We start from the raw sequence: 288,358 nt of genomic DNA on the forward strand, positions 1-288,358 counted from the left end.
GGTCCTCACTCTGCAGGTTGCTATTCCAGGCTCCCAATCTCTAATATTTCCAGTTGCTTCCTTTTGTTCCTCCAGACTGCAAGAGGAAGGCTGCTACCTCCTCCAGTAATTATATCTGGGTTACCTAAGGGCTCCCTTTGCTTTTTCAGACCTTTAAACAATTCCCTGCATTAAATTCTCTCTGCTGAAAGAGCAACTGGTGGATGTTTGCTTTTCTGAGTGAACCCTGATACCAACCGTGTCTATCTTTCTGTGACATTTGTAGTATTAGTGGGGTTAGCCATGTTAGTGATAGTAACACTCCATACTACTGCTTTCAAATTCCAGAATGTGGGTATTATGCGGTCCAAAAGCTTACCCAGGAAGCATATAAACTGCTTTCTTTCTCTGGCTGTGGGTCCATCGAACACTTGAATTAGAATCACCTGGGCTGCTTGTTAAAAATACACATCCCTGAGCCCCACCTCCAGATAAACTTGCATTTTAGACAAACTTTTCAGGGTGAGTATGATAATTAATTTTATGTGTCAGCTTGGCAAGGTTATAGTGGTCAGTTGTATGGTCAACTGAAATGTTGGATGTGAAGGTGTTTTTAAGATGTGATTCACATTCAAATCAATAGACTTTGAGTAAAGGAGATAACCCTCCATAATGCGGATGGATCTCATCCAATAAGTTGAAGGTCATAAGGACAAAGACTGAGGTTTCTGAAAGAGAGAGAATTTGGCCTCATGACTGCAACAGAGAAACCCTGCCTGAGTTCCCAATCTGCTGACCTGCTCTGTGGGTATAACTCTTACTTGAATTTCCTGTCGTCTGGGTTTGCCATATGGTTTCTGGACTTGCAAGCCACCATAACCATGCCAGCCAACTCCTTTAAATAAGTAGCTCTCTCTCCCCACCCCCTCTCTCTGTATGTATACCTACATATGGGCTTCCCAGGTGGTGCTAGTGGTAAAGAACCTGCTGCAGTGCAGGTAGATGCTGGAGACAAGGGTTTGATCCCAGAGTTGGGAAGATTTCCTGGAGGAGGGCATGGCAACCCAGTTCTTGCCTGGAGAATCCCATGGACAGAGGAGCCTGGCGGGCTACAGTCCATGGGATCAAAAAGAGTCGGATACAACTGAAGTGGCTTCTCTCTCTCTCATACACATACACGCACACGCGTGCGTGCATACACACACACATATTTAATCGGTTCTATTTTTTTGGAGAACCCTGAGGTGGGCTTAGGAATCTTCATTTTGACCAGCACTCCAGGTGATTATATGATTATGAGGGGCTGGGCTCTGCAGCTTTCTCGTGAGAGTTTGAGAGAGCACTGTAGAAATGGAAACTGAGTACTTTGTGACCATTATTTTATTTGTGCATTCATTTAATGACTATTTATCTTGGATGTACCATGGGCCTAGGAAACATTCTAGTATGCACTGGGCATATTGTAGTGTATCAGACAAATCTCAGCAGCTGTCCAGGATGCTAAGGACCCTTAAGGTGGGTCTTCATGGGCAATTAAATAAAAAAGGGTTATATACGTTTTAAAGGTCTATATCTATCCTCTCCCCACTTTACACTCAGATTTTGACTTGAACCATAATAAATATGCTTTATGGTGAATTCATGACTTAAGAATATATTTTTTAACCTTAGAGTTAGGTTTTTTGGCATTTTCTTTTATTTTTGTAAAAAAGTATTTTAAATTCAAGAAGTAGTTACTATGTGCCAGACATTATAGTAAATATTGGGTTGATCAAAAACTCGGTTGGAATTTTTCCATGCAATATAATGGGAAACCTGAACAAACTTTTGGCCAAGCCTATACTTTCCCCTTCAGGGGTTCCCAGTTTAAGTAGGAAAAGACTGATACTAAACTAGCCATTAAAATACAGCAGAAGTGTTGTCAAGGCAGGTATGCAGTATCTTGGGAGGACAAGAAGGGCTCCATCCCAGAGCTGGCTGTTGGAGGTCACCTCTTCTCTATCTAATGGGTGTGACCTAAGTAAGTCAAGACTTCCTTTAACTGATAGAGTTCTGTTTTGTGTAAGAATTGCAGACTCAGTCAGCACCATAGGTTCTGAACTTAGTTTCTATTGGGTTCTGTTTCTTTGGTGCCAGATGTGTGGTTGGGGGCTGTGTGTGTGTGGAGAGGAGGAAGAGGTATTGAAAATGAAGTTGCTTGAAGAAGATAATGCTGAGTCTTGATCTCACATTTTTTTGATCTTCCATTATTTCCTGGTTTCTTTTGGCTCTTTCTTTGCAATACTCTAGACATTTGGGAATGTATTTTAATCACTGTATGAAATAAAATTAAGGTAATAATGATTCTTATTGATAAAAAGGCTTTTTTCTTTCAATTATATATATATATTTTTTCCAAAGGTCAATAATGACTTTGATGAGTAATTCTGGTAAAAGCGTTTCTGCACAGATATGCAGGTATAAAAACAGATATAAAAAGTAAACAAAAAGATTCCTTCTCTCCTTAAGGACATCTTAGAACATCCATGACTAAATTTAACTTGATATATATTTCAGAGCTTAAAACTCAAGAGACTGTAACAACTTTCTGCACAGTTTAACTTGAGGTACATGCACTTATGATTCTAACACTGGAAATACTTTCTTGACATTTGATTTGGTACTCTTATTGGTAAGCTTTGCCTTTTAAAAGTTTTATTAGGAGAAAGTACAAGAAAAAATTATCTATCCAGATTGCCCATCACTCTCTGAACATTATCTAGGAATAATACGATCTTAAAATAGCTCAATTTTGAAAATCACTGACAAAAATGCTGGAGTGTTATTTTGGGGATCTCTTTTTGAAGAAGAAGTGAGTATAAAAAAGTAGTTTTGTTCTGACACTGGTAAGAGAACGTGCATTTGTACTGTTCACAGATTCATTGCACAAGAGTTGTTTGGTTAAAAAGAGAACACTGATAGAAGCTGAGAGGCCGACTCTAGGAGGCGCACTCATTCCAGGGTACTTAGTTAATCCCGCCTGGGTTTTACCAGCACATCTTTGAGGAGAGGTGCACATCCTACTCTCTCAAATGTTTAATAATGATCTGTTTCTTTACACATAAAAAATACGCTTACCTCCTTGACAGCTCCAGTCTTAACTGGAAAGAAAAGGTTATTATGAGAACCCAATTCCTAACTACATTTTATCAACACAAATAGCTCTCAGTGTTTCTTAAGAGGAGGGTTATTGGCACTGAGTGTAAGATAATTTTGAACTGTGGGGGACCATTCCAGACACTTAGCATTCCTGGCCCACTCACTAAAACAGCTCACCATGGATTTGAAGAAATCAGCTTATCTTTCCAGAGTAGTATTTAAATACAAGGTTTTTTTTTTTTTTAAAGTGTTTCTCTTCAGTCATTGTTACTGAAGGTAATGCAGCAGTTGCTTTCTGTGGAAGTCACGAAGTTAACAGGTATTAATCTTGGATCATCTAACTCAGTGGTTCTCATCAAGGGGCAGTCCATGGCAGTCCAAGGGCCAGACATTCATCCAGTTGGATGGGTATGCTTTGTCACAGTGACCTTGAAAACTTGCAATGTTATATTTGGCAAATGTTAAGCTCCAAGTTTCTCATAAGGAACAGATTTTCCAAGAGATCCCAAAGGATTATGCTGCATATTTCACGTGCAGATAAGGAAGAGCTGGAGTAGATTAGTATCTAAGGAATACATGCATCCTGAAATATAGATTCATCCACATATTCAAACAGTTTTAAGTTACTCCATCCAATTTCAAAATATGCTTTTGAAGATAATTTTTGAAATTACACGGTCAACATTCAAATTAATTAAGGTGAAAGGAAAGATGATGTTTGATTTATTCACCAATGCAAACGAGAATTTATGCCTCATAGGTCTTTTATGCCACAGTGTTTGAGTTACTTACGTTTTATGAAGATGATGCCATTTTATATCCAAAGTTTTGATCCTTAAATCATTTTATTTTACTAAAGAAAGAATCCCAAGTCTTTATTCTTTTGTATTCTTTAACTCTATTGAAGTTGTATAAATATGCAGAGATACAATGTGCATATAAAGATTACATGCACTCACACACACACACATAGGAATCACATATCATAAATGAACAGCTTAATGAATTTTCACTAGGCGAGCTCATCTGTGTAGCCAGCACCTGGAGACATAGAATTTTTACCAATATTACCTTAGAAGGCCCTTCACACCTCTTTCAAGTCATACCCCTCCCCCAAGTGTAAGCCCTATTTTTGTACTTTGTATACATAGAATCATATGTTGTGCTGTGTTTTGCTTATATGTTATTTAATTACTTTGATTTGGATGTATACGTTGACTCGTGTTGACCGACATTTGAAGAAAATAACATGGAAGCCTTTTAAAACATTGCAAAGCATGTTTTTTGAGAAGCATCTAGTAAACACATGCTAATCTCTGTTTCTCAAAAGCTCTGAATTCTTTTTGGGCTTTTCTTTAAACTCTAGTGGGTCATAGCCAGTAAGAGCTGAGAGGTATGAGAAATAGGATATATATAAAATGTCCATTCATAAGTTTTATATTGCTTACATGTAAAAATGATAATATTTTGGATACATTAGGTTAAATAAAATAATATTAAAATAGCTGTATCTCTGTCTTTTTAAAAGGTGGACTATGAGACGTGTGTTGTATTTCTGTGGGTAGCACTGATGTGAAGTGTTAGCCCGGTGGGCTGCGCAGTAAAGGTTCTGGGTAACATCCTCTTGATGACGTAGTAAGACGTTTCCGTTTTCTCAGCAGAATCTCTGAGATGAAAGGCCAGTGTGTCTATAGTTCCTAGATTTGGGGGAGATGTAGACTTGCTTACCTTACTCTACTTCTGCCTAGTCTTCTGAACAAAGTCGCTTCATAAATGCATCAGTTTAATCAGCAATTTCTGCATTTTTATCTTGCCTCACGTCTGAGTTCAAATCGCTCCACTCACTGGAAAGGCCTCCCTTCTCCTCTTGGAACAATGCGGTCACACCTGTCTCTCACCTTGTCTTTGCCCTCACATTTGCGAGTTTGGTGCATGTCAGTATTCGGTTTACATTGTACGTGTCAAGCCGGGATAGTGGCTGAGGGCCTCCGTCACCTGGCGGGAGCTGTGTGACTCATAATGTACCTGAAGCATAGTACTGACTTTTCTGTTTCCTATATGCTAATAGAGGCTTCAGGGGATGCAGTGGCCTCAAAGTATGTGCCAGGAAGCACACACCCTGTCATAGAGTTGGGGGTGTGGCGAAGTGCTCACTGGTGATTATTGATAATCTATATAATAAAAGACACTTTAATCATCTCCCTAATCAAATTAGGTGAAATAGAGAGCTGATGCTCTGTTTTAGAATCGATGAGCATGTTAGCTTAGTAATTGGCAAGAGCCATCTTGTAGTTTACAGGCAAGTGTCAATTTGTCGTTGACAAGCCCTGAGACCAAAGGGCTTCATAATGGATGTGGTGACTGAGCTGGGTCTTGGAGAAGGACGAGATTTAGAAAACGGGTATGGAGGTTGGCATTTCAGGCAGGCCTGGGAGGGGCTGGTGTGGGCAGTGGCAGGGTCTAGACTGTACTCAGGTCAGAAGTGTAGGGTCCAGGACCTCTGTGATCCCAGGCCTGCCCTTCTGGATGCTCTTTCTTTTCTGTTTCCCTCTTGACAATACAAGAAATGGGATTTGGGGAAAATGCTCTCCTTGGGGCTAAAGAGCTTTCTTAAGCGTTGTCCTGTGCAAGGAAGGATGATTTTAGCCTCAAACATTCAAAGGCCTTTTCCTTGGTGCTTCTTTGGTAATGCAGATATCTTAAACACTGCATAAACTTCTATTTACTTCTAGTCAGTTCTGCGAGCCAGTAGCCATGCCTACGTTCTTTGTGAGGCACAGTTTTCAAATGTACTTGATGGCTTTGCTTCTCATTTGTATCTCACCTCTTTCAGCCTTAGGGGGCACCTCCAGGCCAACTGGGAAACAGACGGAAGGTCATGTCCTTAATGAACTGAACTTTACCCTGAGTTTGTTTCTTTTCTTTCTTTTTCTACTGGAAGATTTTAAAAAGTTCCACAAGAAAAGGGAACCCTCTTACACTGTTGGTGGGAATGGAAATTGATACAGCCACTATGGAGAACAGGATGGAGATTTCTTAAAAAACTAGGAATAAAGCCACAATATGACCCAGGAAACCCAGTTTAGGCATATACCCTGAAAAGGCCATAATTGAAAGAGCGACATGTATCCTAATGTTTATTGCAGCACTATTTATAATAGCCAGGACAGGGAAGCAACCTAGATGTCCATCAACAGATGGATGGATGGAGTCATGGTATGTATATACAATGGAATCTACTCAACCATAAAAAGGAATGAAATTGAGTCAGTCATAGTGAAGTGGATAAACCTACAGTTTTTCATACAGAGTGAAGTAAATCAGAAAGAGAAAAACAAGCATTGTAATGTTAACACATATGTATGGAATCTCCAAAAATGGTACTGATGAACCTATTTGCAGGGCAAGAATAGAGACAGATAGTTAGCAGGAAGCTGCTGGATAACACGGAGCTCAGCTTGGTGCTATGTGCTGGTCTAGAAGGTTAGGATGGGGGAATGGGTGGGAGGGAGGCTCAAGAGGGAGGGAGGTAATATATATATAAGCAACCTAGCACACACACACACACACACACACATATGTAAAGAACATGCCTGTCAATGTGGGAGACATCAGACTAGGACTCGATCCCTGGGTGGGAAAGATTCCCTGGAGGAGGGCATGGCAACCCAGTTCAGTATTCTTGTCTGGAGAATCCTCATGGACAGAGGAGCCTGGCAGGCTACAGTCTGTTGGGTTGCAGAGAGTCAGACATGACTGAGGTGACTTAGCATGCAGGCATGCTTGCACACTCACACACACACACACACACATGCATGTATGTATATATAAACTGATTCACACTGGTGTACAGCAGAAACTATCACAACAATTATACTGCAGTTAAGAAAAAAATAAAGCACCACACCCTTAGGTTGATCTTTGTTCTGTATTACTTAGGGTCCTTATTCCTCAAAAGCCTTCTCCATCTCTTTAAGATCCGGCATCAGGCAAACTGTAGGTCTTCCCAACTTTGTAACACTGCCTGAATTTCTGGAGTATCTATTTGTAAACTAGGCCATCTCTTTATTTTTAGTTCCTTGCCAAACAGTTTATAACAGCCAACAGGCATTACTAAGGTTCTGTTTCCCAGCCCTTCCCTTAGAGCTCCAAGTTCATTAGGTACGTGGGGTCTATGTCCCAGGTCACTGCAAGCTGCAGTTAACCAAATATAATAAGCGTCACCAGCTTTTCAGCCTCTCTAACAGTCTTCTCAGTGCCTGCTCCCTGACCATCAGTGTCGCATATTTGTTTATCTGTTTTAAGCACCAGTGCCCCATCTTGTATCAATCTATGTGTTTAGTCAGGAGAGACGAAATCGTGATTTATTTACAAACCTCAGTGGCTTAACACACTGAATCCTGGCAGGTCGCTCTCCAGAAGAGCTGTTGCCACCGAGGGTTCGTAAAAGGCTGCTTTGTTTGTCCTCAGATTCTCTGCAGTCCCCTGTTGTGCAGCTTTCAAATGTTGTCAGTCTAATGAGCGTGAAGTGAATGCTCTTGGCTGTTTTAATTTGCATCTCCCTAATGGCTGAGTTTGCACGTGTCTTTAAAAGCCTGTAGTTTGTTGTCTTTCTTCTTATAGAAATTGTTTATTTGTAGCCTTTTCCATTTTTTCCTATTTGTGTTCTTCCTTGGTTTGTTACTGTTTGTTTTTAGGGGTCTCCAGTATATTCAAGAGGGGCCTGGTGGGCTACAGTTCATGGGGTTGCAAAGAGTCTGATATGACTTAGCAACTAAGCAATGACAACAGCAACAACAACAACGGTGTATTCTAACTATTAGCTCCTAATTGGTTTTAGACGCACATTTTCCCTCTAATTCATCATCTGTTAACTTTATCAAAGGTATACTTTAAAATTTTTGATATAAGCAGATTGTTAATATTACTACTATTATTACTGCTTTGGTTTGTGCTTTAGTATTTTCTTTAATACTTCTTCCTCACTTATAGCTTACAAAGATATTTTAGTTTTTCTTCTATCAAGTTTCTGGAACTTTCCTTTAGGTCTTTGTCCATCTTGAGGATATCTTTGTTGTAATATTGATAGGAACTTAATTTTATTTTAATCTACAAGGTGAACCAGTTTTGTCAAAAGCAAGGGCTCATCTTACACATGTTTATGTATATACTTTCCATGATTATGAAAAGGATATCCTTTTCATAATTATCCTTCATAATTATGGATCATTGAATTAAAAAATATTATTCTCACAATTTGCTGTCTCAGTTGACATTTTATGGGCATTATTTACCTAAAATTTCCCACTCTAAGGCGGGTTGACCCCAAGAAAGTAGTTCAGTTCAGTTCAGTCAGTCGCTTAGTCGTGTCCGACTCTTTGTGACCCCATGAATCGCAGCACACCAGGCCTCCCTGTCTATCACCATCTCCCGGAGTTCACTCAGACTCACGTCCATCGAGTCAGTGATGCCATCCAGCCATCTCATCCTCGGTCGTCCCCTTCTCCTCCTGCCCCCAATCCCTCCCAGCATCAGAGTCTTTTCCAATGAGTCAACTCTTCGCATGAGGTGGCCAAAGGACTGGAGTTTCAGCTTTAGCATCATTCCTTCCAAAGAAATCCCAGGGCTGATCTCCTTCAGAATGGACTGGTTGGATCTCCTTGCAGTCTAAGGGACTCTCAAGAGTCTTCTCCAACACCACAGTTCAAAAGCATCAATTCTTTGGTGCTCAGCCTTCTTCACAGTCCAACTCTCACATCCGTACATGACTACAGGGAAAACCATAGCCTTGACTAGACGGACCTTAGTTGGCAAAGTAATGTCTCTGCTTTTGAATATACTATCTAGGTTGGTCATAACTTTTCTTCCAAGGAGTAAGCGTCTTTTAATTTCATGGCTGCAGTCACCATCTGCAGTGATTCTGGAGCCCCCCAAAATAAAGTCTGACACTGTTTCTACTGTTTCCCCATCTATTTCCCATGAAGTGATGGGACTGGATGCCATGGTCTTCGTTTTCTGAATGTTGAGCTTTAAGCCAACTTTTTCACTCTCCTCTTTCTCTTTCATCAAGAGGCTTTTTAGCTCCTCTTCACTTTCTGCCATTAGGGTGGTATCATCTGCATATCTGAGGTTATTGATATTTCTCCTGGCAATCTTCTCCAAAGATGGAGAAGCTCTATACAGTCAACAAAAACAAGGCCAGGAGCTGACTGTGGCTCAGATCATGAACTCCTTATTGCCAAATTCAGACTCAAATTGAAGAAAGTAGGGAAAACCACTAGACCATTCAGGTATGACCTAAATCAAGTCCCTTATGATTATACAGTGGAAGTGAGAAATAGATTTAAGGGCCTAGATCTGATAGATAGAGTGCCTGGTGAACTATGGAATGAGGTTCATGACATTGTATAGGAGACAGGGATCAAGACCATCCCCATGGAAAAGAAATGCAAAAAAGCAAAATGGCTGTCTGGGGAGGCCTTACAAATAGCTGTGAAAAGGAGAGAGGCAAAAAGCAAAGGAGAAAAGGAAAGATATAAGCATCTGAATGCAGAGTTCCAAAGAATAGCAAGAAGAGAGAAGAAAGCCTTCTTCAGCGATCAATGCAAAGAAATAGAGGAAAACAACAGAATGGGAAAGACTAGAGATCTCTTCAAGAAAATTAGAGATACCAAGGGAACATTTCATGCAAAGATGGGCTCGATAAAGGACAGAAATGGTATGGACCTAACAGAAGCAGAAGATATTAAGAAGAGGTGGCAAGAATACACGGAAGAACTGTACAAAAAAGATCTTCACGACCCAGATAATCATGATGATATGATCACTCATCTAGAGCCAGACATCCTGGAATGTGAAGTCAAGTGGGCCATCACTACAAACAAAGCTAGTGGAGGTGATGGAATTCCAGTTGAGCTGTTTCAAAACCTGAAAGATGATGCTGTGAAAGTGCTGCACTCAATATGCCAGCAAATTTGGACAACTCAGCAGTGGCCACACGACTGGAAAAGGTCAGTTTTCATTCCAATCCCAAAGAAACGCAATGCCAAAGAATGCTCAGACTACCACACAATTGCACTCATCGCACACGCTAGTAAAGTAATGCTCAAAATTCTCCAAGCCAGGCTTCAGCAATACGTGAACCATGAACTTCCAGATGTTCAAGCTGGTTGTAGAAAAGGCAGAGGAACCAGAGATCAAATTGCCAGCATCCACTGGATCATGGAAAAAGCAAGAGAGTTCCAGAAAAACATCGATTTCTGCTTTATTGACTATGCCAAAGCCTTTGAGTGTGTGGATCACAATAAACTGGAAAATTTTGAAAGAGATGGGAATTCCAGACCACCTGACCTGCCTCTTGAGAAATCTGTATGCAGGTCAGGAAGCAACAGTTAGAACTGGACATGGAACAACAGACTGGTTCCAAATAGGAAAGGGAGTACGTCAAGGCTGTATATTGTCACCCTGCTTATGTAACTTATATGCAGAATACATCATGAGAAATGCTGGACTGGAAGAAACACAAGAAAGTAGAGTGCCTTCAAAATTGACGTGATGGCCTTGATGACTGAAGTTTAACTTTTCAAGCTTTAGAGCTTAAATGGAAGGGTTCGTTTCCTGTTAAAATGTACCTGCACCTGTGGGAGAAGAAAGATGTTGAGAGGAGTTGAGGAGTGCAAAAATGTTGGAATATGGCCATCTTTGATGTCAGCATCCATTAAGCCTTATCAGTTCGAATGGTGGACTGGCAAAAATCCCAATATTTTGACTTTTATTAAATACTTGAATCCACATACAGGAATGCACATATCTTCTCTCATGTATCTGTAATCAACTGTCAGTTAAGTTCCCACATTTCTAATCGTTCCAACTCCACTCAAACCCTTCCAGCCTCACCCCTGACTGATGGCAGATGACTTTACCTGCTATTTCACTGAAGATGCCGAGGTCATCCGACAGGATGCCCCCCGGTGCACATCCTTCTGTTATACTGGAGATGCAAGTGCCCTTCCTTCTTTATAAGGCTTAACCTCCAACCTATGTGTGGCTCTCACCTCGCTTTCCTTTTTATGATTTTTCTGGGTCAGTAATCCTCTCCTTTGTGTGTCCCTTTTGTTTCCCTCTGAATGTATTCACATGACCCCTAAAGTGAGCAAACTGTACTCTGAAACCACTTCCCTGGGTGGTGGCTAACAGAACTGGCTGTCTTACCATTTACTGTAGCCTCTGCCTGAGGTCCTCACTGTTCTGTAGAGTTTGGGAGACTGAAAGCTACATTTGTCTGAATATCTTGAAGCCAGGTTTTTTTTGGATGTAATTTAGGTCCAGTCAATTAGAGGTGCTTGCATGAGATTTGGAAAATGAAAATAAAATGAAACATGAGGAGAGACTCACATTTTTGTTTCTTTCCCGGGAAGGCACAGTCCCAGAGGTGTTTGCTTCTGTGGCAGCTGGCGCAGAGGCCCGCATGTCTTGCCTGCAGCCTTCTGGCTGTGGAAGGGTGAGGACAGGAGGCCCGTTTTGCTGGAGCGCACTGCGGCGGACGTGGCACGCTCCTGCTCCCTGCTGCTGCAGCAGTGGCTTTCGCTTTCATCTGGGGCTTCCTGGCTATGCTGCATCTTGGTCACGGCAGGCGCAGCAGCTTCCTTAGTGGCCAGGTTTTGGGTCATGGCTTTGGGAGCCATTTCTGGAAACGTAGACTTGAATCTGTCCTTTGGGACTTCCCATTTTCCTGGCAAATCATTTCATAGCTTATCATAAAAATGCTGGCATCCCCCGAGTGGGCATGGTTGCAGCACTATAGCTCCCCTCCTGGGGGCCCTGTGAGGACCATGCAAAGGGAGGGCCTCCTAAAGGACTGACCCCTGACTGCTGGTCGAGATTGCACATCTGACCTGGAAGAAGAGATGTCCTGACTCATAGGCCTAACAGCTCAGCTATCCTAGATTCTCAAGCATTTGAAAGGAGCATGATGGGTTGATGATAAGGAAATCTGTGGAAGTGGTGGGTGACTAGACCTTTCCAAGCAGGCAGAGCGTACGTGCATCTGTGTCCCGCTTGAATGTTTACCAGAGAGCTGCCTTGGTAAGGATGAGCTAAATAATCAGGTGGGTGAGGTGACTGGTTCTGTAGAATCCAGCCCATTTCTTTCCCCAGGGACCTCTGTCCTTGGTCAGTGAGCCCATGGATAAGGCGGCTGAAGCACCAGGGCTGGAGGTTACGCTTGGTCTTAGCAAGTGGATCCAATGCAACAAAGGGATGGGGCCAGAGCACAGCTGATTCCCCAGCCTGCCAGGAGCAAAGACCAACACCCGGCCTTGAATGTGGCATCCCCCCCACCCCCGCCTGGGCTCACCAGCACTGTGGGCAGACTGATTACACCAGGCCACTTCTGTTAGAGAAGGGGCAGCATTTGTTCTTATGAAAGTATGCACTTACTCTAGGATACAAATTTGCCTTTCCTGCTTTTGCCAAAATCATGATCTCTGAACTTTAAGCAGACCTTATTCATCGTCACAGCTGCCCGCACAGCATGACTTCTGACCAAATCACTCATCTGATGGCAGTGAAGCCTGGGAATAGGGTCCCTCATACAGATTACTGGTCTTCTCAACATCCTCAACACTTCGAAGCAGCTGGCCTTTTGAAGATCCAGTTATGGTGCCAGTTGGGTGGAAACATCTTGCATGGTCTAGGGAATGTCCTCAAAGTGATGCATATGCTCTGATTCAGCAACTAATAGATGGTGTGTTCTCTTCCATAAACAGGACCAGGAAATCAAGGAGAAGAAATGGGAGGGGCTCCTTTCACTATTATTCCTGAAAGTTTGCTGGCAAAATTTTTGCTTCCCGTCTCTGTGACTTTGGGTTCTATTAATGCAAGAAAACTCAGTTCCCAAAGGAAGAAGGTTTCCACTGGGGGCTGCAGTAAAGGTTCTATTAAACTGGCAGATGCACTTGCCACCTTGTTGCTGGGGCTTCTCATGCCAGTGAATCAGTTAAGCACTACTGTAAGGATTACTGTACTGAGTGGGGCAGGGGATTGGTACTGATTGCTGAGGGTTGCTACTAAACAATGGGGGCAAGGAAGACATCTGGAATTCAGATGATCCCCTGGGGGAGCCTCCTTGTACTCTCATATTCTACGATAAAAGCCAGTGGACAAGAGGACAACTCAGTTCAGACAAAATAGGCCAGACCCTGTAGGAACGAAGTGTTAGGTCACCTCACCAGGCAAAGAACTAGGACAGATAAGGGGCCTGCTCAGGGCAAAGGGAATGTGGGAGGGGTGATAGAAGAAGTTATAAATATCAGCTAAGACCACAAGATTAGTTCAGTAACAAGGCTTATGAGTATTTTTCCTTATTTTGCTGCATATAAATTTATGTATCAACATATATATGTATAGAAATTCTTTGCCCCCTTCCAAGTTCCTGCTGTGTAACCTTATATCTCAGTAAAGTAATAGGACATCAAAGGGGAAGTGTGACTTAGCTATAAGTATGAGTGTCATCAAAAGATGGACAAAAGGGCTTTGTGTCTTTTGGGGAGAGAGGGTTAGTATTTAACATTGGACAAGGGCGGCATAATGTTAGGTGTTAGGTAGAGGCATGCTTTTGAAATTATTTGTATTTGCAAGTTGTGTGCATGCATGCTTAGTTGCTTAGTCGTGTCCAATTCTTTGTGACCCTATGAACTGTAGCCCTCCAGGCTCCTCTGTTCTTCGGATTTTTCAGGGCAGAATTACTGGAGTGGGTTGTCATTTCCTCCTCCAGGGGATCTTCCCAACCCAGGGGTCAAACCACTGTCTCCTGCATTGTCAGGCAGATTCTTTTGCTGCTGAGCCACCTTGGAAGCCATATGCAAGTTAGGGATAGTTAAACATGTTGTGGGCAAGGGGAAGACTGTGCTGGCTTTGTCCTGCATCAAAATGTCCTGTGTCCACATCTGAGATGCAGAGTCACTTTGGTCTGTTCTCAACTGCAGGTTGTAATACCAATGGTCATACCAATTTACTAATTTTCCCAGAATTCATTTCCTCTGTGATTTGGTGTTAGGATGAGGCTACAGTTGACCATAGAAGAAATATGCATGAGATTTGGAAGGCAAACGTGAAGCACTGTGAGATCGGTGCGGATGCAAGCGGTACCTGCTGCTCCCACGCAGAGAGGCTGATCTCTGGCTCACCTTGGACCCACATTCCCCCAGCTCCAATCAGGTCCTCCTTCAGTCTCTGGGACTGCAGGTCAGGTGTTTGCACAGCTTCATGGTGAAGGGCACCAGCTCTTTCTTTAAAACAGCAATGTTACAGAGGTTGGAGTTGGTGAGAGACAAGTCCATATTCCAGTTTGTCTTTGCCACTACACCACAGCCAGTCAATCCTAAAGGAAATCAACCCTGAATACTCTTTGGAAGGACTGATGCTGAGGCTTCAATACTTTGGCCACTTGATGTGAAGAGTCGACTCGTTGGAAAAGACCCTGATGCTGGAAAGATTGAAGGCAGGAGTAGAAAGAGATGACATGGTTGGATGTCATCACTGATTCACTGGAGATGAGATGGTTGGATGGCAACACTGATTCAATAGACATGAGATTGAGCAAGCTCCAGGAGGTGGTAACTGACGTGGAATCCTGGCATGTTGCAGTCCATGGGGTTGCAAACAGTCTGAATATGACTGAGCGACTGAAAGGCAACAACATCAGCCATCTTTTCTTTGCCTGCTGGTCTTCAGACCTGTGGCAGCTTTGGGCCTGCTCCAGGTATACAGAAGCAGTAGCCTCTCAATGGATCTTTTATGACTTCCACAATGGTGCAAAGTCTATTCCTTACATTCCTATCCCTTTCTCCATATCACTCCTAGTGGTCTTGCTTCTCTGTTAAACCATGATTAATACAAACAGATTCTATCTTTCATCAAACCAAACCCTGACCAATAAAAATTGCATGATACTGGTTCATCTTTCTACTCATTTAACAGACAGATGTTAAGTGGATTAATTCACTTAAGAGTTTATTCTGTGCTTTGTCTTTATAACCAAAACTTGTTTCCTAATCCCTTGTCGTGAATTCATATCTACTGCATCCAACCAGGGTTTGTCAGACCTTGTATGAATGCAGGAACAGATGAGGTTGGTCCCTGCCCTCAGGAGCTTGTGGAAAAAAACCCAGACATATAAGTTGTAAATCTGATTTTTATTGCCACAGCTCCACTAAACTGCTCTTAAAAGTCATTGAAGATTGACAGCCGAAGACCCTTAATTGCCAATGCATGGCTTGCTTATCCACATCCCACTTTTCTTCAGAAGAAATGGGCATCAGGCACTGCTAATGGTTCCCTAGAAACAGGTCTATAGGAGTAGGACTCTTGTTAGCCTTGTTTTGTGCCATGTCTGCAACACACAGAATACTGTCTGGCATGAGGAGGTTATTGATAAATCAGTTCAGTTCAGTTCAGTTCAGTCGCTCAGTCATGTCCGACTCTTTGCGACCCCATGAACTGCAGCACGCCGGGCCTCCCTGTTCATCACCATCTCCCGGAGTTCACTCAAACTCACGTCAATCGAGTCCGTGATGCCTTCCAGCCATCTCATCCTCGGTCATCCCCTTCTCTTCCTGCTCCCAATCCCTCCCAGCATCAGAGTCTTTTCCAATGAGTCAACTCTTCGCATGAGGTGGCCAAAGTACTGGAGCCTCAGCTTCAGCATCATTCCTTCCAAAGAAATCCCAGGGCTGATCTCCTTCAGAATGGACTGGTTGGAACTCCTTGCAGTCTAAGGGACTCTCAAGAGTCTTCTCCAACACCACAGTTCAAACGCGTCAATTCTTTGGTGCTCAGCCTTCTTCACAGTCCAACTCTCACATCCATACATGACCACGGGAAAAACCATAGCCTTGACTAGACGGACCTTAGTCGGCAAAGTAATGTCTCTGCTTTTGAATATGCTATCTAGGTTAGTCATAACTTTTCTTCCAAGGAGTAAGCATCTTTTAATTTCATGGCTGCAGTCACCATCTGCATTTTGGAGCCCCCCAAAAATAAAGTCTGACACCGTTTCCACTGTTTCCCCGTCTATTTCCCATGAAGTGATGGGACCAGATGCCATGGTCTTCGTTTTCTGAATGTTGAGCTTTAGGCCAACTTTTTTGCTCTCCTCTTTCACTTTCATCAAGAGGCTTTTTAGCTCCTCTTCACTTTCTGCCATAAGGGTGGTATCATCTGCATATCTGAGGTTATTGATATTTCTCCCGGCAATCTTGATTCCAGCTTGTGTTTCTTCCAGTCTAGCGTTTTTCATGATGTACTCTGCATAGAAGTTAAATAAGCAGGGTGACAATATACAGCCTTGACGTACTCCTTTTCCTATTTGGAAAAGTCTGTTCCATGTCCAGTTCTAACTGTTGCTTCCTGACCTGCATACAGATTTCTCAAGAGGCAGGTCAGGTGGTCTGGAATTCCCATCTCTTTCAGAATTTTCCACAGTTTATTGTGATCCACACAGTCAAGGCCTTGGCATAGTCAATAAAGCAGAAATCGATGTTTTTCTGGAACTCTCTTGCTTTTCCCATGATCCAGTGGATGCTGGCAATTTGATCTCTGGTTCCTCTGCCTTTTCTACAACCAGCTTGAACATCAGGGAGTTCTTGGTTCACGTATTGCTGAAGCCTGGCTTGGAGAATTTTGAGCATTACTTTACTAGCATGTGAGATGAGTGCAATTGTGCGGTAGTTTGAGCATTCTTTGGCATTGCGTTTCTTTGGGATTGGAATGAAAACTGACCTTTTCCAGTCGTGTGGCCACTGCTGAGTTGTCCAAATTTGCTGGCATATTGAGTGCAGCACTTTCACAGCATCATCTTTCAGGTTTTGAAACAGCTCAACTGGAATTCCATCACCTCCACTAGCTTTGTTTGTAGTGATGCTTTCTAAGGCCCACTTGACTTCACATTCCAAGATGTCTGGCTCTAGATGAGTGATCACATCATCGTGACTATCTGGGTCATGAAGATCTGTTTTGTACAGTTCTTCTGTGTATTCTTGCCACCTCTTCTTAATATCTTCTGCTTCTGTTAGGTCCATACCATTTCTGTCCTTTATCGAGCCCATCTTTGCATGTAATGTTCCCTTGATATCTGTAATTTTCTTGAAGAGATCTCTAGTCCTTCCCATTCTGTTGTTTTCCTCTATTTCTTTGCATTGATCGCTGAAGAAGGCTTTCTTATCTCTTCTGGCTATTCTTTGGAACTCTGCATTTAGATGCCTATATCTTTCCTTTTCTCCTTTGCCTTTTGCCTCTCTCCTTTTCACAGCTATTTGTAAGGCCTCCCCAGACAGCCATTTTGCTTTTTTGCATTTCTTTTCCATGGGGATGGTCTTGATCCCTGTCTCCTATACAATGTCACGAACCTCATTCCATAGTTTATCAAGCACTCTATCTATCAGATCTAGGCCCTTAAATCTATTTCTCACTTCCACTGTATAATCATAAGGGATTTGATTTAGGTCATACCTGAATGGTCTAGTGGTTTTCCCTACTTTCTTCAATTTAAGTCTGAATTTGGTAATACTTGTTGAGAAATGATTGAATATATTTGCTTCTTACAATCTGCCCTACCACCAGCTCCTGAAATGTTGTAGTCTCCTTGTCAGTCAGTTCAGTCACTCAGTCATATCTGCCTCTTTGCAACCCCAAGGACTGCAGCACTCCAGGCTTCCTTGTCCATCACCAACTCTCAGAGCTTGCTCAAACTCATGTACATCAAGTTGGTGATGCCATCCAACCATCTCATCCTCTGTCTGTTCCTTCTCCTGCCTTCAGTTGTTCCAAGCATCAGGGTCTTTTCTAGTGAGTCAGTTCTTTGCATCAGGTGGCCAAAGTACTGGAGTTTCAGCTTTAGCATGAGTCCTTCCAATGAATATACAGGACTGAGTTCCTTTAGGATAGACTGGTTGGCTCTCCTTACAGTCCAAGGGAATCTTAAGAGTCTTCTCCAACACCACTGTTCAAAAGCATCAATTCTCCAGTGCTCAGCTTTCTTTATAGTCCAACTCTCACATCCATACATGACTACTGGAAAAACCATAGCTTTGACTAGACGGACCTTTGTTGGCAAAGTAATGTCTCTGCTTTTTAATATATTGTCTAGGTTGATCATAGCTTTCCCTCCAAGTAGCAAGTGTCTTTTAATTTCATGGCTGCAGTCACCATCTGTAGTGATTTTGGAGCCCTCCGAAATAAAGTCTGTCACTGTTTCCATTGTTTCCCCATCTATTTGCCATGAAGTGGTGGGACCGGATGCCATGATCTTCGTTTTCTGAATGTTGAGCTTTAAGCCAACCTTTTCACTCTCCACTTTCACTTTCATCAAGAGGCTCTTTAGTTCTCCTTTGCTTTCTGCCTTAAGGATGATGTCATCTGCACATCTGAAGTTATTGATATTTCTCTTGGTAATCCTGATTCCAGCTTGTGCTTCATCCAGCCTGACATTTCGTATGATGTACACTGCATATAAGTTAAATAAGCAGGGTGACAATATACAGCCTTTCTCAATTCGGAACCAGTCTGTTGTTCCCTGTCCAGTTCTACCTGTTGCTTCCTGACCTGCATACAGATTTCTCAGGAAGCAGGTCAGGTGGTCTGGTATTCCCATCTCTTTCAGAATTTTCCACAGTTTGTTGTGATTCTCACAGTCAAAGGCTTTGGCACTGTTGAAGCCTGGCTTGGAGAATTTTGAGCATTACTTTCCTAGCATGTGAGATAAGTGCAACTGTGAGGTAGTTTGAACATACTTTGGCATTGCCTTTCTTTGGGATTGGAATGAAAAGTGACATTTTTCAGTCTTGTGGCCATTGCTGAGTTTTCCAAATGTGAAGTCAAGTGGGTCTTAGGAAACATCACTATGAATAAAGCTAGTGGAGTGATGGAATTTCAGTTGAGCTATTTCAGATCCTAAAAGAGGTCTCCTTGTATTTCTTACTAATTTCCCTACCTTTTTCACTGGTATCTTCTCTGTAAATATAGGCCTTTCTCCATATTCATTTCCTAGTTAATTCTTCTCTCTAGATTATATTTATTTATTAAATATTTAACAGGTACTTAATATACACTGAAAGTTATGCTAGTTACTTGTAATCCAACAACAGTGGACAAATCAAGTCTGCTTTTGCTCTGATTTCATCCAAAAAACTTCAAATGCCATCTCCATGAAGATGAATTCCAACATGTTGGCTGCTTGTTGGGCCTTTCTTAATGGACACCCTCAGCTCAAGTTCAGTATATGCCCAATAGAATTTGCCATCATTCACCAAAATATTCTTACTTATCAGTGAACCCAAATCTCACCTCTATACCTTGACACTGAGTTAAATTGCAGAGACAGAGCTTTGGGTGAAGTAGAAAAGAATAGCTTTATTGATTTGCCAGACAAAGAGTGCCACAGTGGGCTAATGCTCTCAAAGCTGTGTGTCCAGACCTGGAGTGTACAGTGAGGAGTTTTATAGTAATGATTCAAAGAGGAAGGTGAGATCAGTTTGTGGACTTCCTTCTGATTGGTTGATGATGAGGTAAGTGTGAGTCACATTATCAACCTTCTGGTTCCAACCCATCTGGAGTCTATGTGCTTGTGGGCAGCTTCATTCTCTCACCTGATGGGAATCTCGGTATCTACAAAACAGCTCAGAGGTATTGTTATGTGTACCCCTTGAGTGGGAGCCAGGGCCTGTCCCCAAGCTGCACTATTGATTCTTGACTGCTTCTTCTTTGTCTCTGCATCCTTCCCCTTCCCCTAATTAGCAACTGTTTGAACCTGCCTGTTGGAACTCAGGGAAAGGCATGGAGGCTGAATGAAGCCTACTTCCTGTAATCAAGAAATGGGGGACACAGAAAGGCTTTGTGCCCAGGAGCCCCACAGGATTCTGCTCAGTTTCATAGGCACTCTTTTATCTGGCCACCCTTTATCTTTCACAGCTTGCCGATCATTTGGTCATATTGCTTCTTTCTCATTTCTATCCCATTTACTGCTCCTGACCTAGTTTAGCCCTCATCAGCTCTCGCCCTCTGAGTACTGTCAGCCGTCCAATTCTGTTCCCTGGGAGGCCTCTTCATGCCCTCTTTCCCATCGTTGCAGGAGAATCTGTCTCAAAAGCATTCAGTGGCCCTGTATCTCTTGAGCACAGCACCTGAGGCTCTCCATCTTCTTTCCCAAAATCTCCCGATTGACGTTTATCCATAAATTTAACTGTTTACCACCCTTCCTGTACTTGTGGCCATTTCTTGGAACTTAGTGTGTTGAGGGCTGATGCTTCTTCCTCCATCTGGAATGTTCTTCATTACTTCTCCAATTGAAATCCTCTTCATCAGTCAAGTTTTGGCTAATCACCACCCAAGAAATGCCCAAATTAACCCAGTTAGGAATAAGTATTTTTGTCATTCTCTGCTGGCACTTTTTCTGTCTTGCACTATGATAATTCTTTCCTTGTTTACTACTCCTAGTAGACTGTCAGCTCCTTCAAATGCTTTATTTATTTTTAGGTCTCTGACAGCAGCATCTAATGCAGAAACATTAGAAACATTACTGATGACAGTAGGTGCTCTACAGATATTTATTTAAGCGTATTCAGAGGTGAGAAGCAAAGCACTTTCTCTGGGAAGAAAAAAGTATAAAGTAAGCTGAGAAGACATACCAGCAAGTGAGGCCAATCATGCTACCTAGAGACTGGAAGCGTCAGAGGCTAATTTGTATAAGGTTCAGTCGGGCAAGGTCAGGGGTGATGGGGAGTTTGTATGAGGAAGGGAATGGAGTTCAGCTACAGAAGGTTTGAAATACTTTTTGAGCCCAGAAGTTGTTCTCATATTGGAGCTCATGGAAACTATCACTTTTTGAGAGATTCTAGTCTTAACTAGTCCTAGCATCAGCCAGTTCAACATCTATCTTTATTTCTTCTTGATGCTAGAGGCTTTCAAGCGTCGATGAACAAGGTAGCTGACTTGAGAAGAGATGACATAAGTTGGAAGGACTTATTATTAATACTTGATGCCTAACTTTCCCTTTCTCTATAGACTTTCTCTCTGCATCTTCTCCATCAACAAAGGTGTGCAGCAGAGTGATTTGGTTATACAAATACATATATTCATTCTTTCCCAGGTTCTTTCCCCATATAGATTATTACAGAATATTGAGTAGAGTTCCTTGTGCTATATAGTAGGTCCTCTTTGGTTATCTATCTTATATATAATAGTTTCTGTGTGTTAATCCCAAGATCCTGATTTATCCCTTCCCCCACATTTCCTCTTTGGTAGTTACAAGTTTGCTTTAAAATCTGTGAATCTGTTCTGTTTTGTATATAAGTTCACTTACATCATTTAAAAACTTAGATTCCATGTATGAGTGATATCATGTATTTGTCTTTTACTGTATGACTTACTGAGTATGATCATCTCTAGGTCCACTCATGTTCTGCAAATGGCATTATTTCATTCTTTTTTATGGCCGAGTAATAGTCCATTGTATGTATGTACCACACCTTCTTCATCCATTGCTCCATCAGTGGATATTTAGGTTGCTTCCATGTCTTGGCTGTTGTAAATAGAGCTTCAGTGAACACTGGGGGACATGTGGCTTTCTGAATTATGTTTTTCTCCAGATATATGCCCAGGAGTGGGATTGCTGGATCATATGGTAGATCTATTTTTAGCTTGGTAGGGAACATCCATACTGTTCTCCATAGTGGTCATACCAATTTACGTTCCCACCAATAAAGTAGATGAGTCCCAGAAGTCAAGAATCTTAAGTGTTATTATCTTCTAAAGGTCATGCATTTAGCTGAATATAATCTCCTTTTCTGTCTGCGCACATACATGCATGCATACACACAGAAGACTTGAGCCGATGAGCATGGGTCTAAATCGTGTTGTGCAGCATCTGTGGGAAAGTACACTTGCCAAAGTGTTCATTCAGGACCCAGTGACTCAGTGAGGAGTGACCTTCCTGGGCCTGTATACATGTTCAGGCCTCTTTGATCTGGTGACTCTGTCATTCTGAAAAACTTAAGTTTTTTTCCAAAACAGAAGAAAAATGCAGTTTACTTTTTAGAGCAGAGATAGTGGTGAAGCAAGTTGTTTATGAGTTGTTGCAAAATGCCAGAAGGAACAGCAGCCCAGGAAGGACAGGGCGACTATGGGCAACCTGTTGACAACTTCTGAACAAATTGGAAAAGTGTGTTCCTGCGAGATTTGGGATTGACAAAGGGTAAAACCACATCCTTCACAGAAAATATTAAACTTGGGTATGGAAGAGATTTCATTTCCTCATCGAGTCATCAGGATTTCAGAGCTTGCAACCCAAATGATTGTGGTGAAATGTTTGGTGCTGGCAGACACATTATTTGTATTCCAGTCTGCTCATCATGGGGTGGGGGCTATAAACGGCGTTCTGTGGTCCTTTTTTTTTTTTTAAATAACAAATGATCTGAACAAAGTACCTGTAGCAGGACAGGTAATATGCCCCCACCACCATTTCAGAGATCTCTGCACTTGGTGATAAAGGTTTGGATATCCAGTAGGGATGGGGGCTTCTCAGGCTCAGTGGTAAAAATCTGCCTGCCAATTCAGGAGAGGTGGGTTCAATCCTTGGGTGGGGAAGATCCCCTGAAGTAGGAAATGGCAACACCCTCCAGTATTCTTGCCTGGGAAATCCCATGGACAGAGGCAATTGGCAGGGCTACAGTCCATGGTGTCACAAAGAACTGGACATGACTGAGCATTCACACATCCAGTTGGGATATTCCATTTTTCGTCCAGAGTCTGTGGTAGAATCTACTCGCGTTTTGTTTTGGGGTCTGCTGCACCTAGCTACTTGGATTTGAGGTCTGAGATCACACATACACACAACATGTGCTGAGATGCAGAGTCACTTTGATCTGGTCTCAACTGCAGGTTGTAATCTTCTGCAGCAGGACTCAGCCCTGAGTGAGATCTAGTCTGGTTCCCTGAAGCCTATATCCTTCCCTAGAGATGTTGGTAAGAACGTTTCATATATTTTCACCCATGATCTAGAATGATTATTCACTTGAATCATGTTTTGGGTCCCCATGCCGCTCTTGGTTAAGAATCTGCCTACCAACGCAGGAGACATGAGAACCAGGTTCAATCGTGGGTCGGGAAGATCCCCTGGAGGAGGAAATGGCAACCCACTCAGTATTCTTGCCTGGGAAATCCTATGGACAGAGGAGCCTGGTGGGCTACTGTCCATGGGGTCACAAAGCGTTGGACACGACTGAAGATAATTAGCACTCATACGTCTAGAAGAAACGGACTGTTCTTCAAAGATAACTAAGAAGAAAGAATTAACTCCTATTGATATGTTTGTCTATTTGACAACCTAAGGACTTTGATTCATGTTTCAGTGTTAACTCCACTCTGACAAACAGCCAATGGTCAATGTTATCTTCATTTCAGTGAGGAAACTCATGCTAAGAAACATAATTACCTTCCTCCATAGCCAGACCTGGCCCTTCAGCCTGTGGAAGGGTTGACCTATAGGTCTTATTTCTTTAATCATGAACTATGTATCCTCTCTGTCTCCTTCAGTCCATTCTCCACAAGCTGTGCTGTGCTTGGTCGCTCAGTCGTGTCCGACTCTCTGCTACCCCCTGGACTGTAGCCCGCCAGGCTCCTCTGTCCATGGGGTTTCCCAGGCAAGAATACTGGAGTGTGTGGCCTATACCATCTCCAGGGGAATTTCCTGACCCAGGAATCAAACAGAGGTTTCCTGCATTGCAGGTGGATTCCACACGCTTTAGCCAGGTTACAAACAGAAAACTCCCCCATCAAAACCTTGTGTTTTTTGGCACATCTGATTCTCACAGAGGGAAAATAGCTTTCCAAAAGCATCTCCAGGTCAAAATGAACTGCTAATTAGAACAAGAAAGTATTTCTATTTACTTTTTTAGGTGCCTGTAATGTCAAACTTGAGAATTTTATATAAAAGCTTTGAAAAGGAAAGAACCAGTATAATAAACATGCTAAACATTGGCTAGTAATGTCATCAATGAATCCGTCTGTTGAAAAGGAGAGTGAAGAAGGCACTGGGCTGATTGTGTGAGTCACTGAGCCATGGGAGAAAGAGAAGAGGGAAATAAGGTAAAAACTCATTTTTATGGGTTTTGTTTTCTTCCCCAGTCTTGGCAAAAGCCATGGTTAGCTATGCCCTGGGCCTGTCTTCAGTCGTAGGAAGAAGGTTTTTCAGGGATCACTTTCTGATTGTCAAGAGTGAACGTCTGTCCCTTGAGATGTCGTGTGAAATCAGGGGTCTCCTTTCTTCGGCTCTAGTCTCTCACATCTCCCTGCTCACTTGGGGCAACTTGTGGGCAACCTCTGTGTCCCAAGAGCTAACAGACTGCAGACTTCATACTTCTTCCTGGGGTTTGTGAACAACCAATTTGATTTCTAATTGGTAAGTGTCTTCACTCAGTTCATGAATAAAACCAGCTTTTCTTTCTTATTTTAAAGATATTTCATTCATTTTGATAACAGTAGAAAATTGTTTGCCATGTGGCACTGAATTTTCCTTTTCTAGGTCTTAGTTTCTCAACCGTAGAAGAAGGATTTCACTTTTATTTTCCTCCACCTTGCTAGAATACATGAATGTCCTTTTAGTATATTGCTAATCCAAACAAATGAGCGTATTTTCTCTTGTAAACAGGCGGGGTGATTCTGCTGCTTCTTTGTTCCAATCTCAAGCCCTGGGCTGTTGGTTTGGAGCTTACTTCTAACTCACTCGCTGTCTTTAAGCGAGTTTTAATAGGTATGTCTGTATGTATGAGTGTATATATTTTTCTTGTTACTCATCCCTTTATGAACAATACTTAATAGTTTCTAAGAAGTGTTGGAGGGAGTCTTGAGATGCTTCTAAAATTCTGCATGATTTTCAGACCAAAGGCAGTAAAGTTTGGTTATTTTTAGCAGCCTGCAAATCAGGACCATGCTCTTGATGGCAACTGCTTTTGGAGGGGGAGCAACAGAATGAGCTATTTCTCAGTGGTTTTACTTTTTTCCCTCCAGTTGAGAGCTTTAAGGGAGTGTTATGTTTGGTCCTTGAAGAATACAGTGTGAGCTCTCCCTGGTGACTGACAGGGCCCTAGCGAGCCTGGGGTGTGCTGCAGGTCTGCCGTCTGTCCGCACTGCCTTCCTCCTTCCCTACAGACGTTCCCAGTGGTTCCTGCTTTAGGGCCTGAGCTTTTCCTCTTGCTCTGGAGTGGAATGCTCTGTCCTCAGATTTCTGTGGCTGCCTCTTGCTTGTCATGTGAAGGAGGCAAATGACAAGATTTGCCTCTGCTTAGATGTCATCTCCTCAGAGACGGTTTCAGTGGCCACTGGTTTCAGCCCCTGCCCAGGCTTTGTCTGCCCGCATAAACTGATCTCACCCATTTACTTGATTGGCTGTTCATTGCTTGCCTCTCCCTGGTAGGATGTTATTTCCTTGAGAGCACAAAATTTATTTTGGTTACTACCGTATTCAACAAGCGTTTACTTAGGGACAGATGAGTGAATACTCTGTGCTGTTGCTGTCCAATTCAACTGTCTGCAAGGGAGAAAATGTTCCATAACTTGCACTATACAACATGGCAGCCGCAAATTCACATGTGCCTATTACCCACCTGAAATGTGGCTTCTGAGAAACTGAATTTTAAGTTTTGCTTAATTTTAATCTAAATTTTAACTCATCACATGTGGCTAGTGGTTACCATATTGGACAGTGCAGTTTTATTTCTTCTTTGGTACTTGAGTGATCAAATAAGTAGCAAGATGTCAATAGTGATGTTAATAGCAAGAGCACTAGCAATGTTTGGAGTGTTTTTCTTTATGATGTTTTCTCCTTTTAATCCTTTAATGGGATCAGTGGAGTAGAGTGACATCATGCAGCAAATCCGCACAAACCTGTATTTTGAAATTCAGTTTTTAGCATCCGTCAGTGGGAGCTGCAGAAAAGGTTCTATTAGCTGCCCTAAGTTGGACTGGCCTCTTTATTATGTATTTTCCTTCTGTTAATAACCTATTAGTAAGTTGTGTGGAGCTGTATATCTTACAGCTTCTTAAAAGATAGGATATCAAATGACTTTAAATTAAAAATGCCCCAATGCATGACTGAGATTAAAAAACTGCATCTTTTCAGAGAGAGACATTCACTGTTACATGGAACTCTTACTTCAAGGTGCAATTTATTCAGGGAAAGCAAGGAGAACCCACACCCCGTTTATAGTTAAGTCAGAACAAAGCTCTTTTGTAAGGAAATTGTTTATGTACTCTCAACACTTTCAAGGCATCATTTGGGGCATATTACCTCACAGGTGATTTACATTTTCTGTTTAGTATCACTTCTTTTCCTCAGTCTGTGAAAGGAGGTTGAACGGAGAATTTTTTCCAGGTTTGCAGCTTTCCACTGTTTAAGTCTGGAGAAATACTCCATGTATTTGGAAGTGTGCTGCTAGGGGAATAACAGTTTTAAGACTGCAGACTTGTCCATCGTTTATCATCATTATATGGTGTCTGTCAACAGAAAACCATTTCCCAGAATTCCGTAAGGAGTTGCTCCATATAGAAGCATGGAGTCTTGTGACAAGAAAAAGCATTGCAGTGAGAGTAATAGGAAAAGGGGTGGGGGATAAACAGAAGCTTTTAGAGCTAATTCATGGCTGGCGTCATCTCCATTAGCATTGGGACTGTTTGACGTTGAGTTCAGAGAACATGACCAGGGCTGGTTTCCATCTGTCATGGTGATTAATGGGAGTATTGTTAGGTAATAATAGTTTAATAACATAGCTGGAGCCAAAAAGACACACAAAATGTGTACATGCAATTCTAAAACCAAGAGAAACTGTGGATAAAACCACAAGAGCCAGCAAATTGAGGTCCTGGTCTCAGCTCTACCACTAAGCAAAGGGCAGCTGGGAGAAACTCTTCTCAAAGTTGCTGCTGCTGCTGCTAAGTCACTCCAGTCGTGTCTGACTCTGTGTGACCCCATAGACAGCAGCCCACCAGGCTCCCCCATCCCTGGGATTCTCCAGGCAAGAACACCAGAGTGGGTTGCCATTTCCTTGAGGAGGGTTAAAATAGTCTGCCATTGGGGTGAAGAGAGCAGCGTTAGTTCTGAGGAAGGAGATCAACTTGGTGAGTTTCATGTACCTGTATCTCAAGGACTAAAAATTTTGTTACAACATAATTCTTTTGATAAATAAGAGTTGGAATAACACAGCCAATGCATTAAAGAGGGAAAGAGACATTTACTTATGTTGATAGACTGGATTTGTCTCTTCCAAAAATTACCTAGATTATATGATATGATCCTATACCCAACTCAATGACTATCTACCATTGATATGAAACCTAAATAGTCAAAATTGTCTGAATCTGCAAGAAGGAAAATCTGGTTAACTTGTAACAACACATTTCAATGAAGTTGTCCTTTCTCTTCGATGGCAGCCAGAGACCCAACAAGAGCCCCATACACTCAGAGCCTAGACAAAAAGGGCTTTTACTCTAGACTGTTGCAACTTTTCAAGGTAGAAATCACTTTTCATACAGAAAATTGGCAACAAGAAACTATTTACATATTGGTTTTCCTTCCTGACAAGAAGAGAGACATCTGACCTAACGAGGTTCTGTCCAAGTTTTACTTAAAAACTTTCCGCCAAATGGATCTCGGCATGAATAGAAAAAGCTTTCACAAAGTACGAGTGGTCTTATGGGTGATGGGAGGACAGGAGCTGGCCACAAGCCCTTCTGGACAGTGACACACTTTGACCCTGTGGGTTATTGCTTAGTATTTAGTTCATCATGGTGTTAAGACAACTTGAACCCCATTGGGAGAGAGGCAGGCTAAGATGCTCTGAAGCGAACAAAAGATGCTTGAATGTAAGTAAAGGATTGCAATCCAGGAGAAGTAATGAGAGCTTTGGGAACCTATTTTTGTCCTCAGTGGTTTAGACTATATTTCTTTCCCACTTTCAAATGGATATCCTGCGACTCAAGGAACTAGAGCAAAGTTTATGTTCCAGGCTAGGTATAGGTTTATTACATGTTTGGAGAGATGGCTATTTGAGGATGGTAGAGGGATCATTTCTGCTGACCGAATCTGGGGATGGGTGATGCTGCGTGTCTGCTGTGAAGGCTTCTATTTAGGGCTGGTCTCAGCTGGACTGTGTCTACACTGCCTGGAGGGTGGGAGTTTGGTGGGAGTACTAGGTTTTGTGTTTGCATTTTCTTCTTCTGCACCTAACCAAGGGAAGGAGTTCTGATCGAAATACATCAAGGTCAAGGCTATGTCTTGGTCCACAGGACATGGCTGTGGAGATTTAGTGTAATTAGATGAGTTCAAGGTCTGGACTTGTGCAGTGGCTCATTTTGGACTTCCCCTTCCTGGGAAGCTTAGCGTGCCCTAGAGAGGCTTGAGGTGGGGAGTCAGACCAACCTAGGCCCAGTAGGGAAACTCTTGTTTTCCCTTTATTTCCCTTGGACATTTTCTTCAACTAAGCTTTGCTTGTCATCAGTGATAAGATGAAGAAAAGCCTTCAAATTGGGCTGGGGATCAGCTTGGACATGAACAGAAGAACTATCCTGGGGTATGGAGCAGAGGCCTCTGGCTAATGAATACCTTGACCTGGTCTTCCTCTCTGAACATGCGTTGCTCTCGGAAACAAGGAATGAGGTGGCTGGGTTGAAGGACCATGACTCCTCAGCCATCCCCCAATTTTAACTTAACAAGACATGATTTGTAGAGTAAACACGTCCAGTGTCTATTTCGAGGTTGCTCATATTGCACCAGCCAACTGCCTCGTATCCTTTACTCCAAGATGCAGGAACACAGATGGATCTGTCTGGGGTCCTAGACCCTAAACTGTGAGAGGCTAAGATGACATTCTTAGGGCAGTCAAGTCAGGAGGATGGGCACTTTCTCTCCCTCCTGTTAGCTCTCTTTTGTCAGATGATTAAGCCATCAATCGCCTCACACTGCCTGGAGTAGTGCAATGAAGGCTAGCCCGCGTCTCAGATGCTGTCTCACCTCCCGGTCCTCTCTGATCAAAGTGCACAGCCGCCCAGGGCTTTTCATTCCAAACTGACGGGGTCGGAGTGGGACACCTCCACCCCCCCTGCCCCCAATAATGTGCTGAGATAGCCACGTGGAGAACGGAGGCAATTCCAACAGAAGGTATGACCAAAGAGTCTTTTGCTTGAAATAACACACACTAGAGTGCTCACACACTCACCTCTCTAATAGTTTAGTTGAAAAAGTTAAGGTTTAGACTCCTTATTAATTAAGCAGTTGCAAAAGTTTCCTATCTGCTGTTAGTTGAGGGAAAGGCATTTTGGGAATGTGTGTGTGTTTTACTTAATATTGCTAGATAGCACTTTAATTCTTGACTTATTTTTGACCATACCATTCATGGAACTAGTATTATATATATATATATATATATATATATATATATATATTTTCTAATATATTTATTTCATTGTCATGTTTTTGTCCAAAGGCATGCTTTGGTATTTTCTTATTTTATATTGTTTGTTCATTTATTTTTGTTGAAGCATAGTATTATATGTTTCAGTTATACAACATAGTGATTCACAATTTTTAAAGGTTATGTTTCATTTATGATTTTTTATTAATTTATTTTTTAATGGGAGGAAAGTTACTCTAAAATGTTGGGATGGTTTCTGCCATACAACAATGCAAATCAGCCTAATATATCAGCTCCCTCTTGGGCCTCTCTCTCCGACCTCCACCCAGACTTAAAAGCTTTTGCACAGCAAAGGAAACAATAAGCAAGATTAAAAGATACCCCTCAGAATGGGAGAACATAATTGTTAGGCTTCATATTAAGTGTCTGTTCACTGGTGTTCATCCCCCCACTTCCTTGTGTCCCCGACACCTGTTCTCATTACTGTGGTCTTACATTCGGCTCTCAGAGAGCTGGTAGAGTGTGTGCTGAAGGACTCTGGGTCTGATCTCTGTACAGCCCTGTTCTCTGGCCAGAGTGTATGCCCTTTCTCCACCAGTGCTCACGAGGGAGTCCAGGAGAATGTGGCTGGCTCTACACAAATCCACGGCCGCTGTTGGAAATGACAATTTGAAGTGGGCTTCCTCCTTCTTACGATGGATCAGCAATAACGAAATCTGTTGTCAGGCTAAGGAAATAGCGTTTGCCAGCAGAAGTCATCTTGGCAGCCCCCAGTGTGAGTCCCATGCAGGGAGTCAGCAGGGGAAGCAGAGTGAGGTGGTGTCTCTTTGTTCCATTGCCTGATTCCCTGCAGACCCAATCTGATTTTTATCCTGGGCGCTGCACGGAGACAATGTTTCATGGCTAGTTTGCTGAGCTGATGATTTCCGAATCCCAGATACTCTTACAGAGGAATCTGCTAGCTAACCAGTGTAGCAGCACCAGAAAAAAGAGGTCCAGGTGGGACCTCTGTTTACAGTTACGATGTATTGTTTTACTTTCAGTTCAGTTCAGTTCAGTTGCTCAGTCCTGTCCAACTCTTTGCGACCCCATGAATCGCAGCACACCAGGCCTCCCTGTCCATCACCAGCTCCCGGAGTTTACTCAGACTCACATCCATCGAGTCGGCGATGCCATCCAGCCATCTCATCCTCTGTCGTCCCCTTCTCCTCCTGCCCCCAATCCCTCCCAGCATCAGAGTCTTTCCAGTGAGTCAACTCTTCGCATGAGGTGGCCAAAGGACTGGAGTTTCGGCTTTGCACAACTGCAATTTCTTGACTGAAGAAATTCTCTCTTATTTGTATGTGATGATGATTTGTATGTGATACCATGAAACTGAGTTTTCAGGTTTCCAGGGCTTTCTTTTTTTCTGGGCAGGAGTTTCCTTAAACTTTGCATCTAGGATTTTCTTCAGTGAGAAATTGGTAGAAGAGCCTGTCATGGGGGTGCGGTTTCTGGTACTCTACCATTAAAATCTTTCCCAGAGAGAGAAAAGTAACAAGCCCAAATTAGAGAATATGGTGCGGTATTTTTAAAGCTGGGAAAGTCTAGAGGTATGTGATTAGAAAAAACTTCCCCTCCTTTATATATATATATATATTGATTTTTTAGTTTTAGCCCAGCCACTATTAAATTTTCCTTAGGTCAAATTGCCCTCCCTTAAAGCAATTTTAACTGAAGCAGAGAACTGAGGTAACCATTTTGTCCTTAACAGAAACATTTTTTTTTGAGTCTTACAATTTTACCCTCCTATAACCCAGTGACTTCGTGTGCAGAATCCATGGAAATTAGTGTAAATACTTTGCTAAGAAGTTTTCAAACCCACTTTTGTTCATTTTTGTTGTTGATTATATACTCCAGTTGCTGTTATGCAAAACAGAGACACACCATAAAACATACAGTGTAGATAACCTGGCTGAGTGCACGTGCTTTTTAAAACTTTAATAAGCAGAGAGTTTTATGTTTTGTTTGTCTTTGCATTCTCTGTGGAAAAACCCCCAAACTTCAAACCTTGGCCTGGTCGCCATCGCCCTCAGTCAGATCTGCTGAGAATCTGGGCTGCACCTTTTTCACTGCTGAAGCTTTTTATAACCTGGCTAGGCATTAGGCAGCTTTTAAAATTGGCAGGTCTCTGGGTTCCATTAAGAACTCATTTAAATCGTTTCTCACTTGAGCCTGAATTTTAACTAAGCCCTGGTGGATTTCAATTAGGATTGTTACAAAATGAGATGAGGATGGAAATTAGATTAATGTGAAGAAACAATGGAAGAGATAGCATATCAGATAATTTACGACTCACATGTTAAGGTTTTATTGTGGTCATCAAATTGCTCCTAATATAGAAATGGATTGTTAACCTGATAAATTATGTCACAGATGATGAAATTAGCGCAGACTTTGGAAAACTCTAGTAACAATAAAAACACACATAGTTTTGTGGCTCTGAAACAAATTGCCTGCATGCCCTGAAGCCAGGTTTAGTTGAAATAACTAAGCTAATTAGATAAGAAATAATGAGTGAAAATAAATATAAAGATCTAGGTCAGGTGAAGAAAAGCCATACATAACAATTGGTATGTGATATTTGTATGAAATTCTTCTTTTAAGGTATGTGGGAAAGGAAATTGAAAATTAAATCTGGTGCTGCATACACCAAGGCCAAAGTTTGCAAAGTGTACAGTATTGTTTCCACAAAACATTCTCTTTCCTCAGTCGCCTCCCCTCACTCCCAAACACAAAGCCAGTGCTGTTCATCATCTTGGAGCAGGGCTCCTGTCAAAAGTAGGGCATTAACTAGATCCTGCTTGACGGCTGTTTCAGAAAAATAATGACTGATTATTAATGTATACGTTTCTAGTAGAACACTTACAGTTTAAAAGAAGACCATCATATAGGAAAGTTGCTTCTGGGGTTCTGTTCTATGAATTTGCCACATTCAGAGGTTTGTGTTGCCACTGCTACCATCAGGTCACAGAACAACTTCCTCACAGCCAAAACTCCCTGTGCTCCCCCTCTGGGGTCACATCCTTCCTGCATACAGCAGGAGATCTGTAAAGCTTTTGCTCAGAGAGTTGTGTGTCATGGGACCTGGCCCTAAGTCATTACTTGTGGATCAGTGGAGAAGTGTGTTCTCTCTTTTTCTTTCGTCTTGGCAGTTTGCTCATACGATCAGAGCCTCTTCCTGAGTGTGTTATACAGGTGACGAATGTCTCCGAAACTCAGTGGCCTTGGATTGAGTATGAGTATCTGACCCAAAGGTCAGGTGTGCCGAAATTTTGCTGGAATAGCACTTCAGATCTAGCCAGTTGGAGGTGGCAGTAGGGTATCTAGGGAGGAGCCTGAGATCTGGGATAGATGGGATTTCAACCCAGGGAACGAAGTGGGAAAAGGACACCCCAGGCTGAGGAAGTGTGTGAACAAAACGTGGAGGTGGAAAAGTTCAAGACACTGGGGAAAGCCACGGCCTTCCACAGGGCTGGTGTGGAAACTACAGTGGAGCCTGAGACCCACTGGGATTTTATTTTCTATTAAGTGATGGTGGGAGGACTCATTGACTCTCATTTCTGAGCTGGTGCACATCTGAAATGTGCTTCCAGAAGAATCGCTGTGCAGAACAAACCAGATTTCCGGGACAAGAATGGTTGGGACATCCAGAAAAGGACCCCGATGACACCACAGCTGCTCCTTCAGATGTTCTGTAGTGAGGAGGAGCCGGGTGCTGGTATCTATCGCAACAATATCACTTACACGTTGAACCTAATAAAAGTGATACAAATGGGCTTATTTACAAAACAGAAACACACTCTCATCTCGAAATCAGACTCATGGACACCAAAGGGGAAATACAGGGGGAAGTAATAAATTGGGAGATTGGGATTAACATAGTTTTGTATTCTAGTTTAGTTACAGATGAATAATTAGAAACCAGACCTAGATAGTTTAGAAAGCTAAAAAAAAAAAAAAAAAAGGAAAAGAAACTTTATCTAAAACTTGGTTTAAAATGCATTCAGTTTTAGGGCCAGGAAATTACAATGGTTTCTTCTAGTTTTAGATTCATGATATTATTTGAGTTTTTACTTAGATTAGAGAGAAAATAGATGTGATGGATGTTTTCTGTTATGACTAAGTAATGTGTTGCCCGAGGGGCTGGACAAGTGTAAAAGTAAAATTAAATTTCTAGTGATTGACTGTGACACTGTGGGATAGAAATGTTTTACAAGCTGACAGCCCCACAGCCAAGCACAGGAGGGCAGGGAAGATGCTAACACATGTGGTCTGATACCACAAACAACTATTCTCCTTTGGGACAAAGAAGACAGTTAACCGTTGTCCCACACAGGGAATTTAAGAAATCTGTGCAGCATGTATTTTTCTAATTCATCTGAGGACTACTTGGAAGAGAGGGGCTTTGTTTAGGAAAACACCCAGGCTTGGATGCTTAGGTCAGAGATACCATTGTTCCATGTGACCTTCTCAAAACTGTTTAATGAGACTACTTGAAATTCTCTTGATCCCAGACACACCCCTCACCCCTTAGCATGATTGAGCAGGCTTCTTTTCCCTTTCTGACCAAAGTGACTGTTTTGAGGGTCTCCTGATGGTTGTAGGGGAGCATTGTCAGTTTAGGTCTTCTTTGTATGAGTTGAGCCTTTTCCAGAATATTCTACAAATATGGGGCCGGGAGGAGAGCAGTGCTGTTTGCGGTTGGATTTCTCCACGTTCCCTGTACACGGAGAACATCACCACTCACTGAACACGTGCAGCCACTCAAATGCCATCACGTTTTCTGCTGGCATGTGTCCAGCAGGGCTGGCAAAAGTTGGGCACTCCCCAGAGGGCTGTGGGGGCGGGGCTAGGAAAGAGGCGTGTCTTACACAGAAGTAGCTATGGTCCCTGTGCAGTCACAGCTCTGCACACAGAGGACCTGGTAAAAGGCGGGTGTGCTTGAAACCTCGGAGAGAGGGCGATGCCTTGGAGAGTTGGGTGCTACTTGCCAGAGGCCACATCTGTGCCCCTCGTCTGCCATCACCCAGGCCAGCTCACTTCTTTCCAGGCTCTGAGCAAACGCTGGATTCCCGCTCTCATTCTATTCCAGCCTGGCTCTCCCGTTTCTACATCTATTTTCCCTCGTGTCTCCACAGCACTTGGAGCTGTCTCAGGGCCGTGTTCCTGACTCCTTTTCTGACAACCTCAGCTTTTTAAGGGCTTTGTACGGATGTTGCCTGTCTCGCTGTTCTTGAAGGTGCTGCTGCTGCTAAGTCGCTTCAGTCGTGTCCGACTCTGCGACCCCATAGTCGGCAGCCCACCAGGCTCCCCCGTCCCTGGGATTCTCCAGGCAAGAACACTGGAGTGGGTGGCCATTTCCTTCTCCAATGCATGAAAGTGAAAAGTGAAAATGAAGTCACTCAGTCGTGTCTGACCCTCAGCGACCCCATGGACTGCAGCCTTCCAGGCTCCTCCATCCATGGGATTTTCCAGGCAAGAGTACTGGAGTGGGGTGCCATTGCCCTCTCCGCTTGAAGGTGCTAAGAGGTTGGAAAATGAAAGGTTGGAGCTGGGTGAGGAGAGTCCAGGGTTCTGGGTGGAGGTGGGCTGCAGTATTAAACAGGACAGTCAGATGGGCCTCCTTGGGGCTAGTATTTGAGCACAGGTTGGAAGGGTGTGGGGAAAGAGCATATTAGCCAAGATGGCCTGTTCAGGCTCTCTCACCCCACATTTTGTAAATAATGACTATGTAACAGCTGAGATTTCTTTGTAGCACTGCGCCTGTGCCTTCATGAGGTTTATGTAACAGCTGAGATCACGTGTAGCACTGCGCATGTGTGTCAGGAGGTTTGCTTGGCCATAGACTGCTTTGTGTGGTAGGCCTGTATGACTCCACCTAAAAAGAGTGGTGAGATGACTGCTGCCCGTGGGTGTGTCTGGTGGGTCCCCCATGAGAGCAGAGAATGTGGCCTGTCTGTTGCTAAGGCTCCTGTGCCAGCCAGGAGAGAGGTTGGCTGGTGGGGGGCACCCGGGACCCCAGCAGGTGGGAGGCAGGGCCGCAGGGGCGCCTGGGCAGCTGCCCTTTCTTGACCCTGGTCCAGGCTGCGCTTGGGGCCCAGCTCGCCAAAGCCCTGGGTGCACTGTCCGTGGTTTTCTACCTTCTTTTCACATGCATGACATGAGGACAGGATCATTGCAGGTCTTTTAACTAAGTTTGTAAATCTAAAGGTATTTTTATCTTGTATATCTAGTTTAAGGGGCTACAAACATCACTTTAAAAATGTTGAAATGCTTTAAACACCCCCCTTTTTGGGAAAAGCAACCAAAAACCTCCTGCCTTTTGTCAGCTGGCTGAATTCTCCAGTGGTCCAGTGGTTGGGTCTCTGAGCTTTCACTGTGGAGGGTTCAGGTTCAATCCGTGGTCGGGGAATTAGGATCCCCTGAACAGCAGTGGGGCTTTTCTTTTTTATAAAGCTGATTTGTCCCCCTCCCCCAGCCCCTTACTTATTTGTCTCTCTGATGTCTGTCATTGGGTCTGGGTCTCTGGAGACCCTCCTGAGGTGGATGCTGGGCTGATGGCCTAGCTGCCTGTTAGTGGGTGTTTTGCCCATTTTTTGAATTTATTGTGATGAGTTTTGGCCACAACACATGGCTTGTGGGATTTTAGTTCCCCAAGCAAGGACTGAACCTGTGCAGCAGAAGCCCAGAGGCTTAACCTCTGGACTGCCAGAGAGACATCCACCCCTGCCCCCCGACTTTTTGGTGAAGAAACAGGAGCAGGATGGCACTGTTGCCTTTCGTCAGCTCCTGACAGCTTCCACGTTGTGCTTGCCTCTGGCCATGCAGACTTCTGAGCACCAGGACATTTAGGGAGGAAGAGACGACAGGAGCAAAGTACACTAACCGAGAGACCGTGGGTTCTGGCTGCTTCCGGCCGAAGCTGTGGGGCCATCGGGTGCGTCGTGAAGATGTTCTGAAGCGGGTGAGGACTGGGCGCCTTACCCTCAGCTCTCCTCCTGTCCAGCGGCCGTCTCGTCACAGCGACTGCTGCCAGGACCCAGTCTGTTGCCTAAAGTCAAAAGATGAGCACGCACATAACTGAGCAGCCCCAGAGAAGGAAGTTGGGTTCTCCTAATGTGGACTGTGCAAGCACACCACCCGGCCCCATGCATTTCCCAAGATTAAAAACATCTCCAGCCACAGAAAGAGATGTGGGATGGTGAACACAGACTGACTTTATTATGTGGGTTTTGAAATTAATCCAATTGTTTGGAGCAGAGGCACTGACGTTCTACCGATTAAAAGGGTGAATTAAATGTATTGATTCAATAAACATTTATTGACCATTCAGTAGATGCCAGGCACTGGGCCAGGTGCCAAAGACAGACAGAGTCCTGCAGCCTCAGAGCTTTCATGGCGCTTCTAGAGGAGATGATCAAGTGGAGGGAGAGCAATGAGGTTACATTTCTGTATTTCATAAATGTGCTGGGGAATGTACAGTTGTTTCTCACTGAAACACCAATTTTATTCATTTTATGTCTTGAGATGCTTCCGTATAGAAGAGACTCTCCACTCCGCCAGAAGTCCAGAGTGCTCATGCACTTACAAGTGTATTACACACACTGCAATACATTGTTACACTTTGAATCCTCCAAGAGAAACAGCTTTCAACATACTGAGATGTTTAGAGCTGGAGCAGTACTTACGAAAACTGCAGAAAGACACGTGCATTATCATATGTGGAGAAAGAAAAAAATTACATCTTCAGAGAGATGCCAGTTTGGTTGTATTCCTTCCCACAGGGTGAGGAACCTGAGGAACTAAAAGGATGTAGTCCAGAAGCTCACCTCTAGCCCACATCCTGAGTACCCAGCATCTCAGAATTCCCCAGCTCAGTGGCCCTGAACCACTGCCAGCACCAGCAAGGGCTTTTTCATTGAGAAAGGCGATGGGGCTGTCAGTGTGTGCTGGTGAATACACCAGTGCATATAAAAACCCCTCCACGTATGGGATGGCACTGGAGGAAGAGAAGGTGGCTGGACCCCTCAGATGTTAGATCTGAGCCTGCACATAGTATGGTGATTTTTTTCATTTGGTTGAAGAAAATGATAAGGCCAGATAATTTGTGTGCGTGTGCACAAATCCTTTGTATGTGCATACTTAATCCTGTCAACTTTTTCCATTACAATTAATACCTGAGGTTACCCTTTGCTAATTTGGAAGAGAGATACCTTTTGTTGAAGAAAAATTCTGTTTATTGATGTATCCTCTACAGTTAAAGAAGAGGAAAAATAAATCAGAGCATGAATTTTGTGTATTGTTGTATTCTTTGAAATAGTGGATTACGTCTTAATCCTACACACATTTGAAAATGAGGACTCCATCTGGAAAGCTAACCTTCCATGGAAATGTCTGGGTCACACATGTCCATCCAGTCCTTCGCCAAGTGCTTAATGGAGCATTCAGTTGCTTGTAAGATATGCTGGGGTCCCTTGGAGAGACCTAAAAGAGAGAGGGTATGCACGGCATTTCGGTCCAGCCTTGATCATTGAAGTCATTTGCTTTAAATAATTACAATTAGGCACTCTTCTCTTTCTTTTTTCTTTTCTACTTTTAATGCCATTTTAAGTTTAACATAATTGCGAGTATTTTGCTGTTTTGTAGTTTTCCTTTGGGTTTATTACTGTCATAAAAGTTAAAATTAGGCAAGAGTTGCAGAATCTTTAAATCAATAATCTAATGAATCTGTCCTCAGGTTGCTCTGGGGGAATATAGGAAATGCACTACAGTAAATCTTCTTCCCAAGTCTTATGCCGTCCTAATGTCACAGTGGATGGCAGTGTCTCTTGCTTTGGGACTGGCTACAGAATCATGAGCTGTCAGAACTGCTAGGGGTCTGAGGTGTCATGGCCTGGTTTCATGGGCGAGGCCTGAAAATTCAGAGAGCCAACCCTTGCCTGTGATCACAGAGCAAATACATGGCAGGATGGGACCCTGGACTCCATGATGTGCTTTACTTCTTCAGCTCACATGGCAACAATCAATGATCAGATGATTCAGAGAGAAAATCTCCCCTCAGCCCCGCCCCATCCTCAGAAACCCAAATAACAACTCAACAACAATACCTTACCCCAAACCTTAGGTGAGTGTATAATGAGCTGTTTTAAATAAATTAGGCGCTTCATTTAGGACTGATGTGGCTCTTGGCTCACTCTGCTGCTGGTAAGTTGCTTCAGTCGTGTCCGACGCTTAGGAACCCCATGGACTGCAGCCTACCAGGCTCCTCTGTCCACGGGATTCTCCAGGCAAGAGTACTGGAGTGGGGTGCCATTGCCTTCTCCGTGGCTCATTCTGGACTTCTGCAAATATGGTTAATCCTTGTTATTTGCAGTAATTATATCCTATACAGTCACTGTGAACGCTGGATTAATGAATAGCAAACCACTTTTGGTGGCACAATGGTAAAGAATCTGCCTGCCAATCAAAGATGCAGGTTTAATTCCTGGGTCAAAAAGGTCTCTTGGAGGAGGAAATGGCAACCTGCTTCAGTATTCTTGCCTGGAAAATTCAATGGAGAGAGGAGCCTGGTGGGCTACAGCCTGTGGGACCACAGAGAGTTGGACACGACTGAGTAACTGAGCATGCATAATCCTAGGGAAAATACAGGGTTGGCTTCCTGCAAGCCTCTGGTCACACTTTCATAAATCGGTCAATACATGACCTTGTTTGTGTGTGTTTCTATTTAAAGACAACTTATTTAATATATATTATTGATTCATTAACATTGGACTCATAGCCAACAGTACTATATAGCTCATGCCTGAATGAAGCTTATCTAACACCTATATTTTTTCCATAAGGCACATTATAGCCTTGTGTTTAGAACAGTAGACCACACTTCACCACTATGCTGGGACCATTTTTAAACAGCTAAATTAATAGCCAGAAGTGCAGAAGTGTAAAATATATGATACCAACTGCCTTGAAAAGGACACTCATTTATCGCATGAGACTAGAAACAAGAAAGGAGACTATCAGCTGTTCAACCTCAGTTGGCATTGTGTACGTCAGGGACTCGAGTTTTTGACACTCCACAAATGACCACAAAAATATTGTGAGTGTTGACTTTGAGGTTATGAATTTGAGTAAGTGAATTTGCAAATAAAGAATCTGGAGTGATGAGGATTGACTGTACACAAAAGCTTCATGTGTCACTACACACTATAATTCAGGTTTCACATGGAGCAGTTTCGACTCTACACTGGTGCGGTTACGATGGTGGCCATTACGAGGAGGCCTTTACGTTAGAAGCCTTCCTTTGAGCACACGTGCTTCCTAAGAGCCATGTTGCCGAAAAGCTCCTTAAGGCAGATCCAGGCTCCTGCCCTCCTAGCCACAGAGCTCAAGCCCCCTCAGGCATGTACCCTCCAATTAGGCTTCCTTCCTGTGGGTGAAGAGGGGTCTCCATGCACGCTTGCTCCAAAGAGGCTGCATCATATCTTTTTACCTTGGGCTCACTTAGAAGGAGCTTGGTGGGCTACAGTCCACGTGTCACAAAGAGTCGGACAGGACTGAGTGACTTCACTTTCACTTTGACTTAGAAGTACCCGCTATATCCATGGCTAACCACAGGCCTATAACTCCCAAATCTTTCTCTCCTGTAAGGTACTTCTTCTGAGCTCCAGATATGTCTCTCCAGTTTCCTCCTTAGCATATCTACTAGAATGATTTGCTGGCATGTCAGCAAGTCCAAAAGCGCTCTCACTGCCTTCTGCCCGAAAGCCAGTCCTTCTTTGTCTCTACTGGGTGCTCAGCTACGTGGGTCACTGTCCGCCTGGTCACCTAAGCTTGAAATCTGAGTGACCCTTAATTTCGTCTTCCCCTTTACTCCTCCCATCAGGTATCCAGTGGAGTCGCACAGAATCCACCTTTGTACTGTCTCTACCATCTGCCTGTGGCTCTCCAGTGGCATCGCCAGAGCTCTACCCAGTACTCGCTGGCGCTGGCTGCCAGTCCCGCATGCCTCCATCCACTGTCCACACCGTTCCTAGAGGCATCTCTGGAAAATGCAAATATGACTACATCACTCCCTTTGAATATTTCAGTATTTCCCTAATGACTGCTGGATACATATAACTTTAATCAGATCCTTTTATACTTGGACACCTGTTTCCTCCACTGTTTCATCTCCCATCACCCCTTTTATACCAATGTGATCTTGTGATATAATGAGAAATCTGTATTTTAGTCTTTGTTCCTGGTTCTGGAGGCAAGACCATCTCTTAACCTTGGAATTTCCTGAGTGAAAGGGAAAGTGATGGGGTGGGAGGAGTGTATTTTGTTTCCACAATAAACCCCTTTCAACCATACCTAGTTTATGCTAATTAGATGCCCCTTATTGTTGTTCAGTAGCTAAGTTGTGTCTCACTCTTTGCAACTTCGTGGATTGCAGCACGCCAGGCTTCCCTGTCTTTCATTATCTTTTGGAGTTTGCTCAGATTCATGTTCATTGAGTCGGTGATGCCATGTGTCTCATCCTCTGCTGCCTGCTTCTCCTTTTGCCTTCAATCTTTCCCAGCTTCAGAGTCTTTTCCAATGAGTCAGCTCCTCACATCAGGTAGCCAAAGTATTGGAGCTTCAGCATCAGTCCTTCCAGTGAATATTTAGTGTTGATTTCTTTTATTTATTTATTTTTTTTTTCTTATGACCCAGCAATCCCACTTCTGGGCATACACACCGAGGAAACCAGAATTGAAAGAGACACATGTACCCCAATGTTCATCGCAGCACTGTTTACAATAGCCAGGACATGGAAACAACCTAGATGTCCATCAGCAGATGAATGGATAAGAAAGCTGTGGTACATATACACAATGGAGTATTACTCAGCCGTTAAAAAGAATTCATTTGAATCAGTTCTGATGAGATGGGTGAAACTGGAGCCAATTATACAGAGTGAAGTAAGCCAGAAAGAAAAACACCAATACAGTATACTAACACATATATATGGAATTTAGGAAGATGGCAATGACGACCCTGTATGCAAGACAGGAAAAAAGACACAGATGTGTATACCAGACTTTTGGACTCAGAGGGAGAGGGAGAGGGTGGGATGATTTGGGAGAATGGGAATTCTAACATGTATACTGTCATGTAAGAATTGAATCGCCAGTCCATGTCTGACGTAGGGTGCAGCTTGCTTGGGGCTGGTGCATGGGGATGACCCAGAGAGATGTTGTGGGGAGGGAGGTGGGAGGGGGGTTCATGTTTGGGAACGCATGTAAGAATTAAAGATTTTAAAATTTAAAAAAAAATAAAAAATTAAAATTAAAAAAAAAAAAAAAAAGTGTTGATTTCTTTTAGAATTAGCTAGTTTAATCTCCTTGCTGTCCCAGAGACTCTTGAGCGACTTCTCCAGCACCACTGTTGGAAAGCATCAGTTCTTCAACACTCAGTATTCCTTATGGTCCAACTCTGGCATCCATTCATGACTACTGGAGAAAGCAGAGCTTTTACTATAGGGACTTTTGTTGGCAAAGTGATGATTCTGCTTTTTAAATGCTGTCTATATTTGTCACAGCTTTCCTTCCAAGGAGCAATTGTCTTTTTATTTCATGGCTGCAGTCACTGTCCGAAGTGATTTCAGAGCCCAGGAAAATAAAATCTGTCACTGCTTCCACCTCTTCCCCATCTATTTGTCATAAAATGATGAGACTGGGTGTCATAATCTTAATTTTTTTGAATGTTGAGTTTTAAGCCGGATTTTCCTCTCCTTTTTCACCTCCATCAAGAGGCTCTTTAGTTCCTCTTCATTTTTTGCTATTAGAGTGGTATCATCTGTATATCTGAGGTTGTCGAAATTTTTCCTGGCAATCTTGATCCCAGCTTGTGATTCATCCAGCCTGGCATTTCACATGATGTACTTTGCATGTAAGTTAAAATAACAGGGTGACAGTATACAGCCTTGTCATACTCCTTTCCTAATTTTGAACCAGCCAGTTGTTCCAACTCTTGCTTCTTGACCTACATACAGATTTCTTAGGAGTCTGGTAAGGTGGTCTGGTATTCCCATTTCTTTTAAGAATTTTCCAGTTTGTTGGGATCTACACAGTCAAAGGCTTTTGCATAGTCAATGAAGCAGAAGTAGAAGTAGATATTTTTCTGGAATTCCCTTGCTTTCTCTACTATCCAACGAATGGTGGCAAAAACTCAGTTCCTCTGCCTTTTCTAAAGCTAGTCTACATTTGGAAGTTCTCATCTCACATACTGTTGAAGTCTAGCTTGAAGGATTTGGAGCATAAACTTACTAGCATGTGAATTGAGCACAATTGTCTGGTAATTTGTACTTTCTTTGACATCACCTTTCTTAGACCTTTTTGAGTCCTGTGAGTTTTCCAAATTTGCTGACATATTGAGTATGGCAGTTTAATAATAGCATCATCCTTTAGGATTCTAAATAGCTCTGCTGGAATTCCATCACCTCCTTGTTTGTAGTAATGCTTCCCAAGGCCCACTTGACTTCAGACTCCAGGATGTCAGAATGACATAGGTGAGTGACCACACCATTGTGGTTATCTGGGTCATTAAGACTTTTTTTGTATAGTTCTTCTGTGTATTCTTGTCATCTCTTTTTAATCTCTTCTGCTTCTGTTAGATCCTCACCATTTCTGTCCTTTATTGTGCTCATCCTTGGATGAAATGTTCCCTTGATACCCCCAATTTTCTTGAAGAGATCTCTAGTCTTTCCTATTCTATTGTTTTCCTACACTTCTTTGCACTGTTCATTTAAGAAGGCCTTCTTATCTCTCCAAGACATTCTTCAGATCTCTTCAGTTGGATTCAATTCAGTTCAGTTCAGTTGCTCAGCTGTGTCTGGCTGTTTGCCACCCCATGGACTGCAGCACGCCAGGCCTCCCTGTCCATCACCAGCTCCGGGAGCTTGCTCAAACTCATGTCCATCGAGTCAGTGATGCCATCCAACCATCTCATTCTCTGTTGTCCCCTTCTCCTCCCACCTTCAGTCTTTCCCAGCATCAGGGTCTCTTCCAATGAGTCAGTTCTTCGCATCAGGTGGCCAAAGTATTGGAGTTTCAGCTTCAGCATCAGTCCTTCCAATGAATATACAGGACTGAGTTCCTTTAGGATAGACTGGTTGGCTCTCCTTACAGTCCAAGGGAATCTTAAGAGTCTTCTCCAACACCACAGTTCAAAAGCATCAATGCTTCGGTGCTCAGCTTTCTTTATAGTCCAACTCTCACATCCATACATGACTACTGGAAAAACAATAGCTTTGGCTAGACAGACCTTTGTTGACTAAGTAATGTCTCTGCTTTTTAATAGACTATTTAGTTTAGTCATAGCTTTTCTTCCAAGGGGCAAGTATCTTTTAATTTCATGGCTGCAGTCACCATCTACAGTGATTTTGGAGCCCCCCCCCCAAATAGTCTTTAACTGTTTCCATCGTTTCTGCATCTATTTGCCATGAAGTGATGGGACTGGATGCCATGATCTTTGTTTTCTAAATGTTGAGTTTTAAGCCAGCTTTTTCACTCTCCTGTTTCACTTTCATCAAAAGGCTCTTTAGCTTTTCTTTGCTTTCTGCCATAAGGGTGGTGTCATCTAAAATATAGTGTGTTACTGCATATATATGGAATCTAGAAAAATGGTATTGATGAATCTATTTGCAGAGAAAGAATGGACATGCAGATGTAGAGAATGGACTGGACTAGTGGGCACAGTGGGGGAAGGAAAGAATGGGAAGAATGGAGAAAATGGCATTAGCTTATGTACACTATTGTGTGTAAGATGGATAGCTGGTGAGAAGCTGCTGTGCAGCACAGGGAGCCCAGTCTGGTGCTCTGGGATGACCTAGAGGGATGGGACAGGAGGAGGGGAGGGAGGCTAGAAAGGGAAGGGATATATGTATAATTATGGCTGATTTGCGGGCTTCCCTGGTGGCTCAGAGGTTAAAGCGTCTGCCTGCAATGCGAGAGACCTGGGTTCAATCCCTGGGTCGGGAAGATCCCCTGGAGAAGGAAATGGCAACCCACTCCAGTATTCTTGCCTGGAGAATCCCAGGGGCGGAGGAGCCAGGTGGGCTACAGTCCACGAGGTCGCAAAGAGTCGGACACGACTGAGTGACTTCACGTTCACTTTCACTTTCATGGCTGATTTGCATTACTGTATGGCAGAAACCAATGCAAAGTTGTAAAAATTAAAAAACAAAAACAAGCAAAAAGAAGCCATTTGGGAAAACAGGTGTTCATTGAGAGAGAAGACAGGTTCATTCCTCAGATTATACTGGAAGCTGTACCCATTTGTGGTCAGAGCATGGAATACTTTTTGTAAATCCTTCAAACACTTTATTTTGCTCTTTTAATTCCAATTAGTACTTTGATTACTATAATCTTCCTTTAGTAAAGCCCATCAACTATTTTCTGTGTTTTATAGGAAACGCTGTAGTTCAGTCACCAAATCATTTCTGACTCTTTGTGACCCCATGGACTGCAGCATGCCAGGCTTCCCTGTCCTTCACTATCTTCTGGAATTTGTTCAGACTCATGTCTATTGAGCTGATGATGCCACCCAATCATCTCATCCTCTGTCATCCCTTTCTCCTCCTGCCCTCAGTCTTTCCCAGCATCAGGGTCTTTTCCAATGATTTGGCTCTTTGCATCAGGTGGCCAAAGTATTGGAGCTTCAGCTTCAGCATCAGTCCTTCCAGTGAATATTCAGGGTTGGTTTCCTTTAGGATTGACTGGTTTGATCTCCTTGCTGTCAGAGTAAATCAAAAGAGTCTTTTCCATCACCACAGTTTGAAAGCATCAGTTTTTCAGTGCTCACCCTTCTTTATGGTCCAGCTCTCACATCCATACATGACTACTGGAAAAACTGATATCCATAAAGAATAAAATAGTTCTTTTCAAGACTCTTGTTTCATTCTATACATTTAGTCAGTACCTGCCTTTCTAAAATTCTGTTTAATACAGAATGGTTCTCTTACCTTCAACTCCATGTCTTTTCCTATTTTAGGCAATATTTTTAAAAAAGCCTATAATCAATCATTTTGTGATTCCCTTAGTTCTATTTACTCAGCAAAATTTCATTGTGAAGTGAAATTAAGTAAAATTTAGAGGCACTGCCAAATTCTAAACCTACTGACCTGGCCAAATGGACTTATAAACCTAAATGACAAACTATAAATTATAGTTAAAATATATATTCATATATGTATAACTATTATAATATATAATTACTATATAATTAGTATATATTATTATATTAATTATGTATTATATAGAATATATTATGTTGTATATCGATTGTGTTAATCTATTATAATCTATTATGATTATAATTATTATTTATTATAATATAATATATATTATATATTATACTATAATAAATATATAATATATAATATTACATACAATGTACGTTATATATATTATATAATTATAATATACATTATATAATTATAATGCATTATAATATATAATTAAAAGTAAAAGTATAATATAAAATTATAATTATAAATTATAAATTATAACTATATAATTAAAATATATATTTATGATACAATTATATAATATATTACATATTATATATCATTGTATTCTATATATTATAGTATATGATTGTATTATATTATATAATTTATAGTAATATAATATATTATATATGATTAATAATATATAATATTATGTTAATAATGTATTATAATATATACTATAATAATGTATAGATATATTATATGTCTGGTAAGGAGGAAGTGAGACATATATGAAAATATAGCTAGCTAACACAACATGCTCAAACTACCACACAGTTGCACTCATCTCACACCTAGTAAAGTAATGCTCAAAATTCTCTAAGCCAGGCTTCAGCAATACGTGAACTGTGAACTTCCAGATGTTCAAGCTGGTTTTAGAAAAGGCAGAGGAACCAGAGATCAAATTGCTAACATCCGCTGGATCATGGAAAAAGCAAGAGAGTTCCAGAAAAACATCTATTTCTGCTTTATTGAATATGCCAAAGCCTTTGACTGTGTGGATCACAATAAACTGTGGAAAATTCTGAAAGAGATGGGAATCCAGACCACCTGACCTGCCTCTTGAGAAATCTGTATGCAGGCCAGGAAGCAACAGTTAGAACTGGACATGGAACAACAGACTGGTTCCAAATAGGAAAAAGAGTGCGTCAAGGCTGTATATTGTCACCCTGCTTGTTTAACTTATATGCAGAGTACATCATGAGAAACGCTGGGCTGGAGGAACACAAGCTGGAATCAAGATTGCCAGGAGAAATATCAATAACCTCAGATATGCAGATGACACCACCCTTATGGCAGAAAGTGAAGAAGAACTAAAGAGCCTCTTGATGAAAGTGAAAGAGGAGAGTGAAAAATTTGGCTTAAAGCTCAACATTCAGAAAACGAAGATCATGGCATCTGGTCCCATCACTTCATGGCAAATAGATGGGGAAACAGTGGAAACAGTGCCTGACTTTATTTTGGGGGGCTCCAAAATCACTACAGATGGTGACTGCAGCCATGAAATTAAAAGATGCTTACTCTTTGGAAGAAAAGTTATAACCAACCTAGATAGCATATTAAAAAGCAGAGACATTACTTTACCAACAAAGGTCCGTCTAGTCAAGGGTATGGTTTTTCCAGTGGTTGTGTATGGATGTGAGAGTAGGACTATAAAGAAAGCTGAGTGCCAAAGAATTGATGCGTTTGAACTGTGGTGTTGGAGAAGACTCTTGAGAGTCCCTTGGACTGCAAGAAGATCCAACCAGTCCATCCTAAAGGAGATCAGTCCTGGGTGTTCATTGGAGGGACTGATGTTGAAGCTGAAACTCCAATACTTTGGCCACCTGATGTGAAGACCTGACTCATTGGAAAAGACCCTGATGCTGGGAAAGATTGAGGGCAGGAGAAGGGGACAACAGAGGATGGGATGGTTGGATAGCATCACCGACTCAATGGACATGCATTTGGGTGGACTCTGGGAGTTGGTGATGGACAGGGAAGCCTGGCGTGCTGTGGTTCATGGAGTTGCAGAGTCAGACACGACTGAGCGACTGAACTGAACTGAACTGAGCACAGCATTTGATCAGGGCTGAATCAGTCTTGATCTGCTATCAGTTACATTGAAATGAGACAGTCTTAACTATGATTTTGGTTTTGAAATAACCAATTTGAAATAAATAGGACATTTTAGTAGAATTTCAAACTGTTAAAAAAACTTGGCTGAAACTTCTAGAAAGTTGGTTATATTCTTTTTCAAATGTTATTGTTAAAATTGCAGTACATTATACCTTGTTAGTGAATATCAGAAGAAAGTTTGAGCACAATAATAGCAAATCACTTTTTGGATTTAATTTCCTCATATTTGAAATGAGATGAGCATCTAGATGATTTACAAGGTTCCTTTCAATTATATGAGTTTAAGATGGAACTATACTTGAGAAAAGAAAGAAAACTAGGAGAATCTCCAAAGAAATAGAGGATTTAAAAGACCATTTGCTCCAAGCAGAAAAAATGAGAAACATTGAACTATGAGCAGATTAAAGGAATTAAAGATATAGATCATTGTTAACAAAATAAGCTACATAGGATTCTATGTGTGCCAATATTCCATCATATGAATTAAATATGACTAAAAGACAGGCTGGATTTTGTTGTCTCTATGGCCCCAAACACAAGGGATTGGAGAGTTCCATGGTTGCTGCCTTTTTAAGGCCAATCTTGATATTATAGTTAATTGCAGTGACAACATCCTTTGCTCAAATATACTGCAGTTCATAGAGACATAGCCTCTGTCAATCAATAAGTTTAAAATGTAATGCCAAGAGAGAAACATTATTTGCTAGGTCTTCAGGATAAATTACTGAAGTAATGGTGCTCCATTAAAGAGATAACAGTAGTTCAGTAATCCTGAAATAATGGAAGCAATGGCCCAAAGGGTTTTCTTCACACTCCCTCTCCCTAGCCTCATTAATCAGAAAAAGAGGAACCAAGCCCCAAACCTCGGTCTACGCTTTATATTAAGAGGAAGAATCCTAGTTTTTCCATCTCTAATTTCTATGATTGTGCAAATCTAAATTAAAAACACTGAGAACATTCAAAATGTTCATCATGTGTTTTTAAGCCACAATAACAGCTCAATATAGTACGTTATGTACAGAGGAATGAAAGTGAATAGCTTAACACCAGCTTTATGAAATTAACTGGCTCCAAATAGGGAACTGGCCACTAGGTCAGGTTTCAACTTTCTGTCTTAGGTATTGAGTCCTTTAAAAAAAGAAAACTTTTTTTTTTTTTTAAAGAGTCTAAAGAAACCAAGGATTCTGCAAGCATATGCAGATTTTACAAAGACAACCCATTCCATAGAACATGAAAATTTTACTTACATCTACTTAATGAAGTGTTTGTTGGAAACAATTTTATTTCTTTCTTAGTGTCCTGTTATGTCCAATCTATTCTCACACATCTCTTTCTCATTTTTTTTACTCTCTCTCTCTCCGTCTCTCTTTTTAGCAATAAACTATTTCCTGGTTTTACTGTCTGGACAAGTATTAACCCTGAATTTGATGTTACATTCAGAAATTCCAAAGTACCTATTTTTTAAGTGAGAAATATTCATTTTTAAAAATCACAAAATGTGATGATAGTGTCTTGAGATGTTTAAAAGCAGCAAACATCCAGAAATTCAATAGCTAAATGAATGGCGCTTCCATCAAAGTAGTTACCTTCAGAGACTAGGTATTTGGAATATGCTAGAAACAATTTTTGAACTTCTGTTTTGGAAAGTACTTCAGAACCAGTGAATGAGCGATTCCAAAAACTACTCTAATGATTATACAGTCTATCTTTTGTGCTAAAAGACATGCCACCTAGCTTGATCACCCACTTTGTTCGGCAGACTTGACTCCTTTATTAATTAGTGTTTGGGCAAGAAACGTATTATCAACTCCCATTGTGTGTGTGTGTGTGTGTGTGTGTGTGTGTGTGGTTGAGGAGTCTTTAATAAAGGGTCTGTTTACAAAATATGTGAGAAGGATAATGGGAAATCAACAAGGGATGGGAGAGCCCGTACACTCTCTGGAGCTGAGGACTTTGGAGGAGGAAGGCAACCACATCTCTGAGCTCGTTCTCTTCACCTTCCAATTTGCTAAAAATGTAATATGTTTTGACTGTGCTGTGCAGTATGTGGGATCTTAGTTCCCCAACCAAGAATTGAACCTTTGCCCCCTGCCCTGGAAGCTGAGAGTTTTGACCACTGGGAAGTCCCAGCCTTCCAGTTTCTGACAGTACTTCCCTTTGGCCAAATCTGAGAGAAAACTAGACAACCAGGGAGCCTTAATACAGCCCGTACAGCCCAGTCTTCCAGGACACAGGCTAAGTGGGGAGGTACAGAGAGTAGTTCTGGAGGGGCAAATGGAGATTACCCAACACAGTCAGTAATGGCTCTCATCTGTTGGTGTGTTAGTCGCTCAGTCGTGTCCAACTCTTTGCGACCCCATGAACTGTAGCCCTCCAGGCGCCTCTGTCCATGGAATTCTCCAGGCAAGAATACTGGAGTGGATTGCCATTCCCTTCTCCAGAGGATCTTCCCAGTCCAGGGATTGAACCCTGTCTCCTGCATCACATTTCAGCTACAAGTGCTGCCTCTCATCTGTTAACTGTGACCCAGATCACTCCACTGAGGAGAATGGGCGTAGCTCCCGAAGGCATTCTAAGAGTAGGGTTCCTTACTTAAAATAAGACTGTATACTCACTGGAATAAGTAAGCAGCTAACAGAAGAAATGACAATATTTTAGTTTATTTATTACAATTTAATCTTACTTCTTTATAGCCATGTTTGTCCTTTGGTAGGAACACCTTGAGTGGCTTTTGATACTTTCAATCTAATGCATTTTATAGTCCTTTAGGTAGACCGAGGCTATGGTATTTTCAGTAGTCATGTACAGATATGAGAGCTGAAGCATGAAGAAGGCAGAGCACCAAATAATTGATGCTTGGAGAAGACTCTTGAGAGTCCCTTGAACAGCAAGGAGATCAAACCAGTCAATCTTAAAGGAAATCAACCCTGAATATTCACTGGAAGGATTGATGCTGAAGCTGAAACTCCAGTACTTTGGAGTTCTTCACCTGATGTGAAGAACTGACTCATTGGGAAAGACCCTGATGCTGGGAAAGATTGAAGGCAGGAGGAGAAGAAGGTGGCAGAGGATGAGATGGTCAGATGATATCACTGATTCAATGGACAAGAATTTGTGCAAACTCTGAGAGATGGTGAGAAACACGGAAGCTTGGCGTGCTGCAGTCTGTGGGGTCGTGAAGAATTGGAAACAACTTGGCGACTGAACGGCAGGTAGACCAGATGTTCTGTTTGTTGAGACTTATAATTGAGGATGGAAAAATGTACAAAATGATACATTGAAAGTATACATAATCTTTTTTAAATGGAGTCATCTGTATTCATTGGCTATGTGCACAAGTGAAAAAGAGTCCTGAAAATCTGACTTGAATTTGGGAATAGGGGATAAAACCAGAAATTATATATATATCTATAATAAAAATCTGCCTGCTCTTGGCAGTTTTTACTTCATTGAACTGATTTCAATGCACTGACTGACTCGGTGATGTTTTGTTTTTTGCTAGAAATTAGGAATATGGGCAGTAATAAGAGTGCCAGGGACAAAAAAGACAAATTATACTGTGTGTACTTTGAAAAACATTGGGAGTGTTGGTCACCCAAGCCTTGACTTGCTGGATTTGGGTTTGGATTACCTAACTGGGCTGTTAATTCTCTGGTCTAATCAGGTCATCTTTCATCCAAAATAGAAAATGGAACATTTTTTTTCCTGTGAACATCATATCTATTTTTGATCCCAGTAATTCACAAGTTGTTATTCCTGGTCACCACTGATGATTGAATAACAGTGGCTCAAAAGTTTTGAATGAGATGCCAAGAGAAGATGTTTATTATCCTTTCTCTCAGGTGAGCTGGGTAAGAGTGAAATGTGTTCTCAAAACTGGTCTTTGACTCTAAGAAAACTCCAGGCCCAGATGGTTTCAGTGCTGAATTTTAGTACATATTTGAGAAAGAAAGACCAATCTTATACAAACTTTCTCAGAAAACAAAGGAGATGGGAATATATCCAAACTTGTTTTATGAGGCCAGCACGCCCCTGATGCTAAAACCTGTCAAAAATACTACAAAACAGGGAAGAAAATTGCAAACCAATGTTTCTCATGAATACAGGTACCAAATTCTTCATAAGACATCAGCATATTAAATCCAATAACATGTAAAAACATATTAGATAGTAACAAAGTAGGAGTTATCCCAGAAATACAAGTTTGCTTTAATTCTTGAGGGCCAATAATTCACCATTTTACCAAGTATAAAAAAGAAAAATTACTTAAATACATGCAAAATTTATCTTTTGCTTTTCTTCACATTCTTCTGAACTTATGTTCCTTTATTTTAAAAAAAAGGGACAGAAAATGAAGAGCAGCTCCATACTTTAGTTTAAAACTCTAAGATTATCTGCCTGAATAATTGACTTAATTCTTAAATAGCAGATAGGGTAAAATTGATAAAATCCTGATAACTCACATTTTAGAGGTAAAATGGACTTCAACTTAGATCAGAAATCAATGTCGCAGCTCCATGGAGCAACCTGCACAGTTGTGTTTTCCATTCTCAGCCTGTAGGAGGTGGCCTTTGTAGCATCCTTCTAAACCAAGATACTGGATTCTCAGGGGCTTTGGATGTAGCTGGTATCAACCTAAAAGGGACAGGAGAGGCATCCAAGCCAAGGGTGTATTTCAGTGGTAAGCAACTTTATCCATCCATCCATCCATGAGGACCTACTTCATGCAAGGCACAAAATCAATAAAAGTCACTACCCTCATGGAATATATATCTAGAGGAATTACATATAGTAATGAGATAAGCTTATAGTTCTCTTATGTATCAGAAACATAAGGACTAACTGTGGAGGTGATTCTTGGTCAGCTTCAGGACTGATGGCTTATGAGTGAGCCAAAACATAACTCCTACCCTTGCTCATTTCACTTCTAGCCAAAGACAATCTACTTCATCATTTTCTCCTTTCTGTACAGGGCTTTGCGTGTTTCAGGAGCTGGCCCTACCCTTCCTCTTGGCCTGTTTGATCACAAAGCAACTTTGATAGAACATCTGTTTCTCCATCATAGGGCAATTGATTCCAGATGGTAAAGTCTGATCATTTAAGAATGGTTGATGGAGATATTTTTGTGACTAGTTTTGATTTTTTTTTGTTTGTTTTCCACTGCCTTCTCAGAGTTTTAAGCAAAACTTTTAGGCCTACTTTTCCTTAAAACTTTACACAGTCAATAGATCTTATGATTAATCTCAGTGTCATGAAAGAACATGGGTTTTTTTAAAATTGGAAGATTATTGTTTTACAATGTTGCAGTGGACTCTGCTGAACAACACAAATCAGTCATAATTTTGTGTGTATATATATCCTCTTCCTCTTGAACCTCCCTCCCTCCTCAACCCCACCCCTCTAGCTCATCACAGAGCACCAGGCTGGGCTCCCTGTGTTACATGTAGCTTCCTGCTAATGGTCTATTAGCTCTATGCTCTATGTATGCCAATGCTGCTTTCTCAATTTGACCGACCCTTTCCTTCCCCGCAGTGTCCACTAGACCCTCCTCGATGTCTGCGTCTCTGTTTCTTTTCTGTAAATAGGTTCATCAGTACTATTTTCCTAGATTCCATATGTATGTGTTCATATATGATATTTGTTTTTCTCTAATTTACTTTACTCTGTATAACAGGCTCTAGGTTCATCCACTTCACTACAACTGACTCAAATTCAAGAACATGGGATTTCTTTGTTATTCTCTCAGAAAAGTTCAAAGAAAGATTTGAGGCCCTGTTAAGGTAGCATGACTATTAAAGCAAGAATCGTGCAAGAAATTAAGCTAAACTTCCTAGTAATTTCTGAGGGCATGCTATTAGTTTGGACCTCAGGGGTTGTGAATGATGTCACATGATGTATAGGATGTGATAAGTACATGACTTGCTGGAGTGGGTGCCCAGGGGAAATGTTTCTTCTGATTTCTCCTAAGGATAATGAAAAGTTTTTCTTCTTTTGTTCTAGTTGATAATTCCAGGGTTCTTCTGTAATTTCCTGAAGCTTTTTAAGGTCAAAATCTGAAGCACTGTCATTTCTAAGTTTTTTGAGTTTCAACTAAATATCTGTAGCGCTTGATGCCTACCTATTCCTGCATATACATTCATAATGTTTATTAGGCTTCATCTTATCTCAAGGTTTTTTACTGAATGGAAATTTGTCTTTATAACACAATACCGCTTTAGTTATTTAACCAGCTGCCATCTATCAACATTGCCTGCTATGCTGAATACTGACTTTATATTAATCACTCCCACCTAACATTCATTTTTGGATCATATTATGGATTAAAGTCACCTATGTATTCAAGAAAGTGATTAGATACATAGGGATGGAACATTTTGTTGGGTGGGTACTTTCTTAGGTTCAGTCAGTTCAGTTCAGTTGCTCAGTCGTGTCTGACTCTTTGCAACACCATGGACTGCAGTGTGAAAGGCCTCCCTGTCCATGACCAATTCCTGGAGCTTACTCAAACTCATGTCCATCGAGTCGGTGATGCCTTCCAACCATCTCATCTTCTGTCATCCCCCTTTCCTCTTGCCTTCAATCTTTCCCAGCATTAAGGTCTTTTCAAATGAATCAGTTCTTTGCATTGGGTGGCCAAAGTATTGGAGTTTCAGCTTCAGCATCAGTCCTTCCAGTGAATATTCAGGACTGATTTCCTTTAGGATGAACTGGTTGGATCTCCTTGATGTCCAAGGAACTCTCAAGAGTCTCCTCCAACACCACAGTTCAAAAGTAACAATTCTTTGGTGTTCAGCTTTCTTGTTAGTCCAACTCTCACATCCATACATGACTACTGAAAAAACCATAGCTTTGACTAGGTGGACCTTTGTTGGCAAAGTAATGTCTCTGCTTTTTAATATGCTGTCTAGGTTGGTCATTGCTTTTCTTCCAAGAAGAAAAGAAAAGAAGAAAAGAGAAAAGAAGAGAAGCAAAAGGCAAAGGAGAAGAGGAAAGATATAGCCATTTGAATGCAGAGTTCCAAAGAAGAGCAAGGAGAAATAAGAAAGCCTTTCTCAGTGATCAGTGCAAAGAAATAGAGGAAAACAATAGAATGGGAAATACTAGAGATCTCTTCAAGAAAATTAGAGATACCAAGGGAATATTTCATGCAAATATGGGTACAATAAAAGACAGAAATGGTATGGACCTAACAGAATCAGAAGATACTAAGAAGAGGTGGCAAGAATACACAGAGGAACTATACAAAAAAGTCTTCATGACCCAGATAACCATGATGGTGTGGTCACTTACCTAGAGCCAGACATCCTGGAGTGTGAAGTCAAATGGGCCTTAGAAAGCATCACTATGAACAAAGCTAGTGGAGATGATGGAATTCCAGCTGAGCTATTTCAGATCCTAAAAGATGATGCTGTGAAAGTGCTACACTCAATATGCCAGCAAATTTGGAAAACTCAGCAGTGGCCACAGGACTGGAAAAGGTCAGTTTTCATTCCAATCCCAAAGAAAGGCAATGCCAAAGAAGGCTCAAACTACCACACAATTGCACTCATCTCACACGCTAGCAAAGTAATGCTTAAAATTCTCCAAGCCAGGCTTCAGCAGTATGTGAACTGTGAACTTCTAGATGTTCAAGCTGGATTTAGAGAAGGCAGAGGAACCAGAGACCAAATTGCCAACATCTGTTGGGTCAGAGAAAAAGCAAGAGAGTTCCAGGAAAACATCTATTTTTGCTTTATTGGCTACAGCAAAGCCTTTGACTATTTGGATCTCAACAGACTGGAAAATTCTGAAAGAGATGGGAATACCAGACCACCTGACCTGCTTCCTGAGAAATCTGTATGCAGGTCAAGAAGCAACAGTTAGAACAACATAGAAACAACAGACTGGTTCAAAATTGAGAAAGGAGAACGTCAAGCCTGTATATTGTCACCCTGCTTATTTAACTTCTATGCAGAGTACATCATGAGAAACGCTGGGCTGGGGGAAGCACAAGCTGGAATCAAGATTGCCAGGAGAAATATCAATAACCTCAGATAGGCAGATGACACCACCCTTATGGCAGAAAGTAAAGAAGAACTAAAGAGCCTTTTGATGAAAGTGAAAGAGGAGAGTGAAAAAGTTGGCTTAAAGCTCAACATTCAGAAAACAATGATCATGGCATCTGGTCCCATCACTTCATGGCAAATAGATGGGGAAACAGTGGAAACAGTGTTAGACTTTATTTTGAGGGGCTCCAAAATCACTGCAGATAGTGACTAGAGGCATGAAATTAAAAGATGCTTGCTCCTTGGAAGAAAAGCTGTGACTCTCTTAGGTAGTCAATGCATTTTAATCCTCAGTTACATGTTTATGTCTCATCCATAAAATACGAAAATCAACTATCCTCTGATAATATTCAAGTTTTATTCTGAAAATACTTAATATAGTAGTCCCTTATGATTTTTCTGGAGGCCTGCTCTTCCCTGTATGTCTGCCTATCCAAACTGCAACTCACCCAGGTTTTAGTAACAGGCAGTATGATAAAATAACTGAGGGCTGAGGGAGTCCAAAATGGTTGTGCAAACTAATCAGCTCTGCCATGTATTTTTGGCTACTTATTATTAATTTATTGAAGTATAGTTGGTTTATAACATTATTTTCCGGTGTACAGCATAGTGATTCAATGTTTTTGTAGTTTAAATTCCATTAAAAGTTATTATAAGATAATAACTATTCTTCCCTGTGTTATATAATATATCCTTCTTGCTTATCTATTTTCTACACAGTAGTTTGTATCTTTTATTCCCATACCCCAAATTTGCCCCTCCCTTCTTTTCTGTCCCTTCTGTTAACCACTAGTTTGTTTTCTGTATCTGTGACTCTGTTCTGTTTTGCTATATGCCTTCATTTGTACTAATTTTTAGATTCCACATATAAGTGATTTCATACAATATTGGTATTTCTTTGGCTAATTTATTTCACTAAGAATGATATTCTCTAGGTCCATCTACATTTCTGCAAATAGGAGAATTTCTCTTTAATGGCTGAGTATTATTCTGTTGTACATATTTAGCACATCTTCTTTATCCATTTGTTTATAGATGGACACTTGAGTTGTATCCTGCTGCTGCTGTTTATCCACCAAGTCATGTCTGACTCTTTGCGACTCCACGGACCATAGCCTGCCAGGTTCCTCCATCTATGGGATTTTCCAGGCAAGAATACTGGAGTGGGCTGCCATTCTCTTCTTTAGGGGATCTTCCTGACCCAGGGATCAAAACTGTGTCTCCTTCTTGGCAGGTGGATTTTTTAACACTGAGCTACCTTAGAAGCCCTGGGTTGTGTCCATATCTTGGCTAATTGCAAATAGTGCTGCTATGAACTTTCATGTGCATCTATCTTCTCGAATTAGGTTTTCATTTTTTCTGGATATATATACAGAAGTGGAATTGCTGGGTTTGACTGTTCTTTAGATGGAAAATAGTTTGTGATTCACAGATGAACCAAGCCAAAGTGACACAAGATGATTGATTGAAAGCTGATAGGCAGATAAGCAACCAGCATTCACTGAGATTACCCTATCATTGAATCTTCCACCAACCTTTAGGAATGACACTCCTGGCTCTACTTAAGGGATTTCTTTCTACTTTGAAGATTACCAGAAACAAGGGAAAGAGAAGACCACTTGGTAATCATGATTTGAAAAAAACTTTATAGAATTTATCAGTTCTGGAAAAAATTACAACAAAGGAGTCATTTTACTAGAGAGGAAGAGCTGAGAATCAAAATTCTCCCCAAGGCCTCTTGTTTCACCTTTGGAAGAGGATTAAAGCTGGTACATGGCAAATAAAACTTCCAGTCTGAAGTCTGCCAAGAAGTCAAAGATTGGATTGTTTTTTTATTCTTGTCAGTGCAGTCTTTCTAGCTTGAGGAAAAAGATCACTGAACCATATGTGGTTCAACATAATTCCTGATGTCACTTGCATGAACTAACAGCATTTCCTGATGTGGATATTTCACTCTCTGAAAGCAAACTGTGCATTCGGGCCAGACAAGTGAGCGCTTCTCAAATAGTGCACTTTCCACAAAGCTGGACTCTGCCCCCTCCTCTCTCCTTTGACAGAACAATGCTCTCAATCTGGAGACAGTGGTGCTGCTTCTTTCCCTCTCCTCCTTTTGAATATTGTAAACATTTATTTCCAGCACTTTTCCAAATGGATTCATTCTTACTAATTATTGAGATGCAAGTTCTCTCCTTGTTTGGTTTGTTCCTCTTGTGATGGGTCATGGTGAGCTATTGGCTCATCTGCTGCAGAGCTTGCCTTGAGGGTGTCGTGTCCCCTGGGCTACTGTATCCCCATTGAGCCATTTGGGGTTGGTGTGAGTCAAGACCCTACGGATTTCAGTGTCTCAGACCACTGTCTAGGTTAATGTGTCACTCTTGGATCTCTGGGCCCTTGAGAGGAGAATTAAGACTCCACACTTCAGCATGGGCTAGGATGAAGGCTTCGACGGCTCACAAACATTCTTCTGTTGTCCATTGCTTCAGAAAGAAGGTACGATACTATTGTTTAAAGAAACTGTTCATTTATTTAAATTGGAGGGTCATTACAGCACTGTGATGGGTTTTGCCGTACATCAGCATGAATAGGCACGCGTGTGTTCTCTGCGTCACGCCCCGCTGCCTTCCTCCAAGTTGTCACACAGCACTCGCTTTGGGTGCCGTGTCATACACCAAACTCCCACTGGTCATCTATTCTACATATGGTAAAGAACATGCTTTAGTGCAATCTCTGTTAAATCACCCCACTCTCTCCCTTGTAGGAATCTTAACGTGAGCCCAGTCTAGTGGGCAGAGGCATTTTTTATTCCTTATCTTGCATATTGTTGGGGCAGCCCTTTATGTTCTCAGCTTTATTCAGAAGACCCAGTTCAATCCTCTCATTTTTCTTGGGCCTGAATTTTTATGTTTTGCCTCCCTGAGTATGTTAAACCCAGACTTGTTGTGTCCCTATCTGAGTCTTTCCATGTGTGGTTATTTGCTTTCAGCTCATCTTTCTGGTTTTGAGTTATCTTTTTTTTCAGGTATATAGATGTTTCTCTTTCCTGTTTTCACTCAGTTTTATTTTCTGTTGTTATGATTAGTATTTATTTTTATTAACATTTCTATTTGTTTGTGGTAGAATGGAGGTTTCCTTTGTGTCACCTCAGTATACCATATTCACTGGAACTTTCCCATGACTGAATGTGTAATATCTTTATTCTGTTTTAAATAGTCTAGTTGCCTGTTGATTTTCCTGAACCTATGTTATGCTAACCTCTCAATTATACTTACGAGATGACTGTATAAATACTGATAGAAAATATGTGTGCAATGTGCTGGCTCATTAAGAAATGACTTATTTAATCACTATTGTAATTAAACAGATATTAATTCAGAAACAATTTTAGCCTAAAAAAATGATGGGAAATGTATTTGAGCTCCAAATTTACAAGAAGGCTTTTGGAAAGTTTGAAATCACAGTTTGTAGAGTGCCTAAGGCTTTAAAGTTACATCTATTCTTTCGAGTAATGAAACTGGCAAATAATGTGTTTTAATGAGTCTTTTTTAAACTAGCAAAGTGAAGACAGGAGTTCTACTTGCTATGTATAAACCCCCTATAACCTGTTAACAGGTGTTCCAAGAATTTAAAAACACTACTGTTCTGCTCTCCTTTGAGACTTCTTACATGTCATACTGGTTCAAATCCAACCACAAGGGCAGGGTAGGAAATTGCACAATTAACTTGGTTCTTTTCTTCAATTGCTAAGTCAGGAAAGAAAGTATATTCCCATTTTGGATCTGGAAGCCAATGGCTTTGAAAATATTTTTTATTATTTAGTCCTTGTCCCTTTCTTCTTACATGGGTCTTGGGAGGAAGATTCTAGAATTTCTTATACATGACTCAGGTCGTCTCCTTAAATTTAGCTGTTTAAGGTTGTGCCCAGTGAAAAGCTTCTGTGGTGAATTTTCTAGAAATACAATGCTGACAGTTAAGGAGGATCAGAAAGCTGAAATTCTTTGGAGCAAATTATTCCATCACAGAACTGAAACCACATGCCTGTTTCAAGGATACTTGAAAAGATCGCATGGAACACATCACATTTTGAGTCATCTTGGGTTTAATGTCAGTGGGATAGAAAAGAAAGGCTAAAATAACTGTCTAAACCTGATTATGATTTTTAAAAAATTTTTATTTTATTTATTTATTTATTTTTAAAATTTTTATTTTTACTTTATTTTACTTTACCATACTGTATTGGTTTTGCCATACACTGACATGAATCCACCACGGGTGTACATGTGTTCCCAAACATGGACCCCCCTCCCACCTCCCTCCCCATAACATCTCTCTGGGTCATCCCCGTGCACCAGCCCCAAGCAGCCTGTATCATGCATCGGACATAGACTGGCAATTCATTTCTTACATGATAGTATACATGTTTCAATGCCATTCTCCTAAATCATCCCACCCTCTCCCTCTCCCTCTGAGTCCAAAAGTCTGCTCTACACATCTGTGTCTCTTTTGCTGTCTTGCATACAGGGTCGTCATTGCCATCTTTCTAAATTCCATATATATGTGTTAGTATACTGTATTGGTGTTTTTCTTTCTGGCTTACTTCACTCTATATAATCGGCTCCAGTTTCATCCATCTCATTAGAACTGATTCAAATGTATTCTTCTTAATGGCTGAGTAATACTCCATTGTGTATATGTACCATAGCTTTCTTATCCATTCATCTGCTGATGGACATCTAGGTTGATTCTTGACTTGTTAAGAAGTTTTCTTATGATGCAGGAAATGAGATTATCGTCTTTTCAGAGGGGTCAATATGGGGGCAAGGGTTAGAAGAGTGTGTGGCAATCAAAATAAAAATGAAACACACTCCCTCTTCTGTTCTAACACCTCATTAAAGTAAAAGTAAGTAAAGTGAAAGTAAAGTCGCTCAGTCATGTCCGACTCTTTGCGACTCCATGGACACCAGGCTCCTCCGTCCATGGGATTTTCTAGGCAAGGGTACTGGAGTGGGTTGCCTTTTCCTTCTCCAGGGAACCTCCCGACCCAGGGATCGAACCTAGGTCTCGCGCATTGTAGACAGACGCTTTACCGTCTGAGCCACCAGCGAAGTCTCATTAAAGGAAAACCCCAATCTAAATAATGAAAACCTAAGAGCTCTAAACAGATCTGAGTACAATGAAAGAGCCCAAAGAAATATGTAGTATTATATAAAATAATTATCAAGATTCTTTGAAAGCTGTGGGGCCTCTAGCCAGGTGAGGATAGGATGTGAAAAGTTAGAAAGAATAAGATTCTGTTGTAATCATAAGGCATTTCCCAAAACCTGTGGGAAAAAACTTTCAGGGCAGGATCTGTGAATTCACATAATAAGATATCTTTGCCAGTTTCAGTTCCTTTACTTTCAGGGCTCATCTGAACCTGCTGTACATTAAGACCTTATTTTAAAGCATATATGAAATCCTTAAAGAACCAGAAAAAAATATTTAATTTTTTTCTGATTCAGTATATATATATTTACTGAAATAAATATAAATATTTATTTGTGTATATATATATATTCAGTAAATATATATATTTACTTTGCTATACAGCTGAAACTAACACAACATTGTAAATCAACTATACTTCAAAAAAAATGATTAAAGTTTTCCACTATATATAAGATGATAATAAAGAATATAGCAGAAAAAGTAGCCATAAACCTCACCATGTTAGAGTTTCCAATGTTACCATTGTTAATAACAATTTAAAAAACTTGAATAAGATTCTGTGCTCTTTGGGGAAAAAACATATATGGAAATCTTTCTACAAGGAAATAAAAACTAAGTTTGGACAATGTCATGTGGTTAAGACCACAGTTTTCACCTTTTAAGCTTAGGAAGCATTTTCATTTTTAGCAGAGGTTTTTCTCCAATCAGCTGGTCTGTTTCCAAGGAGAAGAAATCTGAGTAATAAACTCTTTTACATGCACAAAATCATTTTATTGTAAAGAAAGATAATTACTGATGTTTTGGCCAAAATGATGACCATTATGGGTTTGTGTTTGGATATAGCTGTAGTCCAAGAAATTATAACAGTAGTAGCACAATCTGCCAAAACTGACCACCTTGAGAAGAAGTGGTTTGCGTAGTCTAGTTTTTCCGGTTTAGGAAGTTTCCTCTTTTCAGAGTCAGAATTTTCTATGCACCAACTATTATGGAAATTTGGATGATCAGGTATATATTCTTGTCTCTCTCTCCTTCAAAAATTCAGTTGATTACTAAACTCTTCTATATGTAACAACAACAGAAAAAACTAGAAATGCAGTTCCTTGGGGGAAATGGAAGGTTTCTGAAAAAAACTGAACTAAGTCTCTCTCATATCTTCTTTCCACAATTCCCCAGGCCAGAGGTTTGGGATTTCCCTTTAACTTGACTACATCCTCTTTTTTCCCATAGAGTAACAAACTCATAGCCTTGTCAAAATGGAAGAAAAGACATTCCCCGGTACTGTGATAGGAGGCACATACTCTATGACCCAAGACTTCCAGAGAGAGGTTTTAGTTGTTCTGTCTGAAGCAGAATATAATGCCTTTACAAAGTTTAGGCAAATCTGAATCTGAAACTATCGAAGTGGGACACACAGTTTCAAGAATTCTTTCCATTCTCAATATTTTTTTATTTGGTTTCTTGATTTAAAAAATAAAAAGTGTGTACTGTCAGCATGGGAAGAGGCTGTAGAGATAAGGTAACCAAGCTCCAAGAATTAACAATGAGAAATTGAGGTAAAGATAAATTGAGTCCAGAACCAAGAAGTCTAATGGCTTCTGTTACAAATTCTCCTAGTTTCTATATCTGATTAGTTTTTTGGATTTGTTTTGTTTTGTGTTTTCTTTGTGAATGAATCGGAAGAATTATTACTACAAAGCAGAAAGGGATTAAGTGTCAGTCATCCATAAGTTTTGTGAATTCCAATACCACACAGAGATCTAAGATCTTCATTTCAAAAACTGAAAGTGTAAAATGATTATCTACTTAATGACTACGGCTGTTCTTTGGAAAAAATTGTACACGTTTATTTCTTTAGCAACTACTCTATAGATAAAGTAGACTCCCTAAGATTCGTCTTTATAACCCTTGCCTCTTAACTCTTGTCCCACAGTTCAAATTCTGTGTGTAGAATTTGGGTTCTTTTGAATCCATCCATTGTTAAGGCAGGGTATTACAGGATGCTCGGGGCTGGTGTACTGGGATGACCCTGAGGGATGGGATGGGGAAGGGAGGTGGGAAGGGGGTTCAGGATGGGGAACACATGTACACCCATGGCTGATTCATGTCAATGTATGGGAAAACCAATACAATATTGTAAAGAAATTAGCCTCCAATTAAATAAATAAAAAAAGAAAAACAAACCAAAACTTAACAAAATGACTGGGTTTTGGTAAGAAATGGTCTGCATGAATCTCTTGATGGCGCTAAGAATGGGAAATTTTCCAGGACGTTTGCTTTGACTTGGTGACTAAACACAGACAGACTTTCTCCAATATGGGAAATATTGAGAAATTTGGATTTTCACAGTTTAGGAAAACCTCTTTGTTAAAAATGAAGAATTTTTTTTTTCGAAATACTCTGATGAAACAAGAATATCAAGTGATTATCTATGAGTTTGTTTTTATATTTTACTGGTTCATAGCCTGAAGCAAGTTTAGATGTCTGACACATTTTTGTTATGATTGGGGGGAATTAAAAAGGTCTTTGTGAATGATGTCATATTTGAGGCAAAGCTCTACAAATAGAGAGATTTCAGTGGTCTGTGTGTCTGCACGGGTCAGGGCAGAGTGGTTGAAATCCATGGGATGTGTTTGGAGATTGACAAGCAGTTTAAATTGCTTGGTGTCAGAAGAGCTGAGATGCATGTGCACAAAACCCAGGATGAAATCGAGAATATTGGATGGATTTTGAACAAGCAGGTGACATGGTCAGATCATGATCACACGAAGGATATTCTGGTAAAAGCACATAAGATGGAGCAAAATAGTGGGCCAAAGGGGCAGGAAAAGTTGAAAGGTGTCCTTATGGTGGACGCAAGAGTGGTTGAAGGGAATGAAAAAGAGAGCACACTGTTTGTAGAACATTGCAGAATTAGACTCAACTGCATGTGAGTTGATCATTTATTGACTGTGGGGGTCAATTAAATGAGGAGGAGGTGAAGAGGACACCAAGATTTTGAACCCGAGGGCACAGAGGGCATAGAGTTATTCAAGATACAGGAACATTAAAGGGAGAAGCTGATTTCAATGGAAAGATGATTTCTCTTTGAGCATGCTGAATTATTGATGCTTGAGGACGTCCAAGTGAAGTCATCTAGCAGCCAGTTGGAGCTGTGGGATTAGATATGGGGACAGTAGATGGGGTAGGGAGGCAGAAATGTGGTTGTCTTCCTCATACAGGAGTGATTGATATGGATACAGTGTGATAGTAAACTTTGGCTAGAAAAAAACGAGTGGATAGAAACTAAGAATGCTGCTAAACATCTTACTGTACACAGGGATAGCTTTCCCCCTTTTCACAGCATAACCCTTATCTGGCTTAAATGTCAATGTTTATGAGGTTGAGAAACTTGTGTTAATGCTTTCTTCTTCCTTAGTGATTCACCTGTCTGGATGATTTGTGATGCCTGGCTAGCCCTCATTTATACACCCTGACATGGTTAAGGCCCAGCACGTGCTAAGCTCATCTCCTCGGTGTGTGCCAAAGTATGACTTTATAGCTCAGAGAGGATCGTGCTAGGCCAGCACTCTGTCCCTGCCTGTGAGATCTGTTCTCTAGCAGTATGTTACAAACGTTGAAATTGTGCTTGGTGTGCAAACAGCAAAGACGGGACATAGACTTACTTAAGAAGCAAAATCAAATGGCTGAACTTTATCCCTTCTCTCACCCCCCATAAACTTACTAGAGTCAGCCTACACTATCACTAGCCTTTTAATCATTAAAAACAATTAAACAAGAATGAGCAGGAAACAGACCCCATTCTCCTTCCTGCCTTAAGCCTATAAAACTACAGTGCATTTGGGATCAAGTATTTTGCATTTTATGGCCACTTAAGTTTTCTGTAGAATAGAAACATCAAGCACCTTTATATAATTTAATGTTATGCATTGTCCATGTTTGGCTGATAATTGGAGTACATTTACCTTTCCCCACATATCTGAGTAGAGAAGGAACAGCTGTCCTTACCTCCTTGTATTCTGAAATGTTCTTTTGTAGTTATTGGTATCATCTTCATAGGTCTGCAAGCTGCTTGTTTCCATAGTAACTATGGGAAACTTCTCTAAAAGGTGACCTTTCTTTTCAGTAAATTAGAATTTCTTGCTTTTGTACTCTGTACTCTTCTTTTCTTTCTTTAAACAAAGTCCTTGGTTTGAGAATGAAAGTATCAGGTTGAGGGGTGGCACACATTAAATGAAATGTGTGTTTAACCTATGAGAAATATATATGGGCTTCCTTTGTATTATATAGTTCTCTAAGATTACTTTTGAATCTATGCAGTGTAATGAACTAAGTAGAACATCCAAGTGTTCAGCCCATTTGGAACAATGAACATTATTATGGTCAATGTTTTTGTACCTAAGCGTGTGTGTTCAGTCACTCAGTTGGGTCTGACTCTTTGTGGCCCCATGGACTGTAACCTTCCAGGCTCTTCTGCCCATGGATTTTTCCAGGCAAGAATACTGGAGTGGGGTGCCATTTCCTGCTTCAGAAGATCTTCCTGAACCAGGGATCAAAACTACATCCCTTGGGTCTCCTGCATTGTCAGGTGGATTCTTTACTGGTAGTGCCACCTGGGGAGCCGTATTATACCTAAGGTCCCTGGACAAATCCTATATTTTTACAGATGAGGAGGATAAGGCTTGTCTTATACAAAGTCTCCTTATATGAGGAAGGGAGCTTGACTTGCTTAGTCAAGAGCTTTTAACTCTTTAAAAGAGCAGGGATTTGAACTCATGCAACCTGGAAACACTCAAGGCTCTCAATCTCAGGCTGACATCTTGCTCTTGAAACACAGAGACAGACTTCAGTGGATGATTCACGACGGTCTGTTTCCTTGGTCCTAAGGTTTCCTCATTGTCCCACTAACTGGCAAACCCACTGTTATGTTTTGATTTCTTCTTTATATCTGTGTCTTCCAGTATTTGGTGTTGTTGATGTTATTGAGTACTCCTCCTTCATGAAACCTTCCTTCTGACTGTTACTGCCAATTCTTCCACATCTTTCTCCATCAGATTTTTCCTAACCAAAGTTCTGTTATCACACTACATCCATATTAACTACTCCTTGGTTCAGTGGTGAAGAATCTGCCTGCAACACAGGAGACTTGAGTCTGATTCCTGAGTTAGGAATCTGATTTCTGGAAAAGGGAATGGCAACCCACTGCAATATTCTGGCCTGGAGAATCCCATGGACAGAGGAGCCTGGCGGGCTACAGTCCATGGGGTCGAAAAGAGTTGGACATGACTGAGCAAAAAGCATTTTCACTTTCACTTTGTGAAAAAGAAAACCACATTTTTGCCTCCTTACCCCTCTCTACTGTCCCAATCTCTAATCCCACAGGTTCAACTGGCTGCTAGGTGACTTCACTTGGACGTCCTCAAGCATCACTAATTCAGCATGTTCAAAGAGAAATCATCTTTCCATTGAAACCACCTACGCCCTTTAACATTTTTGTATCTATGAGTAGCTGTGTCCTCCAAGTCACCAGGTTCAAAACTTTGGTGTTCTCTCCAACTTCTCATTTAATTGTCCCCCACAGTCAATAAATGATCAACTCACCCACAGTCGAATCAAGTCAAAATCTGCAATATTCTGGAGTCACTGTTCTGTCTTCCATTCCCTTCAACCACTTTTGTGTCCACCATGAGGACACCTTCCCATTCTTCCCGCCCCTTCAGCTCACTATTCCAGTCTGTTTTATGGGCTTTATTAGAATATCTTTCATTTGATCATGATCTGACCATGTCACCTGCTTGTTCAAAATCCGTCTGCATCCTTGATTTCATCTTGGGTTTTGTGCTGTGCATCTCAGCTCTTCTGACACCAAGCAAATTAAACTGCTTGTCAGTCTCCAAACATGTCCCTTGAATTTCAGCCCTTGTGTCTTGACTTGTGCAGACATACAGACTGTTGAAGTCTATTTGTTAAGCTCTGCCTCAAGTATAACATCATTCATAAAGACCTTGTTAATTTCCATCCCCACAAACTTTTGGTCCTTACAGTTTTCCCATCATCCTCATGCTATTTTGTGTCTGGGTTATACAACTTTTCCTGCTCTATGTGATTATAATTTTTGTTAATTTTTTCTTGGTCCTCCTTCCTGCCTCTTAGTTTGTGAACATTTTGTAGGCAGGGAGCATGTTTTACTCAGCTCAGTACCTTTAACTCTCCATCACTAGGACAGTGCATGAGACAGAGCAGGAACTCAGTAACTGTTGCTCAACCTGCCTCAGCAATGCCAATGGGAAACCTGCGTATGGAAAGGATGACTGTCTCTGATTTCCTGGTGCTTCTGTAGAGCCTCCTGCAATCCATCATTCCCCACTGGTACATCTCTGACATCTTGCCCATGTCACCATACCACAATTTCTTTTTTCTGCTTAGAAGCCAAGGAAATCCCTAGAGATATCTGTTGACATATTCCCGAGGCTTCATCTAGTAAAGATCGGTTTGGCTGGAAAGCAGACAATGCAGAAGTCCACTTGAGAAAAGCAGAACAAGAAACCTATAAAGTCCCTGCTGACGAGAGGTGCCCACTGCTGTGGGCTACTGAACTATGTACACATTCCCAAGATAGTACAAAGTTTTACAGCATTGTACTCTGCTTCCTCCCTTCACAGCTTTTCAGGTGACTCCTTTTAGTCTTTAACTCAAAAAATCATCTAACTTCAGTAAGACCAACAAGCCATTGATATCCTTTTAAAATAAGCTAGTTTTAGAGCAGTTTAAGTCCAGAGCAACATTAAGTGGATGATACACAAATTTTTTTTTTAAATGTACTTCCTGCCCCTATACATGCATAGCTTCCTCAATTATCAATATCCTCCAGCAGAGTGGTACATTTATTACAATGGATAAACTTACACATTACAATCATTATACAATTAGAATGCTGTAACATTCCATGGGTTTGGACAAATGTATAATGATATACATTCATCATTATAATATCATTTTATTGCCCTAAAATTCCTCTGTGCTCTGCCTATTCATCTCCTTGCCTTCAACCTCTGGCAACCGCTGATCTTTTTACTGTTTCCCTGTTTTTGCTTTTTCTACAATTTCATACAATTGGGATAAAAAAAGTAGGTTGCCTTTTCAGATTGGCTTCGTTCACTTAGTAATATGCACTTAAGTTTCCTCCATGTCATTTCATGGTTTGACAGCTTATTTTTAAATTTGTAGGATAATATTTCACAGCCTGGAAATAACGCAGTTTATGATTCTTTCTCCTACTGAAGGACGTCTTGGTTGCCTCCAAGACTTGGCAATTTCTAATAAATATACTATAAATATCCACATGTAGGTTTTTGAGTAGACATGTTGGTTTTTGGCTTCTTTGGGTAAATGCACAAGGAGTGCAAGTGCTGATTTGTATGGTAGGAAAATGTTCAGTTGTGTAAGAAACTTTCAAACTGTGTTCCACATTGGTTGTACCATTATACATTCCCATCAACAATGAATGAGAGTTCTGGTTGCTCCATATCCTTACCAGCATTTGATGTTATTTGTGCTCCATATCTTGGCCATTCTAATAGGTATATAGTGATATCTTAGTGTTGCTTTAATTTGTGTTTCATTGATGACATATGATATAGAGTATCTTTCCACATGTTTGATGTCTGCAGCTCTTCTTTTGTGAGATGTTTATTAAGATTTTGGCTCATTTAAAAAATACTTCTATTTGTTAATGTAGCACATTGACTGATTTCTGTATATAGAACTGTCCTTTCATCCCCAGGATAAACCCCACATGATCAGCATGGTTTGTGATCCTTTTAATGTATTGTTGAATTTGGTTTGCTGATATTTTGCTGAGGATTTCGCATCTATGCTCCATGAATTTTCTTTCTTCCTTTTTTTTTTTTTTTGGTATCTTTTTTCTGGTTTTGGTATCAGGATAATGCTGGCCTTGAAGAATGAGTTCAAAAATGTTTATTCCTCTTCAATATTTTGGAATAGCTAGAGAGGATAGGTGTTAACTCTTTTTGAAATGTTTGGGAGAATCAGCAATTATTCCTTCAAATAATTTTTCTGTCCCTTTATCTCTCTTATTATTTTTTCCCTATAATGCAAATGCTTGGTGTTGTCCCAGAGGTGTTTTAAACTATTCTCACTTTAAAAAATTCTTATTCAATTTTTCTGCTTAAACGGGTGATTTCCATGACTGTCTTCCATTTTGCTGATTTGTTACTCTGTAGCTGCTGTTTTTGTTATTTTGTATCACCTAATCTGGGCTTCTTAGGTGGTGCTAGTGGTAAAGAATCCACCTGCCAGTGCAGGAGACATAGAGATGCGCTGGTTGGGGAAGATCCTCTGGAGAAAGGCATGGCCACCCACTGCATTATTCTTGCCTGGAGTATCCCATGAGCAGAGGAGCCTGGTGGGCTACAGTCCACAGGGTCACAAAGAGCTGACACAACTGAGCACACAGCACACAGCACATCACCTAATCTACTGTTGATTCCTTCTAGTCTATTTTTAAGTTTAAATAATTGTATTTTCAGTGCTGCTTGATTCTTCCTTATAGTTTCTCTTTGTTGAAATTCTCACTATATTTATCCATTTTTCTCCCAAGTTTGGTAAGCATCTTTATGATCGTTATCTTGAACCCTTTATCAGCTCGATTACATGTGCCTGCTGCATCTAGTTTGCTTTTGGAGGTTTTGTTTTGTTTCTTTCTTTGGAACATATTACTCTGTCTCCTCATTTTGGATAATTCCCTGTGTTTCTTTCTATGTATTAGGTATGTAGGCCACATTTCCCAATCTTGGAGAAGTTACCTTATGTAAGAAATGTCCTGTGGGGCTGTGTAACATGCTTTCCCTGGCTACCAGAGCTATGCGCTCTAGATGTGCCCCTATGTGGATCGTGTGGGCTCTTCTGTTGTGTGTGTGAAGTCACTTCAGTCATGTCTGACTCTTTGGGGCCCCATAGACTGTATCCTGCCAGGCTCCTCTGTCCATGGGATTCTCCAGGCAAGAATACTGGAGAGGGTAGCTATTTCCTCCTCCAGGGGATCTTTCTGACCCAGGATCCAATCTGGGTTTCCTGCACTGGTGGGTGGAGCCAAGTCCTAAGGCTACTGCCGGCCTGCTGGTGGGAAGGGGCTGGGTCCTGGGGTGGTCTAGCTGGGGGACTCGAGGCTAGTGCCAGCCTGCTGGTGAGCTGGTAAGCTCTTGGCCTTAATAAGCTAGAAGGAAGACTCCAAAATGGCACCTGCCATCCCCAGTGTGCTTGTGGTAAATAAGTTCCCCCAAATGGTTTTCTCTAGCATCTGTGTTTCCAGGGAATATTCCAGTTGCTTTTTGCCTCTCTAGGAGATTCTCCAAGGTCAACAAGTGGTTCTGACCCGGGCTCGTTTTATTTATTTATTTGTCTTTTCATGTTTGATTTATTTCACTTAGCATAATGTTTTTAAGATTCATCCATGTTGTAGAAGTATTATAAGTTCATTCCTTTTATCAGTTCAGTTCAGTTCAGTTGCTCAGTCATGTCTGACTCTTTGCAACTCCATGGACTGCAGCACGCCAGGCCCCCCTGTCCATCACCAACTCCCAGAGCTTGCTCAAACTCATGTCCATTGAATCGGTGATGCCATCCAGGCATCTCATCCCCTGTCATCCCCTTCTCCTCCCACCTTCAATCTTTCCCAGTATCAGGGTCTTTTCCAGTGAGTAAGTTCTTCGTATCAGATGGCCAAAGTATTGGAGCTTCAGCTTCAGTATCAGTCCTTCCAATGAGTATTCAGGACTGATTTCCTTTAGGATGGATTGATTGGATCTCCTTTCAGTCCAAGGAACTCACAAGAGTTTTCTCCAACACCACAGCTCAAAAGCATCAATTCTTTGGTGCTCAACAATTTTTAAAAAAATTTTAATTTTTACTTTATTTTGCTTTACAGTATTGTATTGGTTTTACCATACATTGACATGAATCAGCCACGGGTGTACATGAGTTCCCAATCCTGAACCCCCCTCCCACCTCCCACCACATATTATCTCTCCGGATCATCCCTGTGCACCAGCCACAAGCATCCTGAATCCTTTATCGAACATAGACTGGCGATTCGTTTCTTACCTGATAGTATACATGTTTCAATGCCATTCTTCCAAATCATCCCACCCTCTCCCTCTCCCGCAGAGTCTAAAAGTCCGTTCTATACATCTGTGTCTCTTTTGCTGTCTCGCATAGAGGGTGATCATTACCGTCTTTCTAAATTCCATATATATGTGTTAGTATACTGTATTGGTGGTTTTCTTTCTGACTTACTTCACTCTGTATAATAGGCTCCAGTTTCATCCACTTCATTAGAACTGATTCAAATGTATTCTTTTTAATGGCTGAGTAATATTCCATTGTGTATATGTACCACAGCTTTCTTATCCATTCATCTGCTGATGGACATCTAGGTTGTTTCCATGTCTTGGCTATTATAAACAGTGCTGCGATGAACATTGGGGTACACGTGTCTCTTTCAATTCTGGTTTCCTCAGTGTGTATGCACAGCAGTGGGATTGCTGGGTCATAAGGCAGTTCTGTTTGCAATTTTTTAAGGAATCTCCACACTGTTCTCCATAGTGGCTGTACTAGTTTGCATTCCTAGCAACAGTGTAAGAGGGTTCCCTTTTCTCCACACCCTCTCCAGCATATATTGCTTGTAGACTTTTGGATCACTGCCATTCTGACTGGTGTGAAATGGTACCTCATTGTGGTTTTGATTTGCATTTCTCTGATAATGAGTGATGTTGAGCATCTTTTCATGTGTTTGTTAGCCATCTGTATGTCTTCTTTGGAGAAATGTCTATTTAGTTCTTTGGCCCATTTTTTGATTGGGTCATTTATTTTTCTGGACTTGAGCTGCATAAGTTGCTTGTATATTTTTGAGATTAGTTGTTTGTCAGTTGCTTAATTTGCTATTATTTTCTCCCATTCAGAAGGCTGTCTTTTCACCTTGCTTATATTTTCCTTTTTTGTGCAGAAGCTTTTAATTTTAATTAGATCCCATTTGTTTATTTTTGCTTTTATTTCCAGAATTCTGGGAGGTGAATCATAGAGGATCCTGCTGTGATTTATGTCGGAGAGTGTTTTGTCTAATTCTCCTCTAGGAGTTTTACAGTTTCTGGTCTTACCTTTAGATCTTTAATCCATTTTGAGTTTATTTTTGTGAATGGTGTTAGAAAGTGATCTAGTTTCATTCTTTTACAAGTGGTTGACCAGTTTTCCCAGCACCACTTGTTAAAGAGATTGTCTTTAATATATTATATATTCTTGCCTCCTTTGTCGAAGATAAAGTGTCCATAGGTGTGTGGATTTATCTCTGGGCTTTCTATTTTGTCCCGTTGATCTATATTTCTGTCTTTGTGCCAGTACCATACTGTCTTGATGACTGTAGCTTTGTAGTAGAGCCTGAAGTCAGGCAGGTTGATTCCTCCAGTTCCATTTTTCTTTCTCAAGATTGCTTTGGCTATTTGAGGTTTTTTGTATTTCCATAAATTGTGAAATTATTTATTCTAGCTCTGTGAAAAATACCTCTGTTAGCTTGATAGGGATTGCATTGAATCTATAGATTGCTTTGGGTAGTATACTCATTTTCACTATATTGATTCTTCCGATCCATGAACATGGTATATTTCTCCATCTATTAGTGTCCTCTTTGATTTCTTTCATCAGTGTTTTATAATTTTCTATATATAGGTCTTTAGTTTCTTTAGGTAGATATATTCCTAAGTACTTTATTCTATTTGTTGCAATGGTGAATGGAATTGTTTCCTTAATTTCTTTTTCTACTTTCTCATTATTAGTGTATAGGAATGCAAGGGATTTCTGTGTGTTGATTTTATATCCTGCAACATTACTATATTCATTGGTTAGCTCTAGTAATTTTCTGTGGAGTCTTTAGGGTTTTCTATGTAGAGGATCATGTCATCTGCAAACAGTGAGAGTTTTACTTCTTCTTTTCCAATTTGGATTCCTTTTATTTCTTTTTCTGCTCTGATTGCTGTGGCCCAAACTTCCAGAACTATGTTGAATAGTAGCGGTGAAAGTGGGCACCCTTGTCTTGTTCCTGACTTTAGGGGAAATGCTTTCAATTTTTCACCATTGAGGATAATGTTTGTTGTGGGTTTGTCATATATAGTTTTTATTATGTTGAGGTATTTTCCTTCTATTCCTGCTATCTGGAGAGTTTTTATCATAAATGGATGTTGAATTTTGTCAAAGGCCTTCTCTGCATCTATTGAGATCATATGGCTTTCAGTTTTCAATTTGTTAATGTGCTGAATTACATTGATTGATTTGCGGATATTGAAGAATCCTTGCATCCCTGGGATAAAGCCCACTTGGTCATGGTGTATGATCTTTTTAATGTGTTGTTGGAATCTGATTGCTAGAATTTTGTTAAGGATTTTTGCATCTATGTTCATCAGTGATATTGGCCTGTAGTTTTCTTTTCTTTGTGGCATCTTTGTCAGATTTTGGTATTAGGGTGATGGTGGCCTCATAGAATGAGTTTGGAAGTGTACCTTCCTCTGCAAATTTCTGGAAGAGTTTGAGTAGGATAGGTGGTAGCTCTTCTCGAAATTTTTTGGTAGAATTCAGCTGTGAAGCTGTCTGGACCTGGGCTTTTGTTTGCTGGAAGATTTCTGATTACAATTTCCATGCTTATGATGGGTCTATTAAGATTTTCTATTTCTTCCTGGTTCAGTTTTGGAAAGTTGTACTTTTCTAAGAATTTGTCCATTTCTTCCACGTTGTCCATTTTATTGGCATATAATTGTGGATAGTAGTCTCTTATGATCCTTTGTATTTCTGTGTTGTCTGTTGTGATCTCTCCATTTTCATTTCTAATTGTATTGATTTGATTTTTCTCCCTTTGTTTCTTGATGAGTCTGGCTAATGGTTTGTCAATTTTATTTATCCTTTCAAAGAGCCAGTTTTAGGCTTTGTTGATTTTTGCTATGGTCTCTTTTGTTTCTTTTGCATTCATTTCTCCCCTAATTTTTAAGATTTCTTTCCTTCTACTAACTCTGGGGTTCTCCATTTCTTCCTTTTATAGTTGCTTTAGGTGTAGTTAGGTTATTTATTTGACTTTCTCTTGTTTCTTGAGGTATGCCTGTATTGCTATGAACTTTCCTCTTAGCACTGCTTTTATAGTGTCCCACAGGTTTTGGGTTGTTGTGTTTTCATTTTCATTCATTTCTATGCATATTTTGATTTCTTTTTTGATTTCTGTGATTTGCTGGTTATTCAGCAGCATGTTATTCAGCCTCCATATGTTGGAATTTTTAATAGTTTTTCTCCTGTAATTGAGATCTAATCTTAATGTATTATGGTCAGAAAAGATGCTTGGAATGATTTCAGTTTTTTTTTTTTTAAATTTATCAAGGTTAGTTTATGGTCCAGGATGTGATCTATCCTGGAGAAGTTTCTTTGAGCACTTGAGAGAAAGGTGAAATTCATTGTTTTGGGGTGAAATGTCCTATAGATATCAATTAGGTCTAACTGGTCTATTATATCATTTAAAGTTTGTGTTTCTTTGTTAATTTTCTGTTTAGTTGATCTGTCCATAGATGTGAGTGGGGTATTAAAGTCTCCCACTATTATTGTGTTATTGTTAATTTCCCCTTTCATACTTGTTAGCATTTGTATTACATATTGCGGTGCTCCTATGTTGGGTGCATATATATTTATAATTGTTATATCTTCCTCTTGGATTGATCCTTTGATCATTATGTAGTGGCCTTCTTTGTCTCTTTTCAGAGCCTTTGTTTTAAAGTCTATTTTATCGGATATGAGCATTGCCACTCCTGCTTTCTTTTGGTCTCTATTTGCATGGAATATCTTTTTCCAGCCTTTCACTTTCAGTCTGTATGTGTCCCTTGTTTTGAGGTGGGTCTCTTGTAGGCAGCATATATCGGGGTCTTGTTTTTATATCCATTCAGCCAGTCTTTGTCTTTTGGTTGGGGCATTCAACCCATTTACGTTTAAGGTAATTATTGATAAGTATGATCCCATTGCCATTTACTTTATTGTTTTGGGTTCGGGTTTATATGCCCTTTTTGTGTTTCCTGTCTAGAGAATATCCTTTAGAATTTGTTGGAGAGCTGGTTTGGTGGTGCTGAATTCTCTCAGCTTTTGCTTGTCTGGAAAGCTTTTGATTTCTCCTTCATATTTGAATGAGATCCTTGCTGGGTACAGTAATCTGGGCTGTAGGTTATTGTCTTTCATCACTTTAAGTATGCCTTGCCATTCCCTCCTGCCTGAAGAGTTTCTATTGAAAGATCTGCAGTTATTCTTATGGGAATCCCCTTGTGTGTTATTTGTTGTTTTTCCCTTGCTGCTTTTAATATTTGTTCTTTGTGTTTGATCTTTGTTAATTTGATTAATATGTGTCTTGGGGTGTTTTGCCTTGGGTTTATCCTGTTTGGAACTCTCTGGGTTTCTTGGACTTGGGTGATTATTTCCTTCCCCATTTTGGGGAAGCTTTCAACTATTATCTCCTCAAGTATTTCCTCATGGTCTTTCTTTTTGTCTTCTTCTTCTGGGACTCCTATAATTTGAATGTTGGAGCGTTTCATATTGTCCCAGAGGTCTCTGAGATTGTCCTCATTTCTTTTAATTCGTTTTTCTTTTTTCTTCTCTGATTCATTTATTTCTTCCATTCTATCTTCTATTTCACTAATGCATCTTCTGCCTCTGATATTATACTATTTGTTGCCTCCAGAGTGTTTCTGATGTCATTTATTGCATTATTCATTATATATTGACTCTGTTTTATTTCTTCTAGGTCCTTGTTAAACCTTTCTTGCATCTTCTCAATCCTTGTCTCCAGGCTATTTATCTGTGATTCCATGTTGATTTCAAGATTTTAGATCATTTTCACGATCATTATTCGGAATTCTTTCTCAGGTAGATTCCCTATCTCTTCCTCTTTTGTTTGGTTTGGTGGGCTTTATCCTGTTCCTTTACCTACTGGGTATTCCTCTGTCTCTTCCTCTTGGTTATATTGCTGCGTTTGGGGTGGCCTTTCTGTATGCTGGTAATTTGTAGAGTTCTCTTTATTATGGAGTTTCCTCGCTGTGGGTAGGGTTGTATCTGTGGCTTGTCAAGGTTTCTTGGTTAGGGAAGCTTGTGTCGGAGTTCTGGTGGGTGGAGCTGGATTTTTTCTCTCTGGAGTGCAATGAAATGTTCAGTAATGAGTTATGAGATGTCTATGGTTTTGGAGTAACTTGAGCTGCCTGTATATTGAATCTCATGGGTGTGTTCCTGTGTTGCTGGAGAATTTGTGTAGTATGTTTTGCTCTGGAACTTGTTGGCCCTTGGGTGGTGCTTGGTTTCGGTGTAGGTATGGAGGCATTTGATGAGCTTCTATCAACTAATGTTCCCTGGAGTCAGGAGTTGTCTGATGTTCTCAGGATTTGGACTTAAGCCTCCTGCTTCTGGTTTTCAGTTTTATTTTTACAGTAGCCTCAGGACTTCTCCATCTATACAGCATTGATGATAAAACATCTAGGTTAGAGATGAAAAGTTTCTCCACATTGAGGGACACCCAGAGAGGTTCACTGAGTTACATGGAGAAGAGAAGAGGGAGGGGGTAGTTAGAGGTGACTGGAATGAGATGAGGTGCGATCAAAAGAGGAGAGAGCAAGCTAGGCAGTAATCACTTCCTTATGTGTGCTCCACAGTCTGGACCTCTCAGAGATGTTCATGGAGTTATACAGGGAAGAGGAGAGGGAGGAAGTAGACAGAGGTGGCCAGGAGGATAAAAGAGGGAAATGAAAAGGAGAGAGACAGATCCGGCCAGTAACCAGTTCCCTAAGTGTTCTCCATCATCTGGAACACACAGAGATTCACAGAGTTGGGTAGAGAAGAGAAGGGGGAGGGAGGAGACAGAAGCAACCTGGTGGAGAAAAAGGAGAGTCCAAAGGAGGAGAGAGTGGTCAAGCCAGTAATATCTCTCTCAGGTAAAATTGGGTACTGAAGATTGGGTTTTTAAATGTACAAAATTGACAACAAATAACAAAAAGCAAAGATTAAAAATCTAGAGTAGAGGTTGGATTTTCAAAAATACAATATTAAAGAAAAGAAGAAGAAAAAGAAGGGATAAAAAGTCCCAGGAATTATTAAGAAACAACAACAGCAACCACAAAAAAATACATATATGGTGTTTGCTTTAAAAATAGGGTTTTTTTTTTTTTGAAAAGTGACAGTAGGTTATTAAATTAAAATTAAAGGAGAAATAGAGGACTTAAAAATTTAAAAAAGTTAACAAAAAGGAGAAGAAAAAGGAAAGAAGAAAAAACAGTCAACAACATCAACAACAAAAAAAGAGAGAATGGTCGTAAAAATAGTAAAAATATTTCTGGGACTTTCTATGGTGGTGTGGGCAGTGTAGGGTCACTTCCAAGGCGGTTCCCTCTGTTTAGCTTCTTCTGTTTGCTGGTCTCTTCAGTGTCTGATTTCCACCCTGACACAAGGGGGGCAGTGGTGGACACATTTTTTTTTTTTTAAGGCTCACTTGTTCAGTCATGCTGTGGGTAGGGAGGGATGCTGCAAACAAATAACACTGGCATGTGCTCTCAGTGTCTCAGCCACCCTGGGCATGCCCCTGCTCGTGGTGCACACCACTGAGGCTCTATGTTGCTCCGCCAGGAACCTTCTGAGGCCGGCCCTAGGCTGCATGCACCTCTCCGGTCTAAGCCACTCAGGCTCGGCTCTCAGGTAGCCCTCAGAGACTCAGATTCAGTTGGGCCTGCGTTTTGTGCCCTTCCCAGGACCGAGTGGCTCAGGTGTTTGGCGAGCGCGGTCGCTGCGACTTATCGCCTTTCCCTGCTGCTCAATTTTCTGGGTGTACCGCTGGTGCCCCTTGGCAGGCAGACGGTGACTGTCCAGAACCCCAAGAAGTCTTAGCAAAGAAGCCTGCTTGCAGTTTGGTAGGTAAAGTCTCTCCGGGGCTGCGATTGCCCCCTTCCAGCACTTATGGCTCTGGTTGCCTGTCACTGGTGGGGGATGATCTGCAGCCGGCTATTTCTGTTCCGTCCTTTGTTCTGTGCGTGGTCCTGGCGGTGTCTTATGTTCGAGCCTTTCACGTGGTAGCTATCCCATAGTCTGGTATGCTAGCCCAAGTTAGTTCGCTCTGGTTACATTTGGGGCATTCCGGCCTGATTCTTAGAAAGCACTGCAGGCTGCGCCTCCCTGCCCAGCCCCCACTTGCTAGTGGCGGATGCAGGTGTCTGCGCTGCTTCTCTGCTGGGGGAGTTACCATTGGGCTCGTAATCTGTTGGTTTTAATTATTTATTTAGTTTTCTTCCCTGTTATGTTGCCCTCTGTGCTTCCAAGGCTCGCCACAGACTCGGCAGTGAGAGTGTTTCCTCGTGTTTGGAAACTTCTCTCTTTTTAAGACTCCCTTCCCGGGACAGGACTCCCTTCCTGGGATGGAGCTCCCTCCCTACCTCCTTTGTCTCTTTTTTCATCTTTTATATTTTTCCTACCTGTTTTTGAAGACAATGATCTGCTTTTCTGGGTGCCTGATGTCCTCTGCCAGCATTCAGAAGTTGTTTTATAGAATTTACTCAGCGTTGAAATATTCTTTTGATATATTTGTGGGGGAGAAAGTGGTCTCCCCGTCCTATTCCTCTGCCATCTTAGGACCACCCCCTGCCCCCCCCCGGGCTCGTTTTAAATCACTACTTTTGTGCTGGGACCTGAAGCCTGTGTAATTCCGCTCATGCTCTTTAAGAGTGGAGGCTGTGTTTCCTTCAGCCCTCTGGCTCTCCCGTACTCAAGCCCTGCTGGCCTTCAAAGCCAGACATTCTGGGGGCTCATCTTCCTGGTGCAGTACCTGCTGACCAGCGATCCCAATGTGAGGCTAACACCCCTTGCTACTTGGGGAGAGTCCCTGCAACTATGATCATCCTTCTATTTATGGGTCACCAACACAGGGCTATGTGTCTTGACTATACCGCACCTCCACCTCTCCTACCTGACTCACAGTATATCTCTAGTTATGGAAAATTTTTTCTACTAGTATTCATGTTGTTTTCAAAATCAGTTGCTATGTAGATACTTGTAATTCTGATGAGCCTGTGGGAAGAGGGGAGCTCAGGGTCTTCCCACTCTGCCATATTGGCCACACCTCTTCTTACTAACTTTTGAGTTGTTCAGGCAAGGGACTGAGCCAGCTGAGATCACTTCCCTTGTCTCCCTAGTAGATCTGTCAGGAAGATTAGATGCACATGGAAGGCTCTCCATCACTGCGTTATTCCTGGAGGAGCTGTTTGCTTTTTCTAAGTTGTCCAGTTTTAATAGTTCTTTGTATATTTTGGATAGCAATCCGTTACCACATGTGTTTTTGTAAATATTTTCTCTGAGTCTGTGGCTTGTATTCTCTTTTCATTCTCTTGACACTGCCTTTTGCAGAATAAATTTTTAATTGTAATGAAGTCCAGCTTAGCATTTTTTTCATGAATTTTATCTTTAGTATTGTTTTAAAAATTATATACATAGCCAAACCCATCTAAGTTTTTCTAGTAGGTTATCTTCTAGGAGTTTTTATAGTCCACTTTGAGTTAATTTTTTGTGAAGGGTGTAAGGCCTATGTCTAGATTCTCTGTCTCTTTTTTTGCATATCAGTGTTCAACTGTTTCAGCACCATTTGTTAAAAATGTTCTTTTGTCGGAGATCAGTTGCCTATATTTATAAGGGTCTGTTTCTTGGCTCTCTATTCTGTTCCGTTGACCTTTTTGTCTACACCATTGCCAGTACCCTACTGTCTTGATTAATAGTAAGCCCTGAAGTCTGGCAATATGACTCCTCCAACTTTGTTCTCCTTGGATATTGCATTCTGAATCGCTTGACCTTCCATGTAGACTTTAGAGTCAGCTTGTTGACATCACAAAATGACTTGATATTTTGACGGGAATTGCATTGTTGCTGCAGTTCAATTTGGGAAGAATTGACATCTTGATAATATGAATTTTCTTATCTACAAACATAGACTAACTCTATTGATTTCTTGATAATTTTGTTCATCAGAGGTTTGTAATTTTCCTCATATAAATTGTATACATATTTTGTTAGACTTATACCTAAGTATTTCATTTTGGGGGTGTTTATGTAAATGATATTGCATTTCAAATGTTAAATTCCACTTGTTTATTGCTGATACACTTTTGTCTATTAACTTTGTATCCAATATCTTGTTACAATTGCTTACTAGTTCCAGGAGTTTTTTGTTGATTTATTTTCAGATGCCTTACACAAGCCATGTTATTCCCAATTTGTACACAATTCATTTCCTTTTCTTGTCTTACTGAACCAGCTAGAACTTCCAAGTATGATATTGAAAAGGAGTGATGAGAAGGGGCATCCTTGCCTTGCACCTAATCTTGGTGAGAATGTTTTAAGTTTCTCATTCTTAGGCATGATGCTAGCTGTAGGTCTTTTTTAGAAAATCTATCAAGCTGAGGAAGTTTCCCTATATTCCTAGTTAATTGAGAGTTTTTATCATGATTAAGTGTTCAATTTTTGTCAGTTGCTCTTTATGCATCTATTGCTATAATCTTGTGATTTCTTTTCTTTTTAACCAATGGATACAATGGGTTATGCTCATTGATTTTTTGTAAAGCTTTATTGTGTTTTTTACAGTATTGTTTCTGTTTCATGTTTTGGCTTTTTGGCTGTGAGTCCTGTGGGATCTTAGCTCCCAATCAGGGATTGAGCCCATATACCCTGCCCTGGAAGGCATTCTCAACTACCAGACTACCAGGGAATCCCTGTGCTAATTAATTTATCCAGCCCTGCCCACCTTGGGTAAATCTCACTTGGTAATGGTGTATAATTATCTTTATACATTGTTGGATTTCTTGCTAATATTTTGTTAAAGATTTTTACTTCTATGTTCATGAGAGATATTGGTATTCATCACCTGATCTGTAGTTTTCTTGTAATGTTTTTTCTGTTTTGGGTAAATGGGTAATCCTAACTGTGTAATAAGTCAGAGTGTTCCCTCTGCTTCTATATTCTGAAAGAGATTGTAGAGAATTGGTATAATTTCTTCCTTTAAATGTTTTGTAGAATTCACCAGGGAACTCATCTGAACCCAGTGCTTTTATTTTGGAAGATTATTAATTACTCATTCACTTTCTTAGCAGACATAAGCCTATTCAGAGCATTTATTTCTTTGTGTATGAGTTTTGGTAAATGGTGTCTTTCAAGGAACTAGTCCATTTTATCTATGTTATCAAATTTGAGGGCATAGAGTTGCTCATACATTTATTCATTATTTTTTCAACATCCATAGGATCTGTAGTTATATCTTTTTATTTCTGTTATTAGTAATTTATGTCTTCTCTGTTTCTTAATTAGTCTGGCTTGTGCCTTACCAGTTGATCTTTTCAAAGAACTAAATTGATTTATTGATTTGACCTATTGATCTCCTATTTTCAATTTCATTGACTTCTGCTCTAATTCTTATTGTTTCTTTTATTTTGCTCACTTTGGATTTAATTTACTCTTCTTTTTCTATTTTCCTAAAGTGGATGATTTACCACGTCTGCCCTGGCTTCCTTTCTGTTATGGGTTTAATTGTGTCCTCCTAAAATTCATATGGTGAAATCCTTACCACAGTTTCTCAGGATGTGGCCTTAATTGGATCATTGCAGAGGTAATCCAATTAAAATGATGTCATTATTATGACCCCTAATTCAGCATGACAGATGTCCTTATAAAAAGCGACAGTCTGGGTATAGACACCCACAGTGGGAATGCTGCATAGACCTGAAGCTGGCCACCTACATGCCAAGGAGTGAGACCTGGGACAGATCCCTTCCTCACACCGGTGAGAAAGTCACCACGGTTTCAGACTGCTGGCCTCTGTGAAACACTGTATTTCTGTTGTTGAAGCCACCCAGTTTCTGGTATTTTGTTATGGGAGCTCCAAGAAACTAATATACCTTACTACCAGCAGAGATGCCACTGTCTGTCATCATTGTTACCCCACAAATCCCTTACCCTAGTATACCTTTGTCATAGTCATCTTGTTAGCACCTAACCCTAGCCCTAACCCTTTCCCTACCATCCTAGTTAAATCTAATAGTTGTTTAGTTGTTAAGTTGTGTCTGATTCTTCTGCACCCCCCATAGACTGTTGTCCACCTGGCTTCTCTGTTCATGGAATTTTCCAGGCAAGAATACTGGAGTGTGTTGCCATTTCCTTCTCCAGGGGATTTTCCCAACCCAGGGATCAAATCTGCATTGGCAGGCAGATTCCTTACCACTGAACCACCTGGGAAGTCAAAATCTAATTATTGGGTTGGCCAAAAAGTTTGTTTGGATTTTTTTTTTTTCATTTGGAAAGACCCAAGCAAACGTTTTGGCCAACCCCATATTTGTCTACTCCAGGCCTGATCGTATGGCAAAACACCATGGGAGCAAAACACCATGCCTGCTGGTCTCACTTGTAATCCAGGTTAGCTAACCCCAAGTGGACCCTTGGTGATGTCCAGCTTCCACACTACATCTCCCTGATGTCCACTGTCTCTTCCACCACCCTAAATGACCACTACAGACCTTGTGTTCTCTTTTCAACCTTCTACCTTCTCAACCTTGCTGCCTAGCTCACTGAGTAAATGAAAGCAGTTTGAAGACTTGCTGTGTGCTCACCACCACATGCACCCACTCAACTGTATATGTGTCAAGACACTCTGCTTTCTCTCTTGTTTATAGATGCATCATCCATGTCCTGTCTTCAGCCTGCTCTTCCCTTTACGCACCATATTCTACCCCTTCTTGCCTGTTTCAGAACATCGTTTCACTGATTATCCCTGGCGTCTTTCTCCTCAGCCTTATTATGGGCTGAGTTGTGTACTCCCTAAATTCACACGTGAAGTTCTAACCCCCAGCGCCTTGGAGTGTGACTGAAGATAAGATCACTAAAAAGGTAATTGAGTCAAAATGAGGTCATTATGTTATACCCTAATCCAGAGTGACTGGTGTCTTTTAAGAAGAAGAGATGAAGACACAGACACGCACAGAGGAAAGGCAACGTGATGATGCAAGGAGAAAGTGACTGCCTTCACACCGAGTAGGGATGCTTTCGAGGAGACCCGCACTGCCGACACTGCAGAACCCTGGCCTCCAGAGCTGTGAGGAAATGCATCTCTGCTGTTTGAGCCTCTCAGCCTGTGGTACTTTGTTATGGCAGCCCCAGAGAAAGAACACCTGCTTACAAGCATGCTGTAATCTCTCTCACCTTAAATAACCCAACCCTCTCTTCGTTCCTCATCTCCTTCCAGCTACTTCCCCAGTTTTTTGCAGAAAAGCTTGGAGCTTTCCATATTGGCTCTCCTCTCTTCTCCATTTCTTTTCTACTCCACTTTTCTCCAAGCACTGGAGTGTCCGAGGGCTTAGTCCTTGAACCTCTGTTCTTTTCTCTTCATACTTATTCCTTATGTGAATCAATAATGGTCTCATGACTCTTAAATACCATCCATAGTTATCAACAGCTCAGTTCATCTCTCCAAGTACGTCCAGAATCTGACTTCCACCACTCTGGTCCAGTCTTTCTTCTTCTGTCACCAGAATTATTGCAGCTGCTGCGTAACCTTCATGCTTCTGCTCTTGCCTATGCCGTGGCCTATCCCTTTCATTTTAACATCAATACAGCGAAAATGTTGATCCCTTAAAACTATGTGAACTCATATAACTACTTGCCTTAAGATTTCTCCAATGGCTTCTTATATTACTCAAAGTAAAACTCAGCCTTTTAGGCTCTAGAATCTTCTCCCTCAGTTCCTGAATCCATTACTTTCCTGAGCAAATCATTTTCCTTACTTCATCCTCACTCACTCAGCTCCAGCCATGCTATTTTCCTTGCAGCTTAAAGAGTCTGGGAACTCTCTTACCTTGGGTTCTTTGCACCTGCTAATCTCTCTGATCGGAATGCTCTTTCCATGAGAGATAGCCCTTATATTGCATTCACAATGGATCTAATCTGTTCCAACAGACTTGTAGACATGAAAATGCTTTGCAGATATGAACACATTTCATCCACATGTTTTTTTTTCAGATCCCTGCTCAATCTTCTCTTTGCCAGAAAGGTCCTTTTGGACTTCTTATACTATACAAAAAAGTAACCCCTACCAATCTGCCTCCTGTATCCTACTATTCTCTTTACTATACCTCTACCCTTAGCTTTATCACGATTAGTCATGAGATATATTTACTTGTTTTTTTATATGTTTTCTGTCATTGGAATATTTGTAAATGTTATGAGGCCAGGAATTTTATTAGTTTACTGCTTGTTGAGTCATTGACTGATTAACTGAATTTTATACTTGGTGCTACCTACAAATTAACCTGTAATCTACAACTAGGTCTCCTTGTTTTCTCCTGTGGCCCAACCATGCATGTGCCTGCCAGGCATGAAGAGGGGCTGGAAGGGGTTTGGAAAAACGTTTAAGCCCCTCCTCTCAAAGAACTTTTTATTAGGCTACTAGAAATGTTCTATAGTCAACACAACACAAAACACAACACAACACAGTGCTTGTGTTGGATGGAGTGAAGGATGGATCGCAGTGAGCTCACACAGTCAGGCATGACCTCTGTAAGGAAGAGAATTCTGGTTCTGGTCTTGAAGTATTTGGCAGAATCTCAGTGTGAGCAGTGACACAGAGGTGGGAAAAAGGCCAAGGTTTCAAGACCATATCTGTTTAAATGTTTGGGTGTAATCACATATATATTTAACTACTATTTGGTCCAGCCTGAAAGATAAAGAATACACGCATATACATATTTCCAAAATAACATACAAGTTTATTTCATGTTTTATAACTTTTAATAGCTAACAACAGATTAGCACCACCTTTTTGAAACAAATCACATCCGATTTTACTGAATTTGTTTCCTGAACTGTAAAATAGGCATAATAATGCCAACTTCATCAAGTTAGTACAACTTCTTGGGTTCAATTCTGGCTCTACTGCTTTCTAGCTATGTGACCTTGGATGAGAAGCTAAGTGTCTCTGTGCCTTGGTTTCCTCATATGTGAGATGCAGGGAATAATAATAGGTATCTCATAGAGCTGTTTTATGAAGTCAGTGAATAAATAGATATAAGGAGCTAGGTCAGAGGCTCTGTACAAAGTCAGGCTCTGTAAAAGCTGCCTATCACTATTACTGTTGTGTGAGGATGAATTATGATAGCACCTGTGAAAATAATTTGTCACATTGCACAAATGTAGGAGGAGCTTCAATTCTGTATGTGTGGATATATGCAATTTCGGTCCTTGACACAGTACTGAATAGTGGCTTCCCTGGTGGCTCAGATGGTAAAGAATCTGCCTGCAATGCAGGAGACCCTGGTTTGATCCTTGGGTTGACAAGATCCCCTGGAGAAGGGCATGGCAACCCACTCCAGTATGCTTACTTGGCGAATCCGAGGGGTTCTGGCAGGCTACAGTACATGGGATCCACAGAATCCAGGATAGTACAAGATAGCAGAGAAGGACACGCACTCATCTTCTCCTCAAGAACAACAAAATAGCAACTAGCTCTTGAACAGCCACCAAAAGAAGCATGTTGGAATCCACCAAAAATTCATACCCCACAACCAAGGATGAAGGAGAAGCTTCAACAAGACAGTAGGAGGGGGTGCAATCATTTAAAAATCAGATCCCATACCTGCCGGGTAGGCCCCCCACAAACTGGAGAACAATAACATCAAAGAAGTTCTTGTACTATTGTGAAGGTTCTAGGCCCCATATCAGATTTCCCGAAGTGGGTATTCAGCGAAGGGAATCCCCAGTGAGTCTGACTTTGAAGGACAATGGGATTTGATTACAGAACTTCCAGAGGACTGGGGTAAACAGAGACTCTTGGAGGGCACAAAAAATTCTTATGTGCAGCAGGACCCAGGGATGGATCAGTGACCCCACAAGATATTGACACAGATCTGCCTGTAAGTGTTTGAGGGTCTCCTGCAGAGGCATGAATGGGAAGGGGCTGCCCCAGGGACAGGGGAACTGGCAACAGCAGTCCTGGGAGATGTGTGCTGGCATAAGCCTTTTTTGAAGATCATCAGTAGCCCTTCCATAGAGCCTGTAGACTCTAGAACTGGGTCTCCTCAGGCCAAACAACTAACAGGGAAGGGGCACAGCCCCACCCATCAGCAGAAAATTGGATTAAAGATTTACTAAGCATGGCCTTGCCCACTAGAGAGAGACCTAGTTTTCCCCACAGCCAGTCTCACCCCATCAGGAAGCTTGCACAAGCTTTTTATCCTCATCCATCAGAGGGCAAACAGAAGAAGTGAGAGCTATAATTCCACAGTCTCCAGAACAGAAACCACAATTACAGAAAGCTAACCAAAATGATCTCATGGATCACAGTCTTGTGTAACTCAGTGAAGCTATGAGCCATGCCATGCAGGGCCACCAAGACAGAGGGGTCATGGTAGAGAGTTCTGACAAAACGTGGTCCACTGGAGAAGGGAATGGCAAACCACTCCAGTATTCTCCCCGTGAGAATCCCATGAACAGTATGACAAGGCAAAAAGATATGACACCAGAAGATGAGCTCCCCAGGTTGGAAGGTGTCCAATAGACTTCTGGGGAAGAGTGGAGAAATAGCTCCAGAAAGAGTGAAGAGGCTGGGCCAAAGCAGAAACAATGCTTAGCTGTGGATGTGTCTGCAGTGAAAGTAAAATCTGATACTGTAAAGGATGATATTGCATAAGAACCTGGAATGTCAGGTCCATGAATCAAGAAAAATTGGATGTTCAAGCAGGAGATGGCAAGAGTGAACACTGACATCTTAGAAATCAGTGAACTCAAATGGATGGGAATAGGCAAATTTAATTCAGATGACCAAAGAAGAGATGGAGTAGCCTTCATAGTCAACAAAAGAGTCCAAAATGCAGTACTTGGGCACAATCTCAAAAATGACAGAACGATCTCGGTTCATTTCCAAGCAAACCATTCAATATCACTGTAATCCAACTCTATGCCCCAACCACTAATGCCAACGCTGAAGTTGAGTGGTTCTATGAAGACCTACAAGACCTTCTAGAACTAACACCAAAAGTAAACAAACAAAAAGTCCTTTTCATCATAGGGGATTGGAATGCAAAAGTAGGGAATCAAGAGATCCCTGGAGTAACAGGTAAGTTTGGCCTTGGAGTACAAAATGAAGCAGGGTAAAGGCTATCAGAGTTTTGCCAAGAGAACACACTGATTAGAGCAGACACCCTCTTCCAACAACACAAAAGACGACTATACACATGGACATCACCAGGTGGTCAATACTGGAATCAGATTGATTATATTCTTGGCAGCCAAAGATGGAGAAGCTCTATAGAGTCAGCAAAAACAAGACTTGGAGCTGACTGTGGCTCTGATCATGAGCACCTTATTGCAAAATTCAGGCTTAAATTTAAGAAAGTAGGGAACATCAATAGACCATTCAGGTGGGACCTAAATCAAATCCGATATAATTATACACAGGTGTGATGAATAGGTTCAAGGGTTTTGATGTGGTAGACAGAGTGCCTGAAGAATTATGGACAGGGTTTCATGGCACTGTACAGGAAGTGGTTACCAAAACCATCCCCCCAAAAAAGAAATGCAAGAAAGCAAAATGCTTGTCTGAAAAAGCCTCACAAATAGCTAAGAAAAGAAAAAGGCAAAGAGAAAGGGAAAGATACACCCAACTGAGAGATAAGAAAGCCTTCTTAAGTGAACAATGCAAAGAAGTAGAGGAAAACAACAGAAAGGGAAAGACTAGAGACCTCTTAAAGAAAATTGGAAATACCAAGGGAATATTTCATGCAAAGATGAGCACAATAAAGACCTAACAGAAGCAGAAGATATTAAGAGGAGATGGCGAGAATACACAGAAGAACTATACAAAAAAGGTCCCACTGACCCAGATAACCATGATGGCATGGTCAACTTACCTAGAGCCAGACATCCTGGAGTGTGAAGTCAAGTGGGCCTTAGGAAACATTACTACAAACAAAGCTAGTGGAGGTGATGGAATTCCAACTGAGCTATTTCAAGTCCTGAAAGATGATGCTGTTAAAATGCTGCACCCAATATGCCAGTAAAGTTGGCAAACTCAGCAGTGGTCACAGGACTGGAAAAGGTCAGTTTTCATTTTCATCCCAAAGAAAGGCAATGCCAAAGAGTGTTCCGACTACTGTACAGTTGTGCCTGTTTTACATGCTAGCAAGATAAAGCTGAAAATCCTTTAAGCTAGACTTCAACAGTACAGGGCTTCCTGACAGTTCAGTTGGTAAAGAATCCACCTGCAATTCAGGAGACCCCGTTTTGATTCCTGGGTCAGAAAGATCTGCTGGAGAAGGGGTAGGCTACCCATTCCAGTATTCTTGGGTTTCCCTTGTGGCTCAGCTGATAAAGAATCTGCCTGCAATTCGGGAGACCTGGGCTTGATCCCTGGGTTGGGAAGATCCCTTGGAGAAGGGAAAGGTTACCCATTCCAGTATTCTGGCTAGAGAATTCCATGGACTTTATAGTCCATGGGGTTGCAAAGAGTCAGACGTGACTGAACGACTTCACTTTCACTTTCAACAGTACATGAACTGAGAACTTCCAGATGTATAATCTGGATTTAGAAAAGGCAGAGGAGCCAGAGATCAAATTGTCAACATCTGTTGGATCACAGAAAAAGCAAGGGAATTCAAAGAACATCTATTTCTGCTTCACTGATTATGCTAAATCCTTTGACTTCTGGATCACAACAAATGTGGAAAATTCTTAAAGACATGAGAATACCAAGCCACTTTACCTGTCTCCTGAGAAACCTGTATGCAGGTCAAGAAACAAGTTAAAACTGGACATGGAAGTACAGACTGGTTCAAAATTGGGAAAGGAGTATGTCAAGGCTGTGTACTGTCACTGTTTATTTAACTTATATGCAGACTGCGTCATGTTAATGCTGGGCTGGATGAAGCACAAGCTGGATCAAGATTTCCGGGAGAAATATCCACAGCCTCTGATATGGAGATGACACCACTCTAATGGCAGAAAGAGAAGAGGAACTAAAGAGCCTCTTGATGAGGGTGGAAGAGGGGAGTGAAAAAACTGGCTTAAAGCTCAACATTCAAAAACTGAGATCATGACCTCTGGTCCCATCATTTCATGGTAAATGGATGGGGAAAAAAGGGAAGCAGTGACAGATATCATTTTGTTGGGCTACAAAATCACTGTGGATGATGACTGCAGTCATGAAATTAAAAGATGCTGGCTCCTTGGAAGAAAAGCTATGACAAACTGAGACAATGTATTAAAAAGCAGAGACATCATTTTGCTGACCAAAGTCCATATAGTCAAAGCTATGGTTTTTCTCGGAGAAGGCAATGGCACCTCACTCCAGTACTCTTGCCTGGAAAATCCCATGGGCAGAGGAGCCTGGTAGGCTGTGGTCCATGGGGTCGCTAAGAGTCGGACACGACTGAGTGACTTCACTTTCACTTTTCACTTCCATGCATTGGAGAAGGAAATGGCAACCCACTCCAGTGCTCTTGCCTGGAAAATCCCAGGGATGGAGGAGCCTGGTGGGCTGCCGTCTATGGGGTCACACAGAGCTGGACACAACTGAAGTTACTTAGCAGTAGCAGTATGGTTTTTCTAGTAGTCATGTACAGACATGAGAATTGAGCCATAAAGAAGATAGAATGCCAAAGAATTGATGCTTTCAAGCTGTGGTGCTGGAGAAGACTCTTGAAAGTCCCTTGGACAGCAAGAAGATCAAACATGTCAATCCTAACAGAAATCAACCCTGAATATTCATTGCAATGATGCTGCAGCTGAAGCTCCAATACTTTGGCTACCTGATATGTGGAGCCGATTAGTTAGAAAAGACCCTGTTGCTGGGAAAGATAGAGGGCAAAGGAGAAGAGGGCAACAGAAGATAAGATGGTTTGATTGCATCACTAACTCAATGGACCTGAGTTTGAGCAAACTCTAGGAGATAGTGACGGCCACAGAAGCCTGGTGTGCTGCTGTTCTCGGGGTTGTAAAGAGTTGGACAAGACTTAGTGACTGAACAGCGATAGCAACAGTACTGAACAGTGTTAAATGGCTGAGCTCTCTAGCTTACATTGTTTAGAAACAAGTTTTTGATCTCCGTGCACCAACTTTGTGACCATTGGCTGATTACTCAACATTTCTGTTCCTAAATATCCTCACTCATTTTTAGAGAGAATAATAGTAACTCTTTAATATATAGTTTTGTGGCATAGATGCAATAATACAAACAAAGTGCTTTTTCAATTGAATTGCATAGTAAGCACTTAATGAATGTTAGCTCTTATTGTTAGCAAAGTGGATGGCGAGAGCCTGAATAATAAGTCACAGTCTTGGATTTAGCTCATTCTGCTTATAACATGCAAATGCTTAATACTAATCTGGACTTTTCCCACCCTGGCTAATCATTACTTCTCAAAAATGCTGACCAAATCTGAAAATAATCTTCAGATCTGTCATTAATTTAAGAAGTAAAGCTTTCCAGTGTGGCTAGCTTTCTCAAGCCACTCTCCCATTGAATCACATTCATTACTGTGGTGGGTATTCATTTTCCCTAAATTAATCTTTTAAGAGTGAGTAATGACCATAGAGTTGGAATATTTTTCTTCTCTGAGTGGGGGATGCAGTCTAGAAATTCAACATGGCCTGACCAGAATAGCAGAGATCTGTGGAACTGCTCGTGGGGTGTGATGAGGGTTGTCACCACTGTTTAAAGCGTTAGTTGTGTTACTTGATGTGACCTCCTGATGTGTCACTGATTTCACAGAATCTCCAAGTGCTTCACTGAAACTGATGATAAATTTTGGTTGCTAACTGGAGATTGGTCAGATATGCAGATGACACCACCCTTATAGCAGAAAGTGAAGAGGAGCTTAAAAAGCCTCATGAAGAGGAGAGCGAAAAAGTTGGCTTAAAGCTCAACATTCAGAAAATGAAGATCGTGGCATCTGGTCCCATCATTTCATGGGAAATAGATGGGGAAACAGTAGAAACAGTGTCAGACTTTATTTTTTTGGGCTCCAAAATCACTGCAGATGGTGACTGCAGCCATGAAATTAAAAGATGCTTACTCCTTGGAAGAAAAGTTATGACCAACCTAGATAGTATATTCAAAAGCAGAGACATTACTTTGCCGACTAAGGTCCGTCTAGTCAAGGCTATGGTTTTTCCCGTGGTCATGTATGGATGTGAGAGTTGGACTGTGAAGAAGGCTGAGTACTGAAGAATTGATGCTTTTGAACTGTGGTGTTGGAGAAGACTCTTGAGAGTCCCTTGGACTGCAAGGAGATCCAACCAGTCCATTCTAAAGGAGATCAGCCCTGGGATTTCTTTGGAGGGAATGATGCTAAAGCTGAAACTCCAGTACTTTGGCCACCTCATGCGAAGAGTTGACTCATTGGAAAAGACTCTGATGCTGGGAGGGATTGGGGGCAGCAGAAGGGGACAACAGAGGATGAGATGGCTGGATGGCATCACGGACTCGATGGACGTGAGTCTGAGTGAACTCCGGGAGATGGTGATGGACAGGGAGGCTTGGCGTGCTGCAATTCATGGGGTCGCAAAGAGTTGGACACGACTGAGCAACTGAACTGAACTGAACTGACTGAACTGTAATGCGTGTGTGTGTGTGTGTGCAACTGAGGACAAATTCACTCACTTCAAAAAAAGTAATTTACAGTTTCCAGCTTTATTTCTAGAACTGTGCATTAATATCTAATCTATTTTCCTTAGAGATGCTTCTCTAACAGATGTGCTTACTTTTATATGCAGGATATTTGACTGAAATAGTAATTTGTGTTTCATTTCTGTTACTATAATGTTTTTATTTTGTCCCCATAATGTAGCCAGGCGTTTTTGTTCTTTCGGTTTTCAGGGGTTTTGGGGTTACAGATAAAAAGGAGACGTCACCAGAGAACTGACTGTCTCATCTTTGGCTCCTGAAAGTCTGGCTCATTGAAAGGAATGATATTGGGTTTTCACTGATGGGCGAGTATTTGCAGATCACAGGGAGAAGAGAGAGAATAGGATTGGGCCGAGGGGGTCGGTGGTCGGGAGGCCAGTAAAGAGTCCAGGGTGTGCTCTGCAACCTTGAAAGCAGCGGTGAGACTCTCCGAGGACCAGCGCCCACTGAGAGGGCAGCTCTGCACTTCCTGGGATCCAGGAGGCATTGACTAGGAGAAAGGACAACGGGAATGGTGGCAGGGATTCCCTGGTGGCCCAGAGGTCAAGTTTCTGCCTGCCAGTGCAGGACGCACGGGTTTGACCCCTGATCTGGGAGGACTCCACAAGTCTCAGAGCAACGAAGCCCGTGTGCCACAGCTGCTGCAGCCTGCGTGCCCTGGAGGTGCGTGCTCGGCAGCCGGAGAAGCCGCCGCAGTGAGGAGCCCCGCTCGCCGCAACTAGGGCAGAGCCCGGGCAGCGACAAGGACCCCACACAGCCAAAAACAAATAAGCAAACTTATTGAAGAAAAGAATGATGGCAGTGCCGGAAGTGACACTTCACTCTCTTTTTCTGGAAGCGGGGGGACCCCACGTTGGCGCAGGACTCGGGAGGGATTCTCAATACAGACCAGTTTGCCATGAATTTCACTGAGTGAGCACTCACATCAGATTTAATGATTTAGAGAAAGAAATGAATCCAAGATTTCCTGTATCCAAGTGTTGTGAAAGGAAATCTGTACCGCCCACATTTATAAGCCTGTAAAAGACAGGTGCTGATGGTGGCTGTGACCCGGCACGTCCCAGGCTGCGTCATGGGTGGGTGTTCACTGTGGAGCCTGTCCTGGTACACAGAGAGCAAGGCGGTCCCCTCAGAGAACGTGGACCTAGTGCAGAATAAAGGCTCTCAAGTGACCTCAGGCCAGCTGAGCGTGTGCTCTGCGAGTTCTCTCTGCTAAAGAGAACCGGGAGATATGTGGAGCAAGAGGCATTGTTTAAAGTGACTGGCAGGCTAGGGCAGGGGTCCTTAGGTGGATCTTGAAGCATTTGCTTTAAGAAAGCTATTTCTCACTCCAAACTCAGGAAGCACCAGCCTACTTTTGTCTCTGTAGTTCACCAGACAAAGATGGAACTTGAGTAGAAAATGCAACATTCATTGGACAATACAGAATACCACTTAAAGGAAAAGAAATTAAGTGAAAGCAATGGTTCATACTCAACCATATGAGCATCCATTTAAACCACGAGTAAACTTTATCTAAAACCTTTACTTCCAGGGATCCTTGCTTTTTTGCAAAAAGAATCACAGACCGTTTTGGCGGTCTGGTGAAGCCTGTAGATTCTTTATCAAAATGATGTTTTAAAATGCTATATTTGGAATTGAGCCCAGTTCTATATTGAGATCTGGTTTCCCCTATTCCAGTAGTTCCTGAATAAAATCTGCTTTTACTGCTTTAAAAAAAAATATAAAAACACATATATTAAAACAGAATTAACAAAGTATTAAGAAAAGCAATACTAGGCTGCGTTAACATTTTTGCTTTTTAAGACATCAGATATTAACATGCAGCAATGGGTCTAACAATCACCATAATTTTGAAGTAGTGATGAGCAAAAGGTAAATTTTCAGGAATGAAAATAACTGAGCTTTTTTTTTTTTGATGACCAAGTCAAGGAACTCTACTAATAATGAAAGGAAATAATAAATTTTTATTAGAAATTAGTGAAAATAAGGATTAATTTTTCCCTTTCAAATTTACAGATCTCCCAAATTTTATCAGGTTAAGAAGCTTTTGGTAGCATTTTGATGGAAAAAGATAAATCCATTATGGGGTGTGTGTGTGTGTGTGTGTGTGTGTGTGTGTGTGTGTGTGTTGTATGGGAGATTTGATCCAGTGTAGACAAAGTTTAGGTTTTCTTCCATGGTTGGACTGTTTATTTGCCTCCTGTCATGAGCTGTTTTTTGGTATTCTTAGATTTTCTGCATTGTTTCCAAATAAAACTACAGGCTATGAATACTTTAGTGAGAAAAGATTCTGGAGACATGTTGTGTTGCAGAAAGAAGCTTCCTTGGTTTAGAGAAGCTTCAGGCTTTTTCCTGGAGCTACTGGATTTGGCATCAAGCTCAGCCACTCCGGAGTCAGAAGAAATGGAAGCAGTGATCCAGGACAAAAGTGAAAAGAAATTTTAAAAAGCCTCTGACTGGGAGAAGGGACAGGGGTCAAGGGTCAGGCTGCCAAAGAGAAAAGACCCAAGCCTTCTGATTTATTCACTTTTCGAAAGGGTTGGATCTCTTCTAAGGGGATGGCAGCTTCTCAGTCAGAGCAAGCAGCAGCATAGGCAAGCTAAAATATTGCTTTCATAATATTTGTTTCTCAAAAGGAGAATTAAATATCTCTTAAAGTTCTCTTTGAAGTTCCTCTGAGTAGTGGCCCTGCTTATTATTATGCATGAAGACCAAGCACCACAGACTTAGCTATTTTTCCATGATAGGAATAGAACTCCACTGGACATGCGGAACAGTATCACAGACTGTTGTCTAGGCTTTCCAGTCAGGCTCCCTCGGTGCAAGCACTCTGCTTAGATACTTGTGTGAAATGTGTTCTGTCTTCCACATCCACCAACCACTTACACAAAAACACATAAACATGGTTTTTTGTCTGGTGCGTGTTCGTTCTATTATTTCTATGACACTTGAAGGGCTTCACTGGTGGCTCAGACACTTAAGAATCTGCCTGCAATGCAGGAGACCCAGGTTTGATTCCTGAGTTGGGAAGATCCTCTGGAGTAGGAAATGGCAACCCACTCCAGTATTCTTCCGTGGAGAATCCCATGGACAGAGAAGCCTCGTGGGCTACAGTCCATGGGGTAGCAAAGAGTCAGGCACAATTGAGCAACTAACACTTTCATGACACTTGAATTTCATATTTTTAGGTTGGGGAAATATTTTTGGAAAAAGCAAATGTCAGATATTTTTAAATGATCAGTGCTGTTTTATAGCAAAGCATAAGTATGATTCCGAGGTGACCAATGTGGTATGATTCCAAGGTGGCCATTTTTAAACCATGAAATGACAATAAATGCAAGTAGGCGCAAACATGAAAATCCTACAGTGTGCAGCATTAGGGAAAACAAACTTTTAAATGTCTGAATAGTTCAAGTTGGTACCAAGAAATAAAGTAAAACGTTTATTTTAGCTTAGATTCTAAGTAACACCTCTGTTCCCAAATACTCTGGACAGTTCTCTAGTGAAACATTTAAATTATTGATTCCAAGCAGTCTGATTTCAAGCATAAACAACATCATTCGATGTATCCAATAAACTTGTGGCCTGAGGAACTTCCTTCCGACAAAGATCTTGGACGTGAGTATACAGGCCATGGGCACCTCATCTTAGGGACACTTAGCAGTGGGTCTTTGAGGGTCCTCTCCTGGAAAGATGTGTGATACCAAGTCTCAGGTCTACAATTCTCTCTTCTTCTCTAGAAAATTCCTTTCAGATGAAAGGTCATCTCTAAAATGTCTATTATGGACTGGTCACTCAGTACATTTTTATTTTGCTGAGAATAAATTGCTGGCCAGCAAAGCTAACTTCATTCACTTGATCTTCAAGTTCTGCATTCCAGATATTTTCCTTGTATTTTATGAAGTCTAGAAATTCCAGTTTTCTCCTACTAATTGGGATTGTGAAAAACAGAAGCCTCCTTCTTTAATTGACCTTTATTCCTTTTGAATATCTGGATATTTTATTTTTGAATGATTTCTTGCTGTAACCAGAGGATGAAATGCTTGAAAATGTCATTAATTTGGAGACAGTCTAGTGGGAATCTGAACTCAGATCATCAAGGTGGCTGCTTTTTTCCCATATGGAAAAGCAGAAATAAAGCTAGCTTGCATTTCCTTCCTAAGTAGACTCCAAACAACTTTGAATCAGGGTGTATAAATATCCTCACCTCAAACAGTTAGGGGTTAGATTTTGCTGGAAAATGAGATAATAGTAAACTAGAGCAAGAGTTTCCCTTTTTAAGCTTATTGTACAAAGTGCAACAGGAGGAAAAGAGAACTTTTTCATTGACAAAAAGGTGCCCACTCTTTATAACTTGTGAATAGCATTTTTCCAGACACACTCTCAACAATATTCATTCTTCTCGGTCAAAACAAGTAGAATTCTGAGGACTATTCACCTTACTTTGGGGACAGGAAAGCTGGGACTGAACTATGGAGGACAGAGGTGCTCAGTGGTGCTCAGTGGTGCTCAGAATGGGACACTGATTTCCCCATCCTGGGTTTGAAATCTTGCACAAGCCCCTTTCTATTTTGAAGTAAAAGGCTGACTCAAGAGTTAAAGATTGGGAGATATGAAGGTGTAGAAACAAAGAATAGCTCTTGGGCTGGGGAACTGGTAACAATTTAGACTATAAATCTGTGATGTAGCAGAATCACCAAACTCCCAGTTTCCTGAAAGATACAGATAAAGGCCCGACACAGGTTCCAAGTTGTTTTTATAGGAAGCAGACCCCCACCAGATGAAAACTGCTGAGGCCGAGAACATGACCCCAGACTAGTCAAAACCAGAAGGTTGATGGCTCTTGAAACTTATGTGGATGCCAACCAGTTCAAGAATTTTGCATGAGCTGATCACATGCCCTGTAGCACCCTCCCCAACAGTGACTTTAAAAACCCTTCCCTGAAAACCATCAAGGAATTTGGGTCTTTTTAGCATGAGCTTCCCATTCTGCTTGTTTGGCATCCTGCAGTAAATGCTGTGCTTTCTTTCACCACAACCTGGCTTTACTGTGTGTGGGCAAGCCAACCCAAGTTTGGATGGGTAACAGGCTCATACAGGGAGATGCTGCATGTCTGTTACACTGTAAGATGTCCTTTTACTTGATAAAAAAAGCAGAACGCAATCTTCTACAGTTGACGGGTCACGTGACCACTTCTGAGCAATGTGTGTACAGTCCTTTGCAATGAAAGTGAATTTTATTTTTTATTAAGTTACTTGGTGGTCTTGAAAAAAAACCACGTAATTCTGAGTGTGTGATGGTGGTTATTTCAGACAGTGAAGCACCAGGAATAAAAGACTAATTCTGCTGCAGGATGAAGCTGGTTGTGGTCCACTTAACTCGCATGTGCTGACACAGGCCGCTGGACCCAGACATGCCTCTGGGAGACTTCAGTGCTCTTCTCCTCATGTTAAATCATGCATCTCTCTCCTATTTATTGTGCATCACATTTTTCACTTTCTGATCCAAGTTACATTTTACTCAAGTTACATTTTAGGGGCCAGTGAAGTTGGATGGCCGCAGGCAGGGCTTCTTCAGCTTGTATATTATTGTCTTTAAAAACAAATAAGATTTTCTTACTATTATCACAAAAGTGGCATATAATTCTTGTGGAGGATTTTGGATATTCAGAGTTAACATTTAAAACATATATATATGTCTTTCTATTTTGCATTTTAAAATAAATTTGGACCATACTACGTATAATATTTTGGATACTTTTTCGTAGAACAAATTTTCATACTGTGAACATTTTCCCATTATCTTTCAATAGTCCTCTACAGAGTGATTTAAAAAAAAAATCATTGACTAAAATAGTGCATAGTATTTTATTGTCTGTCATCTCTACAGTTTAGACAATGCTCACTTTTCTAGCATTTATGTAGATTCTAATTTTCAGCTGTCATGAGCAGTGCTCCTATGAGTATATCTGTAGACAAATCTTTGAGAGCATCCATAGTGATTTTTTAGAATAAGTTCCTGGAAGTAAAAGTACTGGACCAGGGAAGGTGAACATGGTTAAGGCTTTTCATGTGTATCCTCAAATCGCCTTCTAGAGAAAATTGCACCCTGTTTCAGTCTACCAGCCACATGATGCTGGGTTTTCCTTTGTTTTAATCTCCACCTGGTTTACTTCTCCCTTTTGGCTTGATGCTTTTTCACAAAATTGCAAACTTAGCTTTCTGTTTTCCATGGTTTTCCTTGAATGCAGATATGTCCTCAGAATCCTTCTTAACACAGAGGTTTAGGCATAAAAAGCTAAATGGTTAGAATTATCCCACAAGAGGAAACCTACTTGCCATCACTGCTTTATGACTAAAATAAGACAGCAGATATTAATAGAGACCAATCAACCAATAATATCACATGTCACTCTCCACCATCTGCTACTGCTAAGTCACGTCAGTCGTGTCCGACTCTGTGCGACCCCATAGATGGCAGCCCACCAGGCTTACCCGTCCCTGGGATTCTCCAGGCAAGAACACCAGAGTGGGTTGACATTTCCCTCTCCAATGCATGAAAGTAAAAAGTGAAAGTGAAGTCGCTCAGTCGTGTCCGATTCCTAGCGACCCCATGGACTGCAGCCTACCAGGCTCCTCCGTCCATGGATTTTCCAGGCAAGAGTACTGGAGTGGGTTGCCATTGCCTTCTCTGCTCCACCATCTAGTCTTGGCCATACAAATGGTGGGACAGGACTTGAGCAGGAGGCCAGCATTAGTGGTTTTGTGTGCATACCAAGGGATCAGACCTGCTAATCAGGAGGAGGTCTTAGAGCACTGATTACGGTCTTCCTTTCAGATCCAAGGTTTGGCCACAGCATGAGGATCTGTGGGAGGTAGAAGAAAAACTAGACAGATTCTTCAAGGATTAGGTAGCCAAAGAGGGCTCAGTTAAGGAAGCCTCCCACTCTGTTAGCTAATAGAACACTTACCCAGTTCTAAGATGGTAGTGATTTTTAAAATCCAGGTTAAGCTGCTGTATCTCTTCCCATGTCTGAATTGCTGTTACAACTTGCCCAGAGGGATTATTTAGGAGCTGCTGGGTACCACTAACTGCTTGTGGTTGTGAGTGGTCAGCACTAGGCCAGCAGCAGAGGTTATCAATTCAGATGCAAGCCCTTGTTGGTGCCGTGTGAATGAGGATCTCCCGGTTGCGCCTGTCATCTCTCTTGGCTGCTGACCAGTCGCCTGGAGAACCAGAGCTTTTAACCTCTGCACCCGGCTCTCTGTGTCACTGCTGAGCCTGACCCTGCAGGACAGCTTCTCAGGCCAGGACTGCACACATGAAAGTGGGAAAGGGGTGGGGTTATGAGGGTCTGCTTGTGATTTAGAACAAAAGGAAACCACTTTGAAAATCAATTTTTAACTGCCTTAGCTCTTACTTTGTAAAGTATTTCTCAACAGAATTTTCTTTATTGTGACAGTGACATGTTTCTTCTGCCAGCATTAAAGAATCCTGTTAATTTTAGTGGTTTGCTTTATTTTTCTAAAACAACATTATGTGCACACAATAATTCAGGAAAAAAGCCAAACAGAACCTTGATGCTTTGGACTTTCTTCAGCTAGATTGCTGGCAGACTTCTAAAAGCCTTCTTTGTAACTGTAAAATGCGCCAGGAAGCACAGAATGTTTTCATTCCCAATTCAAATATTCTTCTTGAGAGAAAACATGGTTTCCCAGATAACCTCTTACCTCTACCTGCTCATTGACATTGACCCTCTGGCAAAAGTCTAGCCTCTGCTCAGGGTGGTTCCTCTGCCCGCTCTCCCCTGCCCCTGGTCTTTTTCTTCTCTTCTCCTTCCTCTTGTTCTCCTCCATCCCCGCCCTTGCTCCTCGGTTCTTGAAAGGTCTGCTGTTTTCATTGTGACATAACACGGCACGATAATATTACTGCTTAATCATTGAAAACAAGATATAGTTTGTGTTCTGTGTATGTGTACGTAGGTGTGTGTGTGTGTGTGTTTGTGCGGTGTGTGAGGTTTATATGTGTGTGTATGTATAAATGGGCTTCCCTGTGTAACATCATAGTCTCATAAGTGTGTTCCCTCCCTCACTTGCCCATTCATATGAACTGAAAAGTGAAATATGGGAAGAAGTGAATTTCATGTCCCCATAAGTGGGTCCATTACCTAAGACTGGAATCCTTCCTGTCTCTTCAGAATGAAGTCAGCCCGCTTTTAAGTGAATATTTTGATATAACATACACCTATTACCTCCCCTGGACTTTGTTGTTTTATAATTGAGAGATTGGACCTTTTACTACCTTCACCCATTTCATGCACCCGCCTGCCCACCACTTCCACACACCCACTTCTGACAAACAACAATCTGTTCTCTATATGTTTGAGTTCAGTTGTTTTTTTTTTTTTTTGGTCCAGATTCCGCTTGTAAGTAAGAGCATACAATAGTTGTATTTCTCTATGACTTATTTTGCTCAATACAATACCCTCAAGGTCCTTTCATGTTATCACAGGTGGCGGAATTTCCTTCTTTTGTATGGCTGAATAGTATTTCATTCTGTTAGATCCCACACTTTTTTTACCCATTCCTCTTTTGATGGGTACTGTTGATAACACATTTTTGTGCATTTCATCTTCACTCTGTTTTTGTCTTCTGTCTACACACACGCACACACACCCAACCAGCCAATTTCATAGCAGTAAATAGCATCCTTTCTTGTATGCATGAATTTAGGTCATTGTCATGCTTTGTCCTCTTACTTTGGTTCCCGTTCTTGATTCCGAATGCAAGTGTATGGGCATCTAGGGAGGGAGAGTAGGAGCCGTGACTGACAATGTCCATTTGCCCTATCTAGGATTTCTGTTCTTCTGATACCTAGTAAATGGGTTGGGCTTATTTGAATGAGGCCAATTATTAATGGAGTTGAAAGCAAGACAGGCTACCATGTTAATGTGGATGGGCATCATTTGCCTTGTGGTGTTAGTCTCATGAAAGCCAATATGTGTGCCAACTGTTGTCTTTTCTACTATGTGAGCAGGAAACAGAGAAATCTCCAAGGACATAAACTACAGTGAATTTTTATTAGTTAAGAAAAGGGTAGTTGGATATTGGTATTATTCAATTAAGTTGAGTTAAAGCTTTTATTTGTACTATCTGTGGAAGATTGTTGAACAAGAAACTAGTGTACACAAGATAAAACATCCGTTTTCTTTGAAACCATATTATAAGCATTCTTTTTTTTGACAATTGTTGGAACTACAACTTTTATATAATCATGATCTTACAAAAATCTTGAAGAAAAGTCGAATTTCTTTAAATGTATGAGTAATAACAATAGTAGGCCTTCCATCTATGTGCGATAGGGTTAACAAATGCTCATCTCAACATTCTTATTTGATTATCATAATAATCTAATATAGCATGGTAGAAGTTGTTATCTCCCTGTGTTAGTGAGGTTAATTAACGTTAGTTGCCATAGCAGGTAAACCCTGAAATCTCAGTGATTTAACCCAATGAAGATTTCTTTCTCACTCAGGAAAACTCTTATGGCAACTGGGTACCCCTCTTAATCCTGCAGCTGCTCCAAATAGGACATGAAGAACGTATGGCCTCTAGAGTTGCTTCTGCTGAGAAAGAGGGAGATGGAGGTGGTACACTGGCTTATACCTGTTTTGATCTAGAGTGACCCAAGTCTCAAGTTCTCATGTTTCATTGGCTTAGTCACTCGGCCCCAGTCTCACTACAGGGAGGTTGGGAAGGGTACCTCTACCTTCTGCCACACACATATCACAAATAAGGAAACTCTTAATAGTAAGTAATTTGCTTAAATTCACACAGATATTAAATGTAGAAGCTGCACCTTTACTCAGGTCATTTGACCCCAATTCCAATGAATTTATAAAATGGTATTCTCTACATAGATAGTTTAATTTTAAAAGATATTATCAGTCCTTAAGGCACTGAGACAGTTATATTTGTCCACATTTGGGGGGAAATATAAGGAAGGACCCTGGTTATTCCTGTTATAAATATTATATGGAATCCTTTTTAATGATGATATTAGTACATCGATCACTTTGCAGACTCATTACGTTTCCTTGATCCTCTACACACCCAGATCTCTGACGAGGCGGTGGTGGAGTGGAAAGACTACAGCTGTGGGGTCAGATAGATCTCCATTCCTATTCCTGTATCACCACTTATGAGCTGTGTAATATTTTGAGCAAGTTACTTAACTTCTACTACTTTCATTCTCTTCATCCATATGATAGAAATAATAACATCCATCATGTAAACTCCTTTTTGTTTTTGTTTTGAAATTAAGACAACATTCATGTAGACTTTTAAAAGTATTTAATATTTATTAACCACTTATATTAATTATTAATTAATTAATATTAATAATTATTAATTAATACATATTAATAATATTAAATGCCTGGAAATAGTAAATACTTAAATGTTATTTTCTTTTTGTATCCTTTAAAAATCAGCAAGTTCAAAAGTAAAATATCTTAGATTTAGAGGCTGAAATGCAAATAAACCTTAATGCAAAGAAATTTCAACAAATCTTTAAAAACGTATAAATACTTAAACAGTGGAAAAAACTGCCCAAGTCAGCAATAAAAAACAATGTGAAAAAATCCAGCGTTAGAGCCTCTGGTTGGATTTGAGAGGTTAGACTGCTGAAATGAGGGCTGATCTGTACTTCTTGAAGTTGATAAGTGTAGGGTTTGATGGCCCATCTGGTTCTGTTTGTCTCTCCAGGATCCCATGCTTTATTTCACACAGGAAGAAACAGTGAGATGATAAAATCTAATTGCAACAGCGATAAGCTGCTGTCAGTTGAACTAACCAGAGGACTTCCTGGGAAATGTTAGAGATGAGTTGGGGAAGGGTGGAAGTGGAACTTTGTGTGTGTTTGACTTGCAGGTCATAACCAGCTCTCCCCACGTCCCAAAGTCTTTATCACTCGAGGGCAAACAGCTCCTGGTTTTCTAGGACAATGAAAACAGTGCTAGATTTTAAGCATACTATGGCAGAATATCTTCATAGCCATATGGTGAATGTGTATTTGACTTTGAATCCCGTGGAGAGATACATACACTTTCAGATTTCCCTGATTTGAACAACTGTCAAGAGTCCAAGTCTTGAGAGTAATATACATCCTCACTGTAGAGGGTTTTAACTTCATCCTTTCCTTTTTGGAGGAGTGAGGTCACCTTGGTTAGTTTCGTTATACTGTGAACTGTGAAAACAGAACTGCATGGAAGTTGAAATTCAGCATCTCCCAGAACGACTCTTCATAGAGATCGCCGACAACAGATCTCAGATGCCCTGGGTGATTTGTTCTGGGGTCTTATAACACTTCTGATTGGAGGAGTCTGGGATGTAATAGTCAAAGGGGCTTTCTCAGTGAAGGGTGGTGTGGACTGGATATAAACTAGTGACTATAAAACCCAGAGCAGGAATAGTGCTAGAGACATAAATTGTTGCTTTCTGTTCTCAGAACTTCCTCTTACAGTTTTTAAAAACAATTTTTGAAGGTTCTGATTTTTGCCTAAGACTTACCCTGAGCATTCTGGATATATGGGAAAATAGTATTTTGTGAGCTGAGGTGAATTTGTTGTTGTTCCTTAATGTTTCCCTCTAAAATGTTGAGTGACGGTAACATTTCCTGTTTGTTTTTTAGTTGATTGAGCCCCAACTCTTTTGAGGCACTGTTTTAGGTTTTGGAGACACAGAGGTAAGAAAGACAGATGAGGGCTCTGCTCTCATGGAGCTCACATCAGGCCCTCAAACTAGACTGTGAGACCTGTGTCACGTGCAGCTTCCACTGGGTCCCTGGCCTCTCTTACGTCATGACCACTTCTACATGACTTATGATTTTTCCTACACTCATTCATTGTTGTTTTGATGTTTCCATTCATTTTACAGAAGGTCTAGAACTTACCCAGGACTCCTGAGCAAATACCTTCTATAGTCACTAAAGAAAGAGGTCACAGTAGCTTTCTCAAGGTTTCTGTGTTCCATGGAATACACTTTTTAATCAATCTGTGGTTCCAATTTAGGGATGTTAGAACCTGGAGGTGATGAAGGTTCACTAACAATAACAAAGTCCGAATTCATTGTTCTGCAGATCATGCTATTATGAGGAGTTTAAAAATTGGAAAATGGCTTTATGGAAAATAAAAATAACACAGAAATGGATACAGGTTATTGAAAATGACTTAACCAGAATATATTCATGTTATTAAACTTGGAGATGGGAACTTGAGAGACCTTCTGCCCTTCCAACATTCCAATGTCCTGCTTTTCCAACATGTTCCAAAGCACAATAAAGAGAAAAACCCCACTGGTTAAGAAAAATATTGCCTAGCTGTGCTGTAATTCAAAGCAGATTTCTAAATCTTCCTCCTGAAAATTTCTTGAGTCTCAGAACTAAAGGCAAAACCACAGGCTGTGAGCATGAATGATCCTGCCAGCACAAAGACTGGGAGTCCAGCACCTCTGAACAAATACTCTGTCAAGTCAAATACAACCAACTTGGAAATCAGACCAACTTCCTGAAGCTTCCCCCTCTCTTAGCCTGCCCATGAACTTGTGCCCATGTGTTCCATGAGCTTAAGAACTCTTTGCGGAGTAGATGTATAGACAGAAACTGTACAAAGTGGTTAAGCAGGTAGAATACAAGCTGACCTTCTTCCATCCTCCATACCCACTTAGATATTTATTTATTTGTTTTTCCACACCCACTTCTGCTTTTCTGATTTTGCTAAAGGCACGTTTCATTTTTGGGTCATGTGGCCAGGAGTCATCTATTGAATCCCCTCTTTCTTTGCTTCTAATATCCACTGATTTTTTTTATTCTGTTGCCAAAATAATCTTTTCTTCTGCTCTGTTTACTAACTTTATTTCTACTTCCTAAAGTCCTAATATTTCGGTCTACTGAGATTGATTTTGCCCAATGACCAATGATCTGCAAGTTGCTAAAACCCAAAGTCCTTGTTCAGTTTCATCCTTAGCCCTGCTTTCAGCCTGCTTCAATACTGCAACTGAGGGCACCCCCTCCCTTTGGAACACCCTCGCCCCTCAGCTGCTACATGCCACTATCTCCTGGCTCTTTCCCTTTGGCTGTGGGTCGTGGGTCAGTCTAGGTCTCCATTGCTGATTCTTCCAACTATTCCTGACCTCTAATGGGCCCCCTTCTTACAGTTTCCTGGTGACTTAATCCATTCTCAAGTAGATATTAGTTTATTATTAAGGTTATTCGCTTGATTGACTGAACTTTTTTTTTTTGAAGTATACTTGAGTTACAATGTTGTGTTAGTTTCAAGTATACAAGAAAGTGTTTCAGTTATACATACTGAATTATTCTTCATATTCTTTTGCACTATGGTTTGTTACAAGATATTGAGTATAGTTCCCTGTGCTATACAGTATGACCTTGCTTGTTTTATTTATAATAGTTTGTATCTGCTAATCCCAAACTCTTAATTTACCCCTCCCTTCCCCCTCCCCCTTTCTCTTGTTGTTGAAGTCTGAGAGTCTGTTTCTGTTTTATAAATAAGCTCATTTGCATAATGTTTTAGAGTCCACATATAAGTGATATCATAAAGTAATTGTCTTTATTTTTCTGACTTGTTTCATTTAGCGTAATAATCTCTAGGTCCATCCATTGATGGACCTCCTATATCCTATATCATCCAAATGACATGCTGCAAATGACATTAATCATCCTTTTTATGGTTGAGCAATGTTCCATTGTGTGTGTGTTTATATGTATGTATGTATGTATGTGTGTATATATACACACACACACACACACACACACACATATATACCACATTGTCCTTATCTATTCATCTGTTGATAGACATTGAGGTGGCTTCCATGTCTTGGCTACAGTAAATGAATATTGGGGTGCCTGCATATTTTCAAATTAGAGTTTTCTCCAGATATATGCTCAAGAGTGGAATTAAAAAAACTTATCAAAGTGGGTGTAGAGGGAACGTATTGCAACATATTAAAAGCTATTTATGACAAATTGACAGCTAACGTATTACTCAAAGGTGAAATGTTGAAAGCCTTCTTGCTAACATCTGGGACTGCCAGGGTCCAGCCCCGGTGGATCCAGCAGAATTCAAAAGGGAAACGGAATTGACGTCCTAGGAAAAAACTTATTTAATTACAGATATAAAGAGAGATTAGAAAAGAATGTGTAGTAGGAAAATTAGTGGAGAAAAAGAGGCTGAATGACTTGGTTTATGTGGGATACCAATAAAACTCCAAGCCAAGGAATTTGCATCATCTACGTTGGGCCACCAGCGCTCATTTGAATATTGGAGGGTGCCCCGCCTTGGGATCCCTCTCTCACAGATCTTAGAAGCCAGGGCAAGTAAGTAGACGTGGCGAGCACCCACGCTCCAAATGGGAATTCAGCCAGAAGGGGAAAGAAAGAATGACACGGGGGAATCAGTCTTTCCAGAAACTGATCGGATTTCTTTATTTTTCAGGTTTGCTTATATGCTTTTTGTTATACATAGGGATGAATACAGAGTCACGTGGGGGTCAGCACACCTGACCCTTGTCAAAATCAGGTGCTTCATATAAATGTATACAAAGGTCTTTTGGGTTTTACATCATCTTCTGGCCATGAGGCCTGCTGACATTTTATGGCCCTTTCTGATAATGGTCAATCAACAAGAAAACTTATTTTTTCCAGGGGTGATTTTCTCTTAAACCAGGCGCCACCCTCTGAAGGTACCAGATAAAGTTGCATTCCTATAGGGTGAGGGTGTAGTGGGTTACAAATAAGAAAGGATTTATTTAACCTAAGGTTAACATGATTAATCTTAAAGGTTAATACTTACATCTCCTATATGCTAGTTATATTCATTAGAAGGGCAGGGAATATGGAGATTTAGCAGCAAATATTGGCTCAACAAATGAAAAACCCTTCACCAATATAATTTCTAATCAACCCACTAATACTACTAATAATTTTGTAACTTCTCAAAAGAATCTGTATTTAGAAAGTTTAAAGCATCTCGTGTCTCTCACTGTTGGGAGGCTGTAAACAATCACATTTGGCCGGACGAACCTGCTCAGGCAGGCTAGAGAACCTTCAGAGGAGTTTGTAAGTTGAAACACTCTTATCACACCCAAGAATCTTTATTGACTGGAGCTGCAAGTTAACTCCTTCTCTGAGAGAGGTGATGATGGGGGAGAGCCCCCCATAAGGTCAGAGGTGTAGGTGAGAGCATAAAACAGTAAAGTAGGCACTCTGGTTTGGGGAGTAGATGCTTGGGAACAGGGAGTCTCCTGTGGCTCGATCCCGCCTTTGCATATGCTGAAGCCTCCTTCCTCATGACCTTTGCCATGGGCAGAGTTTCTCACGCTGGCTCCCAGCATGGGACAAGACAAGGATGCCCACTATCACCACTTCTACTCAATGTAGTATTGGAAAGCCTAGTCCTAGCAATCATACAAAAAATAAATAAATAAAAGAAATCCAAATTGGCAGGGAAGCAGTAAAACTTTCTATATGCAGATGATATGATACTATATATAGAAAAATCTAAAGACACCACACAAAAACTACTAGAACTAATAAATTCAGCAAAGTAGCAGCATAAAAGATAAACATACAGAAATCTGTGCATTACTTTTTTTTAATATAAATTTATGTATTTTAATTGGCGGCTAATTACTTTACAATATTGTATTGGTTTTGCCATACATCAACATGTATCTGCCACAAGTATACATGTGTTCCCCATCCTGAACACCCCTCCCTCTCCCTCCCCATACTATCCCTCTGGGTCGTCCCAGTGCACCAGCCCCAAGCATCCAGTATCATGCATTGAACCTGGGCTGGCGATTCATTTCATATATGATATTATACATGTTTCAATGCCATTCTCCAAAATCATCCCACCCTCACCCTCTCCCATAGAGTCCAAAAGACTTCTATACATCTGTGTCTCTTTTGCTGTCTCGCATACAGGGTTATCGTTACCATCTTTCTAAATTCCATATATATGCGTTAGTGGAAACAGTGTCAGACTTTATTTTTTTGGGCTCCAAAATCACCACAGATGGTGACTGCAGCCATGAAACTAAAAGATGCTTACTCCTTGGAAGAAAAGTTATGACCAACCTAGATAGCATATTCAAAAGCAGGGACATTACTTTGCCGACTAAGGTCCATCTAGTCAAGGCTATGGTTTTTCCTGTGGTCATGTATGGATGTGAGAGTTGGACTGTGAAGAAGGCTGAGCACCGAAGAATTGATGCTTTTGAACTGTGGTGTTGGAGAAGACTCTTGAGAGTCCCTTGGACTGCAAGGAGATCCAACCAGTCCATTCTGAAGGAGATCAGCCCTGGGATTTCTTTGGAGGGAATGATGCTGAAGCTGAAGCTCCAGTACTTTGGCCACCTCATGTGAAGAGTTGACTCATTGGAAAAGACTCTGATGCTGGGAGGGATTGGGGGCAGGAGGAGAAGGGGGCGACAGAGAATGAGATGGCTGGATGGCATCATTGACTCAATGGACATGAGTCTGAGTGAACTCTGGGAGATGGTGATGGACAGGGAGGCCTGGCATGCTGCGATTCCTGGGGTTGCAAAGAGTCGGACACGACTGAGCGACTGAACTGAACTGAACTGAACTGATAATGTATTGGTGTTTTTCTTTCTGGCTTACTTCACTCTGTATAATAGGCTCCAGTTTCATCCACCTCGTTAGAACTGATTCAAATGTATTCTTTTTAATGGCTGAGTAATACTCCATTGTGTATATGTACCATAGCTTTCTTATCCATTCATCTGCTGATGGACATCTAGGTTGCTTCCATGTCCTGGCTGTTATAAACAGTGCTGCGATGAACATTGGGGTACACGTGTCTCTTTCAATTCTGGTTTCCTTGGTGTGTATGCCCAGTGGTGGGATTGCAGGGTTGTATGGCAGTTCTATTTCCAGTTTTTTAAGGAATCTCCACACTGTTCTCTATAGTGGCTGTACTAGTTTGCATTCCCACCAACAGTATAAGAGGGTTCCCTTTTCTCCACACCCTCTCCAGCATTTATTGCTTGTAGACTTTTGGATAGCAGCCATTCTGACTGGCATGAAATGGTACCTCATTGTGGCTTTGATTTGCATTTCTCTGATAATGAGTTTTGTTGAGCATCTTTTCATGTGTTTGTTAGCCATCTGTATGTCTTCTTTGGAGAAATGTCTATATAGTTCTTTGGCCCATTTTTTTGATTGGGTCATTTATTTTTCTGGAATTGAGCTGTAGGAGTTGCTTGTATATTTTTGAGATTAGTTGTTTGTCAATTGCTTCGTTTGCTATTATTTTCTCCCATTCTGAAGGCTGTCTTTTCACCTTAATTAGGTCCCATTTGTTTATTTTTGCTCTTATTTCCAGTATTCTGTGAGGTGGGTTATAGAGGATCCTGCTGTGATGTATGTTGGAGAGTGTTTTGCCTATGTTCTCTTCTAGGAGTTCTTTATACTAAAAATGAAATAAAAAAGGAAAGCAAAAAAAAAAAAACTTTTAAAAAATTTCATCAAAAGGTTACTTAAAAATACACTTAACCAAGCAAGTGAAAGACTTATACAGAAAGCCCCATACATACGACCTTCATGTTGCAAACTTTTAAAAATGTGAACATGCGTTCACATATCCAACCACATAAGTTCGTTCATGTGTTTGGCATACATTGTTACCTGCCTGGATTCTCTATAAGTCCTTGTGCTGTTGTGTACTTTATTGTGTATAGAGCACAATAGTACAGTATCTTTATTTCAAGCCCAGGATGTCTAGAAGCAAATGTAAAAGCAGCAGTGATGTATTTGCTAACAAGTGCCAGGAAATGGAGTACCAGAGAAAGGACAAAGAGAGAAAAAAGGAAGAAGTAACTGAAGAACCAAAGAGGTTCACGATGTAGGAAACGGCAGGGAATTTTCTTTATTTGAGGAAGCACTTGTTAGATTTTGAGACATAGGACCCGAATGTAGAATGATACACAAATGTTGAAACAACTGTTCAGAATGCAATCCAGTGCGACCATCTCATCTGTGAAGAGGAAAAACAAGCTACTATCCAGACATTGTTGGGTCATTTTTTTCAAGAGATAGAATTGAATCCAGCCAAGAACCAGAACCTGTGCCATCAACATTAGGCATGCGTGAAATTGCAGCTTGCCGTCTGTCTCATGTTGTGGATGATTCTTCAGCTCTACCACCTTCCACCTCCTTTTTCTCCTCCAGTCAGTAACTCTTCTTGCTTGTTCATTCAGTGCTAGCCCTATATGCCAGCTGTTGTGATGTATGACTGTAATTTTCAAGGACATATATCGTATGACTAAAAATGTTTTATTTATTTTTTGTTTGTTTTCTGTGTATTATTGTGTGAAAAGTATTGTAAACCTATTGTACAGTACTATATAGCCAATTACAGTATTAGTTGGGTACCTAGGCTAACTTTGTTAGACCTACAAAAAATTGGACTTATGAACAAGTTGGACTTATGAACTTGCTCTCAGAATGGGATTCATTCATATGTAGGGGACCTGTTATATGCTGAGAACCATAAAACACTGATACAGGAAATTGAAGATGATTCAAAGAAATGGAATGATAGCTCATACTCTTGGACTGGAAAATTAATATAGTTAAAATGACCATACTACCCAAAGCAATCTAAAGACGTAGTGCAATCCTCATATAAAATTATCCATAACATTTTCCACAGAACTAGAACACATAATCCTAAAATTTATATCAAACCAGAATTGCCAAAGCAATCCTGAGGATAAAGAACAAAGCTAGAATCCTCCCAGGCTTTAGACAATGCTACAAAGTGACAGTAATCAAAACAGTGTGGTATTGGCCCAAAAATGGACATATGGATCAATGGAATAGAATAGAGATTGCAGATATAAACCCGCACAACTATGGTCAGTTAATCTTCAACAAAGGAGGCAAGAGTATACAATGGAGTGAAGATAGTCTCTTCTGCAAGTGGTGTTGGGAAAGCTGGACAGCTTCATTTAAATCAAAGTTAGAATGCACGCTCACACCATACACAAAAATAAACTTGGCCGATCATTTAAAAACACAGATATATGAAAAGTGAAAGTGACTGTTTACCTTCACTCGCACATGCTCAGTAGTTCCTCAGGCTCAATTACTTCAGATCATTTTTATTTGAACTCTTGGGTTATTCCTGATGGTCTAAAAAATATATTTATACCTCTATTAATTGATTTGTTAACTTTCAGTCAGTTCAGTTCAGTCGCTCAGTCATGTCCAACTCTTTGCAACCCTATGAATTGCAGCACGCCAGGCTCCCTGTCTGTCACCAATTCCCGGAGTTCACCCAAACTCATGTGCATCGAGTCAGTGATGCCATCTAGCCATCTCATTGTCTGTCGTCCTGTCTCCTCCTGCTCCCAACCCCTGCCAGCATCAGGGCCTTTTACAATGAGTCAACTCTTTGCATGAGGTGGCCAAAGTAGTGGAGTTTCAGCCTCAGCATCAGTCCTTCCAATGAACACCCAGGACTGGTCTCTTTAGAATGGACTGGTTGGATCTCCCTGCAGTCCAAGGGACTCTCAAGAGTCTTCTCCAACACCACAGTTCAAAAGCATCAATTCTTCGGTGCTCAGCCTTCTTCACAGTTCAACTCTCACATCCATACATAACCACTGGAAAAACCATAGCCTTGACTACATGGACCTTTGTTGGAAAAGTAATATCTCTGCTTTTTATATGCTATATAGGTTGGTCATAACTTTCCTTCCAAGGAGTACGTGTCTTTTAATTTCATGGCTGCAATCACCATCTGCAGTGATTTTGGAGCCCCCCAAAATAAAGTCTGACACTGTTTCCACTGTTTCCCTATCTATTTGCCATGAAGTGATGGGACCAGATGCCATGATCTTCGTTTTCTGAATGTTGAGCTTTAAGCCAACTTTTTCACTCTCCTCTTTCACTTTCATCAAGAGGCTTTTTAGTTCCTCTTCACTTTCTGCCATAAGGGTGGTGTCATCTGCATATCTGAGGTTATTCATATTTCTCTTTGAAATCTTGACTCCAGCTTGTGCTTCCTCCAGCCCAGCGTTTCTGATGATGTCCTCTGCATAAAAGTTAAATAAGCAGGGTGACAATATACAGCCTTGACGTACTCCTTTTCCTATTTGGAACCAGTCTGTTGTTCCATGTCGAGTTCTAACTGTTGCTTCCTGACCTGCATATAGGTTTCTCAAGAGGCAGGTCGGGTGGTCTGGTATTCCCATCTGTTTCAGAATTTTCCACAGTTTATTGTGATCCACACAGTCAAAGGCTTTGGCATAGTCAATAAAGCAGAAATCGATGTTTTTCTGGAACTCTCTTGCTTTTTCGATGATCCAGCGGATGTTGACTTCACATTCCAGGATGTCTGGCTCTAGGTGAGTGATCACACCATTGTGATTATCTGGGTCGTGAAGATCTTTTTTGTACAGTTCTTCTGTGTATTCTTGCCATCTCTTCTTAATATCTTCTGCTTCTGTTAGGTCCATACCATTTCTGTTCTTTATTGTGCTCATCTTTGCATGAAATGTTCCCTTGGTATCTCTAATTTTCTTGAAGAGATCTCTAGTCTTTCCCATTCTGTTGTTTTCCTCGATTTCTTTGCATCAATTGCTGAAGAAGGCTTTCTTATCTCTCCTTGCTATTCTTTGGAACTCTGCATTCAGATGCTTATATCTTTCCTTTTCTCCTTTGCTTTTCACTTCTCTTCTTTTCACGGCCATTTTGCTTTTTTGCATTTCTTTTCCATGGGGATGGTCTTGATCCCTGTCTCCTATACAATGTCACAAACCTCCGTCCATAGTTCATCAGGCACTCTATCTATCAGATCTAGGCCCTTAAATCTATTTCTCACTTCCACTGTATAATCATAAGGGATTTTATTTAGATCATACCTGAATGGTCTGGTGGTTTTCCCTACTTTCTTCAATTTAAGTCTAAATTTGGCAATAAGGAGTTCATGATCTGAGCCACAGTCAGCTCCTGATCTTGTTTTTGTTGACTGTGATCTGAGCCACAGTCAGCTCCTGGTCTTGTTTTTTTCATTGTATAGAGCTTCTCCATTTTTGGCTGCAAAGAATATAATCAATCTGATTTTGGTGTTGACCATCACTCACCTAGAGCCAGACATCCTGGAATGTGAAGTCAAGTGGGCCTTAGAAAGCATCACTGTGAACAAAGCTAGTGGAGGTGATGGAATTCCAGTTGAGCTTTTTCAAATCCTGAAAGATGATGCTGTGAAAGTGCTGCACTCAATATGCCAGCAAATTTGGACAACTCAGCAGTGGCCACAGGACTGGAAAAGGTCAGTTTTCATTCCAATCCCAAAGAAAGGCAATGCCAAAGAATGCTCAAACTACCACACAATTGTTAACTTTAGATGTGAAAGAGAAGTCGCTCAGTCGTGTCCAACTCTTTGCAACCCCATGGACTGTAGCCTACCAGGCTCCTCCCTCCATGGGATTCTCCAGGCAAGAGTGCTGGAGTAGATTGCCATTTCCTTCTCCAGGGGATCGTCCCAACCCAGGGATCGAACCCTGGTCTCCTGCATTCCAGGCAGACACTTTAACCTCTGAGCCACCAGGGGAGTCTTTAGATAGCACCTATTAATTCCTCACTATGGTAGCTTACTTACACTTTCCTCCAAACTTTTTGTTGTATTTTATCTGTCATTGTTCTACCGCTTATCTTTATAAAACAACTGCATCACCATAGATGTTACCACTGTAGATGGTAAGGCTTGCCTTCTTACTATGACAGACAGTAAGTGACCATGTGTATGCTTTCCCCCTCTATCCTTGCCCCACCCCCATCTGTTCCTCTGAGCTGGTCATTGCTTTCTTTTTTTTTCTTTTTTATAGAAGTATAGTTGCTTCACAGTGCTGTGTTGGTTTCTGCTGTAAAAAGAGTGAATCAGTTATATGATTACAATATCCCCTCTTCCTTAGATTTCCATTCCATTTAGAGGGCTTTTCTGTTGATTCAGTGGTAAAGAATCCACCCGCCAATGCAGTAGATGTGGGTTTGATCCCTAGGTCAGAAAGATCCCCTGGAGATGGAAATGGCAACCAGCTTCAGTATTTTTGCCTGGGAAATGCCACGGACAGAGGAGCCTGGAGGGCTACAGTCATGGGGTCACAAAAGAATCAGACACTACTTAGTGATAAAACAACAACCCCTTTAGAACACCACAGGGCATTGAGTAGAGTTTCCTGGGCTATAAATCAGTTCTTATTAGTTATCTATTTAATACATGGTATCAATAGTGTATGTATGTCAATCCCAATCTCTCAATCATCTCCTCTTCTGCCCTTGGTATTCATACGTTTGTTCTCTATATCTGTGTCTCTACTTCTGCTTTGCAAGTAAGTTCATCTACACCACTTTTCTAGATTCCATATATGTACATTAATATATGATACTTGTTTTTCTCTTTCTGACTTACTTTACTATGTATGACAGTCTCTAGCTTCACCCACATCTCTGAAAGTCACAATTTCGTTCCTTTTTGTGGCTGAGTAATATTCCATTGTATATATGTACCATTTATTCATTTTTCTGTTAATAGACATTTAGGTTGCTTCTACATCCTGGCTAGTGTAACTAGTGCTGCAGGGAACACTGGAGTGCATTTATCTTTTTGAATTATGGTTTTCTCTGGGTATATGCCCAAGAATTCAGTTGTTAGGTCATATTGTAGTTCTATTTTCAGTTTTTTAAGGAACTTCCATTCTGTTCTCCAAGTGGCTGTACCAATTTACATTCCCACCCACAATGTAGGAGGGTTCCTTTTTCTTCATATCCTCATATCCAGCATTTACTGTTTGTAGAATTTTTAATGATGGCCATTCTGACTGGTGTTAGGTGATATGTCATTGTAGTTTTGACTTGCATTTTTCTGATATTCAGTGATGTTGAGCATCTTTTCATGTACTTGTTGGCCATGTGTATGTCTTCTTTGGAGAAGTGTCTATTTAGGTCTTCTGTCCATTTTTGATTAGGTTGTTTGTTTTTTGGATACTGAGTTACATGAGCTGTTTGGAGAAAAATCCCTTGCCAGTTGGTTCATTTGCAAATATTTTCTCTCATTTTGAAAGTTTTCTTTTTGTCTCATTTATGGTTTTCTTTGTGGTGTAAAAGCTTTTATGTTTCACTAGATCCCATTTGCTTATTTTTGTTTACATTATCATAACTCTAGGAAGTGGGTCAAAAAAGATCTTTCTGTGATTAATGTCAGAGAGTGTTCTGCCTAATGTTTTCCTCTAAGAGTTTTATAGTGTCTGGCCTTACATTTAGCTCTTTAATCCATTTTGAGTTTATTTTTGTGCATGGTGTTAGGGAGTGTTCTGATTTCATTCTTTTACATATAGCTGTCCAGTTTTCCTTGCACCCCTTATTGAAGAGACTGTCTTTTCTCCATTGCATATTCTTGCCTCCTTTGTCATAGATTAGCTGACCATAGGTGCATGTGTTTATCTCTGGGCTTTCTACCCTATTCCATTGAGCTATATTTCTGTTTATGTGTCAGTACTATGCTGTCTTGCTTATTGTAGTTTTGTAGTATAGTCTGAAGCCAGGGAGCCTGATTCCTTCAGCTCCATTTTATTTCTCAATATTGCTTTGTGTTTTGGTTTCCATACACATTGTAAATTATTTTAACTCTGTGGAAAATGTCATTGGTAATTTAGTAAGGATTGCATTGAATCTGCAGATTTAGTCATTTTCACAATATTGATTCTTCCAAATTCAAGAACATGGGATGTCTCTCCATCAGTTTGTGTCATCTTTGATTTCTGTCATCAAAGAAATTTGGCTTCTTTTTCCCATTGGGACATGCAGACTTTTCACTGCAGTATTTATGCTTTCTCTGGTTGCAGTGCACAGGCTTAGTTATGCCACAGCATGTGGGATCTCAGTTCCCTGAACAGCAATTAAACCTATGTCCCCTGTGTTGAAAGGTGGACTCTTTACCGCTGGACCACCAAGGGAATATATTAGTGTCTTATGGTTTTCTGTGGATAAGGCAATGGCACCCACTCCAGTATTCTTGCCTGGAAAATCCCATGGATGGAGGAGCCTGGTGGGCTGCAGTCCATGGGGTAGCTAAGAGTCAGACACCACTTTCACTTTTCACTTTCATGCATTGGAGAAGGAAATGGTAACCCAGTATTCTTGCCTGGAGAATCCCAGGGACGGGGGAGCCTGGCAGGCTGCCGTCTATGGGGTTGCACAGAGTCGGACATGACTGAAGCGACTTAGCAGCATGGTTTTCTGAGGACAGGTATTTTGCCTTCTTAGGTAGGTATATTCCTAAGTATTTTATTCTTTTTTGTTGTGTTGATAAACAGGATTGTTTCCTTAATTTCTCTTTCTGATTTTTTTGTTGTTAGTTTATAGGAATGCGAGGGATTACTGTGTATTAATTTTGTAACCTGTACATTTACCTAATTCACTGATGGGCTCTAGTAGTTTTCTGGTAGTATCTTTAGGATTTTCTATGTAGAGTGTCAGGTCATCATGTATAGTGTCAAATCAAAAATGGGTCTTGAATTTTAGGGTTGTCATTAAAAATTACTGCAAAGGTGGATTAGAACACATCAAACAGTGACAGTTTTACTTCTTCTTTTCCAATTTGGGTTACTTTTATTTCTTTATTTTCTCTGCTTGTCATGGCTAGGATTTCTGAAACAGTGTTGAATTATAGTGGTGGGAGTGGATATCCTTGTCTTGTTCCTGATCTCAGAGGAAGTGCTTTCAGTTTCTACCACTGAGAATGATGTTTGCTGTGAATTTGTCATTTATCACCTTTGTTAATGCTGAGGTATGTTCCGTCTATGCCCGCTTTCTGGAGAGACTTTTTGAAAAAATCATAAATGGGTCTTGAATTTTAGGGTTGTCATTAAAAATTACCACAAAGGTGGATTGGAACACATCAAATTTATTCTTCCACAGTTCTGGAGGCCAGAAACGGAAAGTTGAGGTGTCAGCAGGGTCATGTGACCTCTGACCTCCCCAGGGAAGAATCCTCCTCTGTCTCTTCCTAGCTTCTGGAGGCTTCAGTAGTTCTCAGCATTCTTTGACTTGCAGATGCCGCATTCCAGCTTCTGCCTCTGTTGCCATGCGGCCTGTTCCCATGTATCTCTCTGTCTCCATGTATCTTCCCTTTTCTTATAAGGACAACAGTAGCCTTGGATTCAGGGACTACCCTACTCCAGTAGGACCTTATCTTAACTAATTATATCCGTGAAGACCCTGTTTCCAAATAAGTTTACATTCTGAGGTTCCAGGTGGGCATACATTTTTAAGGGACACTATTCAACCTAGTATAACCTTGAACTCCAATTTTGTCCCGCTAGCCTTGTGAGAGTTCTGAAAGTATGGCTCAAGTTCTCACTTTTTTAGCCATCACTTCAGAATGAGCAAGTGCCTTGAGGACTAATGTGGCACCAGACGTCTGCCTTATCTTCTGTGTTTCCTTTCTTAAGGTTTTTATTTTCTGTAGTAGTTTTAGTTATGTATTTTTGATAAGGGAAAGTTGATCTGATGCAGGTTTAGTTATGTATTTTTGATAAGGGAAAGTTGATCTGATACAGGTTTTGTTTATCACGGCCCAAAATGAATGTATGTTCTAATATTTTGATGTAAATATTTCCCCATCATTTCCATTGCTCTTTATGCCATTTAAAGCATTTGATTTGTTTGGTATTTTCCCACTTAGCTTGAAGAAATTTCTTGAGGATTCCTTGTAGTATGAGTTTTCTAGCAATAAATCTCTTAGTTTTTTCTTAAATTGAAAATATTATCATTTTAAAATTTGCTATTGAAGGATATTTTTGCTGGCTACAGAATTCTAGGTTGATTTTTTTTTTGTCATCACTTTAAAAATGTTATTTTACTCTCTTTTGACTTTCATAGTTTCTAATGAGAAGTCAGTCAACAATTGTTGTTCTCCTGTATGAAATATATCATTTTCTTTTTCTGCTTTCTAAATTTACTCATTATACTTGGCTTCTATTCTGACTCTGGCTCCTGACTTCTGAGTCTGACTCTGATGTTTGGCTATCCTTTTTGATGTTCAGGGAGTAAGCTGAATCTGTAAATTTATGTATTTCATCAAATTTGGAAAACGTTTGGTTATCACTTCTTGAAATAGTTCCTGCCTATTTTTTCTCTCTCCTTTTTCTGGGACTCTAATTACAATAGTATTCTACCACTTGACCTTCTATAACAGATCCCTGAGACTCTATTCCTTTTTCTTCATTTTTCCCCTACTTCTCTGTGTCTGAACTAGGTTAGAAATTCAAGAAATACTTGAGAAATGATTTTTATTGCAAATGGAAAATAGAATGTGCACCAGTGAAATGAGTGAGATATATATGTGTAGCAACAAGGAAAAAGATACATAGCCATATGTGGAGCAGGCAGGTCTTCCCAATGTACCTACTGAATGAATGTCCTGATTTCCCAGAGAGAATATTTATTGTAGTTGACAAAAACAAAAAAACATACAACTAATAGCATGTTAAACAGTTTTATAAAATATAGTATGTAAGCCATAGTTCAGTGTGTTCTGTGAGGGTGTAAATGAAGACTTTTTCCATCATCACAGAAATCAAGGGAAAAATTCTGATTTCCATCTTGTGGAGACACCTAGTGGTACAGCATCTGTTTGTGAATTCTTTCCACCCACCTCCCCTATCTATTTAAATTATGTACTTTTCCATGGGGGAAGATTTCAGACAGTACTATGTTTATTTGTTGAAAACTACAATGAGGAGTGAGAGAAGGGGAGAAATCTGGAGATAATGCATTTTTACAGAGCTCACAGAAAAAACCAAAGGGAAGTAAATTAGGAGGTTCTTGTCTTGCTACTCAGAACAGAAAGGTGAAAATGATTTTTGAAAGATGATAACATTTCAGATGAAATGAAATGAAAGATGATCAGTGGAAGTCAATGATTTTGTTATCTCAGGATTTTATATATATGTAATTGCATAATTAGAAAATATGCAATTGGCATTTTTCTATTTTATGTTTTTAAAGTAACCCTTATAGCTTTTCTGTTAAAATTTTTTTTAATAAGTCATGCTTTATTATCATGGCTCTGTTAATATGCATTTGGTTAAAGGAAGGAAATCAATGCTTTAAAATATTTGAAGGCAATGCTTGAATAACTGTAATAATATTAACATACATTTACCTACACAAGATTAGCAAGATACACTTGAATATAAAAGATTTATCTGAAGGGGAAAATGTTGTTAAAAATGTTTGAACCTTATTTGGGTAAAAATATTAATTTGTAATTTAGTAGAGTGGCTTGGTTATAGAATATAAACAAATTTATTTTCTACCTCCAATCCATTAATGCTCAATTTAAATTTAAGAATTTCAAGATAAACTAATCAGGAACAATTTTTCTCAAATCAAGCCAACCATCAAACTCGTTTGAAAAATACGGTTTTTTCTTTGTTTTGAGAATAATCATTGATCTTTTGTTGGTTGTTTTACTTGTGGGCAAAGGAAAGCATGTAAGAGGCAGGGAATCCCATAGAATAATGACATTTCATTGATGTTAAAACCTTCAAGTGGGGTCATAGAGCTCTTGAGATGGTGCTCAGCTATGAAGAGTGGCTCTGATTCCCCTTCCTTGGAGTACTGACTGCTGACGGGGAACGTGACCGGAAGTGGAGCCAACAGGAGAGGAATGGCGGTCATTTGAGATCTTACGGAGAGTATCTCTGACAAATTTAGCTCCTCCAGCTTCTTGTCATTGGCCTGAAATAGGGAGAAGTGTGGGGGTGGGCAGTACTAGGGCTGGGGATTTGATGTAGACACAGAGGATGAAGCTCTTGCTTCATGGTAGTTCTTGCTTCTTGATGGTTCTCGCCCAGTCCCCTGGGTGTGTTGCTAAAACTTCAGGGAAGGAAGGAAGTGTTCAGATGTCAAGTTCTCTTAGCGGTGTAAATCCTTGGCTGACTCTGGGGCTAGCAGCGCTCTTTTCTGTGTTCCAGGTCTCTTGCTTTTACTTTATCTGTTTCAACCTCCTTTTAACATTTCATTTCGTAACTCCCAGTCCTTAGGTCCTTTCTTTCTTGCTCAATCCCTGGAATTTCAGGAAAGAATTGAACATGATGAATTTACAGTTCTTGATTAGGGGGTAGATCTATTTTAAGACTTATCTCACTGTGGAATGAAAGTCCTTGTTTGTCAATCTGGGTAGAAGGAATTTGGGATGGGGAAGAAAGGCTCATTTCTTTAAAGGAAGGTTGACCTTAGACGAAGGATGTAGTCTAAAGAGTTTATGTGTGAGTTGTAAATCCCTAAAAAGAAATCTTCTTAGGTGCTGAAATTCCAGTTGAAGTGCTGGATGAGCTGAGTTGGTGATTAACTAGAATCTTCCTGTGCAGAACAGAAAACCTCAGCACAGTATTTCCTGATTACCAGTTTCTCTGGCACACTTTTCTAATACATTAGACACTTCTTGCTCAGAAGCCGTATCAACATTTTGCTTAGGAAATGCAATCTCTTAATGCTATTTCCAAGGAATGCTCTTTGATTGAGGCTGACTCACCATCCCCAAAAGTTCTAATTAGATAATGGGCTATCAATTCTAATTTGATCAGTCTTGGAAATGTTCTTTCAGGTCTGTGTACTAGTTCATTAGTCCTCCTCTAACTGTCTACTGGAATGGATATCTCAGTTTACTCTCAAATATGGACATTCATTCATTCATGCATGCATTCAGTATTTGTTGAGTGCTAACTTGTCACTGTGCTAAAGTCTGAAGGTCTTAAGATGAGTAAAACCCAAGAATTTCACATTGCTGATATTAGGTATCATCTAGACAAAAGCATTCCTGGAGAAGGGAATGGCAAACCAATTCTGTATTCTTGCCCTGAGAACCCCATGAACAGTATGAAAAGGCAAAATGATAGGATACTGAAAGAGGAACTCCCCAGGTCAGTAGGTGCCCAATATGCTACTGGAGATCAGTGGAGAAATAACTCCACAAAGAATGAAGGGATGGAGCCAAAGCAAAAACAATACCCTGCTGTGGATGTGACTGGTGATAGAAGCAAGGTCTGATGCTGTAAAGAGCAATATTGCATAGGAACCTAGAGCATCAGGTCCATGAATCAAGGCAAACTGGAAGTGGTCAAACAGGAGATGGCAAGAGTGAATGTTGACATTCTAGGAATCAGCGAACTAAAATGGACTGGAATGGGTGAATTTAACTCAGATGACCATTACATCTACTACTGCAGGCAGGAATCCCTCAGAAGAAATGGAGTAGCCATCATGGTCAACAAAAGAGTCCAAAATGCAGTACTTGGATGCGATCTCAAAAACGACAGAATGATCTCTGTTTGTTTCCAAGACAAACCATTCAATATCACAGTAATCCAAGTCTATGCCCCAACCAGTAATGCTGAAGAAGCTGATGTTGAATGGTTCTATGAAGACCTACAAGACCTTTTAGAACTAAGACCCAAAAAAGATGTCCTTTTCATTATAGGGGACTGGAATGCAAAAGTAGAAAGTCAAGAAACATCTGGAGTAACAGGCAAATTTGGCCTTGGAATACGGAATGAAGCAGGACAAAGACTAATAGTTTTGCCAAGAAAATGCACTGATCATAGCAAACACCCTTTTCCAACAGCACAAGACAAGACTCTACACATGGACTTCACCAGATGGTCAACACTGAAATCAGATTAATTATATTCTCTGCAGCCAAAGATGGAGAAGCTCTATAGAGTCAACAAAAACAAGACCAGGAGATGACTGTGGCTCAGATCATAGTCAACAAAAACAAGATCAGGAGCTGACTGTGGCTCAGATCATGAACTCCTTATTGCCAAATTTAGACTTAAATTGAAGAAAGTAGGGAAAACCACTAGACCATTCAGGTATGACCTAAATCAAGTCCCTTATGATTATACAGTGGAAGTGAGAAATAAATTTAAGGGACTAGATCTGATAGATAGAGTGCCTGATGAACTATGGACAGAGGTTCGTGACATTGTACAGGAGACAGGGATCAAGACCATCCCCATGGAAAAGAAATGCAAAAAAGCAAAATGGCTGTCTGGGGAGGCCTTACAAATAGCTGTGAAAAGAAGAGAGGTGAGAAGCAAAAGAGAAAAGGAAAGATATAAGCATCTGAATGCAAAGTTCTAAAGAATAGCAAGAAGAGATAAGAAAGCCTTCCTCAATGATCAGTGCAAAGAAATAGAGGAAAAGAACAGAATGGGAAAGACTAGAGATCACTTCAAGAAAATCAGAGATACCAAGGGAACATTTCATGCAAAGATGGGCTCGATAAAGGACAGAAATGGTATGGACCTAACAGAAGCAGAAGCTATTAAGAAGAAGTGGCAAGAATACACAGAAGAACTGTACAAAAAAGATCTTCAAGACCAAGATAATCACGATAGTGTGATCACTCACCTAGAGCCAGACATCTTGGAATGTGATTCAAGTGGGCCTTAGAAAGCATTACTATGAACAAAGCTAGTGGAGGTGATGGAATTCCAGTTGAGCTCTTTCAAATCCTGAAAGATGATGCTGTGAAAGTGCTGCACTCAATATGCCAGCAAATTTGGACAACTCAGCAGTGGCCACAGGACTGGAAAAGGTCAGTTTTCATTCCAATCCCAAAGAAAGGCAATGCCAAAGAATGCTCAAACTACCGCACAATTGCACTCATCTCACATGCTAGTAAAGTAATGCTCAAAATTCTCCAAGCCAGGCTTCAGCAATATGTGAACTGTGAACTTCCAGATGTTCAAGCTGGTTTTAGAAAAGGCAGAGGAACCAAAGATCAAATTGCCAACATCCACTGGATCATCCAAAAAGCAAGAGAGTTCCAGAATAACATCGATTTCTGCTTTATTGACTATGCCAAAGCCTTTGAGTGTGTGGATCACAATAAACTGGAAAATTCTGAAAGAGATGGGAATATCAGACCAGCTGACCTGCCTCTTGAGAAACCTATATGCAGGTCAGGAAGCAACAGTTAGAACTGGACATAGAACAACTGATTGGTTCCAAATAGGAAAAAGAGTACGTCAAGGCTGTATATTGTCACCCTGCTTGTTTAACTTCTATGCAGAGTACATCATGAGAAATGCTGGGCTGGAGGAAGCACAGCTGGAATCAAGATCGCTGGGAGAAATATAAATAACCTCAGATATGCAGATGACACCACCCTTAGGGCAGAAAGTGAAGAGGAACTAAAAATCCTCTTGATGAAAGTGAAAGAGGAGAGTGAAAAAGTTGGCTTAAACCTCAACATTCAGAAAACGAAGATCATGGCATCTGGTCCCATCACTTCATGGCAAATAGATGGGGAAACAGTGGAAAGAAACAGTGTCAGACTTTATTTTGGGGGGCTCCAAAATCACTGCAGATGGTGATTGCAGCCATGAAATTAAAAGATGCTTACTCCTTGGAAGAAAAGTTATGACCAACCTAGATAGCACATTGGAGAAGGAAATGGCAGCCCACTCCAGTGTTCTTGCCTGGAGAATCCCAGGGACTGGGAGCCTGGTGGGCTGCCGTCTATGGGGTCGCACAGAGTTGGAAACGACTGAAGCGACTTAGCAGCAGCAGCAGATAGCGTATTGAAAAGCAAAGACATTACTTTGCCAACAAAGGTCCCTCTAGTCAAGGTTATGGTTTTTCCACTTGTCATGTATGGATGTGAGAGTTGGACTGTGAAGAAAGCTGAGCACTGAAGAATTGATGCTTTTGAACTGTGGTGTTGGAGAAGACTCTTGAGAGTCCCTTGGACTGCAAGGAGATCCAACCAGTCCTTTCTGAAGGAGATCGGCCCTGGGATTTCTTTGGAAGGAATGATGCTAAAGCTGAAACTCCAGTACTTTGGCCACCTCATGCGAAGAGTTGACGCATTGGAAAAGACTCTGGTGCTGGGAGGGATTGGGGGCAGGAGAAGAAGAGGACAACAGAGGATGAGATGGCTGGATAGTATCACTGACTCAATGAACGTGAGTCTTGAGTGATCTCCGGGAATTGGTGATGGACAGGGAGGCCTGGCATGCTGCGATTCATGGGGTCACAAAGAGTCGGACACGACTGAGCGACTGAACTGAAGTGAACTGAACTGAGACAAAAGCAAAAAAATCATGATATAATACCCCATAATGCATGAAAAATGGCTTCCCTGCTCAAGAGAAGTAAGAAGCTAAGAATAACTCTGCATGCCAGTTTCATAAGACTCAGAGATTTTATAGCCGCCAAGCTCCATGGAGATTCTGTTATTGTTTAGTGCTTACCACTGTGTGTGTTACAGTTAACAAGGTCAGCCTTGCTGGGAAATAAACACTCAGCCCAGGTGATCTCAGGAGCCAAGGGAAAGTGTGTTTTCCCGCCTCTCCCCACTGACCTCACCCTTGCTTACTAATGGCTAGGATTCTGCTAACAGAAACTGAGATCATTACATGTTTAGGGATGTTTAAACATTCAACTCACTCCATTCTTTTTATATTTAAAAAGAATGTTAGTAATCAATAGGTTTCCCTTTTTGGAAAAGAGAGAAGAGATGGATTAGAGGGCACTGGTAATTTGAGTGAAGGGTTTCTACTTATAAAAGAAAAAAAAATTGATGCAGCCACAGTTTTATTCAAGAGCTATCAGTCTGTTAAGAAGAATTGAAGTAAAACTTAGTACAGCTAAATGCAGATTTTTACACACTTAAAATCCCCTGAGTATTTCATTAGTGTTGTGAGTTAATCTTTACACTGAACAGCAAGGGAAAGCTTCAGAGATTATAAACAACCTGCTTAACACATATACAGTTTTGTATATTGAAAATATGCATTTGCAGTGGAAGTTTTTATTGTGTTTTAATGCTCTTCTATATTACCTTTTTAGGAACAAGTGGAAGATAGTTTTATTTTCCCTCAGTGTTTGTGAAACACACGCTTTCTCCCTATAGCTCACCTATTTCCAAAACCTGTGTGCATTCTTTCACATGCATGCGCAACCCTCCCCCCTACACACACATAGAGTTAAAGCAAGAATTTAGGATTCCTGAACATCTTTCTTTAACCTGTTTTCTTTCGAAATACTGAAATGTATTACATGTCCTTTTTAATGAAAAGAAACACTCTAAAAGAGAGAATGTCTGTTGGAAATACAATCTAAATAGAAAACTTGTGCAGACATAAGAAGCAAGGGAGAAAATATAGGGACAGGAAGTATGGCAAGATGCATGATAGAAAGTGCATAGATGAAATCTTTTGGGAGCAAATAAATAAACCCCCGACTTTAATCTTTTATGAAGACTGACAAGCAGTGTTGATTTGCTCTAGGCATAATTAATCTTGTAATATATTCTCACTGAGTTTTCACATCTTCAAAGAAGAAAAAGGCCATATGCTCTCACCATCTTACTTTCTTTCAGGAACAGTAATTCTTACTTGGACTTTCCTGGTGCCTCAGACGGTAAAGCATCTGTCTACAGTGTGGGAGATCTGGGTTCAATCCCTGGGTTGGGAAGATCCCCTGGAGAAGGAAATGGCAATCCACTCCAGTACTATTGCCTGGAAAATGCCATGGACAGAGGAGCCTGGTAGGCTACAGTCCATGGGGTCGCAAAGGACTAAGAGCCACTTCTTATTTCTCTTTGACATGAATACCTAAAGGAAGCTTTGAGTTTTTAGCTGATGAAATGTAGTTTTCTAAGTAATCAATTTCAGCCAGTCCTTTTGGTAAGAGAACTTTGGTTTGGTATAGGGAAGAGAAAACCATTTTGTGGATAGGATTGTTTACCTAGCAAGGTAGCGGTTTTGTGAAGATCAATTTATTGAAAAATTATCAGGCATGGAAAGTGCAAGGTGAAGCGACGCTGTCTAGTCAGCTGTCACAGCTGCAGGGAAGGCTAGTACTGCACGCTCTCGCAAGCTGGGGGCTAGTGCCGTGCCTGGGTGTCTGAGTTCTGGCTGATGTAGCAAGATGTCATAGCCTGGGTGGCTTAAGCAATAGGCATTTGTTTCTCTCAGTTTTGAAGCTTGGAAGTCTGAGGTCAGGGTGCCAGCATGTTTGTGCCCTTTTCCTGGTTATGTTCTCACATGGCCTTCTCTCTCTCTCTCCCACTCTCTGGGTCTCTCTGAGTGTAAGGAGATCTCACGTCTCTTCCTCTTCTTCTAAGAGCAGAGATGCCATCATGATGGGCCCACCCTCATGGCCTCATCCTGTCTGACTCTTTGTGACCCCCTGGATGTAGCCCACCAGGCTCCTCTGTCCATGGACTTCTCCAGGCAGGAATACTGGAGTGGATTGCCATCCCCTTCTCCAGGGCATCTTCCCGACCCAGGGATCGAACCCTGGTCTCCTACATTGCAGGTGGATTCTTTACCATCTGAGCCACGGGGGAAGCCCCATCTAACCCTAACTACCTCCCAAAGCCTCACCTCCAAACACCACCACACTGGGGAGCAGTGCTTCAACATATGGCTTTCCTGGAGAGAGCCCATAGTAGTGAGTAGCCCATGGTGGTGAGTAGCCCATAGTAGTGAGTAGCCCATAGTAGTGAGTAGCCCATAGTAGTGAGTAGCCCATGGTGGTGAGTAGTCCATGGTGCTGAGTAGCCCATAGTAGTGAGTAGCCCATAGTAGTGAGTAGTCCATGGTGGTGAGTAAATTAGGCAACCACTGGTGTAGCGCAATTTCAGAAGGGCCACAAATTCTACCTGCTTCCTCAACAACAGAACCACTGCTTTTGACTGAGATACTGGCCCCAGAAAGCTTCTGCTGAAAAGCCTTCTCTACAAAGTTGAGGTAACAGTTTATCAGGTTAACCAGCTGTCACCTGCAAGAAAGTGAAGCTGCGAGGGAAGAAAGTACAGGACAGACTGGTTGTGAAGAAGTGAGGGAGGATGGAAAGTTCTCGACTGGGGTCACTGCAGGCAGGGACACAGTGGAAGGCCTGGTAGTCGAGGAACAGCGCCAGGCCCTGTGTCGCTGGTGGAGACCGGAAGGCGGAGGGGAGGGAAAGCCAGGGGCACGCCAGCGACACACACTGCCGGTGACGTGGTGTGGCTGCAGCTTCCCCTACGGCCTGACCTCAGCTCACTTATCTCCAAGCGAATCCGTTCTCCTCACAATCGCACCTTTGTTTCCTGCCCAGCACACAAACGTCACGACCCATGTCTGAGAATGTTGGGAATTTTATTAGGTCCATAAAGTTTTAGCTGTGGTCTAGTCCACCAAGGCCAAAACAAATAAATAGAGAGAGTGTAAGGGTAACAGTTTTTTTTTTTTTTTTTTAAACCTGGCTTAAAGAAAGAAAAACTACTGAAGCTCTAAAATAACTTTGTCACAGTGGCTTTAGAGGAAATTTTTTTCCTACCAACCAAGGATTCTGTAAAGCACAGGCTGCAGGGAAAATACAGCCAACAAATGCTTTGCAGATTTCTTTGAAAATATTTGGTTCTGTGGTGTTAGGTTAAGAGTCTAAAATGATTGACAACTGATTGGCCCCATGAGTGAAACTAATTGGGTGAAAAAAGCCAAATGTCTAGGCTTTTAAGAGTTGGGCTTTGTGGCAAATATTAATGATAGAATTAATTACTATTTATAATGGGAAAAACTTCCTAGTGATCTCTTCTCTTCTCTACTTTCCCCAGGTTCAAGATCTATGTCATTCAAATTCTCTAGCTAGTATCTTTGCTGTGTCATGAGAATAATATTTGTTATGATTACTGTTAGATATGATAATGTTTTGAGTTTCCTATGTATTAGGCACCGTTCTCAGAACTTGAAACGCATCAACGAATTTAATTCTCACCATATGAAGTAGCTAGTGGATACTGAACTACCTTCTAAAGACAAGAAAACTGAGACATAGATGGGAGGTAGTTTGTCTTAAATTGCGTACCTTGAAAGTTGAGAACACAGGAGGTATAAAGTATATACCTAGCTCTCAGCTCTCAAGGTCATGGAAAACTTACTGAATTCATAGCCACTCTCTTGCTCAGTGTGTCTTTCACCATCGTCATTTGCTGTCAAGAACATTGGGAGGTACAATAGTGTACTAAGGAAGCAATTAATTAATAGTGGAAAAACCATAATGTTGTATGGAAACATCAAGAGTCAGAACAACAGAATATAATGTTCACATTTGAAGTTCATATATATATACTACTGTATGACACTTTTGCAATATATGTGTGTTTGTAAGGGACACGTCAGCCTCATAAGAGTGCAGCTTTCTGGCCCTGGGGAGGGGGATGGGAGAGGTGCATCTGGTAGCAGGAATGGGGATCATTGTTGAATCTGAGTGATATGATATGACTGTTATTCTTTGTAGTTTTGTATTTATTACCTTCCTACAAATATGAATTTTAAATATTTATAGAAGACACTGATTCCTGAGCAGATGAGTTCTACATTTTAGCTGGGAGTCAGGACATGTAGATGAAGTGGAAGTTGCTCAGTGGTGTCTGACTCTTTGTGACCCCATGGACTATAGAGTCCATGGAATTCTCTGGGCCAGAATACCAGAGTGGGTGGCCTGTCCCTTCAGCAGATAAAGAGGAGACTAAAAAGATAAGGTGTATGTTTCCATGCTACCCTCCCAATTTGTCCCACCATCTCCTTCCTGTTCTCTGACAACCTAGAGGGGTGAGATGAGGTGGGAGATGGGAGGGAGGCTTAAGAGGGAGGAGATATATATATATACCTGTGACTGATTCGTGTTGATTTATGGCAGAAACTGGCACAATGTCTACAATAAGAAATTTTTAAAAAAAGGTGTAAATTAGGTATGTAAGACTGGTGGGGCTTCAGAGGAAAGTTTACTCAAGGTCAAGAGAATTAAGAAAAGCTTCATGGAGGAGGGGATAGGTAGGCTGGACCTTGAAGGGTTAGCCTAATAAGTGGAGGGAAGGGAATTCCAGGCAGGGAGCTGGGCAGAACCTGTGGCTGGGTAGACACCTAAGGGTTACATTTGTAGGACCACAGAAGGGAGAAATGAGGCCGTGTCAGCAAAACATGTGGTCTGATCTGGTGCATTAAAGAAACACTTATTTAAGGCAACACCATTCCACAAAAGAGGCATTCCTCAGCATTTATGTCTGTGACTATTTAGTTTTCATGATTCCAGTGGATAATCATTGAGAGTCATGTTGAATGACATTTCCTACCTTTACTGGGAATCTTGGAAGATCCATAGGAATTCAAGGAGTCATTTTCTTTATGAAGACAAACTCTCAGTTTAATTCACTGCAAAAAGGGCCACCAGATCTTTCTAGTCTATGTATTTTCTCCTCAGAGCTAGCCCAGAAGTGATATGAGAAAGAAAACTTAATGACCATTTATTTATATATTTCACTCATTCATTGAACTCCAAATACATGCTTTCAAAAACTGCCAGGGGAGTGAAGAATTACATCACACCTGGGCTTGTCTCAATGTTGGGGCAGAAGTCTGAGTCAGGAGAGAGTGGGAAAGAGGCTCAATTCTAGCTTTGCTGAGAGATCTCGGGAAATGGGAATTCCCAGTGGTTCCTTGGATTTTAGGTCAGGTTAGTTGCCTGTTCTCTCTGGGTTAACTGAGGAGTTCATTGGAACACGGACTAAAACATTCTCCTTGGCCTGTTCACATCATATGATTCCCTTGGGTACTTGCCAGAGCCCCAGAAGAAGTAGACTTGTTCATGGGAGTCTCCCAGGCGCCCTCGCTGGAGATGGAGGAAGCGGCATGGAGCCCAGCTCCTCCCCTCCTCCCCTGGCCCTGCAGCACGCACCCGAGGCTCCCCCTAGTCCCGCTGCTGTGTCCTCCCTGTCGGGGTGTTTTCTTTAAGGGTGAATGTGGAGATGATAGACCGTGAGATGAACGACTCCTTGGACCAGCACTGGGTGGTGTCTGTTCCACTGAGAGGAGGGGAAAATGGATCTAGGGTGGGTCTCAGGACCTCTCCCAGACACTGCACGGTGAGCGGGCAGCGGTGTCCCCAGAGTCACTGCCCCCCCCCCTCACCCCGTGCCTCTGTGGCAAACGCTCCTCTGATGCCCTCCACCCCATCCTGCTCCGTAGGGCTCCACTTTCCCTGTTTCTTTCCCCTCAAGGCTGTCACATCAGAAGTAGTGTCCCTTTTCTCTCTGATGGGTCGCAGTTGGGCACCCATGGCAACAGATTACTGTCTCAACTACCTTTGTTATTCAGAAGAGCAAACTGAACACTAATGAATGAAAACATTTTTTTTTTTTATGGTCAGTTCTCTCTGTGCATGTGTGTATATGTGCTAAGTCACTACATTTGACTCTTTGTGATCCCATGGACTGTAGCCCACCAGGCTCCTCTGTCCATAGGATTCTCCAGACAAGAATACTGGAGTGGGTTGGCATGCTCTCTTCCAGGGGCTCTTCCTCACCTGGGGACTGAACCTGCGTCTTTTACATCTCCTGCATTGTCAGGCAGGTTCTTTACTGCTAGCACCACCACCTGGGAAGCCCCCTTGTTGTCCATGGTGTTCCCCAATTGTGCACATATATTCTTTGTATTTTGTTGCTCAAGGAGATGTTTGTCTAGGTGCAAGCACTGCAGCAAAGGGGCCCAGGTCCCAGCCTGTCTCACCTCTTTCTTGCAGAGAGATCTTGGTGATGCCTCTCTCAGTCTATCAATGTGTGAGTACTAATACTATCCATCTCATGGGGCTGTTATGAGGATTAAGGGAGCTAAACTAAAGAGTCTTAGAAGAGTGTTTGCTGCTGTTACTATGTTGTGTGTTTGTGCGCCTGCTTTGATTCCAGGACGAGAACCTTGGAGAATGGGTTCTAGAATGTAATGAACTACAGTGAGTGCTTCCAGATCTCATTTGCCTTCTGTCATTGCAACCCCCCTTGCTTGGGGTTCATGGGTTATTTTATGTGTCACTTTATTAGGTAATTCCAATGCTCTTCACATTGTCTTCTTGTGGACATTACAGGTATTACAAAGCCTTTGAATTGCCCTGGGCAGACATTATTTAAAACTTGGTCTGTTTTTCCTATTAGGTTATAACATATAAACAGTATAAGAGCCAGGCAGAGCTAAGGGAGGATGTGACTCAGGTTGGGCCCCCAAGGGAAGGTTGACTAAATGTAAAAGGGAGTATGCAAACCACCGAACAAAAGTCTGGAAGGCCAGGGCTCTGCAGGGTGTCCTTGGTCTAGTGGGGCTTGGGGAGGGCAGAAGGCCTGGCTTCACTCTCTACACTGGCTGGCTTCTAAAGTCCAGTCCCCCCTGGGTTTGCCTCAAATGCTATAAATTCTGGGAGCAAACACTTTTGCCCTTTCATATAGTCTTGGCTTAATTTCCAGACTGAACTGGGTTATCAAAGAGGTCACTCCAAGAACACAGGAGAAAATTTTTGCCTCCTGGGAAATACTATCGATATTAGGCAATATGAGGAAATATTCATTTAAAGACTGAATCTAGGATGCAAAGTCTTCATCTCTGAGGAGCTCTCTAAAGAAAAGAAGCAGCAGGAACTCAGAAAAATATGCACAAAAGTGTACATAAAAATATGACGTACCATGAACTCTGAGGGTTCTGTGTCATTGCTGAGTGAGTTACTGACAGTGTCACTGGGAGTAGGACCTGGAGAGATGAGTCTGGGAAGAAAAGAGGACAGTAAATAATTTGAAGGCATCTTCAAAGGAGGGAAGGAGCTCATGATTGTTAGAAGACTCCTGAATGTGAGTGTTCTTTGCATGCAGAAATCATACCTTTCGCTTCGTATTCCTAGGACTTTGCATAGCATCTGGCACACAGTAAGCATTTAAGAGCATTGCTTGAACTGAGGGTAATCAGTCAGCCTGCTGTGCAGGAGGAGAGTTGGAGTGGACAGAGACGAAGGCAGAGAAAGAAGGTATGGCCAAGACCAAGAGACAAGAAGCGGTGGGGGGCCTGGAGGGGACAGGACCCTGGGGAGGGAACCTGGGGGCGGGCAAAGCAAGTCTGAGACCTGGGGAGACCTGAGACCTGCGAGATCTTTGTCTCTCAGGCAGGGTCTATAGACATGTTCTCAGAGCCAGGAGGCTCTTTCTAAGAATTTGGAAACACTGCCTTTCCATTTTGATCATCTGGACGACCACCCGGTGACTGAACCCTGCCACGCGATTTAGGTGCCGTGCTTTCCTTGTATTTGTGGTTAAGTGTTGACACTATGTAATTACCAAAATGATAGCACTGAACTTTTAAATATGCTGCTAACTATGTTGGCTGTGCTTAGATCAGCTGCTTCTAATGTCAAAATCACAGTAACCTTTCCTCAGCCACTACTGTTCAGTAGAGGGTTGTTTATTCAGGAGTTTAAATACTGGATGTATCCAAAGAACAAAATTGTTCTAAATGATTTTAAAATAATTGTAAAAAAAATTGCTTCATAGTAATAAAGATTGATTAGCTCTAGGGTATTTGCTGTAAATGAATGGCCTGGGAATTCAGAGGACCAGGTGGCTGGGGCAGCAAAGAGACGTGACTGACCATAAATGGTCTCTCTCACACTCCCCCCTCTCTCTTTTTCTCTTTTTCCTTTGCTAGTAAAATGGATTTGTGTTGGTTCTGGATTGTGCATGTTTTGGCAGGTAAGCCAAGGTGTTAAATTTAAAGTATTACATTGAAATTTGACAGATATATTTTATGTATTCCATTTCTTAATCTAAATACTGGAAAGAAAAAAAACCAGAGGTTGCATTCATGAAATACTAGGATAGAGCAAGTACTTTTCCAAACCAGTGAACTTTTCGAGTTAAGACTTTGAAATGTTGGAAATTCTGAAGCCATGAAAAACCCAGAGTGTGAACATTAATTTATTTTAATCAGTTCCAAAGGAAAAAATTGCTTGTCCATAGTGAAATTTTCACTTGAAAGGAGCTTTCATAGAGCAAGATTTTGGTTTTTGAAATGGTGTCATATAGTGACATGTTGATAGGTGTGCAAGAAAATGGAACGGTGTGGCAGAGTCACATACTGTGTAACGGCAGAGGACTAAGGAGAAAGGGAAAAAGTGAGTTTCATATGCAATGCTGTGGCTGTGCCAAATGACGCCCCAGTTCCCTCCATCTAGGAGATGATTGCCGCTGCTGGAACAGATAAATGAGGTTGTATACTGGCTGTGTGGATCACAAGAAACTGTGGGAAATTCTGAGAGAGATGGGAATACCAGACCACCTGACCTGCCTCTTGAGAAACCTATATGCAGGTCAGGAAGCAACAGTTAGAACTGGACATGGAACAACAGACTGGTTCCAAATAGGGAAAGGAGTACGTCAAGGCTGTATATTGTCACCCTGCTTATTTAACTTCTATGCAGAGTACATCATGAGAAACGCTGGGCTGGAGGAAGCACAAGCTGGAATCAAGATTTCAGGGAGAAATCTCAATAACCTCAGATATGCAGATGACACCACCCTTAGGGCAGAAAGTGAAGAAGAACTAAAGAACCTCATGATGAAAGTGAAAGAGGAGAGTGAAAAAGTTGGCTTAAAGCTCAACATTCAGAAAACGAAGATCATGACATCTGGTCCCATCACTTCATGGCAAATGGATGGGGAAACAGTGGAAACAGTGTCAGACTTTATTTTTGGGGGCTCTAAAATCACTGCAGATGGTGATTGCAGCCATGAAATTAAGAGATGCTTACTCCTTGGAAGGAAAGTTATGACCAACCTAGATAGCATATTGAAAAGCAGAGACATTACTTTACCAACAAAGGTCTGTCTAGTCAGGGCTATGGTTTTTCCAGTGGTCATATATGGATGTGAGAATTGGACTGTGAAGAAAGCTGAGCGCTAAAGAATTGATGCTTTTGAACTGTGATGTTGGAGAAAACTCTTGAGAGTCCCTTGGATTGCAAGGAGGTCCAACCAGTCCATCCTAAAGGAGATCAGTGTTGGGTGTTCATTGGAAGGACTGATGCTGAGGCTGAAACTCCCATACTTTGGCCACCTCATGCAAAGATTTGACTCATTGGAAAAGGCCCTGATGCTGGCAGGGGTTGGGAGCAGGAGGAGACGGGGACAACAGAGGATGAGATGGTTGGATGGCATCACCGACTCAATGGACATGGGTTTGGGTGGACTCCAGAAGTTGGTGATGGACAGGGAGGCCTGGTGTGCTGAGCTTCATGGGGTCGCAGAGTCGGACACGACTGAGCAACTGAACTGGACTGAACTGGAGTCAAATGATGCTCCCCAGGGTCAGGGAGTCCCATAGAGTCAACTGGTTAATGAAGTTTGGGTGTGGCATGTTAATACTTGTTAATACTATATAGTTGCTGATATACGGTTAGGTAATCATCTGGCCCAGGTATTTTTGGTTTATTGTTCTGTCTTCAGAACCTCTGACAATGCCTGGCACACAATTGTTGTTGTTCAGTCACTATGTCATGTCCAACTCTGTGTGATCCTAAGGACTGCAGCATGCCAGGCTTCTCTGTCCTTCACTATTTCCTAGAGTTTGCTAAAAGTCAAGTCTATAAAGTCAGTGATATTATCTAACCAACCCATCCTCTGTCATCCCCTTTTCCTCTTGCCTTCAATCTTTCCCATCATCAGGGTCTTTTCCAATGGGTCAGCTGCTCGGCTTAGGTGGCCAAACTATTGGAACTTCAGCTTCAGCATCAGTCCTTCCAATGAATATTCAGGTTTGATTTCCTTTAGGATTGACTGGTTTAATCTCCTTGCAGTCCAAGGGACTCTCAAGAGTCTTATCCAGCACCACAGTTTGAAAGCACCAGTTCTCTGGTGCTCAGCCTTCTTTATGGTCAAACTCTCACATACATATATGACCACTGGAAAAACCATAGCTTTGACTTGATGGACCTTTGTTGGCAAAGTAATGTCTTGGCTTTTTAATACATTGTCTAGTTTTGTCATAGCTTTTCTTCCAATGAGCCAAGTGTCTTTTAATTTCGTGGTTGCATTCACCATCTGCAGTGATTTTGGAGGCCCCATCCAATAAAGTCTGTCACTGTTTTCATTGTTTCCCCATATATTTGCCATGAAGTGATTGGGCCAAATGCCGTGATCTTAGTTTTTGAATGTTGAGTTTTAAGCCACCTTTTCCACTCTCTCTTTCACTTTCATCAAGAGGCTCTTTAGTTCCTCTTTGCTTTCTGCCATAAGGGTGGTGTCACCTGCATATCTGAGGTTATTGATATTTCTCCCAGCAATCTTGATTCCAGTTTATCCTTCATCCAGCAGGACATTTCACATGATATACTTTGTGTATAAGTTAAATAAGCAGGATGGGTGACGATATACAGCCTTGACATACTAGTTTCTCGATTTGTACCAGTCTGTTGTTCCATGTGCAGTTCTAACTGTTGCTTCTTGACCTGTATGCAGATTTCTCAGGAGGCTGGTCAGGTGGTCTGGTATCCCTATCTGTTTAAGAATTTCCCACAGTTTGACTGTGATCCACACAGTCAAAGGCTTTAGTGTACTCAGTGGAGCAGATGAAGATATTCTTCTGGAACTCTCTCGCTTTTTCTGTGATTCAGCGGATGTTGGCAATCTGATCTCTGGTTCTTCTGCCTTCTCTAAAACCAGCTTGAACATCTGGAAGTTCACGGTTCACGTATTGCTGAAGCCTGGATTGGAGAATTTTGAGCATTACTTTACTAGCGTGTGAGATGAGTGCTGTTGTAGGGTAGTTTGAACATTCTCTGGCATTGCCTTTCTTTGGGATTGGAATGAAAACTGACCTTTTCCAGTCCTGTGGTTGCTGCTGAGATTTCCAAATTTGGTATATTGAGTACAACACTTTAACAGTATCATCTTTTAAGATTTGAAATAGCTCAATTGAAATTCCATCATCTCCACTAGCTTTGTTCATAGTGATGCTTCCTAAGGTCCACTTGACATCACACTCCAGGATGTCTGGCTCTAGGTGAGTGATCACACCATTGTGGTTATCTGGGTCATGAAGATCTTTTTTGTACAGTTCTCTGTATTCTTGCCACCTCTTCTTAGTATCCTCTGCTTTTGTTAGGTCCATACCGTTTCTGTCCCATATTGTGCCCATCTTTGTATATATTTAAATTAGATTAAAAAGAGTTACATTCTACAATGATGGTTTGGCTGAGCCACTTGGCTGTGGGAATCTCTAGTCCCCGACCAGGGACTGCACCTGGGCCCTGCAGAGTCCTAACCATTAGGCCACCAAGAAACTCCCAGTAGAGAGTCTTTAATTTTTATAGGTGTCTATACCTTGCTGCAGCCTTTCCAGCATGATAGTGGGGTAGGAATAATTGAATTGAGTTACATGTTTGTGTTGTGTGTGAGCTACAGGAGGAGGGAAGCAGAGAGTGAAGCAGAGATAAGAAAAATACAAGAAAAGTTAGAGATGAAACCATGATTATGAACCTTGGGGATTTCCAGGAGGGTGACTCTGTCACTGCTTCCTGGGTGAAGAGTGGTCACCTGAACACATGTGCACCCAGAACCTGTGAACGTGACTTTGGGAATAAGGGTCTTTGCCAATATAATCAAGGTAAGGATCTCAAGGAGATGTCATCCCAGATCGGAGTGGGCCCTGCTGGTGTCCTTATAAGAGTTGGAAGAGGAGAAGATGTATGGGTGTGAGGGCATGCGAGGAAGGAGGCAGAGGCTGGCATGATGCCTTCACAACCCGAGTGATGCCAGAAATTGTGGGCTGCCGTGTGGAGTTGGGAGGTGAGTGGAGTTGGGAGGTGAGTGCAGAGCTCCCAGGAGCAACCCTGCTGACTCTTTAATTTCTGACTTCTGGCCTCTAGAACGTGGAGAGACTAATATCTGTTGTATGAAGCCACCCAGTTTGCAGTGATTTGTTACAGCAGCCCTAGGAAGCTAATACCACAATGGGATATCAAGGTAAATAAAACTCATCTTTAGAACTGAGGAAATATTTTGAGATCTTTTAAACATTCTCTTTTCTTACCTTTTTTTTTTTTTTTAAAAAGTAGTCCTTCTAATAGTGTGTCTTCTAAATGGACTTACAATTGAGAAAATAAGAAGGCCAACAGAAAGAATTTGAAAAGCTGGCAGTGTGACGCTCAGTTTCTTACGCTAAGGGTTCCGTTTCTTTGGCCAGTGCCTGGGTCACTGCCACAGCCCTTGCTCAGAGCCAGCGCAGCTATGTGGTGTGTCCACTGCCATCAAGGTCCAGCTTCCACTGCTCCTCTCCCACCCAAGAGAGAAAGAGCAAAAACAAGAGGTCCGATTTGCTGGGGAAGGTCTTCCAAGTGGTTGTTGCTGACATCGAAAGCTGAAGCCAAACAGAGCACCGCGTGTGTCTCCCTGATCAGGGAGAAGCTGTCCTTGGGCTTCGTAACCATCCTGTTTCAACGTGTGCGCCTGTCATGGTTCATCATCTCCTCCATAGAAGGAAGGTTTTTCAACAGAGATGCCCAGAAGTTAAAAGAGGAATAGAGTACTTTTTCTCTTTATAGGTTGTTAAAACCCCAATTTAAAGCCATTTCCAAATAGGCACTGAATATATAAAATATCAAATAATCACTGACTAAGTGCCACAGTCTTGAGGTTTTATTCCTGGCAGGACGATACATAAATTAGATCAGCGTGGGCCTTGGAGTCTTCTCTTGAGAAACCTGTGCATTCCGTTCCTGTCACAATGGCTAGAAAAGGCATTTTATATTCTCCACCCCACACAGAGCCTTGGGCTTAGAAATGCTAGCATTTTCATCTACTTCAACCAGTGTGGACTCTGAAGGGCGGGGAGGGGATATTATTTTTCACTTCAACCATTCAAAAGAATGAGCTTTCCAGAAGAACTTTTGTTCCTATAATAAACCTAACTAGACCTATTTATTCACTAAAAAAAAAAAAAAAAAAAATAGGGAGATGGAGAGAACTCAGTAAAGCCAAGAATCTGTCAGCTCCATAATAGTGGTTGACCAAGCTCTGGCTTGAACGCTTGTAAGACTGCAGCAGGGCCGGGGGCCTTGGGGAGTGGAGACTGGTCTTAGAAGGAATCAGCTCCAAGGCCGAGAGATCTGCTTGTGCGCTCTGTAGTCAGGGGTGAGCTAGGCCTGAATTTAATTCATGGGTTAGGATATTTAAAAAAAAGGCTCTTTTCCCAGCATGGGGAAGATGCAGTGATCTGACAAGAAGAATGCCCTCAAGGGAGGGCGTGGGTTGATCTATGTTACAGGCATGTTCCTGAAATCTGAGTGTGAGTTAACTTTCGAAAGTGAGCTAGGTTCCCCATCTCAAGATTTATTGGTGTGTAATTGACATAGAATATTGTGTATGTTAAGGTATGCAATATGATGATCTGCCATATACATGTATATATTATGGAATGATTGCCACAATAAGGCTGGTTAACACATCCATCACCTCATACAGTTGTTAGGGATCTTGTGTGTGTGTGTATGGGCGTGGTGAGAATATTTAAGATTTATCATCTTAACCCTTTCAGATCTGTGTGTGCATGCTCAGTCACTTCAGCCATGTCCGACTCTTTGCGACCCCATGGACTGTAGCCCGCCAGGCTCCTCTGTCCATGGGATTCTCCAGGCAGGAATACTGGAGAGGGTTGCCAGGCCCTCCTCCAGGGGATCTTCCCGACCCAGGGAACAAACACACATGTCTTACATCTCCTGCACCGGTAGGCGGGTTCTTCACCGCTGAGCCACCAGGGAAACCCTCCAGATCTAGACTATAGTGTTATTAGCTATAGCCCAAGTGCTGTGCACTACATCCTGAGAACTTATTCATCTTCTGACTGGAAGCTCGTACCCTTTGATCAACCTCTCTCCAGTCCCTGGCAACCACTATTCTGCTCTGTTTCTATGAATTCAGCCTTTTTTAGATTCCACATATAAGTAAGAACATACAGTTTTTTGTCTTTCTTTTATATCACTCAATGTAATGCCCTTAAGTGGAGAAGGAAATGGCAACTCACTTCAGTATTCTTGCCTGGGAAATCCCTTGGACAAAGGAGCTTGGACTTGGCTATAGTCCTTGGAGCCGCAAGAGTCAGACACAACTTAGCAACTAAACTACCAGCACCACCAATGCCCTTAAGGACCATCCATGTTGTCACAAATGGTAGGATATCCTTTTTTTAATGCTGAATACTATTCTATTGGAAAATTGAACTAGGTTTAAAATGGATTGGGCTTCCCTTGTGGCTCAGCTGGTAAAGAATTTGCCTGCAATGTGGGAGACCTGGGTTCGATCCCTGGATTGGGAAGATCCCCTGGAAAAGGGAAAGGCTACCCACTCCAGTAGTCTGGCCTGGAGAATTCCATAGACTGTATAGTCCATGGGGTCACAAAGAGTAGGACACAACTGAGCGACTTTCACTTTCACTTTAAAATGGATTGGTGAACTTGACTTTCTTTTTTACATTTTATTTATTTATTTATTTGTCTGTGCTGGGTCTTAGTTGTGGCTTGTGGATCTTTGCTCTTCATTGCCTCGTGCAGGACTGTTAGTTGCAGCATGTGAATGAACTTCTAGTTGCGGCATGTGGGAACACTGGCCCTTGGTTCAATATCGTGAAGTTTCTGGTACTCACCAAGGGAAAGACAGCTCAGAAATACACATAGAGATGCTAATGGTTCTGCAAAGGATTGCAGACCTTCATTCAAACATGCAGATGAACACCCTCTTTCCGCTGGCCCAGACTGGCATCTGAATTGCCAAGAATTGCCCTGGCCTGTAGTGAGTCTCATAAATTCTCAAGGCTGGTTGCTTTCAATTATAAGAAACATCTTTCTCATTCTCACCCCTCTGTATAAATAGACACTTTCTATTTAGAGCCTGAGATGCCGATCGTTGCTCTTCACTTCATGCTTGATTCTACAGAGGAGAGAGTGGAGGCTCAGAGGGAAAGAGCCTGACTCAGGTGGCAAAGCCAGCAGCAGTATCAGGAGGGGCCAGGCCAGTCTCTGGAAAGATCACCAGTCACTCTTAACCAAAACAGAGGGGCAGTGCTCCCTTGTGAATTTATTTGCATGTGACTTACATTATTTGTAGTTTCTACTGAATCAGTAAGTCCAAGAGACAGGAATTAGAGCTAGTAGGAACTGACAGGCCGACAGTGCAGTCCCAGGACAGACCAGCTGCTCTTGGCTGACACTCCAGACCTAGCTACATAACTCACATGGCACTTTGACTTGTCACCACTGTGAGGAAGTCTTTCCACAGAGTGGCTAGCTGGGAATTGTCACTCTTGTCATCAAAACAGAGGGTAGAGATTTTTGTTAGGTAAACTCAGCCTGTTTATAGTACCCTCCAGCATATGTAAAAGTCAGTAGTTGATTACTAGCTTGTGACAAATACTTAAAGTCAGGAGTATGCTGTTTATACAGTTGGCATTGAATGCAGATTGCATTTTCACAGGTAATGTTCTCTCAAAGCTAAGGACATTTTGATTACTGCATAGTTGATAGGATGACAACCTTTAATTTTTAAAATTATTCCTACCATAAGCTTTTTGTCTCTTGACTGTGATATAGGCTGAGAACTTGTTACACGTTGATACGCTAAAGGAAATATAGCTGAGGTGCAAGAGAAGAAAGGTGTAAGTCAAGACAACAATTGTGATCTGAATTTTATCTTGTTCAGAGCTTGAGCAAACATTCATAAGGAGGGTAGAGGCTTTTAGATGATAGATGTTATCGAAGGTGGCTTTTAAAAGTTTGACCTTGATTCTTAAATGCTTCTCACCTCTGTCTCCTTAATGTCTCCTTAAATTTCTATAAATCCATGAGCCTCCTTTGACCTCTCCCCTCCTTTCTCCCTTTCTTTAGTCCTCCAAAATGTCCCATCACAGTCTCTCGGTTGGACTTCGGGGCAGGGCCACAGGCTTCCACGGCTCCCAGGCTTGAGGTACTGTAGCATCCCTCCTGCTGCCTGCACGAGCTTTCCCCTTTCCCAGGTGGCCCAGGAGAGAGGAGGCACATGGTGAAACTGTGGGGATGGGTCCTGACTCCTATCCTGGGCCTACGGGGGGTTCAACAGAGACCACCGGGAGGGGCCCTGGCAGGCTCCAGTGGGCTGAGCGAGCGTGGGGCGGACCGTTATTCTGTGTGCTTCTGGGAGGGTCACTCAGATATCTGGCCATGTTTTTCATCTGTAAGTGACGTGGTTGGACTGTGTAACCTCTAATTCCTTTCTGGTTCCAGTGTTCATGATTGTTCAGGAGACTCAGTTTGATTCAAGGCATATCCAATTCCATTTAATAAGACTCATGTTATGATGAGATTCCTCTCTACATCCTCAAAAGAATATAAAAAGAGATATTTGTTTTGGATGACAATAATTGAATGTGACTGCCTTTGGTGTAACTCCAACATCAGGGGGCTTATTAAGCATTTTGGAGGAGCAGAATGAGCTGAGATCTCAATCTGACTTTTCCTTTTAAATTGGACCTGATTTGTTCTTCTTTCACTTATATACCCTGAAAGTATCAGATAGCAATGGAAGACAGTCAAAATTCCATGCAAATCAGTTTCTCCATGGCAGGTGGAGTGGCAGGATTCTCCAGTCAGGACTGTCACTATGGTAACTGGCAGAGGCCCCTGCCCCAAATGTCCCCCTGTTCATCCATTGTGAGGAGCTGCAATCAGCCCTGCTCTCTACGGTCTAGTGAACACATTCACACAGATAAAACTTGTTGGACAGAACAGCCAAATCTGTGGTGAAATGCTAGTGACTGGAGAGAAAAGACAAAATGTAAATGAGAGCCCTCATTTATGAAATGTTGAACTTTAAAAGAAATCAGCGCCCTCCAGTTATCTGATTTGTATAAACATTCAAACCAGAGCTTGGTGTAGGGACCCACTGGTGAGATGTATCAAACAAAATATGTGAGGAGGTATTAAGTGTAATGGTTTAAAGTAGTCCATTTGCAAAATTTCATATGAGAAAAGTAAAACAGATTCAAGATTATTCCTTTAATGCTTATTTCTCTGTTACTGATGCTGGTGTTTTCAAAAGTCAAGAACAAAAGAGTTACATGACGATTAGGATGCAGGAAACCATGTGTTACTCTGGGAATGGCCATGAGACTGGGGCTTGCAGATGAACATATCTGACCCGGCAGGAAAAGGAGCTGAAAATCTGTTGAATTAAGAGACTATAGACTGAGCAATCCGCAGAGACTTGCCAAGGACTAAAATTTATAAATACATAATTATTTTCTCACTGGGATCATTACACACACACACACACACACACACATTTGTTTCTTATGTAAAGGAAATTGAACTTTCATTGCAAAGAAAGTGAGCATGTTCAGATAAATATAAAAGTAAGCCATATTCCCAAGTGCAATAACAGTAACCCACCTCAAAGTGTTCTTGTGATGATTAAATGAGTATATAAATATAGAAATAAATCAGTTACAACAGTGCTTTGATATAACCATGTACCTTGATACATAGTCATCTGATTTCCCCTCCCAACTCTTCCTCCCCAGTACTTCCTAGCTCCATAAGTGACATTATCATTTTTTAAAAAAGTTCTTCAGACCAAAACTTTCACTTTTCTATCTACCTCACACTGTGAATTCTGGATCAACCCTGGAAATTCTATCTTTAATATCGATCCAGAATTTAACTACTTCTCACCAAGTCCATGACTACCACACTGATCCAAGCCATGAGCGTCTCCTGCAATGGCCTTTGAACTGGTCTTTCTGCCTCCACTTTTGTGCCCCCTGTAGACTGTTACCCACAGTAGCCAGAGTCCTGCCCCAGCCCAGACCCTCCAGTGATTTCCAAAAGGCCCTGGCCTTGCTGGCCCACCGACCTTACCTCTTACTTGTTCCCAGCCATGGCTCCTTCTTGCTAAGCCTTGAACGTGCCCACTGTTCTTTTCCACCAGCATCTGAACTTGGTGTCATCTGGAGGGTCTTGCAGTCTGTCCCTCTTCCTGTATATTTCTGTCCAAATGTCATCTCCTCAGAGAACCCTACCATAATCAGGCTATTTAACATGGCCCCCTCCACCACACTCTAATTATTTACCCTAATTTTAATTTTTATTCACAGCAATTATCCATCTATGACATTATGTTTAATATTTGTTTCTTTCTCTGGGCCTTTTTACATTGTAAACTGTATAAGAGTGGGAACTTTGCAAGTTTTGTTCACAGCTATCTACTCAGTGCCTGGAACGGTGTCAGGAGTGGAAAGAATGCAGAAGTGCGTGCTACATATTTGATGAATAGATAAGTGAATGAACAGTCCCTTTATCCATATGTATGTTATAGACTGTATTACACTGTGTGTTGTGTCGTGGCCCACTTTAATATCCTGCACCCCATCCTGTGCATTTTCTCTGCCAGTAAGTAGGCCTTCACTACTCCATCTTATTGGTAGCACAGTAGAGCTTTGTGTGGTGTATGGATGTACAATAATTACTTGAAACAATGTAGTATTAGTGGACCTTCAGCCTGATTTCAAAATTTTCCTGTTATAAAAACTACTGACATGAACATCTTTAGGGACAGCCTTAGCAATAACCACAGGATAAGCTGTTGGAAATGACTATGATGTAAGGTGTGCTCATTTGTACTGTGTATTATAGTACATGGCTTTCCTGAGAGCTCAGATGGTAAAGAATCTGTCTGCAATGCAGGAGACCCCGGTTCAATTTCTGGGTTGGGAAGATCTGCTGGAAAAGGGATAGGCTACCCACTCCAGTAGTCTTTGGGCTTCCCTTGTGGCTCAGTTGGTAAAGAATCTGCCGCAATGTGGGAGACCTGGGTTTGATCCCTGGGTTGGGATGATCCCCTGGAAAAGGGAAAGGCTACCCACTCCAGTATTCTGGCCTGGAGAATTCCATAGACTGTATAGTCCAAGGGGTCACAAAGAGTAGGACACGACTGAGCGACTTTCACTTTAAAATGGATTGGTGAACTTGACTTTCTTCTTTAAATTTTATTTATTTATTTATTTGTCTGTGCTGGGTCTTAGTTGTGGCTTCTGGGATCTTTGGACAGGCAAAATACCTGTCCAGCAAATCAAGTCATAAAACCTACATTTCTGCCCTATCATAGGATGCTTACATCAATGTGCATTTAGGTAAGGAGGGACAAGTGCTCTCCTAGGAGATATTACAGGTTTTCAGGGGTCTTGGGAGCAAAGATGGTTGGACCACATTCTTGAAGACAAGGATAGGCAGTTGGGTCCTGCCTACATGCTTTTACATATGATGTTCTGGCCCCACTATGCAACAGTTACCCTTCTGATGTTGTTAAAATGAGAGATGCCTAGTAATGAATGATTTAAAGAAACATATGTTTCTCTGGTGTTCGTTTCCACGTCCTAGGCTCTCAAACCCCAGTAAGTCCAGCTTCACTGCTGGCGAATCCTCTCATTCCGAGCTTTCCAAAGGCTGCTGCCCTGGGTGGGGTGCGGAGCGGGAGACATGCAATAGCTCTGGACCCCGTGCCTCCTGGACTTCCAGCGTGGAAACCCCACTCTCCGTGACTCAGGGTGAGGGCCTGAGCGGGGGGCATTGCTGTTCCCCCTTGGGTCATCTGATTTTTATCTCCCTGATTTCACAGTTTGTTAATGACATTTTCAAAAGTTCTGTGGGTTCCAAAATTGTTTCCACAATTTCATTTTTTTTTTTTTTTGCATGAGAGGTTTAAATTTGCTATTTTTTGAGACTGAATGGTTATTGTCCTATAATTTAAAGTGTGTGACATTTCAGTGTGAAAGCCTGGGCCCTCAGTCTGTAAGCTGACTCTTTGGGCCACTTTGGATGGTTCCCTCTTGTTTTGATGGAGGGCCCACCCGAAGAAGCTGTATCCACATAATTCTTCACAGGTCAAGTGCATGGCAGGTAGAGGGAGGAGGGATTTCGCGACTTGTTCTGCTGAAAATTCTCTTGGGCTGATAAACCAGATGAGAATTCTTCAGGGCTTTGCCTACTTCTTTGAGCAAGTCCTGTGTAAGGCTTGGAGAACCGCACTCTGAAAAGGACACTCAGGGACAGCCTCTAGTGGACTGACAAAGTTTATTATCCAATTGTGTAGTTTTATAATTTTCAGGGAATAGAGCATAAGGCTGACTTGCACGTAGCCATTCCAGATAAACATGAAAACATTCAAGCATAAAATACAGTTCCCACCGCCCAAGCCATAACACAGCTTTGGCGAAACTCTAAAGGGAGTCTTATCATGAAACAACAGTCCTTGCTCTCAGAAACAGGTCAGAAGGAAGCCTTCGAACGCCTCAAGGCCGGGCGTATTGACCCTTCGTCATCCGTTACCAGCCTTGGACACTCAGTGAATGCTCATAACCCTTCGTTATGCTCGTCCCAGCTTCCAACCTTCGTCATGAGTGGAGCAAATACATTTTCAGTATTTGCTTAAAGCCTTCCAGCTCCTCCACAGTCCTGTGTGCCAGGCATAGGGGTGCTTGGTCCTGGGGCTCCCAGCAGGATTAAAACACAATCTCCATGTGCTCCAGTGGTGCAGAGTGGGCTGTTGTATTGGAGGCTAGCACCATATTGTAGCTCTGCCACTTACTATATGTAGGACTTGCTTAAGCCACTTGGTCTGCCAAGCCTCAGTTTTCCCATCTGTAAAATGGCTTCAAATGTGTCACAAATTGGAAAATCCACCCACAGACTGCCTGGGGCTTATGCTAAGACGTATAAACAATATCTGCAGTCAAATTCTTCATCCTTTGGGAACTTAGTTTCTCACCTAGAAAATCACTACATTTATTCCTAAAAGTTGTGGTGAGGACCAGTTGCAATGATCTCCGAAAATTGTCCATCAAGGGAAGGAAGAAGGGAACTTTTCATTCCCTTCCCTTCAAAGCCTTTCTATTACTCAGAGGCTTGATCTGGCCCAGAGAGGTCAAGGAGGTATTTTGTGGGAATCTGATGCCCCCTTCCTCCCATTTTATGTTTTAACTATATTAATTCTTGACACATTAAATCTGGGAGTTTCCATTAGAATTTTGATTTGCTGTTTCTTTCTTTAAATATATTTGCCAAAAGTAATATACGCATATTACTTTTATTACCATAATTAAAAAAAAATAGTAACACAAGACTTAAATAAAGTAGCAGTCCCCTGCCTGCTCATTCTGTCATGTTCCCCAGAGGCATCTGCTTTCATTTGTTGGCATTTTGCTCAATCTTTCTAAATAATAGAACAATACTGCTACTTCACATTATAATGATTGACTTTTCTTATGAGAAATGGAAGTTGAACTCTCTTACACACATGTACTCTAAGACTCTCTCTCAGTGCAGTTAAGCCATAATTACTTGTTAAATTAGTACCCAGTGTAATGGTATTTTTAGGATAATATAAATACTGTTCATAGCTGTGATTACATGTTCTTTTTGTACAGCTTTTTGTTTCCTGGAGTTCAAATTGTCTTAAAAAAATCTGCTTGGTGTTATGTTCTTACACTAATTAGTTTGCATATTTCTTCAGAAGAACACGTCTTTAGGAATTGGTGCTTTTTTTTTTTTTTAATCTCTTGGAGACATTGTTTCTGGATTAATTAATTTCCTCAACCCAAAGTTGAGGACTTTCAAAGCCTCCTGTATACACTGACTTAAGTATTTCCATTATTGTTATTCAAGGAATTCTTTTCATGTCTCTTCCTGAGATTATGCTCCTCACTTTCTGGGTATCTTGCATTCTTTTTATTTATGTTTACTTTCTTGTTTTTATGGAACACATCCTCCAGTAACTTTCAACATAAGGTACATAGGAAGTGAATTTTTTGAGGCCTTGAATATCAGAAAACCTTTATTGTACAATTACATAAATTATAGTTCAGTGGCCTATAAAATCCTAGACTGAAAATATTTTTAGATTTTGAAATATTGACAATATTACTCCAGAATCTTCTAGATTTCAAGGTGCTTTTAGAAAATCTAATTCCTTGCTGATTCTTGGCCTTTGGTATATGACCTATTTTTTCTGTCTGGGATTTCTTAAGCTATTTTTCTTTATTTCCAATATTCAGACATTTCACAGTGGTTTGTCTTGGTATGGTCTGTTTTTTATTTATTGTCCTGAGCACTCAGTGGACCCTTTCAGTTCTGAAATTCATGGCCTTTGGTTCTGGGAAAGTTTCCAATACTATCTGATTTTTTAAACTTCTGTTTACTTGGTGTTCTTTCTGGAACTCCTGTTAGTCAGAGATCAGACTTTCTGAATTGATCTTTTATTCTAAAAATTCTTTTTTCTTCTGTTTCCCCATTTATTATCATTTTTTGTTCTACTTCTATGAAGACTTCCTCAAATGTACCTTCTTTTTAAAATTTATCTTGCATGTATTCATAAGAGCTCTTTCCTATTCTCTGAAAGTTTCTCTCTTTTCTTTTTAAAATAACATGCATTCTTGTTACTGCTATTCAAGTAGGCAATGTTTTCTCTTATCTCTGAAGATTTTACATTAAAGTTTAAGTTTCCTTCTGCCCCAGTCTGGTCTTTATTTCGTCTTTTTCATTTATTAATTTTGATCTCTGTATTTAATGCATCTGATGGTCACTGACTGACTATGGTGACAAAGAGAGAAGTAAGTTTCAAACTCGAAGTGTGACTAGCATATTTGACATCTGAATCAGATCAATTCATTTTGGGATGAGCAGAGATAGATGCATTTTCCCATGTAATTTATTTAATGGAAATTCTCCTTAGTTAAGCAACTTTGCTTATTATTTTAATGTAAACATAGATTTGGCATTTTAGAGAGCAGAATGTAAAAATTAAATTAATTTTTTGATAAGAACAAAATTTCAAAAACATCTTGAATTCAAACTGTGACACTCCTTACCCTGCCACTGTATCCCAAAGTGAATATATTTGCTCTACTGTTAGGGGTACATTAATAGATGAGTTTGAGAAGCTGTTATGAGGCAAGGCAATTTGGATAAATGCCTTGGGAACTGGTTCCTCAGTAGAGAAGGAATCAATGATATCCTCCAGCAGGTCAGAAAAATCCATCTTCTTGTTTACCAACCAGAAACAGTCATGCTTTGCAAAACACATGTTTTCCACCAAGCATCACATGAAACCTGGGGTCACAATACGAAATGATCAGAGTAATAAAAGGATGGAAATGGCCTTCTAGCTAAATTCCTATGATCACTGGTTTAAATGAATCCCAAACCCAGTTAGTAGCTACAGAGTTAAGAGCTAGCTCAGCTGTGGGCACTCTGTAAAAATTTATTTGCTTTTTTTTGTCCTATAAGTCTGGACCTTAAGGCAATATTTTTGTTTCATTTTGTTTGCCTCTTTTAATTGATAATAACCAGTGTTGTCAAGGACCCAGGGAAACTGGAACTCAAACAACTACTATTGGAATCTTTATAGGATGTGATTCTTGATTGCAAACAACATAATTCACTCTGACTACTTCACGTAAAAAAAGAAAAAGAGGAATTTACTAAAAGATATTAAGTATCTCACAAATTCCCTCTCTAGGACAATGTGAAATGCTTATGAAATGCAAAGGGGAAGAAACAAGAAAACATTTATTAATCTGCTCCTATTCTCCATCAGTCAGAGTTTATCCATAGGGCGTTAACTACCTCGCACTGGGAGATTGCACATGAAAGAAGACAGAGTGGACTCCTGTGGGTTCCAAGAAAACCTCTGGGTAGGGGATATCAAGAGGAAAGAATAGGTCTGTGCCAACTTAATTTTAGAGGAAGATTTGGGGAGTGGAAGTTGAAAGTAAAGTATGTAGGGAGAATCTTTGAGGAAGTTGGGAGTTTGACTAATACTGAGAAGAAAAATAATAGAGACTTTTAAGAAACACTGTTGTAATAAATTGGTTCTCTTTGACATCTTTTAAGATATTCACAAAAAGATGGGAATTGCTTTTAATTACTTATATTTGTTGGACTGTGTTTACTTGAATGCTGTAACTTGCAAAGATGGAATGACCTGAGGCTGTAGTCTATGAAACAGTTGGTAATTTAGTACAAAGTTGTCTTCAGTTCATGAGAAACAGGTTCTTCAGTCAGAAAACCATGGCCACATTCAACCTCGGTGGATTTCTACTGTGAACTTTCTAATGGCTCTCAGTCAACTGAATTGCATTACAAGCAGAATAGCTTAGAAAGGTCTCTGGAGATTTGGCTACATCATTTGGGTATGAGCTGAAAGCCAATTTAATGAGCCTTTAAACAACTGGATGCTTGTTCTAGTTTTTCTTTCACTTTGTGACAACTCAGGAAACATCCGTGGGACTTTGAACTCTTTGAGAAAAATCACACACACTTACATGAACATTTAGCAGAAAAATTTGGAGAATTTAAAACTCACCTAGTGGTGTTTGGAAGCCTAGAGCTAAAGAGCTAACTTTTCTCTTTACCACCAAGAGTATCATTTCACAGAACTTTCTGGGAAGAAACACATGGACTCAATGATTCAAGGGGCTGGAATCTCCCTTTCTGTTGAGGGGGCTCAAGTGTATGTCCACATATAACAACAAGGGGATCTCCAGGGACTCAGGCTAGTTTGTGGTATCAGGAAGATATACAAGTTCAGAGCAGAAAGTCTGGAATGATCATGAAGGAATCGAAGGTCATAGCAGGTAATAAGCTAAGCCAAGAAACATCAGACCAAAGAGGAATGACTGGACAGATCTGAAAGGTCAAAACAGAGAAAATCTGAACCTTGATAGTTTGTATGTTTTGAGGATGTGGTATTGATCAGGAGATATGATTCTAAGTCAGAAGTTTTGGATTAACACATTATTTGCCACTTATTAACTATATGACCTTGGACAAATCACTTACCTCTCTAAGAGCCTCATGCTTTCATTGCATATGAGAACAGCAAGGTTTATTTTTATTGTAAGGTTTAATATATGGGAAATGCCTGGGATAGTTCTGAAAAGGTGCTCAAAAATTAAACGATTATTCCCAGGTGGTGGTAGTAGTAAAGAGCCCACCTGCCAATGCAGAAGGCATAAGAGATGCAGGTTTGGTCCCTGGGTTGAGAAAAGCCCCTGGAGGACAGCATGGCAGCACACTCCAGTACGTTGGAGAATCCCATGGATAGAAGTGCCTAGTGGGCTATAGTCCAGAGGGTCGCAAAGGATCAGACACGGCTTAAGCAACTTAACACATTTCTAAGACTGAAGGCTTCCACAGTGAGAAAACTAGTTCCTGCCTCCACTACTCCTACCCTAACCCAATTCAGCTTCAGCGATAGATTAAAGATATTGCCCCTTCCCCTTCCCCTGATCTTCTACCTCCACAATCTTCACACACCTCAGACCCTACTCTGCTAAACTCCAATAAAACATTTAGAGGTCAGTAAAAAAAAGCTCAACATTCAGAAAACTAAGATCATGGCATCTGGTCCCACCACTTCATGGCAAACAGATGGGGAAACAGTGGAAACAGTGTCAGAATTTATTTTTGGGGGCTCCAAAATCACTGCAGATGGTGATTGCAGCCATGAAATTAAAAGACAGTTACTCCTTGGAAGGAAACTTATGACCAACCTAGATAGCATATTAAAAAGCAGAGACATTACTTTGCCAACAAAGGTCCATCTGGTCATGGCTATGGTTTTTCCAGTGGTCATGTATGGATGTGAGAATTGGACTGTGAGGAAAGCTGAGTGCCGAAGAATTGATGCTTTTGAACTGTGGTGTTGGAGAAGACTCTTGAGAGTCCCTTGGACTGCAAGGAGATCCAACCAATCCATCCTAAAAGAGATCAGTCCTAGGTGTTCATTGGAAGGACTGATGCTGAGGCTGAAACTCCAGTACTTTGGCCACCTCATGTGAAGAGTTGACTCATTGGAAAAGACCCTGATGCTGGGAGGGATTGGGGGCAGGAGAAGGAGGGGACGACAGAGGATGAGATGGCTGGATGGTATCACTGACTCAATGGACATGAGTTTGGGTAAACTCCAGAAGTTGGTGATGGACAGGGAGGCCTGGCGTGCTGCAGTTCATGGGATCACAAACAGTCGGACACAACTGAGCAACTGAACTAAACTGAACTGAACTGAAAGACATCTGTGTAGATATGGCTGAGCTTTAATGTCCTTACTGACCTTGAGACTATGAGAGTGACCAGGACAGGGAATAACCTCAATGTTATACCTTATGAGGCACAATTGAAAGGACAATAGGAATTTATCTTGGGGCAGAAATAATAAAATCAAGGAAAGTTTGATAAATTATGAATTATTTGGTTCAATTTGGATCTATTCTAGGGAAACAGTGGTGTCTCCTTGGTGGCCACTTGTGAAGGATTTGAAGGGGAATCTTCAAGCTGAGAAAGGGTAAAGAACCTTCATGGCCTCCTGACGCTGAGGCTCAATGGCTTTAGGAAGCACAAACTGCCCTTGTGGTGTGCATGGCATTGGCGAAAGGGTCACATTGTGATGGAGTGGTTCCTGCACTTTCCAGCCTGCAGGTCTGGGCCATGCCATAGATTTGGCTCTTGGCACGCAGGGTTGGTGCCTCAAAATCCTTGTTATGATCATTCTGTCAGAGTTCTCTCAATACATTTCCTTTCTATTCTTCTCTTTCACCAGCTGGCAATTACACGCCACAGAAAGTGGACACAGAAGGGGCTTGTTTTGGTTACCGTGTGGCTGGGTGGGAGGGAGCTCTGGCTGGTGGCTGATTCTCTGGGGTGACTGGGCATGGGTTATGGGAATGGAGGGTGAAGTCCCTCGTCAGTTCCCAGAGTGCTGCCTCACTAGCACCCTGGAGCCTGTGAATAGTGTTTCAATCAATGGTCAAAGTGGAGAGAGCAGCTTAGTCCTCATTACTCCCCAGGACTAATTGACCTCTTCTCAAAAGGTGCATTCTTGATTTGGTGAGACTCTTACTCATCCGGAAAGGCCAGTGAAGCAAAAAGATCTAATGTGAAAGGGTGGGGGTGAGGGGTCAAGGGTGACATTGAAGGGAAAGAAAGGTGCAGACCATTCACTAAATCATTTCCACCAGAATAGATGAGAACAAAGGCATCACCGTCCTGAGAGCATTTGTTAAGGACTCAAACAGATCAAGTGCTGTACAGAGTCTGGTGACCTTTTCCTGCCCTGGAGCCGCTCAGTTTTGTCATTTTGATGAATCTCTAAGTTGTGTTCACTGAGTATCTCTGATAGCAAGTAAGTGATTTAACATAAAGGGTCCTTTGAGAGAAATGCATAGAAGTGGAGTCAAGCTCAATGCCACTCCCAAGCATGCCATCTATTTTTAATTGTTCCCCTCATCTAGCTTAGTTATTAAGAAATAAATATGAAAGAAAGAAAGAGAAAGAGGAGATAGAAAATGAAATTAAACAGCAAGAAACAAACAACAAAAATGAAGTTTGATTCCTTTTTGAATCTTCTATTGGTGGTATGAAGTTCAGGCATTCACACTACCAAGAGCCAAAACATGTATTCAGTGTGTGGGAATCGAACTTTAAAGAAGCCATTTTGAATATTCAATTTGATGCTTCCCACAGAGAATATAAATATAAAAGTACAGAGCGCCAGAAGAACATCTGTTTCCAAAAAAACAATAATGTTGCCATCCATTGTCAACTTGGTACTTTTGCCAGTCTGACGGTAATAATACCAAAGTGAATTCACTTAAGAAGCATTGAGTTGGTGATGGATAGAGAGGCCTGGCATGCTGCAGTCCAAGGGGTTGCAAAGAGGTGGACACGACTGAGCGACTGAACTGAACTGAAGAAACATTGAGATTCCATTAGTTTGCAGTCTGATGGAAATTTTACCTATAGGTTGTACAGTAAAGCTTGTATCTCTAAACTTACAACTTTGTTCCCAAGTTTTTTTCTTTTTTTGGTCTTTCCTTAGTGAAAACTTAAAACTTTTCAAGAGGCAAATTTAGCATTCTGTTGTTGTACTGTCCAATTTGGTAGTCACTAGCCACATGTGGTTTTAAATCTAAACTTTAAAAATCAAAATAAAATTAAAATTTACTTTCTTAGTCACTCCAGTTTCATTTTCAAGAGCTTGGTAGCCACATATGACTAGTGCCTACCCTATCAACATCACAAATATGGACCTTTTTCATCATAAGAGAAAATCTTGTTGGAAGCACTAATCTATATTTTTCTCCATAGAAATGTGAATCTTCAAAGTGTACTTCCTTAGCATGGAGAAAGTGTGCTCTCATCTATATACCCAGACAAAGTGAAAATTTAGTGGTCATCCCGGCCCTTTAATTTCAGTTTCTGAGAGTGGTAATTATTGAATCAATATTGTTTCTCCCATGGTCCTTAGATTTGATGACCAAGGAACCTAAACAAAAAACACTGGTCACAGGTCCAGACGGCTTCACAGCTGAATTCTACCAAAAATTTCGAGAAGAGCTAACACCTATCCTCCTCAAACTCTTCCAGAAAATTGCAGAGGAAGGTAAACTTCCAAACTCATTCTATGAGGCCACCATCACCCTAATACCAAAACCTGACAAAGATGTCACAAAAAAGGAAAACTACAGGCCAATATCACTGATGAACATAGATGCAAAAATCCTCAACAAAATTCTAGCAATCAGAATCCAACAACACATTAAAAAGATCATACACCATGACCAAGTGGGCTTTATCCCAGGGATGCAAGGATTCTTCAATATCCGCAAATCAATCAATGTAATTCACCACATTAACAAATTGAAAAATAAAAACCATATGATTATCTCAATAGATGCAGAGAAGGCCTTTGACAAAATTCAACATCCATTTATGATAAAAACTCTCCAGAAAGCAGGAATAGAAGGAACATACCTCAACATAATAAAAGCAATATATGACAAACCCACAGCAAACATTATCCTCAATGGTGAAAAATTGAAAGCATTTCCCCTAAAGTCAGGAACAAGACAAGGGTGTCCACTTTCACCGCTACTATTCAACATAGTTCTGGAAGTTTTGGCCACAGCAATCAGAGCAGAAAAAGAAATCAAAGGAATCCAAATTGGAAAAGAAGAAGTAAAACTCTCACTGTTTGCAGATGACATGATCCTCTACATGGAAAACCCTAAAGACTCCACCAGAAAATTACTAGAGCTAATCAATGAATATAGTAAAGTTGCAGGATATAAAATCAACACACAGAAATCCCTTGCATTCCTATACACGAATAATGAGAAAGTAGACAAAGAAATTAAGGAAACAATTCCATTCACCATTGCAACGAAAAGAATAAAATACTTAGGAATATATCTACCTAAAGAAACTAAAGACCTATATATGGAAAACTATAAAACACTGATGAAAGAAATCAAAGAGGACACTAATAGATGGAGAAATATACCATGTTCATGGATCGGAAGAATCAATATAGTGAAAATGAGTATACTACCCAAAGCAATTTACAAATTCAATGCAATCCCTATCAAGCTACCAGCCACATTTTTCACAGAACTAGAACAAATAATTTCAAGATTTGTATGGAAATACAAAAAACCTCGAATAGCCAAAGCAATCTTGAGAAAGAAGAATGGAACTGGAGGAATCAACTTGCCTGACTTCAGGCTCTACTACAAAGCCACAGTCATCAAGACAGTATGGTACTGGCACAAAGACAGACATATAGATCAATGGAACAAAATAGAAAGCCCAGAGATAAATCCACACACATATGGACACCTTATCTTTGACAAAGGAGGCAAGAATATACAATGGAGTAAAGACAATCTCTTTAACAAGTGGTGCTGGGAAAACTGGTCAACCACTTGTAAAAGAATGAAACTAGATCACTTTCTATCACCGTACACAAAAATAAACTCAAAATGGATTAAAGATCTAAATGTAAGATCAGAAACTATAAAACTAGAACATAGGCAAAACACTCTCAGACATAAATCACAGCAGGATCCTCTATGATCCACCTCCCAGAATTCTGGAAATAAAAGCAAAAATAAACAAATGGGATCTAATTAAAATTAAAAGCTTCTGTACAACAAAGGAAAATATAAGCAAGGTGAAAAGACAGCCTTCTGAATGGGAGAAAATAATAGCAACTGAAACAACTGACAAACAACTAATCTCAAAAATATACAAGCAACTTCTGCAGCTCAATTCCAGAAAAATAAACGACCCAATCAAAAAATGGGCCAAAGAACTAAATAGACATTTCTCCAAAGAAGACATACGGATGGCTAACAAACACATGAAAAGATGTTCAACATCACTCATTATTAGAGAAATGCAAATCAAAACCACAATGAGGTACCACTTCACACCAGTCAGAATGGCTGCGATCCAAAAATCTGCAAGCAATAAATGCTGGAGAGGGTGTGGAGAAAAGGGAACCCTCCTACACTGTTGGTGGGAATGCAAACTAGTACAGCCACTATGGAGAACAGTGTGGAGATTCCTTAAAAAATTGCAAATAGAACTACCTTATGACCCAGCAATCCCACTTCTGGGCATACACACCGAGGAAACCAGAATTGAAAGAGACACATGTACCCCAATGTTCATCGCAGCACTGTTTACAATAGCCAGGACATGGAAACAACCTAGATGTCCATCAGCAGATGAATGGATAAGAAAGCTGTGGTACATATACACAATGGAGTATTACTCAGCCGTTAAAAAGAATTCATTTGAATCAGTTCTGATGAGATGGGTGAAACTGGAGCCAATTATACAGAGTGAAGTAAGCCAGAAAGAAAAACACCAATACAGTATACTAACACATATATATGGAATTTAGGAAGATGGCAATGACGACCCTGTATGCAAGACAGGAAAAAAGACACAGATGTGTATACCAGACTTTTGGACTCAGAGGGAGAGGGAGAGGGTGGGATGATTTGGGAGAATGGGAATTATAACATGTATACTGTCATGTAAGAATTGAAAAAAAAAAAAAAAAAACAAAAAACACTGGTCAGTCACCGACAGAACTGTGTCTGCCATTGAATAAATGGCATAGTCTTTTTGTCACTCAGAAGAAAAGATCCCCATAACTGTGAGGTTTTGTTTTCTTGATTTCTAATGGTTATGCTGAAAATCAACATCCATTCCCTTCAAATGCAGATTTCTACTGAAGAGACATGACAGTTCTTTCAACTCCAGTTCAGTTCAGTTCAGTCGCTCAGTTGTGTCTGACTTTTTGCGACCTCATGGACTGCAGCACGCCAGGCCTCCCTGTCCATCACCAGCTCCCGCAACATGCCAGGCCTCCCTGTACAACACTATCTCCTGGAGTTCACTCAAACTCACATCCATCAATTCGGTGATGCCATCCCACCATCTCATCCTCTGTTGTCCCCTTTTCCTCCTGCCCCCAATCCCTCCCAGATCAGGGTCTTTTCCAATGAGTCAACACTTCACATGAGGTGGCCAAAGTACTGGAGTTTCAGCTTTAGCATCATTTCTTCCAAAGAAATCCCAGGGCTGATCTCCTTTAGAATGGACTGGTTGGATCTCCTTGCAGTCCAAGGGACTCTCAAGAGTCTTCTCCAACACCACAGTTCAAAAGCATCAGTTCTTCACAGTCCAACTCTCACATCCATACGTGACTACTGGCAAAACCATAGCCTTGACTACACGGACCTTTGTTGGCAAAGTAATGTCTCTGCTTTTCAATATGCTATCTAGGTTGGTCATAACTTTTCTTCCAAAGAATAAGCACCTTTTAATTTCATGGCTGCAGTCACCATCTGCAGTGATTTTGGTGCCCCCCAAAATTCAACTCTAGAACCATAGCTAAAAGCCAGATGGAAAAAGAGCAAACAGCTCTTTCCAAGATTTCTAATCGCACTGACTCTCCTGGTTTATTGTGAAATTAGCATCACTCTAATGACAAAAACTGGAGAATTACATTATGAGAAAATTACAGACCAACATCACCCACAAACATAAAAATGAAAATCCTTTAAAAATAGTAAATTGAATATAAGATATAGAAATGACAATACATCATGACCAAATGGGGTTTCTCTCAGGAATGAAGGTTGGTTTGATGTTTGAAAAGTAATGTAATTCAACAGCCTAGAAAGGAAAAACCATATAATCATTTTGATTAGATACAGGAAAATTATGTAACAAAAGTCAACATTTATTCAGAATAAAAATTTTCAGCCAGCAGGAAATAGAGACTTCCTTAACCTGGTAAAGGGTATCTGTGAAAAATCTAAAGATATACATAATATATTGTGTGAACATCATATGAATATTTCTCCCTAAGATTGTCAAGGCAAGGATGTCTGCTCTCATTATACCAATTAATCAATGTGCTGTAGGTTCTAGTCAGTTCAATAATGTAAGAAAAGGAAATAAAAGGAACTTGTATTGTAAAGGAAGCAATAAACTGCCTATTCCCAGATGACATGATTGTATACATATAAAAATCTCAATCTAGAAAAGTGTTATTAAGTCCAATAAATGAATTTCATTAAGTTGCAGATACAATCCATTACACTAAAATTAATTGCACCTTTACACATTAGTAATAATTAAGTGTTGAAATAACAAACAGCAATTCTTTATTTCTATTGATAATAGTACCCAAACAACAATAACAATAGCAACTTAAATCATAAAATAATACTTTTAGGAATTAATCTAGCAAAATATGTAAAAAAGATCTAAATAAATGGAGACATATACATGGATTAATGGATTGGACGATTCAGTAGTGTCAAGATGTCAGTTCTTTACACAAAGCAGTTTGTAGCTACAACATCATCCTAATCAAAATCTTAGCAAGGTTTTTTTTCTTTTTTTGTAGAAATCAAGGAGTTTGTTCTAAAGTGTACGTGGAAAACAAAAAGGATCTGAATCCAAGATTAATTAGAGGATTCAGAGTGCTTGAATTACTATAAAGATATAGTAATCAAAACTGTGGTGTTGGCAAGAATTTAGACATACAGTTTAACAGAACACAAGAGAGTCTAGAAATACATTGCATATATGATCAATTGATTTTTAAGAAAAAGACAAAGACAATTCAATGAGGAAAATATAGTCCATAGCAAATGATACTAGGAAAACTGGGCAAACGTGAAAAAATAAAACAACCTAACATTGATCTATATCTCAGATTTTATAAATATTAACTTCAAATGAATCATAGAACTAATATAAAACACAAAACTATAAAACCTCTAAACAAATGTGTAGAAGAAAATCTTTGTGACTTTGAATTAGGCAAAGGTGTTTTTAGATAGAATACAAAAACAGAAACCATAAAAGGGAATTTTGATACATTGGACTTTATAAAAATTTAAAATTTCTGATCATTAAAAGACACCAGTATGAAAATGGAAAGAAAAGATTTGTAAACCATGTACCTGAAAGAAGACTGATAACCAGAATCTATGAAAAAAATTCTCAAGTCTCAAAAAGGAAACAATCTAATTTTTAAAAATGGGCAAAAGATTTAAACAGACATTTTAATTAAGAAGAGATCTGAAAGGCAAATATGCATATGAAAAGATGCTACATATTACTATTACATATTACAGTCATTAGTAAAACACAAACTAAAAAACATCATCCCTATCAAAATACTAAAGACATTTTTCACAGAATCAGAACAAACAATTAAAAATTTTTTTGTATGGAAGCACAAATAGCCAAAACAATCTTGAGAAAGAACAACAGAGCTGGAGGAATCATACTCTTTGACTTCAGATTTTACTGCAAAGCTACAGTAACTAAAACAGTATGGTAGTAGCACAAAAACAGACACAGAGATGAATGGAACAGAAATGAGGGCCTAGAAGTCAATCCACATACTTACAGTTAATCGATGACAAAGGAGATAAGAATATATAATGGAGAAAAAGTCTCTTTAATGAATAGTGCTGGGAAAACTGGACAGCTCAGTTCAGTCGCTCAGTCGTGTCCGACTCTTTGCGATCCCATGAATCACAGCACACCAGGCCTCCGTGTCCATCACCAACTCCCGGAGTTCACTCAGACCCACTGGGCAGCTACATGTAAAAAATGAAATTAGAATGTTTTCTCATACCATATGCAAACATTAATTCCAAATGAATTAAAGACCTAAATGTAGGACCAGAAACCATGAAACTCCTAGAATAAAACCTAGGCAGGACATTCTTTGACATAAATCATAGCAATATTTTTTGGATCTGTCCCTTAAAGCAAAGGAAATAAAAGCAAAAATGAACAAATGGGATCTAATAGACTTAAAGCTTTTTGCACTGCAAAGAAAACCATTGACAAAATGAAAAGACAACCTATTGAATGGGAGAAAATATTTGGTCATGATATGACTCATAAGAAGTTAATATCTGAAATATATTAACAGCTCATACAACTCAAAATCAAAACACAAAACAAAACAAACAGCCAGATTAAAAAAATGGGCAGAACACCTGAGTAGACATGTCTCCACAGAAGACATACAGACACATGAAAACATATAATATAGGCCCAATAATCAGAGAAAAGCAAATTAAAAGAAAAAGAGATGGGACATCCCACCTTTCAGAACGGCTATCACTAAAAAGACCATAAATAACAAATGTTAGCAAGGATGTAGAGAAAAGGGAACCTTCATACGGTATTGGTGTGAATATAACTTGGTGCAGTCTCTGTGAAAAGCAGCATGGTGGTTTCTCAAAAAATTAAAAATAAAATTATCATATGATTCAGTAATTCCATTCCTGGGAATACTGAAAAAAAAAACCCCACTAATTTGAAAAATTTATACACCCCAACTTTCATAGCAGCATTATTTACAATTGCTGAGACATGGAAACAACTTAAGTATCTATCAAAAGATGAATGAGTAAAAAAGAAGTGATATACATATACAATAGAATACTATTCAGCCATGAAAAAGAATGAAACTTTGCCATTTCCAACAACATGGATGGACTTGGAGGGTATTATGTTAAGTGAAATAAGTTAAACGGAGAAAGATAAGTGTGACTTTCATGTGGAATTAAAAACAAACAAACTAGGGATATAACAAAAAGGAAACAGCCTCACAAATAAAACAAACTAGTGGTTAGCAGTAGGGAGAAAGAAGGGGAGAGGGGCAAGAAAGAGGTAGGGGATTAAAAGGTGTAAATAGTATATACCAAATAAATAAGCTACATGGAAAAATTGTACAACGCAGGGAATATAGCCAATAGTTTATAATAACTATAAATGGAACATAATCTTTAAAAATTGTGAATCACTATGTTGTACACCTGTAACATAAAGTAGCATCAATCATATCTCAGTTAAAAAAGAAAAAAAGTTGGTGTGTTATTGCACACCTATTTGAATGGCTAAAAAAACCCACCCAAAACAGGAAACAAAAAATAATATCAAGTGCTTACAAGGCAGCAGAGTATGAATATATATGAATGCAAAATGTTATGGTTACTTTGAAGACAGCTTGTTAGTTTTAAAGTTAGGCATTCCATTTTACCCAGCAATAAAAATCCTAGGTATTTTCTCAAGAAAAATGAAAGCATATGTCTTCACATAAACTTGTATGTGAGATGTTTTTATCAGTTTAGTCAGTATTGCCAAATCTGTAAGCAACCCATGTAAGCATGTAGAGTATGGGGAATCTAGAAAAATGGCACAAATGAACCTATTTGCCTTTTCAGTACTGTTCATGGAGCTCTCAAGGCAAGAATACTGAAGTGGTTTGCCATTCCCTTCTCCAGTGGGCCACATTCTGTCAGAACTCTCCACCATGACCTGTCTGTCTTGGGTGGCCCTACATGGCATGGCTCATAGTTTCGTTGAGTTAGACAAGGCTGTGGACCATGTGATCAGATTGGTTAGTTTTCTGTGATTGTGGTTTTCAGTCTGTCTGCCCTCTGATGGAGAAGGATAAGAGGCTTATGGAAGCTTCTTGATGGGAGAGACTGATTGAGGGGAAACTGGGTCTTGTTCTGATGGGCGAGGCCATGCTCAGGAAATCTTTAATCCAATTTTTTGTCAATGGGTGTGGCTGTGCTCCCTCCCTGTTATTTGACCTGAGACCAAACTATGGTGGAGGTAAATGAAGATAATGAAAACCTCCTTCAAAAGGTCCCATCTCCAAGCTAGCAAAGAAATGCTCAAAATTCTCCAAGCCAGGCTTCAACAGTACATGCACTGTGAACTTCCAGATGTTCAAGCTGGATTTCGAAAATGCAGAGGAACCAGAGATCAAATTGCCAACATCTGTTGGATCATCGAAAAAGCAAGAGAGTTCCAGAAAAACATCTACTTCTGCTTTGTGGGCTACACCAAAGCCTTTGACTGTGTGGATCATAACAAACTGTGGAAAATTCTTAAAGAGATTGGGAATACTAGACCACCTGACCTGCCGCCCGAGAAATCTGTATGCAGGTCAAGAAGCAACAGTTAGAACTGGACATGGAACGATAGACTGATTCCAAATTGGGAAAGGAGTACATCAAGGCTGTATATTGTCACTCTGCTTGTTATATGCATCATGAGAAATGCTGGGCTGGATGAAGCACAGGCTGGAATCAAGATTACTGGGAGAAATATCAGTAATCTCAGATATGCAGATGACACCAGCCTTATGCAGAAAGAGAAGAACTAAAAAGCCTCTTGATGAAAGTTAAAGAGGAGAGTGGAAAAGTTGGCTTAAAACTCAACATTCAGAAAACTAAGATCATGGCATCCAGCCCCAACACTTCATGACAAATAGATGGGGAAACAATGGAAACAGTAACAGACTTTATTTATTTATTTATTTGGCTTCAAAATCACTGCGGATGGTGACTGAAGCCATGAAATTAAAAGATGCTCCTTGGAAGAAAAGTTATGACCAACCTAGATAGCATATTAAGAATCAGAGACATTACTTTGCCAACAAAGGTCCATCTAGTCAAAGCTGTGTTTTTTCCGATAGTCATGTATGGATGTGAGAGTTGGGCTATAAAGAAAGCTGAGCGCCATAGAATTGATGCTTTTGTGTGGTGTGTTGGAGAAGACTCTTAAGAGTCTGCAAGGAGATCCAACCAGTCCATGCTAAAGGAAATCAGTCCTGAATATTCATTGGAAGGACTGATGCTGAAGCTGAAGTTCCAGTACTTTGGCCACCTGATGCGATGAACTGACTCTTTTGAAAAGATCCTGATGCTGGGAAAAATTGAAGGTGGGAGTTGGTGATGGACAGAGAGGCCTGGGGGGCTGCAGTCCATGGGGTTGAAAGAGTCGGACATGACCGAGTGACTGAACTGAACCTATTTGCAAAGTAGAAAGAGAGGCACAGATGTAGAGAATGAATGCCTAGACACCAAGGGGGAAAAAGGGAATGTGATTAATTGGGAAATTGGGACTGACATATGTGCACTTGAACTGATGCTTTGGAACTGTGGTGCTGGAGAAGACTCTTGAGAGTCCCTGGGACTGCAAGGAGGTCCAACCAGTCCATCCTAAAGTAGACCAGTCCTGGGTGTTCATTGGAAGGACTGATGCTAAAGCTGAAACTCCAATACTTTGGCCACCTCATGCAAAGAGTTGACTCACTAGAAAAGACCCTGATCTGGGAGGGATTGGGGGCAGGAGGAGAAGGGGACGACAGAGGATGAGATGGCTGGATGGCATCACTGACTCGATGGACATGAGTTTGAGTAGACTCCATGAGTTGGTGACGGACAGGGAGGCCTGGCGTGCTGCAATTCATGGGGTCGCAGAGTCGGACACGACTGGGCGACTGAACTGCACTGACTGATGTATAAACAGTTGACTAAGGAGAGCCTGCGGTACAGCACAGGAAACTCTACTCAGTGCTCTGTGGTGACCTAAATGGGAAGGACATCCAAAAGAGGGGATATATGTGGACATAGAGCTGATTCACTTTGTGGTACAGTAGAAACTAACACAACATTACAGAGCAACTGCACTCCAATAAAAATTTTTTTTAAGTGCAGTGTTTTTTGAACCTCAAAAGTATGGTAAGTGTAAGGAGAAAGACGCAAATACCTACATACTGTATAGTTCCATTTCTATGATTTCTGAGAAAGGACAAATTATAGGATTAGAAATTATCAGTGATTGTTAGGACTGAAGGCTCACGGGTAATGAAATATTTGATATCTTGATTGTACTGGTGGTTACATGACTGTGTACATTAGTCAAAATTCAGAACTGTACACCTAAAAGAAATGAAATTTACAGTATGTAAATAGTACCTTACTGTGCAAATAGAGACAGAAAGAGAAAACTTTGACCTTGTTCTAGATTTTCTCTCACATTTTAAAATGAATGACACCCCAGTCTCTGAAGGTTTGATCTTGCTTTGTCACCAAGGAAAAGTGGATCTGTGACCAAGGAGGATCTGTGGGTGCTAATACATGGCATGGCTTTGCTAGCCTGGATGGCAAGGCTTTGTCTCTGCCTTGGAGTCTTGCTTTGGGTGGGATCTGATTTACTGAAATCACCAGATCTCTTGGCAAGTTTGGAATCCTGTGCACCCATCTGAGAGGGGCCTGGTTTTCACTGGTGGAGGTAACCCTCAGGAGGAGCATCCATGGAAATGCTTAATAAGTGCTATGTCCTGGGCCTTATCGTAATTCTTCCAAGAACACACTGAGACAGGTTCTACGATTTATTTCTATCTTATATATGAAAAAACTGAGGTTCAGAGAGGTTGAAAAACTTTACCATACAGTTATTAAGTGGGCTGGTGACCTAAACATGGCTTTGTTTGGCTTTAGTTAGGAGGCAACAGGGGCTTCTCAGGTAGTGCTAGTGGGGAAGAACCTACTTGGCAATGCAGGAGACATAAGAGATGTGGGTTTGATCCCTGGGTCTGGAAGATCCCCTGGAGGAGGGCATGGCTACCCCCTGCAGGATTCTTGCCTGGGGAATCCCTTGGACAGAGGGGCCTGGAGGGCTACAGTCCACAGGGTCACACAGAGTCGGACCTGACTCAGCACAGAGGCACTAGGCACCAGGGGTGCTACTGCCCTCCCCCCACTTCATACTAAGGCAGCACTTTTCACCACGTGCTACACCCTTCCCCCTTTTCTTCTTGAAGTGATTTGTTAACTTGATTTTGCTTGACTCAAGTTGCCGGAAATAGGGGTCAGCAAGTCTCTGTTGTATTTTCCTCTGGGAGGGGACTAGGGCTGGGGCACAAGTCCCCTGTGAGAGAGTGTGTGAGAGTGTGGTTTGCTGTGGGCTGGGGCACAAGTCCCCTGTGAGAGAGTGTGTGAGAGTGTGGTTTGCTGTGGCCTTCACCTCCACCTCTGACCCAGGTATGGCCCAGCTCCCATGGACTCCAGAAGTGAGTCTGGACCCAGATGTCTGTCCTTCAGCAGGTAGCCTCCAGTGTCCCCTGCCGGAGATGGCGCTAGTTTCACTAGGACAGCTCTGATGGCTGAGCGGTCTCTGTCTTTCTTTTTCTCTAGGTCTTGGGACCAAGGCCAAAGGTGTGTATCTTGTTGCAGCACACTGTGATTCCAGACTTGCTCAAACATGTACTATAGGTCCTGGTGAATCCTGCCGGTGAAGGACCGCTAGGAAATACCACCTTAATTATTACGTCACTGTTCACCTTTTCTTTCTTGGAAATGAATCTTGGTGTCATCTTGGAATTCATACTTTTTTCTGGACCCCCTCATGTGAAGAAAATCTTCTGTATATAAGCAGACAGCCCTCCATATCTGTGGATTATCCATCCATGGATTCAACCGATCTGGGATTGAAACCATTTGGAGAAAAAATTCTAGAAAGTTCCAAAAGGTAAAACTTGAATTTGGGCAGCTATTTACATAGAATTTACATAGTATTATAAGTAATAACACTAATAATAAATAGGCATTATAAGTAATCTAGAGATGATTTAAAGTATAAGGGAGGATGCACATAGGTTACATGCAAGCACTCACCCATTTTACATATGAGACCTGAGCATCTGTGGATTTTGGTATCTGAGAAGTTTCTGGAACCAATCCTCCATGGATACCAAGAGATGAAAATAATCCACTCTTTCAACATGACACTTTTCAATACATATCCCCAACAGAAGAAAGCAGAGTATTTCCAGGGTGGCCAAACCCACGCTTGTTTTTGCTCTAGTTGCCTCCTTGCAGGCCCCAACCCCGTGGCTTTCAAGTGCATAGAGCAGGCTGCCCCTGCTCTTAGGTCCCCCTGCCCCAGCCCCTCTTCAGACTTCCCAAGCCAGACTTCCTCACTAACTTACTCACACTGGTGTCCCATTCACCTCAGAAGTTCTCCAATCTAAATCAGCCTTGCCCAGTGTCCCATTCTGGTAAAGTGACAATAAGTTGTCATTTAGTCATTTTGCAACCCCATGGACTACAGCACTGTCCTTCACTATCTCCCGGAGTTTGCTCAAACTTGTGTCCATTGAGTCAGCGATGCCATCCAAACGTCTCATCTTCTGTCGTCCCCTTCTCCTCCTGCCTTCAATCTTTCCCAGCATCAGGGTCATTTCCAATGAGTCAGTTCTTCGCATCAGGCGGCCAAAGTATTGGACCTTCAGCTTCAGCATCAGTCCTGCCGATGAATATTCAGGATTGATTTCCTTTAGAATTGATTGGTTTGATTTCCTTGTGGTCCAAGGGACTCTCAAGAGTCTTATCCAGCACCACAATTCAAAAGCATCTATTCGGTGGTGCTCAGTTTTCTTTATGGCCCAACTCTCACATCCATACATGCCTCCTGAAAAAACCATAGCTTTGATTATACAGACCTTTGTCAGCAAAGTAATGTTGGAAAAATAAATAATAAGTAGCACTGAGATAAAATAATCCCTGCTAATGATGCATTTGGATAATGGCTCCCCTTCATAGTTTATACATTTCTTCAATAGAATGTATAATACACACTATATGCTGCCTTCCAGAGCAGAATAATGATGTCATTAAGGTCCTAACAAACAGAAATGGCCTTGGTTAAGGAAAAACCAGGTTTGGGAGGGCCTCCGATTAAGGTCCTAACAAATAGAAACAGCCTTGGTTAAGGAAAAACCAGGGTTTGGGAGGGCCTCCCATTTGGGGCAGCTGGTGGGCAGCAACCATTCTGGAAAGCTTACTCAGAAAAAAGCCCAGTTTTGCCAAGTTTTGATGCAAGTGTGTCTAGAGATGTAAACACTGCAATGAAACAATGCAGGAGTTAAATATAGCACTTAGGTAAAAAATTTGACTTTCTATTCAGTTCCCAGAACCAAACAGCTGCTCTGCTCTTTGCTCTGTTTTCATGCCTTCCTGCAGTGCAGATGCTTCCACTCAGAACCGTGACCTTACATCCCTCTCCACAGAGCCACGAGTGTTGTCATCCCGTGCTGTACACGAGCAGGACTACTTCTTCCTCCCACCTGGTAGTACTTTCCTTCAAAGGCAGAGCTGATCTCATTCATTATTGAAATAAGTTGATGGGATGCGGTGGTTTCAATCCTGGATTCTGGTGCCAGAGTGCCAGGTTCTGTCTTGTTTCCCACCTCCTAGCTGTATCACCCACTCTCCTGAATAAAATGAGGATTGGATATGGCCTACCACTCGCAAGGAGTGTCGAATATTTCATGAGTTATTTCAGGAAAAGGACTCAGAGATGTTTCTGGAAAGGGTGTCATGCACCACATGTCAGCTTTATGATCACTGCCAGCACACAGCAGGGGCAGGGGTACTGTGCATCCAGAGATGAGCTCTTCCTAGTGCATCTGCTAAAGCACAAACTCAGACTTACTCTGAAGATGCCTTCTTTCTTCTCTGCACTGCTATAAACCCTGCTATACTTGGGAAAATGTATCAATCTTCAAAGCCCTTCCGTATAGATATGAAGATGTTTCATAATAAGACAAATGAAGCTTTTTATGAACAACAAAATATGGGAAATACCCAACTTAATTTAAATCCAAGTGAAATCTCCCTCATCTTCTCACATTCTAATGTAGGGGGTCAGATTTCTGTGAGCCATGTTTGGGGGAGGCCAACCCAGCCTATATACATGGCTCTCAGAGAGGCTGCCCAGATCTTTGCCCCTGCCTGGGCAGCGTGGGTGTGGAGAAGTCTCAGCATTAGACCCTGAGTCGTGGATGGTCTGGTGTGCATGTTGGGGGTGTGGAGAGCCCAAGGGTGAGCGCTCTTTTGGCCAAGTTGCTCTGGATTCTGCCAACATGACTTTCATCCTCGTCGTGGTCTCCTCCAACACTGCTCAAGGTATGAGAGCAAAATGCAATCAAATCCAGGTCCCCTGCAGCCCTTCCCATAGATGGTTTTGTTTTTCAACTTGACGGAAACTTAACAAGCTAAGAATTCCCCAGCCCATCCAGAACTGAAATCTCTAGTACTTGAGATGAAAAAGCTTGCTCTAAAATAAACAAATTTTAATTTCTTTATCTTTTACTCTTCTTTCTGACCCATCTCCTCCTCTTTTCTTCCTTTCGGAGGGGGGGGGGAAGAGATTTTTTGGTCTTGTTTACAATTTTTAAGCTTGTTTAATCAAAGGATGAGATAGCTTTGAAAGTCCTGCTTTGGTGCTTTCATTTTGAGAAATGTAGTTTGGCACCATTTCATCCTCATTCAATGCACTGTTAACGTGCAGATATCCACCACTGAAGGCTTCCCTGAGGGCCCAGCAGTAAAGACTCTGCCTGCAGCGTAAGTGATGCAGGAGATGCAGGCTTGATCCCTGGGTCGGGAAGGCCCCCTGAAGGAGGAACTGGCAATGCACTCCAGTATTCTTGTCTGAAAAAAATCCCACGGACAGAGGAGCGCGGAGGACTACAGTCCAAAGTGTCACAAAGAGTCAGACACGACTGAACAACTGAGCATACGTGCATCCACCACCACAGGGCATCACATGTGTGCACAAACAGACGCATCAGTGCTCAAAGTAGCAAGTACCGTGGGCAATGGGGCACTGAGCCATTTCCCCATATGGAAAGAAAAAAAGTCAAAGTGTTAGTCATTCAGTCATGGCTGACTCTCTGGAACCCCAAGGGCTGTAGCCCACCAGGCTTCTTTGTCTATGGAATGCTCCAGGCAAGAATACTGGATTGGGTAGCCATTCCTTTCTCCAGGGGATCTTTCTGACCCAGGCATTGAAACCAATCTCCTGCATTAAAACCAGTCTGCTGCATTGCAGGTCTGAGCCACCAGGGAAGCTCACATGGAAAGAAAAACCCAAGCAAAGAACCCCAAATAGCTCCACTTCCCTTTCAATCAGTCTTGCACAGGGCCACTTACCCAGGGCAGGACTAATCGGTGCCAGGTGCCTTGTAGACGTGCCAGGCTGACAGGTGTCCCACTCTCTCTGTGGGAGGACGAGTTCATAACACATCCTTGCCTAGTGCATATCTGAATCTCATTTCTGGAGCTGTACCTAGAGACGGCAGCCTTTGTCTGTGGTGGTGGTGGGGGGGGGGGGGGACGAGGACCACACTGGAAAGTGGGAAAAGAGTTTGAGTGATCAGTGCCTTCCTCAACTGAAAAATACTAAGAAGTCACCTGGATTTGGAGCTGATACTCACTAAGTACAGGAAGTATTAAGTATCACTAAGTACATGATAGCTATCTTTTGGTGGTTTTCAAACTGGTTATTGTAAGATTCTATTTTCCAGATTTACTCTACTTTGACCCTTCCTATATGAAAGAGCGGTTGGTCTGGTTACACTGGGCGTGGGGGGTCCAGAATGCTGTGGGTGTGGCGTCTTCCTCGGCTGCTCCCACACAGCACCCCTCCTTCCTGCATCTTTGAGCCACGAGCTCCTCAAAATGTGGAACATCCTGAGAAACACTGAACACATACTGCCTCTGATTTTACAAGAGGACGCTGAGGCTGGGGGATGAACCGAGGTGCCAAGGTCTTGGTGCTGGGGCTGCTGGGGCTGCCGGGACGGTCAGGAACCAGCCACCGTTTGGACAGCACATGTTCACTCTCCTCGACAGGAAGTAAACATTTAAACGATTTTGACCAAGAATGTAAAGCCATGGATTGAGATAACCCACTTAAAGCCAGCAGAGCCCTTCAGGGCTTACTCTTTTTCCTGTCGATTCAGTATTTTGGATTCTGCAAACAAAAATATTCTGGAACAGGAGATTTGGTTTGATTGACATGCCTGTACTGGTAATAGGAGAACTTGGAGAGCTGAGTTCCCTCCCGTCCTCCCCTCCACGCATCTCTTCCAGGCCTTCAGCGAGCTTCCCAGAGAGAGCCGTGGGTCAGCGCAGGAGGAACAGGACCGGCTCCAGTGACACAGAGAGCCCTGGAGCTTGCCTCCCACAGCCGGGGAGAGACAGCCAAGCCGGCAGAGCCTGTGTGTGCATGTATGTATAAGTAGTGTGATTTTCTCTTCTACTACAAAATAATACAGTTCATAAGGAACACTCATAAAGCGCAATAAGCATAAAAAAAGGAAAGGTCACCACAGAGAAACTTTAAGGATCTGCCCTCCATTTCACCAAGATAGGATCACACAGCTTAAAATCCCCTTTTATTTTTTGTGATAATATCTATACATATTATATAATTTCTAATGGTTTTGAAATATTCCCTTATGTTGTAAGTCATTCAGCTAAATTTCTACTTTCAAACTTTTTTTTGCTTTTATAAAGAAAACTTCTATTACTATTTTTAGTCATAAATCTTTGCATATTTCCCTGGCATGAATTCCTAGAGGTGGAATCGATGATTATATAAGGTGAACACTTTAAACAGTATTATCAAACTGCTTTTCAAAAGTTCTCAAATTTTCTCTGAGAACTGCACAATTCCCTGCATCTTTAGTCACGTGGGCTGATCCAGGTCAGAAAAGGTGTCAAGGATCCGTGGGCCAAGCAGAAATATGGGAAGGACTAAGCTAAGGACCATGTCTTCAGGGAATGGCATGTTGCTTTCAAATTCTACTTTTGTTTTACTAAGAGAATTTCTACAGATGTGCTGGGTGTCAGTTTTCAGAAATTAACACAGGAAAGCAAAAAAAGCAAAGAACAAAGAACGAAGGGTGCTTGTTGGCTTCCTTGTATCTGCAGAAGGAACATCAGGCGGAGGATCGACAGGGCTGCAACCTGATTGGCCCTGTGTCACGGTGGCCTCAGTCACTGCACCTCTGCGTGGGGGGTGTGATGCCGCTGTGCCTCCTGGAGCTCAGCGCTCACCACCTCAGTGCAGAAGGGGCCGGAGCGGGCAGGGGCACAGACCGCCTCTTCACTTCTTCCCAGCAGGAGGGATGGCACAGAGAAGTGGGGCAGCCAAGGCTGGCCTGTCTGCCCCCTCGCTGGCCTCCAGTAGTCTCTTTTTTGTGGTCTGAGCCCTGGTTGATTGGCAGCTAGGTGAGGGTGGTAGATTTCCTGTGTCTCTGACTCTCCCTCCACAGGGGTCACCCATCAAGGTAGTGAACCAAAAGAAAGAATAAAAAAGCTGTGTGGCACCATCTTTTCTGGCCCTGCCTTCCAGGGCGCTTCCGTTCCCTCTCTCCTGGTCTTCTCTCCACCTCTCCCTTCAGCCCCTGTGAGGATGAGTTAAGGCAAGGAATCTGGGTGGTAGAGGAGGCACTGAATGGGGTGAGTAACCGATGTCCCCGGTGTCTGCTCTAGACTCACAGAGAGCTGACCCACGTACTCAACAGACTACCCTGGACTCTGTTCAGGGAAGAGGCACACGAGGGTGGGACTTCCAGAATGTCCCTCAGTCTCTCTATACCTGGATTTTCTCTCTACCCTTCAGCTGCCCTCAGCCTTCCCTTCCCTCCTCTGCAGACAGGATATTACCCGTGAAGTCCACCCTTCTCTTGCCAGGACCCTAGCTTCTTTGCCTCACCGTGCTCAGGCTCTCCAGCCAGGACTTGCTCACACCTGTTCTTTCCATGCTTATAACTGGACTGCTGACAGCTGGAGAAAGCCACGTGGCCCTGTAGATAGATGGGCATCACTCCATACAAGTCACCTTGGGCCACAGCTGGGCACTTAGTGCCTGCAGAGGCCTTCTGTTTGCTATTGTTTTCCACTCTCTACAGAAGGATCCCCAAAACTTCTCCCTGTCCTCCAACAGTTGCTACTTACTGTACCGTCCAACTGGCCAAAGGCACACACGCTTGTTTGTCAAGTGGCAACTGATCCCCCTTCCATTTCTAAAAGAATTAAGCACAATTATCGAATAGGAAATCCATTATTTTGAAGCGCTGACCCAAAATGGGGTGAGGGAAGGAATGTGACAAAGAGGAGAATGTAGGAAGGAGCCTTCCTCTGGGGAAGGAAAACAAGTGTCAATTGCCCAACTTGTCGGGCTTCCTTTTAAAGCCTTCTTCCATCAGGTCTCGCCCATCATGGTCAGGGCTCCCGAGGAGATGGTGCAGGTGGCGCCCTTGCCCACGGCCGGGCAGTGACAAGATTCTGGAGAGCAAACCCACAGGGTGTCTCCGTTATTCCCCAGGTGCTCCTTTAGAGTCAAGATGACAGTGGTCAGACAGTTTTCCACTGAGATGTGATTGATAATTGTTTTCCTGGGCTATGTTCCCTGGGACATATTGAGGTTCATGTTCAGTGGCTAACTTTTTTCAGGTTTTTTATTTCTCTCCACTTTTCTCAACTTTGGACGTAGCACACAGCCACAGAAATATGCACCGAGAAGCCAACGCACAAGAAATTTGCTTTTGACTCCTTGAACAGAAAGTCTTTGTATGTCCAGGGACTTGGGGAGCAGAGGCCTCTTTCCACTCCTCAGGGGATGACCAGTCGCATGAGTTAGGCTCTGTTGTGTGTTGGTGGAAGGCCACGTTAACTTTACAGAAAGGGGCAGCAGAGCAGGCTAGCGGGCATCCACTGCGAGGTTGAGAGGACCACATGCATTCACTTAGAGCAAGGCGGGGCCCTGCCAATCTGCTTGGACATGCTGCCAGCTGGCAGCAGGACTGAGTCCTCCCCCAGGAGAGCCGAGAGCGTGGAAGGCCGGCCTGGGGCCTGGCCTGGTGAGTGAGCGGTAGCTTTCAATGTATGGAGTGTCTTGTGAACAGTGGCCAGGACAGCCCGGCTCCTCACAATTCCCTTCCCAGTTTTCTGCCAGGGACTTTAATTTTTTCTAAGGGAAAACTTCACATTTGTTTTTGGTATCTTTATTGTGTGTGTGTTTGCTCTTGGTGTTAAGCCTCTGTGATTATAGGAACTGGCAGAAGCACTCTCTCCTTTTCTCACTTTGAGTGTTTGACCTTGTGACCTTGTGTTCTTGTGAAACCTCTGCTATGTAATCTCATCAGTCTCCTTCCTGTACATTTTCCCTGATTTCCCTTGGACTCTCCCATGGGCATTTTTATGTCAGCAGACTGGAATGTTTCTCTCGTCCCTGGGAAAAGCTCCTCTGGTCTTAGTGAATTCAGAAGTGGAGGAATTCATAAGATTTAGGGAGTTTGCCTCAAATTGCCTCCTAGTATAACTTCCCACAAGGACTGGAGAAAGGTTAGAACATTCCCCTGCAGTGTTCAGGGATGGAAAGGGGCAGGTTCCCTTTTCCTGCCAAAGTCACAAGGAGCCAGCCAGGACCACAAGCATGCAGGCTGCAGCCAAGGGCCCAAGCAGAAGCTGCAATACTAAGGGCCACACACTGGCGCCTTCTAGGTGCCTACGCTGGATTGCTCTTCCTCATAAGCCTGGCAGAGCAAGATCTGACAGAAGGAAACTGAGCCTGGGGAAGTCAGCCATTTTCTTAAAACTGCTCATTGTGGTAGATGGTGGAGAGGGGGTAACAGTTAGTCTCTACACATAGCAGAGAGGGGGTAACAGTCTCTACACACAGTGGAGAGAGGGTAACAATCTCTACACATAGTGGAGAGGGGCTAACAGTTAGTCTCTACACACAGTGGAGAGAGGGTAACAGTCTCTACACACAGCAGAGAGGGGGTAACAGTCTCTACACACAGCAGAGAGGGGGTAACAGTCTCTACACACAGCAGAGAGGGGGAACAGTCTCTACACACAGCGGAGAGAGGGTAACAGTCTCTACACACAGCAGAGAGGGGGTAACAGTCTCTACACACAGCAGAGAGGGGGTAACAGTCTCTACACACAGCAGAGAGGGGGTAACAGTCTCTACACACAGCAGAGAGGGGGTAACAGTCTCTACACACAGCGGAGAGGGGGGAACAGTCTCTACACACAGCGGAGAGGGGGTAACAGTCTCTACACACAGCGGAGAGGGGGTAACAGTCTCTACACACAGCGGAGAGGGGGGAACAGTCTCTACACACAGCAGAGAGGGGGTAACAGTCTCTACACACAGCGGAGAGGGGGTAACAGTCTCTACACACAGCGGAGAGGGGGTAACAGTCTCTACACACAGCAGAGAGGGGGTAACAGTCTACACACAGCAGAGAGGGGGTAACAGTCTCTACACACAGCAGAGAGGGGGTAACAGTCTCTACACACAGCAGAGAGGGGGTAACAGTCTCTACACACAGCAGAGAGGGGGTAACAGTCTCTACACACAGCGGAGAGGGGGGAACAGTCTCTACACACAGCGGAGAGGGGGTAACAGTCTCTACACACAGCGGAGAGGGGGGAACAGTCTCTACACACAGCGGAGAGGGGGGAACAGTCTCTACACACAGCGGAGAGGGGGTAACAGTCTACACACAGCAGAGAGGGGGTAACAGTCTCTACACACAGCAGAGAGGGGGTAACAGTCTCTACACACAGCGGAGAGGGGGTAACAGTCTCTACACACAGCAGAGAGGGGGTAACAGTCTCTACACACAGCAGAGAGGGGGTAACAGTCTCTACACACAGCGGAGAGGGGGAACAGTCTCTACACACAGCAGAGAGGGGGTAACAGTCTCTACACACAGCAGAGAGGGGGTAACAGTCTCTACACACAGTGGAGAGGGGGTAACAGTCTCTACACACAGTGGAGAGGGGGTAACAGTCTCTACACATGGCAGAGAGGGGGTAACAGTCTCTACACATGGCAGAGAGAGGGTAACAGTCTCTACACATGGCAGAGAGGGGGTAACAGTTAGTCTTGTTTTATTTTGAGCTGAGTGGTCCTGTAAGGTTGTATCAGGTTACTAGGAAGATAAATGCTTCTTGGGAACCTTGCAACATCCAGGCCTTGCCAGTTTTTAAGGCTGATTTTATCCAAAGCAGATGAATTCTTGATCTGATTTGAGGTGGTGTCAGGAAGCTCCAGTATTACATGCATGAAGTTCAGTCATGATAGCCATTCTTTCATTTGATGGGTTGTTCCCAGTTACAGTTAAAATATCTTTGTGTGTAAAATTCTTTGAGCATTTATTTACCCCTAAGTGTAAATTAATTTATTGAATATTATTAAACATGGCAGTTAATTGAGGGCTGGTTCCTTCCCTTCATGTATTTATTCTATCAACATGCATTTACTCTTATCTGAGGACAAGATACTGTGTGAGTTGAAAGAGGAGGAAGACCTGTCATCTGCCCTAAGTGAGCTTAAAATGCTACCATAAGATACCAAATAGTAAGCCATAAGAATAATGCAAATAGGAAAAAAAAATCAATTGAGAGCAGGAACTAAGGACAAACAGCTGGGGAATTTAGAGTGCATGCTGAGAGGCCATAGGAAGATTAAGCATTTGTGAAAGATGGTGAAGATCTCAAGTGGTGAAGCATTTCTGAGATCTTCAGATGGTGAAGATCTCAAGCGGAGCTGACCACCATGCAGGGGGTGCCAAGTGAAGAGACAAGCAAGGAAGGCATTCCTGGGGAGGGAAAGCTATAAGCAAAGGTGCTGGGGGTGGGGAACTGCCACATTTGGTCAGACATTTAATCAAGTCATTCAGTTTGACTTAAAGGAAAGGTGCCTGTGAAAGGATAATAGGAGATAAGATTAAAAAGGCATTTTGAGGCCTAGGTTCAGAGGATCTTGAGTGCCAGGCCAAGGAGTACGGTGTCTCACCTGGTAGACAATGAAGAAGACCCTGTGAAAGTCTGTGGACAGGAGAGTGCCAGGATTCAAACTGTGCGCAAGGAAGACTGACCTGGTGGGTGGGGGGAAATTATGGATGGGAGCTTCCTGGGGTATATTTCTTGAGGTCATCAAGGCTTGAACTAGGGTGATAGTGGTAGGAACTGGAAGCGGAAACTCACCCATGAGATGGTCTCTTGGCTATAGAGGAGCTATGGTCCAGGAGGGGGCGGAGGTGTCAAGCGTGGGTACGCGGGAGAATGTGGAAGAGAAAAAGAGCCCAGGAGACGGAGCTGGCTGAGGTGGAAATCTAAGGTGTGCCTGTTAGACACTGGCACTGGGGGCAGCGCTGGCCTCCAGGCCCAGCGGGTTCTCACGGGTGGGGAGAGCAGCGCGTGAGCATGACAGGGTGGGAGGATCAGGGGAGGAGAGCGGCCAGCATTTGACTTCATTCACGAACGTTTTTACTCTGATGGGCCCTGTTCTGGGTGCTAGGATTCAGGATGACCAGGGACAAGTCACTGCTTTCCTGGAGCTTTTCTTTTGTAACAGGACATCTAATTAGGTCAAATTCTCAGGCAGAGCGCTAAATCACAGCTTTCCTTCACTAGTTATCATTCTCGGTGTGGGACAATTTACCATCTGTTGCACCTCAAACTAAAGACAGGACTTCCAGCTCCTCAAGGAGTTCCGAAATCTTCCCAGTCAATACCCCTGGCACCTGCCTACAACTACCTGCCCCCATCAGAAGTAACTACTTTTCTGACTTCCATCATCACACATTTATTCTGTTTTGTTCTTGAACTATAAAATAAAGGTAATTACACATTTTAGGGAGCTTCTTTTGCTCAATATTGTATCATTGAATAGAATAATAACTTTGTTTTCTTATTCTTTTTAAAATTTCGGGGTATTCCATTGCACAAATATCCCACATTCTATTTAGCCATTCTGCTACTGACGGACATGGGTTGTTTTCAGATCTTGGCTGTTAAGAACAGATCTGCCAAGAGCCTTTGCACCCATATTTGATGAACAAATGCACTCACTTCTCTCTGATGTGTTACCTAGGAATGAAGTTGCTGGATATTCATTAACTGTGTATTAAGTATCTATTTTATATCTGGCTCTGTGCTGGGTGTTTGATAATTATTAAATGTGAGTAGAAACATGGTCCCTATTCTCAATAATAGTCATAGTAAATATGTGACTCTGAAAAAAAGGAAGATGTAAGATACACTTTTACCTTTTTTAGCATGTAGAGGGCTGCCCACTTCCTGGAGACAAGTGATTAATGCCCCACTGCTGGGGCTGAACTAGAGGCGGGTTTCCAGTGGAGCTTGGGTGGAGGGAAGTGAGTTCAGCTCGGCGGCCTGAGGGCCCTGTCCGCCCAGTCCTCGGGTACATTCCTTGGCCAGGGGGGCATTTCTGGCCTTGATCTCTGGCTCTGGAGGTGGCTGGGATAATTGAGAGCTTATGTCCCGCTCCCCAAAGACTGGTTTTAGCACATATCTAACCTGCATTTTAATATTATTCCTTCTGACTGGAAGCATTTGGAAATGGTCCTTGCCCTCCTTTTAAAAGGTGGTGTTATTTTACGAACATTTAGACATTGATTAATAAAATTCCGAACCCATTAACTAATGGGGGAAATGCCAGACTTTTTTTGTGTATATCCAAGAAAGTAAATGTAATAAAAACTATCCCAAAAGGTAAGTTAAATTATATATAGCCTTTAGGTTTTTTTTTTTTTTTTCCTCCTGATGGCCTCACCAGATGTTTTAAAATACAGGACACAGGCCTTTTTCCTCCAGGGAAAGAAGAAAGAAAACTTGGCTCAGCTCTACTTAACTTGGGGGAGGGAAAAAAAAAAAGCTGTAACAGGTATGCTGGAAATCCCCAAGTTGCTGGTTCATAAATATGAAGGCAAGGGAACGAAACTGTTGGTTTTTTACCTAGTTTTTCTTACTTGCCTCCACCCAGCCTTCTCAGATCACCGTCAGGAATTCTGTTTTGATTCCTAAAGCAAGAAGCTGGGTTTGTCAGGTCCCCTGCGGATGGGGAGGCAGGTTAGGAGGGGCGTGGGGGCGGGGCGCGCTGAATGGCGTCCATCTTGGCTGATGCATCTCTGTCTCCCCTCTCACCGGGCGAGGCCGCGGCTTAAGGAGCAGGGGTGGTGGGTGCACAGTGAAGTGTCGTGCCAGCACCTCTCCACAAACTGCCTTCTGAGGCTCTGGGATTCTATTATAAAACCAGATTTTGATTTTTGCACCTTCCCTCAACCCCCATCTAAGTTCCCTGCATCTGAAAGGAAATGAAAACGGCTAAATAGTTGAGAGACGGGACATGTCAAATCCTTCAGGTCACATCCTCTGTTTCTGTCCATGATTAGCCTTGGATATAAACGTTTCGAACCTGGTTGCAGCTCCTCCCGCTTGGGCTTGGAGCTGGCTTCTGCAGAGCCGGGCCTCTTTTCTGCAGAGCCGGGCCTCTTTTCTGCAGAGCCGGGCCTCTTTTCTGCAGAGCCGGGCCTCTTTTCTGCAGAGCCGGGCCTCTTTTCTGCAGAGCCGGGCCTCTTTTCTGCAGAGCCGGGCCTCTTTTCTGCAGAGCCGGGCCTCTTCTGGGCCTCTCCTCTGCTTCCAGCACTTTCTGTGGAGTTTCGAAAACTTGTTTAGAAAGAAGAGCAGAAGTAGGGGGTTCTCCGAGGCTTTACCTAAGCCTTAAAATTCTCCTTGAGAACAGCGTTCCCAGTGTTACCTTGGCGCACTGACTGCAGCGGGACGCCAGGAACCCCTTGGAGGTGCCTCCGGTGCTGGCCGCAGACCTGGCTCCTCCCGTTGCGGCGCCTCCGCGGCCGCAGAGTGGAAGACGAGGCTCTGCGGAGAACCATCCTGGCCCAGAGTGAAGGCAGGCCAGATCCTTCACAGTCCGTGGTGTGGGAGCAGTCTCTTCAGAAGAAGTGCAGACAAGCCAACTTTTAGTCATCATCTTTAACTTCCCTTTGGTCAGAGTTTTCTATTCTGACTGCCCAGCAGAATCACTTGGAAAACTTAAAAAATTTTTAAAAACACACAAATAGCAAAAGCAAGTAATGAACCTCCAGGGCAGTGGGTAGGATGATGGAGTTTAGTTCAGTTTGAAGCGTATCTGTGACACTGCCATGTTTTAGTAGAGAAGGCTAGTGTCCTAAACTGTCTTAGAAATGCAGCCTCCTGGGACTAGAACACAACCAGGATTCTAACGGGAATTCCTGGGGGACAGGCTCGGGGAGGAGATGAAGTCAAGGGGAAGAGACTGGGGAGAGACAGGGCAGGGAAGAAGGAAGAAAAAAAATCTAGAGTGTAGTTGACCCTTTGCGAACTCTGTGACCTTGGGAGAACCCTCTAACCTCAGCTGGGCTTGGGAAGAGTGAAGAGACAATCATAGCATATGGCTTAAGAATGTGAGCTCTGAAGCCACACTCTGGGTTCATCTCAACTCTAGTGTTTATCAGCTGTATGACCTTGGGCAAGTGATGTAATCTTTCTGAACTTCAGCCTCCTCATCCATAAAATCAGGATTATGGAATTGTCCTGAGCTTTAAACAGAATAATGTACGTAAACTTCTTGGAAAAGTGCTTGATACACATTAAGTGTTCAATGTATTTGCTATTGTTACTCTCTGTCTCCAGGGTCAGTTAATGGAAGCCACGCAGACAGCATTTTTATCTTGTGCATCATCAATTTATTTAATATAGATAATGACTCTTTATAGGGCTACTCATCTGCTACCTTACTTATTTTAAGGCTATTAGGGGTATATGTCTTAGGAGGAAAGGAAATGGATCAGATAGTGACAAACAATCATTGTTTCCTTCACAAATAGTGTACTGTGGAGGTTTAATGCTTAGTATGTATTTTGAAGATTGTTATTCTAGAACTTCCAGATGTACAAGCTGGATTTAGAAAAGGCAGAGGAACCAGAGCTCAAATTGCCAACATCTATTGGATCAGAAAAAAGCAAGAGAGGCCCAGAAAAACATATACTTCTCCTTCACTGACTATGCTAAAGCCTTTGTGTGGATCACAACAAACTGTGGAAAATACTTCAAGAGATGGGAATACCTTACCTGCTTCCTGCAAAATCTGTGTGCAGGTCAAGAAGCAACAGTTAGAACTGGTCATGGAACAAAGAACTGGTTCAAAACTGGAAAAGGAGTACGTCAAGGCTGTGCATTGTTACCCTGCTCATTTAACTTATGTGAAGAGTACATCATGCAAAATGCTTGGCTGGATGAAGCTCGAGCTTGGATTAAGATTGCCAGAAGAAATATCAATAACCACAGATATGCAGATGACACCACCCTAATTGCAGAAAATGAAGAGGAACTAAAGAGCTTCTTGATGAAGGGGAAAGAGGAGAGTGAAAAAGCTGGCTTAAAGCTCAACATTCAAAAAACTAAGAACATGGCATCTGGCCCCATCACTTCATGGCAAATAAATGGGGAAAAAAATGGAAACAGTGACAGATTTTATTTTCCTGGTCTCCAAAATTGCTGTGGATGGTGACTGCAGCCATGAAATTAAAAGATGCTTGCTCCCTGAAAGAAAAACTATGACAAACCTAGACAGTGGATTAAAAAGCAAATATGTCCCTTTGCTGGCAAAGGTAGTCTTGTCAAAGCTATAATTTTTCCAATAGTCATGTACAGTGTGAGAGCTGGACCATAAAGAAGTCTGAGTGCCAAAGAAGTGATGCTTTTAAACTGTGGTGCTGACAAAGACTCTTGAGAATCACCTGGACAACAAGGAGATCACACCAGTCAATCCTAAAGAAAATCAGTCCTGAATATTTTTTGAAAGGACTGATGCTGAAGCTGGAGCTCCAGTAGTTTGGCCACCTGAGGTGAAGAACTGACTTATTGGAAAAGACCCTGATGCTGTTAAAGATTGAGTATGGGAGGAGAAGGAGATAACAGAGGATGAGATGGTTGGATGCATCATCGACCTAATGAATATGAGTTTCAGCAAACTGTGGAAGATAGTGAAGGACAGGGAAGCCTGGCGTGCTGCAGTCCATGGGGTCGCAGAGAGTCAGACACCACTAAATGCCTGAACAACAACAAAAATTCTCCTCTCCATCTTCCAGTTTTTATTCTAAACTTTTGTCTTAGGACAAAGTAGGTTTTGCTGCGTTCAGTTCAGTTCAGTTGCACAGTCGTGTCTGACTCTTTGTGACCCCATGAACCACAGCACACCAGGCCTCCCTGTCCATCACCAACTCCCAGAGTTCACACAAACTCATGTCCATAGAGTCGGTGATGCCATCCAGCCATCTCATCCTCTGTCGTCCCCTCCTCCTCCTGCCCCCAATCCCTCCCAGCATCAGGGTCTTTTCCAAAGAGTTGACTCTTCGCATGAGGTGGCCAAAGTATTGGAGTTTCAGACTCAGCATCAGTCCTTGCAGTGAACACACAGGACTGGTCTCCTTTAGGATGGACTGGTTGGATCTCCTTGCAGTCCAAGGGACTCACAAAAGTCTTCTCCAACACCACAGTTCAAAAGCATCAATTCTTCAGTGCTCAGCTTTTTTCACAGTCCAACTCTCACATCCATACATGACCACTGGAAAAACCATAGCCTTGACTAGACAGACCTTTGTTGGCAAAGTAATATCTCTGCTTTTGAATATACTATCTAGGTTGGTCATAACTTTTCTTCCAAGGAGTAAGCGTCTTTTAATTTCATGGCTGCAATCACCATCTGCAGTGATTTTTGAGCCCAGAAAAATAAAGTCTGACACTGTTTCCACTCTTTCCCCATCTATTTGCCATGAAGTGATGGGACCAGATGCCATGATCTTCATTTTCTGAATGTTGAGCTTTAAACCAAGTTTTTCACTCTCCTCTTTCACTTTCATCAAGAGGCTTCTTAGTTCCTCTTCACTTTCTGCCATAAGGGTGGTGTCATCTGCATATCTGAGGTGATTGATATTTCTCCTGGCAATCTTGATTCCAGCTTGTGTTTCTTCCAGTCCAGCGTTTCTCATGATGTACTCTGCATAGAAGTTAAATAAGCAGGGTGACAATATACAGCCTTGATGTACTCCTTTTCCTATTTGGAACCAGTCTGTTGTTCCATGTCCAGTTCCAACTGTTGCTTCCTGACCTGCATACAGGTTTGTCAAGAGGCATTAAAGACCCTGCAATCTCTTTGGCTTCACCTAACCCAAGTTCCTTTTTCACAATGCTGTGTCCTCTGTGTGTTGGCAGGGGGCATGCTGCGTCTGTCCATCTCTAGAAACCCAGGACAGAGGCTCCATCTTGCTGTGCTTTCCAGATCTTCATGGCTGTGGGAAGAGAATGTGGAAAATGGTGTACTGTTTCCTAAGCTTCTACAGAAGTAACGCTAGGGCATTTCTCTGAAGCTGAGCTGCTTTTATTAAGTTCTGAGTCTTCCCTTTCCAGATATGATTTTCCTTATAATTTCATAGTCACCCTTTTCTTGATTCTGCTTTTGGAGAAAGCATTGTAAAAATAATAAGCTAACTTTTGGAGAAAGCATTGTAAAAATAATAAGCTAATGGTGATTTTTATCACTATCGAACCAGACCTCCTTCTTACTCTCACAAGAGATGTTGGCCCTAGTGAGAGGAGAATGTGTTTTAAAAAATATATTTTAATGTTTCTCCCTTTTCATTTATTTTCAGCTTATCGTTTCCCCAAATTCCTGGTTTTCCAAAATCCTCAAGAGAAGAAAAATGTCTGAAAGTGTCATACTCCTTTATCATCACCTGCTACAAAAACTTGAGTACAATTGGCATCTGCTCATCTCACGTGCTCAACTCAGATGTCTGATGTGTGGTATTCAAGCAAGTGAGATGCTTCCAGGGGCCTGACCCTCTCCTTCATCATGTCCATAGTCAGAATGTCTGTGGAATTGATCTCTGCAACTGAAGGAATAGATGTCAGTAAAGTAGATGGGCCATTCATTGAACAAACACTTACTGAGCACCTATCCTATGCTGGACACTGGGCTAGTTCTTCTCAGTCAGCACAGTGAGTCAGCTGGACTCAGACCTTGGCAAGGGAAGAAAGCAAGTATGGGGTTCCCCAGAGAGCACGTTGATGCAGTGTGACCCTGTAAGCTTTCCTCTGTTTCCTATTGCAGACTCCTCTCCTAGAATGTCCCACCATGCTCACTGTCGTTGTCCTTTCCTCTGTTACTGCCTTTCCTCCACCAAGGCTGAGGTGCCAATTCAAATCCTACCATCGTTGGAAACCAGCTGAAGACTTACATTTTCCCTCAGCTCTGAAGGCTTTCAATGCTCACCCCTTCTCCTTATCTACGAAAGCCCATTGAACATGCCTCTCTGCTACGTGTTAGGGCAACCACCTATGACAGCTTTTTTGACTTAACCATTTATGACTTAACCATTTTGGGGAGGCAGGCTATTCTCTTTATATCAAGTTTCTTTAAGAAAATGGTCTTGTTTCCTCTCAAGTTAATGGATTCAAAGTAGCTAACCCATTGGAGGTATCTGTGGTTAGGTCCTACACAACATCTTTCAGTAAGAGATGCGTGATAAGTAAATGTTGACTAGAAGTGAACTTGATCTTGCTCTCTCTTTTTTTTTTTTTACCCCTGGAAGATGCAAAGAGAAGTTGTGACTCCCTTTATCCATATGGCTTTGCCTCCTAGCCTCCTAGCCTTGGGCACATGAGAATTATTATTATTATTTTTTTTTGGTGACTTAAAATGTGAGTTTGAGTGAACTCTAGGAGTTGGTGATGGACAGGGAGGCCTGGTGTGCTGCAATTCATGGGGTCGTACAGAGTCGGACACGACTGAGCGACTGAACTGAACTGAAAACAACAGAAATTTATTCTCTACACTTCCTGAGTGAGGCCAGAAGTCCCAAATCAAGATGTTGGCAAAGTTGGTTCCTTTTGGATGCCCTAAGGGAGAGTCTGTTGCATGCCTCTCTCCTAGCTGCTGCTGGCAAGACCTGATGTTGGTTGGGTTGTGGGTGTGTCACTTCGTCTTCACCTTGGTCTTCACATGGTGATTTCCCTTCCACCGTGTGTCTGCTTTCTGTGTGTCCACTTCTCTTCTTGTAAGAGCACCATCCTTCGGATGCAGGGCCCACTTTAATCTAGTATGACCTCACCCTAACATAACTAATTGCATCTGCAAAGACTGTGTTTCCAAATAAAGTCACGTTCTGAGATTCTGGGTGAACATAAGTTTTGGAGACACACTAGTCAACTCACTGAACTAACTAAAGGCCACAAATATTTTCTTCTATGTTTTCTTCTACAAGTTTTATAACGTTTGGTGTCACATTTAGTTCTGTGATGCATACTGGTTTAATTTTTGTATTTGATGGTAGTTATAGGTAAATGTTTATTTTTGTTCTTATGGAGTCCAATTACTCAAAAACTATTTGTTGAAAAGATTGTCTTCTACCTTGAGTTGTCTTTGCATCTTTGTTGAAAATTGATTGATCATATATGTATAAGTCTATTGCCAGACTCTGTTGACTTTTTGGTCAATATCACACTGTCTTGATTCCTATAGTTTTATAGTAAGTCTTCAGATCAGGTATGGTGAATACTCTAGCAAAATTCTTCAGAATTATTTTAGACATTGTAGTTAAATTGCTTTTCTATACACTTTTGATAATCATATTTATTGGGGCATCATATTTATTGAAATAGGCTGAAGACAGAGCGGACTCAGTATAAGCTGAGATAATCTGCTCTGAAGAACAGCACACAAAGGTTCCAGTAGCTGCAGAAGGATATGTGGTAAGAGTGTACATTTCTTTTTTTTTGTCTTAAAAAAAATTTATTTATTTTAATTGGAGGCTAATTACTTTACAATATTCTAGTGGTTTTGCCATACATTGCCATGAATCAGCCATGGTTGTACATGTGTCGCCCATCCTGAAACCCAGTCCCACCTCCCTCCCCATCCCCATCCCCATCCCCATCCCTTAGGTCATCCCAGTGCATCGCCGCTGAGCACCCTGTCTCATGCATCGAACCTGGACTGGCGATCTATTTCACATATGGTAATATACATATTTCAATGCTATTCTCTCAAATCGTTCCACTCTCACCTTCTCCCACCACGTCCAAAACTCTGTTCTTTACATCTGTGTCTCTTTTGCTGTCTTGCATATAGGATCATCTTTACTTTCCTTCTAAATTCCATAAATATGCGTTAATATACTGTGTTGGTGTTTTTCTTTCTGACTTACTTTGCTCAGTATAATAGGTTCCAGTTTTATCCACCTCATTAGAACTGATTCAAATGCATTCTTTTTAATAGGTGAGTAATATTCCATTGTGTATATGTACCACAGCTTTCTTATCCATTTGTCTGCCGATGGACATCTAGGTTGCTTCCATGTCCTGGCTATTGTAAACAGTGCTGCAATGAACATTGGGGTACACCTGTCTCTTTCAATTCTGGTTTCCTCAGTGTATATGCCAAGAAGTGGGATTGCTGGGTCGTATGGAAGTTCTATTTCTAGTTTTTTAAGGAATCTCCACACTCTTCTCCATAGTGGCTGTACTAGTTTGCATTCCCACCAACAATGTAAGAGGGTTCCCTTTTCTCTGCACCCTCTCCAGCATTTATTCCTTGTAGACTTTTGGATCATAGCCATTCTGACTGGTGTGAGATGGTACCTCTTTGTGGTTTTGATTTGCATTTCTCTGATAATGAGTGATGTTGAGCATCTTTTCATGTGTTTGTTAGCCATCTGTATATCTTCTTTGGAGAAATGTCTGTTTAAGTTCTTTGGCCCAATTTTTTTTTTATTGGGTCATTTATTTTTCTGTAGTTGAGCTGCATGAGCTGCTTGTATATTTTTGAGATTAATTCTTTGTCAGTTGCTTCATTTGCTATTATTTTCTCCCATTCTGAAGGCTGTCTTTTCACCTTGCTTATAGTTTCCTTTGTTGTGCAAAAGCTTTTAAGTTTAATCATGTACCATTTGTTTAATTTTGCTTTTATTTCCATTACTCTGGGAGGTGGGTCATAGAGAATTGGATCCTGCTATGATTTATGTCAGGAGAAATATCAATAACCTCAGATATGCAGATGATACCGCCCTTATGGCAGAAAGTGAAGAGGAACTAAAAAGCCTCTTGATGAAAGTGAAAGAGGAGAGTGAAAAAGCTGGCTTAAAGCTCAACATTCAGAAAACGAAGATCATGGCGTCTGGTCTCATCACTTCATGGCAAATAGATGGGGAAACAGTGGGAACAGTGTCAGACTTTATTTTTTGGGGCTCAAAAATCACTGCAGATGGTGATTGCAGCCATGAAATTAAAAGACGCTCACTCCTTGGAAGGAAAGTTATGACCAACCTAGATAGTATATTAAAAAGCAGAGATATTATTTTGCCAACAAAGGTCCTTCTGGTCAAGGCTATGGTTTTTCCAGTGGTCATGTATGGATGTGAGAGTTGGACTGTGAAGAAAGCTGAACACTGAAGAACTGCTGCTTTTGAACTGTGGTGTTGGAGAAGACTCTTGAGAGTCCCTTGGACTGCAAGGAGATCCAACCAGTCCATCCTAAAGGAGACCAGTCCTGGGTGTTCACTGCAAGGACTGATGCTGAGGCTGAAACTCCAATACTTTGGCCACCTCATGCGAAGAGCTGACTCATTGGAAAAGACCCTGATGCTGAGAGGTATTGGGGGCAGGAAGAGAAGGGGACGCCAGAGGATGAGATGGCTGGATGGCATCACTGACTTGATGCACATGAGTTTGTGTGAACTCTGGGAGTTGGTGATGGACAGGGAGGCCTGGCGTGCTGTGATTCATGGGATTGCAAAGAGTTGGACATGACTGAGCAACTGAACTGAACTGATGATTTATGTCAGAGAGTGTTTTGCGTGTGTTTTTCTCTAGGAGTTTTATGGTTTCCGGTCTTAGATTTAGATCTTCAATCCATTTTGAGTTTAATTTTGTGTATGGTGTTAGAAAGTGTTCTAGTTTCATTCTTTTACAAGTGGTTGACCAGTTTTCCCAGCGCCACTTGTTAAAGAGATTGTCTTTTCTCCATTGCATATTCTTGCCTCCTTTTACAAAGATAAGATGTCCATAGGTGCATGAATTTATCTCCTGGCTTTCTATTTTGTTCCACTGATCTATATTTCTGCCTTTGAGGCACATGAGAATTTTAAGGGTAGTTTAGGCAGAGGCCAGGGGATGCTAGCCACTGTTGTGTGGAAACACTGGCATCCGGGATGCCAGGTATCAGTGCTTTCATGTGCCGTCCTCTTCTTCAGGAGCCTTGGAGAGCCTCACATCCACGTTCATCACTAGGATGTTGAGAGAATAAGATGGATGGAAAAGATGTATTCAAACAAAATTAACTATAAAATTTACTTTTAATTTAATTTCTTCACTAAGACCTATTATACAATGTGTGTTGTTTTCGCAAGGGAAAATGTCTTCAGTGGAATCAAAAGGCTGTAGGAACAAGGGGTTGAAGTGATGTCCATGGTCTTGAATAATCAGCCCATTCTTAGTTCCTGGTTCTGAATGCCCCCAAGCCCCCTTCTTAACCTCCCATGCATGAAGACTTACTGGCTCCTTGATCCCATAACTTAATTTTCTTCCTCTCTTTTTCTTTTGGATTATGGATGTCTACTTGAGTTAGGCTGTAATATAATTTATCACTGTCTACCATTCAGTGCTATGTTTTGAGCCTTTTGACTAAATAGAATAAATTAGTGTCTTATTTAATTAATGGTATAAGTTGAGAAGGGTAAGCTTATATAAAGTAAGAGATAAGCAGCACAGTTAGGGAAAAGACTGAATGAAAATGACACTTTGCCAAAAGAAGTTGCTGAATTTTCTGCCACTCTTCCCCTTGGCCAAGTTTCCCCCATACCGGGATCTACCTGCAGGCAGCTTTCAATATCCTCCACAAGAAAACCTATCATATTTTCAGTCCTCCACCTTTCTGTAGTTCTTAGGGGCAGTGGACAAAATGGCTGTTCCTCATTCATTACTTGCAGTGTTGCAAGCTCTTCTTCCTGGAAGATCTTACCTCCTGCTCAGCCTTTCTTAAAATTTCCTGCCAAAGTTATTTTAAGCACCCCGCCCTCAGCTTATTCTATTCTAGGAAACCTTCAGTGACTCTGCAAGGAAGCCTGAGGATTTTACCTTCTATTCCAAAGGCCACCACTTTGCTCATCTTCCCAATCAGCCCCCTGTGCTCCCAGTCAGATTTTTTTCCACCCACACCTCATCTCATGGCCTTCCACTCACTCTTTCCCTATTCCCACACTTCCAGAAACCTCCAGTTTCTTTCCGAGGCCTTTCTCAAATGCTTGGGTCTTTCTCCAGGAAAGCCATCCTTACAGTGGCTCATTTTGCCACTCATTAATCTTTACCTAATAAGAATGGTAATAATAATAGTAACAATAATAGCAATAGCTAACAGGCCTAACACTTTTTAGGTGCCTGTCACAGTCCAAAGCATTTTACATAAACCAACTGATTTAATTCTGGCCAAAATCCTTTGAGGGCTTCGCTGGTGGCTCAGATGGTAAAGAATCTGCCCACAATGTGGGAGACCTGGGTTTGATCTCTGGGTTGGGAAGATCCCCTGGAGGAGAGCATGGCAACACACTCCAGTATTCTGGCCTGGAGAATCCCATAGACAGAGGAGCCTGGTGCGCTGCAGTCAATGGGGTCACAAAGAGTTGGACACGACTGAGTGACTGAGCACTAAGAACCCTTTAAAGCGGTGTGTAGTTAATTTTATGTGTCGATTTAGCTAGGCAGGGTGTCCAGGTATGTGGTCAGACATCATTTCAAAGGTTTTTGTGGGGGTATTTTTGGATGAGATTAAAATTTAAATTGGTGAACTTTGAGTAAAACAGACTGCCTTCTATAGTATGGGTGGGCCTCATCTAATCATCTGAAGGCCTGAATAGAACAAGTCTGACCTCTCTCAAGCAAGAGGAAACTCTGCCTTCAGACGATCTTCAGCTGTCACCTGCAATGTCTACTCTCCATTGAGTCCCCAGCCTGCTGGCCCACCTTTCAGACTGTGGACTTGCCAGTCTCCCTAATTGCATAAGTCAACTCCTCAATACCTCTTTCTATATAGAAATAGGGTATATACACATCTTATTAGTTCTACTAAACCCTGACTAATTCCAGGAAGTATTTTTATGATTTTCCTGTTCTGCAGATGTGATAGCTGGGACACAGAATTTAGGTAACTTGCTGACGGTTATCAGTACAATAAGTGGTGCAGCTGAGAGGCTGTCCAGCCCCCGGGTCTGTGTTTTTTTTTTTTTTTTTTGCCTTGAGATTAAATACATGTCATCTGTGCTGCATTCAGAACTGTCTGCTCATCAGTCAGTCTTGTGTATCTTTTGTCTGGTTTTTCAGTTATCAGCTTCGGGAAGACAGAATCTGGTGCATGCACTTTGTAGAGTCCTAGGCTAGACTTGTGAAAGGAAGGCGTTTGGGGAAGTTGCTGAAACGCGGATGGAGCTCGTTGTAAAGGCAGTCAGTGATCCGCACTCTCTACTCCTCGACCATCTTCCTTTCTGCTGAGGTTCATCTGGGGACAGCTGAGTACTGTCTGTCGTTTCACCACTGCGTAAACTGTTAGGCAGTATTTTATGAATTACACTTTGAGTTCCCTAAAGTGTAAAAAATTACACTTTGGGTTCAGAATAAAAGATATGCCGCATTTTAGAAGAGTTGGATCTGTAAAAGTTTCAGTGTATATGCTCACCTTCTCTATACCACAGAGCACAGCACAAATACAAGTTCAGATCACCCTTGCTATTCTGAGGCAAACAGACACACTCCAGGCAGCGAGATGCGCCCTTGAGTCTGAGGAGACCCAAAGCCGCGCAAGCAGCATCTCTCTCTACGCCCTGCCTGGAGCTTCATCTCCTTGGGGTGGAAGTGTGGGGGCTGCTCTCCTAACCTGAGATTTGTGCTTGCTTTCCCTCGGGCATTGTCTTAATGGAACTGTGTTTAAGGCCCTGATGTAAGCATCTTGTTGCTAAAAAATCAGTGAAAACTCTGTGACTTTCACAGCCCCATTGGCACCTTTGTTCTTGGAGCCGTTTTCATTTTCCATTGGCATCATGTGGTTATTTCCGCAGGCATTTTGTTTTATTTTCTGAAGTACTAAGCAAGACCAGCAGGGTAGACCAGCAGTAGAACTCTGTCTGTCTGTCTCCCATTCACACACACACACACACCACACACACACCACACACACATCACACACACACACCACACACACACCACACACACATCACACACACACACCACACACACACACACCACACAACACGCATGCAGAGTCTTCTTTAGGCAGGTCACCACAGCATTAAGCACTATTTTCAATCTTTCAGGCACCAGAGTGTTTAAAGTTTTAATAGGCTTGGAGGTGACCCTGAAGTCCACCACCATTTATATTCATCTGTAATTTATGGCTGCCTCTTATTTAGTTGGTTGAGCAAATTGTACCTAAGAGTATTCTTTGAGACTTGGCAGCCTGGTGTACAGTTTCACGATTCAGCAGTGTTTTTGCCAAATATTTGGCTTTTCTCCCCTCTTTCTTTTGGATGACATTCTCAAATACTTCATTTGGAGCTTTGGTCTGGAACGCACTTTATCAGACACCTTTTGTGTGCCAAGAGACCCCTTATCCATTCTGTTGAAGCTGACTTTCCACATACTAACACGTTTATTTCTAAATTGCTTTTAAAGTCACATTAAAGCCACATTTCCAAATAACATAAGGTGATGTGTTGTGCCTTTGGACCTCTTGGTGCCTGCGGCCTGTTGCTTCCCCCCACGCCCTCCACCCTTCTCTGGATTTCAGTTAAGGGGAAATTCTTCTCTAAGTGGAGAGGTGAGGGTGATGGTGCCTAACCAAACCATAAAATTAATGTTTATTGCAGAAATAAAAGGGCTTACTTTGTTATGAGGTATGTGAGGACATGTTTTGGCCTCATTTCACGTGCTCGGTCTAACCATGCCCAAAAGATTAAATCAAGGCTATTATGGTTATAATTTATTTCTCTTTCTAGGCTGTCATCATGTGTGTTGATTTGGGATATTGCATTTTCCCACTTTGGGGAGTAAGGTCTGTATCTGGCAAACACAGATGGAAGGCCATCTATGAAAAGTCCCTGCAGCAATTTGTTTTCAGTTTCACCGAATTTGATTTTCTAGCCGAGTCCAGGACTATTTACTCCCTTTTCTATTCACTAAGCATATGGAGACCTTCACCCTGCAGAGCTCAGCTCCCAGTTGTGCTCCCTCCAAACAAGTATTATGATTAATACACTGTAATCATGTAACCTGCTAGAAAAATGTGATCTGAAGACAAAATGTGCAATAGAATTAGTCCTCCACTCACCCCATTAATCTTCCTTTAAAATCTGAAGAGGGATTAGCAGTTAAATCTTTTAACATTCTTTTTTATAAGTGGAGAATAATTTAACCATCTTAACCCTTTGTGATAAGGGAATGGGAATTTAGGTTTAAACGTGAAATATAACCTTCCCATCACATTTCCTTCAGGATCCTTGTCTTCCCTATCCTGTTACACGTGTGGGCCAACTGAGGAATGTCTGTGGCCACACTGCAGTCCACTCTGAACTCTCTCCTGCCCATCCCCCCATGTTCTGTGTTGCTGCCTCTTGCTCTTGTCTCCTGGTTCAGAGATGCCTAGTATGAATACAGTTTGTGCATACTGGTGGCTGAGGCATGGGACCTGTGTATAAGATTCTTGATTCTTTTTGAATCTGAGTACTTTTTCTCTTCAGCATCGCTCCTGCAAACTAAGAGCAGATAAAGTGTCATAAGACTATGCCAAATGACATTCAAAGACACTTGAATAAGAAATAAATGGAAATAAGCACATTTTCCCTCTACTCAGAGGCCTCAGTGCCTACACGCACAGAAAGACTTCTGCCAGATGCTTCTCCACGGCCTTATAGGACACAGGGTTTCAGAACCAGTTTCTTTCCATGAACCTCAGGACAAGGGTGTGCAAAGGGGAGGCTGACTCTGTGATATCTATTTATTTTTGTGTGGCTACAACTAATGCAAACAGGTTATTATTTTGCTAAAAGTGCTCATAGGCCTCTTATTTTGCTAGAAAGTAAGGTAGTGCTCAAAGATTAATGGAGACATATCAAAACCACAGAGGAGCCAGCTTGAAAGAAGGTCCTACTGGTTGATCTGGGTTAATTTAAGCATAGTAATGAATATGATAGTAATGGATTATAACACACTGAATAAAAATCTATGAGTTCATGCTGACACAAGTAGAAAAATAAATAGGAGAAATACATGCTAATTAACAATCATGGGATCAAAAATAATAAAAAGAATAAAATAGAATACCATGTAATAAATATAGAAGGAATGATGAACTTAGAAAGTCAACCACTGATGCTAAAGCTAGTGGGTGAAAGTTTGATAAGGAGCAGGATACTTTCATAATCTAAGAGTCTGTTGTGCTGTGCTTAGTTGCTCAATCGAGTCTGACTGTTTGCGACCCTTTGGACTGTAGCCCGCCAGGCTCCTCTGGCCCTGGGATTTCTTAGCCAAGAATACTGGAGTGGTTTGCCATTTCTTCCTCCAGGGGATCTTCCCAACCCAGGGATAGAATCTGCATCTCTTACATTTCCTGCTTCGGTAGGAACCACCAGGGAAGCCCAAGAATACTGGAGTAGGTAGCCTATCCCTTCTCCAGGGGAACCTCCCAACCGAGGAATCGAACCAGGGTCTCCTGCACTGCAGGTGGATTCTTTACCAGCTGAGTTCCCTGGGAATCTTAGAGGGCCTCCCCACAAATTACTTGTTAATTACATAGGAAAAAAAGTTACTTCACAGTGGAGAAATCCTGTGAACACCACTTTATCCAAGTGGTGGAGGTCAACACCAGCACCAGCGAAATTCACTGAGAGCAGAGCCTCCTCATCTGAGCCCTGAGGAGGCCGAAGCCTGGCCCTTTGACGTTTCTACCAAAAATGCATGATCTGAATCTGATTGTGAGGAAAATAAATGGTCTGTGATCTTCAAAGTGAATAGGCCAAACAAAAACAAAGCCTGGGTAAGTGTTCTCCTCTGAAGACGACTGAGAAATGTGACCCCCAAATGCAAAGTGAGTGCCTGGCATGAATCTTGTAAAGGTCATTTGGGGACCTTTGACAGACGCTGAAAATGGCCTGTGTAGATAAGAGAATTGCACCGAAATTAACTGCACTGTGGTTTTGTAAGAGACTGTCCTTGTTCGTAAGAAATATACTCTGAAGCATTCAGGGGTAAAGACATATAATGTCTTCATATTACTCCCAAATGTTTCAAAAAATAATATGCATGTATGTGTATACATACATATACATATGTGTGTGCACATAGAAAAAAATATATGCACATGTGCACACATATATTTACATGTTTATCTTTATCAATTATCTATTTCTTCAGTCAGTTCAGTTCAGTTGCTCAGTCGTGTCCGGCTCTTTGCGACCCCATGAATTGCAGCACGCCAGGCCTTCCTGTCCATCACCAACTCCCAGAGTTCACTCATACTCAACGTCCATCGAGTCAGTGATGCCATCCAGCCATCTCATCCTCTGTCGTCCCCTTCTCCTCCTGCCCCCAGTCCCTCTCAGCATCAGAGTCTTTTCCAATGAGTCACCTCTTCACATGAGGTGGCCAAAGTACTGGAGTTTCAGCTTCAGCATCATTCCTTCCAATGAACACCCAGGGCTGATCTCCTTTAGAATGGACTGGTTGGATGTCCTTGCAGTCCAAGGGACTCTCAAGAGTCTTCTCCAACACCACAGTTCAAAAGCATCAATTCTTCGGTGCTCAGCTTTCTTCACAGTCCAACTGTCACATCCATACATGACCAAAGGAAAAACCATAGCCTAGATGGCCCTTTGTAGGCCATGTAATGTCTCTGCTTTTCAATATGCTATCTAGGTTGGTCATAACTTTTCTTCCAAGGAGTAAACGTCTTTTAACTTCATGGCTGCAGTCACCATCTGCAGTGATTTTGGATCCCCCAAAATAAAATCTGACACTGTTTCCACTGTTTCCCCATCTATTTGCCATGAAGTGATGGGACCAGATGCCATTATCTTCATTTTCTGAATGTTGAGCTTTAAGCCAACTTTTTCACTCTCCTCTTTCACTTTCATCAAGAGGCTTTTTAGTTCCTCTTCACTTTCTGCCATAAGGGTGGTGTCATTTGCATGTCTGAGGTTATTGATATCTCTCCTGAAAAATCTTGATTCCAGCTTGTGCTTCCTCCAGCCCAGCGTTTCTCATGATGTACTCTGCATATAAGTTAAATAAGCAGAGTGACAATATATAGCCTTGACATACTCCTTTTCCTATTTGGAATGAGTTTGTTGTTCTATGTCCAGTTCTAACTGTTGCTTCCTGACCTGCATACAGGTTTCTCAAGAGGCAGGTCTATTTCTTACCTCTGTATACATTTGTCTTCTATCTATCTATCATCTACTGGTCTATCTGGAGGAAGAGAAAGATAAAACAAATGGAATAAAATAAACAATTGATGATTCAGGGTAAAGGGTATATGGGGTATACCTTGTACTGTTTTTGTAAACTAAAATTTAACTTATTTAAAAATAAAAAGCTAAAATAGTTATAAAAACAAATGTGATTAAATTTGATGTCAACAAACAGCATGGGAAATCCACTATGACACTCCACTTGCTTTCTATCTGACCCTGCTGGCTACTCTCTTTGGGAATCACAACCGGGGCAAGGAGTCTTTTCTCCTATCTGTGGTTGTTACACTGAGATCACAAACTCACCTTTCACAAAAGATTCTGAGTGATTTACAATAAGAGAATCTTAGGTATCTTTGTAGTTAATAATGATGGTAGTGGTTTCTCTTCAGTGGGCCTTAGGCGCCCAGCAGGAACTATATCATCCCGTCTAATTCTTGCTGCCACTCAGTTTGATGAGGATTCAAATCCTCTTTGTCAGTTCCTCCACACTTAATGATGTAAATGGACATGACAGCCCACTAGAAACAATTCATGGAGAAGCCCATTGGTGAGCCCCTGCACAGTGAATTGTGTCCATTAAGTGGTGGGTAAGCTTATTCTCCACAGGTTTTCTGCAGCAGTATTAGTTCCATTTAACCATCATACCATGGATGGACATTTATTTTATTTTGGCAAGAGTTTAATGTATTTAAACACACAAACAAGCCTTTTCTTTCTTTCCCTCTTATATGCAAACATTCCACTGCAAAGTCATCAACAAAACTTGATAACATTCCCAGAAATATGTTCTAAAATAAAAATGTAATCTTCAAATCAGTGCACAAGCACTGTGAATGAAAGAAAGTGAAAGTGTTAGTCGCTCAGTCATGTCTGACTCTTTGCGACTCCATGGACTGCAGCCCGCCAGGCTCCTCTGTCCATGGAATTCTCCATGCAAGAATACTGGAGTGGGTTCCATGCCCTTCTTCCAGGGATCTTCCTGACCCAGGGATCAAAACCAGGTCTCCTGCATTGCAGGCAGATTCTTTACCAGCTGAGCCACCAGGGAAGCCCTGCACAAGCACTCTGTGTGTGTGTGTGTGTGCTTAGTTGCTCAGTCGTGTCTGACTCTTTGCAATAGCATGGACTGCAGCCTGGCAGGCTCCTCTGTCCGTGGGATTCTCCAGGCAAGAATACTGGAGTGGGTTGCCATGCCCTCCTCCAGGGCATCTTCCTGACCCAGGGGTTGAACCAGGGTTTCCTGCATTTCAGGGGGATTCTTTACCAGCTGAGCTACCAGGGAAGCCTGCACAGGCACTACAGACATTAAAAATAGAAAATTCAGAGATTAAGTAACTGAAATGGAAGAAAAAAGGGAAATCAAAATGCATTGATTTCCGTCTACAACCTGGGTGGCTTATAACACCAGAAATGTATTCTCTCATAGTTCTGGAGGCTAGAAGCCCAAAACCAAGATGTCATCATGGTCATACTTTCTTAGAAAGCTCTAGGTTCCATTCTTGCCTCTTTTAGCTTCCAGTGGTTGCTGGCATTCCTTGGATCGCAGACGTATCACTCCAATGTCTACTTCCATTTTTACATGGGCTTCTCTCCTGTGAGTCCATGTGTCTGAATTTCTCTCTCCTTATTATAAAGCCAGTAATTGAATTAGGGCTCACCTTTATCCCGTATGTCCTTGTCTTAATAATATTGCATCTGCAAAGATCCTATTTCAAATGGGGTCCTAGTCACAGATACCAAGGGTTAAGACTTCAACATACATTTGGGGGATACAATTCAACCTATGACACAATCCAGTATTTTAACAGAGGAAAAATATGACCCGAGTTATATTAAGAGGAAATGGGATCTAAGTCCCTGAGAGCAATGGCTGTGACTGCTACTTGCTCTGTTCACACTTGGGCATCTGTTGTTCAGTCCTTTCTTTGCTTGCTCGAAACTGCAGGTGAGGTGAAGGTAGAGAGTCAATTGACCTGAGGCCGGAAGTCTGCACTGGCTCAGTTAGTTACATACGTGGTTTTCTGAAACCAGACAAACTTATATGTGACAAATTATGCAGCTTCCATCAGGCAACTGCACACGGCAGCACCACATTCCTGGGGTGAAGTCTGCAAAGAAGACTCAAGAAAATACACTTACACAACTAAGCTAACCATCTAAATAATTATTTGTCAAATCCTGGGATTGATAGGAAAAAGAAAATCCACCTGGGTGCTCAGCCCTGATAGGAGTCCCTGCTGTGTTTACATTATTATCCTGATTGTTGGGTGATCTTAAATCTATACTAAAATGATACATCCTTTGGCTCAGCCTAATAGTATTAGGAATTGATCATTTTCAAATTCATGACCGAACCCATGACTGCATCTTTGAATTGTTGATGCAACCTTTTTTTGTGATAATTAAATCAAATATTTTTTCAGTTTGCTGCTTGGCATTCCACTTAGGGGATGGTCCAAACTCCTTATTTAGTTCTCTCTATTCACAATCTATTACTGTCTTCTTGGGGGAATTGTCTACAGTAGCTGATGGAGGAATAACAATGCACTGAAGAATAAAGGTGCAGTGCCCCCCACAAATAAATCTGGGTCACACTGTTAATCCAGAGGAAATAGTTCAGACACGTGATTGACATAAAGCTGACAAATATAGTGTCAATATTTCACTGCAGAGTCTTAATATATTGAAAACATTTAAACCCACATATCAAGAAAACAGTTTGACTCACAAGCCAAGGCTTATGTTTTAATATTGTTAGTGATGAAGGTTGGTAAGTAACTGCCAATATGCAACTCTGGTTCACCAAATGAACACTCTCATGCCTGTAACCATGGCTTGGCCCTGTAGGGAAAGCTTCCCTAAATGTGGTGCTGGACAGCAAATGGTAGTTTATCTTTTGGAAGTCCAACAAGTCCCTGCTGTTATTAGAGGAGCTAGCTCTAATGATTTGTAGATGGTAGGACATGTCCAGAACATTGGAATTCTGGGCCGTTTTAGATTTGCTTAAGTCGCTCAGTCGTGTCTGACTCTTTGCAACCCGTGGACTGTAGCCCACCAAGCTCCTCCGTCCATGGGATTCTCCAGGCAAGGATACTGGAGTGGGTTGCCATTTCCTTCTCCAGGGCATCTTCCCGACCCAGGGATTGAACCTAGATCTCCCACATTGCAGGCAGACACTTTAACCTCTGCACCACCAGGGAAGCTGTTATTAGAGGAGCTAGCTCTAATGATTTGTAGATGGTAGGACATGTCCAGAACCTTGGAATTCTGGGCCATTTTAGATTAGGGGCCTCCTTGCATTGTATTCTTAGAGAGCCTGTTGGAGAACACTTAATTTTTCATTGTCCCTCCTGTCAGCACAAGTAGAAAACCTGTCAGAGATGAAGCCAGTCTGTTTCACCTGGAAGAAGAGTTCTTCTGGAATGTTTAATTTTCATGGTGTGAAAGAGCAAAGGGATTAGTGCATTCTCAGGCAGCTCCAGAGTACACCTGGGAGCCCCAGAAGAGTCTATAGAGGTTGTTGTCAAGAGCATCAGCTGAAAGAGAGACAGAGACAGAAAGGGAGTAGAGAGTGAGCTCGAAACCAAAGAGGAGGGCAGGGGAATGTGTGAAACCCTACACCAGGGAGCCAAGTGCTTGTGGCTTGAGGTATTCTCATCTTATTTTCTATGATTTTTCCAGAAAAAGCTGGCAATGAGACTAGAACTGCAAACAATGTAGCTTGCCTTTGCCAAGATACAAATACAGAAGAAACATGCTAGAGGATTGTGCATGGTATCAGATTATCTGCACAGATGAGGATGGAAATGACTTACATTCTCCATCCTCTGCCTGGTGACTCACCAAAGTGGAAAATGAAGCTTCGGAAGCAGTTAGAGATGGAAGTTACCCTCCAGAAGAGGGGTAAAGGAGTGACCCCAGGAATACCCGATCCAATTTGCCAAGTCTGAAATGTGGCCAGAACTCTGGTGACGGGAGGTGGCATCTGAACATTTTGTCCCAGTCTCCATAGTCTTTGAGAGGAAAGGTTTGATTCTGGCTCTGCAAACATCATCATTGCACAGAGGTTGTTAGCAGCACCCAGCATGGGCCAGCTATCACTGAGGACCCGCAGAGGATGGGATGGTACAAGAAACCCTCCCCAACAACACAGAGTGGAGACACGGTCCTGACACTCTACTGACAAAGACCCTTCTCCATAGTCTTTATTTTTTTGGTAACAGTCTTATGGAGATATAATTCAAAGACCATATAACCCACCCATTAGTTTTTTGTCTTGTCTCTTTACTTGTTCAAAATCTGTCCCATTTGGTGGGCAACAAGCTCTCCGAGGACCATGGCCATGCACATTCTCATCCACGAGTGCACGCCTAGCACATACTGCAGTGCGAAATATTATATATATATATATAACCATTCAATAATGATATATTTTAATAAATATATAATTAATAAATCAAAAGAAAAGTTAGCTTTCTAGAGCTCATAGATTGTCTTTGATAACCAATCCTCCCCCATTATTTTATTTTTCTCCAAAATCACAGGCAATTTAAAAAATTTGAAAGTAACAAGGAGAGAGCAAAGGCTTCCCTTTGCTCTTTGACCCCAAGTATGTGTACAGAGGGACTTTGGTGGGGGTCTTTCACCCCCACCTCTACCTTATATGCTTAAGAAAGAGGAAAGGTTCTGATCTTTTTTAAAAAATTTATTTTTAATTAGAGGATAATTGCTTTACAATATTTTATTGGTTTCTGCCATACATCAACATGAATCAGCCACAGCTATGCATATGTCCCCTTCCTTCTGAACCTCCTTCCTGCCTCCCACCCCATCCCACTCCTGAGGCTGTCACAGAGCACTGTTTGAGCTCCCTGCATCACACAGCCAATTTCCACTGGTTATATATTCTGCATACAGTAATGTGTATGTTTCAATGCTACGCTTTCAATTCAGCCACCCTCTCCTTCCCCCACTGTGTCCACAAGCCTGTTCGCTAGGTCTGTGTCTCTACTGCTGCCCTGGAAATAGGTTCACCAGTCCCATCTTTCTAGATTCCATATGCCTTAATATATATTTGTTTTCTTCTTTCTGACTGATTTCACTCTGCATAATAGGCTCTAGGTTCATTCACCTCATTAGCACTGACTCAAATGCATTTCTTTTTATGGCTGAATAGGATCCCATTGTATATATGTACCAACACTTTATCCACTCGTCTGCTGATGGACATCTAGGTTGCTTCCATGTCCTGGCTATTGTAAACAGTGCTGTGGTGAACATTGGGGTACACGTGTCTTTTTCAATTATGGTTTCCTCAGGGTATATTGGAGAAGGCAATGGCACCCCACTCCAGCACTCTTGCCTGGAAACTCCCAGGGACGGTGGAGCCTGGTGGGCTGCCGTCTATGGGGTCACTGAGAGTCGGACACGAACGAAGTGACTTAGCAGCAGCAGGGTATATGTCCGGTAGTGGAACTGCTGGGTCATATGATAGTTTTATTCCTCAGCTTTTAAGGATCTTTATCTACAGAATAAATACTTTTGTGCCCTCTTACCCCTTACTGTTCAGACTAAATCAATTCACCTCGCCAAGTGAGGCTCAGGCTGAGGCCACCAGGGAAACAAAAGATACGACATGCCTGGTCCTCTTCTAGTTTGTCATCTGAATGGGATAGCAAAACAAATTGTACTTGGTCTGGAGGGAAAGAAAAGGTAGGTTTAACGCTTTATAAGTGAAAGAAAAGTGTGAGATTTAACATCAAGTTCTCAAGTCAGACTTCTGGCCTGGAAACATTTTGGAAAAGGAAGAGATGAGGCTGCAGTGGCTGGTGAGGATGTGCTGTGGGGTAGGTGGGGTTTGAGCAGCTTCCTTCCAAAGTGAGAGGGCATACACTGCTATGTTGGGGGTAGAGGGGGTGCTCTGCAAACTGGCCTCCTGGGCAGAGAGGTGGGGCGAGGGGTGGTGGGAGCAGTGTTCCTGTGGGGCCTTGGGGTCCTGGTTCTGCACACTTGTGCTTTGGTGAGAGGAGAACAGAGACCCACAGGCTTCCTGGGTTCAGTCACTACGGGACACCGAGATGCTCTACCCTGCCAGCGATGCTCCCTGCCAGGTTGCTTTACTGATTTACTTCTTGGTTTAGTTTTCATTTTGTTCTTTCTATAGCATGCAAGAGGGAGAAACCTCACCCGCAGAGAGAGGGATTTCTGCAGAGTAAGATTTTCAAATCTTCAAAGTCAGTCACATTCCAGAGAAGAACAGTGGTAGATCCTGTGACCTCCCATATAAGGAGGAAAGTGTCTCCATTATGGGCATGACACAAAACAAGCTTATTCAGTTTATCATTTGTGTTAAACATCTGATGTTGTCACTAAGCTGTGGGCACTTGGCTCTAGGAAACTGTGTAACTTTTATTTTTAAGCATAGAGCTTTTTGCTCTTTTGGCTAAGGCAAATCAGCAAATACACACAATAATCCCAGAAACACTGAAGAAGCTGAAGTTGAATGGTTCTATGAAGATCTACAAGACCTTCTAGAACTAACACCCAAAGGAGATGTCCTTTTCATTATAGGGGGCTGGAATGCAAAAGTAGGAAGTCAAGAAACACCTGAAGTAACAGGCAAATTTGGCCTTGGAGTATAGAATGAAGCAGGGCAAAAGCTAATAGAGTTTTGCCAAGAGAACTCACTGGTCATAGCAAACACCCTCTTCCAACAACACAAGAGAAGACTCTACACATGGACATCACCAGATGGTCAACACTGAAATCAGATTGATTATATTCTTTGCAGCCAAAGATGGAGAAGCTCTATACAGTCAGAAAAAACAAGACTGGGAGCTGAATGTGGCTCAGATCATGAACTCCTTATTGCCAAATTCAGACTGAAATTGAAGAAAGTGGAGAAAACTAATAGACCATTCAGGTGTGACCTAAATCAAATCCCTTGTGATTATACAGTGGAAGTGAGAAATAGATTTAAGGGCCTAGATGTGATAGACAGAGTGCCTGATGAACTATGGAATGAGGTTTGTGACATTGTACAGGAGACAGGGATCAAGACTATCCCCATGGAAAAGAAATGCAATAAAGCAAAATGGCTGTCTGAGGAGGTCTTACAAATAGCTGTGAAAAGAAGGGAAGTGAAAAGCAAAGGAGAAAAGGAAAGATATAAGCATCTGAATGCAGAGTTCCAAAGAATAGCAAGGAGAGATAAGAAAGCCTTCTTCAGCGATCAATGCAAAGAAATCGAGAAAAACAATAGAATGGGAAAGACTAGCGATCTCTTCAAGAAAATCAGAGATACCAAGGGAACATTTCATGCAAAGATGGGCTTGATAAAGGACAGAAATGATATGGACCTAATAGAAGCAGAAGATATTAAGAAGAGGTGGCAAGAATACACAAAAGAACTGTACAAAAAAGAGCTGCACCACCCAGATAGTAGCAATGGTATGATCACTCACCTAGGGCCAGGCATCCTGGAATGTGAAGTCACGTGGGCCTTAGGAAGCATCACTATGAACAAAGTTAGTGGAGGTGATGGAATTCCAATTGAGCTCTTTCAAATCCTGAAAGGTGATGCCTTGAAAGCGCTGCAGTCAATATGCCAGCAAATTTGGAAAACTCAGCAGTGGCCACAGGACTGGAAAAGGTCAGCTTTCATTCCAATCCCAAAGAAAGGCAATGCCAAAGAATGCTCAAACTACCGCACAATTGCACTCATCTCACATGCTAGTAAAGTAATGCTCAAAATTCTCCAAGCCAGGCTTTAGCAATACGTGAACTGTGAACTTCCAGATGTTCAAGCTGGTTTTAGAAAAGGCAGAGGAACCAGAGATCAAATTGCCACCATCCACTGGATCATGGAAAAAGCAAGAGAGTTCCAGAAAAACATCAATTTCTGCTTTATTGACTATGCCAAAGCCTTTGACTGTGTGGATCACAAAAAACTGTGGAAAATTCTGAAAGAAATGGGAATACCAGACCACCTGACCTGCCTCTTGAGAAACCTGTATGCAGGTCAGGAAGCAACAGTTAGAACTGGACATGGAACAACAGACTGGTTCCAAATAGGAAAAGGAGTACATCAAGGCTGTATACGGTCACCCTGCTTATTTAACTTCTATGCAGAGTACATCATGAGAAACGCTGGGCTGGGGAAAGCGCAAGCTGGAATCAAGATTGCTGGGAGAAATATCAATAACCTTAGATATGCAGATGACACCACCCTTATGACAGAAAGTGAAGAAGAACTAAAGAGCCTCATGATGAAAATGAAAGAGGAGAGTGAAAAAGTTGGCTTAAAGCTCAACATTCAGAAAACGAATATCACGGCATCTGGTCCCATCACTTCATGGCAAATAGATGGGGAAAGAGTGGAAACAGTGTCAGACTTTATTTTTCTGGGCTCCAAAATCACTGCAGATGGTGATTGCAGCCATGAAATTAAAAGACGCTTACTCCTTGGAAGGAAAGTTATGACCAATGTAGACAGCATATTAAAAAGCAGAGACATTGCTTTGTCAACAAAGGTCCTTCTAGTCAAGGCTATGGTTTTTCCAGTGGTCATGTATAGATGTGAGAGTTGGACTATAAAGAAAGCTGAGCACTGAAGAATTGATGCTTTTGAACTGTGGTGCTGGAGAAGACTCTTGCAAGTCCCTTGGACTGCAAGGAGATCCAACCAGTCCATCGTAAAGGAGATCAGTCCTGGGTGTTCATTGGAAGGACTGATACTAAAGCTGAAACTCCAATATTTTGTTCACCTCATGGGAAGAGGTGACTCATTGGAAAAGACCCTGATGCTGGGAGGGATTGGGGGCAGGACGAGAAGGGGACGACAGAGGATGAGATGGCTGGATGGCATCACTGACTCAATGGATGTGGCTTTGGGTGGACTTCACGTGTTGGTGTTGAACAGGGAGGCCTGGTGTGCTGTGGTTCATGGGGTCGCAAAGAGTCGGACATGACTGAGCAACTGAACTGAACTGACCTGAACAGAATTATCACAATCATTAATAAAGGGTATTAGTTGTCACTAATTTAAAGAGACTGTGACAAATTTTATGACAGAGAGCACACAGTCCAAGGAAGGGTTCAAACCTTGAGGAAGGATGGACTCTCAGCTTGTTAAGTTCCCATAGTCTCATCTTGCCTGTTTTGGTGGGCAGAGGTATTCTTAGGGACAATGAATTAAAAAATAGAGTCAACTTTTCAATATTTCAATCACTTAACATTTTAGATTTGGAAAATGAAGTTCTCTAGACTCTAATACAAGTTACCTCCTTGTAGTCACTTTTCCCCCCTCTTCTCTATAGAAATCTTCATGGTCCTCGATTTCCTCATAGACTTTTAAAAGTGTGGATAAAAATCTAACAGGGAGAATAAGTTAAGAGAAGTAAATGCCTTGCAAATGGTAAGTATAGAAGCTTCCTGAATAAAAGCTGGACATAGTTAGCATCAGATTTTATTTCTAAGATGTTTTAAGAATCTGTTCTGAGCCCTTACAGTGTCATGAAATTAATATGGCCATTTATGAGGCAGTTATAAGAATTTTCATTGATAGTTTTCACTCAGAAGCTGATCTTTAGGGCTGTTAACTTTGACCAAAGAACCATCTTTTTCCTATGCAGTTTGAAACAAAGTCTTTCTTGGCCAAATCTCTCTTTCTTTCTTTTTCTTTCTGTTGTTTTTTCCCTCTACTTATTGTGAAATTCTTATTTGGTTCATCTGTATCTTCTGATTTTAACCTTTTATTTCACTTCAGCCATCAGTCATGCCTTAGAAAGCCTTCTCAAAGCATGCTGAACTATCAACACATCCTCTACAGTAAGCCCGCTACGTATGAACCAGTTCTGTTCCAAGAATGTGTTCGTAAATCCAATCTGTTTCCTAAGTCCAACAGAGTTAGCCAAAGTACCCAACTAACACAATCAGCTATATTGTATTTTATTGTAATAAGTTTATAGTACTTTTCATTCAAATACCATGTAAAAACAAACAGAAAATAAATATGTTTATTCTTACAATCTAATACCTTGAAAAGGGCTTCTTGGCGGCTCAGAGAGTAAAGAATCTGTCTGCATTGTGGGAGACCTGGGTTTGATCTCTGAGTCAGGAAGATCCCGTGGAGAAGGGGATGACAACACATTCTCGTATTCTTGCCTGGAGAATCCCATGGACAGAGGAGCCTGGTGGGATACAGTCCATGGGGCTGGAAAGAGTCAGACACGTCTGAGTGAGCAACACTTTAACTTTTCACTGTGGAAAGCACAGTAGCACAATACAACAGCTGGCAAGCAGGGATTGGCACTGAGTGAACAGACAAGAAGAGTTACTGACTGGAGGAGGGAGAGGAGGTGAGAGATGGCGGAGCTGAAAAATTGGCAGCAGTAGGTGGTAGACGGCAGGCTGCAGTTTCACTCGCACCCGACACTGATGGAACCCACACTCATATCTTTGAAGGGCCGCAACCTGAAAGTTTGCATGTAGATGACTTATTTATTCTTCCATTACTTCCCACTCACTGTATTCTTTCCTCCTCCTCGGCCCTGTTTGGGATTTCAGGATTTTGCAAGTGAGGGGCTCTGTACACCCCTCCCTTCTGTCCAAGGCAGGGAATCAGCCGAGAACCATCTTTTCCTTCCATATGCGATTTCCTTCTCTGGAGCCCTTCTTTCTCCACAGCTTCTACTATTGAGATGCTCTTGCGATGTCTTCTTATCCTTTTTCTCTTCCTCCTCTCTCAGTAGCAGAAGGGCAGTCCCTTGCTGTTTGCCTCTCCTGTGCCCTCCTTATGCCAGACAGACCTTCTTGATGGGGATTCCTATCTTTCCAGAGGATCTTCTATAAATGAGGGTATCACATTTCTTACCAAACAGGGCTACTTCTTGCTTTTAAAACCAAACCAATGATCAATGACTACAAAACTGAATTTTACTTACGTGGTAAAGTGTTAGTTGCTCAGTCATGTCTGACTGTTTGTGACCCTATGGACTGTAGCCCACCAGGCTCCTCTGTCCATGGAATTCTCCAGGCAAAAATATGGGAGTGGGTAGTCATTCCCTTCTCCAGGGAATCTTTCCAACCCAGGGATTAAACCTGTGTCTCCTGCAGTGCAGGCAGATTCTTCACCATTTGAGCCAGCAGAGAAGCCCCTAAGTGGTAAAAGCATAAGACTAAACTCTACCATGGGAATTTGGAACCCAAAGGACCTCAGCCATCATTCATTTAGTCCAAGAGTTTGCAGACATTTTTACTTTTTTTTTATATCAGAACTCCGTTTTGATCAAAGAAAATTTTAGACTGAACCAGTATGAAGGCAGATGAAACTGGAACTGCGGTTGTTACTTCTTCCATGCCTCTCCTACACTTCTACCCCATTTCCTGATGCCCCAGGGAGTTTAGCCCAACCTGGCAATTTACAGGTGAGAGAAGTGAGTCTCAAAGGCAAGGTTAGCTGAGAGAGCCTGGGGGCTCCATAGTCTTCATTTTTGAATGAGCAGAAGGGTAGACCCACCCTAATTTTGGCCAGAAGTTTGCAAAGTTTGCTAACCAACATGGAAAGTCAGTGAACTAACATTCAGTATATCTAAAATGTAATATTTTTAAAAAGGAGTATGCTAGCAACATGAAGCATTCAATTAATAAAAATGTATTTGCTTTCTTGGTATTTAGGAAGAATCTAGGGTTAACTTTTTAGATTCATGTGTATTTGAAAAACATTCAGAGAAATTTGGACAGATGGTTCTTTTCCTTTTCAATAAATTCTCCCTAACAAGCAAAGGCTGCAGAGCAATTCAGTCTACCATCTTTTAAGGAAGCAATGATAGCATCTACATATTTAAAGCTGTCGTTAAGAAAAATTGTTGTGGGTGTTTGGAGAAGAGAAACCTCTTGAATCTGCCCTCCTCTCCTGCTTTTCTTCCTCCCAAGAGTGAGAGCAGCTGTCTAATGAAATTAGTATCTGGGGAAGGGAGGAGAAGGGCACAGCATCTGCCTGATGACAAGGTGGACGGAGCCTTGCTAGGGGCCGAGTGCTTTAAGGGCCATCAGCTGAGAAAATCTCTGTCACCATGCCTGCATTGTTTAACATTTATTCATTCATTCAAGCAGTATTTATTGAATACCTGTTGTATAAGCATTGTGCAAAGCTAGAAATAAAATACTACAACAAGGCTCGATTTGCATCCTGCCCTGTGAGAGTGAAGAGGTAAATTTTCTGGGAAGTTACACAGTTCATTCAAGATAGTTAGTGGGAGTAACACACTGTTCTGGACTGCACATTTGTGTGCCCCCGCAAATTCACATGTGGAAACCCTAACCCCCATTGGGGTGATGCATTAGGGAGCAGGGCCTTTGTGATGTAATTAGATCATGGGGGTGGAGCCCTCATTGGATTGGTGTGTTTATAAGAGAATGAGGGGACCAGAGCTCTCACTGTCTGCTAAATGAAGACGCAGTGAGAAGGTGCCAGGAAATGGGCCCGCCCCATACACGGATCTGCTGGTGCCCTGATCTCAGACAGCTCAACCTCCAGGACTGTGAGAAATAAATAATTGGTTGTTTGCGGTATTCTGCGACAGCAGACCGGGCTGACTGAGACACTCAAAGAGTGCTGGCTCCTGGGCCCTCTTGAACTGTGCTTGACTCTCTGTTACTTTGTCAAGAAGCAAAGGAAACTCTCTCTTTTCACAGGATTCCTCTGGCCAAGGCAAGAGATGGTCCTCCGAGGTAGAAGCGTAGCTTCTCATGCGGGTTTTGAAACTTCCAAATGAACCAGATCCTGGGCTACTGATCTGGGAATTTGGTAGGGATGACAGTTATTTTAGGTGTCACTATACTCCCAACAGGGCTTCCCTGGGTGCTCAGACAATAAATAATCTGCCTGCAGTGCAGGACACCCAGATTCGATCCCTGGGTCAGGAAGATCCTCTGGAGAAGGAAATGGCAACCCACTCCAGCACTCTTGCCTAGGAAGCTCCATGGACAGCGGAGCTTGGTGGGCTACAGTCCGTGGGGTCACAGAGTCGGAAATGACTAAGTGACCAACACGGATACTCCCAGCATGCTGGCTAGGATTTGATGGCCTTAGATGAGATGTAGGTTTTCCCGGGTGGTGCTGGTGGTGAAGAACTCACTTGCCAGTGCAGGAGACGTTAGAGACACAGGTTCCCTCCCTGGGTCGGGAAGATCGCCTGGATGAAGGCATGGCAACCCACTCTAGTATTCTCGCCTGGAGAATTTGGACAGAGGAACCTGGTGGGCTACAGTCCATGGGCAGCCAAGAGTCAGACAAGACTGAAGCAACTTAGCACGCACCCATGCATGCACGGAAAAGGGGTAGGGTGGGGAGGAAGAGGAAAAAGGAAGTTCTTTTGAACTCCTTTCATAAAAATTGAATGGGTTTTTGGCTGGAAGTGTCTTTAGGGGAGTCCACGTGCTTAGCGACAGCCTGTGTGAAATATGTAACTGTTTTTACATAGCTCTTAACGAAGCCTTGGAAACTGGAAAGTCATTTAATAGGCTCTCTGGGAGAGGGATTCTGTGGTGCTAAGAGTAGGATATTATAGTTTCCTCCACAAAAAAGAAAAACTGTGCACATACACCTGTGAGACAGAGTGGAAATCACTAACTGCGGCCATAAAACTGCTTTAAAGTCCAACTGTTTACCCTAAGGTGACTGTCTGCTGATGTGCCTCTGGAGCCGATCCTCCTCCGTGGGCTGAAGCTGTGACTCGGGTCCCGCCTTCCAGCGCCAGTCTGTCAATGAGCAGCATTTCTTCTTGTCAGCAGCAGGCTTGTGTTCTCGCTGGGAGCCCGAGGGAGACGAGAACTCAGTTACTCACAGAGAGCCAAGAAGGAGGGGTCAGGAGGACCCCAGTGTTTATAGAACCACTTGTATTCAACTTCAGATTAGTCCTACATATTTTTAGCTGTTGGGGAGAGTTCTTCTGATAAGCTCCCAGATAAGCATATGTTGTAAACACACAATAAATGGGTTCCTGGAAAAATAAAAACCTTCACTTAAAATGGAACAAGATGAAGTGTGTATGCTGGAGGTCAGGGGTGGGGTTGGAGTTTGAATTGTATGTTTAAGCCCACTGAGGAAACTTGCTCTGCAGGGGAATTGCTTGAATCTTTTAGAGTAGACATATTAATATTCATAAATTAACACTCATCTTTTAATGTATCTTTTTTTTATTATTTTTTTAAATTTTAAAATCTTTAATTCTTACATGCGTTCCCAAACATGAACCCCCCTCCCACCTCCCTCCCCACAACATCTCTCTGGGTCATCCCCATGCACCATCCCCAAGCAAGCTGCACCCTATGTCAGACATGGACTGGCGATTCGATTCTTACATGACAGTATACATGTTAGAATTCCCATTCTCCCAAATCATCCCACCCTCTCCCTCTCCCTCTGAGTCCAAAAGTCCGGTATACACATCTGTGTCTTTTTTCCTGTCTTGCATACAGGGTCGTCATTGCCATCTTCCTAAATTCCATATATATGTGTTAGTATACTGTATTGGTGTTTTTCTTTCTGGCTTACTTCACTCTGTATAATTGGCTCCAGTTTCACCCATCTCATCAGAACTGAGTCAAATGAATTCTTTTTAACGGCTGAGTAATACTCCATTGTGTATATGTACCACAGCTTTCTTATCCATTCATCTGCTGATGGACATCTAGGTTGTTTCCATGTCCTGGCTATTGTAAACAGTGCTGCGATGAACATTGGGGTACATGTGTCTCTTTCAATTCTGGTTTCCTCGGTGTGTATGCCCAGCAGTGGGATTGCTGGGTCATAAGGTAGTTCTATTTGCAATTTTTAAAGGAATCTCCACACTGTTCTCCATAGTGGCTGTACTAGTTTGCATTCCCACCAACAGTGTAAGAGGGTTCCCTTTTCTCCACACCCTCTCCAGCATTTATTGCTTGCAGATTTTTGGATCGCAGCCATTCTGACTGGTGTGAAGTGGTACCTCATTGTGGTTTTGATTTGCATTTCTCTAATAATGAGTGATGTTAAGCATCTTTTCATGTGTTTGTTAGCCATCCGTATGTCTTCTTTGGAGAAATGTCTACTTAGTTCTTTGGCCCATTTTTTGATTGGGTCGTTTATTTTTCTGGAATTGAGCTGCAGAAGTTGCTTGTATATTTTTGAGATTAGTTGTTTGTCAGTTGTTTCAGTTGCTATTATTTTCTCCCATTCAGAAGGCTGTCTTTTCACCTTGCTTATATTTTCCTTTGTTGTACAGAAGCTTTTAATTTTAATTAGATCCCATTTGTTTATTTTTGCTTTTATTTCCAGAATTCTGGGAGGTGGATCATAGAGGATCCTGCTGTGATTTATGTCTGAGAGTGTTTTGCCTATGTTCTCCTCTAGGAGTTTTATAGTTTCTGATCTTACATTTAGATCTTTAATCCATTTTGAGTTTATTTTTGTGTACGGTGATAGAAAGTGATCTAGTTTCATTCTTTTACAAGTGGTTGACCAGTTTTCCCAGCACCACTTGTTAAAGAGATTGTCTTTACTCCATTGTATATTCTTGCCTCCTTTGTCAAAGATAAGGTGTCCATATGTGTGTGGATTTATCTCTGGGCTTTCTATTTTGTTCCATTGATCTATATGTCTGTCTTTGTGCCAGTACAATACTGTCTTGATGACTGTGGCTTTGTAGTAGAGCCTGAAGTCAGGCAAGTTGATTCCTCCAGTTCCATTCTTCTTTCTCAAGATTGCTTTGGCTATTCGAGGTTTTTTGTATTTCCATACAAATCTTGAAATTATTTGTTCTAGTTCTGTGAAAAATGTGGCTGGTAGCTTGATAGGGATTGCATTGAATTTGTAAATTGCTTTGGGTAGTATACTCATTTTCACTATATTGATTCTTCCGATCCATGAACATGGTATATTTCTCCATCTATTAGTGTCCTCTTTGATTTCTTTCATCAGTGTTTTATAGTTTTCTATATATAGGTCTTTAGTTTCTTTAGGTAGATATATTCCTAAGTATTTTATTCTTTTCGTTGCAATGGTGAATGGAATTGTTTCCTTAATTTCTTTGTCTACTTTCTCATTATTCGTGTATAGGAATGCAAGGGATTTCTGTGTGTTGATTTTATATCCTGCAACTTTACTATATTCATTGATTAGCTCTAGTAATTTTCTGGTGGAGTCTTTAGGGTTTTCCATGTAGAGGATCATGTCATCTGCAAACAGTGAGAGTTTTACTTCTTCTTTTCCAATTTGGATTCCTTTGATTTCTTTTTCTGCTCTGATTGCTGTGGCCAAAACTTCCAGAACTATGTTGAATAGTAGCGGTGAAAGTGGACACCCTTGTCTTGTTCCTGACTTTAGGGGAAATGCTTTCAATTTTTCACCATTGAGGATAATGTTTGCTGTGGGTTTGTCATATACAGCTTTTATTATGTTGAGGTATGTTCCTTCTATTCCTGCTTTCTGGAGAGTTTTTATCATAAATGGATGTTGAATTTTGTCAAAGGCCTTCTCTGCATCTATTGAGATAATCATATGGTTTTTATTTTTCAATTTGTTAATGTGGTGAATTACATTGATTGATTTGCGGATATTGAAGAATCCTTGCATCCCTGGGATAAAGCCCACTTGGTCATGGTGTATGATCTTTTTAATGTGTTGTTGGATTCTGATTGCTAGAATTTTGTTGAGGATTTTTGCATCTATGTTCATCAGTGATATTGGCCTGTAGTTTTCCTTTTTTGTGACATCTTTGTCAGGTTTTGGTATTAGGGTGATGGTGGCCTCATAGAATGAGTTTGGAAGTTTACCTTCCTCTGCAATTTTCTGGAAGAGTTTGAGGAGGATAGGTGTTAGCTCTTCTCGAAATTTTTGGTAGAATTCAGCTGTGAAGCCGTCTGGACCTGGGCTTTTGTTTGCTGGAAGATTTCTGATTACCATTTCAATTTCTGTGCTTGTGATGGGTCTGTTAAGATTTTCTATTTCTTCCTGGTTCAGTTTTGGAAAATTGTACTTTTCTAAGAATTTGTCCATTTCTTCCACATTGTCCTTTTTATTGGCATACAACTGCTGATAGTAGTCTCTTATGATCCTTTGTATTTCTGTGTTGTCTGTTGTGATCTCTCCATTTTCATTTCTAATTTTATTGATTTGATTTTTCTCTGTTTGCTTCTTGATGAGTCTGGCTAATGGTTTGTCAATTTTATTTATCCTTTCAAAGAACCAGCTTTTGGCTTTGTTCATTTTTGCTATGGTCTCTTTTGTTTCTTTTGCATTTATTTCTGCCCTAATTTTTAAGATTTCTTTCCTTCTACTAACTCTGGGGTTCTCCAACTCTTCCATTTCTAGTTGCTTTAGTTGCAGAGTTAGGTTATTTATTTGACTTTTTTCTTGTTTCTTGAGGTATGCCTGTATTGCTATGAACTTTCCTCTTAGCACTGCTTTTATAGTGTCCCACAGGTTTTGGGTTGTTGTGTTTTCATTTTCATTAGTTTCTATGCATATTTTGATTTCTTTTTTGATTTCTTCTGTGATTTGTTGGTTATTCAGAAGTGTGTTGTTCAACCTCCATATGTTGGAATTTTTAATAGTTTTTCTCCTGTAATTGAGATCTAATCTTAATGCATTATGGTCAGAAAAGATGCTTGGAATGATTTCGATTTTTTTGAATTTATCAAGTTTAGATTTATGGCCCAGGATGTGATCTATCCTGGAGAAGGTTCCATGAGCACTTGAAAAAAAAGTGAAATTCATTGTTTTGGGGTGAAATGTCCTATAGATATCAATTAGGTCTTACTGATCTAATGTATCATTTAAAGTTTGCGTTTCTTTGTTAATTTTCTGTTTAGTTGATCTGTCCATAGGTGTGAGTGGGGTATTAAAGTCTCCCACTATTATTGTGTTATTGTTGATTTCCCCTTTCATACTTGTTAGCATTTGTCTTACATATTGCGGGGCTCCTATATTGGGGGCATATATATTTATAATTGTTATATCTTCTTCTTGGATTGTTCCTTTGATCATTATGTAGTGGCCTTCTTTGTCTCTTTTCACAGCCTTTGTTTTAAAGTCTATTTTATCGGATATGAGTATTGCCACTCCTGCTTTCTTTTGGTCTCTATTTGCGTGGTATATCTTTTTCCAGCCCTTCACTTTCAGGCTGTATGTGTCCCTTGTTTTGAGGTGGGTCTCTTGTAAGCAGCATATAGAGGGGTCTTGTTTTTGTATCCATTCGGCCAGTCTTTGTCTTTTGGTTGGGGCGTTCAACCCATTTACGTTTAAGGTAATTATTGATAAGTGTGATCCCGTTACCATTTACTTTATTGTTTTGGGTTCGAGTTTATACACCCTTTTCGTGTTTCCTGTCTAGAGAATATCCTTTAGAATTTGTTGGAGAGCTGGTTTGGTGGTGCTGAATTCTCTCAGCTTTTGCTTGTCTGTAAAGCTTTTTATTTCTCCTTCATATTTGAATGAGATCCTTGCTGGGTACAGTATTCTGGGCTGTAGGTTATTGTCTTTCATCACTTTAAGTATGTCTTGCCATTCCCTCCTGGCCTGAAGAGTTTCTATTGAAAGATCAGCTGTTATCCTAATGGGAATCCCCTTGTGTGTTATTTGTTGTTTTTCCCTTGCTGCTTTTAATATTTGTTCTTTGTGTTTGATCTTTGTTAATTTGATTAATATGTGTCTTGGGGTGTTTCACCTTAGGTTTATCCTATTTGGAACTCTCTGTGTTTCTTGGACTTGGGTGATTATTTCCTTCCCCATTTTAGGGAAGTTTTCAACTATTATCTCCTCAAGGATTTTCTCATGATCTTTCTTTCTGTCTTCTTCTTCTGGGACTCCTATAATTCGAATGTTGGAGCGTTTCATATTGTCCTGGAGGTCTCTGAGATTGTCCTCATTTCTTTTAATTCGTTGTTCTTGTTTCCTCTCTGATTCATTTATTTCTACCATTCTATCTTCTATTTCACTAATCCTATCTTCTGCCTCCGTTATTCTACTAATTGTTGCCTCCAGAGTGTTTCTGATCTCATTTATTGCATTATTCATTATATTTTGACTCTTTTTTATTTCTTCTAGGTCCTTGTTAAACCTTTCTTGCATCTTCTCAATCCTTGTCTCTAGGCTATTTATCTGTGATTCCATTTTGATTTCAAGATTTTGGATCATTTTCACTATCAATATTCGGAATTCCTTCTCCGGTAGATTCCCTACTTCTTCCACTTTTGTTTGGTTTGGTGGGCAACTCTCCTGTTCCTTTACCTGCTGTGTATTCCTCTGTCTCTTCATCTTGGTTATATTGCTGCGTTTGGGGTGGCCTTTTTATATTCTGGGAATTTGTGGAGTTCTCTTTATTATGGAGCTTCCTCACTTTGGGTGGGGTTCTATCAGTGGCTTGTCAAGGTTTCCTGGTTAGGGAGGCTTGTGTTGGAGTTTTGGTGGGTGGAGCTGGGTTTCTTCTCTCTGGAGTGCAATGGAGTGACCCGTAATGGGTTACGAGACATCAAAGGTTTTGGGATAATTTTGAGCTGCCTGTATATTGAAGCTCAGGGGAGTGTTCCTGTGTTGCTGGAGAATTTGCGTGGTATGTCTTGTTTTGGAATTTGTTGGCCCTTGGGTGGAACTTGGTTTCGGTGTAGGTATGAAGGCATTAGATGGGCTCCTATTGCTTAATGTTCCCTGAATTCAAGAGTTCTCTAATGTTTTCAGGCTTTGGATTTAAGCTTCCTGCTTCTGGTTTTCAGTTTTATTTTTACAGTAGCCTCTAGACTTCTCCATCTATACAGCACCGATGATAAAACATCTAGGATAAAGATGAAAAGTTTCTCCACATTGAGGGACACTCAGAGAGATTCACTGAGTTATAAGGAGAAGAGAAGATGGAGGGGGTAGTTAGAGGTAACTGGAATGAGATGCGGTGAGATCAAAAGAGAAGAGAGCAAGCTAGCCAGTAGTCACTTCCTTATGTGCGCTCTATAGCCTGGACCGCTCAGAGGTATTTACAGAGTTATACGGGGAAGAGGAGAGGGAGGAAGTAGACAGAGGTGACCAGGTGGATCAGAGAGAGGAATGAGTAGGAGCGAGACAAATCCTGCCAGTAACCTGTTCCTTAGGTGTTCTCCACCGTCTGGAACACACAGAGATTCACAGAGTTGGATAGAGGAGAGATGGGGGAGAAAAGAGACAGAGGCCACCTGGTGGAGAAAAAGGAGAGTCCAGAGGAGGAGAGAGTGGTCAAGCCAGTAATCTCGCTCTCAGGTAAACTGGGATAGTGAAGTTTGGGTTTTTAAATGTACAAAATTGACCACAAAAACCTAAGAGCAAAGATTAAAAATCTGTTTTTGAAGACAATGATCTGCTTTTCTGGTTGCCTGATGTCCTCTGTCAGCCTACAGAAGTTGTTTTGTGAAGTTTGCTCGGCGTTGAAATGTTCTTTTGAGGAATTCGTGAGGGAGAAAGTGGTCTTCCCGTCCTATTCCTCCGCCATCTTTCCCTCCCCCCTTAATGTATCTTTTGTATAAGTCCTGATTATCACAGGTTGTATCAGGTACACTTTAAGTGAGGCAAAATACATAACAATTTCATATTTATTAGTAGGCTCTGGTGGACTGAAAACATTTATTCTGAGATTCTTGAAACAGACTCAGATTTGCTTTTAAGGGGAGGTGGCAGTGGGATGCCACCTGGGCTTTCTCTTTGCTGAGCTCTGCTGGGGCCCGGAGAAACCTTGAAGAGGCAGGCGGGGTGGTCTCCATGAAATGAGACATCCGAGTCAGCGTAATTACTCGTTAGAGTGACGGGGAGATCCCAGACTGACAACCACAGAGGCGTTCTCCCCATCTGCAGTCTGAGGATGCCCACCAGGTGGCGGTACCCTGGATGCTGGTTCCTGCAGACTGGCACCATTGGTGGGCTTGCTCCTCTTCGAACTAAAACAGAACTGATTCTGAAAAGCAGCCCCTCTGGACTGTCGTGCTTGGGTCTCAAGCAAGAAGACCTCTTGGGGCCCCTGCAGTTCACTTCCCTCCCAGCCTCCAGGGCCTGGCCCGTGCTGATAGAAGGGAGGGCTGGAGGCACCTTGAATCGGATGTGGCTTGTCAGAGAAAGCATCAGTCCCAGCTTTGTTCTGTGGGTGGAGTTTGTTGGCTGTGTGCTCAACGCTCTTACTGATGGGAGACAATGCCACGATTTTGCTCCTCTAGACTTTAAAGTCCTTGTAGGCAGGAGCTGTGTGTCATGCTTCTCTTGTGAGCCCTCTCGGAGCCCAGGCTGTCTACGAGGGATGTAATAGAGCATCCTCTTTAAGAAAAAGGCCCTGGAACCAAATTGCCTTGGTTGAATGTAACTGTGTGACAAACTATTGCTCAAACTGTGTAACTTTGAGTAACAGCAAAATAAGGACAATGATAGTATTACATGGATTAATATATGCAAAGCACTTAGAACAGTGCCTTACAACAGTGATAACAGCTGAGTAAATGTTGTATATGATGTATATATGCATATATATATATATATATATATATATCAGTTCAGTTCAGTTCAGTCGCTCAGTCGTGTCTGATTCTGCGACCCCATGGACTGCAGCATGCCAGGCTTCCCTGTCCATCACCAACTCCTGGATCTTGCTCAAACTCACGTCCATGGCCTTTAATGGTAGGGTTAAATTTTTTATTGAAGATGGAGAGTATTTATTTTGCCATGAAATGTCTCCTTCATTCTAAGGAGCCTGAAGGATTTGAGAAGATGATCTTATACTCTTAGGTAGGCAGCAATGGCACCCCACTCCAGTACTCTTGCCTGGAGAATCCCATGGGTGGAGGATCCTGGTGGGCTGCAGTCCATGGGGTTACTAAGAGTCGGGCACGACTGAGCGACTTCACTTTCACTTTTCACTTTCATGCATTGGAGAGGGAAATGGCAACCCACTCCAGTGTTCTTGCCTGGAGAATCCCAGGGATGGGGGAGCCTGGTGGGCTGCCGTCTCTGGGGTAGCACAGAGTTGGACACGACTGAAGTGACTTAGCAGCAGCAGCAGGCAGCCAGACATAGCAGGTCCCACCCCATCTGGGATGGGCTGATCTTTCCCTCCCCAGCTTGGACACTGGTGATCAGAACATGCCCAGAGATCCTCCCACTTGTGGTCAAGAGCTACTGCTAGGTATCCAGCTATATCAAGACCAAGCAAGATAAAACTGCCAGTACAGGTTGACGTGGGTGCACCAAGACTAAAAGGTGACTTGAGGTCCCAGGACTCACTATGCTGTATTTGTAATAAACTAGAATTGTGGTTTTGCCCCCAACTCCATGGGTTTCACTTGGGTGCTTATGGGTAAGCACCTGAATTCTAGGAAAGAAGTTATAAAGCAATCAATCAACTTGTCATGCAGATGATGCAGGACACAGGGAGGGACCACCATTCTAAAAAACCCAACCCTCCCACATTGCAGGGCTGCTTCTGGTTTCCAGGAAGCTTACTCTCATCTTTTTCCAGGAGTGTACTTTCACTCTGCTTAATAAAAATCTTGCTGCCTGAAACTGCTCTATGCCTCTTGACTGAATTCTTTCCTTCTAGAGGACAAGAACCGAAGAAGTCACCATCCTGCTGGTGACCATGCCAGGGAAGTGGGGCTTTTACATCAGTTGTCTTAGAGGTGGGACAGGACATCTGTACAGCTCTCCTTACCCTCAACCTTAGAAGGGAGAGCTAGAAGTAACAGTAGGACCAGTTTGATTTTCAAATTTATATCAGTAAGTCAACCAATCTTGATAGGTTACTGTAAGGGTAAGACCCTAAAGCTCTTAGTGATAGACCGGGTTCTTGAGGAACATAAATTGAGCATAAACGCTGTCTTTCTATAGTAATCTCCAAGTGAACAGTGAGTCAGAGCCCTATAATCTGTGCTATCAGTGTTCCGCTGCAAATCTCAGCACGAACGCCAAGGTTGGTGCAGAGAGGTGAGAGGCGCTCAGTCTAGAGTCCTGAGCAGGCTCTACAGCACAAGCAGAAGTGTTATCATATTTGGAATGTGAACAGCTGAGACTGGAGCTGTCAACTATCTGAGTTCTCCAGCAAACAGTTGGCATAGGATGGCTGTGATTTGGAAGGCTCTCTTGCTGATTTTAATTAGGTAGAAACACAACATGACTTTTTCACTGCTTGTGAACCAAGGATGATGGTCTGTAGTGTCGCTCAATCCAGGAGAATTTCTCAAGTGCTCTTTTCTGGCTGTGAAAACAGTCTTTCACATCCAGGAAAAATACGGAGGGCTTATTGAGGGAAAACTATGCCTAGAAACTGTCAACTTTAGATTACTTTTTATGCTGCAAGGATGTGAAAACAAATAGTCTTAATATGATTCTATGCGTTTTCTCTTTGGTATGTGCATGTATAGATCTGTGCGTCATCAGGGGACCTCTGCCCCAAACCAGCCCTTCATTACACTGTCAAGAAGGAGAAAGCCTGTAGGGTAGGGGAGGTGGGAGAGAAGTTGTGCCTCAAGGAATACTACCTCTTGGCTGTTCTTTCTCACTCCTGTCCCGGAGCCCACATTTTTCTAGGAGCATGGGCCTTTCTAGTTTCCCCAATAACAAACGATCTGTGTCCTTGGGATTTCCTAGACACGAATACTGGAGTGGATTGCCATCTCTTTCTCCAGGGGACCTTCCTGACCCCAGGGATCAAACCTGTGTCTCCTGCTTTGCAGGCAGATTTCTTACCCCAAACCACCAGGGAAGCCTATGTTAGGTTTTGACAATCCCAAATCAATGCATTTGTTTATGCATTCATTTATTGAAGAAATATTTGCTGATATTATAATTTATAAAAAGGAATATATATAAAATCTGGTCTTTGTTCCCATTTCTGAAAGAGTTCCTAAAACCATTTCCTAAGTGTTAAGAACAGTTAGGATGTCTTTTGTTATGTTATGTAACATGTTAAGATGTGTTTTGTCAGGTAATGAGGCAGCTTTTCCAAAGTGCTCTGGTAACCTAACAATGGAGGCTGGGTGCCAGGGCTCCCAACAGGGTAACTACAGGGTCAGAACTTTCAATCTCACTCTGACCTCTGGTGGCGGGGGGAGAGGACTGGAGTTGAATCAATTGCCAATGGCCAATAATTTAATTGATCATGGGTATATAATGTTGCCTCCGTAAGAACCCCTAAACGTGGGTTCTGCGAGCTTCCTGGTTCACGACCATGGGAGGTGTGGGGAGGGTAGCGCACTCAGATGGCAGGGATGCTCCGTGCCCTTCCCCGACACTTTCTGTGCACCTCTCCATCTGGCTGTTCCTGAGTTATATTCTTTCATAATAAACTGGTGGTGTGGTAGATAAGATATGTCTCTGGATTATGTGAGTGCTTTTGGAACTCTAATCAAACCCAAGGAGGAAGTCCTTATGAGGCAGGTGATAGATGGGCCTCAGGCTGAGCAGCTGGAATCTGTTTCCTGTGGACAGATACTCCAAGATAAAGCTAAAGGCAGGATCCAGAGGAGCTGCATCCTGCTTGGGTAAAAGATAAACGACATATTCTCACTCTTGAGGTCAAGGAGACCTCCCCAACTACACACGCACAGAATGGGTCCTTGTGGGTAAAAAATGTAGGGGGCACCATCCCATAATGGATGGCATCACCCTCCCCGCAGTTCTCTGTGCTGGAATCTGTATCTTGGCAGAAAGATGTGCATGCATGTCGAGGAGGTAAGCAAAGACCTGGAAGAACAGACCTATACAGGTTACCTGAAACAATTCTCTGGTGCGTGTCTCCTCATTAGAGGGGTACACTCACACCTTCTTTCTCCCGGTGTGTATTTCTGCCTTGATTCTGTCTTAAATAAATTGTTTCTCTGTGTGCTCTCCCACATATAATGCTGTGCCTTTAATAATAAACTTTGTACAAAATAAGCTTTTGCCTCTTCGAGGAATTCATTTATCAGATGGGGCGAGAACCAGGGCAACTTTGCCTCTGGCCCCTAGTGGACGACTAGCTAGAATTCCTGGTTTTTATCCAGGCTACCCAAGTTCAATACCTGGGCAAGAAACTAGATTCAGCTTCAAGCCACTGCTTATTTCTCTCTCCCCGAGGTCATCTGGAACCTCAGATCTGCAGATGGATGGTCAGAAGGACAGGGGCAACCTGGACTTACGCTCGGCATCTGATGTGTGTGCTGGAGGGAAGACTGGGAGGACGTGGGATCTGACGTGCTTCAGGCAGATAACATTGGAGTTGAACTGAATTGTGGGACACCCAGCTGGAGTACAAGAATTACTTGGTGTTGTGGGCAAAAACATCCTAATTAGAACACTTATTTATTCAATAATCAGTATGGATCAGACACTCAGAATGAATTAGACACAGTGTGGATTAAGCAGTAAGGTTCAGCAATGAACAAGGCTGGAGGCCCTGCACTCTGACAAAGCCTGGAGGGAGACAAGACAAGCGAACAGGCAATTCAAACACACAGGGAGTTCACCCAACCAGCTCGAGTATTAGTGAACGCTTTCAGGGTGAGACTACTTTAACTAGCACAACATTGTAAAGCAATTATACTTCAGTAAAATAAATCTCATGGATGACAGATTTACCAGGTAAGTTCATCTTCCAGCTAGATCTTCAATCAGTAAATCCTAATGTATTTCTTCTGGAGTCTTACACATTACATCTTTTTTCCTAGTATATAACATTTGGGGACTATTCATACCAGCATAATTCAATTTTTTTCTGTTCCTTTTTCATCTATAATAATATTGTCACATTCTTTTTTCATAACATATGCATTTTACTGAAGTACACTTGACTGACAATGTTCCAGGTGCACACCAAGGTGACTCAGTTACACATATATGTATATATTATTTTTCAGATTATTTCCTATTATAGGTTATTATAAGATATTGACTATAGTTCCCTGTGCTATACAGTAAATCCTTGTTGCTTGTTGTATATCTATTTTTTTAAATTAGGAATCTAGTATCCTATTCATACTAAGAAAAATATGTGGAGTCAAAATGTCATAAATTTTTTAGTTAAGCAAAAATTCATTAGTTTCCTAAGATATATACATATGTTATACATGCTATTTATATATATGTGTAAAAAGCTTTTCTGGTACACTTGATAAAGGCTTGAGAAAGAACATCCAAAAAAAAAAAGAAAAAGAGAGATAGAGAAGTTGGAAAACATAAACTGAAATGGGAGCACTGAGTATGAAATAGAAAAAGTGAAACAAACTAGATTAAAGTATATAGTCCAGCTGTTTTTAAATATGGCTCATCAGAAACATATCTGGAGCTTTGGAGAAAAAAATAAATATCTGGGCATTTGTAATTTTCAAAATATTCAGAGACAATTCTGATGTTCATTTGGATTTTAAAAAGTGATTACAGGTTTTTCTACTAAATGGTAGTTTTGGTGATATAGAATTCTATAATTTTTCTGTTGACCAATCATGATACAATGCTATTAAGTAATAGTTATATAATCACAATAGTAAAAAATGTTTAACAGTTTTCATAATCAGTAACCAGACAAAAAATAAAAGATAATTATAATTGTAAGCCATAATGGGAATATGAAATGATGGGACTGGATGACATGATCTTTATTTTTTGAATGTTGAGTTTTAAGTCAGTTTTTTCACTCTCTCACTTTCATCAAGAGGCTCTTTATTTTCTCTTCTCTTTTTCCTGTAAGGGTGGTGTCATCTGCATATCTGAGTTTATTGATATTTCTCTTGGCAGTCTTGATTCCAGACTGTGTTTCATCCAGCCTGGTATTTCTCATGATGTACTCTGCATAGAAGTTAAATAAACAAGGTGACAATATACAGCTTTGATGTACTCCTTTACCAATTTGGTACCAGTCTGTTGTTCCATGTCCTGTTCTAACTGTTGCTTCCTGACCTGCATACAGGTTTCTCAGGAGGCAGGTAAGGTGGTCTGGTATTCCCATCTCTTGAAGAATTTTCCGCAGTTTGTTGTGATCTACACATCAAAGGCTTTGCCGTAGTCCATAAAGCAGAAGTAGATGTTTTTCTGGAATTCTCTTGCTTTTTCTGTTATCCAACGGATGTTGGCAATTTGATCTCTGGTTCCTCTGCCTTTTCTAAATCCATCTTGAACATCTGGAAGTTCTTGGTTCATGCACTGTTGAAGCCTAGCTTGGAGAATTTTGAGCATTACTTTGCTAGCCTAACAATATAAAATAATTATGTACAGTTCGGGGATCAAGAGTGTGTGATGTGATAATTGGAAGTACATACATGTACATATTTTCATCCAGGAGCCAGTCTATGTCTTTTGGTTGTGCATTTAATTTATTTACATATAAGGTAATTATCAATATGTGTGATCCTATTACCATTTTCTAAATTGTTTTGGGTTTGTTTTCTGTAGATGTTTTCCTTCTCTTGTGTTTCCTGCCTAGAGAAGTTCCTTTACCATTTGTGTAAAGCTGGTTTGGTGGCACTGAATTTTTTAACTTTTGCTTGTCTTGAAAGGTTTTGGTTTCTCCATCAAATCTGACTGAGAATCTTGCTGGGTAGCATATTCTTGGTTGTAGATTCTTCCCTTTCACCACTTTAAATATATGGTGCCATTCTCTTCTGGCTTGTAGAGTTTCTGTTGCGAAATCAGCTGCTAACCTGATGGGAGTTCCCTTGTATTTGTCATTTTTCCCTTGTTACTTTTAATACTTTATCTCTGTGTTTAATTTTTGTCAGTTTGATCACTATGTGTCTCGGTGTGTTCCTCCTTGGGTTTATCCTACCTGGGACCCTCTGTGCTTCCTGGACTTGGTTGACTATTTCCTTTCCCATGTTAGGGAAGTTTTCAGCTATTACCTCTTCAAATATTTTCTCAAGTCCTCTCTCTCTTCTCCTTCTGGGACCCCTATAATGTGAATGTTGGTGCATTTAAGGTTGTCCCAGAGGTCTCTTAGGCTGTCTTCATTTCTTTTCATTCTTTTTTCTATATTCTGTTTTATGCCCGTGGTTTCCACCATTCTGTCCTCCAGGTCATTTATCCATTCTTCTGCCTCAGTTATTCTGCTATTGATTCCTTCTAGTGTATTATTCATCTCGTTCATTTGTTGTTTAGTTCTTGTAGGTCTTTGGTAAATCTTCATTGTTTTCCTGAGATCCTGGATCATCTTCACTATCATTATTCTGAATTATTTTTCTGGAAGGTTTCCTGTCTCCAGTTCACTTAGTTGTTTTTCTAGGCTTTTATATTGTCCCTTCATTCAGAACATAACTTCCTGCTTTTTCATCCTGATTACCTGCTTTGTAATGTGGTTTTTGTTCTAGCTGTGGAATTGTAGTTCTTAGTTGCAGTGTGCGGGATCTAGTTCCCTGACCAGAGATCAAACCTGGGCCCCCTGCACTGGAAGCACAGAATCTTAGCCACTGGACCACCAGGGAAATCCAAGAATTGTAGTTCTTCTTGCTTCTTCTGTCTGCCCTCTAATGGAGGAGGCTAAGAAGCTTGTGTAAGCTTCCTGATGGGAGGGACTGGTGGTGGGAAAAACTGGGTCTTGTTCTTTTACTGGGGCCTTGCTCAGTAAAGCTTTAATCCATTTCTCTGTTGTTGGGTTGTGCCCCCTCCTTGGTAGTTGTTTGACCTGAGGTGACCCAGTCCTGGGGTCTATGGGTTCTATGGTAGGGTTAATGGTGACTTCCAAGAGGGTTTTATGCCAAGGGGGCCCTTCTAGGACTGCTGATACCAGTGGTGAGTGCCTGAACCCCTGTGGCGAGCCCCTGCTGACCCGTGCCTCCATAGAAGGCGCTTCAACAATAGCAGGTAGTTTTGGTTCAGTCTTCTGTGGGGTCACTGCTCCTTTCTTCTGGGTCTTGGTGCAAGCAAGATTTTGTTTCTACCCTCCAAGACTGGAGTCTCTGTTTTCCCCAGTCCTATGGAAGTCCTATAATCAAATACTGCTGGTTTTCAAGGTCAGATTCCCTGGGGATCCCCAGTCTCTTTGTTGGATCCCCAGGCTGGGAAGCCTGATAAGGTGTTCAGAACCTTCACAATGGTGGGAGAACTTCTTTGGTATTATGTTCTCAAGTCTGCGAGTCACTCACCCGGTGGGTATGGGATTTGATTTTATCATGATTGTGCCCTTCCTACCATCTTGCTGTAGCTTCTTTGTCTTTGGACATAGGGTATCTTTTTTTTGTTGAGGTCCAGCATCATCCTGTTGATGGTTGTTCAACAGCTAGTTGCAGTTTTGGTGTTCTCGAAGGAGGAGATGAGCACACATCTTTCTACCCCGCCATTTTGAACCAGAAACCCATCACACTCTTTCTAAAAAGAAAATGTCTAATAAAAATCCAAGTGTATTTCTTTTTGAAATTTGGGAATTATTTGGGGAGCAATGAACCAGTGAACACAGAGAAGTTTCCTTTCACTTCATAACTTATGATAATTATCCTACATTAAATAACATCTGAGGACCACATGCTGCTGGGGAGATAGAGGAAACTCTGCACCACAGATGGGAGTGAAGCTTGGCATAGCCCTTCTGAAGAGCAATCTGGCATGCCCAGTCAGATTAAGACATTCCACTCCTGCATGCGACCCAGATATTTCCTCACAGGTGTCCACAAAGAGATGCTCACTGAGGTGATTATTGTGGTCAAAGCCAGGTGGAGGTATATATGTGGATTATGTCATGAGGTGCTGTGCAGCTGGTAGTAACAACAGGTGACATGAGAGGCTGAGTAGTAGCTTCTACTATGAGATCTACAATATAGTACCACTTAGATCATTTAAAAGACACGTATAGACATGCATTTTACAAGTGCATATGCAGACAGGAGGATCCATATAAAACATCAGAATGGTTTCATGGTTTGAGTAGGGAAACAGCAGAAGAGAAAGGGGGAAAGGGATAACTAACTAAACACTAGAGACCAGCCTTCCTTTACCAGTTGTGAATAGTGTGACATGAACTAGAAAGTGTGATTGATATTTCTGAGGTCCTCTAAGAAAGGAAAGAAGAAAAGAAGAAAGAAGAAAGGGATAGAGGGAGAGAGAAAAAAAGAATGAATGAAAGCAAGAGGGAAGGAAGGCAGGGAAGAAAGAAGAGGTAGGATGTGGTAGGAAGGGTGGCAAGCAAGGAAGGGATGTAGAACCATTCTATAACCTTCCCTCTTGCCCATCCGGGGAGGGAAGTTCCCTGCCCCATTCCCAACAGGCTTCAGAGTGCAGGAGAGATAGGAAAAGCTCACCGACCATGGCTGAAGAGGCTCTTGAGGTTCACAAGGCAGAACATGAAGCTTTTGGTTCAGTAACACCTAGAGTAACACTTAACAGAGGAAAGAAGGAACTCTAGGGAGAATGAGAAGTTAGGGATATTGATGATAGGAGCATGGAGGAATGTGGTGCAGGCAATAGCATGCGGAAGGGAAAAGGGATCTAGAGGAGCTGACTCACCTCATCTCCCTGGAGGAGAGCCTGGCTCGATGGGAACTCTCTGGGTGAGAAGGGTGGTCTCCGACCATCAGTTGGAGGGACCAGGACCAAGCACATCTCTTCTGGTCCTTGCACTCTCTGAGTATCAACTCAACAGAGACACACTCCCCTAGCTCCTGAGGAATCTTTCTAGGCAGCTTGAGGGACATCTCAAGGGGCCTCTTGAGGGAGGAGGTTCCCTCAAGCCCAGTGTCATATAGAACTGACCTTGTACCTTGAGGAGGGAAGGAGCAGACAGCTACTTACACAGCAGTATCTGTCTCATCAGGATAAGTCCTACCTTGAGGTCATAATGGTGATTTTCAGGTGGCTCAGTGGTAAAGACTCTGCCTGTCATTGCAAGAGATGCAGGAAATGCATGCTCGATTCTTGGGTTGGGAGGATCCCCTGAAGGAGGAAATGACAAACCAATTCTAATATTCCTGCCTGAAAAATTCCATGGACAGAAGAGCCTGGAGGGCTGCAATCCATAGGGTTGCAAAGAGTTGGACATGACCTAGTGACTGAGCATACACACACACGAGGTCATATTACTTGACGTTGTTATAGGAAATCACAGAATCACTAATATTGATTAAGGTTCTTAGTGGCCACTTCTGAAACTTTTCAGCTGAGAAAGCCGAGGATCACACATAGATTGAAAAGCCCCAGGTTCTGCTGCCCATAACACTTCCTAGATTGGAAAGTGGAATATTTTTGCTATGCAAGTCAGTATAGTGGGGGAGAGGGGTTCCTATTTGAAGAGAGTGAACAATAAGAAAAAGAAAATGCCTGTGCTTCTAAGATTCTGGTTTTAGATAATTATTTTTATTACTTTTAACAAGAGTAGAGACTAAAAATACTTGACATATCAGCATGCTCAATCTTAAGTTGATTATTTTTTGAGGCTTTCCACCCTCACCAAGAATGAATTAAATTTCCAGCCCCAAGAACATCTGACAGAAGAAATTCATACATAACTTATCATATAGTGAAAAGGAACACAAGTATGACGTTTGCTTATTTTCCTGCAGGAAAACAAAAAGCTTTCCTGAAAAATATTCCTTGAGAGCTCTGCATTCAAACATTGAATGGGCAGCCTCTTTTCATAATTGAGAAAGTTGTATTTGATCTTTGCCTTTTGCCCCTTCTCCTTTCTCTTCCATGGGAATAGTTAGTTTCCTAAAAAGTTAGGAACATGCATTTTATCCTACCTATTTATTTTCCTATTCATGGATTCATTTCTTCCTCTCACAGCAAGCTCAGTGAAACATTTGTTTTTAATAAGAAAAATAGTTGTTTAAATAAGCTTTTTTCCCCTCTCAAACCTACAAGGTTATTTCTGGCATTTACTTCATCGAGTCCACTTATTTAATATTGCCCCTGATTAATAGCCTTTTAATTAGCTGTTATTAATACAAAATGCCATATTTATTCTCTTATCCAAGAAAAGAGAAAGAAAAACTTATATATTTTAATTTGTATTTTTTGGCCTACTGCCATTTAGTAGCTAAGAAAGAAAGAAATGTATATGTTATGGTAAACACACATTTGTTACGTTACATTCTGGAATATACCATCTATATTTGTCTGTGTAGTCAAGAAAATTATCTATTGTTCACCTGGGTTGCAATTTGTGTCCTGGCAAATCTTTATTTGCTCACAGGGGAACCTATTTAATATAATTACATTTAATTGATATTTGCAGTTGAGGATTAAGGAAAAAGGAACTGTCACTTAATATGCTTCAGGATTTTATGGGTCTTGTATTTCTTGGCTTGGTTTTCAAAATACATGTAACCACATTTTTAAAAACTAGGTACTTAGATAAATTCAGTCCTTTATTAAAATAGTGCTCCAAGGGGGTAGAGTTTAAAATTCTCTAGCATCTTTCTGCTGAAACAATGAAGAAGGAATTAAATCTTTTTCCTCCAAATTACTTTTTTGTAATTGTGCTGTGTAAAGGTTTTTTGGGGGGCTTCCCTGGTGGCTCAGGCGGTAAAGTGTCTGCTTGCAATGCGGAAGACCTGGGTTCAATCTCTGGGTCAGGAAGATCCCATGGAGAAGGAAATGGCAACCCTCTCCAGTATTCTTGCCTGGAAAATTCCATGGATGGAGGAGCCTAGTAGGCTGTAGTCCATGGGATCACAAAGAGTCGCATATAACTGAGCAACTTCACTTGCATAAAGGCTTATATGATGTTTATAAAGGTGTATAAAATGTTGTCTATGGTTTAGTTGTTGATTTGGCTCCTGCCCTCCATAGAAAAAGAATGGGTAGCTATTGGAGCCTTGCCTCACTGAAGTTTGTACCTTTCTCACATGCTAAACTGTGAATTTAGTTTTCTTTTTACGCCAAATGAAATAGAACTTTCCTTTCTTTGTTGCCTTTCGTGTGCAAGGGTTGATTTATTTAACTAATGGCTCCAGGCAATATTGAGAGCTATTATATATGTCAAACCTAATAAAATGCTAATTTGTGTTTGTATTCCTGTTCTGTTCATGAAGTTATCTGTTGATTTTTAACTCCTTTTTATATATGTGTTCCCAGTGCGCAACACAGCCATCAGTTAAATAAACAAATAATTTAACTCTGTTTTGTAAAAATGTAATCAAGGCCAGTTAGTGTTGAAATAGATGATTGAGCTGAAGACAGAATCAGGTCAGGTTAGCAGCTGAACAGAGCAGCATATTTGTGTCTGAGAATATTAATTTTACTTGTAATGGGAAAATAATTATTGAATAAGACTCCAGGAGACACAAACTTTTTTCTAACTTCAAGGAATAACTGTCCTACATAAATGACGAGCTCCTTGGTCAAGGCAGAACACATCACATGAGGACAACCAGTAACTTCCCTAGGCTTGTTTTACCCCAGGAGCCCCAGCTCAGTGTCAGGGCCACGTCCCCCAAAGAAGTGTCTGTTTAGCTGATATTTTTGTTTCTCCCTCTGTACTCACAAAAATGCATATGTGAGAGGGTCCTCTCTAACATTGAAAAAGCAATGATGGGAATCCTTTTATCATTCTGTTACTGAGAGTCTGATTGCCAAATAGTGAATGGCACCATAGTTCACAAGCTGAGTCATTCTAACCAGGTGGAAGCCTCCTGTGTGTGGGAAGAGCTCAGGTGTTTCTGACTCTTTGCCTCTCTGGACTTCAGGTTTCATCCTGGAAGAAGGAAGGGATGAACAGTGGATCTCCACGAGATTCCAGCTCTAAGTTTTACTTGGAATTGTATTGATTTTTTCACTTCTGTAGTTGCCATGTACTCAGACCCCTAGTTCTAATAGAGTTTCTCCATGTAAACTAATACTCATCCTTCTTCTGAAGGAAGACTTTTAGAAGAGTTCCTCTTTAGTTCTTTCTCAGTGGGCAGCCAAAACTTCCCAACTTGAGGTCCATAAAACATGCACATCATTAAATACTAAATTATCCAACTCTGCCTCACAACCCACCACCTGTTTTCCCTAATGGAGAAACTGAGGCCCACAGAGGTCAAACAACCTCCTCAAAGTCACACAGCTTCGGGAACTAGACCTGGTGTCCTGGGCAAGAAGCTCTCCTCCAACCAGCTGTGCTGTAATTACTAAATTACTCAATAATGAACAATTTTGTGGCTCAGCTGGTGAAGAATCTGCCCACAATGCGGTTTTGATCCCTGGGTTGGGAAGATCCCCTGGAGAAGGGAACAGCCACCCACTCCAGTATTCTGGCCTGGAAAATTCCATGGACTCTATAGTCCATGGGGTCACAAAGAGTTGGACATGACTGAGAGATTTTCGCTTCACTTCACTCATATGGCAAACAAGTAATCCTAAAAGTAGAATAATAAATTGACTCCCTGCATTGTTTTGGAGTTGTTGGATGTTTCTAGCTCTTTTGAGCATTTTTGTGGGTTGAGAGAGAGAGCAAATGGAGAGGGGAAAAGAGAGACAGACAGACAGAGATTTGTTTCCATTGGAGAAGATTCCCCCTCCTTTGGTGAAAAGAATCTTGAGAAGGTATTTCCTGCTGCCCACCCCTCCCAATCCCTGTTCTTCCCCGAGATGTTACCTTCACTAAGAAATCAACGATCAAATTAGGGTGATGCCAAACTGTTGCTTAAAATTCCCACGTGGGATGACTTGTTCCCTTAACTCCAGTGTGAGGTAGTTCCAGCATGAGATTCCTGGGCTGCTCAGTCATTTTGCGTTAAACCATCAGTTTGTTGGCCCAAGATGACAGCACATGACGCATCCACAGAATTTTTCTGTCAAGTCCGCTGAGAGGAAGTGCAGGGATGAAGTATGGGAAAGCACGTTTGAGGAAGATGGAGTTCTTTCTGACAGGATAGAACATTTTCTCCATGTTTTTAATTTATGGCTCTGAAATTGGCTCTTCACTTTGGAAACTGATGTGTTTCCAGGCCTGAAATGATCCTGTTTAACATAAAGAAGGGTGACAGGGTGACAAGAGTGTACTCCATGAGAGGTCTCAAACACCAGAGGGCTCATTGATAAGAAAGAAAATGCCTAGAGAGAATCTGACAAAATGCAGTTTTGGATAAAGGCTGTCCTTTCCATGATAGGAACATGGATTAGCTTCTGCTTGCACTCCCAATCATCTGCCCAGCAAGTTGGGATCAGTTGACTCAAAAGGATACAGGCAGAGACAGCAATGATGCTAGTATAATCTGAGCATCATGGAAACTTCTTTCCCTAATTGAGAAAATTGGACACAGCCTGACAGTTTACCCACCCAAAGTAGAAATCACAGTGTCATGCTGACCAGGGAGGGCTGACGGTGGTTACGTGAAAAATGTAGGATTTGAAGTTGTTCTCCTGCCTTTTCTGGGTCACATGATCCTGGAGGAGTGACTTATTCTTTTTACCCTCAGGTTTCTCATCTAGAGAATTAGAAAAAAAAAAATACTGCCTCATAGATTTGTTGGGAAGATGATAATAATTCTTGGGTGTTTTCCATGTGTCAGGCACTGAACTAAGCTGTTTATGTATATTATCTAATTTAATCCTCAAATTAGCTCCAAGAAGTAGGTATTATTAACTTTATATCAGAGATGTGTAAATGGATGCTCAGAGAAGTTGCCCCAAATCACTGGGCTGTGAAGTGACAGATTAGGACTTGAATCCAAGCTCTTCTGATGTCACGATTGAGCTCTTAACCATTACTCCCTATGCAAAGAAGTTCTTTGTAAGTTGCTGACCATTGTACAACTGATAGTAATTCTTGTAAAGTAAGCACTTGACAGCCATCGTATAAGGCAATTAGTTACATGTTGTCCATTTATTTGGCAGCTGAAAAATTTCAACAATAATGACCACAATTTATTGAGTGCCAATGCTGTTCTAGGCCCTGTTGGAAGCACTTGAGATGTTCTGACTTACTGAATCCCCACAAGGGCATTGTGAAATAGATGCTATTATTATTCCCATTTCACAAATGTGGAAAGGAGGACACTGATATCTTTAGTAATGAGCTCAAAGTCCCTCTGCTAGCAGGATGCAGAGCTGGCATTTAGATCCAGGCAGACAAACTGTATGACTTTTCTTCCTGTGAGTTGCTTCTGTTGTTCAGTTGTGTCTGACTCTGTGACCCCATAGACTGCAACATGCCAGACCTCCCTGTCCTTCACTGTGTTCCAGAGTTTGCTCAAATTCATGTCCATTGAGTCAGTGATGCCATCTAAACATCTCATCCTCTGCCACCCTCTTCTCCTTTAGTTTTCAATCTTTCTCAGCATCAGGGATTTTTTTTTTTTTCCCAATGAGTCAGCTCATTGGAAAAGTCCAAAGTATTGGAACTCCAGCTTCAGCATCAGTTTTCCAATGAATATTCAGGGTCGATTTCCTTTAGGACTGACTGGTTTGATATCATTGCAGTCTTAGGGACTCTCAAGAGTTTTCTCCAGCACCACAATTCAAAAGCATCAATTCTTTGGTGCTCAGCCTTCTTTATGATCCGACTCTCACATCCATACATGACTACTGGAAAAACCATAACTTTGACAATATGGACCTTTGTTGGCAAAGTGATGTCTTTGCTTTTTAATATACTGTCTAGGTTTGTCACAGCTTTCCTTCCAAGGAGCAAGCATCTTTTAATTTTGTGGCTGTAGTCACTGTCTGCAGTGATTTTGGAGCCCCAGAAAACCTGCCACTGTTTTCACTTTTTCCCCCACATATTTGCCACAAAGTGATAGGACTGGATGCCATAATCTTAGTTTTTTGAATGTCCATTTTTAAGCCAGCTTTTTCTCTCTCTCACCCTTATCAAGAGGGTCTTGATTTCCCCTTCACTTTCTACCATTACAGTGGAATTATCTGTGTATCTGAGATTATTGATATTTCTCCCAGCAATCTTGATTCCAGCTTGTGATTTATCCAGCCTGGTATTTTGCATGATGTACTCTTGATTCATGGCCTAGGTCTTAACACTGGCCCAGTGAATTCACTTAGTGAGTTCTTGCTTGCCGGTCTGGGAAACCAGAGCCATTGCTGATGTCCCAGGATTGGTACATGGAAGTCTTCTGTGGAGATTTGTTTGGGCCATCTGGCTACAAGAACAGTCTGACAGTCTCCCTCTGACAGTCTCTTGTTCAGTTTAGTTCAGTTCAGTCACTCAGTCGTGTCCGACTCTTTGCGACCCCATGAATCGCAGCACGCCAGGCCTCCCTGTCCATCACCAACTTCTGGAGTTCACTCAGACTCACGTCCGTCGAGTCGGTGATGCCATCCAGCCATCTCATCCTCTGTCGTCCCCTTCTCCTTCTGCCCCCAATCCCTCCCAGCATCAGAGTCTTTTTCAATGAGTCAACTCTTTGCATGAGGTGGCCAAAGTACTAGAGTTTCAGCTTTGGAAGCATTATTCCTTCCAAAGAAATCCCAGGGCTGATCTCCTTCAGAATGGATTGGTTGGATCTTCTTGCAGTCCAAGGGACTCTCAAGAGTCTTCTCCAACACCACAGTTCAAAAGCATCAATTCTTTGGCGCTCAGCCTTCTTCACAGTCCAACTATCACATCCATACATGACCGCTGGAAAAACCATAGCCTTGACTAGACGGACCTTGGTTGGCAAAGTAATGTCTTTGCTTTTGAATATGCTATCTAGGTTGGTCATAACTTTCCTTCCAAGGAGTAAGCGTCTTTTAATTTCATGGCTGCAATCACCATCTGCAGTGATTTTGGAGCCCAGAAAAACAAAGTCTGACACTGTTTCCACTGGTTCCCCATCTATTTCCCATGAATTGATGGGACCGGATGCCATGCTCTTTGTTTCCTGAATGTTGAGGTTTAAGCCAACTTTTTCACTCTCCTTTTTCACTTTCATCAAGAGGCTTTTCAGTTCCTCTTCACTTTCTGCCATAAGGGTGGTGTCATCTGCATATCTGAGGTTATTGATATTTCTCCCGGCAATCTTGATTCCAGCTTGTGTTTCTTCCAGTCTAGCATTTCTCATGATGTACTCTGCATAGAAGTTAAATAAGCAGGGTGACAATATACAGCCTTGACGTACTCCTTTTTCTATTTGGAACCGGTCTGTTGTTCCATGTCCAGTTCTAACTGTTTCTTCCTGATCTGCATAAAGCAAAATGGCTTTCTGGGGAGGCCTTACTAATAGCTGTGAAAAGAAGAGAGGCGAAAAACAAAGGAGAAAAGGAAAGATATAAGCATCTGAATGCAGAGTTCCAAAGAATAGCAAGGAGAGATAAGAAAGCCTTCTTCAATGATCAGTGCAAAGAAATAGAGGAAAACAACAGAATGGGAAAGACTAGAGATTTCTTCAAGAAAATTAGAGATACCAAGGGAACACTTCATGCAAAGATGGTCTCGATAAAGTACAGAAATGGTATGGACCTAACAGAAGCAGAAGATATTAAGTAGAGGTGGCAAGAATACACAGAAGAACTGTACAAAAAAGATCTTCATGACCCAGATAATCACGATGGTATGATCACTCATCTAGAGCCAGACATCCTGGAATGTGAAGTCAAGTGGGCCTTAGAAAGCATCACTATGAACAAAGCTAGTGGAGGTAATGGAATTCCAGTTGAGCTCTTTCAAATCCTGAAAGATGATGCTGTGAAAGTGCTGTGCTCAGTATGCCAGCAAATTTGGAAAAACTCAGCAGTGGCCACAGGACTGGAAAAGGTCAGTTTTCATTCCAATCCCAAAGAAAGACAGTTTCCTGAGTATTCTCCAATCCTTATCAGTGAGAGAATCCCTACAAAAAAGCCCTGAGTTACAGTTTTCCCCAGGCAACCCTGACTGATAATCCTCCTGATTGCTCAGAACTCCATTCCCAGTCTGATTCTTGTCTTTCAAAGCTGGATAAATGGAAATGTGAGAAATAAGATAGAGAGGAGGCTCTTAGGAAGTAAACAAATTCATATGACTTATGGTTGGTTTCTACCAAGCAGCTTTCTGGAAAATCTCTGCTGTTATCTCCATTACGTGCTTAGAACTTTCCTGTGATGCACAAGGTGGGATCCTTAAACTCTAGAAAGGAACAGAAGTATATTTAATAACAGCTTTCTTAGTTATAAACATGAGAATTTTTCTATTTTAAACTATCTTAAGGCAAAATAAATTTATTAGAGGGCTAATGGGTCAGTAACAAAATAGTAGGGAGGTCAGAGAAACTGACTCAGAAGTGGAAGAAGAAGCAGGAAAGGATGCACAGAGCTGTCAAGCATTGTATCCCACCCTGGAACTGGGACTGGACCCTGGAGGCCCCTGAGACACCAAGGAATCTTCTGCAATTGCTCTTGTTTTTTGTGATACTTGCTTCAGATTCAAAGCCTTAGGCTGTGATGATCAACTGGGCCATTTTCAAATTCTCTGCCTGAAAAGTAGTTGCCAGAAGTTAGGAAGAGCTAAAACTGAACTTTTAAGCTTTTGATTTGGAGGTTGGGCAGTCAAAAATGTGACAATCATCCCCCTATAGTTACTGATCTCTTTGTTAAGGACCTAATTTACCATGTTTAACCCTGAGTAAACTCTGTTGGGTGAAATATCTCCACTTTTCAACTGTGGAAACTGGAGTTAGAGAGGTTTAACAGCTTAACCAATGCCCACCACTCCCTAACACAGAGTCACCTTTACCAAGTTGCTTTTCAACTTGAGAAGTGCTGGCTTAGGCCAAAGGACTTGTGCTTACACTCAGAATGCTTGAATAGAAACTCACGTTTTCTCTTGGTGGAGCTAAGAAAAAAAAACTCCCCCTGTAAAGTGCTCTAGCATCTTCCACATTCTGGCAGGGGCAGGGTCCAAGGTGTCTGAAGGGGAAGGCAGTTAATATGAAGTGTAGTCTATAAAATGCACAATTTATTTCGATATATTCATTTGCATCTGGTATGCACACAGCTGTTAAATATATTCCCAAAGAACAGAAACATTATCCATTTCCATAATTTTTGAATTATAGAAATATTTAGTAAAACTGAAAATACAGCAAGCTTTTATAGGCTGTTAGAGTGATTGAAAGGCCCTGACAACTTCTCATAGTTCACAGTCATGGGAAACATATGTGCAGATCTCCGTATGGGAGCAAAGATGTGAGAACTTTGTGGGGATCAGAGGAAGAGTCTATGAGATTTTGGAAGACTTGGGACCCAGGAAGGACCACAGAGACCGAGTGGGTAGGCTCTCAGCTTAAGACGAATCACCACTAGGCCACTGCATGGGGTAGGCAGTACTGACAACACATTCTAGGTAAACTACAACAAATGGGCCATCCTAACAGGCCAGCAAAATGTCTTCCCTGCTCAGGACCTGAGTGGGCACTCTTCCGGGTTTCACATTCAGGAATATACCTGTTTTTTTTTTTTTTTTTTTTTTTTAGCAAGCTTTCTGAACTGTGTCAAATTTATGAAAAGAAACACTCTATCCCCGCCCCAATGTGTTTTTCTTGTGAAATGGAAAGGTAGAATGACAAAGAGAGAGACCACATGGCAGAGTCAGGAGCCAGAAGATGTGTTTGAGAACGAGGCCCGCCACTGACTGGCTGTGTTGATCTTGGGCACGTTGTCCCCTAGTTCTTCTGAGTCTTGGATCCTTGAGCACCTCACAGAATTAGTTAGACAAATTTAAAAAATGCCCCATGTAATGTAAAGTGATAGTCAATTATGAGGTGTTATTCATAAATGCAAACTGGGATGTGACGTGGAGCATAATTTCTACCAAAATTCGAGTTAAGAAGATAAGTGTGCATAGAACATACAGTAGATCAATATATTGATCCAAAATCCCAAAGTAGGAAATATGGGGCATTTCTAATGAAGATGGTGGGTTGGGTGTACATTTATTCTTATTACCTCGTAAAACTAATAAAAATAACATTAAAAGGATTTGTTAAGTGTGTAAACACCAAAGGAAGGATGAGCAAAGAGGAGACAATAGCAATCAAACTTAGGATGCTGGAAAGCAATCAAACGAGTGGTAAAAGATATAAAGAAAAGTGAAAAACAATATATTAAGTGGAAATGTCTATTGCAGAGTTTTCCAGAATCCTAGGAGGCAATGGCACCTGGTACTCCTGGAACTGAGGGTGTAATGCACCTAAAATTAGGAGGACTGCTCAGAAGGGTATTTAAAGAGCAGTTGACCCATGAGTCCATTCTCCTAGTCCACTCAACCTGGAGACCTCTCTTCCTCTGCCCAACCATGAACTGGTTTCCTGGATCAAATAAATTGGAGAGTGGCACAAATCGAGGATTAAATGAATGAATGTATAATAGATAGCAAAGGCCCAGAACTCTTCCTCCAGTGGGCCCACAAAACTTATTTCAGTTCAGTTCAGCTCAGTCTCTCAGTCGTGCCTGACTCTTTGCGACGCCGTGAATAGCAGCATGCCGGGCCTCCCTGTCCATCACCAACTCCCGGAGTTTACTCAAACTCATGTTCATCAAGTTCGTGATGCCATCCAGCCATCCATCATCTGTCATCCCCTTCTTCTCCTGCCTCCAATCCCTCTCAGCATCAGGGTCTTTTCTAATGAGTCAACTACTCACATGAGGTAGCCAAAGTATTGGAGTTTCAGCTTTTTTTAAAAAATATAAATTTATTTTAATTGGAGGCTAATTACCTAACAACATTGTAGTGGTTTTGCCATACATCAACATGAATCCTCCATGGGTGTACACGTGTTCCCCATCCTGAAACCCCTTCCCCCCTCCCTCCCCATACCACCCCTCTGGGTCATCCCAGTGCATCAGCCCTGAGCATCGGGTATCATGCATGGAACCTGGACTGGTGATTCATTTCACATATGATATTACACATGTTTCAATGCCATTCTCCCAAATCATCCCACCCTTACCCTCTCCCACAGAGTCCAAAAGACTGTTCTACACATCTGTGTCTCTTTTGCTGTCTCTCATACAGGGTTATCATTACCACATTTCTAAATTCCATATATATGCATTAGTATACTGTACTGGTGTTTTTCTTTCTGGCTTACTCCACTCTGTATAATAGGCTCTAGTTTCATCCACCTCATTAGAACTGATTCAAATGTATTCTTTTTAATGGCTGGCTGAGTAATACTCCATTGTGTATATGTACCACAGCTTTCTTATCCATTCATCTGCTGATGGACATCTAGGTTGCTTCCATGTCCTGGCTATTATAAACAGTGCTGTGATGAACATTGGGGTACATGTGTCTCTTTCAATTCTGGTTTCCTCAGTGTGTATGCCCAGCGGTGGGCTTGCTGGGTCGTATGGCAGTTCTATTTCCAGTTTTTTAAGGAATCTCCACACTGTTCTCTATAGTGGCTGCACTAGTTTGCATTCCCACCAACAGTGTAAGAAGGTTCCCTTTTCTCCACACCCTCTCTAGCATTTATTGCTTGTAGACTTTTGGATAGCAGCCATTCTGACTGGCATGAGATGGTACCTCATTGTGGTTTTGATTTGCATTTCTCTGATAATGAGTGATGTTGAGCATCTTTTCATGTGTTTGCTAGCCATCTGTATGTCTTCTTTGGAGAAATGTTTATTTAGGTCTTTGACCCATTTTTTGATTGGGTCATTTATTTTTCTGTCATTTATTTTTCTGAGCTGCAGGAGTTGCTTGTATATTTTTGAGATTAGTTGTTTGTCAGTTGCTTCATTTGTTATTATTTTCTCCCATTCTGAAGGCTGTCTTTTCACCTTGCTTATAGTTTCCTTTGTTGTGCAGAAGCTTTTAATTTTAATTAGGTCCCATTTGTATATTTTTGCTTTTATTTCCAATATTCTGGGAGGTGGGTCATAGAGGATCCTGCTGTGATTTATGTCAGAGAGAGTTTTGGCTATGTTCTGTTCTCCTCTAGTTTCTGGTCTTATATTTAGATCTTTAATCCATTTTGAGTTTATTTTTGTGTATGGTGTTAGAAAGTGTTCTAGTTTCATTCTTTTACAAGTGGTTGGCCAGTTTTCCCAGCACCACTTGTCAAAGAGATTGTCTTTTCTCCATTGTATATTCTTGCCTCCTTTGTTGAAGATAAGGTGTCCTTAGGTGCATGGATTTATCTCTGGGCTTTCTATTTTGTTCCATTGATCTATATTTCTGTCTTTGTGCCAGTACCATACTGTCTTGATGACTGTGGCTTTGTAGTAGAGCCTGAAGTCGGGCAGCTTCATTCCTCCAGTTCCATTCTTCTTTCTCAAGATTGCTTTGGCTATTCGAGGTTTTTGTATTTGCATACATATTGTGAAATTATTTGTTCTAGCTCTGTGAAAAATACCGCTGGTAGCTTGATAGGGATTGCATGAATCTATAGATTGCTTTGGGTAGTATACTCATTTTCACTATATTGATTCTTTCGATCCATGAACACAGTATATTTCTCCATCTATTAGTGTCCTCTTTGATTTATTTCACCAGTGTTTTATAGTTTTCTATATATAGGTCTTTTGTTTCTTTAGGTAAATATATTCCTAAGTATTTTATTCTTTTCATTGCAATGGTGAATGGAATTGTTTCCTTGATTTCTCTATTTTCACATCATTAGTGTATAAGAATGCAAGGGATTTCTGTGTATTGACTTTATATCCTGCCACTTTACTATATTCATTGATTAGTTGTAGTAATTTTCTGGTGGAGTCTTTAGGGTTTTTTATGTAGATGATCATGTCATCTGCAAACAGTGAGAGTTTTACTTCTTCTTTTCCAATTTGGATTCCTTTTATTTCTTTTTCTTCTCTGATTGCTGTGGCCAAAGCTTCCAAAACTATGTTGAATATTAGTGGTGAAAGTGGGCACCCTTGTCTCATTCCTGACTTTAGGGGAAATGCTTTCAATTTTTCACCATTGAGGATAATGTTTGCTGTGGATTTGTCATATATAACTTTTATTATGTTGAGTTATGTTTCTTCTATTCCTGCTTTCTAGAGAGGTTTTTTTTATTATTATAAATGGATGTTGAATTTTGTCAAAGGCTTTCTCTGCATCTATTGGAATAATCATACGGTTTTTATTTTTCAATTTGTTAATGTGATGTATTACATTGATTGATTTGCAGATATTGAAGAATCCTTGCATCCCTGGGATAAAGCCCACTTTGTCATGATGTACGATCTTTTTAACGTGTTGTTGGATTCTGATTGCTAGAATTTTGTTAAGGATTTTTGCATCTATGTTCATCAGTGATATTGGCCTGTAGTTTTCTTTTTTTGTGGCATCTTTGTCAGGTTTTGGTATTAGGGTGAAGGTGGCTTCATAGAATGAGTTTGGAAGTTTACCTTCCTCTGCAATTTTCTGGAAGTGTTTGAGTAGGATAGGTGGTAGCTCTTCTCTAAATTTTTGGTAGAATTCAGCTGTGAAGCCGTCTGGACCTGGGCTTTTGTTTGCTGGAAGATTTCTGATTACAGTTTCAGTTTCTGTGCTTGTGATGGGTCTGTTAAGATTTTCTATGTCTTCCTGGTTCAGTTTTGGAAAGTTGTACTTTTCTAAGAATTTGTCCCTTTCTTCCAAGTTGTCCATTTTATTGGCATATAATTGCTGATAGTAGTCTCTTATGATCCTTTGTATTTCTGTGTTGTCTGTTGTGATCTCTCCATTTTCATTTCTAATTGTATTGATTTGATTTTTCTCCCTTTGTTTCTTGATGAGTCTGGCTAATGGTTTGTCAATTTTATTTATCCTCTCAAAGAACCAGCTTTTGGCTTTGTTGATTTTTGCTATGGTCTCTTTTGTTTCCTTTGCATTTATTTCTGCCCTAATTTTTAAGATTTCTTCATTTCTTCCTTTTCTAGTTGCTTTAGGTGTAGAATTAGGTTATTTATTTGACTTTTTTCTTGTTTCTTGAGGTATGCCTGTATTGCTATGAACTTTCCTCATAGCACTGCTTTTACAGTGTCCCACAGGTTTTGGGTTGTTGTGTTTTCATTTTCATTCATTTCTGTGCATATTTGATTTCTTTTTTGATTTCTTCTGTGATTTGTTGGTTATTCAGTAGCATGTTGTTCAGCCTTCATATGTTGGAATTTTTAATAGTTTTTCTCCTGTAATTGAGGTCTAATCTTACTGCATTGTGGTCAGAAAATATGCTTGGAATGATTTCAATTTCTTTGAATTTACCAAGGCTAGATTTATGGCCCAGGATGTGATCTATCCTGGAGAAGGTTCCATGTGTACTTGAGAAAAAGGTGAAATTCATTGTTTTGGGGTGAAATGTCCTATAGATATCAATTAGGTCTAACTGGTCTATTGTATCATTTAAAGTTTGTGTTCCCTTGTTAATTTTCTGTTTAGTTGATCTATCCATAGGTGTGAATGGGGTATTAAAATCTCCCACTATTATTGTGTTATTGTTAATTTCCCCTTTCATACTGGTTAGCATTTGTGGTTCATTTACATATTGTGGTGCTTCTATGTTGGGTGCATATACATTGATAATTGTTATATCTTCTTCTTGGATTGATCCTTTGATCATTATGTAGTGGCCTTCTTTGTCTCTTTTCACAGCCTTTGTTTTAAAGTCTATTTTATCTGATATGAGTATTGCTACTCCTGCTTTCTTTTGGTCTCTATTTGCGTGGAATATCTTTTTCCAGCCCTTCACTTTCAGTCTGTTTGTGTCCCTTATTTTGAGTTGGGTCTCTTGTAGACAACATGTATAGGGGTCTTGTTTTTGTATCCATTCAGCCAGTCTTTGTCTTTTGGTTGGGGCATTCAACCCATTTACGTTTAAGGTAATTATTGATAAGTATGATCCCATTGGCATTTACTTTATTGTTTTGGGTTCAAGTTTATACAACCTTTCTGTGTTTTCTGTCTAGAGAATATCCTTTAGCATTTGTTGGAGAGCTGGTTTGGTGGTGCTGAATTCTTTCAGCTTTTGCTTGTCTGGAAAGCTTTTGATTTCTCCCTCATATTGGAATGAGATCCTTACTGGGTACAGTAATCTGGGCTGTAGGTTATTTTCTTTCATCATTTTAAGTATGTCCTGCCATTCCCTCCTGGCCTGAAGAGTTTCTATTGAAAGATCAGCTGTTATCCATAAGGGAATCCCCTTGTGTGTTATTTGTTATTTTTCCCTTGCTGCTTTTAATATTTGTTTTTTGTGTTTGATCTTTGTTAATTTGATTAATATGTGTCTTAGGTTGTTACATCTTGGGTTTATATGTTTGGGACTCTCTGGGTTTCTTGGACTTGGGTGATTATTTCCTTCCCCATTTTAGGGAAGTTTTCAACTATTATCTCCTCAAGTATTTTCTCATGGTCTTTCTTTTTGTCTTCTTCTGGGACTCCTATGATTCGAATGTTGGGGCATTTAACATCGTCCCAGAGGTCTCTTAGATTGTCCTCATTTCTTTTAATTTGTTTTTCTTTTTTCCTCTCTGATTCATTTATTTCTACCATTCTATCTTCTACCTCACTAATCCTATCTTCTGCCTCCGTTATTCTACTATTTGTTCCCTCCAGAGTGTTTTTGATCTCATTTATTGCATTATTCATTATATATTGACTCTTTTTTATTTCTTCTCGGTCCTTGTTAAACCTTTCTTGCATCTTCTCAATCCATGTCTCCAGGCTGTTTTTCTGTGACTCCATTTTGATTTCAAGATTTTGGATCATTTTCACTATCATTATTTGGAATTCTTAATCAGGAAGATTCCCTTTCTCTTCCTCTTTTGTTTGATTTGGTGGGCATTTATCCTGTTCCTTTACCTGCTGTGTATTCCTCTGTCTCTTCATCCTGTTTATATTGCTGTGTTTGGGGTGGCCTTTCTGTATTCTGGCAGTTTGTGGAGTTCTCTTTATTGTGGAGTTTCCTCACTTTGGGTGGGGTTGTACAGGCAGCTTGTCAAGGTTTCCTGGTTAGGGAAGCTTGTGTCGGTGTTCTGGTGGGTGGAGCTGGATTTCTTCTCACTGTAACACAATGAAGTGTCCAGTAATGAGTTATGAGATGTCAGTGGGTTTGGAGTAACTTTGGGCAGCTTATATGTTGAGGCTCAGGGCTGTGTTCCTGTGTTGCTGGAGAATTTGTGTGGTATGTCTTGCTCTGGAACTTGTTGGCCCTTGGGTGGTGCTTGGTTTCAGTGTAGGTATGGAGGCATTTGATGAGCTCCTGTCGATTAATGTTCCCTGGAGGCAGGAGTTCTCTGGTGTTCTCAGGATTTGGACTTAGCTTCCTGCTTCTGGTTTTCAGTCTTATTTTTACAGTAGCCTTAAGACTTCTCCATCTATACAGCACCATTGATAAAACACCTAGGTTAAAGATGAAAAGTTTCTCCACAGTGAGGGACACCCAGAGAGGTTCACAGAGTTACATGGAGAAGAGAAGAGGGAGGAGGGAGATAGAGGTGACCAGGATGAGATGAGGTGGAATCAAAAGAGGAGAGAGCTAGCTAGCCAGTAATCACTTCCTTATGTGTGCTCCACAGTCTGGACCGCTCATAGATGTTCACAGAGTTATACAGAGAAGAGAAGAGGGAGGAAGGAGACAGAAGTGGCCAGGAGGATAAAAGGGGGGGATGAAAAGGAGAGAGACAGATCCAGCCAGTAATCAGTTCCCTAAGTGTTCTCCACCATCCAGAACACACAAAGAGATTCACAGAGTTGGGTAGAGAAGAGAAGGGGGAGGGAGAAGATAGAGACGACCTGGTGGAGAAAAAGGAGAGTCCAAAGGGGGAGAGAGCCGTTAAGCCAGTAATCTCACTCCCAAGTAAAAATGGGTACTGAAGATTGTGTTCTTAAAGGTACAAAATTGATAACAAATACCAAAAAGCAAAGATTAAAAGTCTAAAGTAGAAGTTGGATTTTCAAAAATACAATATTAATGGAAAAAAAAACCAAAGTCACAAAAATTATTATAAATTATGGTTTGCTTTAAAAAATAGGGTCTTTCTCTCTCTCTCTGTTTTTTTTTTGCAAACTAATAGTAGGGTATAAAAATGAAAATTAAAGGAGTAATAGAGGACTTAAAATTTAAAAAAATTAATAAAAATTAAAGAATGATAGTAAAAATAGTAAAAATACATCTAGGACCTTCTCCGGTGTTGTTGTGGGCAGTGTGGGGTCTGTTCATTTTTGGACAGTTCCTTGATCTGGCTTATATTTCTCAAGATCTGTAGGCCCCTTCCTATGTTCAGTTCAGTTCAGTTCAGTTCAGTTCAGTCGCTCAGTCGTGTCTGACTCTTTGTGACCCCATGAATCGCAGCACACCAGGCCTCCCTGTCCATCACCAACTCCTGGAGTTCACTCAGACTCATGTCCATCGAGTCAGTGATGCCATCCAGCCATCTCATCCTCTGTCGTACCCTTCTCCTCCTGCCCCCAATCCCTCCCAGCATCAGAGGGATTTTCCAATGAGTCAACTCTTCGCATGAGGTGGCCAAAGTACTGGAGCTTCAGCTTTAGCATCATTCCCTCCAAAGAAATCCCAGGGCTGATCTCCTTCAGAATGGACTGGTTGGATCTCCTTGCAGTCCAAGGGACTTTCAAGAGTCTTCTCCAACATCACAGTTCAAAATCATCAATTCTTCGGTGCTCAGCCTTCTTCACAGTCCAACTCTCACATCCATACATGACTACTGGAAAAACCATAGCCTTGACTAGACGGACCTTAGCCGGCAAAGTAATGTTGGTACTAACTACAGGGTTTTACTCTATTGAACCTGTCACTTCCAAGGAGGTTCCCTCTGTTTTAGCTTCCTCTGTTTGCTGGTCTTTTCAGTGTCTAATTTCCACCCTGACACAACGGGGTGGTGGTGGACAGTTTCTTAGGCTCACTTGTTCAGTCGTGCTGTGGGGAGGGAGGGACGCTGAAAACAAATAACACTGGAGTGTGTTTCCAGTGTCCCAGCCACACTTGGTTTGCCCCTGCTCATGGCGTGTGCGCTCTCCCTGTCTACACTGCTTAGGCTCTAGGTTTCTCTGCTGGGAACCGTCCAAGGCCGGCCCTGGGCTGCATGCACCTCCCAGGTCTTAGCTGCTCAGGTTCAGGCACTCGGGTAGTCCTCAGAGGCGCAGACTCTGTTGGGCCTGCGTGTTGTGCCCTTCCCAGGTCCGAGCAGCTCAGGTGACCAGGTGTTTGGCGAGCACGGTCACTGCAACTTGTCGCCTCCCCCGTCCCTGCCGCTCGGTTTTCTGGGTGTACAGCCAGTGCACCTTCTCAGGCGGATGTTGACCGTCCAGAACCCCAGGAGGTCTTAGCACTGAAGCCTGCTTGCAGTTTGGCAGATAATGCCTCTGTGGCAGCGATTGCCCCCTTCTGGCTCTGGCTGCCCTACCCTGCCTGTCACTGGAGGGGGATAGGACGGTCTGCAGCTGGCTAGCTCTGCTCAGTCCTTTGTTCTTTGAGTGGGCCTGATGGTGTCTTAGGTTAGGGCTTTTCTTGTGGTAGCTATCCCACAGTCCGGTTTGCTAGCCCAAGTTAGTTTCCTCAGATTGCCCTCGGAGCATTCAGGCCCAGTCCTTACTCTAAGCAATGCAGTCCACGCCTCCCTGCCCAGCCCCTGCTTGCTAGTGGCAGATGCAGGCGTCTGTGCTGCTTCTTCACTGGGGGAGTTACCGTTGGGCACATAATCTGTCGGTTTTATATTTATTTATTTTTCCTCCCGATTATGTTGCTCTCTGTGATTCCAAGGCTCACCACAGACTCTGCAGTTAGAGTGTTTCCTGGTGTTTAGAAACTTCTCTCTCTTTTAAGACTCGCTTCCCAGGATGGAGCTCTGTCCCTACCTCTTTTGTCTCTCTTTTTGTCTTTTATATTTTTTCTTACCTTGTTTTGAAGACAATGGGCTGCTTTTCTGGGTGCCTGATGTCCTCTGCCAGCATTCAGAAGTTGTTTTCTGGAATTTATTCAGCATTCAAATGTTCTTTTGATGAATTTGTGGGGGAGAAAGTGGTCTCCCCGTCCTATTCCTCCGCCATCTTAGGACTGCCTCTGGAGTTTCAGCTTTAGCATCAGTCCTTCCAATGAACACCCAGGACTGGTCTCCTTTAGGATCGACTGGTTGGACCTCCTTGCAGTCCAAGGGACTCTCAAGAGTCTTCTCCAACACCACAGTTCAAAAGCATCAATTCTTCAGTGCTCAGCTTTCTTCACAGTCCAACTCTCACATCCATACATGACCACAGGAAAAACCATAGCCTTGACTAGATGGACCTTTGTTGGCAAAGTAATGTCTCTGCTTTTGAATATGTTATCTAGGTTGGTCATAACTTTCCTCCCAAGGAGTAAGCATCTTTTAATTTCATGGCTGCAATCACCATTCTCAGTGATTTTGGAGCCCCCAAAAATAAAGTCTGACACTGTTTGCACTGTTTCCCCATCTATTTGGCATGAAGTGATGGGACCAGATGCCATGATCTTCGTTTTCTGAATGTTGAGCTTTAAGCCAACTTTTTCACTCTCCTCTTTCACTTTCATCAAGAGGCTTTTTAGCTCCTCTTCACTTTCTGCCATAAGGGTGGTGTCATCTGCATATCTGAGGTTATTGAGATTTCTCCCGGCAATCTTGATTCCAGCTTGTGCTTCATCCAGCCCAGTGTTGCTCATGATGTACTCTGCATAGAAGTTAAATAAGCAGGGTGACAACATACAGCCTTGATGTACTCCTTTTCCTATTTGGAACCAGTCTGTTGTTCCATGTCGAGTTCTAACTGTTGCTTCCTGACCTGCATACAGATTTCTCAAGAGGCAGGCTAGGTGGTCTGGTATTCCCATCTCTTTCAGAATTTTCCACAGTTTATTGTGAACCACACAGTCAAAGGCTTTGGCATAGTCAATAAAGCAGAACTAGATGTTTTTCTGGAACTCTCTTGCTTTTTCGATGATCTAGCAGATCTTGGCAATTTGATCTCTGGTTCCTTTGCCTTTTCTGAAACCATCTTGAACAGCTGGAAGTTCATGGTTTACGTATTGCTGAAGCCTAGCTTGGAGAATTTTGAGCATTACTTTACTAGCGTGTGAGATGAGTGCAATTGTGTGGTAGTTTGAGCACTTTTTGGCATTGCCTTTCTTAGGGATTGGAATGAAACCTGATTTTTCCAGTGCTGTGGCCACTGCTGAGTTTTCCAAATGTGCTGGCATATTGCGTGCAGCACTTTCACAGTATCATCTTCCAGGATTTGGAATTCCATCACCTCTGCTAGCTTTGTTCATAGTGATGCTTTCTAAGGCCCACTTGACTTTACATTTCAGGATATCTGGTTCTAGGTGAGTGACCAACTTACTTAGCATGGTGCAAAAGTTAGAAAATGTGGTTTATTGACAGTCTAACCAGCCCAACATGTAAAACTTAAAGACATTGATGTGGGAGATTCTCTAATAAATGACCCAGCCCAATTTATTTCATTAATTTTTTTGAAGGCTAATTATGTGCCAGGTACTTTTCTAAGTCCAAAAGATTCAGCAGAATAAGAATCCTTGCCCTCTGGAGCCCACATTTGAAAGAGGTAGAAGAGATAACTAGGAGAAGCCATCACTATATTGTGATTATTTTCCCATTGAAAAGAAAAAATATTTTAAAAATCAGAAAATAAGTTAATGAATAAAATATACAGTGGATTAGATTGTGATTACTGTGTAGTAAAATTAATTAAACAAAGGGATAGCAAGCATGTGGAGAAGGGAGAGGAAGCTAAATTTACAAATAAGGTGGATTAAAGAGGGCTTTTGAGAAGGTGATGTTTGAGTAGTGGCTTGGAGGAGCAGGAGGAGTGGTTGAGGAAGCTCACTAGGGGAAGGGACACCTGGCAGAGGAAACAGCAGGGATGCTCTGGTGTCTGACATGACACCAGAAGAGCCAGAGGCCAAGGTGGCAGGGAAGGAGTGAGTGCAAGGTCAGGGAGGTCAAAATATGGTCAAAGTGGCTCAGGAATGTGGTCGGCTGAATAATTCCCCCTCAACGATGTTCTCATCCCCAGAGTCTCTATGTTACCCTATGTGGCAAAAGGGCCTTTGCAGATGTGATCAATCTAAGGATCTTGAGATGGGGAGATTATCCCGGATTATCCAGATGAACCCAGTGAAGTCACAAGGGTCCTTATAAGTGAAACACAGAGACAGAGTCAGAGTCAGAGGAAGAGATGTGAAGAGGGAGGCGGCGATGACAAGAGGAATGATGTAAGGAAGGGGCCAAGAGCCAAGAAATGCTGGCAGCTTCCAAAGATGGACAAGCAAGGAGACAGTTTCTCTCTGAGAGCTTCCAGAAAGAACATAGCCCTGCTGACACGTTGATTTTATGAATTCTGATCTCCAGAGCTGTAAGGCAGTAAATTTGTGCTTTTCAAGCCACCAACTTTATGATAATTTGTTACAAAAGTCGTAGGGAAACTAATACAGGAGGGAAGGAAGCAGAACTAGAGGAGTGTTTTATTTCATAAAACAAGAATATTAAGAAAGAAATTGGCATTATGTTTAATATAAGTAGAAAAAAGGTAATTATCAAGCTTTTCTGAAGTGTTATTTATGGTCTTGGATATGATAACTTTAAAATATTATTTAACATAAAGCAATTTAAAGCTCTGGAGTGATGCTTTAAAATATTTTTACCTTTAACCCATAAAAATCTGTTCTCCCCATAAGCATTATCCAGATATGACTGGATAACTTAAATCGATGTTCATCTGTGTTTATCCTTCACTGTTACTCCCTTGCCCCTCATTTCTTAGAGTGGATCAGGATGGTATATGCTCCTGCCCTAAGGGATTTTTATAATACTAAGCAGAGGTCACTAAAGCCCAGGGTTGTAGGTGCTTAGTGAAGAGTTTTACAGATGGAGTTTAAGCTAAGAGGTAGGTGGAGGGGAGGGGAGGCTCAAAGGTTTCTGGGGATGCCAATGTAGACAGAGATGCCCCTTGGAGTGCCTTTCTCCTTGTAAGTGCCCCAAGACATAGAAAACACTGATTTATAAGAAATAAAAGACTGGTTTATTTTTACAACTAGACCAATACTGCTGGCTTTACTTTATACAGCTTCCGGGAAACAAGCAGATAACTTTTGCATTGTTTTCCCTCTTCATGGAGAAGAAGGCAGTTTATCTCAGCCCTCATAGGAGATGAAGCCCAGGGCTGAAAGCTGAATGAAGTGGCCCATCCTGAGGCAGGGAGAGGAATGTCTTCCTAGGGGCTGGGTAGGGGATGGGCATGGGGTGCTGTGATTGTGAGCCGTGCCATGGAGCCAAGGATATTGGTTGAGAAGGTCACCAAAAGCCTTTAGAGGATGCTGAAGTCTCTGGGTCTCTTGATCCATGAAGCAGACTTTTTGGGAGGAGTGTCTCAGAAGACACTTGGAGTAGCTGAGCCTCACGACAGAAGAGGGCTAGCCCTCACCAGCTACCAACTGTCAGGACAGTGATAGGCTGAGATCCATGCCTCTTGCCCCTGTTTCAGGTTCCATATAGGCCCCTGGGAATCTCACCATATTCTAGGGGAAAGAGGTTTTAATACCTGCTGCAACTCTGTCTCTTTCTGTAGAAGCCTTGTGGGCCAGACTTTGTGCGGTTTAATGAGAGTAGTCCCATCCATGGGTCAGCCTGCAATCAGTGGGTGACACTGGTTAGATCCTCAACCTATGTGGACCTCATTTTCTCCTTGCTCTTAGTATAGAGACTGAAACACAAGCTTTTATAGCTCAAACTTTTGAGCTGAGTGGAAAACTCCTGTTATAGCAATTCCCTTTCAATCAAACCTAGCCTAAAGTAAAATCAAGTCAAACTACCAAATAGCAACAATACCACAAATGAACAAGAGGTAAGATCAAGTACTTTAAAAGTTCTGTGGCATCCTGAGGTACCACAAAACATAGGAGAAAAAAATATCAAGACAGTTTAGAAAAAAAAGAATTCAGCAAATAATGTCACCAAGTCTCATAAAATTCAGTGAATTTTATTACTTCCAATGCTCTGTAAGTGTCCAAAATGGCTGTAAAGACTGAGTGAACTGTTTTAAAGGGGTGAGAAGGGTGTGGAAAAAAATCTTTCAAGTGGCAAAATTCAAAATCTAAATTTCAGAGCTTGGGAAAACAATTGGCCTTGAGTAGAAAATGTGATCCCCTTTGTAGAACCTCAACTTTTGGCTTCTAGAATTATTGCTGTCAGTCCTGTCAGTCATTGCTCCAAACTGCCTGGAGACAGTGGTTTCACACAGCAAACTGGAACCTCCAGCACATAGAAGCCTGGTGCTTTGGGTGTTAGCAAAAACTGTGGTATTCCAGTGTTGGTGCCAAGAGATTTGAAGGTTATGTGAAGAGCTCCAGAAATCAAGAGCCACGTAGATATGTGAAGCACAGTGTAGAAAATGCCTTTTAATATATTTTCACCAAAGTTGATGCTAAAACCATGCATATGATGGGATCTGAATTGCTCTTTTCTAAGCTGATTCCTTTCAGGCTCTCAGTTCAGTTCAGTTACTCAGTTGTGCGTGACTCTTTGTGACCCCATGGACTGCAGCACACCAGGTCTCCGTGTCCATCACCAACTGCTGCAGCTTTCTCAAACTCATGTCCATCAAGTCATACAACCATCTCATCCTCTGTCATCCCTTACTCCTCCTGCCTTCAATCTTTCCCAGCACTGGGGTCTTTACCAGTGAGTCAGTTCTTTGCATCAGGTGGCCAAAGTATTGGAGTTTCAGCTTCAGCATCAATCCTTCTGATGAATATCCAGGACTGATATCCTTTAGGATTGACTGGTTTGATCTCCTCGCAGTCCAAGGGACTCTCAAGAGTCTTCTCCAACATAAGGGATTAACCAAGGCTGCCATCACCTGAGTGGCCATGAGTTGCTGTCTGCCTCTTACTGCAGGGACCTAGGACTACCTGGTCCATTTCCCTGCACCCTACTCTAGACTTCCTTTCTAGTCTTGATGCCCCCAGGTGATTGCTTCCTGGTCACCTTGGTGGGAGCTTCAGGATGCAGCACCTGCTCTGTTTTATGTCCCAGGCAGACCTCTGACCACATTCAGTGAAAACCTCATCAGAACTCAAGTCCTTTGCATTTTAGTGGTGCCCTTTGTTAAATCTATTGGCTGTTTTGGCTTTGTTTTCTTGGATGTGCATTTTGAGAAGCTGGGACAGTCTACAAATGAGAAAAGCCTCATTTTCCTGGGATCTGGGAAGAGGGCAATTACTTGACTGTGGAGCAGTTCATTCTCAGTGATGACTCATTCAGATAAGAAATCCAGAGTCCAATCTTGGCTTCAGTTATAGATATTCTAACCATATTTTATTTATTCATTTATTCTATTTATTCATTTAATTAGCCAAGAACTTTGGTCATCTGGATAAATGTTTTAGTGCAGCATTAAAAAAATTAATGCCAGCAATCCATGATAAACAAAATATCAAAGTTTTCCATGAAGATGGGAGCAGTATGACTACCCTTCCTCTTGCCTCTGTCTCCATTATGGTCTGGCTCAGTAGTGCAGCTGATCCTATCTGTGCAGTGTTTTCTTACATCACTCATGACACTAAACGTGCGTGTTTTCCCCCAACACTGTGTACTTGTCATTTTTTCCGCACCAGCTCTCCAGCTCTCCATCACCAACTGGGTGTCCAACAATTCAATTCAATTCAATTCTGACAGTTAAGCAGACCATGGGTTATAAGCTCCAGACCCATAAGACTTTCCCGCTTGAGATGCCAGCTGCAAGTGGGATGCCCAAGGTACCCACACTTCTTCCTGCTGACCACCAGAGTCACCTCCTTAGGATAAACTCAGAAGTGATTGAAAAGGCATGTTATGAATAACAAAATATGCTCTTGTTACTCAGGAAATTCCAAGGGCTTCAGGAGTTCTTTGCCAGGAATCAGAGACAAAGACCAATATGTATTTTCTGTTATACCACACTATCTGTGCTTAAAATTTTGATATTTTTTCATTAGGGATTTTCCTGTTGATTTTGATTTTTAAAAATCAAAATTTGTCTTGACTACTGAGCTTTTCAACCCTCCCTTAAATTTGGCACCTAGATGAGTGCCTTATCCATCTCCCCTGGGGCCCTGCTTCTCATCCTCCCATTCTGGGACACTGACAAAGGCAGAGGTGGCAAGCCCTTCAATATAAGATGTACGTGTATCAAATAATTTAATGACCACTATTCATTGTTGTTGTTTTCCAGTTACTAACTGGTATCTGACTCTTTGTGACCCCATGGATGGCAGCACGCCAGGCTTCCCTGTCCTTAACTATCTCCCAGAAATTGCTCAAACTCATGTCCATTGAGTGGGTGGTGGACATTCAACCATCTCATCCTCTGTCACCCCCTTCTTCTCCCACCCTTAATCTTTTCCAGCATCTTTTCCAATGAGTCAGCTCTTCACATCAGGTGGCCAAAGTATTGGAGCTTCAGCTTTGACATCAGTCCTTCCAATGTACATTCAGGGTTGATTTCCTCTAGGATGGACTGGTTGGATCTCCTTGCCGTCCAAGGGACTCTCAACAGTCTTCTCCAGTGCCACAATTCAAAAGCACCAAATTGTTTGGTGCTCAGCCAGGTCCAACTCTCACATCTTGGTATGTAACCAGTATCTACTGGTATGTGACCAGTATACCATTATAGAGACCAGTTAACTTGACCTGTACAGATCTATGTAAATCAGTGGAATCACTGAGTAGGGCAGGCATTGAACAGACAGGGGTATTGAGCAGAAGACTTAGGGTCAAATTGCTACCTCATCTGTGCTCATAGGCTGGAGAGCTCTGGGGTACCAGTTACACTAAAATGTGGGTTACAGCCTCAGATCAACTTAGAGTCTTTGGTTGAAATGGCCTCTCTGGGCCTCAATTTCCTTTCATATATAAGAAAACTTGGGGTTAACCTTTCCTAATATTATTTTTGTTAGCTCTAAATATTTACAACTCAATTTTGTTTTTCTCAAAGTAGGTCTTCAAAGTGATTTTTCTAAAAATTAGCCTTTAAAAATGTACATGATGGTGAATTTTGCAAATTAGAAAAGTACAGAGGAGAAAATAAAAATTGTTTATTATTCTACTTCCCAGGGATAACTACTATTGATATTCTAGTGTATCTAGTACACACACACACACACACACACACACACACACACACACACACACAGAGTTTATTAAATGCACACTGATTTTCAAATCTTTATAGGTTTAGGAGAGGAATGGTGACTGAAAAGATGGTATGAGGAAATTTTCATTCATCCGGGGCCTACTTTGGGAAAGCTCTGTGTCAAAGTTTAATTTTCACAACCATTTTATCTCCATTTTACATATAAGAAAACTGAGGTTTAGAAAGCTTGAATGACTTTCCTTAGTCATGTTCTAAGTGAGTCAATAACCTAGGCCAGTCAGAGGCTGGGTCCATGTATAGGAAAAGCCTTGATTATTATTAACTATTAAAATATAAATTAAATAGAGTACTAAATGCATACTATTTCCATCACTCTTGTGGCAAAAAGGAGTATGGAAATAAAAGCTTCCCTCCATGTATGAGTATGTATATTTTTACTAAAGTTGAATATAGTGTGGCACTGAGAGTTCAAATTTAGATAAATTCTATATGGCATTCAAAAGAGTTGTTTTTCTCTTTTTCTTCTAGAGAGTGTCTTTTCCTGGACAGATTTCATTCAGGTTTTGGCAAAAATGGCTTCATGGAATTTTTTTCTGAGTAGAAGAAAGGCAACTTTTTATTGAGTTTGGAAAACACATACCTAACATCAGTACTGATTGGCAGAGATGAAGCAGAGCTTTATTTTCTACTTTAAAGCTAAAATTCAAAATATGGTGCTAAAAGGAGAGTCAAAACTGGTAATTGATACATCTCCAGTGTTCAGGTGCTTCTTGGGTTGGGGGTTTGAGTCCTGTGTTACAAGGTAACATCTCACAGCTGCCTTCTAGGAGTTGAGGGGCAGAACTTTACCCATCTGCTGGCAGAAACCCGTGGGAACTAACCTGCAATATGCTTGCCTGCTTGGGTTAGCTTTCTCACTTAAAGAGAATCTCGACTGAGGAAAGGACAATATTCTGTAGACCAAACTGAAGTGTTTGAGCTGACAATGGACCTTTTGTAAAATGTTTTTACCAATCCCCAACATTTCAAACAGATGGAAGACTGACTAACGATGCTAGGAAGAGTAGGCTGGGTGCTGAGTCTGGTCCTTCCCATTTGGGGCTTGGAATTAGCCTCTTCCTGTCTCTTGTTTCCTATCAATGAAACCCAAGATAGAAAACTTCCTGTCACCTCAACTCTCACCCTCGCTGCTATGTTTTGAGAAGATAATATCTCCCTGTAGATCCATACAGTGAATTGCTAGAAAGAGTACTGCATAACATCTCCGGCATGGTGCTCTGCCCCCACAGCTAGGACAAGGCAACCCACGTGGGGAACTCGGAGACAGGACACCTTTCCTCCCTCCCCCTCTTCAGAGTCTGATTTAATGGCAGCTTATTCCACAGATGGGAGAGTCAGGCTAGTTATAACTTAATCTACTTAGCTGTAAATAATCTTGCCCGTGTCCCAATTTCTTCATCTGCAAATTGGAACTAATATTTACGTTGTAGCTCAAAGGGGATTTAGTCAGGCCTAATGAGATCAGCTGTGTCGTGGGTTTGGCACTGGTTGGATGGAAGGCATTATATAAATATGCCGTCATTTTCATTAAGATTATTTTCATCATAATTTTATGCTAAACACAGCTGTGGCAACATGTGTTTTAAAGATTTAAATAAACATTCCAAAATTTGTGAAACCTGATTCACTTTTGCCCAATTTGGCTAAATTTGCTATCATTTTGAAAATTCTGAAGGCAAGGCTTTCAATTCACAAAGCCTCTCCCCGTGGCAGAGTTTATACATTGACAAGCATAATTTTCTTTTGGGAGCTCTTTGAAAACACGGCAACATTGTCCAACATGTTAGTCTGGCAGTTTGGAGTGGGGTTCCCTTAAAGGAACTGTGTGAGGGGAGAATCACTGAAAAACAGAAAATGTGGGGCCACCTGAAAACCTGCCTACCACTAACACAAAAGCTTGATTTCTAGAAAAGCAGAACAAATAGAAGAGGCTTAAGCAGTTTCTCAGTTTGTGTGTTTAACATGGGGATCAAATCACGGCCATGTCAAATATTGGCCATGGGCCACTGACATCTTGAGCTGTATTAATAACTGTTTGCTTCACCTTTCCCCAGGATTAAGTGTGTGATGACCCAGCTGCACAATTTAAATGGCCCAAAATATTGAATCAATGGTGCCCTGGGTATGTTTCCTGGAATGAGCCTTAAGCAGGATTATACTAGCAAAAAGCATTCAAATCTTTGGCCCACTCCCCAAAGACTGTTGGTCTTCAAGGGCTTTGAGTGGTAGGACCACAATTCCCAAGTTTCCTTTGCTGTGATGCAGATAAGTAATCAGCTAAATAGGAGTCAGTTCACAGGCTGCATATTTTGGCCTTTTCCAACATGCCCACAGCTGAATATAATCAGTGTTGAGCAGTGATTAGTCAAGTTCACAACCTTTTGTTGACTTTTTAATGTATCTTTAGACAACTGTATCCTTATTCTTAAATAGATTACATACCCAGTGATTGCCTGCCTTGGTTTTGTAACATTTCAAGTTGCCTTAGAGTTATACATTTTAGAAATATTTTTCTGTGACTTACTTAAAGAATAAACACATACACAAGAGTGCTTTGAGGAAGCAAATATTTAAGCCAAGTATTGTTTCCCAGGTGGCGCTAGTGGTAAAGAATCCACCTGCCAATGCAGGAGACGCAGGAGAGGAGGGTTTGATCCCGGGGTTGGGAAGATGCCCCTGGAGGAGGAAATGATGACTCACTTTATTGTCCTTGCCTGGGAGAAGCCTGGCAGTCCATGGGGTCACAAAGAGTTGGACACACACACACAAATAATTGTTTGGGAGAATCTGGCATAAACTGATGATGGTAGTGATGACCAGATTTAGAGATTTTTGTTGACTGAAGCTTTAGGGATGCTCTAGGGAAATGGAAATGCCTAAAAAAACATGCTAAGGAAGGTGAAACATTGTTTCCAGGAGACAAATGAAAGATGTTTTGCTTTTCTGCACAATGCTAATATTGTTTGTTAAGCCAAAGAATCTCAAACCTTATGAAAACACTACCTTGGGAAAAAGCTTATTTCTAAGCAGACTTTTAAAGCAAATTTTACACACACATTGTCTCATTTTGCAGGTTGAATGTTCAACCAAGATAGTACAACTTATCACTTTTGCTAGATGAATCTGCTGTTTGTTGTCTCTAGGACTGCAACTTGAGGACAACACTTCAGATGACTTCTTTTCTAAGCCAGTTCATGAGAGTAGTAGGAAATCAGTGTTTTCCAAGAAGACACAGCCACACTGTCCTTAGAGAGGCACCCTCTGCACTCCCCATCCAAGAAGTCCTGGAGGCAAGAATATGAAATATATCCCTAGGGGATCCAATAAATATCCGAGAGAGTTCTTAGGGTCAGGGCAGAGATGGGAGGCAGCTCTTCAGGTGTCCAGAAAGTGGGAGAATGGAGAGCTACTGTGATTCTGGCATCTGTGGAGTGTGAACCCCTTGATGGTATGGTAGGAAGAATAATGTAAGCCCCAAAGGTGTCCGCATCCTAGTCTCTGGAACCTGTGACTATGTTACCTTAAATAAAAGGGGTTTTGAAGATGTGATTAAGTTAAAAACCTTGAATTAGGGAAAATTTCCTGGATTATCTTGGTGTTTTCAATATAGTTCTGTAAGAGCAAAAGGTCCTATAAAAAGGAGGTTGGAGGGTCAGAGGAAGCATATGAGGCAGTGTGGAGCAGAGGTAGACTGGAATAGACTACACTGTTGGAACTGGAGGTAGAAGATGAGTCCATGAGTTGGAAATGCAGACAGTCTTTAGGGGATGAGAGGCAAGGAAATAGATTCTCCTCCAAGCCTTCAAAAGGAAGGTAGCCCTGTTGACCCATTCCAGATTCAACAAGAAAATAAAATTAGAGCTGGATAAATGATCTGAGGATCTAATGTAGTCATGACTCTTCATCACAGAACCCTACCACAAAGAATGACTTCAAGAAAAAACATTGAAAACCTCTAATGGAAAAGGATCTGAAAGAGAAATATACATATATGTGTGTCTCTCTGTGTGTGTCTCTGTGTGTGTATGGCTTCCCTGATGGCTCAGATGGTACAGAATCCGCCTGCAATGTCAGGAGACCTGAGTTCTATCCCTGAGTTGGGAAGATCCCTTGGAGGAAGGCATGGCTACCTAACTGCAGTGATCTTGCTTGGAGAATTCCATGTACAAAGGAGCCTAGTAGGCTACAGTCCATGGGGTCGCAGAGAGTTGGACATGACTGAGTAACTAACACTAACTAATATAGATATATACTGAATACATAATAATAATTGTATAATTTTATTTTAATAATTTTTGGTCACATCATGCAGCATGTGGGATCTTGGTTCCCAGATCAGGGATTGAACCTGTGCACTCTGCAGTGGAAGCATGAATTCTTTTTTTCTTTTAATTTATTTATTTATTTTAATTGGAAGCTAATTACTTTACAGTATTGTAGTGGTTTTGCCATACATTGACACGAATCAGCCATGGGTGTGCATGTGTCCCCCATCCTGAACTCCCCTCCTGCCTCCCTCCCTATCCCATCCCTCAGGGTCATCCCAATGCACCAGCCCTGAGCACCCTGTCTCATGCATCGAACCTGGACTGGCGATCTGTTTCACATATGGTAATATACATGTTTCAATGCCATTCTCCCAAATCATCCCACCCTCGCCTTCTCCCATTGAGCCCAAAAGTCTGTTCTTGACATCTGTGTCTCTTTTGCTGTCTTACATATAGGGTTGTTGTTACTATCTTTCTAAATCCCATATATATGTGTTCAGTTCAGTATCTCAGTCGTGTCTGACACTTTGTGACCCCACGAACTGCAGCATGCCAGGCCTCCCTGTCCATCACCAACTCCCGGAGTCCACCCAAACTCATGTCCATTGTGTTGGTGATGCCATTCAACCCTCTTATCCTCTGTCGTCCCCTTCTCCTACTGCCCTCAATCTTTCCCAGCATCAGGGTCTCTTCAAATGAGTCAGCTCTTCGCATCAGGTGGCCAAAAGATTGGAGTTTTAGCTTCAACATCTGTCCTTCCAATACCCAGGACTGATCTCCTTTAGGATGGACTGGTTGGATCTCTTTGCAGTCCAGGGGACTCTCAAGAGTCTTCTCCAACACCACAGTTCAAAAGCATCAATTCTTCTGTGCTCAGCTTTCTTTATAGTCCAACTCTCACATCCATACATGACTACTGGAAAAACCATAGCTTTGACTAGATGGACCTTTGTTGACAAAGTAATGTCTTTGCTTTTGAATATGCTATCTAGGTTGGTCATAACTTTTCTTCCAAAAAGTAAGCGTCTTTTAATTTCATGGCTGCAATCACCATCTGCAGTGATTTTTGAGCCCAGAAAATAGTCAGCCACTGTTTCCACTGTTTCCCCATCTATTTGCCATGAAGTGTTGGGACCAGATGCCATGATCCTAGTTTTCTGAATGTTGAGCTTTAAGCTAACTTTTTCACTCTCCTCTTTCACTTTCATCAAGAGGCTCTTTAGTTGCTCTTCACTTTCTGCCATAAGGGTGGTGTCATCTGCATATCTGAGGTTATTGATACTTCTCCCAGCAAACTTGATTTCAGCTTCTGCTTCCTCCAGCCCAGCGTTTCTCATGATGTACTCTGCATACAAGTCAAATAAGCAGGGTGACAATATACAACCTTGACGTCCCCCTTTTCCTATTTGGAACCAGTCTGTTGTTCTATGTCTAGTTCTAACTGTTGCTTCCTTACCTGCATACAGGTTTCTCAAGAGGCAGGTCAGGTGGTCTGGTATTCCCATCTCTTTCAGAATTTTCCACAGTTGATTGTGATCCACACAGTCAAAGGCTGTGGCATAGTCAATAAAGCAGAACTAGATGTTTTTCTGGAATTCTCTTGCTCTTTTGATGATCTAGCAGATGTTGGCAATTTGATCTCTGGTTCTTCTGCCTTTTCCAAAACCAGCTTGAACATCTGGAAGTTCACAGTTCATGTATGTGTTAATATACTATATTGGTGTTTTTCTTTCAGACTTACTTCACTCTGTATAATAGGCTCCAGTTTCAACCACCTCATGAGAACTGATTTAAATGCATTCTTTTTAATAGTTGAGTAATATTCCATTGCATATAGGTACAAGAGTTTTCTTATCTATTCATCTGCCAATGGACATCTTTCCACGTCCTGGCTATTATAAACAATGCTGCGATGAACACTGGGGTACACGTATCTCTTTCAATTCTGGTTTCCTCGATGTGTATGCCCAGCAGTGGGATTTCTGGGTCATATGACAGTTCTATTTCCAGTTTTTTAAGGAATCTCCACACTGTTCTCCATAGTGGATGTACTAGTTTGCATTCCCACCAACAGTGTAAGAGGGTTCCTTTCTCTCCGCACCCTCTCCAGCACTTATTGTTTATAGAGTTTTTGATAGCAGCCATTCTGACCAGCGTAAGATGGTATTTCATTGTGGTTTTGATTTACATTTCTCTGATAATGAGTGATTTTGAGCATTTTTTCATGTGTTTGTTAGCCATCTGTATGTCTTCTTTGGAGAAATGTCTGTTTAAGTTCTTTGGCCCATTTTTTGATTGGGTCATTTATTTTTCTGGAATTGAGCTGCAGGAGTTGCTTGTATATTTTTGAGATTAATTCTTTGTCAGTTGCTTCGTTTGCTATTATTTTCTTCCATTCTGAAGGCTGTCTTTTTACCTTGCTTATAGTTTCCTTAGTTGTGCAATGCTTTTAAGTTTAATTAGATCCCATTTGTTTATTTTTGCTTTTATTTCCATTACTCTTGGAGGTGGGTCATAGAGGATCCTGCTGTGATTTATGTTGGGTATTGTTTTGCCTATGGTTTCCTCTAGGAGTTTTTATAGTTTCTGGTCTTATATTTAGATCTTTAATCCATTTTGAGTTTATTTTTGTGTATGGTGTTAGAAAGTGTTCTAGTTTCATTCTTTTACAAGTGGTTGACCAGTTTTCCCAGCACTGCTTGTTAAAGAGATTGTCTTTTCTCTATTGTATATTCTTGCCTCTTTTGTCAAAGATCAAGGTGTCCATAGGTGCATGGATTTATCTCTGGCTTTCTATTTTGTTCCATTGATCTATATTTCTGTCTTTGTGCCTGTACCATACTGTCTTGATGACTGTAGCTTTGTAGTATAGTCTGAAGTCAGGCAAGTTGAGTCCTCCAGTTCCATTCTTCTTTCTCAAGTTTGCTTTGGCTATTTGAGGTTTTTTGTATTTTCATACAAATTGTGAAATTATTTGTTCTAGTTCTCTGAAAAACACCATTGGTAGCTTGATAGGAATTGCATTGAATCTATAGATTGCTTTGGGTAACATACTCATTTTCACTATATTGATTCTTCTGATCCATGAACATGGTGTAAATCTCCAGCTATTTGTGTCATCTTTGATTTCTTTCATCAGTGTTTTATAGTTTTCTATACATAGGTCTTTTGTTTCTTCAGGTAGATTTATTCCTAAGTATTTTATTATTTTCATTGCAATGGTGAATGGAATTGTTTCCTTAATTTCTCTTTCTATTTTCTCATTGTTAGTGTATAGGAATGGAAGGAACTTTTGTATGTTAATTTTATATCGTGCAACTTTACTATATTCATTGATTAGCTTTAGTAATTTTCTGGTGGTGTCTTTAGGGTTTTCTATATAGAGGATCATATCATCTGCAAACAGTGAGAATTTTACTTCTTTTCCAATCTGGATTCTTTTATTTCTTTTTCTTCTCTGATTGCTGTGCCCCAAAGTTCCAAAACTATGTTGAATAGTAGTGGTAAGAGTGGGCACCCTTGTCTTGTTCCTGACTTTAAGTGAAATGGTTTCAATTTTTTACCACTGAGGATAATGTTTGCTGTGGGTTTATCATATATGCTTTTATTATGTAGAGGTATGTTCCTTCTATGCCTGCTTTCTGGAGGTTTTTTTTTTTTTAAATCATAAATGGATGTTGAATTTTTTCAAAGGCTTTCTCTGCATCTATTGAGATAATTGTATGGTTTTTATCATTTAATCTTTTAATGTGGTATATCACATTGATTGATTTGCAAATATGGAAGAACCCATGTATCCCTGTGATAAAGCTCACTTGGTCATGATGTGTGATCTTTTTAATATGTTGTTGGATTTTGTTTGCTACAATTTTGTTGAGAATTTTTGCATCTATGTTCATCAATGATATTGGCTTTCAGTTTTCTTTTTTTGTGGCATCTTTGTTTGATTTTAGTATTGGGGTGATTGTGGATTCATAGAATGAGTTTGGAAGTTTAACTTCCTCTGCAATTTTCTGGAAGAGTTTGAGTAGGATAGGTGTTAGCTCTTCTCTAAATTTTTAGTAGAATTCACCTGTGAAACCATTTGGTCCTTGGCTTTTGTTTGTTTGAAGGTTTCTAATTACAGTTTCAATTTCTGTGCTTGTGATGGGTCTGTTAAGATTGTCTGTTTTTTCCTGGTTCAGTTTTGGGAGGTTATACTTTTCTAAAAATTTGTTCATTTCTTTCAAGTTGTCCATTTTAGTGGCATATCGTTGCTCATAGTAGTCTCTTATGATCCTTTGTATTTCTCTGTTGTCTGCTGTGATTTCTCCATTTTCATTTCTAATTTTGTTGATTTTATTCTTCTCCCTTTTTTTCTTGATGAGTTTGGCTAATGGTTTGTCTATTTTATTTATCTTCTCAAAGAACCAGCTTTTAGTTTTATTGGTTTTTGCTATGGTCTCCTTTGTTTCTTTTTCAATTATTTCTGCCTTAATTTTTATGATTTCTTTCTTTCTACTAACCCTGGGCTTCCTCATTTCTTCTTTTTCTAGTTGCTTTAGGTGTAAAGTTAGGCTAATTATTTTACTTTTCTCTTGTTTCTTGAGGTAAGCTTGTATTACTATGAGCCTTCCCCTTAGCACTGCTTTTACTGAATCCCATAGGTTTGGGGTTGTTGTGTTTTCATTTTCATTTGTTTCAATGTATATTTTGATTTCTTTTCTAATTTCTTCTGTGATTTGTTGATTATTCAGAAGTGTGTTACTTAGCTTCCATATGTTTGTATTTTTAATAGTTTTTTTTCATGTACTTGACATCTAATCTTACTGCATTGTGATCAGAAAAGATAGGAAGCATGAATCCTTAACCATAGGCCCACCAGGGAAGTCCCGCACACTGTAATTGTATATAATTATATCAATTACTTTAATATCATATAATTACTAATTATATATTATATATACAACTCAATCACTTTATAGTATACCTGAAGTTAACACAATACTGTAAATTCACTATACTTCAATAAGAAATCATTTAAAAAAATAAATAAACTTGACTAATTTCTTATCCAAGCCTTGAGAGAGAAGCCAGCTAGGATCCTTTTCTTAATAAGTACAGAAATATTTGAAGACTGTGGTCAAATCTCCCCTTAACCTCCTTTTCTCAAGGCCATAGAACCTTAGGTATATTCACACATTTCTTTCTAAAACTTTTAATCATTTGGGGGCTTCTTTATTCAGTTTTCTTCAGCTCCCACACATTCTTTGGATATCATTTCAAAGTAAATGAGACTCTTGTGGGCTTAAGCAATGTACTCATAGGAATAAATTTGCTTTCCTATTATTTCAGGAAACTTTATTCAGAAACTGAATGCCTGGCAACTCAAACAAGGCCCCAGTTAATATCCAAAAACTGAGGAAGGAATTTAGTAGGGGAAAAAACCCCAAACCAAACAGCAGCCCTAGAACCCACATTAGAAGTTTTAAAAGAATCAACCCCCATGAGTGTTTTTTGGTTAGCTCAGTAACTGACCTGAAGGAAACATCTCTATATGGATGTTTTTATATATAAGTGAAACAACAGCATCAAATAACATTTACTTATTGTTTAATATGTACTAGATACCTGTTTCCAGGTATTAATTCATTCAAACTTCATAACTATCCTAGGAAGTCAATGCTATTTTTATCACCCTCATTTTACATATTGGGAAACTAGAGCACAAGTAAAGTGAAATAACCTGCCCAAGATTGCATAGGCAGGAACGCAGAAGGACTCAGAGAAGCATGGGGAAACAAGAGAAAAGAGAGAGGAGTAGAAGGAAGGGCATGAAGGTCAGAGGTTTGAAGCCCTGGCATTAAGAGCAATGATGGCAAAGACCTAGAGCTCATCTGCAGAGCAGTGCTTTTTCATATTGGAGAAAATGAATATTCATGGACATGTGGAGTAGCAGGTGGGAGAAGTCTGCATCTTAAGAAGCAATGTGTCACGAGCATCCTGAGCCAAAGGTGTTGATGACTGATGCCTGATGCCCCAGGCGTTGAGAGGTCAGCTCTCTGAAGACAGAGTTATCATACACAAGATCGGCAAAGGAGCCCACATCTGATTCTCTGCACTCAGCTAAAGCTCCTCAGCTCTGGGCTACTGCACACCTGCCCTGTTCTCCCAGATCATCAATTCAGAGTGACTACCAAGTAATCAGGAAACCCATTTTGATGAAGTTCTGCATGGGTCAAAGCTCAACATAATTAAATACAAAATGGATAATAAAGCATGTTTAAGAAACAGTGTGATTTTGATTACTGTGCCTTTTATTGTTCTTACACTGGTCATAACCAAATGTACTTGCCATGAGATACTTTGCTGTGGGTCACTGGGCTTTCCAGCCACTTTTCCATGGATTTCTACATTGCTCAGGCCCCTAACTTGCTCAACTTCCTGCCTTGGACATTCAAGCTGTGGGGGAGGGATCAATAGGATGGAAATATCGAAATGTTAAAAATGGGCTTGGGAAAGTCACAGAAAAAAAAAAAAACACCTCTCAAAATGGACAAAATCTTGTAGTGCATGAATCCCAAATGCTAGCCACCCCTGGTGTTGACAAACCAAACCCAAAATATCACTAACTCCGTTGTGATATGACAAATAAAGTGACTGCTGGATTAGTATATTTCTAAGAAATAGCAGAAAATCAATCATAATGACCACATTTTTCTATCTCTTCCTATAGGTAAGATATTTACAGACTCAGTTAAATATGTATTCTTTTGTTCAGTCAGCACCAAGATGATATTCTACTTGTCTGGGCATTTAATTCGGAGAAGGCAATGGCACCCCACTCCAGTACTCTTACCTGGAAAATTCAGTGGATGGAGGAGCCTGGTGGGCTGCGGTCCATGGGGTCGCTAAGAGTCGGACACGACTGAGCAACTTCACTTTCACTTTTCACTTTCATGCATTGGAGAAGGAAATGGCAACCCACTCCAGTATTCTTGCCTGGAAAATCCCAGGGATGGGGGAGCCCCGTGGGCTGCCGTCTCTGGGGTCGCACAGAGTTGGACACAACTGAAGTGACTTAGCAGTAGCAGCAGGGCATTTAATTAGTGGCATGTTTCAAGTGTCAGTACTGTCTGTCTATTAATGGAGAAGAGCTCAGAATTTCAGTTCTAGGGGCACTTATGTGGCTTTTTGGCAAGCTCCTTTATGATGTCTAGTCTTCACAGCTGCCAAGGAGAAGCTGAGAGTCAGATCTCTGAGGGTGGCTTGAAAGTTAGTGATGTCAGAGGAGTACACAGAAATGTCACAATCAAACGAGCAGGTGGATGTGGCAAACCTCTGGATTGTGCTGCACTTCTCATGTCAGCCCGCTCCGGGGACATGGTCCACAGGCGCTGCTGTTCAGTGCTGACTATGAAACTGAAAGCAAGTCTTGCAGCTTCTCATTGAAATAGCAGGAGAAAACATTAAAGAAAAAAAAGCACTTGCTCCAGTTTGAGCCTTGGTGTAAAACCTAAAAGCATGTGAACTTTAAACGTGTTTGAAATATTTCAAATCTATTAAAGTCAAAACTGCAGAAGAGTCTTAAGTAACATACAGGTGTTTTTTTGAAATATTCTGTCCAAAACTGGCTAACCACCTGCCAATCCCATCATGGATTTTATCCCAGTCCCACACCATGTTCCAGACAGCAGCCTAGCAAATGGGCTCAGAGAATGGTTCCTTCAAGATCAGCCAAGCAGAGTTTTTGTGAAATGTACTTCTCATGAAATTACACAAGGGTGTTTTGATGGAATTCTGCACGTGTCAAAGCTCAGTGTAACTAAATATAAAATGGATAATATAGCATGTTTAGGAAACAGTATAATTTTGATTACTATGACTTTTATTGTTCCCATGGTGGTCATAACCAAATGTACTTGACACGAACCATTTTACAGATGAGTTGCTTGGGAGATAGAAGCAATGTAGTAGGAATAGTGTTAACTGCTCAGTCATGTCTGAATCTTTGCTATCCTATGGACTGTAGCCCGCCAGGCTCCTCTGTCCATGAAATTCTCCAGGCAAGAATACTGGAGTGGGTAGCTATTTCCTTCTCCAGAGATCAGACTTGGGTCTCCCGCATTGCAGGCAGATTCTTTGTCCTCTGAGCCACTAGGGATTTGCCATGAATTCAAAAAGCACTTGTGTAGGTCCCTCACAACTCTGTCTCGTTTGTCTCATCTCATCTTCTCATCTTTTCGGATTTCTTTCTATTAATTTATCTTGCACTGTTAAATTAGTGACTATTTTTGCTCTGGGCTTCTGTGGCCTGTCTTCTTGGGATTTTTCTGTATTCTTTGGTTTTTATTGGCCCTCTTATTGTTGTCCATCATTTTAGACACAAAGTCCTCTCTCTGAACTTGTATAGATAAATGTGACAGCATAGATTTTTATTTTCTTAAATGAGAATATGACTTTAAATCCATTTGTATAAGCATTTATAAATGCACTATTTTGTACACATTATTTGATGAGGGTGCCTGTGAATATCAGGAAGGGGCAGAGTCTTCTGATGGAGAAAGAAGAGACAGTAGAGAATAAAGGATTGAGTTGGGGCCATAGGGAGAGATTGGAGGGGAGCAGCAGATGAGACAGAGGGACCTGAGAAGCAAGGAAGCATCCATATGGAGACCCTGAGGCTGCATGTCTTTCAGGCCAGCCCCTCTTCCCCGACCGTAATTCTTTCTGACTCTTTCTTTGCTCCTCTGGGCTTAAGGTGGTCCTGTCTTCCCTGTACTGCTGATTCTTGGGTTTTCTCAATCCTTTTCAGTTCCCCTGACACTATCAACATCCTTGTGAAATGTCTCTTCAGTAAATGCTCCACCCATTTGACTATTCTCTGGCTCCTACCCAGGTTCAGGCCTCATCGCTCCAAAGTGGTTTAATTTTCTAGAGGGCAGAGATCAAGTTGTGCTCAGCTTTGACTCTTCATGGCCTTGGACATAAAGCCTTGTGGGAAATTCTCCATGAATGGTGAAGGCAGCAAAGAAAAGGGGAGGACGGGTGAAGTGAGAAGAGTCAGAAGGGAGAAAGGAAGAAAGAGCTGCTCTGTGGGAGGGTAGAAGGCGAGCAGGTGGTGGTTTACCATAGCAATAGGGACCAACTCAGCTCCCTAGGGCTCTGCTCTCTGACCATCAGGGTAAGGGCCAAGCAGCTGGAAGTACTAAGGCCCATGCAGCCATCTTGTTAGGCCCTCCCCTGATGGCTCTTTCTTTTTGAACACCCACCTGACTCCTTGTTCTACAACATGCCTTTACTGCCACCTGTGTGACTGTGTGATCCCCCCTGTAAGTTAGAGGCCCTGGGAACCGCCCCTAGTGGGAGACTACCCAGTGCTGCGTGGTCCCAAACCCAGCCAGCTGCAGGACCGTGGCCACAGGTCCTCTCACTGCACTCACTGGGCTCCTGTTGTATATGGAATACTAAGTGACTTCAGGATAGGAAGACATAGGGTCTCTACCCTCAACAGCTGGGGAGGTACCATGCAGAGCCCATGGAACAGGCAGGAGGGGCCTTTTCAGAGCATCACATTAACCCAAAGGGTGAATTAGAAAGTCTGATTGAAATGACATCAGCTGAGCAGAAAGCACAGTGCAGATGAGGATAGTCACGCGGGATGACTCAGAAGGACTGGCCAGAATTTGAGCCAGATTTGCGGTGAGCACATTCGACCAGGTAGCTTGGAAAATGTATTAGAAAACAATCAATCAATGTCAGGCATGGTCCTTAGGAATGTGGGACTCTGGGTCCTCTGAGGATGTTTTATTACTGGCAGAATAAAAACTATGTATTATGTAAGGGTGTGTTCAACTGCTTTGTATTTTATTTTTTCTCAATTTGGCAACCTCCACCAATAATGGTGAGCAGTAGAATTACAGGGGTTGGAAATTCTGTTTCTGAAACTTAGATCATATGTACTGATTGAGTATTTGCAACAGATTCCTATTTAGTCATCTCCCTCTTGGCTGGTAAGGCCATGGTGTGTCCAGCACGTTGGAGAGATCTTTGATCCCACCTCAAATAAAATAGACTAATGCACATTTATTTTTGCCATTTTCATTATCACTAAATGAAACGTCAGTGAACATTTCAATATAACCTCTAGAGAAAATAAACCACTTTCCTAACCGACATCAGTTCTGTCTCATTGTAAAGTTGAACCACAAATTTGGAAAGCTCTATTCCTACTAGGCCAAAGGCACATCTCTTCATTTCACACTGTTTCAAAGCTTTGGTACATGGAGCTCCCATCCTCGGTCTCCTCAGGAAGAAGTTGATCTCCAGAGACCAATACGTGATAAGAAAAATGGAGCATAGCATGCCTATTGAGAAGAGTCTTACATTTTCCCCCCCCTTTGGTATACTCCTGTTTTTTTTTTTTAATTGAAATAAATAACAAAAGATTGTTCCGTCTTGTCTCTATATTAACCATAAAACTGAAATGATGGTTTCAATGATGGAAGAGAAACATGTTTAACAAATCATTGTTGTTGTTGTTGTTGTTCAATTGCTAAGTTGTGTCTGATTCTTTGCAACCCCCTGGACTGCAGCACGCCAGGCTCCCCTTTCCTTCACTATCTCCCTGAGTTTGCTCAAATTCATGTCCATTGAATTGGTGATGTTATCTAACTATCTCATCCTTTGATGCCCCCTTCTCATTTTACTTTCAATCTTTCCCAGCATCAGGGTCTTTTCCAATGAGTCAGCTCTTCACATCACGTGGCTGATGTATTGGAGCTTCAACTTCAGCATCAGTCCTTCCAATGAAAATTCAGGGTTGATTTCCTTGCTCTCTAAGTGACTCTCAAGAGTCTTCTCCAACATCACAGCTTGAAAGTATCAATTCTTCGGTGCTCAGCCTTCTTTATGGTCCAACTATTACATCCATACATAACTACTGGAAAAGCCATAGCTTAGACTATATAGAGCTTTGTCAGCAAAGTGATATCTTTTCTTTTTAATATGCTGTCTGCTGCTGCTGCTGCTGCTGCTGCTGCTGCTGCTAAGTTGCTTCAGTCGTGTCCGACTCTGTGTGACCCCATAGACGGCAGCCCATCAGGCTCCGCCATCCCTGGGATTCTCCAGGCAAGAACACTGGAGTGGGTTGCCATTTCCTTCTCCAATGCATGAAAGTGAAAAGTGAAAGTGAAGTCGCTCAGTCGTGACCCCATGGACTGCAGCCCACCAGTCTCCTCCATCCATGGGATTTTCCAGGCAAGAGTACTGGAGTGGGGTGCCATTGCCTTCTCCCAATATGCTGTCTAGGTTTGTCATAATTTTCCTCCCAAGAAGCAAGCATATTTTAATTTCATGTCTGCAGTCACTCTCCACAGTGATTTTGGAGGCTAAGAAAAGAAATCCGTCACTGCTTCCATTTTTCCCCCTTCTATTTGCCATGAGGTGATAGGACTGGATGCCGTGATCTTAGTCTTGAGTTTTAAGACAGCTTTTTCACTCTGCTCTTTCATACTCATCAAGCAGCTCTTTAGTTCCTCTTCACTTTCTGCCATTAGAGTAGTATCATCTGCAAATCTGAGGTTCTTGATATTTCTCCTGGCAATCTTGATTCCAGCTTGTGATTCATCCAGCCTGGCATTTCTCAGGATGTACTCTGCATAGAAGTTAAATAAGAAAGGTGACAATAATACATCCTTGATGTATTCCTTTCCCAATTTTGAACCAGTGTGTTGTTCATTACCCATCTACAGGTTGCTTCTTGCCCCATCTACAGGTTTCTTAGGAAACAGGTAAGGTGGTCTGGTATTCTCATCTTTTTAAGAATTTTCCAGTTTGTTGTGATCCACACAGTCAGAGGCTTTAGTGTAATCAATGAAACAGAAGTAGACTTTTTTTTTTTGGAATTCCCTGGCTTTCTCTATGATCCAATGAATGCTGGCAATTTGATCTCTGGTTCCTCTGCCTTTTCTAAACCGATCTTATGCATCTGGAACTTCTCAATTCACATACTGCTGGAGTCTAGCTTGAGGGATTTTAACAAATCATAATAAAGGCAAAACAGGGCTAGAAACTAGACCAGGTTGGCCATTGGGTAGTTTAGGAAATATTATGGGTGCAATGCATTAAAGAACTAAGAAAACTGCTTCCTAGAGATGATGGAGCCTCCAGTGTTTCAAACATTTACTCATTCAATCTATTTCCTGAGGACCACCTCCAGGAACTGGGCAGAGAGTAGTTAACAACACATGAAAATCCCTAGGGCTTGAGACAGACAATAAGCCACACAGACAAATAAGGTAAGAACTCCTCTTTGCCTTTCTACCCGTAAAGTCTCATAGTAATCTGCATATAATAGGAGCCCAGTGGGAACAGTTAGAGGGCCTATGGCCACTGTCTCAGGTCAGCCCAGGAATTCAGATTGTGCAGTACTAAATGGGCTCTGCCCCCTACAGCTTCCCAGGGCCTCTAATTTAGAGGGAAAATCCCAAGCCAATCCCCTAGGGTTGTATGACAGTCATCTTTGGCAGGAAAGGCATATACAGCATCAGAAGCCAAATAAACAGTGGCAGAATATACAGTGTGCCAAGAAGGTGCAAAGGAGCAAAGGAGAAAAGTAGTTTAAAAAGGGACTTTGGAACATTAAAGGGGTGCAAGATTGTAGGGAAATCTCTGCTATTCCTCAACAAAGACGAAAAGGAAATATAATAGAAGAGTGAAGTACTTAGAATCTAGCCAAGAGCTAGACTTACCACTCATCTATGTAGTTGAGATTCTGTGTATTAAACAGCTGTAGGATATGAGACTCTGAGGCAGAAGATCTGGCCCAAGCTGTCACTTCTGGCCAGAAGAACTTGGGTGAATCCTCTAGCCTCCTGAAACCACACAAAGGAGAAAATATCTTCATGGTCACTACCACAAAGCCAGGTTATAGCAAGAACCTAATTAAATATTGAATCTGCAAAGTCTTTGCAGACATTAGAGCTCTGGGAAAGCTTGACAAACACAATTTACCAGGGACTTTTCCCCAGAATTTGCATTTAGTAGACTAGAGATGGACCCAGAGTTTAATTCAGTGGTTTTCAATCCTGGATGAATATGAGAATCCCCTAGAATTTCCTTAAAAATACAGATACCACAGGCTCATGCCAGATGAATTAAATCAGAATTTCTGGAGGACAGGCACAAGTATTTTTAAAAAGCTCTCCAGGACAATCTAGTGAAGTCTAGGACACTGTGAGAGATTAAAGTTACAAGTCACCAAAAGGTCTAATTCGCCTTTCTCTTAATACCAGAGGTCTGGGATTCCCTGGCTTCACCTAGAATGAGTGCTAGGTAGTTCCAGGGTAAGAATGTTGCTAGAGATGCTGTAGGTCTTTGCTCAAAATCCTCTTAACTCTCACCCTAAGCAGGAGTTGATGTAAATCATTAAGCTAAAGGGTCCAGAGATAAGAAAGGAAGTTACAAACCAAAAAAGAGGAAAAGGAACCAGCTCAGACCGAGAGGACACCAAATCTGACCTTCAACAGACCCTGAGTCTCACTGGTTGCTGATTTGGCTATATTGTTATATGAAATGACACTCCTGCCAGCAGCCAGGACCAGACAGTAAGAGCCATAAAAGGATAAAAAGGGTGTGGCACCCCACTCCCTCAAAGAATTTCTTCTCCTTCCCAGGTAGGCTAATGTACACACCTCCCCGTTTTACCTCTCCTCCTTTTATCTTCACCTTTATTCTTTGAAATTAAATCCCTCACCGAATGAGCAAGAGGTTGATTATGAACTTAGTTCCTGCTTTTTCATTCTTTGGCCCCTGGCCACATCAATCTCAGCTTGGTTTTGTTATTTGATTACTCAAACCCCAACAGAAGGAGAACCCTCCCCTGCCTGGGCTGAGCTATGGCCCAAACAGGGTCCATATGACTTAATTTGATAACAGGAAGTGGCATCTTTCCAGGTACACAAGACTTGTATATTTGCTAACTTCTGGAAGAGGATAAGGCATTGTCTGCGCCCTCCATTATTTAGTCATTCTGGTGATGAGGATACACATCCTTTATGTGTATCCTAATACCTCACGCCTCCAGCATCATGACACAGTGCAAAAGGAAATAGAGTGTGTGAGTCTCTAAACATGAATTGACTCAGGCTGTGACAGTCACTGTGTATTTCCTCACTTTTCATCATCTTCAATTTAAAAATTGTAGTCAACACTGAAATGTATCAACTTTGAAAACAATCCCCAGTTATAGTGTCCTGGTATCACAAGTGTCAAGGGCAACTTGCCAAAGGAAGATACAACCTATTGTGTACAACACTGACCAAAAAGATTTGTCTGCAAACAGGAGTGTTTTATTTAAAAAAAAAAAAAGATGCAGAAGATAGATTATTGTGTGATGCTTTCTACTTAGATACAAATATCACATGATGGGATTTTTGTCCCCTTACAAACCTATCCTCTATCTTGAAATATGACAAGTCTTTTCCTCTTTATTTCATTTATTTTGTAATCGTTGCCAGATACTTATAAGTGGAAAAATGAGGACTTTCAACAGGGAATGTAAGAGAAGGGAAAAAAAAACAAAACATGGTACTAAGCTCCTGCACAGAGGGCATTTCTATAAGACGCACAGCCCTGGGTGTTGATGGGGTGCTGAGGCGATGCGCTGGTCTGGAAACCAGCATGGTGCCACTGTCAGCTCTGTGAGTGGCTGCATCACGTCCTCATCAAATGACCCATCTGCCCACCAAAGCATTTCTAATCATCTACAGTGGAAACAAGAAGCCTGAAAGCTCAAACAGTTACCTGCTGGGACCAGGGGATCCCTGTAGCTTAAATGTAACCCCTTATCAATTTTCCTTTAGTAATTAATGCATTAAATAGCCATGTAGGCAAAAGATTTTAATCTTGGCATCTTAGTTCTGTGAAATCTTATTTATGACCGCAGACTAGTCCCCTTTTTACATTTTAAAAAGTGAGATAAGAAACATCTGAGTTTTTGCAAAGAAGGTCAAGGATTCCATTTGTTTGTTTAAGAGCTGGTTTAAAAGTCCCTCATAATGCATTTTTCAATAAAATATTTATAAATGAAAACAGCTGATTTCTATTTTTAAGAAAACAGAAAAGAAAAATAAAACTCATCATGTTTGGAAAGAAAACATTATGAGAAATCCTTAGTTTCATTAAGACTCCAATGTTAACCTCATTTAGAATACCTTCTTAAATTGTTTGAAACAGCTCACATAGTAAACTATGCCACTGGCACTGAGGTATCTCTACATCTATTCATTTTGGTTCAGTTGCTCTTAAAAGCTATCCAAGTTATTATTTTGTGACCCCCCTCATTTCTTCATTTCTGATCATTGCCCTATTATTCCTACCCTCTTAGAAGTTAAGAAATGATTGTTTCTAGCATGGAAGTACATATTAACACACTGTGTTGTTTCTCTTATTTTCTTCCCTTCTCCTACTGATTTAATAAAACAGTCAATTGAGTCAGAGGTAGCTGACTCATAGTTCTGCATGAAAATTGATGCAAAGGTTTAGAAAACTGTAAGAAAAATTGCTTTTGGGACAAATAACTTGATTTTTTAATTTCTTAGATTAAAATTGATTTTCCCTATTAAGATGAATTAAGGAAGTCCAAAATAAATGAATTTATATTGTTTGATGATTTCTGAGGGAATCATTGTTGATGTTTTCTATTATTTTAAATGATCCTTGATCCATTCAGTCAATGCTAAAGGAAATCAGTCCTGAATATTCATTGGAAGGACTGATGCTGAAACTAATACTCCAACACTTTGGCCACCTGATGCGAAGAACTGACTCATTGAAAAAGACCCTGATGCTGGGAAAGATTGAAGGCTGGAGGAGAAGGGGATGACAGAGGATGAGATGGTTGGATGTCATCACCAACTCGATGGACATGAGTTTGAGCAAGCTCCGAGAGTTGGTGATGGGCAGGGAAGCCTGGTGTGCTGCAGTCCATGGGGTCACAAAGAGTCAGACACGACTGAGCAACTGAACTGAACTGAATGCCCATGTTGCTGATCCTCTATGTCGCCAACTGTCTTATTGTTCACACTGTATGCACTGTTCGCTGAACCCAGGGTAGGCAAGGTGTGAGCTACAAGGCTGGAAAAAAATGCGAGGAGCTGTAGGAACTGCAGACACGTTTATTCTCTACTGGCTGATGCCGTAGCAGCAGACATAACACAACATAACTGCACACAACCCTTCAGGGCTTTTCCAGGTGAAGCTTATACAGGCATACCTCACAGAGTAACCAGTGACCAAGTGAGTACCTTGGGACACGCATGCGCATTGCTATAAATGATCTCAGCTGTTACATAACCTTGCAAAATCATTGTTTACAGAACAGGGGGCAGAGGGCCTGACTGGTGCCATCTTGTTAATTTCCCCACAGTGCCATTCTGTTATTTCCGTTTTCTTAGAGACAGACTTAGGATTCAGTTCCTTTTCAGTTGGAGCTCTTTGATAGGACTGAGAACATTATATATATGATGAAGTCACTTGACAAGTCTTTATTGATTAAATGGTTATCTCTTTAGCTACTTTCAAGTTTGCTTATAACTTACAAACAGGGTCACCTCTTTGCACTGTTGTCATGAGGCAGGTAGGGCAAGAATGATGATCTCTGTGACCATAGAGGGAGAGAACCAACTCCAAGCCTGGGTGATGATACCTATGGAGCTACCTATGGTGATGATATCTATGGATGCCTCCTGTGCTGGGCCAGAGGGCTGGCTGGTTGTAAACTCAAGAACCCAGGGGAAACTGAGGGTATACCTCTTTGTAAGAGATCAAAAGTCACCTGGAATTATTTAATTTTGATTTTTAAATATTTATAATTTTAATTACAGAAGGATACATACTCTGTGCATACATCTTTGTCAATGACCACCTTTGGCTGAAGGCCAGCAGAAACAGAACTGTAGGAAAACAGTTAGACTGATCTGCTCACAGCCACGGAGGTCTCTGGGAAGCACCCTAGGGCTGTGCTTCAGGGCTCATTATGAAATTAAGCTGTGCTAGGTGATTTGGGGCAGGGTTCAAGGACTTTGTAGGTTTGCTCTGGATTGATGCTGTTAAGAAGTGGAAGAAGGGAACATTTTTGATTGGGGTTCTTAATAGCTTTTATCTAGGAAGGAGCAGAGGGGGCTAATGTTCTAAACGGCAAAGAAGTCGCAGTCCCTTGTGTTTGGCTGTTTGTGGTTTGCAGTGTTTTTGTTTTTGTCTTCACTCAGGCATGTTTAGAGGATAGTCTTGTGTTTATCTTGCTGTATCATGGTCACAGATGAAGGTGTGAAATGGTTTATGTTCCTCAGTAGAACACTAAGATCTGGCTATTAGAGGCAGTCTAGCTCCCAGCTGAGAGAAGGCAATGGCACCCTACTCGAGTACTCTTGCCTGGAAAATTCCGTGGATGGAGGATCCTGGTAGGCTGCAGTCCATGAGGTCGCTAAGAGTCGGACACGACTGAGCGACTTTACTTTCACTTTTCACTTTCATGCATTGGAGAAGGAAATGGCAACCCACTCCAGTGTTCTTGCCTGGAGAATCCCAGGGACGGAGGAGCCTGGTGGGCTGCCGTCTATGGGGTCGCACAGAGTCAGATACGACTGAAGCAACTTAGCAGCAGCAGCAGCAGCAGCAGCAGCAGCTCCCAACTGACAGCTATCAGGGGCTAATTTTTTTCTTTCTTATTTGGAACACATGAAAAAACACAATGAAAAACAACAAACAAATAAAACAGATATAATTGTAATCATACTATTCTGAGATAAACAGTTTTGGTTATAGATCCTCTCAATAATTTCCCACTCAGGTGACTATGTAAATAATAATAATGTGTATCAAACAAAATTGTACAACCTGCTTTTTCACTTAGCAAGATATCAAGAATATTTTTCTCATGTTGATAAATATTTTCTTACAGCATCATTTTTCCTTTAATGGCTGAAAAACATTTTATGAGATTAATGGCCTATAATTTACTGATTTCTATATTGTAAATTTATATTAATTGAAAATGTTTTTTATTATAGGTAATGCTGGGAAAAATATCCTTGTATTACATCCGATAGTTTCCTTAGAGTAAATTCCTAAGAGTATGATTGCTGAGTCAAAGAACAACTATATTTTTCAAGGACAGATGTTGATACAAAGGTTCCCTGGTGTCTCAGATGGTAAAGAATCTGCCTGCAATGTGGGAGATCCAGGTTAGATCCCTGGGTCAGGAAGATTCCCTGGGGAAGGAAAAGGTAACCCACTCCCGTATTCTTGCCTGGAGAATTCCATAGACAGAGGAGTCTGGCAGGCTAAAATCCATGGAGTTGCAAAGAATCAGACATGACTGAGCTACTAACATACATACACACACACACGCACACGCACACGCACACACTCACACACACACACACAAACACACACACACACCCCTGTTTCCTAGATGGGAAAAAGTCATAAGAATTGGGCTAAGGTGATTACCATGGAGGTCTTCTTTGCCAAGGTTTGCCTTATAATTGAGCCCAGATAAAGGACAAATGACAGTAATGACAAAGTTATATAACTGAGAAAAATAAAAATCTCATTTGTAATTTGATGAAGGATTTCAGGAGAAAGTTAATTTCCACCCTGTCAGAAGTTATCTGGAATTTTTAGCTGCTTATAGAAAAATCAAACTTATAAATCAGAATGAAAACCTCTGTGATATGTCTTCTTCCTCAACCCACGGAATGGCAAGTTAGCCACTTTTCTATGTGACACTTGGAGGAGAGGGTGTCTTTGATTCAGAGCAGAATGGAGTGGGGACTTGATTCCCTAGAAGAAGTAAGAGGACATGTGAAGAAAGCTGAAAATGAAAGAAAGTTAGCCTTCCATCTGGAAGGTTAGTTGGACCCCAAATGAAAAGGGACAATGCAATTACAGGCTGAGAATTATGAACATTACGAATAGAGATGTGGAAGTTAGTTGAACTTGGCAGAATTTTCATTATGACCAAGTAGAGTTTAGTTCAAGCACGAATATCAGAAAGTCTGCTATGGATGGGGTCGAACAGAAGGAAGCTGAAAAGGAGGGTAGTGTTTTGATTCAAGCTTTCTACTTCCTAAGGCTTTCCTCTCTTTTCTTGGTTAGTTGCATTGGATGGTATCCTCAGCATAAGACTGAAAAGCAGATGGCAATTAAATCTATCTTATTCCTTATTGAATTGTGATAGAATTACAGTTTACAATTGAGTGTGCTGTCTGATGCAAGTTTTTGACAGAAATTCCTTTTAGGTTAAAGAAGTTTCCCTTTAGGCCTAGCTTATCAAGCAAGAATTTCTGTCTTGAATGAGTAAATGCTAAAATTTATCAAATTTTTGCATCATACAAAAATTTTCCTTTTATCTGCTAGTATCACGTGAAATATTAGTAGGTTTTCTGATATTCATCCATTCTTATATCCTGGAACTAAACTTGGTCATATTGAGAATTCTGCTAAATTCAGCTGACTTTTGCTTCTCCATTCATAATACTCACAATTCTTAGGCTGTGATTGTATTGTCCCTTTTCATTTTGGGTTCAACTAGCCTTCTAGAAGGATTGAACAACTTTGTTTTAAATTCAGTTCTCTGAAACAGTCTTTACAAAATGCAAGTTATCTATAGATTCATTCCTGTAGATTCATTACGTCTCTCTTCCAAAACAATTTCCTTCTGTCTTTCTACCCCATCATCACTCTTACTGACGGAAGAACTGATTACTTAGGCAATTTCTTTAATGGTTATTGATTTTTTCAGATTTTCTGTTATTCCCTGAGACTGTTTTACTTGTTCATTTATTTTTTGGCTGTGCTGAACAACAGATGGGATCTTAGTTCCCTGATCAAGGATCAGAGCCATGCCCCTTGAATGGGATGCATGGAGTCTTAACCACTGAACCACCAGGGAAGTCTGAGACTATTTTAATAAATGATATCTTTATAGGATACTGTCTGTTTTAAAGAATGAATTTGAATCTATGTTGTATTTAATATTTACTTACGAGTTTTAAAACTTTCTACTGTTTCCATAATTATGTTCCCCCTTTTTTTCTGATAATATTTATTTGTGCATATTCCCACTATTTTATTTATTGGTTTTCTAGAGATTTGTGTATCTTATTAGATTTTTCCAAAGAATAGCTTTTGATTTTCTTAATACTTTAAAAAATATTTTATTTTTAAATATTCACTCTCATCTTTATTTTTTCTATCTTCTACATTTTATAGGCTTTAGTTTCATTTTTTCTAGGTGTTTAGTTTGTGTATTTATTTTCAACTTTTTAAATTTAAAGATTTAATACAAGTACCATTTTGCTGCTTCCTGTAAATTTTATGTGAATTAATTTTATTAACATCTTATTCTAAATAATTGTGATTATTCTAAATGTGATTTCTCTTTACATCAAGAGTAAGCTAAGATTTGGATTTTAAATTTCTAATGTGAATGTTTAAAATAATATTTTTTTGGATTGTAATTTAATCAATTTATGATTGGATAATATGGGCTGTTTAATGCTGAATTTTTAAGATTTGTCTATATATTTTGTGCCCTAGAATGTGATTGATTCTATAAATGCATCTATTAACTCAGCTTGTTAGCTTTCTTGTTCGGGCTTTAAGACCTTCTTACTTTTTTCTTTGGTTAATCTATCACTGTCTTACTGAGCTGTGTCAAAATTTCTTACAATGATAGTGGATTTTTCTCTCATGGTCTCGATTTCAGTGTTTCTGTGTTCTGGGTGAATTCACTAAATTCCTTAAACAATTAAGCACTTAAATCATTAGGTAATTTTCTAAATCTCTCAACTATTTCTTGTCTAGCATATGTGCAACCTATTGCATTTTCATTTTATATGCATTACTTTTAATCTTTAAGGTTAAAGATTAGTTTGTCGTATTATTTCTTATCTTATCCTCTATATCTTATATCTTAGTTTTTTTCTTATTTCCTATCTCTTTGAGTTTCTAAACATATGTCTATTAATATTTTATCAGACTATTTGGTGGGCTGCAGCCTCCTGGGCCTGTACTGGCTCATCTTTAAGACCAAATGTGTCAGCAATAGAGACACCAGTGGTTTAATGGATAGGGGAGCTTACATGTCAGAAGCAAGGTGTTGGAGAAACAACCCACTGTGTGCACTGGATGGAGGGCAAGACAAGGCTGCAGCAGGTTTCACTCCAGGGGAGGACTGTAAAGTGAGCAGTTATAGGGGGCACTGACATCAGAGTGATTCATTGGTTACCAGGGAAGCCAGCAGAGGGGCAAGCTCCTCTCCGCACTTTGATAAGAACGGTCACTAGCTGAGGCCTGGGGCAAGTATGTAGGAAGCTCAGCCCTGTAAACAGGGTGTCAGGGAATCAGGTCCTGGCCAGGCAGGTGATGAGCAGGAGCACAGCCACCTTGAGTAGCCTGATCGTACACTCTTCTATATGATTAACTTCATCTTGGGTAAATTCATATCCCTGTTATTGATTTCTTTCTTAGCTTCAGTTTACAAGCAAATATTTTTAGCCAGAGTCATTCTATAGGAGCCAGTTTTCTGTTGAGCACCCGCTGTTACCTCCCACCTTCCAGTCCCAGGCCCAGCAGCCTCACTCATCAGTGTGCCTTTATGATCAATTTCTGGGCAATGGATTGCCTCATTTATTTTTATCCCAACTATGTTCTTACAGTTTCTCTTTATTTATCTATTGTTGCTATATTTCCATGTAGAGGAGGTATGTGTGTGTGTCTTTGGACATGAACTACCTTATCATCCTGATCAGACTTCTCCCCTACAGACCCTCCCAACCTCTCACTTTCGAAAGTTGGTTTTGCAAACTATCACTCTTCAGTTAGTAAATACTCATAATCACTTAGCACAGAATTCTCCTCTTGTGTTTAGAACCAAATGCTACATGCTAAGTATACAGAAGGAAAACAAAAAAGAACATACAGTCTCTGATCTTAAGAGATTTACATTTAGTCATGGGAACAGGTCAGAATAGTACATGAGGTAGTGAGGATTAATGAAAGCATCCTAAATCTAGAACATACTACATATTCAATACTCATTTCTTGCATTTCTCTATTTCTTTGTCCATAAAACAAAGGAGGCAAGTGAAATAGAAATATAAGCATTTGAGTTCAATGGATAAAGATTAGATGCTCAGTTCTGCTTACTAGCTGAAAGACCCTAGACAAATAATTTCACCTTTCAATTCTTCAGTTATTTTAATCTCTTAAATAGAAATAATAATATTTGTTACTATGTTAGATTTTGTAGTTACAAATGTGAAGAAAAGACTTCGTGGTTTCTCTCGTGAAGCTTTTGATTATTGGAGAAGACAGTTGAATAAGTAATTCAAGTGCTCTGAGTTCTGATGGAGAAGACTATGAAAATTGTAAAGAGAATAGTAATTTGTGTAGGAAGTCTGTGAAGACCAGAGTCAAGGAGGAAATCATATTTCAGCTGAGACCTGTAGGACGTGTAACTTAGGCAAAGGGAGTTGAAAGGTGGAAGCAACAATGCATGTGACCCCTTTGGGGCAGGAAGTAGAGTGTGTTTGAAAACCTGAAGGAAGCCTAGGATAGAGCAGGAAGGAGAGGGCTTCAGATAGGCCCCTAACCCTGAGACTCTTTTGATTGTTTTCTGTGTGTGTGCTTTAGTTCTAAGCATAATGGAAAGCCATTGAAGATTTCTAACCAGGTAAATGTCATGCTCAGATGTGGAGTCTAGGAGAAGGCAATGCACCCCACTCCAGTCCAGTGGGGTGCCATTTTCTTGCCTGGAAAATCCCATGGACGGAGGAGCCTAGTGGGCTTGCGGTCCATGGGGTTGCTAGGAGTCGGACACAACTGAGCGACTTCACTTTCACTTTTCACTTTCATGCATTGGAGAAGGAAATGGCAACCCACTCCAGTGTTCTTGCCTGGAGAATCCCAGGGACGGGGGAGCCTGGTGGGCTGCTGTCTATGGGGTCGCACAGAGTCGGACAGGACTGAAGTGACTTAGCAGCAGTAGCAGTAGCAATGGGGAATGAAGTGAAAAAGAGAGCTTGGAGAGGAAGCCGGGAGATCAGCTGGGAGGCAATTACAGTAGCCAGGGACGCGAAGACAGTGGTTGAGGCGAGAGCCAGTGCAAAAAAGAGACTTGACAGAGATGAGGTATTGAAGAGGCCAAGTCACATGGAGTTGTTCAGTGGAAGTGAGAGTTGAGTGAAATACTGCAAGTGTCTCTACCAGACATCCATCTCCACCTGGTGTGCTAAGCACCTCTGTGCTTGTGTGATGCTCAGGATTGCCTGCTCCACAGTAAGAAACTTAGATTCTTAGTTTTGTGCACAAAGAAGCAAAATAAGAGAGAAATGGTAGGAAGATGGCAGATCTCTTGAGCTAAATAGTAGTTTTCATGGCCTACACTATTTTTCAAATTATGGTCAAATTCAATCACCATGACTTGACTCTCTGCTCTTTTACCTCCATTTTTCCACATCATAAATTTAATGGGGTGAGCACATTTAAAAATGATCACTGAAGATTGTCCTATGCATATGCTTTCCGGGTGGATGACAAAGAAAATACCTTAATATACCTTTATTTCTTCAGTTGGTTTGTTTAATATTCCAAGCTCAAAAGAAGTGGCCTTCCTTTAATTAATTCCTGTCATAGACATCATGTTTATTAAACAATAATTTCTAGATGCCTGAGGTCAATTTGATCCAAAGGATACAAGTGGGGAAAGTAAGTCTCTTGGTGCAGTGACTTCATGTCATTTTGCTGCTTCTATAGAAAGTTCTGAAGACCTTTTTTCCTCTTTGTCTAGTTACCATTTCCCTGGGTTGAAAGGGACTACCACTTGGGTTCATATCTTTCTTCCCTAAGGCTTGTCCAGCAGGAATCATCTACATTTGTTGCCCCATGCAGCTCGAGATGCAGAACGAATGTAAAGAGTGGAGTTCACTCCTTTAAAGAAATGGCATCATCCTTGCAGGTTCTACAGGAGCATTATTGGGGGTTTTCTTTGAAGCCAGGAGTTCTACACTTTGAAGAGCATCAAGGCCAATACCATTTCTGCCTTTTCTAGAATGAGAGATTTTGGAGCCTGAATTGGATTTTTTTAAAATGCCACAGTGAATATACAATGATATTCATCAGGAAACTCCTTACTTTGCTCACATATGCTCCTGAAATCTGCCTTCTAGGGAGAACCCTGGTGGAACTATCAATGTTCTCCTGGCAATCAGACCTTCTTTATATGATGTTCTTGCAATTGGTACTCAGACGCCCATCTAAGAAAATAATTTCAGGAAGTCTTCTGTGCCCCTATGAGAAATAAAGATGAGAGCAACTATATATAGGGAAGTTACCTGAGCCAGAAATTCTCAAGTGGTTGGACAGGCCTAGACCTTGAAGAGCAGTCTTTCAGAATATATGTCAGTGCCTTTCCATTGTCCAATTTGTCCAATTTGTCTGAAAATTATTGTCTTGTAGGAGATATTATTGTTGGAATTATAAATGCTGAGGGAAGAGAGGAAAAAATGCGATATCTCTAAAATGAAGAGTTAAACTATCTATTTACTTTTGAAGGATTTATTTATTTCTCTAAGTTCTAATCTTGGCTCAAATTAGGCTATTGGAATGCACCATACTTTATCCACTCCAAGTTTTGCTTTAATAGTATTCTTTTAGCTTTTAGCAACATTTTCTATAAGAAACAAACAGATGGCATTCACTTTTTAATTTGTTTTACAAAAAAGATATGAGTATTGTTTATTACATCACTTAATGCTTTCTGGACAATATTCCCTGTGAGAAATTTCTTCTAGCATCTAGAAGACTTTTTTATTCTTTTTAAAAAAAATGGTTTGAGTCTGCCTTTCCAAAATGAGAGTAGTATAAATTATTTTGCCCTTTTTGGTTTGATTACAAGGAAGTTTGCAGGCAAATTTTTCGCTTACACTTTTGAAGCAGTGTATGTGCAATCTATCATTTTTAAAAAATATTTTATTTATTTATTTATTTATGTGGCCACACTAGGTCTTAGTTGCGGCACACAAGATCTTTGATCTTCATCGTGGCACATGAAATTGTTTTGCCAAAATTTTAACTTTTGTTTCAGGTTCGAAGGATTCATGAACAAAAGAAACCACGCATTATATACAAATAAATGATTTCAATATTTAATGGAGAATTATCTAACTTACTTTCAATATACAATCATTAAGAGAAAAGAAACAGCAATAGTGGAGGAGGAGAGTACCAGCACATATATCACCTAATTGAGGCGACTAGCATCCAGGCTCAAGTGGCACTGGGAAGTCCCGTGCTGCAGCCCCAACTGGGAAAAGGTCCTGGGTAGTGTCTCTGTTCCATGGGTGAGACTTCAAAATTGCAGTTTGGGGAGTTCCTACTTATAATCCCAGGACACAAATTGGTATCGTCATGTGTGAGCAAATTGCAGCTCTGGTTTCACATTAATCTTCTTTACAATGCTGTTTATCTTGCCAGTCAAATGATTTTGTTAAGCCCTGGGTGTGGTTGGCCAGACCTCAACCAGGGGCTCAAGAATTCCAAGACCTACTCCGTGTCTTGTCTATATTACCGTTCATATTACCGGTAGGAGTCAGTGCACTCACAAGCAGGCGTGTAGTCAGGGCAGTGTCCAGCCAGGTCAGAAGCAAGGTCAGAGGCCCACTCCGCTCTCTTGGCTCTGAAGCCTGAGCAAGACCACTTCCATTTAATTTCCCTAACATGAATCTTTAGTTGTGGAACATAAATTATTACTTCAGACATGTGGTATCTAGCTCCCTAACCAGAGATCGAATCTGGGCTCCCTGCATTTGGAGTGCAGACTCTTAGCAATCTTGCTTTTTATGTTTATAAACTTGTGTTTTTATTTTACTAATCTTTTATAGATTCTTGTTTTTGTAAAGCAACACAAAATTTTGTTTTAAAGAGGATAATTATGAATATTTAATACAGTAATAGATGTTATGTTTTACAGCTCCCACATCCAAGGTTTTCAGTAGCTCTTTCAATAGAAACAGTCCTGAACTCATTCATCTCCCATTCTAGGTTAAATGCTCAACCTGAAATTGCACCTTATCCATAACCTCAGGAAAGCAACATTTAAAGCAACAAAATCTTCTAAATTTTCCTCTTGAGCAGAACTAGCTTCAAGAGATGGAGAAAGACCCCAGAAATCTTGATGAGCAGTTTCCAATTCTAAATATAAATTTTTCAAGATGGATATGCCCAACTCATCTGTAAGTGTGAGGTTTTAAAAATATTGGTGGTAGCCTGTTCCAATTAGCTTTAAAGAAAAGTAATGTTTTACCTAAATCCTTATATTTCATTTCAATAGAATTTCTTTGTGTTCAGGGCGCAGAGTTGGCATTCTGACCAAATACCCCTTTTTGTAACCTTTGGAGCACTTTCCTCCCAGACTTTATTGTGATATAATTGACATACAATATTGTGTAAGCTTGGGTGTATAACATGATGATTTGATGTATGTCTGTACTGAGAAATGATTGCCATGATAAGGTTAGTTAATACACTTATTACCTCAAATAGTTACCATTTGTGTGTGTGTCTGATGTGAAATCTTTAAAAAATTTTTTTAATTAAAATATAGTTGATTTACAATGTATTAGTTTCTTAAGATCTACTCGTTTAAGAACTTTTAACGTAAGGTGAGGTGAAGTTGCTCAGTCGTGTCCAACTCTTTGCGACCCCACAGACTATAGCCTACCAGGCTCTTCCATCCATGGGATTTTCCAGGCAAGAGTACTGGAGCGGGGTGCCATTTTAAGTACACATTATTGTTAACTATAGTCACCAGTGTGGACATTACCTATCTAGAACTTATTCATCTTATAACTAGAAGGTTGTATCCTTTGACCACCTTCAGCAATTTCCCCTGCTTTCAGTGACTTAAGATAGGAGTCCAGTTTTATTTTTCTGCATGTGAATATCCAATTTTCCCAGCACCATTTATTGAAAAGAGTCTCTTTTTCCCATTGGATATTCTCAGTCCCTTCATCAAATATTAACACTAGTTGACCACGTACATGTGGGTTCATTTCTCTATTCGGTTGTATTGACCTATGTTTCTGCTTTTATGCCAGTACCATATTGTTTTGATTACCATATGCTTATATACAGATTGAAACCTGGAAATGTGATGCCTCCACCTTTGTTTTTCTTTCTCAAGATTGCTTTGGCTGTTCTAGGTCTTTTTGGTTCCATACGAATTTTTGAATTAGTTTTTTCTATTTCTTTAAAAATTATCATTGGAATCTTAATACAGATTGCATTGAATCTAAAAATGACTTTGAGTAGTATGGACATTTTAGCAATATTGATTCTTCCAATCCATGAACAAAGGATATCTTTCCATTTATTTGCATCTTCTTCAATTTCTTTCAACAGTGCTTTACAGTTTCAGTGTATAAATCTTTCATGTCTTTAGTTAAATTTATTACTAAGTATTTGATTGTTTTTGATCCATTGTGAAAGGCATTGTTTGTGTCTTTTTAAAATAGTTCATTGCTAATATTTTGAAATGTGACTGATTTTTGTATGTTGGTTTTGTATCTTGCAACTTTACTGAATTCATTTATTAGTTCCAACAGTTTTTTTTTGGTAGAATCTTTAAGGTTTTCTATATATAAGATTATGTCATCTGTAAACATGTACTGTCTTGCTTCTTTCTTCTGATTTAAATACCTTTAAATTATTTTTCTTGCTTGATTGCTCTGGCTAGAATATCAGTACTGTATAGAATGGTGTGGTAGGAATGAAAACTACTGTTATGTTCCTGGTCTTAAAGGAAAAGCTTTCAACCTTTTACTTTTTAAACTATGTTAGCTGCGGGCTCACCATATATGGCCTTTATTATGTTGAGGTAGATTCCTTATAAATCTAATTTGTTCCAAGTTTATATCATAAAATCATGTTGAATTTTGTCAAAGTGTTTTTCTGCATCTATCAAGATGATCGTGATTTTTACCTTTTATTCTATTAATGTAACGTAACACATTTATTGATTTGTGTATGCTGAACCATTCTTACATCATAGGGATGAATCCCACTTAATTATGGTTTATGATCCTTGTAATGTGCTGTTGATTCAGTTTGCTAGCATTTTCTTGAGAATTTTTGCATGTTACTCATTAGTGATATTGGCCTATAATTTTATTTTCTTCTAGCATCCTTATCTGGCTTTGGTGGATGAATTTGACTAATAATGTCCTTTTGAAATGAGCTTGGGAGTGTTCACTTGAATTTTTTGGAAAAATTTGAGAAGAATTAATGTCACTTCTTTAAATGTTTAGTGTAATTCACCAGTGAAACCATCAGGTCCTTTTTTAGGAGGTTTTTGATTACTAAGCAATACCCTTTTTCAATATCAATCTGTTCAAATTTTCTATTTCTCCAAGATTTAGTCATGGTAAGTTGTATGTGTCTAGGAATTTATCCATTTACTCTAGGTTGTCTAATTAGTTGATGTGTAATTGTTTGTAGTAGTCTCTTATGAGCCTTTGTATTTCTGTGGTATCAGTTATAATTTCTCCTCTTTAATTTATAATTTTATTTGAGTCCTTTAAGTTTAATGGTTTGTCTAGCTGCAGGTTTATCAGTTTATTTTCTTTCCAAAGAGTCAAATTATTTATATTATCTATTGTTTTCCTACTCTCTACTTCATTTATTTATGCTGTAATCTTCATTATTTCCATCCTCCTGATAAATTTGGGTTGTTTATTCTTCTAGTTCTTTGGGGTTTAAAGTTCGGTTGTTTATTTAAGATTTTTTTTAGGAAATATGAGTTTATAGTTATAAAACTTTTTCTCAGGACTGCTTTTCCTGCTTGCCGTAAGTTTTGGTAATTTGTTTCCTTTTTTTTTTATCTTAAGCTTAAAAAAATTTTTTCTTTAGCAACACTTTAAAGAGTGTGCTGTTTAATTTCTTTTTTTGTTAAATTCTCTAACTTTCTTCTGGTTATTGATTTATAGTTTCATATCATTTGTGATCAGAAAATATATTTGATATAATTTCTATGCTCTTAGATTTTTGTGACTTATTTTGTGGGCTAACCTATGATCTATCTTAGAAAATGTTCTGTAGGTGTCAAGTAAGAATGTATATTTTGCTGCTGTTGGATAGAATGTTCTATGTACGTCTCTTTGGTCCATTGGTCAATAGTGTTGCTCAAATTGTTTATTTCCTTATTGATTACCTGGAGAATGGAACATTAAAATTTTTGACTATCATTGTATTGCTGTTTATTTTTTTTTTTCTTTTTTATTCTGTTCAGTTGAGTTCAGTCGCTCAGTCGAGTCCGACTCTTTGCGACCAAATGAACCACAACACATCAGGCCTCCCTGTCCATCACCAACTCCAGGAGTCCACCCAAACTCATGTCCATTGAGTCGGTGATGCCATCCAGCCATCTCATCCTCTTTCGTCCCTTTCTCCTCCTGCCCCCAATCTCTCCCAGTATCAGTGTCTTTTCCAATCTGTCAGCTCTTTGCATGAGGTGGCCAAAGTACTGGAGTTTCAGCCTCAGCATCAGTCCTTCCAATGAACACCCAGGACTGGTCTCCTTTAGGATGGACTGGTTGGATCTCCTTGCAGTCCAAGGGACTCTCAAGAGTCTTCTCCAGCATCATGGTTCAAAAGCATCAATTCTTCAGCACTCAGCTTTCTTCACAGTCCAACTCTCACATCCATACAACCACTTTATAACCATAGCCTTGACTAGACGGACCTTTGTTGGCAAAGTAATGTCTCTGCTTTTGAATATGCTATCTAGGTTGGTCATAACTTTCCTTCCAAGGAGTAAGTGTCTTTTAATTTCGTGGCTGCAATCACCATTCTCAGTGATTTTGGAGCACCCCAAAATAAAGTCTGACACTGTTTCCACTGTTTCATCATCTATTTCCCATGAAGTGATGGGACCGGATGCCATGATCCTGGTTTTCTGAATGTTGAGCTTTAAGCCAACTTTTTCACTCTCCTCTTTCACTTTCATCAAGAGGCTTTTTAGTTCCTCTTCACTTTCTGCCATAAGGGTGGTGTCATCTGCATATCAGAGGTTATTGAGATTTCTCCCGGCAATCTTGATTCCAGCTTCTGCTTCTTCCACCCCAACGTTTCTCATGATGTACTCTGCATATAAGTTAAATAAGCAGGGTGACAATATACAGCCTTGACATACTCCTTTTCCTATTTGGAACCAGTCTGTTGTTCTATGTCCAGTTCTAACTGTTGCTTCCTGACTTACATATCGGTTTCTCAAGAAGCAGGTCAGGTGGTCTGGTATTTCCATCTCTTTCAGCATTTTCCACAGTTTATTGTGATCCACACAGTCAATGGCTTTCGCATAGTCAATAAAGCAGAAATAGATGTTTTTCTGGAACTCTCTTGCTTTTTACATGATCCAGTGGATGGTGGCAATTTGATCTCTGGTTCCTCTGCCTTTTCTAAAACCAGCTTAACGTCTGGAAGTTCATGGTTCACGTATTGCTGAAGCCTGGCTTGGAGAATTTTGAGCATTACTTTACTAGTGTGTGAGATGAGTGCAATTGTGCAGTAGTTTGAGCATTCTTTGGCATTGCCTTTCTTTGAGATTGGAATGAAAACTGACCTTTTCCAGTCCTGTGGCCACTGCTGAGTTTTCCAAATTTGCTGGCATAATGAGTGCAGCACTTTCACAGCTTCATCTTTCAGGATTTGAAACAGCTCAACTGGAATTCCATCACCTCCTCTAGCTTTGTTTGTAGTGATGCTTCCTAAGGCCCACTTGACTTCACATTCCAGGTGTCTGGCTCTAGGTGAGTGATCACACCATCGTGATTATCTGGGTCATGAAGATCTTTTTTGTACAGTTCTTCTGTGTATTCTTGCCACCTCTTCCTAATATCTTCTGCTTCTGTTAGGTCCATACCATTTCTGTCCTTTATCGAGGCCATCTTTGCATGAAATGTTCCCTTGGTATCTCTAATTTTCTTGAAGAGATCTCTAGTCTTTCCCATTCTGTTGTTTTCCTCGATTTCTTTGCATTGATCGCTGAAGAAGGCTTTCTTATCTCTTCTTGCTATTCTTTGGAACTCTGCATTCAGATACTTATATCTTTCCTTTTCTCCTTTGCTTTTTGCCTCTCTTCTTTTCACAGCTATTTGTAAAGCCTCCCCAGATAGCCATTTTGCTTTTTTTGCATTTCTTTTCCATGAGGATGCTCTTGATCCCTGTCTCCTGTACAATGTCACAAACCTCCGTCCATAGTTCATCAGGCACTCTGTCTATCAGATCTAGGCCCTTAAATCTATTTCTCAGTTCCACTGTATAATCATAAGGGATTTTATTTAGGTCATACCTGAATGGTCTAGTGGTTTTCCCTACTTACGCCAATTTCAGTCTGAATTTGGCAATAAGGAGTTCATGATCTGAGCCACAGTCAGCTCTCGGCCTTTTTTTTTTGCTGACTGTATAGAGCTTCTCCATCTTTGGCTGCAAATAATATAATCAATCTGATTTCGGTGTTGACCATCTGGTGATGTCCATGTGTAGAGTCTTCTCTTGTGTTGTTGGAAGAGGGTGTTTGCTATGATCAGTGCGTTCTCTTGGCAAAACTCTATTAGCCTTTGCCCTGCTTCATTCCGTACTCCAAGGCCAAATTTGCCTGTTACTCCAGGTGTTTCTTGACTTTCTAGTTTTACATTCCAGTCCCTCATAATGAAAAGACATATTTTGGGGGGTGTTAGGTCTAAAACGTCTTGTAGGTCTTCATAGAACCGTTCAACTTCAGCTTCTTCAGCGTTACTAGTTGGGTCATAGCCTTGGATCACCATGATATTGAATAGTTTACCTTGGAAACGAACAGAGACCATTCTGTCGTTTTTGAGATTGCATCCAAGTACTGCATTTTGGACTCTTTTGTTGACTAGGATGACTACTCCATTTCTTCTAAGAGATTCCTGTCCACAGTAGTTGATATAATGGTAATCTGAGTTAAATTCATCCATTCCAGTGCATTTTAGTTCGCTGATTCCTAGAATGTCGACGTTCACTCTTGCCATCTCCTGTTTGATCACTTCCAGTTTGCCTTGACTCATGGTCCTAACATTCCAGGTTCCTATGCAATATTGCTTTTTACTGCATCAGACCTCGCTTCTATCACCAGTCACATCCACAGCTGGGTATTGTTTTTGCTTTGGCCCCATCCCTTCATTCTTTCTGGAGTTATTTCTCCACTGATCTCCTGTAGCATATTGGGTAGCTACCGACCTGGGGAGTTCCTCTTTCAGTATCCTATATTTAGCCTTTTCATACTGTTCATGGGGTTCTCAAGGTAAGAATACTGAAGTGGTTTGCTATTTCCTTCTCCAGTGGACCACATTCTGTCAAACCTCTCCACCATGACCCATCTGTCTTGGGTGGCCCCACAAGGCATGGCTTAGTTTCATTGAGTTAGACAAGGCTGTGGTCCATGTGATCAGATTGGTTAGTTTTCTGTGATTATGGTTTCAGTGTGTCTGCCCTCTGATGCCCTCTTGCAACACCTACTGTCTTACCTGGGTTTCTCTTACCTTGGATGTGGGGTGTCTTCATGGCTGCTCCAGCAAAGCACAGCCACTGCTCCTTACCTTGAACAAGGCCACCCCTCATCATCTTGAACTTGGAGTAGCTCCTCTTGGCCCTCCTGCGCCTGCGCAGCCACTGCTCCTTGGACGTGGGGTTGCTCCTCTTGGCCGCTGCCCCGACCTTGGTATTTTATTTATATACTTGACTGCTGCACTGTTATTTGCAAAAATAATCATTATTGTTATATCTTAGTGATGAATGGACTCCTTTGTAATTATATAATGACCTTTTTCTCCGGTGATCATTTTTAGGTTAAACTCTGTTCTGTTTGATATAGATATACTCATTATCACTTTCCATTTTGGTTACCATTTGCTTGAAATATCTTTTTCCTTTCGTTTATTCTCAGCCTTATGTAGGCTTAGCTTTAAAGACCTATTAGAGTCCTTAAAGCTAAAGTGAATCTCATAGGCAGGATATTATTGGATCTTTTTGTCTTAATCCATTCATCCATTCTATGTCTTTTGATTGGATAATTTAATCCAGTTACATTTAAAGTAATTATTGATAGGTAAGCAGAGACATTACTTTGCCAACAAAGGTCTGTCTAGTCAAGGCTATGGTTTTTCTGGTGGTCATGTATGGATGTGAGAGTTGGACTATAAAGAAAGCTGAGTGACAAAGAATTGGTGCTTTTGAACTGTGGTGTTGGAGAAGACTCTTGAGAGTCCCCTGGACTGCAAGGAGATCCAACCAATCCATCCTAAAGGAGACTAGTCCTGGGTGTTCAATGGAAGGACTGATGTTGAAGTTGAAACTCCATTACTCTGGCCACCTGATGCAAACAGTTGACTCATTTGAAAAGACCCTGATGCTGGGAAAGATTGAAGGCAGGAGGAGAAAAGGATGACAGAGGATGAGATGGTTGGATGGAATCACTGACTCGATGGACATGGGTTTGGGTGGACTCTGGCAATTGGTGACGGACAGGGAGTCCTGGCGTGCTGTGGTTCATGGGTTGCAAAGAGTCGGACACGACTGAGAGACTGAACTGAACTGAACTGCAGACTCACTGTAGCTATATTATTGTTTCCTGGCTGTTTTGTAGTTCCTTTATTCCTTTCTCCCTTTTTTTTTTTTCTGTCTTTCTTTGTGGGTTGATCATTTTCCACAGCACTATGCTTTGATTCCTTTCTTCTATCTTTTATGCATTTACTGTAGGCTATTTCTTTGTCATTACCATGAGCTTTACATAAAACATCTTATAGATAAACAGTCTATTTTATGC

The sequence above is a fragment of the Capra hircus genome, chromosome 17 (assembly GCF_001704415.2).
Source record: "Capra hircus breed San Clemente chromosome 17, ASM170441v1, whole genome shotgun sequence".
NCBI classification, from domain to species: Eukaryota; Metazoa; Chordata; class Mammalia; order Artiodactyla; family Bovidae; genus Capra; species Capra hircus.